General features: G+C 41.9%; 6 protein-coding genes across 32 annotated transcripts; 3 read left to right on the forward strand and 3 right to left on the reverse strand.

Annotated features, from left to right (window-relative positions):
• Positions 1-27,794: 27,794 nt before the first annotated feature.
• On the forward strand, positions 27,795-57,466 carry Supt20h (SPT20 homolog, SAGA complex component). 23 transcript variants are annotated; one of them, XM_021647814.2, is made up of 27 exons: positions 27,795-27,921; positions 28,169-28,437; positions 29,811-29,896; positions 31,183-31,218; positions 31,785-31,843; positions 32,439-32,505; positions 34,992-35,121; positions 36,579-36,682; positions 37,957-38,073; positions 38,183-38,236; positions 39,309-39,448; positions 40,368-40,524; positions 40,610-40,666; positions 41,703-41,774; positions 43,332-43,489; positions 44,477-44,503; positions 44,953-44,985; positions 45,896-46,004; positions 46,389-46,491; positions 46,773-46,928; positions 48,580-48,886; positions 49,470-49,627; positions 51,905-51,960; positions 53,969-54,085; positions 54,669-54,774; positions 56,239-56,375; positions 57,021-57,466. In XM_021647814.2, exons 3-27 carry the CDS (start codon positions 29,894-29,896, stop codon positions 57,156-57,158), a joined length of 2,601 nt encoding a protein of 866 aa, XP_021503489.2. In that variant the 5' UTR covers positions 27,795-27,921; positions 28,169-28,437; positions 29,811-29,893; the 3' UTR covers positions 57,159-57,466. The 23 variants fall into 23 exon arrangements, with proteins under 23 accessions (XP_021503489.2, XP_021503491.2, XP_021503493.2 ...); XM_021647816.2 differs by having other exon boundaries at positions 28,169-28,278; XM_021647818.2 differs by lacking the exon at positions 28,169-28,437 and having other exon boundaries at positions 27,899-27,917.
• Exosc8 (exosome component 8) lies at positions 57,374-64,183 on the reverse strand. Its single transcript, XM_021647826.2, has 11 exons — positions 63,798-64,183; positions 63,172-63,208; positions 62,970-63,033; positions 62,551-62,624; positions 61,652-61,697; positions 60,859-60,964; positions 60,726-60,771; positions 59,831-59,927; positions 58,505-58,625; positions 57,885-57,991; positions 57,374-57,595 (listed from the first exon to the last, which is right to left on the reverse strand). The coding sequence occupies exons 1-11, from the start codon at positions 63,812-63,814 to the stop codon at positions 57,480-57,482; spliced, it is 831 nt and encodes a 276-aa protein (XP_021503501.1). The 5' UTR covers positions 63,815-64,183; the 3' UTR covers positions 57,374-57,479.
• A 93-nt stretch (positions 64,184-64,276) lies between these two features.
• Alg5 (ALG5 dolichyl-phosphate beta-glucosyltransferase) lies at positions 64,277-86,149 on the forward strand. 2 transcript variants are annotated; one of them, XM_021647813.2, is made up of 10 exons: positions 64,277-64,407; positions 67,021-67,192; positions 67,500-67,546; positions 69,126-69,194; positions 69,905-69,997; positions 72,438-72,551; positions 72,932-72,991; positions 77,565-77,716; positions 83,642-83,727; positions 85,593-86,149. In XM_021647813.2, the coding sequence occupies exons 1-10, from the start codon at positions 64,342-64,344 to the stop codon at positions 85,706-85,708; spliced, it is 975 nt and encodes a 324-aa protein (XP_021503488.1). In that variant the 5' UTR covers positions 64,277-64,341; the 3' UTR covers positions 85,709-86,149. The 2 variants fall into 2 exon arrangements, with proteins under 2 accessions (XP_021503488.1, XP_060234311.1); XM_060378328.1 differs by lacking the exon at positions 64,277-64,407 and adding an exon at positions 64,444-64,697.
• Positions 86,150-90,730: 4,581 nt separating this feature from the next.
• On the forward strand, positions 90,731-136,073 carry Smad9 (SMAD family member 9). 2 transcript variants are annotated; one of them, XM_021647807.2, is made up of 6 exons: positions 90,731-91,126; positions 115,114-115,731; positions 119,796-120,053; positions 122,511-122,732; positions 127,122-127,378; positions 132,652-136,073. In XM_021647807.2, the coding sequence occupies exons 2-6, from the start codon at positions 115,320-115,322 to the stop codon at positions 132,793-132,795; spliced, it is 1,293 nt and encodes a 430-aa protein (XP_021503482.1). In that variant the 5' UTR covers positions 90,731-91,126; positions 115,114-115,319; the 3' UTR covers positions 132,796-136,073. The 2 variants fall into 2 exon arrangements, with proteins under 2 accessions (XP_021503482.1, XP_060234312.1); XM_060378329.1 differs by lacking the exon at positions 90,731-91,126 and adding an exon at positions 91,746-91,903.
• A 2,524-nt stretch (positions 136,074-138,597) lies between these two features.
• On the reverse strand, positions 138,598-143,485 carry Rfxap (regulatory factor X associated protein). The gene is made up of 3 exons (XM_021647804.2): positions 142,878-143,485; positions 141,555-141,662; positions 138,598-139,795 (listed from the first exon to the last, which is right to left on the reverse strand). Exons 1-3 carry the CDS (start codon positions 143,280-143,282, stop codon positions 139,685-139,687), a joined length of 624 nt encoding a protein of 207 aa, XP_021503479.1. The 5' UTR covers positions 143,283-143,485; the 3' UTR covers positions 138,598-139,684.
• A 58,187-nt stretch (positions 143,486-201,672) lies between these two features.
• Sertm1 (serine rich and transmembrane domain containing 1) lies at positions 201,673-222,196 on the reverse strand. Of its 3 annotated transcripts, none has more exons than XM_060378331.1 (3): positions 222,178-222,196; positions 220,779-220,960; positions 201,673-204,392 (listed from the first exon to the last, which is right to left on the reverse strand). In XM_060378331.1, the coding sequence occupies exon 3, from the start codon at positions 204,207-204,209 to the stop codon at positions 203,886-203,888; it is 324 nt and encodes a 107-aa protein (XP_060234314.1). In that variant the 5' UTR covers positions 204,210-204,392; positions 220,779-220,960; positions 222,178-222,196; the 3' UTR covers positions 201,673-203,885. The 3 variants fall into 3 exon arrangements, with proteins under 3 accessions (XP_060234314.1, XP_021503480.1, XP_060234313.1); XM_021647805.2 differs by lacking the exon at positions 222,178-222,196 and adding an exon at positions 221,458-221,746; XM_060378330.1 differs by lacking the exon at positions 222,178-222,196 and adding an exon at positions 221,056-221,397.
• Positions 222,197-288,358: the final 66,162 nt, after the last annotated feature.

The raw sequence follows: 288,358 nt of genomic DNA on the forward strand, positions 1-288,358 counted from the left end.
CAGCCTGAGTTTGAGGTCTGCATACAGAACAGCCAGAGCTACACAGTAAGACCTGTTTAAAAAAAAAAAAAGAAAGAAAGAAAAGAAAAGAAGAAGAAAGAAAGAAAGGAAACAAACAAATGCACAAACATGTCAACTCTGCCTGAATTTAAAGTAGTTTCATACCTACATTTATAGAAGTCTTTGGGGACCTCTGAAGGACAGAATGAGACAAGTATATGATAAGAGGGTTATAAAATGCATTTCCCCTATTTTAATATCATACTGTATTCTGTACAAACTTTTGTTTAAAACAATTACATACTTGTGATCCTAGCTACAGTTTGGGTTAGAATCAATGTTTCCTCTCTAGATGTGTTTTTTGTTGTTTAAAAAAATACCCGAGACCGGGTAATGAAGAAGCAGGGCTTCTCGGGCTCAGGGTTCTAGAGCTAGAAAGGCCAAGAGCACAGAGCCAGCAGCTGCCACTCCACTATCCTGATGGAAAGTGACACAGTGAGACAGAACAAGCAGCCAGGCCAGTGCCTTTCTCCTGCCCCTTCTCACTTGCTCTCTCTCCCTGCCTCTCTGTCTCTCTCTCTCTCCTTCTCATAATAAAATAAAAGAAGAAAAAAAAATCACATCTGAATTACACAAAACAAACAGAAGGAAAGGAGCCCAAGAGAAGGAGCAAGAATCAGAGATCTACTCATTCACATACTCAAGAATCCCATAAACACAATAAACTGGAAAACATGATGTATATTCAGAGGACCCAGCCCAGATCCATGTGATCCCTGTGCATGCTGCTTCAGTTCATAGGAGCTTTGATCAAGTTGATTTAAAAGGCCTTGTTTTCTTGGGGTCTTCCATGACCCTTGGCGGGTACAGTCTTTCTGCCCTTCCACAGGGTTTCCTGAGCTCTCAAGGAGGGGATTTCATGGAGACATCCCATTTGGGACTGAGTATCCCAAGGTCTCTCTCTCTTCCCCTTTCTCTCTGCATAATGTCTCATTGTAGGTCTCTGTATTTGTAATCAAAAACAAATTACAAATTTGTAATTTGAATGTGTTGCAAGAGGAAGCTCCGCTGATACAAAGTGAATAAATTGTAATAAATAAATACATAAATAAAACAATTTTTTAAAACTGCATTTAGAAAATCTCAAAGTAGTTTGATTTACATTTCCCTGCTGACTAAGGATGTTGAACATTTCTTTAAGTGCTTCTCAGCCATTTGAGATTCCTCTTTTGAGAATTCTGTTTTGTTATGAACCGCATTTTTATTTGATGCTTATATGATTTTGATTTAACTTTGGAAGGCAGTTAAATATTGAGAAAATTATTTTATATATTTTTTTGGATTTTCCAATTTGGTGGAGTACAAGGTTTTTTTGCTTTGTTTCTGTTTTTGATGTCCTTTTGATTCTCTGGATTTCCTTGGGGTCTATTGTTATGTCCTCCTTTTTTAATTCTAATCTTGATAATTTCAGTGCTCTTTTTCTCTGCCTTTTAGTTAACTTGGCTAACGGTTTATAAATCATCAATTTTCTCAAAGAACCAACTCTTTGTTTCATTGGTTCTTTGTATTGTTTTTGTTTGTTTGTATCTAGTCTGTTGACTTCAGCCCCGAGTTTGATTATTTCTTGCCATCCACTTTTTTGGGGTGTGGTTTCTCCTTTTCGATCTATAGCTTTCAGGTGTGCTGTTAGGTTACTACTATGTGATCTCTTCACTTTTTTCATGTAGGCACTTGGTGCTGTGAACTTGCCCCTCAGAACCATATATACCGTGTTTCATAAATTTGGGCATGTTGTATATTTATGCTCATTCAATTCTAAAAAATCTTCAATTTTTTTCTTAATTTCTGTCTTGACCTATTTTTCATTCAGTAGGGAGTTCTTCAGTTTCTCTAAGTTTGTAAAGTTTTTTGTTGTTTCTGCTGCTGTTGATATCAGTTTTAATTCATAGTGGTCACTTAAGATGCAGGGTGTTATTTCAATTATCTTGTATCTGTTGAGACTTATTTTCTGTCTAAGCATGTGATCAATTTGGGAGAAAGTTTCAGATTCTGTAAGGAAGAGTGTATATTCTTTTGTAACATAATATTTTGTAATATCTGTTAGGTCCATTGGGATTATAATGTCAGTTAGCGCCATCATTTCTTTTTCTAGTTCTTGTCTGGATGTCCTGTCTATTGGCAAGAGTATGGTATTGAAGTCTCCCACAGCTTTAAGTTGTAGCAATGTTTCTTTTACAAACTTGTTGCCCTTGTGTTTGGTGAATAGATGTTAAAAATTGTAATGTCCTCTTGGTGGATTATTTTTTTTATGATTTATTTTTTTTCTCTGTCTCTTCTGATTAGTTTTGGTTTAATGTCTATATTTTTCAGATATTAAGATGGTTATACCCCAGCTTGCTTCTTAGGTCCATTTGCTTGGAATGTCTTTTCTTTTTTCTTTCTCTTTTTCTTTTTTTTTTTTTTTTTTACCCTGAAGTGATGTCCATCTTTGATGTTAAGGTATGCTTTTTGGATGCAGCAGAAAGAAGTAGGACTGGAATTGTAGGCGGATACTGTTTAAACTTGGCCTTATAATAGAGTGTATTATTGATATTGTGATTGAAAGCTTTGCAGGATACCATAGTCTGGGATGTCATCGCTGATCTCTTAGAGTCTGAAGCACATTTTTTCCAGGCTCTTCTGGTCTTTGGAGTCTCCATTGAGAAGTCAAGCATAAATCTAGTAGGTCTGCCTTTCTATGTTACTTGGCCAAACTTTAAGTGTTTAATATTCTTTCTTTGTTCTGTACATGCCAAGAGGACTTTCTTTCTGGTTCAGTCTATTTGGTGTACTGTATGCTTCTTGTTCCCTGACAGGCATCTCCTTTGGGTTAGGGGAATTTTCTTCCATGATTTTATTGAAAATTGTTTCTGTGGCTTTGATCTGGGTTTCTTCTCTTTCTTCCATTCCTATTAGTCTTAGATTTGGTCATTTCATAGTACCCCAGCTTTCCTGGATGCACAGAATGTATGGGATCCCTGTGTCTCTAGGGTACCAAATGGCAACCTAGGATGTAGCATAGAAAGAGAGTATAAACAGGCCTTCACCAGCCATGGGCAGACATGGAGTCAGCCCTCCCTGGTAAGGTTCCCAGTTTTCTTGAAAAGCAACAGAGGATAGATATTTTAATAAGTCGAGTTACTATAACCTTGAAAATCAGTTATGGAAATAGTCAAGCTGTGCAGTTTCTAAGATCCAGGCAAACTGGACTCCAGATGTGTAGAAGAGAAGCCAGTCAGACGCTGGTCACCTGAGCTGTCCTAAATTAATTTAATGCAAGCAATTTTTCAGTCAAAGTGAATATAACCAGGATGTGCACAGCTAACATCCCTCCTGAGGAAACCAAGAGAACAAAGTCGGGACTAGCTTCACAGAAGGGAATCAGAAGTTTGCCAGTGACACTCACAGCTGAAAAAGAACAGAAGAATGAGGCAAGCATGCAGACCAAATGTCTCTGCAGAAGATTTTGAAAGAAACTCACATGGAGATTTTAAGGGCTATTACAGAAACATGTGGCACAAACATCATCTAAAGGCACATAAAGTTACAAAATGCAGCTGCTAAAGGTGCTAGGTAATGCAAACTGCTTCTGAAGGTGACCCCAAAGGACAAAAAGGATCATATGACAATTCCACAAACCACCACGCATCTGTGGCGCACTATCCGTCAAACAGTCACTGGGGTCTAGGTTCAAAGCCCTGGCTCTCAGTTACCCTGTCGAGTTTCCTGATGGTTAGAAAACAGGGACACTCACACCAAAGACAAGGCTGCAAATGGAAGACGATCCCAGATGATGAGGGCAATAAAACTGTCCCTTATGGAACAGTGTTTTCCAAAGCCCAAGAATAGAAGAGATCCTCTGCTGAAGATAACAGCTCCATGACAGTTTGCACAGCAGCACCTGGTTTTTTGGTTTGGTACCTGGCATATTTGAAAACAAATAATGTGCACAAGAACTTTGGAAGGTAACAATGTGTCTGTATGAATTAAACAACTGTAGCAAAAGTTCCACTCTGGCACCCAGTTTTGCTAGCTGGGGAGGCTGTGTATGTTTCAGAATGGGGTGGGGGTGGGGCGGTAAATTGGAACGCTCTTTTTCTGCTCAATGTTGATACTGACAGCATCCTTTACTTAAAAAAATAAAGTTTTTTTTTTTAAAACAAGAGCACTAGCTAGATAATTAATTGGTACATTAATTACCTAATTAGTCTCTTTTGGACTCCTGGATCTTAATGACAGCAACGCCACCTCCACGAGGCTTCTCTGCCATCATCTTCCAGGTGCTACACTAGCCTAGAGTATTCACCCACACACTCTCCAGTGCCTGCACCGAGCTGTCGGCTTTCAGAAACACAGTGCTTGAAGCTTTTTTGTCTTATTTTGTTCTTCAAGACAAAGTTTCTCTGCATAGCCCTGGGTGTCTTCAAGCTCACTCTGTAGACCAGGCAGGCCTCCAATTCAGAGATCGCCCGTCTTTGCCCCCTGACGGTGTGTGCCCCACACTGCATGTTCCACCTCGCCCACTTTGCATCCTTTAAGAAGTATTTACAAAGTAGAATTGGTACATTAATTATCTAATGTGTTTTTAATCCGCACATGTCTGTAATCCTAGTACTCAGGCTGAGGCAGAAATTTGGGAGGAGCTTAGGCCACATGGCAACATCCTGAAGACCCATTTTTTTTTTTTTTGTTTCAGAGTTCACAGCTGTTTACTTTATAAAAATTAATTAATACCTATTCCCCTTTTTAATAATTAGCGTAAGAGGCACTATTTTTGGCCCTTGTAGACAAAGTTCAAAGCTATTTGACAGATGTTCAAAACTGTGTGATGGATACGTGAACAAATATCATATATTAGCTACCTTTGTGTCTGTTTAAAATTCTCCTTGATATATTTCCTAAAGTCTCAACTAAGAAGTGAATGGATCTTTGCCATCCATAGGCAGTTACAAGATACCGTACGCTTTCATACACCCAAATCCCTGGATACTCAAGTTCTGTGTACAAACTGCCACAGTACTTACATAGAACCTATACAAATCCTCCTGTGTACTTTTAGGCCCACTCTACAGCTGACAAGCCACATGCACCCCAGGATAGCTATGAAGGTGGCCCGACACAAAACTAAGAATGTACTTAAAGCATTATGTGCCTTAGGTTTTGTTGTTGTTGTCTGTTTGTTTGTTTGGATGGGGGGTTGTTTATTGTGATTTCTTCTTAAAGTTTGCAACTTGATTACATGGTTCTCCAATGTGAAGTCTGCAAAGGACAATGTGTGTTGCAGCATCAACAGTTGAACATGGCCCAATGCCTCCTGCAATGTAGATACCATCTGCTCAGTCACTTAAGGGAATAATGATGATGAATGTTTGCTGTGCTGTTGTTGAATCTGTCAGAAACATGGAAGGCCAGCTGTACGCATCTGCTCATGTAGCAAAACTCCAAACAGGGAGATCCAGCTGCTACTGTCCTAAGTTAATAGAGTCGCAGAGAAAGATTCTGTATTCTATGGTGCTGCCTTATCCCTGCTCTATTGCTGTGAAGAGACACATGACCAAGGCAACTCACCAGAGGTTAGTCCATTATCATCATGGCAGGGAGCATGGTGGCATGCAGACGGACATGGCGCTGGAGCAGTAGCTGAGAGTTACATTCTGATTTGGAGGCAGGTAGAGAGAACCTGGGCCTGGCACGGGCTTTGAAACCTCAAAGCCCACCCCCATGACACACTTCCTCCAACAAAGCCACTCCTACTCCAAAAAGGCCACACCTCCCAATCCTTCTAATCCTTTCAAATAGTGCTACTTCCTGGAGACTAAGCATTCAAATATATGAGCCTCTGGGGGCCATTCTTATTCACACATACACAGAAAATAGAAATGAATAAGTCTTTTCCCAATTACATATAGATACATGTATGGATTCATATATATTTACAATAAAATGTTCATCTATACACATTAAATATATTGGCATTTTTTTATGCAGTATTTACTTCCACAAGAGTTAAGTTTCTTAGGATTGTAGGAGCCAGAGGGGACAAGGATACCAAAGAAAACTCACAGAGGATCTGGAGAGATGGCCCAGAGGTTAAGAGCACTGTCTGTTCTTCCAGACGTCCTGAGTTCAATTCCCAGCAACCACATGGTGGCTCACAACCATCTATAATGAGATCTGGTGTCCTTTTCTGGTGTGAAGGCATACATGCAGACAGAATATTGTATACATAATAAATAAATAAAATCTTTTTAAAAAGAGAAAAGATAACTCACAGAATCGACTAAACAGGGCTCATAGGGGCACATAGAGACTGAATCAAGGAGCCCACATGGGTCTGACCTATGTCTTTGGCATATACGTTGTGCTTGCATAGTGTGGTCTTCTTGTTGGGCTTCTAACAGTGGGAGCAGGGTTGTCTCTGACTCTTTTGCCTGTTTTGGGACTCTTTTCCTACTACTGGGCTGCCTCATCTGGCATTAATATGAAGAGAGGAGCTTAGTTTTATTGCAACTTGACATTTCATGTTGGGTTGATATCCCTAGGAGGCCTGCCCTTTCCTGAAGGGAAATGGGAGAAGTGGCATGCAGATGCAGGCTCTGATATGTAAACGAGGGTGCCTCTCCACTGTTCTCTGATTGTGGGGAGGGACAGGGAAGAGGGAAGGAGGGGGAAACTTCAGTCAGGATGTAATATATGAGAGAATAAATTTTTAAAAATTTAAAAAGAGACTGAGCTGCCTATGGGCTACATCTGAGCTAGGGGTGTAGGTCCTTTCCATGCATGGTCCTTGGTTGGTCCATCAGTCTCTGATGAGACTTGATAAGCTAGGGTCAGATGGCAGGGGAGAAGAACTCCCCCTTTCAGTGGACTAGGAGAAGGGGATCAGGGAAATAAGGGAGGGGGGTTGGAATAGGAGGAGATGAGGGAGGGGGCTACAATCGGGATATAAAAATGAAAATTGTAAAAAATTTTAAAATGTTTTTTTTTTAATTTAAAAAGAGTTAAGTTTCTTAATGTTTATTCAGCTTCTTAAAAAGTAATTAAGAGTTCTGAAAGCTGGAGAAGGGCAAGGTATGATAGCTTGTGTCTGTCATCACAGAGATCTGGTGACCAAGGCACAGGTTTCACTTAACCGGGTCCAGGCCAGCCAGGGCTACATAGCAAGACCCTGTCAAAACAAAAAACAAAACTGGCATAAAGTAATAATTCACAGTTCTAAAAGTTTCATCTCTTTCCTAAAGGATAATTAGCATTGTTTTTCAAAGCACAGTTTTTAAAATGTTCTTGTAATTTGAGTGTATGATGGCAAAATAAAGTCCCTTTGAAGATAGGCATAAGACAAATAAGTTTGACACTCAAAATCACACACTGCAGAACTCAGAAAACCCACATATCTGCCAGAAACACTGTTTTACCCAGACAGAGGTGTTAAAAGAACCCATCCCCCTCCACACACACACATAGGGAGAAAGCATGCACAAACTTTGGCTCTGCCATTCAGTTCGTTTTCCGTGTCATTATGGGTCCTGATCACAGTGAAACTCATCCTAAGTACAACAAAGATTTAAGATGGAAAGTGGAGTCTTGATTTCAGAAACAGTGGGATAGCTCTGTAATCCCAGAACTCAAGAGCCTGAGGAAAGGAAATTGCCAAGGCCAGCCTGGGCTACATAGAGAATCCAGGCTAGCCTGGGTTACAGAGTGAGACCCTGACTCAATTTTAATGAATAAAAACGTTTGCAGATTGGGCAGACACAGAGGTTCCTACTTTAAGAAGGGCTCTATGCTAAGGAGGAGCAAAGAGCGACCTATGCAAAGAAAATTCCCATCTAGGTTCCCACTAGGCTCTGATATGTAAACGAGGGTGCCTCTCCACTGTTCTCTGATTGGCTGACGGTGGGTGTAGTCAATGGTCCTAGTGAGCCTACAAAATAGGAATTCCCAGGGGCTTTTTACTATGCCTGGCTTGAAGCCTGGCATGGTTAAGTTTGTGGTTTCTCAAGAAACCAAAGTAACATGTCAAAACTGGCCACACTTTTAGGCCCAGCTAGCCACTTGAGAGCCTTCTCCGGGGTGTGGTTTTCTTATTAAATTGCACAAGCTGGGTCCGTAGAGTAATCAGGCAGCTTCAGTTAGCCAATATACTCAATCCCGTTCATTTTTGATGACCCTGCAGCTTTTCCTTTGTTTACATTAGGTCACCATTTTAGAATTTAGGCACATTTGCCTGAAGAGTGACTGCAACAGAAAATAGGTGTGATATTTACGTGTCTAACCAGCTTCATGTAATCATTCTGATTTTTGAATAAAGAAAGTAGCATGATTGACAGAAATGTACTGTAATGATCTGTTAGATAATTGCATGGTCTCAATGAAGACAGTGACAGCCTGCAAGGAAAAGCAGAACGGGACATACAGTTTCCTGCTGCTGTGGAAGAAAATAGAAGAAACTGTTAAAATTTTGATCTCGTCACTTAAACTGAGAAAGAGTATTTTAAGGCTGCAATTACACTGTACATTCTCAATATAGAAAAACTGGTGTCTAAAAATGTTTTCTTTTTTCAAATAAACATATGGAAATCTCAGAATGGGTGAACAGATGCCAAGCAGTGCAGAGAAAGCAACCTTTCATGAGGAAAAAATAAAATAAAATAAAATAACAATAAAAATAAAGATAAATCCACAGCATTACAAGGCAGCCCCCTGCTGTCTCCTTTTTGGTAGTGCATCAAATAGAATTCCCAGCTGGGTAGCAAGCCCAATTTTCAACAAAGTTTGAATTTGGGGAAATGGCTTAAATCATTCTATAAAGTTTAATCATTTCTAAACGTTTTAACAGTAAACTGATAGATTCTGGGTAATGTCATTCTGAGCACAGCGTTTGAGCCACATAAACTTCAGTAAATCCCTTAGTGACAACATTATTTATTTAAGGTCAGATTTTCATTATTTATGTGATATACTGTTTAAATATTTCCAAAAGAAGAGTATACTCATGCCAAATGATTTCTCTGATGACAACAGTCAGCCCAAATCTATGGCCAAACTCTTTCCACTTTAAAGGAAAAGTCAAGATAGTTCAAAAACCATCCCTAACATAAAGTAGCCTCCAATAATCACAAGGTACCATGAAATCCAGAAAGTTCACTAAAACTTCCTAACATCGAAGCTGATGTCGTTTGGCCATTTTACAGTTCTGAGAGCAGAAACAGACTTACAGAAGAAAATTGAACACAGTTTTCAGAGTTCCCTGTAAGTGCTGGAGTGGTCAGGGGTCAGGAATTGTTTCAAGTACAGGGAGAATGTGTCTGCACACGCATTTTTGAGTCATTGCCTCCAGGGAACAGAAGGAGAGAGGAATCAGCATTCCATGCTCAACTGAATCATCTCATTTCTTTCCCAATTTAAATACACCAGGCTTGGTTTTCGCTTTTTTTTTCCCCCTGCTAATGTTATTTCTCTTGAAAGAGGCCACAATTTTTTTTTTTTTACAAGCTCAGGATTCACAAAATCTGCATCCTTCCCATGTATCAATGCAGACTTAGTCAGAAAATGCTATTTTACTTTTACTGGGGTCATCTTGTGCTAAGAGGAAATAAAAGCCTATGGCAACAATTTAGAAATAAAGACTGATGACGGGTGAGATGGCACAGCCTGTTTGCCAACCTCAATTTGAATCCACTGAGTAAAAAGAGAAAGAGAGAAAACGGAAAAGTAAGAAACAGAGTAGGAGGAAGCTGAGCCTGGTGGTTCACACCTGTAATCCCAGCACCTGGGAGGTGGGAACAGATTGTCATGAGTTTGGGCTTCATAATGAATTCAGTAGACCAGTTTGGGATTCAGAATGGGATCCCATATCAAACAAACAAAGCTTAAGAAGTTATTAGTAAACTGCTTTATGAAGTGTGTGTGTGTGTGTGTGTGTGTGTGTGTGTAGGGATCAACCGGCATGCTGTGTAAGAGCACTGTCACTGAACTGCATCCCTAGCCCACCTGTGAACCAGTACTGGTCCAACAATAAAGCCACCCAAAGTTCCGAGCCTCTACTTTGTGAGATTTACACAGGGTTAATCAGCCTCCCGTGGGCATTAACTCTGAACCCACTGCTACGCTGATGACGCCACTTCACATCAGCGCTATGCTGCAAGTAGGGAACATTAAGTGACTATATCTTGAATGAGTGGATGGACGGATGAATGAATGATTGAATGAGCACACTGTCCTGAAAACTTTAGTGAATAAAGTAGTTTCATTTATTTCAATTAAAAACAACATTGACAACTGCTGGGGGCCGGAGGAAGTATTGGGCCAAAAGGCAGGGAGGGTGCTGAAGTTCAAGGGAAAGCTTATACCAACAGTTGGCATTTGACTGCTGAGATTAGGAATAGGGCACTCTGGAACAAAAATGCTGGTGATGGAGCCTGACATGTTACTGGAGCTAGAACACAGAGCAGACCCAGAGGTTTTTTTAATTGGATTACTTGATCTGTTGCTGTTTAACTTCTTGAGTTCTTTATATATTCTGAATATCAGCCCTCTGTCAGATATAGGGTTGGTAAAGATCCTTTGCCAGCCTGTAGGCTGTCGTTTTCTCTCTGCAGGCAGCACCTTTCCTTGGTGGAGAGAAATACAAGGATTTGAGTAAATGTTTAATGAAGCTGATTTAGTTTCAGAGTTGAGAAGTAAATTTACACTTTGATTCAAGTTTTTACCCAAGGTCACATGGTCTGTGGCTTTGTTGAATATTGACTTCTTTGACACAAAGGTCATTTGAGTTTTAAAGCCACATGTTGTTAAAGTCACCGAAGGAAGGATCGTAAGGGAGTTGTATGGTCAAGTCAGGAGAAGACTGTTCCAGAAGCAGATGGCAACAAAGGTATGCAGCAGATGCACTCTCTGTGGGTCAGATGGCCTCCCCCACAGAGGCCTGGCCTGGGTGGTTCCACTAAGGGCCACATGCCCTGATTTCCTCTTCTGTGAAATGAGAAGACCCTTCATGGTAATATACCAATTACCACCTGACCCTGGAAGAACTGTCCCCACACTGTCCTCTAAGTCTTTGGGTCTGACAATGGACTAGAGTGAGAATTTTGGTTTCTTTAAAAAAAAACCCAGTTATGCTATGTGACTGTGTCTTTGTTTCAATCCCAGGTGTGGGATATGGGGCTGCTTCCGTTTGTCCACAGCTGTTAGCTGATTGTCCCACACACTAGCAGGGACGTGATCTTTGCCAGCTGCAGATAGTTCACGTTTGGAATTTTGGGGACTCTTGAGGGGGTATAAATGCCAGAGCCCAGAGAACGACGGGGTACTCTGAAGAAGAAGGCTGCTTCCCGTCTCCTCCCCTCCCCGCCCTCCCACCGTACTCCACCCCACCCTACCCCACCCCAGCCACTGCTCCCGGCTGCTGTTGCTGCAGTTGGGCAAGAAGTTGGAGATATCCTGACTATGAAGGCTGGACTTCCCCCAAGGAACCTGACAACACGGATCAGCAGGAAGTATCCTAAAGAGACCCATGCCCAGTTTTCCTCTCTAACCTTCTGTCTCTCCTACCTAGTATTGGGGTGTTGGAAGGATTCGGGGTGGAGAAGTGCTCTGGAGACTGCTCTGTAAGCCTGGACTGCAGGGCCAGTAGGACACAAGAAGCAGAGCTGTCGCCAGCCTACAGCTGAAATAATATGTAAATGACAAGTAGGTTTTGACACTGTGAGGATCATACACTTGGGCACCCATTCCTGCTTCAAAACCAAGTACTGCGCCACACAGCAGGTGGTGCCACGAAGGGCACATGGTATCACACCAGGCCCACTGTGCCATTCTGGGGACGTGGTACTAGGCAGGCAGCACCACCCTGAGCACATGCTATTTTTGTTACATACCTTGAATAGAGCGTTCCACATTAGATGTGGTGGTATACATCTACAAACCCAGCCCTCAGGAGCCTGTGTCAAGTTCAAGGCTAGCCTGAGCTACATAACGAGGCATGTCTATGCAGGCTCTTGGCTCAATTTCCAACATTACTAAAAGCACCACTGATAATAACTTCAGATTATGTTATCTGTAGCTATACTTACATCAAACTAGCTCCTAATCAGTTGGTTGTGGTGATGGATGCCTGTAGTCACAGGTGCTTGGAAGACTGAGGGAAGGGGATCACAAACTCAAGGGTTTGGAGGGCAACAGCCATGATGCTGCCAACATATTTTTTAAAGTATGCATATTGTATATGTAGAAAAAATTTTAATATATACCTACTGCAGCTCATGACACACATGCAGACACAAACCCCTACATCTAAAATATATAGTAATAGATACGTAGAAATAAAAGCACATGTTTTCCAAATGTGTCACATCATCTTCTGTGCTTCTCTGACTCCCAATATTAAGTCCTTAAGAACTACCAAACAGAAAAAGGGTCCTCCACCCATCAAGAAGTCATGCTGAGAGATTCCAAGAACAGTAGAAACCCAGACTGCATCCAAGTTTTAACTGCCACGTTTTAAATCTCAGCTCTTGTTTCCAACATGTGACATCATTTAGAAACTTCTCTTAGGCAAAGAAAATCACAGAACTTAAAACATCTTGTCCCAAACATGTAAAGTATTAATGGAAAAATCCAGGCGTATCATAAGCTGTACAGAAATTAAATAAGAAAAAGAGGAATTTGCAGAACAATATCTGTATCCTTTCAACTCTAAAGGAATAGAAGGAAGCATGACTATTCCATCAAAGTGTCAGGGCGGTTACTTTTTGTCCTCACTCTTCCCCGAAGCCAGGATGAGACCTAAAAGGGAACATAGCAGAGTCAGTGCAGTGCTGTTTCCTATCCAGGATAACAGCAGACATTCAGACATACAGTTTTCACAATCTAACGGTGCCAGCGACATGTACATATGCACATATTTGGATCTGCACACACACGCACACCTCCTTAAATGCTTTTTAAAGGACTTCCCACTACATTTTCAAGTCGGAATCTCGATACTTAGCCCAGGCTATCCTTAAACTCACTGTCCTCTGCCTCAGCCTCCTGAGTGCCAGGAATGAATGTATGCACCTGGGACAATTAAAGAAGAATGAAATTACACTATTTTTTTAGCAGATCATACAAGATCATTTTCGTCTGCTTATAGTAACATGTAGACACATTTTGATCAGCAAATCGTCTGGGTATGGCGGCCTTTCTCCATGAGTTAAACAGAGGAAGCGAGTCGGCTTCAGGTGCCAGGCAGATTTGCTCCCCTAATGTTGCTCTACCGGGGGAAACTCCCCCCTGAGCGAGCTGCCCACTCTTCTCCTATGAGTTCCACAACGATGCAGGCAGGTTTTATTCTTAGTCCCATGTCTAGAAAAGGCAACTTTTAGAGTCAAACACTCTACTGCAGAGACAACAACAGTCAATATTCTGATAATGTGTATCTATTTGTATCTATTCTATCTTGGCAAGTAGATTGTCTCATAAAGGCCTAGAATTTCCCCAGTTCTGAGGCACAACATGGTAGACAGTTAGCACTCCTCTTCTCAGGCATCAACTGTCCTTAACTACCACTTGGGTCTGGGTGACACAGTGATGCTCCAGAGAATGGACATGTGCAGAAGACCTAAAGAGGCTCTGCAGTCAGGCTTAAAGATATTTGGTCCTAGATTCCCAGGGTTCCAGTGATGCCCAAGTGTTCTTGTCTCTAAAGAGACCTCACTCATGAGAAGCGTGTTTGAGGAGGCTTCTAAAGCATAGTCCTCAGAAAAACCTCTTGAAGCAATGTCTAGAAGTTTTTAGGTATTATTTTGAGTGAGTAAATTTTGTCTGTTATAGAGTAATAAAGTCCTTTTAAAAGTTAAAATGAAATAATCTGATAGTAAAAGATTGAATAAAACATGCCTGTATATTATTCTGTCCAAAAATAGAAACATAATCACATTATTATTTTCAGATGATTATATGTGTATGTGCTAATTATGTAGGCATAGAAATTAACATATGTATTAACATGTATTATGGACTAACGTGCATCCTCCCTAAGTTCATGTGGAGTCACTAAACACCAGTGGGGCTTCTATTTGGAGACAAGGTCTCACTTTTAGCCCAAATGTGTCTCAGACTGTGCATGTAGCTGAAGCTGGGCTCAAAGTCATGATCCCCCTGCCTCAGCCTCTCCTATGGTGAGATAATCTGTAGACACCAGGAAGCTGGCCAGGGCCAGGACTTTTGAGGAGGTGGTGGAGTTAATCAGGCTTAAGTGAAGTCACAGGGTGAAGGCCTAACAAAGCGGCATTGGGATCCTTACAAGAAGTGGCAGCAGAGCTGTACACATTTGGAGAAAACTCCATGTGAGAACACAGCAGGAAGGTAGCTATCCCAGCCGAGAAGAGAAGCCGAAGTGAAGCTTACAGATCTTCGGAGCTTCGAGGATCCAGAACCATGAAAGGTAATTTAAACTGTGAAGTGGCTCACCCTATGATATTTTGTTATCACAGTCCTAGCAACCTAGAATACACACCTACAGAAATCAGAGAAAGGAGGCTGGGCATGAGAGCACATCCCTAAGATCCTAGCACTGGGGAAGCTAAGGCTAAGTATCAGTGGTCTTTGGCTACACAGGGTGTTTGAAGCCACTTTGCGCTATGTGATACCCTATCAAAGAAAAAGAGGAGGAATCACACTGTTCACTGGTTTCAATTTTAAAATAAGGAATCATAAGGCTGGAGAGATGGCTCAGATGTTAAGATCACTGGCTGCTCTTCCAAAGGTCCTGAGTTCAATTCCTAGAAACCACATGGTGGCTCATAACTATCTATAGTGAGATCTGGTGTCCTCTTCTGGTGTGCAAGCAGAATGCTGTATAAACAATAAATAAATAAATCTTTAAAAAAGTAATCATCATAGATTTACCTGCATTTTTAAAAATAATTTACTTCTATTTTATTTTATTTGCATCGGTGTTTTGTCGCATGTGTCTGTATGAGGGTGTCAGATCCCTGGAACTGGAGTTACAGACAGTTGTAAATTGCCATGTTGGTGCTGGCAATTGAACTCAGATCCTCTGGAAGAGCAGGCAGTGCTCTTAACCCCTGAGCCATCTTTCCAGCTGAATCATCATAGTTAATGTTGCTGTTATTATTTAAAATAATCTTTACTTCTGTTTCCAGGACCCCATAGAGTCTGTAGAATACAACTATTCTCTTCCTTAGATGGAAGTAAGAATAATTCACATCCCCCTCAAGAGGCCTTCTGCATACAGTGATCCAGAATTTATCGGCCACACAGGAACAGTTTTGTAAAAGGGAATTATTAACAATAAGACAAAGACACAGATACCAATTGGGGCTGGCCCACAGCTAGAATAGTCTGGCACTGCTCTAGCCTGTCTAGTCACTTTACTTTCAGTTAGTACTCATTGAGAGTATCCCAGTCTCTGAAGTGACGACTGAAAATAAAACCAAATGTAGTTCACAACTCCCAGCTCTTCAGGAGGGTTAAAGACCCTAAGTTTGAGATCAGCCTATAAAATTTATCAAAACCCTGTCAAAAGAAAGGGAGGGCTAGAGGGAGGGAAGAAGGGAGGGAGGAAGAAAGAGAAGGAGGAAGGGAGGGAGGGAAGAAGGAAGGAAGGCAGGAAGGAAGGAAGGAAGGAAGGAAGGAAGGAAGGAAGGCAGGAAGGAAGGAAGGCAGGAAGGCTAGGCAGTCATCTTTCTTACACCCAAGGAACTCATCATCCATGAAACAAGAGCAGAACCATCTTTGGTATGTCTTAATCACACTGCAGTGACTTGTGTGGAGACATGTTCTATTACTAGAAGCAGAAAGCGCAGACAAGACACTAAGTGAAGTTTGGGGATATGGGAGAAGAAACATCTGGGGAGACTTCTAGAAGGTGGCATCAGAGAAAAGTGAGACGAGGCTGTGTGGCCTCTCAGAGTTGAATAGTCTAACCAAAACGAGGATCATGATCAAGGAGGTATAAGACATTCAGTCTCTGAATGAACTGTTGTAAGTAATGCAGAGTGTAGCTTCACTGAAGCACAGGAGACACAGGACTAAATAAACGGCCTTATAAGGCTAAAGCCCATGCAACTCTTCGAGAAACACACTTATTTTCTGAACCATTGGTTACTGTCTGTGTTGGATAGAACTGGACAGAGTTATTCATCTTCTCCCCATTTGCTACCAGCTATGTCCCACATGAATGTGTGTAACTTACACTAGGATTTAGCAGAAATTTTTTCTTTTATCATACCCTCCTCCCCAGTCTTAGAGACACTTTTATAGGAAAGGGCCTGGAGTATAACTCATGGGGGAGCATGAATGACTTATGAACTCCAGTCTTCGTAAGAGAGAAAGAAGGGTTGAAGACTTGGATAGGAATCAAAATATAGCACTTTGTTAAGAGAAACACTAGATGGGGTCTCCATTGGAAATATGAAAGAAAAACTCTAGACTAAGAATCCAAGATAGCTCCCTACTTAACCATGGATGAGGTCATGTTTAAAGAAAGGTCAATGAGGACATGGTCAGAGGTTAATTATCACAAGGCTGGTGAGCAAATTCAATTTTCTATGGCAAATAAAATCTATAATTTTAGTGAGCTAAGACAATTTCCTACAACAAACATTTGAGTAAGCCTTGAGATTACAAGGCCTTGTTATAGGCTTTAACACCAGAGGACTGTAGGTTAAACTCGACATTTCTTTAATCTTCTTCATCTGGAATGAGATTGTAAATACCAGCCTTCACACTTGGAATCCTTAAAGCACTGTGTCAATGTTTAGTCTAACTTTGTATTGATTTAATGTTAAACAAGGTTGAAGTTATTATTCAAGGCAGATAAAACAGGTGAATAATCAAGAGAGAAGAGGCAGGAAGAGGGTAGGAGGAAGGAAAGGAGAGAGAGTGTGTGTGGTTTGGGAGGGGAGAGGGGAAAGAAGAGGAGCAAGGGAGTGAAAATATCAAAGGCCAAGTCACACACTTAACCTCCCGCAAAGGTTAGTGCCAGTTACAGCAGACAAATGAAGGCATGCCCTTCTGGGGGAAGAGAGGCAAGAATTGTGTGTGTTGGCTGGTGTTGTCAACTTGAGAGACTCTAGCATTAGCCGAGAAACGGGCCTCTGGGCATGAGTACAAATCATAAGAATTATGATTTTGTTAACTGGTAGAAAAGGATAGTCCACTGTCGGTGGCTCCATTCCTTGACAGGAGTTATAGACTGAGTCACTGAAGAATGCATCACTGAGGAAAGAGCAGAAGCCTACATTCTCTGTTGCTTTCTGTGATAAAACCAGCTGTTTCAAGCTCCCGAGGCCTTAGCTTCCCACCATAACACCCTCTACTCTTTAACTGCAACCCACAATAAACCCTTTCTCATGAATTGTTTTTGTCAAAGTGTTTTTATCACAGCAACAGGAAAAAAAGACACCAGACTTGGATTAACTGAAGTTTATTGGATGCTGAACAAAAACTGACTGGTCAGAGCCATAATCTGGTTTCAGGAGCCAGACCACAGCACTGGTCTGTTTCTAAGGCAGGCTTTTTATGCAGTGTGGAGGGGTGTGCAGCATTACGTCATTTTGACTAGCTAAACATAATCAGTTTTGTTCCATGTATATTGTATTGTATCTAGGTAGCTAGACAAAGCACTTTAAGCTGATTGGCTGGGATTTAGGGTAGGAAGTAAGGAACATAGCAGGATGCAGCAACCTTGCCTCTAATAGAACAAACATTTATCTTTAATTCAAGCAGAACATGTATTTATCATCTATTGTTTTATTCTAAGAAGCAAGCATTGAACTATTGCATTCTATCCTGGTCTCAGGTACATAGGCATGAAAATTTGAACTTAATTTCACCTTATGATCAAAATGGAGACTTGGAGGCAAAATGGCTTCTGATATGCTAGAGGCTACAGCAGGTGTTAGCAGAGGAGCCACAATTATGCTAAGAACTAAAGTAGGTCTCAATAGAGGGGCTATAAAGTTTAAGCAGGTTACAACAGTATATGGGAAGGGACATCCCAGCAGCAATCCTGGGGTTTTTATTTATATAAACCAGTAAATTCTCTTTTGTCTGAACCATTCCAAATTAAGTAGGAGTCACCTGTGGTAAAGAGTCATAACCAATCTACCTCCATTCCCACACATTGATTCTTCAGTCACTTTAGGAGAAGGGAACGTTCCTTCCTTGCTTTTTGTAACTAAATAACTTCAACAGGATTCTCAATTAGCAAAATGTGGTGACCTTTTACATTTTGTGTTTATTTTGATTGGAAGCTTGGAAGTTGAACCTAGGCTCTTGGCACATGCCAAACAAGTGCTAACTGAGCTGGCAGTGGTAGGGCAGGCCTAGGCAGAAGCATTACAAGATCAAGGTTTAACTCTGCTACAAAGGAAGTTCAAGGCCAGGGCAGGAAACCTAATAAGGCTCTGCCTCAAAACAAAACGTTTCAGAGATGAAATAGGGGTGAGGAATGTGGCTCAAGGACAGAATGCTTACATAGGATGTACAAGGCTCTGGATGGCCTCAGTACCCAGAGTCATATTTAACATTAGAGGTAAGGAGGGGGATGGCTCTGTGTCTTCAAGTAATTGGGGAGGTATGGCCACAAAGGTGTGAAGAATCACTATCCTGGTTCCAGTACTGAGCCAAGGCCATCTTGTGTCTTCGAGCACCACTCATCAGTTTGCTTGGCGTTTGCCTGTTTACTTGAGACAAGGTATTATGTAGCAAAGGCTGGCTAAATCAGACTCCCCTGACCCTCCAGTGCTTCTACGTCCCACAGTGGGTTACAGGAACACACCACAGCATCCCAGCATCATCCTTCATGTTCCTTCATGAAAGTAGCCAACGGCCTGCACCTTACAGGATGACAGCTTATTGCCTGTCTCAACCTATACTTTAGCCCATCTAGGTTTTGCTACTTCCAGCAAGGTTGGCTTTTGTCCTTGTCAGTCATGCTTGGCCTGTTATGTGACTTGCTAATTCTTTGCTCACTGTCTTGAGTCATTCACAGCTGTGTTCTCAGTTGCTCTTCACTGTGTGCTTCCTTACAATACGCTAAAATGTGCTTTACTCCACTGTCCTTGACACTCTATACAGGGCCTTCCACTGCTCCCTTCATGGCTCTTCATCATCTGAATGTTGTGACCCCCTTGTGAGTCTCCCCAACCTCACTCCCAAGTCAGTACTGTTAAAAGGCAAGATTTAGCAGTTATGGTAGTACCCTCCCTGTAATCCCAGAACTTCAGGGGGATCTGGAGTTTCAGAACAGCTTGGCTGATACAGTGAGACCACATTTCAAAAGTAAATGAATTAAAAAGGGAAAGAAATCATATTGTTGTAGTATAATTGCTATGAGTGATTTTTATGATAAAAGAAGAGAAGAGAAAGAAAGCTATGTGGCTCAGTATTTTTTTATAAAATGCTTTCTAGGATTCATCGTTCCAATTTATTAGTTCAATGACACACTAAATGCTTCCATCTGACAATGACTTCATTTCTGTGAATAAATAAAGTGACTTAAACACATGTCAACAGAGATTATTCAGCTGCATCTGTAAATGTTGGATAAAAAAAGATAACTGAAATGTAGGCAGGATGAATAGAAGCCAGCAACAGAAAAGTCAGAGAGAATGCAGCTAATTTCTAAATTCTCTTTAAACAGTTGAAATAATAGAAAAGCAGTGGTAAGCAGTAAGTTGATCAACTAAAAGATTCATTCTACACTTAATTCAATATGAATAGGTGATTTATGTTAGACAGGGACCCTAAAAATCATTTGCCAGATTCTTGCTCCAAAACAGCCCTAAATATATGCACTCTAATATCTAAGAACTCGGAGTCAGTCTTCTTAGGACAATTATATCAACACAGTAACTCTCCATAGAAATCAATTAAAGTACAGAGAAGGTCAATCTTGATGGCAATTTCTAAGTCAGCTACATGGTGTATAAATTCATCATCAGGCAAATAATTTGACCCCTTAATCTATAGAAATGAGATTTTTTTCCATGTTATCAATTAAACCTGGGCTGAACTGACAGGGGGATATTTGCAGTCTTGCTCATCTTACTATATAGTTACTGTGGGATATTTACAAGGAACACTACTTACCATAGGTAGCACAGTGACTAGGAAAAGTAAACCCCAAGAGTTCAAGATAAAGGATAAAGATAGTGACATAATGTTATGTTGCTGGAAACTGATGCTGTACTTAGGTGGTTTTCTCCTTTTTATGCAGTCCAGACCCCAGCCCTGGGAATGACACCCTTCGCATTTCGGGTGGATCTCCCTACCTCAGTTACCCTAATTCAGATAATCTCTCCAAGGTGTGCCCAGAGGTTCAGCTCCTATGTGATTCTAGATCCTGACAAGTTGACAATAAACATTAACACAGCACCCACTATGTGTAGTTTATGAAGCAGCCTTAACATTAAGGGCTCTGAGAAGTGGTCAGATTTTCTCACCTCCTTCATCACCAACCATTTAGTCTTTCTTGACTTTATATAGTTCTGTAATGTAAGCAGAAAATGCTAACCTTAGGTATCATAGTAACTAAGAACTAAATAAAAAATTATCTGAGGGCCAGGTATGGTGGCAAGTGCCTTCAGATCCAGCACTTTGGAATCAGGCAGGCTGATCTCTGTAAGGTTAAGGCCAGCCAGGGCTACATAGGAAGAGTCCATCTCGATCTGGCCCCAAATATCTAGATAAAGGATACTACTTGTGTCTGAGTTTCCGATTTCTCTAAACCAGACAGAGAAGAAAGGTCAGGCTTGGGCTCTACCTTTAGATGTTTAGATATTTGTCAACTAGTCAAGGAGGCACGGAGCATCCAGGATTTTAAAATATATCAAAACTTTGGTCAATATATGTCCAAGGCAAAGAATGTCTCTCAAGCCTTAATCTACTTGGGCACTCTGTGAAGAAAAGGAAACTTTCCTGAAGCTATACAAAGAACAGGAGAGTGATTTCCAGCCTAAGAGGAATGTGTGAACACAAGACATGAGAATGCTAATGGCATTTTCTAGCATGATGTAGAGATCAGAAGAACTAGGGGGTTGATTTGATAGCAATTGTCTACATTTTAAGAAAGGGGCTATCGTAAACAGGCCTGTGCTACAGCTACCAAGTTTTACAAGCCCTTTTGATAGCTAATTCTAGCATTCAATAGCCTTATTCACATCATAAGTTTCCTTTCATCGTATGACTCATGGTATAGTTTGTAAATTTCAGTACATTCCCAGTGTTCATATTAACTCTTTCTGTGTGGGGAAAAAAAATAAATATATGTTGTTTAAATCCCAATGCAGTTGTTTAATCTGAAACTCTGACACACACAGGAAAAAGAAAAAAAAAAAACAAACATTTGACTCAGACTTCATCGTTGGCAGTCCATCTTTGTTTGGCTTCCTTGGGTTGCTATGCTAACATGGAGAACGTTACCGCTTAGGGAAACAGGATTAACCAATGTCTAGGTGCTTAAAATATTCCCCAGCCCAAATGCAAACACGCCAGAGTGTTTATTCACCAATCACTTCAAGTGTCCCTGACAGGCAATTTTGCTTCCCCTGTAGTTTACTCTTAGTAATCCCCCTTTAATGCCCTGCTAAATGAGGGCAAAGGTTTTCTTTCGGTATACTCATCACTGGCAAAATACACATATGCTCAAATCCCCTCTCTCTTCCCTCTCTCTCTTTCTTATTTTTATTTTGAGACAGGGTTTTGCCACTTAGATCAGGATGATCTGGAACTCACTATGTAGACCAGATTGTCCTCAAACCCACAGAGATCCTCCCGCCTCTGCCTCCTGAGTGCTGGAGCCAACCTTTCATCCTCAGCTCTGCGATACAATTCCTATTGCTGTATAAATGGTTACCAAATAAACTCTAGAAACAAAATTAGTGGATTGCTGTTAGAATGCGGAACCCTGTCTAAGCGCCTAGCATAGTGGCCTGTGCTTGTAACAGAAGCTCTAAAAGACTGAAGAGACAAGATCCTGAGTTGAGACCATGCTATAACACATAGCAAGACTGTCTCAGAAAGCAAAACAAAACCAAAAAAAAAACCAATGTTCTATAAATTTTACCTCATTCTAGAATTTTGAGCTTTTTCTGAAAGGAGACTGAAATAGAAAATATTAAATTTTATTCTGAAGCATAAGAGAACCTAGCAAAAGAGGGAGAAATCTTTGATAACTGATTAACTATTCCAGTAGCTGATTTGATGTTTAAACAGATTATTTACTTAACAGATTGTGATGTCAGATCATTTTTCAGGAATCAAATATACCAAAGGAGGAAAATTATTAGGTGTGCATGTCTAATCTCAGCACTTAGGGTACAAATGCAGGCTTATGAGCCTGAGCTAGCCTGACCTACAAAGAGACCCTGTCACAAAAAAAAAAAAAAAAAAAAAAAAAAAGTTTTTAAAGAGGCCATGGATATATCTCAGTGATAGATCTGCTTACATATAGTAGGACCTAGATTCAATCTCCAGTACTGAAAAAAAGATGTCACATAAGATATTTTTGAGCTTTGAGCAGGGTTTCTCATGCTGTGCAGACTAGCCTGGAACTTGCTGTGTAGCCAAGACTCCCTTGAACTCCAGGTCCTCCTGCTTCCAATTCCCAAGTGCTGGGATTACAAGGTATGCCACCATGACTTGGCCCAAAGCCATAATCTACAAAAGTGCCTCTGGAGCCAGGTAAGCTGGCACACCTATCTGAAGCCCCAGATATTTTGGAGGTTGAGGAAAGGAGATCAGAAGTTCAAGGCCAGTGTGGTAGAGGCCTACGGTCCCAGTTACTGGGAGGCTGAAGCAGGAGGAGCAAATATGTTAGCTCACTGCCCACATCAAGTTCAAGGTCAGCCTGGTTAACTGGGCAAAACCCTATTCCAGAACAATTTAGACTGAGCTGAGGATGCAATCAATCCATGGTAGAGCACTTGCCTAGCACATGAGGCCTTAGGTGCAATGCTGGGAATGGATTCTTGGCATTCTTGGTTGCCAACTTGACTACATCTGGAACTAACTAAAATCCCAAGTGGAGGGCATACTTGTGAAAGATTTTTGCTTAATTTAAAGTAGGAAAGCTGTACTTCTAAACCAGATTTTTGAGGTAGGAAGACAAGCCTTTAATCCAGATCTTTCAAACTGGGAAAAGAAAAGCTTTAATTTGGATTATCAGTCTGGAAGACTCACCTTTAACATTTTAGCTGGGAAAAAAACACCTCTGATCTGGGCCACATCTTCTGCTGGAAGCCTATATTGATGATACGGAAGAAAGCACTTGCTTTTTGTCTGCTTGCTTTCACCTTCCTACCAAGTCTGTTACTTCACTGGCATTAGACTCTACTTCTTCTGGATTCCAGAATATACTGGAAAACAGCTGAGACATCCAGCCTCATGGACTGGGCAACTACTGGATTCCTGGACCTTCCTTTCATAGGCAGCCTTTGTTGGATTAGCTGTACCACATCCTGTAGGTTATTAATAAATCATATATACGCATATATATGGAGAGAGATAGTCACTCTATAATTACTATTATTCTAGGGAATCCTGATGAATACACAGAACCTTCAGAAAGCAATTTTTGTGTCAACCCTTCACAAGCCAAAAGTTAAAACTGTTAGGAAAACCAGTGCAATACTTATTTTTAAGTGAAGTCCTGACCTCTAGTGGCTAAACAGAATTAATAACCAAATCTACTAAATAATTTTAATGTAAGTTTGTTAATGAGAAGCAATCAGTAAAATGAAATAACTGTGAAACCAATGGAACCTGTTGATTTTAAAAATATATCATCTTTGAGGCAAGGTATCATTAACGGCGAATCCCTGAAATGTCAGCATCTTGGGAGTTGGAGGCAAGAGGATCAGGAGTACAAGGGCATCTTCAGCTACATGGCAAGTTGGAAGACACCCTAGGAGAGAGCTTGTCTAGAAAGTAACAATGAAAAAGTAAGGTAATGACAGAAAAAGCTTCATCAGGTAAAAGGTCAGTGTATAAAAGGAGCGACTGTGGAAGCCTCAGTCAGGAATCACAGATGGACCAGACTGTAAAGGGCCTTAAACCAGACCTCAGTAGGCACCCACACCCCAATACAACTGACTCCATGATGGAAGTACTATTCAGGCCATAAAACTCAGCACACAGGCCCAGCTGCCGAAGTTCTGGGAAAGTCTCTAAAAGTACTAACCTTGCTTTTTGGCTTCTGTAGTTCTGCTGCATTCTTGCTAACCGAAGTGTGTCAACCCAGGATATACGTTTTCTGCTTAGAAACTTATTTTGAGAAAGGTTGGAACTATAGTGGAATCCTGAACACCCAATATAGTGTCTGACCTGCTAATAAAGACTTTCTGTTGGCGTAAATCTGTGTCTGAGTTTTCTATGGTGGATACCCCACAACCATATCAAAGATGAAGAGTTTAACTGGGCATGGTAGCACACACCTGTAATCCCAGTACTTGGGGTGGGGAGAGCAAAGAAAGGGGAAACAGACAGGAAAGGTCTTGTTCATCCATCCTTACTGTTACCACCTTCGTGGCCAGCACACCTGGTGTCCAATGCATGACCTGGACCAGCTTTATCAGGGTTCTAGACAGGGTCCCAGGGGAAGACCAGGGATGAAAAAGAAACAAAGAGATACCAAGGGTTCAAGAGGGTTGCGAGAGCTGATGATGACATAGGCCGCCAAGTTTATTAACTGCACAGCTTTTTTGCACCCCTTAACTGGGGAAGCAGAAACCAAGATATTAAAGAGCTTCAGACAGTAGAATTACAGGGAGCTCAAAACCGGCAAGTTCATCCTTAGCAAGGCACTATGGTTCTGTGCTGGCTAACAAAGTACTACACAGGTCAGTGTCTAGACTATTTTTAATTACTTTGTTTTAGTTACATTTGTGTTTTGCCTCCATGTATGTCTGTGCGAGGCTGTCAGATCCCCTGGAACTGGAGTAACAGACAGTGGTGAACTGCCATGTGGGTGCTGGGATTTGAACCTGGGTCCTTTGGAAGAGCAGCCAGTGCTCTTAACCACTGAGCCAACTCCCAGTGTCTGGAATATTTGACCACATACATATGGAAGGGGTATCACATGCCAGTTTCTGGGTTACCTCAGGCCCTGTTGCTGGTCCATAGTCCTTGCCTAGCATGACCCTGGCAAGTGAGGGGAAAAATGCCCACATTTCATCATCAAAGCCTCCAGGCAATCTTCAATTCCAGTCAAGGCCCTGACACACACACAAGTAGTACTGTACCTATCCTCTCCCAGCCTTCACTTCACACTCATACAGAGGACGGCTTAAACTCAATATTAAGAAGGGCAACAGAGACGCAAGACTTAGGGAACAGGGGAGAAAATTAAACTCAAGAAAACAGCATTGTCCTCTATGAGACTGATTCTCCAACCAAGAACCATGCATGGATATAACCTAGAACCCCTACTCCGATGTAGCCCATGGTAGGTCAGTATCCAAGTGGGTTCCCTAGTAAGGGGAACAGGAACTATTTCTGACATGAACTCAATGACTGGCTCCTTTACCTTAACCCCCCACCCCCCCGAGGGAGGAACAGCTTTGCTAGGTCACAGAGGAGGACATGGCAGCCAGACCTGAAGATACCTAATAAGCTAGGGTCAGATGGAAGGGAGGAGGACCTCCCCATCAATGGACTTGGAAAGGAGTAGGGAGGAGATGAGGGAGGGAGGGTGGGGTTGGGAGGGAATGAGAGAGGGGGCTACAGCTGGGATACAAAATAAATAACCTGTGATTAATATAAAAAAATAAAAATTAATAAAAAAAAGAAAACAGCATCTACCCAAGTTAGACTTGGGAAGCCAAGCCTTCAACTACAAAACTAAGGACACACTAACATGGGGGCACTCAGGACAGCAAGGTCCCCGATGAGTATCACAAGCACCCTCAGGGCCAGAGAGGGTAAGTCTCTGTTAGAACAGCTCTCTGTCTCATACTGTTAGATATTGGTGTTCAAAAATGCAATGTGGGTATGGGCATGGTAGTCCACACTTTTAATCCCAGCATACAGGAGTCAGAGGCAGATGGATTTCTGTTTGTTCAAGGCCAGCTTGGTCTCTATAGCAAGCTCCAGGTCAGCTAGAGCTATGGTGATGATGATGGTGATCAGGGCCTTTGCAGGAGTCCTGGTGTATCTTTATGGCAGCACTAGTTGAGTGGAGGTGGGGCAAAGGTACACTGGGAACCATAAGCAAAATGTCACAAGAGCACTAACAGTCCTCTCACTTTCCAGAAAGAGCAGGATTATCAAATCCTCACAGAATAAAATCTGCATGTTTGTTGTGATTAACCAACCATTATGATAGTCTACCAATGGCTCCATTTTCAGCTACAGTCATCTGTAGTACTTTACTTCTGCTTCAGAACTAGGCTGTTTCAGACCAAAGCTCACCTAGAGTCATCGGCAAAGACCCCTGGAAACAGAGAGATGTCTTCAGGAATGCTCTTTCATTGGTTTGTTTGAGGCAGTGTCTCACTCTGTAACACAGTCCAGCCTGCAAATCACTGCACAACACACAGGGCTTTAGATCTGTGGCTATCCTCCTGACATCCTCCAGAGTGCTAGGATCACACGCATGAGCCACCCTGCCAGCCATGGCTGCCTTTGAATAAAACTCTTCTACCAAATCTGTGTACGGAGTTCTAGCTGAGCCAAACATTTGACTCCGGTAGTGCAGACTCAAATACTCGTACACAAGTCTTTCCGGCACCATCATGATGGCAGAAAATAAGCCAAATGCCCACCAACAGATGGTGGATAAAATTATGTATAGCTGTATATACAACAGGATCTTAGCCACAAAACTAGATTAAGTGTGGGCATGTTACTGGTTGTAGAGTCCTGAGGCAGAGGCCCAATTCTGGAGGAATTGTAACAGTGAAAAGGAAGGAGCTGAGGCTGTTGCCAAACTGTTTTACGACCCACTTAACATTTGCAGGCCCAAGTAACTGTGGCTTTTAGTAAACACTACTTCGAATTTTTTGAAGTTACATTTATTTGTGTGTGTGTGCGTGTGTGTGTGTGTAGGCAAAGACAACTCGCAAGGGTCTGTTTTCTCTTAACACTGTGTGGTTTCCAGGATCAAACTCAAGGTCAGATAGTAAGCAGTATAACCTTTAGTGGCCATCTCACAGGCCCACAAAACAGCTTCTAATTCCTTGTTACCCTATAAGGTGAAGTCATGAAAATGTCCTGAAACTAAATGTGGTGGCATACTGAAATACTTAAAAGTGCCTACGAATGGTACATTTTACCACCAAATGCTTCACTGTATTCCGATGGTGGTTAAAATAAAAGTAAAGTGGTGTTGGGAGAAGGACATATTTGCTGAAAAAGGCGCTTGCCGCCAACCGTGAACCATCTTTTGAACCCCCGATGGTGAACGACAGAACTAACACACACACAAACACACCAAATAGGTGTAATTCGCTGGCATCTGATATACCACAGCAAGCTCTAAGCACTGAACTTCAGAGTTTAGAAGTTCAACCGTTTCCAAACCCCCTACGCTCTCCCGGGCCACGCAAACCGGCCTGACAACTAGCTCCTGCCTCCTGCCCACGCCCGAAGCTTCACTAAACCCCAGGAAAGGTGCTGGCTCTCCGCTGCGGTACCTACTCCTTCCGAAACTTCCGGCCGCCGCCCCACCTCCAGCTCCGCCCACGGTCCCGCCCACCCCACCAATCGGAAGAGCGGCCGCCGGAACTTCCCGTTGGAGACGGGTAGGTGAGGGCTGTGTCGGGCCGGGCATCGCCCCAAGACCCGCCCTTTCCACTAGCAACTCGCCAATCGAAAGCGCCGCCGCCGGAAGTGGCCGTTGGAGGTGTGGGTGGGCGTTCCTGCGGGCGGTAGGTGAGTTCTGAGGCTGGAGGCGGTGGGCGCGTTAAGTGGGTGGGCGGGCCAGCTGGTGGGCGTAGGGCAGGTGTCGGGAGCGGCCGGGGTCGGAGGCGGCCGGGCGCAGGCCGACCTGCGTCTCGGAGAGCAGCGGGCTTGGGGCCCGGCGGCGGCCATTCTGCGTGAACACCCCTCACGGGCGTTCCGCGGCCCCGTCCGCCTGCGCTTTAGGAATAACTATCTCGTCCCCTGGGCTCCGCCACAGGTATTCACGGAAACCCTCGGCGGGCGTGGTGGAACACCTCCTCGGGGCGGGGTCCTGGCTGACTGTCGCCTAAAGGCTGGTTGCTTCTCTGTGGAGTGGGCGCTCCGAAGGTAAAGCCTGGGTTTAAAAAAAAAAAAAAAGTCTGCCGTTGAGACCCAAGTTCACCAGGGAAATCACTGGAGCCGGTGTCTACCCTGGAAGCCATCTTTTATCGCCATCAGAATCCCTAGTGAGAACTCCAAGAGCAAAAGCGATGAGCACAGACTCAGGTTAGACTGAGGACAGGGCGCTACGGTTGTTATAAACTTAACATCAGAATTAAGAAAAAAAATTGCGTGAGTATTCTCAAGTCAGTTCGTAATGCTCTGCCTAAGAAAAGAAAAGAAACCACGGGTGCAGGTGTGAAGGGGCTAAAGGCTGGAAGGATGGAAACTCAGGTTACAGATTGAGAAGGAACAGAACGCCTGCATGGGTCTGTGATACTGGGAGGGTCGCTTGCATTGAGTTCTCTGTAGAGACGTGGATTATAATAGTAGTTTTCACATGGCTTTTCTATTATCGTATATTATATACACAAGCAGAATGTAAGAGAGAACACGAAGTTATTCGTTCTTCTGAAAATACGTTTGTAAGTACATGGTAGCGCTTCATATTTAGATTTAGTGGTCAAAAAATTTTCACCTAAATTCAGCTTATACTCCCTCTAGCAATTCAAACACAGGAGTAATGTCATTCTTAATATATATATATATATATATATATATATACACACACACACATACATACATTTAGGCTTTTAAAAATTAATACTCCCAGATAATATTTCTTTAACCTGTACTGTCTTAAGCTTTGGGCCCCTTCTGCCTGAAAGAAAGTTTTTTGTAGGAAATTTTGTTTTCTGTCACCAGAATTTGTACTTTAACTGAACTGTGTAATTTATTTTGCAGGAAGTGCAAATCGATAGGTGAAGAATTGTAGTAAAACAGCTTTTATTGTCTTCAGAGCACAGTGTATTATCTCTGGTAGGCAGGAAGGGTTAGAACTGTGGGCGTTCACTGTGGCTTCTAATTTCTGGACCCCTATCCTATTCTAAACTCTGACCAGAATCCAGAGAGTGGGCCATAGGCATCCACCTTAAAGCTGGGTAGGTTACTTGGTTTTTAAGCCAGGATGAGAACCCCTACATTAAAGGCAAGGGTTTTTCAGGAGTGTTTCTCCTTTTCTTAAGGAAAGGAGTTAGAGCAATCTGGGAAATATAACCTGGAACATTTGGGGGAATAGAGGTTTTTTGGTTTTGCCCTCATGTGGTTAAAAACTGACTTTTAAAGTGGCCCACATAGCTGTCAAAGCCAGAGGGCAGGTTGTAGAATTTGCAAGAAAAGAGAGTGCTGCTGTGATGTTAGAAAAGAGGTTTTAGAAGTTTTCTTAGTGTGTTACTTTTGGGTGGTGGGAGGTAGTCATTTAATTCTCACACTGTTCTGCCCTTCTCAGTGAGAGCTGCTTTTCATCAGTGTGTAGGTGGGTTAAATTCATTTTCTTGTAGAAGTTTTTTTTAAATATGTGTTAGATTCTGATAATGACAATCTTTCTTTTTGCAGCCTATGATAAGTTTGTATTTGTTTTTTTGTTTTTTTTTCTGCAGTGTATAAGAAGACATGGTTTCCACCCCACTGCCATAAGCATATCTAAGTTTAAGCTCTTCTTGGATTTGTATCTTACTCCACAATGGTAAGCTGTGAATAGCATGCTAAAATTTGTATTCTATAGTGTTCTCTGCTTTAGCACCATAAAAATAATAATGTATAGAAACACTCAATTAGTAGTCATGTCAAAATTTTCTTTATAAAACATCTGACTGGTGTCTTATTAATTCAATGGTAGGATTATCACGTCTAAATTGCACAAGTGTTAAAAGTTATTTCTGTGCCTGGGGAGGATGAGCAGGCCTGTAATCCCAGAGCTCGGGGAGGCAGAGGCAGGCAGATCTCTGTGAGGTCTTGGCCAGCCTGGTCTACAAAGTGAGTCCAGGCCAGCCAGGGATACACAGAGAATCTCTGTCTTGAAAAGCCAAAAAAAAAAAATGAGTTACTCTGCTTTGCCATTTTTCTGAATCTTTGGCCAGGAGGTTGTTATAAATGCAGAATATTTGGGGGGAGGGTTGGGTTCCTCATGTTTTCAGTTTCCCCTTCCATCTTGATGTGGGCTCAGGTTCTATACTTGTGGGTGTATATGTTTGGTAAAGAAATACAATGTCAACACTCCTCCTCTAGCCCTGTCCACCTTTTATATTGAGGCAGTACCTTAGGTCTAGAACTGGCTGAGTAGGCCAGGCTGGCCCCTGAGGGCCGCCTTCCTATCACTAGGGTCCCCACTGGGTGCAATCCTGTTTAGCTTTCTTCTGTGGATCCTGAAGATTGAGCTCAATTTTTCATGATTGTGTAGCAGGCAGTCTTGCATGGTTTAAAATTAAATGTAGGCAGGTTTGGTCTGTCATACCTATAATCCCAGGACTAAGGCCTGCCTGGGCTAGAAAGAGAATTCCAGTCAGCATGGGCTCCAGAGTATAGCCCTGTCTCCAACCCACCCCCAGAAATAACTTTGGTGATGTGCAGTATCTTCCTGTTCTGGAGGTCTTGCCTGCTTGTTTCTACCTTTTTAGAAATGATAGGAATTATCACTATGGGATTCATAGCATTTATGTGTACATATTAAGTGATATACCTAAGTATTTGAAGGAAGTATTCAATACATGATACAAGCATGTCAGGCTCCCAGACACTGACTGCAGATATCATTTTAACATTTCTTATATACTTATGATCAAGTGCCCACAGTCATTTAAAAAAAAAAAAAGCAAAACTTAGTGATGCATTGAAGGATAGAGGAGGGGAAAAATACATTGCCCTTGTTCAGAAAATGAAATAAGCACTTAATGAAGCGTGTCAAGCATTAAAAAAAAAAAAAAAAAACAAAAACCACTAGTATTGCCAGATAATCTTTTTTGCTTTTTACAGCAGCAAGCTCTAGAACAAGCTTTGGATCGTGCAGAGGTGAGACCTGACTGATTAAATGTAAAAATAGTGATGTTTGTAACTGACAGAAATTCCATAATAGGGTATTTTGGTAATCTTTAAGAAAATATAGTATTTTAGGCTAAGCGTGCTAATAATTTTACTGTGCATATGTAAAATTGGATGATGTATAGGTATTAGTCATGTAATATTCTTGTTAGGCTGTGGAATAAAAATTATTTAAACAAGACCATAGAATTTCTAAAATTGTTTTTCAGTCCTGACAGGTTTCTCTAAAATACCTTAAAATATGGGTCATTGCACTCAAATGTGCAATTTTAAAATAAATTTAGCTATAAAAATAAAACATTTGGAATATATTTGTCCAAATGTGTATTTATTGTGGAATTGTAATTTATTGTCCTGAATGCTGGGTTGAGTCTTAGTGGAATTAAATTTCATTTGGTTATGGGCTGTGTATGTGGTCTAAGTCCAAGTGTGTTAGAGCCTCACTTCTCAGCTTGTCCTGCTGTAGGTGCTCAGCAGCCTACAGCTGCTCATGTAAAAGCTGAATACAAGCTGTTTGACCAACTTCTCTGTTTCAGTATATTGTAGAGAGTGCTCGGCAGAGACCTCCTAAAAGGAAATACCTATCCAGTGGAAGGTATGACTGATTGGTATCATCTTTGAGTCAATGAAATAAGATAACTACCACTTACCGTAACTGACAAATGCTGTCAGTTCTTTGTATGGACAGGGTGAGCATCCCTGATCTGGAAATGTGAGATACTCCACAGTCACAATATGGAACTTAGAAATCTTGATGGAATGACACAATTGGACGTTTTCACATCTAACTTACATGACAGTTAGAATGCTCGCACAGTAAAATGTATAAGTCGCCATCCATCTCTTTCTGTAAATGTATATGACCCTACACTATAGCTTCATATTTCAGAAACTAAAGAAGTCCAAAACACTGTAGATCTGAAGCATTTTAAACAGTCCAGAGATGCTCAGCCTGCATTCTAAATTCTTAATTTGAGCTAGGCAGTGTTGAATTGACATTGTACAGAAATTAATAGACAAATTGATGATGTAGAAACATTGAAGTTAATGTCTCGTTATGTATACAGGGGTAATGTACTATATTAATTAAAGTCTTATATTTGGGGTTTGGTTACACAATTGAAATATTTAAAATAATGAAAAGCAAACAAAATCATTTTGTGATGAATATTTATTGCTTTTTATCCTAGAAAGTCTATATTCCAAAAGCTTTATGACTTATATGTTGAAGAATGTGAAAAAGAACCTGAGGTTAAGGTAAATATAAATTCTTTATAGTATTGGGTTTTGGAGTTGTGGTAGAATGGGGGAGTTTTTTAGAACAGTAGGTTTGAAGCAACTAGTGGTTTATAGCTTCATGGTTGATTGTCTTTTTCACCAACTCTAGTCAGTTCTTTGGCTGACCAATTGTGTTCCTTGGCTAATGAGTAGTGGTGAAGAGCACTGTACACCAACTGAGTAATGAGACATCGTAAATAGCAGTGTCTTCTGTTGATTTCCTTTGGGACATGGTTTACAGACTTGAGCTAGCATCTCAGTAACCCACTTCTTAAGATTTTGGCTGTGGATAGGATTCAAGTATGCTAGTAAAAAAATGAATTTGATCAAAGGATAAACTTGTGGTCAGTTTAAATCATTTTTACTCAGCATAAAGGTGTCTATAATTATAATCAATAGAAATTGACATTTTTAAGCAAAGTTGCAATTTATTAAGAAAAAGTTTTGTTGCGTGGTTTGTTTGAGATGCAGGTTTTACTATGCTGGCATGGAACTCATGGAGAACTCCTGCCTCTAGAGTGATGGGATTGTGTGTATCACCATACACAGCTTTAAGGAAAAAAATTTAATATGTATTTAAACACGGGCATTGAACAATTCACCCAGAAATTTAACTTCTTGAAATATTTTAAACTCTGAGATTAAAAGTGGTTTTGTTTTGTTGGTTTTTCAAGACAAGATTTCTCTGTGTAGTGTTGGCTATCCTAGACTTGCTTTGTAGACCAGGCTATCCTTAGACTCATAGGGATCTGCCTGCCTCTGCCTCTCCTGAGTGTTGGTGTTACAGGTATACCCCATTGTGCCTAGCTGGTTAAAAGTGTTTTAAGGGCTTTGTGAGCTTCTGTTTTATCTTTAATTTAAAAATGAATAACATTAAAACATTTAGCTAAAGGAAAAAATTATTATTCTAGTAATGTCTGATCTTTAAAGTCTGTACCTTAGGGAAAAAAAACCCTTAAATTTATAAATAAGTATTATAGCATAGTTTCCATATGTTTTCTTCAAGTGTGACCTAACAAATCGCAAGTTTAAAGCATATTGATTTTTTTTAATTTTGTATAAAATTTGTATGTATCTATAAACTCCTAACAATTTGCATAATTTCTATATCCATCATTTGAGAAACTAGAACTAAGATAAGAGATATAAAGAATCTAATGGGAATCAGCAAGCCCGGCTTGATGTGGATATTGCCTGCCCATTTTTAAGATACAGAGGCAAAGCTGAGCAATTGCTGCACCCTGGAGCCTAAGATGCTATCTGGCCACTTAAGAGAGACATTGCTAGCCAATAGTTTTTCTTTTTCTTTTTTTTTTTTTTTTTTTTTTTTTTTTTTTTTTGTTCTTGCTGCTAATTGTTTTGGGGGTTTTTTGCTTGTTTTGTTTTAAAATGCATTAAAGTGGCCCCCCTTCATTTTCATATTGCATAGTGTTTTCATTCTGTTTCAGTGTTAGATCAAGAATTTTTGACTTCTGGGGCCAGTAAGGTAGTTCACCAGATAAAGGTACTTGCTGTGAAGCCTGAGAGAGGATTCATTCCCAGGTTCTACATGGTAGAAGGAGAGAGCTGACTTCTACAAATTGTTCTCTGACCTCCACATGAAGCTTTTGTATGCTCCACCTTACACACAGTTATAAAGTTAGACACTTAATATAAAGTATTCAAAACAGATTTATGTTTTTAAATACTGAAAAACAAATATATTAACTCATGTCTTTCCTAACATAGAATAAAATGAGTTTAATCTTTAACTTGGTTTCATACAAAACGTGTACAAAATTGTGGATTTTGATATGTATGCATGTTTCCAGATATATGTTAAAAAGCAGTTAAAATGGTTCTTAAGGAACCGTTGCATTGAATTTATGGACACTGTCTAAACTGTATTCTTTTACCAGTTAACTCTTTTAGGTTCAACATTTCAGCTAATTAGACTTGTTGAGTGTCTTCACATCTTTGTAGATTATAAGTTGTTGAAGAAATTTGACCTTATCACTGTACAATTAAAGAGGTCCCCAACTCTTCATTCATTACCTGCATTAAGGGTTTTTATTACAGAGATTCCTTTTTTGTTTTCTCTCTCTCTCTTTTCCCCTTTCTTTGTATTTTTCTGTCTTCCCTTTGAGACCCCAGCTGGCTATCAAGTATGATGATAATTCTTTTGCCTCAGCCTGCCCCATGCTGGACTTATCAACAATAGCTACACCTTGCTTTTTTTTATTGTTTGTTTAAAACTGTGGTTCTCAATTTTCTAATGCCTCTTCTAAATGCTGAGATTACAGGTGTATATCCATGCATAGCCAGTTTATGGGTGAGCTAATTTGTATAAAGCATGCTAGTGGATACAAATTTAGTTGACATTAATGTCTTGGGAATTGTGATGGTTCCCAGGTATTTGGGATTGTAGTGTGGAAGGGTCACCAATAGATATATACTGTTTTCATGAACTTTGCCTCTTTTTAAAGCAGAAATTAAGAAGAAATGTGAACTTGTTAGAGAAGCTTGTTATGCAAGAGACTTTGTCGTGTTTAGTGGTCAACCTGTACCCAGGAAATGAGGGTTATTCTCTGATGCTCAGGGGGAAAAACGGATCAGGTAAGACCTTCCAAAGTGTGCCTGCCACAAAATACCTCTGCGTTGAAACAGTTAGCTGTTGAGCCTTAATCAGAGATTGTCCTGATTAAAAGATAAATTGTTTTTTGTTTTGTTTTGTAAGACAGGGCTTCTTTGTATAGCCCTGGCTATGCTAGAACTCACTCTATAGACCAGACTGGCCCTGAAGGAGATTGGCCTGCCTCTGCCTTCTGAGTGCTGGGATTAAAGGAGTGTGCCACCACTGCCTGGCTTAAAAGACAAATTCTTATTCTGTTTTCTCCTCTTGAGTTTGTCTGGAATGTTTGACATGGTTGTGTAGATTATCCTTCCTGAACTTGCATTTGAAAATTGTTGTAGTTGGTTATATCTTTAAAATTTTTAGATTATTTTGTCTTATGTGTATGGATGTTTTGCCTGCATATATATCTGTGTACCACATGCTTGCCTGATACCTTCAGAGTCAGAGGAAGAGGTTGGATACCCTGAGATGGAGTTGCAGATGGTTCTGAGCCACCATGTGGATGCTGGGAATTGAACCTGAGTATTTTTTTAAAAATGCAGCCTGACCTCTTAAGTCCTGAGCCATCTCTCTAGTCCCTATCTCATCTTTTATAATTTATTTTATTTAGTTGGAAAACGGAGGGAGAACATGGCAGTTGTATACTGGGTTCCAGTGTTAGAACTCATCTCCAACTGCTTTACCCACTGAACCATCCTGCCAGCCTGATTATGTCTTTATATTTACATTCATTGCCTTTTGAGTAATTTTTATTTTATTGAGACCTCAGAAAATAGTAAACATTGAGAATATTTCTGAAAAGATTTCTTGTATTGTGGATGTGAAGAGCATTAAAACATTCTTAGATTTCATTTAAAGAGGCATCTCAGAATTTAATATAATGAGCATTACAAAGTACTTAGATAGTAAAGAATTTTAGTTATGGGGATGAGAATAGAGCTTAGTATATAGCTTGGTAGACTACTTACCTAACCTGCAGAGAGCTTGGAATTCAGATGGTAGCACTACATAAACTCGATGTGGTGTCCCTGGCCTGTAATCCTAGCTCTCAGCATAGGGGGAGAAGGAGGCTCAGAAGAGTTTATTTTTCTGTTCTTGTCTAAAATGTTATACAGTAAACAATTTCTTCAGCACTGCAATGTGATTGACTTATAAGACTTAGCTTTTAAGCTGTATTTTAAAGGTTTTATTATTTTTAATTATGTGTATTTTTAATTATGTGTTTAGATGTGTTTGTGTTGGTATGTACATGTGAGTTCAGGTTCCCAGAGGTGACAGTTCCAGTCAGTTGTGAGCTGCTATGTGGTGCTAGGTACAGAATGGCAAGTGCTCTTAACCACTGAGCCTTCTCTTTAGCCCTGTGTATTCTGTTTTTTAAAGTCATAAATCCTAGGTTTTTTTCTGAACCTGTTTTCATTAATTTTCTTTTAAAATTAAGATTCTGAGACCATCAGATTGCCTTATGAGGAAGGGGAACTGCTTGAATATTTAGATGCAGAAGAACTACCTCCTATTTTGGTTGATCTCCTTGAAAAATCACAGGTAAAAAAAAAAAAGACAAAATACCTGTTTTAAAAAATAACCTGTGTATCATCACATGTGCCACCCTATCTGTTTTGAAGGCTAAAACGGAAACATCTCAAAGAGTTTGAGACCAGCCTGTGCAGCACATCAGAGCTCCATTTCTAAAACATTGAGAGTATGTGTGTGTTTATTTGTATTTGAGCACAAATAGCTGTGTTGTGGGTTATTAATATTTATTATTGATTTTTCTTTTAGTTAACCAGCAGTTATTCCTAAACTAGATGTATAACCAAATTACCACACAGAGACTAGGATTTATTAACCTAGAACACAGTGCTAGGCAATAGTTACTCCATCCTAAACCTCTGAGTCCGCATAGTTTCCTACCATTCAGATTTCACCCATTATACTTGCCTTTAGTCATATCTAAGTTCTGGTTCATCCTCCTCATGGTTCCAAGTCCTGTCCTCCCAACCTCTACTCCCCATGGCTTCCTTCTCCCCTCTGGACCAGGATGTCCCACCCTATTCTCTCTATTGCACAGCACTAGCTGGATGTTTAATTGGCAATATGAAGAACAAATAGTGGCACGTTTACACAAACTTGAGACAGGTGATACTTATAATAAACATCACAATGCAGTGTCCAGATTGAAACCAGATACTAGGGTAGAGAAATCAGCATTTGAATGAACAAGGTTACATTTCACAAGAATATTATACCAACATAGCTATAATGGTGTAAAGTAAACATACTGTGAGGAATAGATTGCAGGTGAGTTATAACAGTGCTAAGGTTTCTTAAGCTTGCAATACAGTGTAGTTGTGAGTTAAATTTATGATTAGCTCCTTATTAATACAGTCAAAATGTTTAGAAATTTTATGAAAACGAAAAATGAGGTTCTATCTAGAGGCTGAAATTCTGGCACAGTTGATTGACAGTATATAACAGTGAGAAACTGTATAACCATTATGAAGCCAGTAAAGTAAAATAATGAGCCAGTGAGCTTCAGAAAAACCCAGGGAACTCCTGTAACTTCCCACATAAATAAGTGCCAAAGTCATCCTAATGTCAGTAGATGCAATGTCAGTCTCCGTTTTAACTTGCTTTTTATAATGATGAACGTAAAAATACCTAAGTCATCTTCTTTAGTAGTTTATATAAGTGGTATATCCACTAAAGATGTCTACAAACAGTATAGAGTTTAAAGAATATGAAACATTCAGCATAAGTTCACTTATATTGGCTTTTGAAAAGTTAAGTTTACGTGATTTATTTTTTACTTAAAACAGGTTAATATTTTTCACTGTGGATGTGTGATAGCAGAAATCCGTGACTATAGGCAGTCCAGTAATATGAAGTCTCCGGGTTACCAAAGTAGGCACATTCTCTTACGTCCAACTATGCAGGTATGGAATGTTTAATTAGAAAAGTACTGTTTTTTGTTTTAGTTGGATTTTTTAATGTCCATATATTTGTATGAATATACCTTTTATTTTAATGTTTTGTTTCTTCTAGACTTTAGTCTGTGATGTCCATTCTATAACAAGTGACAACCATAAATGGACCCAGGTTAGTTTTCTCTCTAATCCCAAGTAGGCTACACAGAGTGTGATGTGTCAGTGAGTAGCTTCCTTTTACTGACATTAGATTGGCGTGTTAGGCTGGACACATGAACAAAACCAAGATTTTCTTATGAGCTTTAGGATTTTAAAATCTCTGTACATTTAAAAATCCCTTAAGGAACTACTTATAATCCAGTCCCATTTGCTTCCAGCCTTTCGGATAAACTAGAGTTAACTGATAAAACCTAATGTGAAAATTGTTTTTTTACCCTCTCATACAAAAGCTTTATTTTTACTATTGAATACAAATAGATTATGATTTTTCTTTGATCCAGGATTCTGCAATTTTACAGGAAGCTTACCTTTTCTCCTTCTTTCCTCCCTCCCTCTCTTCTTTCCTTTTCTATTTCTTTTTGAGGTAAGATTTCTAGCCCAGGCTAGCTTGGAACTTGAGATCCTGCTGCCTTAACCTCCTGATTCTAAGAGTAAAGAGCTGTATCAAACTGATATCACAGGACTTCTTAGTATTGACAACAGCTAATTGATCCCCTAGTTCAAGCCCTTATTCATTATTACTGTGGAGAAAAAAAATGTCAGCATTGAAATAACCCTCTGTGAAATGTGCTTGTGAACTACAATTCAGTTTATCCATAATTAGTAAGTGGTGAAGTATAATCTGGGCTGTTATTTTCCTATTTATAAGAAGTTCAAAAGTTTTTCATGTTAGAGACAAACTTGCAGTCAGCACGGGAGAGAAGAAAAGCGTCATTTTCTTAAGTTGCACTGGTAAACAAAGGAGAGAATATAACTATTCTTTCTTATCCTACTATTCCTGAATAAACAATATTCTAAGTAGCCAAATAAATACCCATTCTGAATTTGACTATTTTATACAACATGCACTAACTCAGTTTTCATTGGAAGTTTTTTAATCTTGTCAGGTTTGCACGTTACTGTTCAAACTTGAGTTACTACATTTACTTTAGTCTTTAGAAAACTTCCAGGAATATTTCTGGGTTAAATGATGTATATTTATCATCACTGTATCTGAGGCTGACATATGCTCCAATGTGTTTCAGGAAGACAAACTTTTGCTTGAGAGCCAGCTGATTCTAGCTACAGCAGAACCACTGTGTCTTGACCCCTCTGTGGCAGTAGCGTGTACTGCAAATAGGTTGCTCTATAACCGGCAAAAGATGAACACTCGCCCAATGAAACGGTAATCACCAGCACCTGTGTGACACGGGCTCTTAAGTGTTGCTAAGATTCCTCTTCCTCACTATATTGTGCTGGATTTTTAAATTTGAAATTTGGATTTTTAATGGCCTGTTGTGGTTTTCTGTGACAGATTTCGTTTTTTAATATTCTCTGCATTATTGTAAAGGGATTTTTTTTCTTTTAAATTTTTTAAATTTAAATTTTAAATTTTTTTTTTTGTCTTTTAAATAAGTAATTTGTGTAAGGTTATAACTTGTTTATGAAAAAGGTTGTGAGGCTGAGAAAAGACCAGATAGGAACGAAAGGATAGTTCCTTCATTACTTCTCAACACTAATTGGAAATACTTAAGAAGGAAACAGTGTGTAACTTAGAGTTTTGAGAAAAACAATTACAGTTTTAGAGGTTTTGTTTGAGACAGGGTTTCTCTGTGTAGCCTTGGCTGTCCTGTACTAATTTTGTAGACCAGACTGACCTTCAAATTAGAGTGATCTACCTGCCTCTGCCTCCCAGAGTGCTGGGACTGCAGGCATGCGTCACTGTGCCTGGCTTAAAGATTAATTTATAATGATTGTCTCTGTATTTCTGGAATTGAATCAGGGTGTCCGCATGGTCATGAGTATTTTGTATTGTTCTTTTTGTTTCATTGGTGCCTAAAGCTGCATGTGTGAAAGTATTGTATTTACAAGTATATTGTGTGTGTGTGTTTGTGTGTGCATAAAAATACAGACCACATATATATATATACACAGGTATATATATGTGTGTGTGTGTGTGTGTGTGTGTGTGTGTATATTGTAAATATGCCATTTGTGTGTGTGAAACAGAGATGTAAATAGGTGTTTATGATTTAATTTATAATGAGTGCATGCTACTTTTTTTCCATGTACCAGTTGTTGCTTTGTATTCCAATATATTTTAGGTGTTTGAAGAGGTACTCCAGGTCCTCCCTGAACCGGCAGCAGGACCTGTCTCATTGTCCTCCTCCCCCTCAGCTGCGATTACTTGATTTCTTACAAAAACGGAAAGAAAGGAAAGCAGGTCAGCATTATGACCTCAAAATTTCTAAAGCAGGAAATGTAAGTATTGTCCAGGAGCTCACTTATTGACAGGCTAGCTTTGCCTTACGTTGTCTGTGAAATTGTACTGCTTTTTACTTTGCAGTGTGTAGACATGTGGAAACGGAGCCCCTGTAACTTGGCCGTGCCTTCTGAAGTAGATGTAAGTTCATGAAATGCTGCCTTCTAGTACAGGGCCAGAGTCATCATTAGGAAGGTAATGCTGTGAGAAAATAGAGGAAAGAGAAATAACAACTTCTTTTTTAAGAAAAGTTCTCATTTTTAGAAGCTGTGTGTTTAAGTCATGTAAGTTGTTTTGTTTTTTGAGTCTGGGTCTGGCTGTATAGCTGAGGCTGTCCTCAGACTTGTGGTATTCCTCCTTTCTCAGTAATACTCCAGAGATTATGGGAGTGGGCCAGCAGTCCAGCCTCGGTTACACATGGAAAGAGTGTGGCATATTTTACATAGTGACAGGAATGTCCTCATGTCTTTCTATAGTGTTTCTTCATAATTAGCTCACAATGCTTCTATACTCAAACTAGTAAAATTTAAAGATTAGTAATATTAGAGCCATGGCCAAAATTAGGAGCTCGCAGCAGTATTATTTACTAATAATTTGTAAGACATGAATTCTAAGCGATAATAAGGGTATTATGAAGCACTATTTATATTCATTTGCCGTTTCTTTTAGAGTCTTTTTTTAATTTATTCAGTATATGTATGTGTGTGTATGTAGCTTTGGGGAGTTGATTTCTTTGCTTCTGCCACCTTGCTCTCGGGGTGGCAAACTCAGAGCTTCAAGTTTCAATGGCAAGCACGTTTACCTGCTAAGCCATCTCTCCAGTCCTTACTCAATCCTTTATGATTGGTATTCCAAAATTATTCATTATTTCAGTAATGCTTTTTATATTACTGTTATAACAGTTAAAACAAAAAGCCAAAGGCATCTGTAGACTATGAATACAAAGAAAAAGAAAGCCATGTTGTCTTCTTGTTGCATATGTGGCTCCCAGGCAGCCAGCGTTCTTTACCACGAAATCATCTGCAGCCCCTCATGCCAAACTTCTGATGAAATACATCAGGACAGTTTTCAACTGTGAAATACAAGTGCTGATACTGCTGGTTGAACCTTTTTTTCCACCGATTCTTGTCTTTGTTCTAGTACTGACTCTATTTTATTCAATGTCTTTACTGTTTAGGTGGAGAAATATGCTAAAGTAGAAAAATCCATCAAATCTGATGACTCCCAACCAACAGTCTGGCCAGCTCATGTGAGTAATCAGGGCCAGTCTCTTTCACTGATGATGCAGTTTGCCTATGTATGTTTTGTTTTCTTTTTTGTCTTGTAGCCCAAACTGTCCTCCAACTTGCAATGTAGTCAAGGCTGGCCTCGAACATGTTGATACTCTTGCTTCTCCTGCCCAAGTGCCAGATATGCCCCACCATATTTGGCTAACAATGTTGTTTATGAACTGGGCTCTGAATTTATTAAACAGAAAATTATTTTTAGAGTATAACTTTTTTTAAAAGTACAATTTGAGCTCTTGTGAATGTCTAGAAAAAATAATTAGCCCTAAGTGTACTTTTCATTTTACAGAGACATTTTATTGTAACACTACATTTTATGTGTGGCATGGTGGCCTACGCCTATAATCTCAGCTCTTAGAGGCAGAGGCAGGGAGCTCCCATGTTGAAGGCCAGTCTGGGCTACTACATAGGGAGCTACACAAAAACCAAACTAAGAGTCAAGCCCAGTGGTACATGACTGTAAGTCTAGAACTAAGGAAACTGCTGCTGGAAAAGGATGTCTTTGACATCATCCTGGACTCCATAGTGTGGTAGTATGCTACATATATATCAATATTATGTATTCATGTTTCATACATATATTCTGAGTGATCTAGGCTTACCTGGAATTTTGCTGTTTACCAGCTGGACTTGTTATCATTCTGCTGCTTCTGCCTCCTGAGTGCTGGGGTTACAGGCATATACCACATGGCTGGCTTAAAGATAGCTCTGAATGAAAGTCATCTGATTTTCTCGTTGTAATACTTCTTAAATGAAGAAACTGAATTATATTTGGGATGGACTCTAGGGGCAAAGTAATAAGATTTATGGACATTTTAAGGATGTTTTATATGACTGGCTGATGACTAAAGACATTTTGCTTTCAACCCTTATTTTCAGGTTGTTGTATGTGGCAGTTGTATATGTAGTGTATGAAGCTCTGTGCATGTCTCTCCATCTTGATGAGATGCAGCATGGGAACACAGCATAAAGCACTGAAAAAAGGGTCCTATGCAGTAGTTCTCTATGAGGGTTTGGGCTGTTACCGTTCTTCACATTTATTTATTTATTTGTTTATTATTTGTGAGACAAGGTCTTACTGTATAGTCCTAGCTGGCCTGGAACTTACTGTCTAGACCAGGCTGGTCTTGACCTCAAAGAGGCCTGTCTCTCAAGTGCTGCTGTGAAAGACACCACTACACATGACCAGTTTATTTAACTGTAATGTGGAAATTGCTATGCCAGTCATGGGTTTTGTTTGACATTTGGATGAGATACTACTTGTTGAGGTCTGTGGCAATATTCAGTAAACATTTGTCATAATTTTCATAATGTGTGTAGAAATGTCTATCAGTTTCTTAAAGTATATGACTCAGTATCATATATAATCATCCTGAGCTTGGTTGTTTTTATACTGCCTTCAGCATTTCTTTAATGCCATGTTTATACCAGACATTAGTCAGTATTTATTGATTGATTGATTGATTGACTTTTTTTTGCCGCTTGAGAAGAAATTATTGGGGATTCTCTGTCTATTTCAGGATGTAAAAGACGATTATGTATTTGAATGTGAAGGTGGTAATCAGTATCAGAAAACAAAGCTGACCATCTTACAGTCTCTTGGTGATCCACTTTACTATGGTAAAATCCAGCCGTGGAAAGCAGATGAAGAAAACGACAGCCAAATGTCTCCATCCCAGTGAGTTCTGTTGAGTACACGTAACAGACAGAGGCCATCCAGAACCTATTTAGAGCCACCAAGGAGCTGCCAAGTATTGACGACAGTTTTCCTCTAGGGATTTGGTGTTTAATATATACATACCGCTGCATTTTGACAGTGGATGTGAGTGAAGTGGAAATGCAGTTGCCAAGTTCTCTTAAGTTATTTATAATTATTTATTTTTTAAAGTGCAGATAATTATTTTTGTGATAGTCTTGGGATTTTGCTGTTGGCATATTTATATTATTGGCAATTTCTGTAGTTGATTTTCTGAAAAGTACATCATTAGTACAGGGTACTAATACAGATTTTTGACTTGGGGGTTGGGGAGTTTGGGTAGGGTCTGTGTAGCCAGCCCTGGCTGGCCTGGAACATGCTATGGAGACTAGGCTGGTCTCTAACTCACTGAGGTCGGCCTGCCTTTACCTCTGCCTCCTGAGTGCTGGGATAAATTTGATTGTATGGCTACTTTTATTATTAGTTTGTTTTTGAAAAATCACATTTATACTGTTTTGAAAGATGGAAAAGAACTAATGAAAATGAAAAAAAAAAAAGGAAGAGTTCAGTGGTATGTCAAATTATGGTTAAAACCTTTACCAAAATTGATGTGAAATTTGTGAAGAATGATTAGTTTTAGAGTTATTTCACTCATACCTAGGTAAGAGTCAACAAGAACGGGCAACAATTGCTCAGCTTACAGCATTTCTGAAATTCTTTCCCCAAAGACACATTCAGCACTGTAAATGTGCCGGCATCTCTCTAGAATAAGGGCGCAGTAGTCACTCCTTTGTGCAAGTTCAGTTCCCATAGCCATGGGGCTGCTTTCAGGAGACAACTGGTACCTCTGCTGTTATTCTGCAGGATCTATGCTCATCCACATTCTTCCATTTTCAGAAGCTAAGAGCTGTGCAGTTTAAGTTTGACCTGCCATTACTGAGTGCTTTTCTTTCACATTTTGTATTTCAGCTCCTCTGCAGATGATCATTCAAATTGGTAATTAAAAATAAGACTCATTTGTTTTTGTTATGTTAATCATGTCAAACTATGTTGACTATAAGCTTTCATTTTTGTCTAAAATAATTTTAAGAATGACTTCCAGAATCGAATTAAATAAATGGAAAGCCACAGGTCTTTTAGTAACTCAGGGAAAATGTTTGTAAACTGTGTAGTGGTACTTGGTAATTTTATTCCAGATTGTGTAAATTATAAATAAACATTAAAACAAATTTTCCTAAGGTAAATGAGCTAAATTGATTATTTTATGATGAATGTAAAACTTGAACATTATTTCTCAAGTTTACTATTTTAATTTAATGATACATTGGTAGATTTAAAATGAGTTCATAATATATTGCTATGACTAAAAGAAAGACTTTAAAGATTAACACAAGATGTTTTAAGACAGTCTTGCCTAATACCTCTCTTTCTTGCTAACATTTTAGGTTTATTATTGGGTCAAAGACTGATGCGGAGAGGTAAAGTGCATTTGCTTCTGTATTTTTTGTCAAATTAAATATGAACCTGCATTTTTGTAGGGTAGAGTTTTTCTGTTGGAGTCACAGATGTTGACTTCGTTTCACATTTAACTGGACAGTACATTCTGTACTGTCTTGGGTTAAATCACTCAATAATAAAATCTGAGACCCATTTTGATATTTTAATGAGAATTAAGAGAACAAAGATTTTATTTAAAATACAGTTTGTTTTAGGTAAGAAAGCTTAGGTATCTGAGAAAGACACTTTTAAGATGGAAGTTTAAAATCCGAGTCTAAGGGAAAGAGAATGAGAAATTGTGTTGTCTGTTCATTGGTTTAATTATATTGTAATCAAGGATGACCTTATAATTTTTGTTAGAAATAATATCTTAAAAATATTCCTATAATTTCTATCATGATTAGCAGAAAAGATTTAAACATTACTTTGTCACTGGAAAGATTAGAGTATGCCTCTCTTTATTACGTTTATTTAGTGTGTGCTCTTGTCACTCAGAAGTTGGGTGGTATGTGTGGGAGTTGGTTCTCCTTCCATGTGAGTTCAGGGTATATACGTAGATTGTCAGGCTTTGAGGCAAGCAACTTTATCCATCTCCACGGCCCAGAATACACTTTCTAAGACAGGATTTCCTCGTGTAGCTCAGTCTAGCCTTAGACTCTTGACCAGTCTCTTTCCTTTCTGCTGTGGAATGTGCCTGATGAGAATTTGCTTTGAGACCCTAAGCACTTGTGGTGGGCAGTTAGGGGACTACTTGTAACATTTTGATTATTCTGTTAAATCTGATGGGTCTTATTTTCTAATAATAACATTATTTATTTCCAGTATGGTTTATTTTTAAGACAAATTTGGCCAATCCTTACCTATTTTTTTTTTTTTTTTCTAAAATTTCAGGGTAGTTAATCAGTACCAGGAGTTGGTCCAGAATGAAGCTAAATGCCCAGTGAAGATGTCACACAGCTCTAGTGGTTCTGCCAGTCTCAATCCCGGGGAGGAGACAGAAGTATGTTGACACTGTTGCTGCTTTATGGGTCATTGTTTCTCAGGGAGTCTCAGAAATATGAAGGGCATGGGCATTGTAGCTTTGCTTTTACTTTCAACTTTTTAAACTTGTTTGTTCAGCTTTATGATAGAAGGTTTCAAAAGTACTCATTGATAGGTACAAGTTGTTACTCTTGTTAAAGGGTGCCAGATTTTCCTTCACTTTCTGCCCTTCCCTGGGACTCACCTAACCTCCTTAGGTATGTCATAGTCTGTGGGTATCATGTGAAACTTTGTTCTTTTGTAGTAGCTCTGATGATGAGGACTTTACAGTTAGGAATTTCATGTAGGAATTGTAATGCTATTAATTTTAATCTTAACAGTTGTGTTTAATGTCACTCCTCAGCAGTCTGAGACCGTGTCCATCCAGTCTTCAGTTTTGGGGAAGGGAGTAAAACACCGCCCTCCACCCATCAAACTTCCCTCAAGCTCAGGAAATAGTTCCTCAGGTATTAGAGAAATCCTCGCCTCTGAAACCTAATAGTCTTCTCTTTCTTAAATCTTACTCATTTTTACCATGATAATTTGCAGAAATTTGAATTACGAATATAGGGAAAAGAATTATATATTTGTGTGTGTTCATATGAGTGTGTGCCCATGTGTATACCTTTAATCCTGGAGGTATCTGGTTGGGGTGGATGGTGGGTTCAAACTCTGATCTTTATGATTGCTCAGCAAGTGCTCTTGTAACTGCTGGGCCTTCTCTAGGAAATAACTTGTGTTCTTCCAGGTAACTACTTTACAGCGCAACAGGCCAGCAGCTTCCTTAAATCTCCAACTCCTCCTCCATCATCTAAGCCAAGTCTTTCTCGGAAATCATCTGTGGATCTCAATCAAGTCAGCATGCTTTCTCCTGCCGCCCTGTCACCTGCCAGCTCATCACAGAGTGAGTCATGATTTAAACTCTTGTTCTGATTTTCCTAAGTTTTTGCATTGGTGTTTCTGGAGGCAGCTTTTATTCAGTCTGTGAATAGTGAAATTTGAATGTACTATGTACCAAAAATGTGTAAGTTGCACGAAACTCCAGGTAGAGTTCTTGTTGGCTGTATGTATTTCGTGTTTACTGTAATTGTATTTGCTGTTTTGTATCTATGTATGCACTTCGTGTATACCTTTCTTTTAGGCTTCTTGCCTATCCATCTTCTCAAAAAAATTATCTGGCAATAATATTGCAAAGTATTATTTGCAGTGCACCCTAGGATCTTTTTTCTTACTATATAAACTGTGGCTGATACTAAAAAGAAAATGTGAGAGTGAATTATTGGAGGCACTGTCTTTGTATGTATAAGACACCAGCTGGTTCCAAGATTACATGCAATAAAATGAAAAGTGGTGTTTGAGACCACATCTACACTTTTGTAAGCCGTCGCTAAAATGTGATAATCTGAACATAGGAAAATAGAATTCTCTCTTTTGGATACCCTTTTTAACAGCAAGTAGAGGCAATATAGGAATGCTAGGTTTAATTTGGGAGAATCTCTTCAAATGAATACCTGACAATGTTAGGTACTGATTTGGGGGAATTCCAGTTTTTTAGCTTTTAAATTTTTTTTTCTTGGTGGCTAGTGTGTGCTGTCAGTATACTGCACAGTGCTAAGATGGTCCTAGATATTAACATCTGCATCCTGATAGCTCAAAAGGTGTAATTTTTCTGCCTTCTTGTTTTGCACAAAGAAAAATAAATAAATTTCCTGAAGGTCTTATTCACACTTCTCATGTTCTGGGTATGGATGGTGGTGAGCTACTGCACACGGTTGTGTTGAGGCAGGGTGGAGTGACAGCTTCTGGACATTCACCTCTCTCTCCTTTCTTTCTGCAGGACATGAAAGCTAAAAAGGAAACACCTCAAGAGCTTTTGCTTTACTTTTTTTGTTTCATTTTTTTTTGTTTTTATTTTTTTAAAGTTGATAAAACTGTGCATACTTCATTCACAACAGATTTTCTATACATTCTACATTTAAACAGAAGTACACAGTTACTGTTAAAGATGCAGTATTATCTATAAAGTACTTGATGTATTATTTGTAAATTTGTCAGGGTAAACTTGTTATGTTGAGAATTAAACATGTATATCTCGGTGCCAAAATATAACTGATAGCCTTGTGTAGCTTACTAAACATGTTCACAGTTTATCTCAGATAGTTAAACTAAATAAGCAGTATTTTTCTTTAAAGAAGTCTTGAATTAGTGGAATCACAAATAACAAAAATTAACTTAAATTCACTTTCAACTTTGTAGCCAAAAGACAGCACGTAGGAAACTAACTTTTCAGTGGGTGTTGTGGTAGAGTGTTAGTGTATTTCCCCTGTTTCTGTGATAGCATCTGGAGTGGGGTTCTTAGGTGATATACTGCATCCTTAATTGTAATTGAGTGTAGCAACCACTCGTGGATTGTGTAGAGAGTTGACACTTGCAGTTAACTGCTTTTAAAAAATTGGAACAAATTTGTCAGTGCTAAGTAAGATTCCATTAACCTTATTTTAAAAGGACTGGCCATTTATAACAAACTAGCAATTTTTATTTTTCTCAATGAGCAGGATCTGGAACTCCTAAGCCATCTACTCCTACACCAACCCCTTCATCGGCCCCACACTCTCCTGATGCTCAGAACTCAACTCCTAGTACCCCTTCAGCCACCCCATCTCCCCAAGATTCAGGCTTCACCCCTCAGCCCACTTTGTTAACTCAGTTTGCTCAGCAGCAAAGGGCTCTGAGCCAGGCAATGCCTGTGACAACCATTCCTCTTTCTACCATGGTAACATCTATAACAACAGGAAGCACGGTCTCCCCGGTCATGGCAGACTCTGCTGGGCTTAACTCCATCAGTATAATGAGCTCTGCTGGGTAAGTTGACAATATTAAAGACAGTTTTATTTGCAAGATTAAGACAAATGGCATATTATACTGAAAGATGTTATTTTTATGTAGTCAGGAGCTGCTTCCTGTGAATGATATAATTTTAGTAACAAATCTATTACCTGTACAAAGATGTATTCCAAAGTTGCCCACATTTCATATTTGCCTGTGTCATTACTGTCCTTGAATCACTTGGGCAGGACTTTGCTTCTCTGTATTCTGAAGTATCTAGGGATATGCTCATTACCTAAGCCAGCCTTGTCACATTTAAACACTAAAATGAAACTTGGCCTAGAAATTGAAATTTTAAAAAGTATTCATTTTGGGGTGTATGTACCACACAGCATGTGTAGAGGTCAGAGGATGACTTGTATGTTTTGGGGTTTTGTTTTTTTCTTTTACCTTTTACATTTTCAGGCTCAGTGGCAAGTGCCTGCTGAGCCATCTCACCTGCCCTAGAGGAATTAATTTTTAAGACAGAAATGATGGAACTTAGAGTTTTTTAATCTGAAGAATTGTGAGGCTGGTCTTTGCTTTCACAGTGTGTAATGCTCTGTTCCTTACCCTGCAGTGGAGCCCAGGCTCTGAAGAGTGGCTCAAACTCCATGCTGGGCTGTGACACTGGTGCCATAACTCCTGCAGGAAAAAGCCTGTGCAGCAGCCTTCTGCCATCAGGAGATCTCTTAAGAAATGCACCGCCCAGTGCCATGCAGGCAACTCCTCAAGCAGGTTAGAGTAAAGTATTTGTGAAAGTCTTTTACTTATTCTGTTGTTGTTTTGTGTGTGTGTGTTTATGTATTTTTAAAGACAGGATCTTATGTAGCTGGTCTCACCCTTGCTATGTGCTGAAGGTGACTTTCAGCTGATCTCCTGCTTCCAACTCCCAGAGATGGGATGACTGGTGTGTGTGCCCCCATACCCCGCCATAAAAACCATCATTTTAAGCACATTACTAAAAATACCAAATAATGTTTTTCACAAAGTTTTATATCCAGATACTTGAAAAGCCTTTTTGTAGTTCTAAAATCAGATAACCACCTAGCAAACAGCTTCTGGTAATAAACCTGTTAAATCTATAACTCTATGCATGTTATGTCTTCTGGTTTGGAAAAATAAAGAAATTAGTTTTAGTTGCCTTATTGTGTCAATGTAGTAATAATCCAGAGAAAACAATAAAAATATATGTTCTCCTGGAAGCAATATAGCATGGCAGCTAAAAGCCTAGACTCTTATTTCTGTAATCTTGGAAAGCTGCTTTTTTGCATCATTTTTTCCAGAAATAAAATTGTGAAATTTTACTTATTTAATAAAAATTTGTCTCAAAGACATACTTCACATGTCATTGAAGTATTTATTGTACTATAGCTGGGCCATGAGGAGCATTCGTGTTGACATTCTTTGTAGTAGTAACAGGTCTTGGGTAGTTATTACCATGTGGCCAAAAGCAGTGGGAACAAGTGTGCCTGTTGTAACGCCTGGAACCAATTCTCTTTCTTACCAGTGGAGAGAGAGAGAGAGAGAGAGAGAGAGAGGGCAACACAGAAAAACTGACCAAAAGCTTTCTCATAATGTAAATGTTGTTGGTTTCTAATTCTAGTTGTGCTTATTATAGTAAGAAGGATCCGTGGAATTTAAAGTCATATCCTGCCTCCTAGATGCTTAGATTTACATGTAAGGAACTTGCAGTGTCCCAGGTTTACATGGCTCCAGTGTTGTCCTTAGAGAAGATGCTAACCCTACCCAAGTCTCAGTCTCATCTGCACAACTTGGTCCGTAGGAGAAAGAGGAAGTATGCCACTGTCTTTGAGCTGGAACATGCAGGGGCCATGCTCCTTTGTAAGCTCTGCCACAGTGTGGTACAAGGTGGATGCCAGGACCTCCTGATACATATTTGCACATTTCTTAGTGAGAGTTCAAGCTGTTTCTCCTCAGGCACTCTTATTTTATTTTTTTAAATGGAATACACCTGAGACTTTCTCAGTTTCTTTTACAAGCCTTGTATGACATCGCATACAAATTCTCTACATCCCTTCCTGTAAATAACATCTGATAGAGGACTACATAATGTGTTTTGTTTATGAGATCTTCCCACTTCTTCCTCCCAGATCCTGGAGGCACAAACCACTATACCTGGACTAGATGATTTCCAATCTGTATTCAGATTGATATGAACAAAACTTGCATATATTTTTTTTGAACCGGTTGGGTGGTGATTTTGAGATAGGGTCTCACTTTGTAGCTCTGGCTGTCTTGGAACTCACTATGTAGATCAAGCTGGCCTTGATGAAAGGCATGCACCACTAAGCTGGCTAATTTGCACATACTTTGAGACCAAGGTCAACAGACTGTAGGTCTACGCCTGCCAATAATGGTTTTTTACAGTTTTATGTGTAAGGACTTGTGGCTCAAGTTCAGAGTCAAGTCAGCCTGCAGGCATCTGTTCTATCCTTCACCATGTTGGGGGGTTCTGGGGCTGGACTCAGATCACAAGTGCTATTACCTGCTGAGCCATCTTGCTAGTACTTTGTTTTGCTTTTCTTTAAATTCAGAATTAATAGCCCATTATATAATAACTTTGGTTTTTATCTTTACAAAAGTCAATGGTTTTTTTTTTTGTTTGTTTGTTTGTTTAACATTTTGATGATTGGTATTTGGGATCCAAAATTGAACATTTATTGTATGTAACTGAGGAATGTGGACAGGTAGCAGTTAAAATGTGCTTGCACAGTGATGGTATTTTTGTTATCTTCATGGTGTATATGTAATTCTAGATGACTTTCTTCAAAAGTAAGAGAGGTGAAGAAATCTTTAAAATGTAGACTATAGTTTATATGTAGTCTTCACATCTTTGAATGTCAATATTGAAAAATAAAATGGTTCTTTTGTTGTATTTAAAAATTATATGCAAATTAGTCATTTGGAGAAGGACAATTTTCATATGTTGAAGTATAAATTTTCATTTGTAATACTTTCAGTTCCATTATAACCATTAGTTTTATTTGACAGGGATCCCGTTTGGCTTAAAAAATACTTCAAGTCTCAGGCCTTTAAATCTTCTCCAGGTAAACATGAAACAATGCTTTTGATTTAAATTTTTATATTTATAAATGTCCATATTTGAATTTTGAAGTTTTTCCAGAATTTTGTAAGGGTATGCATAGTGCTATTTTTATGTAGTTCAATGGATACATGGATGCATGGATGGATGGATGGTTACTAGATAGATAGATACTAGATAGGTAGGTAGGTAGGTAGATAGGTATCAAGAGCTAGCTGCCCCAATGGGGAGTTCCTGGAAAGGCACCTGCCTACAATAATGGCAGTAGGAATACTTGCAGACATATGTGTGCTGCCTGTTCATGATGGGTTTTTGTGTTTGGAGGTTTCAAAACTTGGGTATATATTAAGTTCTCCAAGGAAGATTATGCTTTAATACAGTGACAGATAACTACTAGTCATTCTGTTAAGTGTTTGTTGCATCTAATATATACCTTTTTTACATTACTATGTCACCGTGCCCGTAAAGCAATAGAAAATGGAGCCTGAGTAGTAGAGCATCTGCTTTGCATGGGCAGGGCCTTATGAAGACATAGCAATGCCTGAGAGAAAACTAAAGAATAGAGCACTCAGGGTCCCATGCTCACTCCTTTACTTACTGGCCCCTCCATCTGCTCCTAGTTACTTATCCCATTACCCTCTCTTGTTCAGCTTCCCCTTCTTTATCTGTAATTCTTTTTAGGTATCATATAAAATAATGGATTTCATTATGGCATTTTAACCCGTGTCCTTTTCTTCACTTGTATTAGCTCCTCTTCCTAACCTGCTTCTACACTGGCCCACTTTCTTCTTCCACATAGTACCTGCCCCATTTTGAGTATGTGCCCAACTGTTTAAAATTTAGACTCTACATACTGGTAGATGATTGCTATTTCTTTTGTGCTTTTCTGCCATTACTCTCAATTTGGTTTGCCCTCTTACCCAAGCTATTAAACTAGTAATTTGGAAACTGGATAGTTTTAGAGAACATAAATATCTCATGATAATGCAGAGCTGTGGATTGTTGGGAAATAGCAGTAACTGACAGACCAGCCAACCTCATCTGCAGAAATAACTGATTGGGAAGTTTGTTATGAACTAAAACTATTTTCTATACATAGTATAAATATGCTGTCAGTACTTGCAGGCCAGTTGCAGACCATGCACTGGTAATGTGGACATAGCTAGAGATCATGGCTTTAATTAGAATTACTCTTCTTTATATTGTGTTATCATGTGCCTTAAGAAGTCTTTTTTGACAGAAATAAAAAGGAATGAGGACAAAGCCATCTGTCTGCTAGTAAAGCAGAAATGCTGAGGCTGAACTATGTCAGATTTAGTGGGTTTCATTTTCATAACCAAAGGATTGCCATTTTAAAATTGAATTTGGATTCAGAATAAGAGCAACTTAGAGTCTCCACAGTAAAAGCACTTTCTTATCAGCTCTAGAACTCCTCATCCCATTGTATTAAAATGATAATTTTTAAGGCTGTTGGCAAGACTAGAACAAATTTGGGGGGTAGGTTGTCTTACATTTCTGAATCATAACTTTTTGATTTCTGAGACAGGGACAGCATGTAAAGCTCAGATTGGCTTTGAACTGCCAAGGGTTAGGAGGCACCACAGTATGTCACTGTGCCCAGCTAGTGTGTTTAGTTCATATGCATGCAGGGATCTTTTGTGCTGATCCATGAGGATCAGTAAATGTTCAATAAACAGTAGATTTGGATAGCTAGCTATTAACTTGAAGGTAGAAGATTTATATTTGAAAATACTAATATTTTAAGGGACCAAAATGCAGTAGGACTTAAAAGTAGTTTCTGGGTATTGCCTGATTAAGGGCAGGCAGCTTGTTTCATTTTGCTTGTGTGGTGTGTCAGGAGGGCCTAGAGCTGCAGCAGCTACTGAATTCCAGCCTCTGCCCAGCTCCTCTTGCTGTTTCCTTGGAGCCTAGAAGAGTATTTGTAAGGAAATTGACATATTTCACATGAAAACAATGGAAAGGTAGCTAATTCTTGTTTAAATTCTGAATAGCTTCCTGGTGGTTCACTCATTTTTAACACTCAGCAGCAACAGCAGCAGCTGCAGCTCTCTCACTTTGTACAACCTCAGCAGCCTACAGCTTCAAGTCCCCAACAGCCAGAGGAGCAGGTATGGGAGGTTTAGCCCTTGTGTTTGGGTGTGTGTGTGTTATTTTCAGGGTTTTATTTTGTTGGACGAAATAGTTCCTGTGCTGACTGTTTCTCTTTATCAGCAACACCAGTTATCCTAATCACAGCTGCTTTGAATAAATGCCAGTAAGTGTCACACGAACCATGTGTAGCACAGGTTAGTTTCATATTCCTGCATTAGCGGATTGCAGGGTGAGCCACAGGTCCAGTCATTTCTAGATTATTGAGTTCAGTAATTCTAATTCATTATTTTTTATTTTTTTATTTTTTATTTTTTGCATTTTGAGTTTGGCTTGTTTACGATAGCACTGTTCAGGAACTGATGTATGGTTTATTTTCAAGTTTTTTATTTGTTTATTGTTCATTCCAAGGACTGGATTCCAAATTCAATACTTTCTTAGTTTTTATTACTTCTATGTATGTTCATTTTATATGCATATGAACTGTTTATGAATACTGTCTATTCCTCCTCATACATGGAAAGAAAAGCTGTATTTTCACTGGCTCAGAAAAAGTTTCGCCCTTTTTGTACAAGTCACTTGCTATTTTCTTTTTCAACTCAGTGTTCTGAACAAGGTCTAACTGCTCAAGAACAGGCCTTAACTGCTCAGCAAGCTGCTGTTATTAACCTTGCCGGAGTAGGAGGCTTTACCCAGTCACAGGCAACTGGTAGGTAATCACTCTTCCTGTTAAGATCTCATTGTGTAAATTGTTTCTCTTTCCCTCCTTGCAAGCAGTAATCAAAAAACAAAAATCAAACAAACAAAAACAATAACAACAAAAAAACTGAAGTAATCTGAACTATCAGATTAACAAATAGCTGGCCAAGAATTTTTTCTTTAAAATAAAAAACAGTTGACAGTTGATTATGAAAGCTCTGATACATACACTGTTCTCTCTAACCATTGTAATGGTTAGCTGGCAAACATGTTTCTAAGTTTCTAGAAAGCTGTCAAAGCAGTTTTCAATGCTTGTACTGCAGGTAGTTAAGTCTGTTTTCTTAATTACTTGAGACCACATTTTCCTAGATTGTATAATTTTTCTTTTTGTAGTTGCATGACTTAAATCTTCATAATTAACAAAACTTCTGAGTTACTTGTTTGTGAAAGTGAAACGAAATTGAATACTCCTGCTTTCAGTAGGAAATAGTAAACCAAAAGTAATATTATTGAATTCTGACTTCATATTTGAAGAAGCCACATGATAGAATTTTATTAAGAAATTTTAACAAAGCTATAATGGATTTGGAGATTTAGTCAGTGAATTGTCCGTGTGTGCTGACTTTGCCTTTAGATTTGTTACTTCATTTCCAAGTTTAGATGTCCTTTAGTAAGAGTTCTCAACGTCTGTTTTGCAAATACTTTACATAGAGTTGTAGTTTAGAACTAGTGAACTTAGAAATGCAGATTTGTAAGTAATGTACCATTGCCACTCAAGTTATTTTACCAAAATAGCCATAGTATAATTTGTGAAAAGAACTGTAGATAGATCATGAGAATTTGGCTATAGACAAACTGGAGTCAGTTAGGTAGGACAGCATTTTCACCTACATCTGAGGATGTGGACTGACTGGGATGGCACCGTCCGCTACAAGTCCTAATTTACCTCTGCTGGCTCACTGGAAGTTGTATTTTAGAAGAACTACCACTTTTTGCCATGTAAAAGTAACTTCTGGACCAAGTCTAGTACCAAATTCCATTGGGTTGAAAGAAGAGGTCACGGAGGGAGACAGGGCATAGCTGAGGTGCTAGAGTGCTTCAGTGCTGGATGCAAGGAGAAAAAGAGACTCAGGACTTCATGGTTAACCTCTTCTATGTAGTGAATTTGAGGCTAGCCTAGGATGAGACTGTCAGCAACAACAAAAACTGAAGAGGGAATACGGTACCTTAGCCTGGGAAGTCCCTTCCCTCTGTATGGTTAGAACATTCTGGAATCAACAATACCTTTAATTAGCAGGAAACTAAATTTATTTTGAAACATTTATGATTTGATACTGAAGGTTAATTACACTGCTGTTTTTTGTGGGGCTTTTTGTTTTGTTTTTTTTTTTTTTCATTTTCTATGTTGTACTTTTCTAGCTCCAGTTGCCTTCAAACTTTTTGACTGGCCTGCTTTCCCCTTCTCCCTCTTTAGTGTTGTCTCAGCTTGGCTCTGCTGAGAACAGACCTGAGCAAAGTCTTCCTCCGCAGACACTCCAGCTCTCCTCTGCCTTTCAGCAGCAGCAGCAGCAGCAGCAGCAGCAGCAGCAGCAGCAGCAGCAGCAGCTACAAGTAATCCAGCAGCTTCACTCTGGTTAATTTACTGAGCTCAAAAAGTACTGTACACTGCCTTTCTGTAGGGCTGCTTTCCTGTCTGTTGAGGCTGAAGCAATTGGTCAGCAACTTAGCCAATTTTATTTAGAAGTCTGACATTTTAAATGCCAGTCAGCTTGGAGCACTGAGTGTATAATAATTCATACTTTGTGAGGTCTTGATGGCACATTCCATACATTCCTCTAATGTGCATTGTAGTTTGAAAGTTTTAAGTGTCAACTATTAACTTTATAACTCTGTAATGTGGAGGTATTCCAATTAGTAAATGTCATGTGTTTAGAAAAATGTTCCTATTGTTTTAGGAAAGGATATCAGCATACTGTGATCAACTCCTGACAGTTGCTTTATTTTGCTATGAATTATTGTACAACAAAATGGTAACTGAAATTGCTGTATTACTGCAATATGGACTGCCAGGGCTAAGTAGCAGATAACTGTTCAAGCCCTCAGCAGGCTCCTGCACTGTCCCGGTTTGGGGCAGTCGCCTTGTTACCGAATGCTTTCTCCTTCCCAGGCTTGTTTACATCACTCCTGGGGAAGGCACCTTGTCACACCTGTGTGTTTACCATATGTGATCTCTTTTTTTTTCCCTCCCTTTTGCAGCAGTTGCGATTCTTGCAGCATCAAATGGCTATGGCAGCAGCTGCTGCACAAACAGCCCAGCTACATCGTCACCGGCACGCAGGCGGCCAGTCAAAGAGTAAAATGAAGAGAGGCATGCCAACCACTCCAAAATTCTGAGTTACTTTTTTTCTTTTATACAAACACAAGACCACTGAATGAAAAGAATTCTATTTCTACTCATTTTCTCCCTAAGATGCCAGTATTTTCCATTGATAATGTGCACACTTTATACAGAAGCACACACTGTGATTCTTACGTGGAGAATGTTTTCTTACATGGTTAAATGTTTCCCTATACATACCAGCTACAGAAATAATGTTAAGTACGAGAAATATCTTTCAAAAGAATGTAATTTGGTATTTATTTAGTATAAAAAGCCTGTGCACAGTGTTAACAAATACAATTTTTACAGCTCTGTTTTGCAATTGTGGTGGCTGTTTATTTGTGTTTCATGCTCTGAATTACTTCATCCAGTAGCTTGTTTATTTCTTTGTGTCTCGTAACTGCTCGACTCATGCAGTCCTGAAGTTTAGCTCCAGTCAGTCCACTCCCACCTGAAAAATTATGCCAATATTCGTTGTTTCCATTAATTATATTGTAAAAATTAAAAAGCATGTCAAATGGTTGTTTTAAATGAAACATATCATATAAATCAAGTGTTGTGGTCTCAAGATCTGCAGATTAGTTTTAGGAAGACCTACAGAAGACAGGTATGCCCTAAGTTTAAGAATGACACACAACCCTGAAGTAGGCAAGAAGCCATAAACTTACATTAGCTAAACAATGCCCCACACTGCACTTCCTGCTCCCCAGTGTCTCAAAGCCTTGGTGGAGAGAACATACCTGGCTTGTGAAGACAACACAGCTTGCCTTCCTCATCTGTTACTACTGTTAAGGTTCCTGTTGACAGCTGTTCCTCCTCTCCAGTAGGGTCAACTATCAGCAAAGTGCTACATGAAAAAGAATGTGGGTTGGGGAGGGGCACATCAATGTCCATTCTAGGAATAGACCAATCTCATACAGTACAAGACATGCCTGCTTCAGCCTGGACGTGAGAGTGCTAATCTAGGGCTGGAGGAAGCCAGAGCAGCAGCACCCTGCAATCCAGTACTTATAAACACTTTGTACTTCAGCTTGGGGTCATCTTTGCAGATAGTCAGGCCTGGAGCACAGCTCAGCAATGGAGATCATGCCTAGTAGGAACAGGTGCCATGTATTTCCTGTCACCACTTAGGAAAAAGGCATTAACCTAGGGGCAAGCAAGGTGAGCAGAACTGGTCCTGTACATCAGGATACCTGAGCAAATGGAAGCTCTGACTAAAGGAACTGCATAGCAGGGCTCAAATGTCCACCGCAAATTAGGGTTTATGGCTACCTGGTGGACATTTCTTGTAAAGACAGCTAAATAACAAGCCATTATCTTAACTTGGGATCCACAGTGTTATTATACTTGGTCAACTTACTCATCAAACACAGCAAAGGAAGTTGCAACTGGCTTTGTTCTGACATTCAAATAACTTTTCTTCTTTAAATTAACTTCTGCTAAAGCGGTTTCTTCATTTATAGTAACTTCAGGCAACTGCACTAAAAGGCAAGTGTACATATAAAGTGAGTCTGGTACATAGCGTGGCTTCTATGCTTTAACTTTTCCCTCCACTTAGCGTATCCATAACAGTTATTGGTTGATTTGACAAGATCTCACCAAGTAGACCATCTGGCTTGGAACTTTCTCTGGGATAAGAGTTGTGTGTTGCTCACATGGTATCAATATAGTTTTAGTATCTCATAACAACTCAGATAAATATGGAAGAGGAAAACATCTTTTCAGAACATTTCTTGTTCTGGCCAAGATGATTTTTGTTATTCTGCTTTGTTTTCCCCGGACAAGAATTGTAGCCCAAGCTGTCCTGGAATTTGCCTTGTAGACCAAGCTGGCCTCAAACTCAAGATCTGCCTGCCTTTGCCTCCTTACTGCCAGAATTAAAGGTATATTCAACCAGCACAGGCTTAAAGTATCTCCTATTTTATAACACTTATTTGGTCATCCACTCTCCTATGGTAAGTGCTCCTCAGCACCACTTTACTACAGAGGAAGAAAGCAGGCTGGATTGCTATTTAATTAGGACTATATAATAGCACTATTAACTGCATCTTCCCTGCTGAAGTAGTTGGATATTTTATTGAGAGAGGACCCTGTTTTGTAGTCTTAACTGGCCTCAATCTGCCATCCTCACCCTTTGTGTCCTGATTACAGATATAAACAACCATCCTGTCTTAGTTTTATTATCAATTCAGCAATGTAGAATGACCCAGAATATGTACAAGTGAAATTAAAAGACAGAATCAAGCTACCTGGGCCCTTACTAGGAAGCATCGCTATCAGAGATGATATTTACAGTCTGTCTGCATGAGCCACCTGAATTACAAGTAAAAATCCTCTACCCAAGTCAGTGGATTCTGGGAATGACTGCTGCCCTACTACAGGTGGAAAGAATCCAAGCAATTTTAAAAGGCTATGAAACTAAATATAAAACTAGGAAGTACATTTTAGAAAACCCTGTAAAGTTGACTAACTCTAGAAGAACAACCTGGGCAAGGTAGTTCATACAATATTATCAGCATGTTGGAGGCTGAGGCAGAAGGATCAGGAATTCAAGGCCAGCCTGGGCTACGGGATACTCACAAAACAAAAATCCTGTGAATGGTCTCTCCAGAAAACTCTTTAAAAGGTTTTGACCAGCTAGACTCTGACCATATTAACAGGAAAATTATCTTTTAAGGTTGCTTACCATTCTTTAAAGCTGCTAACAAAGCAAACGTGCAGGCATCCAAAATGTTTCCATCGTAGTCTAGGCAAATAAGGTCACAGTACAGAACCCAAGCAAGCTACAATAGTTCACACAAAAGAAATTAGACCTAATAATAGCATATGGCTGTTTCCTTAGACCTAAGTATTATAGAACCATTGGTTATACAAAACAAGAGACTTCTTGAAAGCCGAAAATGTTTTTTTTTTACTTTTATAAAGTCAAAGTGGCCAGGTTAGGAAAGCTGGGTACTAGCAAACTGACAAGTAACAAACTTGTCTATTCTCCCAAATGGACCTATAGGTGCAAAGAGGAAGTTTTATTCTTGCCTTTAGATTATCAAATGAAAGGCTAAAACCTGTGCCTCATTATGTGCAATGAAGATTTTTATGGTGCTAGTTAGCACTATAAATCAGCAAGGGAAGCCACTTATACATACTATGTGGGTTCACTATAAACTTCACAAGCAAAACCGAGAAAAGCTTTTTTTTTTTTTTAAATCGGGTGTGTGTAACCTTAGCTTTAAAGTTAACTCCCCAGACAGGTAATATATATATATGTATATGTTAACCGGACATGATGGCACACACCTGTAATCCCAGCATTTGGGAGGCTGGGAAAGGAGGATAAGCAGGTAAAGACCAGCCTGGGTACACAGTGTGACCCCCATCTCATCAAAGTAAATAAAATCCAGTCAGACAGGAACAGGATTTATGAAGAATCATTTATTTAGACAAATATGGAATAAAACAAACTTAGAGAATTTCTTCTAAACTCTAGAATCTCAGGGTTCCAGGTTGTTGATGGGTTTAATCCCCACTATCATATCAGACCACACAGCCACTTCAGAGTTCATAAAAACACAGTTTGTTCTTACCTTGCCTGGAGAAATGCATAAGTCCTCTTTCTTAATTATCTGTGAGCTTGATTTAATGATAAAGAACACAATAAATATAAAGGCAAAACATCTGATAATGAACAGTGGTAAAACTTTATCATATTAGTCTTACTTTTCAATGACATCTGCAATGAACTGGCTGGTTACTTGAGCCTCTTCTCCAGGAGGTCCAGTCCGAAACCTCGATGAACACAGCGGTGGTAGATCCACATTAGGGACTGAAAGAAACACTGCAGCTATGAACTAAATTGCACCCCTGACAGTTGGGGTTACTGGTAAAGGGACTGCTTGCTGCACAGCACAGCTACCTGGCCATGGGTAGACTCTTCAGGTAGAAAGCATGGCAATATCAGAAGTACATTCTTCTCAGATTGCCATTCTCAGAGAAAAATTTACGCTTTTCTGATGTTTTTCCACAGTGCTTAAAAAGTTTATTATGCTTCAACCACAGTATTTTACAGTTTTTCTGGTTTCTTCCCCCAAATACCTCAGTCTGTAGGATGGTCCTCTGCTCACAAGCAACTATTAAAGTTTCAAATGTTGGTTCCTACCTTAAAGATAATCCAAAACCAAAAATATTGTCCAGTATTCTAAACAGAGTGCAGACAAGATTTCAATCTATAATGATGGCCTTTACCTACAAGGACCTCTTGGGTAAGGACAACAGAATATGTAAATAAATCTGCTCATATGGGGTTAGCAAATTTAAGTTCATGTGATGTACTAAGCCTCGCCTCTGCTAGTAAGTAGAAAGCTCTGCGTTTTGTTTAGTTTTTTGGGGGTTGAGGGGATCTATTTCTGAACATTGGGAATTGCTATCTACCTAAATTACCAGGCCTTCCCTACAAGAGTTAGCTTTAAACTTACTCAAGTATTTATTAAAATTATAAAACCATTTAACTCACCAACATATCCTCTATCGGGGGCATCTACTGTTGGTGCTGCAAATTCCTATAAAGGCAAATAAATGTATTCCAGTGAAAGAGGCCACTCAAAAACTATGAAGACATTCCAGCCATTTACTGAGGCTGTACCAAAGACCACGTCAGCCAATTATCCTCTCGGAGATTAAAGGGCTGTGTAGTCAGACTGCTGCTCATCAACGAGGATCAGTGGGAGTCTTGCCTGCCCTCTGTACACTTGTTCACTAACCAAGAATCTGTATTTATTCCCCAAGTGACACGGATGGACTTGGAAGCTAATAGTGGTCAAAAGTGTCTCCACTAGCAATAACTGGCCCTGCACAGCTGAAGACCCACACCTAACAGACTGAGAAACCCAGGGCAAGTTAACTGATCTTTCCTAATGAACAGTACCTGCCTACTCCCGGGGGCTATTCCCAAGGCTCAACTGAGACAGTGCCATTACGTTCACAGCATGAACCTGGCAAAGGAGATGTGTTCTGACAGTTATCACTGCAGCTAAACAAGGAAAACTGCTCAGTGTAACATCAGAAAGTACAAGTTTCATCATCAGACTCTGCCTGCCTTGTGTAAAGCACCTAAAAAAAGCAGCCCATCAGCAAACTATTCCTATGTGACTGACAAAAGCTGTCAATGGCTAAAAGGTATTCCAGTAACAATCTCAATTTCAAAAAACGATATTGCCAAAAATCTTAGAAGTATGATGAGCTGAGGAGACAAGGATTTGCCTTATAAAGCATTAATGATAGATGTTTAAAAACATAAAACAACAACAAAGTTGGGGAATTATAATTCTAAATACTGACTTCTGATTAATTACAACCTCATAAGCATGAAGTGAATTTGGAATCCAGCCATCAACAGACATCCAGTAAACTTACCGCTTTAACTCCACAAATGACTGTGGTGTTCCCCAGCTTCACAAGAGCAGAACCATCTGCCGTACTGATGGAACCTGGTAAGCACAGTATTCATAAAAAAACGTTTAAGAAAAAGGAAAATACCCACAACGTTTCCTACAAAGTAGTTTAAATGCTCTAGTTTGTATGGTTATCTTGCCAGACCTTTTCACTTGCCTCTGGAACTGATAGGTTCCAGTCAATGACTTGAAAAAGACTTAAAGTCTTTTTCTTCTGTCGCCCAATTTGAATTAAGTTAGATCAACATGGCTAGTATAATGATGAAAATCTCATAACATCACCAAATGCCTTAGAATAGTAGAGCTAGTGGAAAAACTACACTGCATCAAAGACTAAAGGGGAAGGGGGTCCCACCCAGCTGAAATGAAGTGTATCTTCACCTATGTTGACAGTTGTCGTTCTAAATTCACCGAGTTCTCTTCCATCAGGACGGCAGTTTTCTTTCTAAATGTTTATAAGGGAATAGATTATTTATGCAGCAGAAAACACATTACGCCTCATTAATATAAATAGACTGAAGCATATATATATATATATTTTACCAAAAGCTCTAACGTACAAAATCAAATCACCTTTACTCACCAGAAATCTCCTGTAATACTCGAGCGGCTCCACAGTTCTGAAACATGTTTGAAATATAAGTCAGTGCATATACTAGAGCTTGGTAAACCCAGAACTTAAGTGTGGTACTGAGGCACCAATCTCTACACGCTCAGGTTTCTGAAGCTGTTAACCATATTTACAAAACCTTACAGTAGCAACGGGCTTCCATCGGTGACCCTAACTGCGCCCTAGTCAAGAGAACTGGGTCACATCCCGCTGGCTCTGAGGCGGGGCGCTTAGCATCTTCACGCAGTAAGCCGCGCTGGCTGCACCTGCGACTTGAACGACCACGGAAGAGGGCATTTTTTACAGTTACGGCGGATACGTGGGGCCCCATCAACCGCACGCAGCCAGCACCAGTTTGCGGGTTACACGCGTGGACCGCCCCGAGGGTTTCAGGGTCCCTTCCGAAGGCGGCACTGCGTGGAGAGCGGCGCGGAGCTCGGCGAAGAGCTCGGAACCGACCCGGGGGCGCTGCCCCTCAGCGCCCGTGTGAACAGAGCGCCTGCGGCCCCACGACTACTCGGGGACCCCCGCCCCCGCCCCCCGCCGTCACCACGCGCCACACCCGCCCGCGGGCCCGCTTGGCGCGCGCCGCCACTCACTTGAACCCGGCCGCCATCTTCCCGCCCGCGCTGCGCCTGCGCGGCCCTCCGCGCTGCGCCTGCGCCCGCCCCCCGCCGGGCGGCCTCCTGCCCAGCCGCCTTTGAGGAATCCCGGGTCAGCGGCGCGCTTCCTCCCGCGGGAGGCTGCCGGGATCCCGGGTTCCGGGCATGAGCGCCGGCCCCGGCTAGCCCGAGCGTCCGCTTAGGACCAGGCCCCTGGAGGTTCAGCTCACAACCGCCTGCCGCGCCAGCCCCCGGGGTCCCGCGCCCCGGTCCGCACGGGCCTGCGCGCACGTGCACACACTCAGCACACACAGGCGAAATTAAAGGGGGTGACCCTAAAGCAGTCTACGGCGCCAGGCAGCCACAGACGGCGTGCGGGCGGGGCTGTTCGCAGACGAGCAGGGACCGGCCCCGCACTCCTCGCGGGAGCCGCGCGGGGGCGCTGCGGCCGGCGGTCTCGGGCCGGCTCGGCCTCTCCTGCGGGGCGGGGCGGGGCGGGGCGGTGCGCCGCGCGGCGCTTCCGCGAGTGTGGAGCTGCGGGATGGCTGCGCTGCTGCTGCAGCTGCTGGGGCTCGGCGTGGCGCTGGCTGCAGCCGCGCTCCTTCTGGTGAGGCTGTGGTTGGAGTCCCGAGCTCCGGGTGTCCCCTTCGCAATTCCTTCTCGTGGTGCCCGGGCCCCTTGCACCCACATCCCCTGAAATCCTTGACCCTTTGCTTCCCCTCTTTTGGATTCTGTCTGAGTGCCCAGTGCCTCCACCCAGCTTCTCGGTACCCCTGTCCCTGAACCCCCGCCCACCCAGCCTGTCACTCCCTCTAACCCCCAGCCTTCCTCTGGGGCCTCCTGTGTGCCATGTACTGCAGCTGGGAAGAGAGCAGAGGACCCAGAAGACTAGGGACGGTGGGTGAGCAAGACGCAGGCCCCAAACCTCCTTCTGTTCCTTTTGGCCAGGGGTCGTTTTGCCCCAGAATCAGGTACCCTGGTATTTCTTCGCCATTCTTACAGAAACGTTGCAGACTCCCGCAGACATGTACAAGAGGGCAGATTTGCCAACTGAACTCTGCCATACTGTTTGGAAAGAGCCTGCCAGTCGTTGAGAAAACGGAGATTTTGGAAAGCTTCCTTGGTTTCGAGCATAGATGGCTAGACAGTCGGCCAGGAAGGCCTCTGCCGCCTTGCCATATTATGAACATGCACAGTATGACTTTGTGCTGGGTGTCTGGGTGAGCCAGGCTCCGGCCCTTTCTGAAATGCTTGAAACAAATCTGAGTTTTGTTGGCACAATTCTGGGTTGTGACCGCCTTACTTTGGATGTGTTGTATAGGTTGTGTGGACTGTACTAGGCCCCACTGGCTTGAATCGGTAGAGATAGACTTTATTTTACTGCGAGCAGGTTGTACTTGGTGTATAGTGCGTTGCATCTTGACACTCCTCTTACTTTCCGTCCACCTGCTGGCATTCTTTCTCTCCAACGCGTCCCACTTCTTAAAATTCTTTTAGAAAATTCCAGATATCATTTCATCTCTAAATCATCCGCATTCGTTTCTATAAGGACCCTTAAAAAAAAAAAAACCTGCAATAAGGCAATTCCAACTGTCTTTGAAACCTATGATTTTTCATGGCTCCAAATACCCTGTGAGTTTAAATACTCTTGAGCTTGCCAGTATGGATTTCATCTTTAACTTTGCCCTCCAAATTTCTTGTAGGATCTAGAGATTTAATTAAATGCTTCTGTGAGTCTGTTTTGATGGGTTTGGGGTCTCTTTTGTTTTGTTTTTAAATGAAAAGTCCTCAGGTACCCAATCACCTGAAACACATTTACATTTGGAAGCGCAAGTTTTTAAGATGATGAGATGTTTCTCTGTCATCTTGAAAAGGTAGCCAGCTTTTATTTTTGTATTATTACAGACTTAAAATGTTCTACATTTCCATTCATTGTAGTGATTATTCTTTTCATGCTGCATTTCCTTTCTGAGAAGCACCTTCAAGTGACCCACCTACCTGTCCCTTTCCATGCAGCCCTGGTAACCACCACAGATAGATTTTGCTTTCTCTCTGATATGCTGTATTGATATACATTTTCCACTCCAGACCAGATTAATTGTTTTCTTAGGAGCATTGATTGTTCTCTGTGGAAAGCTGAATTCAGAAGTCTTAGTCTGGACAATAGAGTACACAGCCAGACTATTTATTTTATTTTATTTTTGTTATTTTTAAGGATACATGCGTGTGTGTGTGTGTGTGTGTGTGTGTGTGTGTGTGTGTGTGTATACGCGGGCGAGAGGGTATGTGCCAGAGACATTGGTTCCCCTGGAGCTGTACTTTCAAGCAATCAGTTAGTTGTGAACTACTACATGGGAGCTGGGAACTGAACTGGGTCCTCTGCAAGAGCAGCCAGTGTTCTCAACTCTTGAGCCCTCATAGGAGGACTCTTAACCATCGTTGTGGCTGCTGTCCTTGTGCTCACACTCATTTTTTACTTTGTGTGTATGAGTACTTTGTTTGAATGTGTGTGCAATTTGTGCATGTCTCATGTTCTCAGGGGCAAGAAAAGGGTGCCAGATCCTTAGAATTAGAGTTGTGGATGGTTGTAAGCAGTCACGTAGATGCTGGGAACTGAACCTGGGTTCCTTGCCAGAGCAGCTGGTGCTCTTAACTGCTGAACCATCTCTCCAGCCCCAAGAGCCTACAGGTCTTATACGTTATTCTAGAAGATGTTGTGTTCTCAATTCAAATCACGGATAAGTATCAGAATACATTCCTAAGCATTATGGTGTCTGCCATGGGCTCCAAGGAACCTTTCCTTCATGGGCTGAGTCTGTTTGGTCCTTCCATGTTACAGCTCTCATATAGATTTGTCCTCTCACATACGCGCTTCAGACAGGAAATGGTACTCTGCTGTCCATTTGTAAGAGTAGGCTGGAGTTCCCATATGGACTTTTGAATCTGGCATAACAGAGACCCAAGTGAATAGTGAGAGGTGGAAACAAGGCCTCCTAAAGCAGTAGCACATTACTAATGGGGACAAGGACAGTCGTCAGGTCATAAGGGGCTGTTTAGGGGGCTGGCTGCCATGTAACAGCAGAATCACCTCCAGAACACTGTTAAAGAGTCAAACTTGAGACTACGTCTTCTCCTTCCTCCCAATAAAAAACACAACTGATAATGTTTTAGAACAACAAATGGTAAATCTGTGTAACCTGTTTTTCTTGTCTGTCTTTAGGTTTCTATTGTTGCCTTTATAACGGCTACAAAAATGCCACCATGTCACCAACATGAAGAAGAGAAATTCTTCCTCAATGCCAAAGGTCAGAAGGAAGCCTTACCCAGCATCTGGGACTCACCTACAAAACAGTTGTCTGTTGTCGTGCCTTCTTATAACGAAGAAAAACGGTGTAAGTTCTATTTGAGTTTGTTTGCTAGTGGGTCATTTGAGAAGAAGAGGAAGCTTGAGAAGTGTTTGCTCTCCCTGAGGAGTTGGAGCTATGATTGGGAAGGGGGAAAGTGAGAGGGCAGGGTTGACATTTTCTAGAGAGGTAAGTAATATGATCAGGGTAGGAGACAGTCCTGGTGAGAATGGCCTGGGTGACACCCACTGGGGCTTGGAAGATGCCGGGCACATGTTCCCTATGTACATGGAGTGTGCTGGGGCTAGCTAACCCATTGTCAAAAGCAATCTATAAAATATTTTTTTCCCTTTAGTGCCCGTGATGATGGATGAAGCCCTGAACTACCTAGAAAAGAGACAGGTATCACACTTCTCTTTCAATGTCACGTGTCTAGATAAAACGAAACCAGGTGACCGATCGTGGACCCCAAGCTGGGTGCATCATGGGAGGCAGTTCTCATCGCTGGGCCGCTTGTGGCTCAGCCTGCTGCTGGCTGTCAGTAAGCAGGCCCAGTGTGTAGGAAGCTGGCATGTCTCTCATGCACCCTCCCCCAACTTCTCATTCTCTCTTGCTTGGTGATATAGCAAAGATTACATGTGCAGACTTCTGTGATTTCCTTAAAAAGAGGTGTGTGTGTGTGTGTGTGTGTGTGTGTGTGTAGTTAGGTAGAAAGAGATCCATTGGGGTCTTCCTAGCATAGTCTGTTGAGCTTTGTTTTTTGGATGAATTGACACTAAGTGATGCAAAATTGCAGTCTTAAAAACTTTTTAAATTATAAACTAGTTGTACAAAAGTAAAATAATCGAGTACAACCTATCCTCAAAAACAGTCGCCATTATTGGGTTTACTTCCATCTGAGCATACGTGCAGGCACTCAGTCATGCTAGGTGGACATACTACAGAGGCTATATGTTCAGTCCTAAAAGATGTGTATATATATATTTTTAAATACTTGGACCTTTTATACTCAGAAGCATAGTAATTCACATCTCTCTCTCTGGAGATGTCTAGGGACAGTTAAAGATGAAGTGGGCTTTATAGCTGGGCCTCTTACTGTCTCTCTGTCAAGAAAATCCCTTATTTTGATTTAGTTTGCTTTGGGTCTTAAGGCCAAGAGGGACTCTTACAGACTGAGAACTTTAGTGTGAAGTGAACGGGGCTCCTGTAAGGCTGTGGAGTGGTGCAGCCGTGTCCAGTCTTCCTCTGACCTCAGACCTCACGGACTTCTTTCTCATGCATGTCTCCTTCCCAGCCTGCCTTAGTGTCACAGGTACACACTGCTGCTTCCACAAGTGTGGCACAGGGCAGGCGAGGCCACTGCACACAGCTCTCGGTGTCCGTGTGGCCCCAGCTTCTATTCTACCCATCGTTTGTCCTGCTTTTTCTGAGCCTGTTGATTTCACTTGGTTCATGTACGACTGTTTGTATTTGTCACCTGCTGCCTAAATTGCAGTTTTTTGGGGCTCTCAGGATGTCTCAGCGGGTAAAGGAGCTTGCTGTGCATCAATGATGACCTGTGTTCAAATTCTGAGAACCCGCAGTGGAAGGAGAGAGCCAACATGAATGTGCATTCGTGCATGCACACATACAATAATAATAATAACAATAATAATAATAATTTAAAATTACAGTTTCATAGGCTGCCAAGGTAGCTCATGGTAAAGGGCCCTGATGCCCAGCCTGACCATATGAGTTGATTCCCCGTGACCCACAGTGTACAAGCTGGTGCACATACAGAGGTTGGAGGACAGCCTTTCCTGAGAAACAATGCCCCACAAGTTGTCCTCTGACTTCCATATGTGCAGCACTGTTTTCCTTCCTCACCATACATGTTAAACATGCACACAAAAATAGAAAAGACAATTAAAACTACTTACGACTTTATTAATCTCTATCATAATCTTGCCCAATTATGATTCGTAGTTTTTGCTTCTTGCAGAAACATGACCCCACGTTCACTTATGAGGTGATAGTAGTTGATGATGGCAGTGAAGACCAGACTTCAAAGGTAAATGTGTGTGCTTTTGGAATGGCTGTTTGCTAGCTTGGAGTCCTCTAGCACATGTGGCTGATGTCCACCTGTTAGAGGAACCCAAAGCTGTGATTGTAACTTTCTGTCCTAGTTTCACTTCTCTTGCTAGTAAAATGCCCTGACTGAAAAAGCAGCTTTGGGGAGAAGAGGTTTATTTGCCTCACAGGTTCCAGTTCATTGCTGCAGGGAGACCACAGGGGCAGAAGTCAGCTGGTCACATTGTATCCACAGTCAAGGACAGGGAGAAACAAACGTATCTGTAATATCTGCGTGCTGGCTAACTTTCAGGGCCTGGCCTAGAGAATGATGCCACCCACAGTGGGCTGCGTCTTCCCTTGTCAGTTAACAGACAGCCTGCCCTCCCCGGCCACGGATATGCCAAAGAGCACCCTGACCTACGAGATTCCCATTAACATTCTGGTCACAAGAAGGGTGACCTGATGCGGTGTCTGAGCCCCGAGGGAAAACCCAGTCTGTGTGACTTGTGGGATCTGTCATTGTCCACATTTCTGTGTATACTGGCTGTGCGTGCCTTAACTGACAAGGTAGGGCTTGCACATGTTTGTGGGGCACAGCATTGTATTTTAGTACATGCATGTAACATGTTCCGATCACATCACGATAACTCGCATCTTTGACATCAGTTCTCCAAGCTAACTGTATTCTGACTTTTATGTCATCCCCAGGTCGCTTTAAAATACTGTCAGAAATATGGAAGTGACAAAGTACGAGTGATAACACTGGTGCAGAACCGAGGGAAAGGTGGTGCCGTTAGGATGGTAATAATTCTGATTTTTGTTTTAAAAAAAAGGTATTTTAATAACCATTTTCAGCCTAGAATGCCACACAAAATAGCAATATTTCAATTACCAATACTTTAATAACTCTATGTTCGACTTAATAAAATCTAAGCATCACACCGTCTTTAATATTGCAGATGACTCAGAAAACGTTTGTGTTGAATTTCATGTTGCCTTTGCTGTGGCTATGGCAGTGTTGCTTACAGTAGGAGAACATGTTCTTGTGTGTGGAGCTTTTCCATGGGAAGGAACTGCAGAGCCTGAGAGCATGAACCTAGGTGAATCCTGGGTCTGCTGATGCAGCACTGTGTAACAGAAAAGACAGGCATGTGCACAAGTGGAGGGAAGGCCGGGAGACTGGGGAGGGGCTCGGGTAAGGCACCCACAAGGCCTAGGCCAGAGCAGTTGTTTTCAGCAAAGGCCTGTCAGATAGAACATAAGTTCAACTGAAAGGAAGGACCAAAGAACCCCAATGTAGGAAAAGAATATGCAGCAAACACTCCTGAAATGACCTCGTAGTTTATCTTTTCCTTGAAAAGGAAGCCTAGAGGCAAGCAGGAGGACTGTTGTTTAGCCCTCCGTTGTCAGCAGAGGGCCTGGCGCTCACCTTTCACCTTTTCCTTAGGAACCCAAAGTGACTCTTAGAGTGTTTCCTTTCACCTGCACATTCCATGCAGAATGAGGAAATAATGTACCTTCCCAAACTCCTCCTGGGAACTTGCTCACATCTCAGGGCCCAGGAACGTATCACAAGGCCGTCCCTCCCGTTCCTAGAGAGAATGAAGATTGTTTTTCTTATTGTTGGCTTTTCTTTTTTCTTCCCTGTTTTGTTGTTGTTGTTTAGATAGTGTCTTCCTCTGAAACCCAGGCTGGCCTTGAACTCAGAGCAATTCTTCTGTCTCAGCCCCCGAAGTGCTGAGATACAAGTTTGTGTCACCATGCCTGTTCATAATGTATTTTATTTTCATTCTTGACAAAATCAGGGTTCTTTCTGAAAGGAGGAAGCCTTGATTTTGTGACATCGGGTCCTTGGGTAGGTGACTAACAGTGTCTGCCACAGGAGGATAATAAGGGCATGTGAGTTCAAATCATGGGCTTTGGCCAGGAGTATCTACCTGTCCATCCACCCACCCTGCCATCCATCCATCTACCTACCTACCTACCTACCTAATTTTTATTTAAAGAAAACACTTGGCCTGGAAAGATAGCCCATTAGATAAGAGCACTGACTGTTCTTGCTGAGGACCCAGGTTCAGTTCCCAGCATCCACGTGGTAACTGCAGTACCAGGGGATTGAGTACTCTTTTCTGGCCTCTTCAGGTACTGTATGCACATGGTGCATATACATGTATGTAGACAAAGCACTCATACATATAAAAATTAAATCTTTAAAAAAATGAATAGCATAAGTTGTAGAAAATAATGTGTTTCCTTGCATGTTTTCATATATGGAGATAATATAAATAAGTCACAGACACCCTCCACTGTCCCTTCTTGCCCTCCTTAGGCTTTCCTCAGTGTCTTTAGACATAACCAAGAATAAGACTTGAAAAAAGGCATGAGCCATCAACCAGTGTAATATTTATGAAGCTTGGTTCATTTGCACTGTGGTGGAGATAAGACAGAAAAGGGGAGAATGCCTGGGAGATGCCATAAATCAGTCGAGGCAGCTCTGAGGGAGATGGAGGCACACGAGGGGGAGGCTGGCTCTCACAGAGGGTCAGTGATAAAGGGGTCTGTGCACATGTAAAAGACCATGTGGTCAGTGCTGATGCTGTCACAGCTGCCATGTCCCTCGCTCCAGCACAGCACAGAACTTGGGAGTTCATAAGCAATTAATTCCCTATGAGACATGCACACATACAGTATGGTTTGCACTAACAAGTGAAACCAATTTTATCAAGTGTCAGATACCAGAACAGACAGAAAGAAGTGTTGGGCCTGAAGTCCATGAACTAATTTAAAATCCTTAAGGTACCAAAATAAAGTCAACTAACTTCTTAGGCTGCATTCACAAGAACATGATGCTTCAGACTCAAATCCTCCTGCTTCTACCTCCTGAGTGGGGATTACGGATGTGCAGAGCCACACCCAAAGCATGTGTACTGTTTCTGTGCAGTTTGTCTGAGGACAGGCTCTTTTATGTATTACTCAAGTTGCCTGTGGAGTCACGTGAGCAACAACTACACTATGGGGCACATAAAACACCACTGTAATGGGTGTCGGGTTTAGGAGGAGTGTAAAACTTAGGAACAATGAAATGACAGTAGATATATGTGGGGACATCCTATCCCCTTAGCAATAAATTTTGGCCTCCTTCTGCCATCTTGGGTATCCTAAAATAGAATGAACTGAAATGCCATTGATTCTGAACGTAATTCTAAGCAACTTTTCTTTCGCCTGGAAATTTTGAACACAGGGTATCTTCAGTTCTCGAGGAGAGAAGATCCTCATGGCTGATGCTGATGGAGCCACAAAGTTCCCAGATGTTGAGAAACTAGAAAAAGGGCTGAGCGACCTACGGCCATGGCCTGTGAGTATAAGAACATGCTGAAAGTGATGGCCAAGAGCACCGGGCTCAAAAGCAAAGTCAGAATCTACCTAAAGTTTAACTTTGTGTGTATGTGTAGAGACAGGGTCTCACTGTGTACAGCATGCTGGCCTTGAGCTCACAAAGACCCACCTGCCTCTGCCCCTTAAGGGCTGGGACTTAAGGTGTATACTACTGCATTCATTGGCATCCTCTTCATGAAGGTTGCCTGTCTCCAAGCCACGCATATTCTGAAACCTCAAAAAACTTCACAAATATAATCTTATTTTTTCAACGTATTTCTAAAGGTGAGACATTTACGTTGAAATGGCTGTATTTATATGTGATACTTAAAGAGAAAAATGTTGTTCCCTTTTCCTCAGGAACAAATGGCCATCGCATGTGGGTCCCGAGCTCATCTGGAGAAAGAATCAATTGCTCAGGTGAGACTTTCCTGAGCTGCCATGGACAGAATCGCGTCGACCTCTAAACCCTTTTTACACACACACCTGACAAGAAATGGGCTCCTATGTTTTCTCTCAAAAATGAGCTTCCCTTCAGCTTCATTGGAGTTTATGAAAGATTAGCACATTTCAGAGTTGGTTTCTTTAAGTGTACACAGACGGGTGGAAACTTTGCCTCAGGGTGGAAGCGCTCTTAGAGATGTTTTTAAGACAGTTCAGTCAAGGCAGACTTTCTAAACATTGCTTTTTTTTTTAACAGAAAAATATTTATTTTCTAAAGTTGTAGAAGTCTCTCTCTCTCTCTCTCTCTCTCTGTGTGTGTGTGTGTATAAAAAAATTCCAAAGTCAGAAAATTTTGGAACATTCCTAATCCTGAGCTTTTATGGTAAGTTCTATTCAGAGTATATTTTGAGTTTTATTTAGATTGTAAATATTTCTTGTTTCGTGTCTCTGAGGATAACACTCCACTGAAGATTGTCAGGGTCATGACTATCATCCCTTTAGATAGATACAGGTCACTAAACACTGGGGATCTGCTTTCTTGTAGATCATACTAAAGTCAGAGCAGCTTGAAGGACAAAACAGTACAGTGAGGAGTTGTCTGTGGTGTTTGAAGTCACAGTCAGGATTTTTCACTTTAATTGGAGGTGTTGAGTGCCAGGGCCAGAACCTGTCAGGTTCACGGTAGCCCATCAGTGAGGAAAGAGTAGCCATTGTCAATGTGTGGCCAGCATTACCTAGGGAGGCCAGTCCGTCGCTCTGAATCATATTCTAGGATAAGACCACTGTCCTGTCTTTGGGGTAGGTTCCAGGCCACTTTTGTCTACCTTAATTCAAGAGCTATTCAAATAAAAGATGGAATGTCTCCCCTCCATGATTCTGAAATGTGGTAGGAGAGGAGTCTAAACCATCCAAGACACTGACAGCAAAGTCGTAAACCTTCACAGGAGTTGAGACCAAACTCGTTTGTTGAAGGGAAGCAAAGAGACAGCACCTGCAGCTGCAAGAGGACTCCAACATGAGTCCTGGTCAGTGCTTCTCCATCTTCCTAATGGTGTGAACCTTCAGTATGGTTCCTCATATTGTAATGACCCCCAACCGTACAACTACTTCATTGCTACCTCATAACTGTAACTTTGCTATGGTTATGAATAGTAATGTAAATATGTGATATACAGGGTCGGATATGCGACCCCTGTGAAAGGGTCTTTTGGCCCCAAAAGGGGTCATGACCCACAGGTTGAGAACCACTTCCTTATATGCTCCATTTTTCAGAGATACAATTTTTTTTATAATATTTTTTATTTTTATGTCTGAATGTTCTGCCTGCACTCATGACTGGCTCTTGCAGAAGAGAGCAACTGGATCCCTGGAGCTGGGGTTACTGGTGTTTGTGGGTACTGGGAACTGAACCCAGGACCTCTGCAAGAACAGCCAGTGTTCTTCACCACTGAGCCATTTCTCCAGCTCCAAAATAAACACTTTTAGTATCCACTTAGTATCCGATATACAGTGCAGTTCTCATTAATGTTGGAGAAGGTTAATCTGTTAACCACGGAGAATATCCCTATTAGAGACATTTAATATAGAAAACTTGACTTTCATTGACATATTTATACAAGAGAGAAAGAAAGGGGAAAGTATGTGTCCAGGAGGCTTAGGAGTTGCTGAATTCAGGGATGGGAAATGTAACGGAGTCCCAGCTAGTGGACTGATAATGCAGCCTGACATGGGTATACCTGTGAAGCATTATGTTGTATGACGAGAGGATGATGCCGTGAACACAGCATACTTACCTCTTTAAAAGAACAGAGTTTGCTTTGCAAAAGAAAATAGGCTGACATTCATTTAAATAACTTGTGGGCAAACTTTTTTCTTTTTAAAAATATGAAGCATGGGGCTAGTGAGATGGTTATGTGGTTACAAGCACTGGCTGCTCTTGCAGAGGACCTGGGTTCTCACCTCCCACACAGTAGTTCAAACCATCCATAACTACAGTTCCAGGAGATCCCAGGGCCTTCTGGAACTGCATGCATGAGGTGCACATACATGCATGCAGGCAAAGCACTTAAACACAAAAAGTAAATCTTTTATTATTGTTATTATTTAATTTTAAGCACTGTGGGGCAGGGCTAATCTGTTTGGTGAAGGGAAACAGAGAATGAGAAATGAGGAATCAGGAGTCGTTGGCATCATCCATATAGGACAGAGGCAGCCTCAGGAGCCCCTGGTGGCTGTATGTTTTGGGTTTGGCCCTTGGTTTTCCTGTAGGGCTGAGGCGCGAAGCCAGTGTTCCACCACTGAGCTGCATCCTCAGCCCTTTGGAAAATTTTAATACTGTAAATTCTTTTTACTTAGAACTTGCATTAGTTGACACTGGGCACAGTGGGGCTCCAGCACTGGAGGCTGAGACTCAGGGCTCTCCCAGGTCTTCGTGTTTCTGATGTGTCTTGTTCTGTATCCATTTCTTCACCTCTAAACCTAGTGAGTGATCAGGCTTTCTGGCCCATTGTACAGAGGGGGCCTCATCTGCTCCCTGACAAGCAGGACTTGCCTACTGAGCTGCTGCTTGTAACTGCCACCCAGTACGAGCATCCTATCCAGACCACTACAGACCTCCATCTTCCTTATAGAAAGCTGTCTCCAGGAGACATGGGGCATCCAGTCAGGGAATGACAGCCTGGCCTTCCCCATCTCCTCAGACACTGCACATAACACAAGCCATGGGGACCAGTCTGTGGACTGTGAAAAAAACCATCAAAGAATTAAGGTGCCAAACAGCAGGTTGAGTAGCTTACAGAATAGTTTCTGGATGCATCTTTTCTGAGTGTTTCACTGTGTCCTCAGTACCAGCCCATCTGTTGCTGTTCTCCTGAAAGATAGGTGAGGTACAGTACGAGTAGAATACCGTAGTTTCTTTGTGGGTACCTGTGGAGTTCATCATTTTAAAGCATTCAGAGGGGGAATCTTTTGGCATCCTTTTGATGCCTTTAGTTTTTAACAAAATGAAATTACCAATAAGCTTTATATTTCTCCTGATTTCCTGCATTTTATAAACCTTAGGGATACTGTTATTAATTCTGAAGCAGCATCTTCCCTAATATTTTAAAAATAGATTCTGATTTATTTGTTAGCTTCACCTACTGAAGTATATCGTACAATATGTTTTAGGTATCTTCTAATTTTTAAGTTGTTGTAAAAATTAAAGGCAGATTTTTTGGTTTATCTACCCTATTATGCTTTTCTCCCTGTTATTTTGTGTGTATCTGTGTTTTGCCTGCATGTGTGTACATCACATGTGTGCAGTACCTTTGGAGGCCGAAGAGAGCACCAGATGCCCTGGAACTGGAATTACACATGGTTGTGAGCCATCATGTGGGTGCTGGGAACCGAACCCAGGTCCTCTGCAAGAGCAGCCAGTGCTCTTAACTGCTGGGCTATCTCTCTAGCTACTGTTGCACTTTCATATGTGTTAGAAATCAAAAATATTAAGCTCCTGGAGTGGAGACCATACCTCCTCCTTTTTATTAGACACCTATATTCTAAAATAAGGCAATACTGTTACCACATAGCAAAAGCAGCCGTGAATGTTTTCCCATGCCCATGCATATCACATTGAAAACTGCTCAAGCAGAAGAGTTTGCAGGCCATGGTTTTCACCTTTAATTTTCATTTTCTTACCATTCAGTTTCTGTTTGTTCCTTTTCTTAGTGTAATTGCTCTTTTAGGAGTTTAATCCCCTGGTGTTTATTTTATGTAGAAGGCACCAAGTAGGGAGACATGACCTTCCCAGAGTGTCTTTTTTTGTTTTGTTTTGTTTAAGATTTATTACTTATACAGCATTCTGCCTGCATGTAAACCTACACACCAGAAGAAGACACCAGATCTCGTAGATGGTTATGAGCCACCATGTGCTTCTGGGAATTGAACTCAGGACCTTTGGAAGAATAGGCAGTGCTCTTAACCTCTGAGCCATCTCTCCATAGTGTCTTAAGATGAGGTTTCCCACCCCCACCAGCATCAAAACATAATTGGGGTTGCAGGTGGGAGAAGATGAGGGCTCTGGTCTCCCTGCTGGCCTGACCACAGTGGGGAGCTGTGGCAAGAGTACAGCCCTCAGCCTTCGCTCTAGAACTCTTACTGAGCTCCTACTACTCTCTGGCCAAACACTTGGCTTACAGCTTTGACATAATTCTGTAGCTAAGGAGACAGATTTGCTGTAATTTATTCAAGGCCATCTTGCTAATGAGCCTGCAAACCAAAACTCAGGTGGGTACCTTTCTTTTGTTACCTTGTTCAACGATAATTTGAAAACAAAAACAAACAGGTGAATGCAGTGCTGGCTCCCTCAGGTCCAGAACTTGTGCTTTCAGACTCAGGCCCAGGAATCACTAACATCTCCCTGCTCTGCTCTTGAAGCAGCATCCTGTTCAAAATGCCTTCAGCCCTGTGCCATACAAACTGTAGGTGCACTCAGTCAGCAGTGTGTTTAAGTGCTGTCTTCAGTGTCTCCCAGAATGGAACAATCATTTCTCTTTTGCCTTTGTTTTAGCGTTCTTACTTCCGTACTCTTCTTATGTACGGCTTCCATTTCCTGGTATGGTTCCTTTGTGTCAAAGGAATCAGGGACACACAGTGCGGATTCAAATTACTGACCCGCGAAGCAGCAGCTCGGACCTTCTCATCTCTGCACATTGAACGATGGTAGGTTTCTGAGTGGAATGTATGGTGCCATCCTCCCCAGCAGGCGTCCAAACAGTGGGATACAGCCTTGTTGTCTCATGAGGAATATCCAGATGGAGCCAGATTGACAAAAGTGTAATATGTTCACCCAAGCATAGGCAGTATCAGCCATGTGGCTAGAATATACTGTGTCTCCTTAAGCTTCCTTCCCCCCTTCTCACACTCGTTTCCCAGAGGTAGGTCTCTCTCTTCAGCCTGGTCATTTGATTGCTGAGAGCTCTGTTTTTTTGCCATCTTCAAACTTGTCCTTTTCCATTTCTAGTCTCTCATGTGTCCATCCTTTTCTTATCTCTCTTCAAACCCAGCCCACTGACCCTGCCTGTCCTTCAGCTCTAGCCCTGTCTGCTCTATCCACAGCCTTTTCTGAAAAGAGTTCCCTGTGGTTACTGTCTTCATCTTTCCCTGTCATGTCCTCCTTACCTCACGTACTTGTCACTTCTGCCTCCTGAACTAGCTCTGACATCAACCCTGCATGTGTCCTGCTGGCCACAGCCTGTTAGTCACTCTCCATCTCTCCCACCACTCAGCCCCGGGCCATTCTGAAGTTACACTGGCCCCTCTGCTTCCCACCCTGCAGTGGCGTCCTGTGGCCTTTAGAGGTCACTGCAGAGCGCCTCCTATTGCATCACCTCTTCCTCCCCAGCCATGCACGGTTATACTGCTATTGTTGAATATTAATATTTATTATTGATTTATCTGGAGTTAAACAGCAGTTATTCCTAATCCAGCTGTATACCCAAATCACCACCCAGAGACTAGGATTTATTAAATTAACCTAGCGCACAATGCTGGGCAACTTAGGAGAAAGTATTTGATTATCCTAGCTTAACAAGTTTAGAGTTCTATACTTGAATTAACTTTTATCCTTATTGGTATTACCTATATGAAAACATTTTCTTAAATTATAAACAACTTAGGCTTAATTGTGGAAATATATCTATTTGGTCTTCAACCCCACCAGAGACTTGAGAAGGAATAAAATTAGTCACTGGAGTAAATAGGAAGTACATGTTTGCAGCTTCCAAAAAATAAAAAAAACTGACAGTTTGCTGCCTTTGAACAATCATCTAAAACTCTCTATAACTTGGAACATCATCTTTAGCCTTCTGGATCAGTATATTTTGACAGACATACATATGAAGCAGGAACTATTTAGGACTTACTTACCCTGTCTTGGCAGAGTTCGGTAGTTGACTTGTCCTGCATTTAAGTTTGCCCATTTTTGGTAGAATTTTGTCTGTCATGAAATGGGGGCATTTTCTTTTTGCCTGGTTGGCATGTTTGCCATATTTGAAGCCATCTTCATATGGAGGTTCTTCGATGCTCATCATCTTCTTTGAGGTAGGCTGGGTGCTGTCAGGAGATGACTTGCTCCATTGTCAAAGAAGCTTTAAAATAATAAAGACATTTTAAAATGCTATATTCTGTAGGTCTCTGAAGTTTTTGAAGACTTACCTATCTTGATGTATTCGATCTGTCTATAAAATCATATCTATCTGTTAAACCTAGGATGTATAGTCCTGTGATAAATTAGATTAGTGTCTGACATGACTATGAGTTGATTAACTAGCAATTAACTTGCATTATCTAATACTCTAAACCGTTTGTAATAGCAGTTTAAAAGTATTAGAAGTAACCTTGAATTTGTATCAATATACTAAAATTTACCAATGTATTAAAAATAGACTTATTTTTGCATCAATATACAAATAGCAGAGTTTAAAATACCCTTGTTTGAGAATAACAAAACTTTGTGTAGATTCAATAATTTACCCTTTGTCTTATTATTCCTATAAGATATTTTCCTTTCTTTCTTTTTAACTCCTTTTCTCCTTATCTAAGAAAGAAAGATAAGAGAAAAGGAAAAGAGAGGAATCCCTGCATCTAACCTTATTCTCTCTCTGAATAAGACCATTAATAATTTACAACCATCTCCCAATGACAATAAACATTTATAGCTATAGAAAACAACCAAAAACTTACCCAACCCCCCTTAAAGGAAATTGGACATCATTCTCATGATTTTTTTTCTAGCTGACAGTTTGGACATGCAGAAATCCTGTTAGGGAGCTCAAAGGAAATTGGGGGGGAAAAAAAAGGTTAATTAGGCTAGCATTAACATTTGTGGTACAGTCTTTGAATGTTGAGAAATTTTAGGCTTAATAGAAGTCCTGTTTGGAACAGTCTAAAATGCTGGACCAATTGAGATTAGTAGCTTTCTTCAAAGCTCTCTTGGGATCTGGCTTTGATGAGAAACAGCAATTGAAGCAGTTTGGGCAGGAACAAGCAGAATGTTGGGACATGCGAGATGCTGGAACAGATATATCAATGTCTCAGCATGCTGAAAGGATAAATTTTGTCAGGTTTGATCCAGCATCTTTGGTGTCCAGTCCTTTTGTTTTGCAAACATACAACTTCTCACAAGTATTATACAGCTCTAAAATTATAAATGTATGAGATGTTCAGGATGAAACTAAACTATAAATCAGTTTTATTTATGCCAATTAAAAGAGTGGCATAAAAAATTTTGAGGGTATTGTAGTCAAGGATTTATTGGCCGTGTATTGTTGAAGTTCTGGCTGGAGACATATTTTATGTCTCAGTCAGTTTTAGAGTTGTTCCCATGTACAGAGATCAGCAATTTAAGTTAACCATTATTATTGAACATACAGTCATTATCATGTTGAAATCAAAACAAGGTTGTATAGATCAAAATATCTTTTGGGGGTTCTTAGGTACCTGTTGTATAGGGTTAAGCTGCTACCTCTCTCCTGAGAGAAGACCTCCCATTAGAGAGACAAGCTGGTTGCCTTGAATAATAGAAAAGGCATGTGTTAAGTCAACTTTATATACATTCCTTTTTAATTTAGAGTTAAGCATACTTTAGGCATCTTGAACCTGTTTAGAGGTTTAGGCCTAGGTTTTTATATATATTGTAGCTACTTTTGTCCTATCCCCTTTTTTATACAGAATGGGCAGTTATGCCTTTATAGCCAAACTTTATATAAACTCCCTTTTACCTTTAGCACTTAAGCATATCCTGGGCATGTTGTACTTGGATTTTTACATTGGTTGTGGCTCTTTTTTGGTTTGTCCCCCTTTTTTTTATATATATATGGAATGGATAGTTCTGCCTTTTAAACATATGAATTGTAATATTTGAGTTTCTGGGATTTACATAGGCTGGCATTACTTTGCCACCTGTAAGCCCCCTGTGTCTTTTTTGCATCAGGCATTTGCCCTTTCCCCTGTGAAAATGTCTCACATTTGAAAAGATAAACTGGCTTCCAGAGCAGTGTGACACCTTTATCTTGTCAGCATTTAAAATTTTTTTGATGTGGGAGACATGCAGTTTGCATGTTTGTCTCCCAGCCTGATTTTGAGTTCTTACATTAACCAACAGAACATATTTCTTAAGCCAAAATGCCCTTTTGTACCAGTTCTGTGGAAGTACCAATTTTTGAGATTGGCTGTTTTTTAGAGCAGTGTGATATCATCTTTCCTTACATAAACCTAAAATCGATGTGAATTTAACCTTTAGATTAGTAAGGACATAACCTCTATTATTAAGAAAAAAAGAACTTATATGGTAACCTTAAGAAAAAATTTGTCATTTTGAATCTTAGACTATTTCTGCAAGTGGCTAAACATCCTGGATTTTATTATGTAAATTAGGCTGATTGGGAATTCAGAGATCTGTTTCTTTTTACTTTGTGTTGGGATTAAAGGCGTGTGCCTTCACCAACTTGCTCAAAATTTTTTTTTTCTCAAATCAATATCATTGTAACTCAAAGCCTTTAAATAAAAATCGATCAAAGAGACAAGAAAAATTTAAGTTTGGGGTCAGTTGTGCCAATTTAGGCTGTAACAAGCAAAGCCCAGTTTTTTGGAATTTAGTTGTTGTTACAGTAAATTGGTGGACCCTTCCCAGAAAGAGCTGACAAGTATCTTGCAGCCAGAGAACTTTGAATTTTAGCTGTTATTAATCTAATTTTTATTAGGAAGAGTGCCCTTTCTATTGTCTGTAACTTAGTATTCCATTCCTTGGCTTTTTCCCCATTTTCTCCTTGGCTTTTTCCCCATTTTCTCCTTGAACTTTCTTGGCAAAGGCATGGAGAAAAGCCATTACCATTAAACATTAAACCAGGTTTATGATGGTGACAACTAAAACAAAGCCAAAAGGGATTAAAACATCTTCTGCCATGGTATGTTTTATTTTAGAGGCCGTTTTAGGCCAAACTCTGTCTAGAGGTCTGTCTGCCTCCAGTTCCTTTTTTCCACCTATGGCTGCTGTTGTTGCACTGAGCCAGCCATAGTATAAGGAAGTCATGCTTGTATACCCCTCCTGTTAGACTGTAGGCAGCCAGTTTTGTTAAGTCTCAGGTCTGCCCACTATAGGCTGTTTTTTTGCTCCTGGGCCTGTTTAAGAATCTCTCTTAAAGAGATAGTAAGTGTTCTGGGAGTTTTTAGGTTTTAAGCTTGGGTTGTATCACTGGGAGCTTCCCCCCTCCCCCCACGCCCACCCCCCACCCCCCCGCCTAGCAAATTATGTTAAAGTATGATTTAAAGGGTGTGGGTACCCACAGTTCTCTCTCCTTAAGTCTGATTTCTCTTCTTCAAGCAGATGCTCTTGAAGGAATGTCACTAGGAATGACATCTGGGCAAGTCACTTAGTTTGAAGAGTCCTTGCAGGCATGAGGCCCTGGGGCTTCATCACTAGCTTCAGCAGGGCGGGGGTGGCTCAGGAAGAGAAGGAATCCTGCCTGACCTGGCTACTGATCTACTCTACTACAGTGGAGTAGATTGGCACATTGTCAGCACCTGGGAAATAATGCTGAAAGGGTCTCCTGAGTGCTCATCACAAGCTCTGTGTGGCTTGTTCTGACCGTTATCCCCATAATTACCTAATATGTGCTCCTGTTTGATGTCTCTACCACTTTTGTGCATCTGTGTTTGAGGGTCTGGCATCTTCTCTAGAAACAGATTTCATGTAAACTACAAAAAAAAATCTCTTAACCTGTAGCCTCAAAATCAAAATAATCATGTATATATATGTGTGTGTGTGTGTGTCTATGTGTGTTTTAAAATCTTTTATTTCCTAGATTAAAACAGGTGAAGTATTAAGTAGGTGGTCTTCAGGTGCAGCTGTCTGTTGACATCCTGTTCTAGTCATTCTCCATTCCCAAGGGCTTACCCAGCATTCCTGATTCCTGCTCCTGGCTGAGGCACAATTTATCAGCTCTTGCTGCCTGGTTTTGCTTTCATGATGAAAATGGTGGATATGCAGATCTAGTTCTCTGTGAAAGAAGGGATCCAAGTTAGGTGTGGCTGTACCCATATGTGTTGGGACAGAGTAATGCCTGAGGTTACCTGTGACTGCCAGAGCCTTCCAGACTTAGCTTCAATATCATAGCTGCTAGGACCCTTGCCAAGACAGCTGAAGGAAGGGACAGGGACCTAAGTCTGGAAAGAAACAGAAGTCCCTAGCTGCCAGGAGAAAGTGGAGAAGCAGGTGACTAGGGAGCCCTTTCAGCAACCTGGCAGTTCTGTATCCTTTCAGAGAGGCCTGTGAGGCCAAGACTAAAAACATCAGTGTAAGCACACAAGGCTGATTTCATCTGCGGGTTTCTGAGCTATGGCACAGCATTTCTGGTTTAGCATTTTAGCATTTTGGTTCAGCATTTCTCATTTAAATGTCACATGCCCACACTGAATATCTTGTTCTCCTCAAAGCTTCTGATCAGACCCCTCTGTCGGTCTGGCCTTCAGTTTTGTATAAAAGTTTTGCATCTGCCCCATAAGCATCCAAACCTGCCCTGGTGGACATCTGATTGGTGGCCCCACTATATCCTTTTAAAAATAAACATGAACGATTTTCTGTTTCAGGGCATTTGACGTAGAACTGTTGTACATAGCACAGTTTCTTCAAATCCCTATAGCAGAAGTTGCCGTCAACTGGACAGAAATCGAGGGTGAGTGCATTGTTTACAGCTGGTCCTTAGCCGGGCAGTGCAGTTGTCTGAGGTTGCTGGCTTGAGTTCACCCATCTCCTCCATGGGACCTCCCCAGCTCTCCACAGAGCCCTCCCTCTGTTCCATCAGATTTCCTCCTGCTGTTTTTCCAGACTCTTCTTTGAGTCTTCAGTGGGCCTCCAGTGTTCCTAGCTGAGTGCTAGCAAACCACAGCATAGAGCTAAACCACACCTGCGCCCTTGCTTTGAGTGTGCTCTCCCTGCGTTGCCCACGCTTGTCTTGAACTCACAGACTCCAGCAGTCCCCGTCTTAGCCTTGGGAGGGTTGCCTGCATCTGCACATACAATCCGAAATGTAAAGGTCTAAAATCTTGAGGCCTGTGAGGTCAACATAAACGTGTGAAGCTCTGTTAAAGCAGCACTGACCGTGTGCAGTGTAAACTCTCGATTTCTCCTGCATTTACCTTGGGATAAACCCAAACAATTCACCACGTGGGGCTGTTAGCATGACCAGCTGGAGACCTTTGCAAAGTCCTCCCTTCCCGGTGCTTTTGGCCTGCAGTCCATCTCTGGGAGTCCTGTTGCAGTAGCACGTGTGATGCCTGAGTTCAGGTGTCTCTGGCTTATACAAACTACAGCTCATTTATAGAAACTTAAAACCATTACTCAAGAACCAAAGAGGACAACCTTGTGGGCAGTTGAAGAGGGTGGTGGTCAGAATAATTTCCAGGTGTGTGCTGTTGCCTTGTTTCCATCTCGGAGGTAGTTGTGTTGTTAACTATTGTTCTTCTTAGCTTGTCCCCAATTAACAGTAGAGAATGTCTCTGAAGTGCTTTCATGGCCATGTTTCCAGAAGAAAGCTGTTTGTACTCAGGGTACTAAGAAAGGCCTGTTTTAAAGATGGCTTCTGAGTAGAGACTGAGTACTAAGCCTTTCTCCCAGTAGGCATTCGCTGACTGGTAGGTACCACACCAGTGACCTCCAGGACCAGACATCCTGTTAGGCTGCTATTCCCATGTAGCAGGAAGCAGAACCGTGGACAGCTGCCACCTGGACACAGGCACCATTCATTGGTCAGTGTTGAGGCAGTCATTGCTGGATGTAGTTGTGCAGGCCTGTGACTCCAGGCCTCAGAAAATTAAGGCAAAGATGGATCACAAGTTCAGAGCCAGCTTGGGCTACTATTGAGTTCAAGGCTCACCCAGGATGTGATCCTGTCAGAAAGAAGAAGAGAAGAGAGTGGCTCATTTGTGGGCCTTCTCCGTGTCTGTTCATAACACTCTGTGGAGTTATTGCTTTTTTTAAGATTTATTTACTTGTTATGTATACAGTATTCTGCCTGCATGTATGCCTGCACACCAGAAGATGGCACCAGATCTTATTATTAGATGGTTGTGAGCCACCATGTGGTTCCTGGGAATTGAGCTCAGGACCTTTGGAAGAGCAGCCAGTGCTCTTAAGCTCTGAGCCATCTCTTCAGCCCCAGAATTACTACTTTTCATGAGCTGCCACTCAGTTCCTGGTGTACTCTCCATGCACAAACACTTTGGCCCATGGCCTCTGAAACGTTCACACTTTCTCCTGAGTTTCCTCATACTGACAGCCTCAGCTTTATGTTGGGAGGAGAGTCAGTTCAGCTTTATAATAACAATAAAAAGGATTTAAATAAAATTAAAGTGCTAGATGCTCACAAAGGTCACCGACCTCTCCCACTGCATGCCCGTGCACACGTGTGCACATGCCCAGGCATTGACACATGTAGAAACTATTCTACCATTCAGCCCCAGCCCCAGCCTGACTTTTAGGTTGTAGCTTTAAACTGCTGTACATTTCTCCCAATTTAATTTAATTTATTTTTAATTGCAGGTTCTAAGTTAGTTCCATTTTGGAGCTGGCTACAGATGGGCAAAGACCTGCTTTTTATCCGGCTTCGTTATCTGATGGGTGCCTGGAGGCTTGAGCAAACAAGGAAAAGGAGTTAGTTTTTCGGCAGGATTGGACTGCATTTTTACCTACAGTGTCAAGCAATTTCACTTGAAATCAAGATTTTCAATAAAGCTACAATGGACTTGTTCTTACTATCTACCTTTGTATGTTCTTAAGGATTAACTGCCATGAGGAAACCATGTGATATCTTTTTTAAATATTTGTGTCATAAGTTAGATTTTCTTTTGTTTAGCAGTCTGTATTTTGGTTCCTGTCAGTAAGGTACTGAGATGGACACTTTGAGACTGAAGACAGAAGCAGTTTCTTAAAGGTGCCTACACAAGTTTTCCAGTCATGATTAAATCACAACCCTGTAGCATCATTTGAAAATGAAGTTGGCTCTGAGTTTAAATGCAGGTTTACCTGTTGTCAAAGACACTTTATTTCTGACTGGGAATGCTAGGAAATTGTAATAAAGGTGTGAGTGTGTCTCCGTGCTCAAGGTGTCCACTTCCTGTTCCTCTGTTCATCTCTGTCCTCACTTTGCCTGTGTTTACTGTGCCATCTTACCCCACAACCTTCCCCTTTGGGATTTTGTGATGCGGAAAGTCTTGTTTGCTTTTCATCCTTTTTTCCTTTATTTTTCATTGCTGGCATCAAACATTCTTGGCAATCCAGGTAAGACTATTTGTAAGCTGTATCTCAACCCCTGGAAATCCTTTATCAAAAAAGTGGTTTTTAAAAGTATATTTTAAGTCAGACATGGTGGTGCACACCTGTAATCCCAGCACTCAGGAGGCAGAGGCAGGCAGATCTGTGAGTTCAAGGCCAGCCTGGTCTACAAAGCAAGTCTAGGACAGGCAGGGCTACAGAGAAACCCTGTCTCAAAAAACCAAAAAAAAAAAAAAAAAAAAAAAAAAAAGGAATTTGAGATGCTGTAAAGAACAATACAATTAAAAACTAACAAAACAGAATTACATTATTTCTGACATCATAGGGAAACTAAGAATAATAATATCTGAGATTGTTCTGATTTTAAATGCATGCTGAAGGCATACCTATTGGCACTTGGTCCCTGGCATCTGACTAATTGGAAGAATGGATCCTTTAGGAGGTGGCACTTAGAACAAGTTAGGGCACTGCGGGTGTGCCCTTGAAGGGGATATTGAGAGAAGTTAGTGTGGGTCTCCATCTCCATGTTTACCTCTGTAAATACACAACCACCTGTGCTAAGAGTGTAGAGTATAATCAGAGGCACTGTGAGAAAAGAGAAATTTGATAGAACCTGCTAACATAAGGAGCTGCAATAACCTTGTCTCAAGGTGGAAAGGTGAGGGAACACCTGATCCCCCTCCATGTGAGCTCATGTGCAAGTGGTTTGACTAGGTATGGTCCTCATAGGCTTGTGTGTTTAAATGGCTCATAGAGAGTGACACTATTAGGGCTAGGGTAGGTGTTGGGGTGGGTGTGGTCTTTTTGGAGGATGTTACTGTAGGAGTGGGCTTTGAGGTCTTCTATGCCCAGCATGGAACACCGTCTCCTGCCGCCTTTGGATCAAGATGCAGAGACTAAAAACAGGAAGCCTTGCTCTGTGAGTTTTCTCCGGCATTGCCCTGGTAGGAGCACAGCCCATTGGCTTCACACATGACACCCTCAGCCTTCTCTCTGGCCATTAGGTTTCTATGTATATGACATGTGGAGCCTTTACACACGGCACAGCTCACACCCAGAAGTCAGAGGACAACTCTGGAGTAGTTTCTAGGGATGAAATTCAGGCATCAATTCTGAGCAGCAAGGGCTTTCCTCAGCTGTGCCTTCTTAAACAGTTGATGTTATCTCTTGCAAGCATACCCTAGTTCTCACAGGCTGTCACCTCCAGCCCCCTGTGGAAGCGGTGTGAGTTCATGGTCCCCTCATACCAAAGATGAGCAAGTGAGGCCATACCTGCCTCCCCTGCCTGGTCGGGAACACCTTTTGCTGTCACGTTTTGTTCATATACTTTACATGCCACGAATTCTGGCAGGCCCATACAGAGTGTTGCTTTCTTGCCTGGGGTCTAGACTCAGGCTGATTGGAGTTTGAACTGTGTGTCAGGTGCTTTATGTCCTGGGATCTTCCACTATAAAACAAATAACAATCTCACCTTGTGAGATTCGAGGGTGGAGACGGAGGATGCCTGTGCAGCAACTCACCAATTTCAGGGTCAGAGAACTTCCACGGGGACCCTCATCTGCCCTTTCCTCATCTCTATGGGTGCTGCATCCATAGAGACAGGATGGGACCAGGAGCCTAGAATAGAGGCATTCATGCTCACTGCTCAAGCTTACTGGAATTTCAGCTTAGTCCCATCCTCCAGCACCTCCCCATGTCTTCCTCCTGTTGCGATACCTGTGTTCCCATGCTGGTCTTGAAGGATATGCACTTCCCCTATTAGATGACGCTTCCCAGAGGCCAGTGTCCACAAAGTCTAGGTACCAGATGCTCAGTGAAATTATCGATAGTCATGGACCAAATGATGACTTCGAAGTAAACTTCTGAGGAAGGCAGGAAAAGCATAGTGTTAGGGCAGTTACAGAGGAAATGCAGGAAGGAGTCTGCTCTGGCTTGACTATAAGATGTCCCTATAGCCTCTAGCCTCATGCTCAAACACCTTGTCTCTAGCGGTTGCCCCAGTTTTGGGTGGTGCCGGTCAGGATTTTGTCAACTTGACACATGCTAGGATGATCTGGGAAGAGAACCTCAGTTGAGAAAATGCTTTCATTAGGTTGGCCTGTAGGCAAGTCTGTAGCATTTTCTTAATTTGTGAGTGACGTGGGAGGGCCCAGACTGTGGGTGGTACCACCTCTGGGCAGGTGGTCCTGGACTGTAGAGAAAGCAGGCTGAGCATGCCATGGGGGTTGATCCAGTCAGCAGCCTTCCTCCATGGCCTCTGCCTCAGTTGCTGCCTCCAGGTTCCTTCATGATGGACTGTAAGCTGTGAGATGGAATAAACACTCTCATCCCCAGGTTGGTCTGGGTCTGTGTTTTATTGTAGCGACAGAAAGTACCTAGAACAGGAGGCTTTGAAATTAGGGGGGAAATGGGATGTGGTTGTCAGATGTGCCATAGAGAGGCTAAGCACTCTAGGCCATTCATCCACCTGCTAGGGTGGTGAAACCAGCTGCTTCCAGCTCCAGCTGCACAGCTACAGGCTGCTTCCAACACAGTGCTTTTCCACAACAATGGACAGCAAGAGTGGAAATAAATCTTTCCTCCCTGACCTCCCTGCTCTTAGGTTTTCAGTCACAGTGTGTAAAAGCAATGCAGATATGTGAAAGGAGTGGATGGGCTGGGAATAGGTACAGCCGTGAGCAGAACCACTCCAAAGCTGGACCAACTACGGGTACTAGAGATGTATACAAAGCCCACGGTGGGCATCTTCTGACCATCATGGTGAATGTAAGGCAGCTTTCTGTCATTATCACAGAATACCCCTGACAACTGAAGCAGCGCAAAGGCTATTTTGGTGCTCGGTTTCTGAGATTTGCCCTGTTTGTTTGGGCCTGTGCTGGGAGCATGTGACCACCAGAGAAGGAACCGGGACACCTACATCCTCTTCAGTTTTATGTTGTCAGTAAGCTAGACTTCTCTAACAAACCCACTTACCAAACAGCACCTATTGGAGCCCAGGTTTTTCGTACATAGATTTGGGGGATGCTTTAGAGCCCAGCTGTAAACAGATGGGGGCAAAGGAGCTGACAGGCAAAGGAGCTCAATCTTTCCAAGAGCTATTCTCTCCCAGAAAAGGGAGATTTTAGCTGTGGTTTTCAGATCCCTAGCCAAAATTATAAGGGAATTACCACCAAATCACAACTGCTGACAGTCTGGTTTCCTGTGCATTTCCATAGCATAATGCTTTGGTGGAAGAGAATTATGGTCCTATTAAATGATCAAAAAATGGCAGAAAAAGATAGATCAGAGATGGGGATTCTCATAACCAGAACAGTCAAAAGAATCAGCCACCATGAGTGATCTCCTCCAGGGTTGGTATTCACTCCTTCTTGAACCCTACCAGATCTTATTTTATCTCCCTAACCTTTAAGGAGTAAAGTCCAGAAAAGGCAGAAGATACACAGTCAGTCAAAGGCCCACCCCACCCCTATCTCCAAGAGAATTCCATCAATTCACAGCCTCCTCCGTGACAGAAGCATGAGCAGGCCCAGCAGAGGTCTGCCAAGGCTTTGTGCTCCCCTGGAAGGAGGAAGCTGATTGACCCATTTCTTTTTATAATATCATTTCTGGAAGAGAAAGTGTGGGGGGCAAACCCAGAGCCACGAGGTATCAATTCAGAGAACATAATAGTTTTCTTGCCTCAAAGTACATACAAGGCACAGCCCTCATCCGGTCCATAGCTTTCAGAGGTCCCCACCATCGGACAGTATTTCTTTTGGGAGTGTCTTCCTCTCCCAGGTCTATTGCAAACCTAATAACCTAGCCTGCAGCAGGATATAGGAGCCAGGTGTAGAAAGACTTTCAATTTGAAGTTAAAGCGGCATTTAAATTTCTGCCATGTGTTTTAAGCAAGGAGCTCCTCATCTCCCCTTGGATGATGAGGCAAAAATACCATGTTCCTGAAAGTGGTGGTTTTAGGATCAGGAAAAGAAGTTCAGCTGAAGGGCTTTCCTTAGTATTTCAAAGGTGCCTTGGCCTCTTGGAGGATGTGTGCACGCTGGGGCTGCCTGAGGTGGCCCTATACCATCCCCTGCCTCTTTGAAGACCTGTAAGGTTTGGTGGGGGAATCAAAGGCCCTCAGTACACCAGTGCCACTCCCCAAGAGGCATTTCAGAGGCAGACAACCTAGGAGACAGCTAGGCTGCTGGACAGGAAGGTTCCATGTGCCTGTGATGTATATCTTGAGTAAATTAGATAGTATGTATTATGCACTGGATAAGAAATCACAAAACCTACATTATGACAGGACTAGTTTCAAACTCTGCTCGCCATTCAGGGGGGGTCAGATTTTCTTGGGCCGGTGCCAGTGCAAGCCATGCCTCAGAGGAACAGCCAGCCAGTAAGTGTGGCCTCCAGAGACGCGCATGGTTGGTGGTCCTGTCTGCCTCTCTCGGGGGACGGCTCCCTCCCCCTGCTGCCTGCGCTCCAAGTTGGGTGGACACTTCTGGGGATGACCTGGAGACCCCGCTGGCCCTGAAGACGCAGCTGCAGGCTCTATGCGCAGGGCAGGCGGGTGCGCGGCTCGGCGGGGCGGGGAGCGCTGGCGCGGCCAGGGCGCACGGCCCCCCTCCTGGCTGGGGCTGCACGCACGGCCGCCTGGCGCCCTTCCAGCGCGGCGCACTCACGCGGGCGGCCGAGGAGGAGGCTCCAGCCTGACTGACGCCTCTGGAGCCGCTGTCTCGCTCCCGCCGCCGCCCGGCCGGCCCCTGCAGCTACCGCGCAGCCCGAGTGCGCGGGGAGCACGCGTGGCACCGCGGGGACAGGTAAGCGTTGCCATGCGGCGGGCGTGGGCACTCAGGAGGCCCCTGAGGTCCTCGGGCATTGGACTTAGCACTCCGCGGAGCCTGGGTGGTGCGTGTGGGGTGCGAGGGCTCCCCGGGCAGCCTGGCACCTGGGACCCATCTCGCGACGCATGGCCCGGGGCGTGGGCAGGGATGCGGGATGCGCGTGGGCTGAGTGCAGAAGGACGCACACTGTCCTGCATCCGGGGACAGGCTCCGGGGAGCCCAGCTCTGGGAAGTAGCCCCAGCTGGGGAGCGGTGACAGTACAGAGGCTAGTGAGAGTGTATGTAAGGGAGGAATTGTGACTCTGAGGGAGATTTTAAAACTCCAGGGCACCTTTGGCCACGAGGGCTTATTTCATATTTCTGCATTTTTTTTTCGTCTTCTCGCTTGCTTACCTTTGAGGCTCACACAGTGAGAGAGAGAGAGAGAGGAAAAAAGTTAGGAATGTTAAGTGTCTGTAGCTAGCGCTTGGGTTGTGTTTGTCTTCTCCCGGGCCTACCATTGGGTGCCAGCGCTGCGCAGACGGGAGGGGGCGAGGTGGGGACATATGCAGGCGACTGACTGACGCCGGCCTTGCGATGGGGAGGAGGAGCGTGGGGAACCTTCTTATGGGTGGCTAATGGCCACACGTCTTCTCACTCCCCCTCTCCCCTCCCTCCCTCGACCAAAGCAATTGAAAATGATAGTTCTGAGGTCCTCCGTTGGTGTATTTCGGGACCGGAATTAGTACTCCTGAGAAATAGCCTACAAATGAAGTGAGTCTCGTTTTGGAAGCAAATTGTATGTAATTCGGTCGAATGCATGCCCACAGAACACTAGGAATCGTTTGCAGTGGACCCAATTTACTATGACCGGTCCGTGGCTTTCTGGGTTTCTGTAAAAATGTAGTTAGCAAGGAGAGTGCAGAATAGCGGTAGAGTCTTGGGCCTTAAATGATGGCCCTTCTTAGGCTGTTCCTCGGGAATATTTGTGGTTGTGAAATGTGCTAGCATGCCTGTAAATGAGGGGGAATGCCTTCCGATGTTTACACGTAAAAACTATTCATCTCTATTTTAAAAGGAAGTGAAAATACAGCCCCAACACGCTCTACAGCAAATGACCAGGATTCAGTGCTCTCTTGTAGGAAGTCAGGAACATGATTTTGGATCACGTTCAAGTCTGTGGTTTGTTATCCAAGGACATCCCAGTTAAGAAACCGGTGTGGTAGTTTGTAAATAAGGAACATTTAAAATCTGATAAGATTACCAGAGCGTCAAATAATATTTCTGAAAAATAAATAAATAAATAAAAGCTTGTAGTGGTAAGGCAGCTTCCTGCAAGCCGCTGCTTGCTGGGTCTGTCCTGACACTGCGGGGGGGGGGGGGGGGGGAAGGTGCGTTTATGTTTGAGTGGCTGGCCTTGTCAGGGTGCCTCCCCCCCTCCACACACACACCAGGTTTGAGCTATGCTTAGGAGAATGCTTGCAGAGCCTGGGTCCAGCCAGCTTGCTTACCAGTAGTGTTTTCTAAAGATCAAAGAAATTCAGGTTACCCCTGAAGCACTTGTCAAGTATCTTAAAGTCAGCATGAGACACTCGGTGTTTTCTTTATCATATATATACATATACATATATATATATATTTTTCCTTTTTACTGACATATTTCCCAATTAATGAGCAAACAAGAAAATATTCACCACTATCACCGACCTGGTAACCTCAGATGAAGGAAGAAAAAGAAACATTCCCATTCTGTTTTATAGGGAAGTCCACCACAGATATCTAAGCACGGAATGAGTGGTAAATCTGTGTATCCTTTCTGATCATGGGGTCAAATTAGAGGAGGAAAAACAACAACAGCAACAAGAAATTATCCTTTCCTATAAGTAAAGAATTCAATATCAGTTTTACAAATAATTGAATTCTGAGAGTGCAACGTACTTTGCCAAGTTGGAGAGAGCCAGTCGCTGCACCATTAAGGTAGCTGACTGTGTCTGACGTTCCCTCTCTACTACAAGAAAACAGTTTCGTCATCCGGGTCTGCTTTAATAGGATCCAAGTCATGCTTTTCCTGGGGTATGCTCCCGTGGTGGGAAGGTCACAGTTAGGATATAAATATTCTTGGTTTTTATTTTTCAAAACATGGCATTAAATCCTAATATCTTAACAGAGCTTAGTGCAAACTTTTGTTTATTCTTGTGCGCACTGAGGAATTCAGAGATAGATGTATCTGGAATAAACCAGTAAACTGGGTGTATGCTGAGAGCGTGGATCCCCTCGGATTGTCGTAATTCTGGATTACTGGGGTTTTATTCCCTTTATTACTGTCGTTAGTGAGTTGGAAAGGTGCCTAACTTCTGTTTGGATGGTGGGAGCAGGCAGTAGTGTGCTGTGTTAACTTAATGAATGTTTGTGTAAGAACAGGGATGTAGCAAAAATAAGCAAATATTCCCCAGCAGTGAACTAACCTTTAACTAGCCTTTAAAAGCAAATATTCCTGTAAATGATGTCTGTGCCAACCACAGTCGTTAAGATTTTAAGGTAATTGCCAGCATTAAATGTTATCAGGGCCACAGAAACTCGGTGTTCATCTTGATGCTTCTTCACCCTGGTAGCAGTTGAGCCCTGATCCCCTTGTCTGCCTCACGTGGGGTGTCCTCTGCCAAGCTTATTTCCCCATGAGTCCCATTGCAGCGACAAGAGTGAGTTACAGCTTCCCATGCAGGGCTTTCCTCTCACCTGCCTATGTCCTTGAACTTAGAGTCAGGCCCAGGATGCCTTTTCCCTTTTTCCTTATCTCCCTCCAGATCCCTGTATTTGCTGGCCAAGTCCCTCATTTTGTCCACTCTGCCCACATGGTGGAATTTTTTTCAGTTATCCTTAGAGGTGGGTGTTCCTTCTATGAGCCCTTTGCATCTCCTGTGTTGCTTTGCATAATTTGCTGGAGCACTAACTCCTTGCTCTCAGGTGATCCTTCCATGATCATGAGGGGACTCAGTTCATCTACCCTTTTTAATGCCTTTACTGCTGACGGCAGTGCCTGGCTCAGGACTCAGTCAATAAACATTAATTAAATGAAAAACTCTCTTTATTGAACCTGGGTCCCCTCTGAAAAAAACAAAAAACAAACAAACAAACAAACAAAAAATCTATAAAAGCATTTCACCCACAGACTTAAAAGTCCATCTTTCAAGAAGCCAGTGTGGAAGCCAGCAGAGGATTTGTGCAGAAGTGAGAAGCATCGGCCCAGAGGGAAAGGCATCCTGAGTTCAACCCAACCCAGTTCTCACCCTGAAACTACCATGGCAGAGGGGTACAGCCAGGAAAGCCCGTGGCAACTGTTACTGCGCCAGAAATTTTCTGTCTCAGATTCACTATGTACCCAATGGGAGCAATTTAGAAAAAATTTAGATTTTAATACAATACAGCTACCACAATAAAACTCTAATGTGATTAAAAAAATGGATGACATAATCCAGTGGTCCCCCCCTCAAAACTGATGATGTTTTTGGTGTGTATGTTCAAACTCCTGATTTGAGCTTTTACTTCGTTCAAGCCAGATGCTAAAGGGTCCTTAATATGCATTGAGGTCTGCTCACTGTCCTAAAATGGAGTTAATGTGCAGCAGTGTGTGTGAAAACTAGAATCTGTGTGAATATTGTGCCTAGAAGATACAATTGAGTGTACAGTTTTAATTGGGAAGCTCCAGTTAACTCCCGATTAACTTCATACGAATCAGAGATGCTGTATTTAAAAATTTAAATCCATTTCAGTTTAAAACAATGTCACAGATATTAAGAGAAGGGCTGTAAATGTGTCTGGTGTTCTGTCCATATTCAAGTCAAAGGGAACAAGTCTAACCCGTGAAATAAATGTCGAGGAGATTTACACAGCTCTGCTGTTTTTTATAATCAATGTTTGAGTTGTCCTTTAAAAAAACACTAAAAACAAAACTCTCGCTGCCTCTCTGTTTGCCTCTGATCTCCTCCCCATCCAATTCATTTTTTTTCCTTTTGCCTGTTTCTCTCTATTTGCCTCATTCTCTGCCTTTCTCTCTCTTTGCTCTTTTCTGCCTCTCTCTGCCTTTGTGTTTGTCTCTGCCCCTCCCTCCCCCTCCACTTCCCTCCCTCCCCTTCTCCTTCCCTCCCTCCTCCTGTCTCTTAGTTATTTCAGAATTTCATACATGTGATCTGATCATACGTACCCCTCCTCCCAACTCCTCTCAAATTCACCCTCACATCTCTGCCCACCCAACTTTGCATTTTCTCTCTTTTTTAATTCATCCTCTCAGTTTGTGCTGCCCATATATACTCTTGGAAGTGTGGCCTTCCACCACTATGGGTCACACCATTAAAGAAGACTGACTGGCCCTCTCCCAGGCACTGTGTATCAACTGCTAATCATTGTCTCCTCTGCTGGGGTGGGACTCCATGCCCACCTCAATTCTCCATGTTGGGATTTTTCTCTAAGGTGGACTCTTGCTATGCATCCCAGGCTAGCCTCAGATTTACAGTTGATCTTTCTGCCTCAGCCTCTCCAGTATGGGATTGCAGCCCTGTGCCACCAGGTACAGCTGAATTGTGATTAGTATCTGAACACCTATAAACTTGTAAGTTAGAGTGCTTGCTAAGAGGGTTTGGAGATGGTGGGCATGTGGACACTCGACCAAGAATTTAAAGTCACTGATTCAGGGATGCTTTTTAGACGAATCAGATCTTCTGCCTTAAAACCCAGCTTTAATCTGTAGACTCTCTCCCTCTACAGGGCCTGGTGCTTTTCACTTTAACTCCTCAACATCCTGTTTGGGGTGAGTGTGTACATAAGCATTTTCGAGCTCTGTGGAAAGCACAGAGTCAAATGTGCATATCATTCTTGAGGCACACTTGATGTGTGATGGATGCTCACCTGAAGTATTGCTCTTTAAACCTTTGGAGCTAAAATTGTCTGGCTTGGCAATACTGTCTTTCAGAAAGTAATAACAACAACCCAGGAAGGGATCCAACAAGCCTGCCTATTTTCTGCTTTGTGGTAGAATATTTGACCCCTCTCATCACTCATGCCTCATTATACATTAATGGGTTCATCTCTTTGTTTTCTGAGAATCAAAGAAGAAAGAGCTGACATTTGGGAGGAGCAGGGGAAAGGGCAGGTGATTTTAAAGCTAAGGCATTAGTGCGGTTAGGATGGTGTGAGCCTTAAAAGGGCAGGGAGTGTGGTAGAAAGTGGATTGGCAGATGTTTCCAGGAGGATGTATGTCTCCTTGGCCTGGCATTAGCAGAGTACAAGGTCTGTAAGTCACAGGAAGGTCTTGCAGACTGGCCAAGGAAATACCTTAACCACCATCTTGTCTGTGGGGAAAATGGATTTTTATTTGCAAATGAGCCATGGAACATAAGTGCAAAGTGAGACCAGCAGTAACGAGCCACTGACTACTGGGAGTGATGATTGTCATTGGCAATAGAGACTGTGTGGAGCCAAAAACAGTGGCAGTGAACAAGAACTGTGAGAAAAGATGTCAGGTCCCAGGAGCCTCTCTCTAGCTGTGTTTTTATTGACCCTCACTGTTTTCTAGTAACAGTTGAGTTTCATTGTCAGGACTGAGAGTTGGGTCAGAAGTTCGCCTTGTCGAAAGCTTTGTGTACATGAATGCTTCCCTGTGGCTTACTGACTAATTATGTGTTTTTACAAATTGGCCGTTAGGTGCTGTCTGTGTTTGCGAACAATGGCAGCTGGTACACTGATGTTATTTCAGAGACGTGGCATTCTCTCTGCTTTCCATTTTGATTATATCTAACCCACTGGTAAAACATTCTGTCTAAACAGTTTTTGGTTCTTCAGAATATTGTGTTGATTTTTAAATGTGAGGCTATTGTAGGTGCAGCTTCAGAATGTAAGTGCGGGGGGTGGTATTTATTCTTTGCATTTTTTTTAACCCTATAACTAACTACTACATCCGAATTGCTTATTAGGCCCCAAACCAGGCTGGGGAGGCAGGTACTACACAAAATAAGAAACAACATAATAAAATAAAATAAAATCCTCTACAGACAAGTTCACAGAGAGCAAGGAAGCTCAGAAAGGCAAATATCAAGATAGCACCCTAGGGGAGCTATGGACCCAGGGTAAGGACCAGTCCCAATCTAGGACCTGGGCTGCTCTAAGAGAGCGAGGGCTCAGCTCTAAACAAGACATCTTGACTCACTCAGCCCAATCATAGACCCAGGTAATCCCTGACTGTCCTTGTTTAGTTTCTGCCTTCACCTGCTCTCCTCCTCTTCCAAGTAGCTTGGGCCGTGGTGAAGAGAAGGTTACAGGGATTCAGGGTCAACCTTAGACAAGGAAGAACTATTTCATCTTAACCTGTGGCCAGAAGAGAACTTTCAAAGGGTTGGAATGGGAAGGTTTCATAACAGGCGGACAAGGAAGACAGTCTGAGATGCAGTTGTGCTTCTAATGGCCACATTGACACTCAGGAGGGGAGATTTGGTGGTGGTTAGGCACCACCGTTTCTGAGCTTCCCTGGACAGCAACCTTAACGTGGTCAGTGGATGAACTGTTTGTTTGTTTGAGACAGCATGTCACTATGACACCAGGCTGGCCTTGAAATTGGCCTCTTCTTGCTTCAGCCTCCCAAGTGCTAGAATTATAGGCACATGTTACAGGAACAGGCACATGAGTTATTAGCGGCTCCCCCACCCCTCAGGCAGCCATGAGTTCAGCTGCCCTCAACATGCACATCTGTTGAAAAGCATTGAAATCTTATCTGTAGCCATTTAAGCCTTTACAGGGATTCAAATGCAAGTTGGCATTCTACAGAATACCCTTTAAAGCAGATAAACTATTAAACGCCCAGAAGAAGTAGTGTGTATTGTGTAAATCTGCCTTTTAAAGGAATGTGTTGTATGACGCTAGCAAAGTGCTGAGTTTGAGAGGGAAGGTTAGGCTGAGTGCATGAGATTTAACAAAGCAATGGTTGTGTCATTGCTAAAGCCAGGCTTGGCCCCTCACTCAGTTTACATTTGTTGATGCCGTGGTGGCCTGGCCATGGCTTTGAAGAGACCAGCAGCTTTTAACAAATGCAAGGATGAAGGCACCCTGTTTGATGCTGTAGGAGCCCAGTGCTCAGGAGAGGAGCTAACTGCGGCCGCCTGGGAGCCACTGGGGAGGGTTTCCAGGAAGTAGGCTTCCTGAAGGAGGGAGCAACGGGGCTGGCGATACAGGTGAGGAGGTCAGAAGGTGACGCTGAAAACATCAGCGCATGCACACACCGCCTCACTGTGTTAGTTACATCTGTTTTATTAACCTTTCCTGCTTCATCTCTGATGTGTTCTGAGGTGGGTTTTAATTCTTTTTATTTATTTATTATTTTATTTTATTTACTACTGCATTGAGGCAAACTAACTCGTCTCAGGGGATCCAGTGTTCTCTTCTTCTGGCTTCTGATGGCACTGGCTCCGTGTGGTGCATATACATGCATTCAGGCAAAACACCCCATACACATGAAAATAGAAATAAAAAATTTTAAGTATATTTTTAGACGAGCTTCAAATATCTAGTTGTGTAGTGTGATGTAAATTTGGTTGAACCCATAATATTTTCAGGTGGTCAGCTCTGCTGTACTCCTGTTTCAGGAGGCACTGTATAGTCAGTTTTATGAGCGAATGAAGTTCTGACCGTATGAATTTCCTGTCTGATGTCTTAGAGGTTCTGAAGTACTGGCAACTGTAAATATCACACTGTCTGCGTTTTCCACTCAGAATACTTACCTTTGTCTTAGGAAAGACTGTAATATGTTGTTTTAGCTGGAGAGCGTTTTAAAAAGACTTACTTGTTTTGTGTTTCTGACTGTTGGCCTGAATGTATGTATGTGTGCCACGTGGATGCAGTACCTGTGGAGGCCAGAAGATGGCACTGACTCCCCGGGAACTGGCCTTTCAGACAGTCTGACCTGCTATGTGGGTGCTGGGAATTGAACCTAAGTCCTCTGCCAGACCTCGCTTTCTTCAACCCTGGCTGAAGAACTTCTAGAGTTTACATCATAAGACAAACCGAGAGAAAATAAAGCTGAGCAGTATCGATTAAGGCTGTCTAGAGTTGCTGTCAGCTGGTTCTGAGGTAGGAAACCGATCACATTAAAAAATGAATCTCTCTGGGGTTTAGTCCATAATTCCTCTTTCCCTCCATGTTGAAGCAAAAAAAAATTTTTTTAAATGGCACTTTGCTCTAAACCCCAAACCACCACCATCAGAGAAAATTGATATGTTTACATGAATCTGCATTTAGTGGGAGGAAAGGATCTGAAGGGCAGGCAGAGCGCCAGCGCTCACGGGCCTGGGATGCCCTTCAGAGAAGCTTTGAAAAGGAATTAACCTACAGGACTGGCTATCGAGAAGGTTCCCCAGCATTTCGCTTCATCAGCCATTCAGATTTCTATGTAACCATGACACATTATTTTACAAGAATTAATACTTATTAACATTTCCAATTCTGGCAGAGATAGAGGAAGAAAAATCTCTTGACTCATAACAGAGCACGTCATTTGAGACCTGGAATGAAACCTTTCTTTATCACGTACAAGACCGTATTTACCATTTTAGCCATTTTTGAGTTTAAGCTTGATGGTAGTAAGCACGTTCGCTCAGTGAACCCATCACCACTGCCCATCTTTGGAACATTTTGTCTTCGTAAATGAAAACGTGATGACTTTTGAGTGGTTCCCATTTCTCCTTCCTTCCCGCTCTGGTCACCTCTCTCCTCTGTACTGTCTTTATGACACTCTAGATTTGCCACACAGGATGGCGTATGCCTCATTGTTTGTCCTTTACATCACCAAACAAGGTCGTCTACCTTGTGGAGTGTGCCTTTCTCTTCTCATGACTGGGAAATAGATACCTCAAGAGTGTGTGTGTGTGTGTGTGTGTGTGTGTGTACCTCTGTTTACCTGAGCATCTGTTGATAGACACTCAGTTGGTTTCCACCTCTCAGCCATTGTGAATCAAGCTGCCATGAACACTGAGCACTTGTTTTTAATTTGGGGTACACATCTAGGATTGTTTATCACACTGTAACTCTGTGAACAGCTATGAAGCGTGTCCTCGGTTACCAGGCCATTTTGCATTTCCACCACAGAGCCCCTGAGTCCACTGTCACTTTAGGTGTTCTGTCTTGCTGCTGGTGGCCCTTCTGACAGGGAGGAGTCACACCTCTTTGTGTTTCGATTTGTGTCTTCCCAGTGCTGTGGCATTGAGCACCATGGGCTTACTTGCCAGGTTCGTATCTTCCTTGGAGAAAGGCGTTTTTAAAGCTGGATGCTATGGGAGTGGGGACATAACCAGTTCCCGTTTCCTGAGAGGCTGAGGGCTCGTTTAAATCTATGAGTTTAAGACCAGCTTGGTCAACTAACAAGACTCTAACTCAAGAGAGAGGGGAGGGGCTGGTAGGGAAGGGAAGGAGGAAAGAAAGAGAAAGGAAGGGAGAAAAATAAATATCTAAGTGGTTTCTCCACTTTTTTTGTTTTGTTTGTTTGTTTGGTTGGTTTTTGTTTTGTTTTATTTCTTTCTTTTCTTGAGACTAGGTCTCAGTATGTTGCCCTAGCTGGCCACAAACTCACAGAGCAGAGTTCTAAAGGCTGGAATTAAAGGGATGTCGCTACTCCCATATCCTGGCTTGGTTTGTTGATTTGTTTGTTGTTGCTGTTGTTTTAAGACAGGGTTTCTCTGTGTAGCCTTGACTGTCCTGGACTCACTCTGTAGACCAGGCTGGCCTCGGTCTCACAGAGATCTCCTGCCTCTGCCTCCCACTGGAGTATTCTATATAGTTCAAACTCATAGAAAGATTTCCTCCTTCCAGAATTACAGGAGTGAGATAACACAATTTGTGCTTTTCTCATTTTGTGCTGGTGTTGCTGCTATTGATTTGCAGGACTTTATTCTTGATGGTAATTCTGTAACAGACATATAAATTGTGCAGAACATTCTAGACAAATGTCATGTCTTCCCCCATTCATGTATTGCATATATTATATGTATAATATATATCCTTTATTAAGAGTATTTCTTGAGTAGAATTTAATATTAAATGACATGTTGATGAAAAATTCAAATATTGAAAAAAAAATTTCCCGCTTCTAACTCTGAATAGTCATTAGGCAAACTGTGGCTACATTAAAAGGCATATACACCACATAACAGGTGGCAGTCGCTGTGGCTCAACACTGGTAATGCAGTGCCTGGTCTTCAGGTGACTATGGTGCTGGCCATTTGGCTTTCATAGTTATGGGAACATTTATTAGTGAGGGTAGGCAGTGGCTGTCTCCAGTGTCATTGCCTTTTCTCCATAGCTTCCCCCCCCCATTTAAAACTACCTTAAAAGTTCAAAAGTATTGTAAAGGAGGCCAGTTAGTAGCAAGAATTTTTAAAACCTGGTTTCATTTCTGCTTTTGAAATACTGATGTAGTTTTTCGGAAAGTCCAACTGTAAACACCCAAAATCCAAAGTAGTGAAAAATAAATATAAGGCATGTTAGATAGGAGGGCCATCGAGTTAGATTGGAGGAGTAACAGGAATGACGTTGAGCTAACTGCTGAGGAATGAGCCTCGCCGGGGGTTCCTTGACATGAGTTTAGAGTCTGCCCTCTGCGGTACCCCTGGCTTCTAACCACTAGATCCCAATGACATCTTTCTCCCCTAGTTATGACAACCAAGATGTCTTCAGCTGTTGCCTGTTGTCCCCTTGGAGACAAAAACTAACCTTGTCTTTCCTCATTAGGAACCAAGATATGTGTGGTAAGAGGGTCTGGGTTCTCCTAGCAGAGGACAGAGGTGCTGAAACAAGGGGCTGGTCGGTAAAGGACACGATGGAATCAGCAGTTAGTATTTTTGAGTATTTATGGTTGATGACACCAGCAGCAGGTGTTGTCACTTCAGTGATGATACACATTGGTTGAATGATACAGAAATGAGTAAGAGAATTGCTGTCCGCAAACGCTTTTTCAATAAAATAAGTGATGCTAAAATATGTATAAGATACACAACATTTGGGGATGCCACAGATGTTTGTGATATCTGAGATGGCATTGAAGGATGTCCTTGCAGTGTGCTTTGCGGACACTCATTGACATTTAGTTTCTGAGTGGAAAATTAAGCCTGAAGCAAAACCCTCCAGGGTGCTGTCTGTGCACAGGGGAACTCAGTCCCCAGCTGAACCCAAAGCTGTGGTGATTTCATAGGACAATTATACATTTCCTGGAGGTTTAAGCAGAGCAATTAGTGCCCGGCAATCCCAGAACAATGCAGTTTTAGGACTGTTTGTGTACTTAACATATTGTTTGATATGGTCACCAGGGCAGGCTGCCATTGTCATCAGACTCCTGTCAATTCAGATTGACAGCGCAGTGTTGATTTGGAAAGTTATACAGTAAAAGGCACACTTTCCTCCTCTGGTTAGCAATTCCTCTATCGACTCGAAGTGGCTATGCCATAATGGAACCTAGACACAGATTGGACCAAATGGCTCAATTTGTGGAATGGCAATAGATTGCTTAATGTCACAGCAGCAATATTTGCGATTATGGAAAAAAAAAAAACACACCACAATTATTCAGTGGCAGTTTACATAAAATATATGAACAGTAATGGCACATGGCATGCTGCCAGAAAGATTAACATTTGAAATATTTGGCATTGAAAAATAACTGTATGAAAATTGCATACTAATATGTTACAGTGCACCACAGGCAGCCACAGCCATTGCCTCCAGGCATTATAGCTGGGTCTCGAGGTAGCGCTAATCCTAATTTTCTGAGAAAGTTCCAGATTGATTTCCAAAGTGGTTGTACAAGGTTACATTCCCACCAGTAGTGGAGGAGGGTTCTCTTGTCTCCACATCCTCTCCAGCATGCGTCATCCCTTGAGTTTTTGATCTTAGCCATTCTGATGGGTGAAAGGTGGAATCTCAGGGTCATTTTAATTTCCATTTCCCTGATGACAAGGATGGTGAGTATTTCTTTAAGTGTTTCTTGGCCATTTGATAGTCCTCTGTTGAGAATTCTCTGTTTAGCTTTGGGCAGAGTGCAGGAAACCTTATGGAAGAAGGGGGAAATAGAAAGACCTGGAGGAGACAGGAACTCCAGAAGGAGACCAACAGAGCCAAAAATCCTGGGCCTGGTGTGTGTGTGTGTGTGTGTGTGTGTGTGTGTGTGTGTGTGCTGCAGAGACCGATACTCCAACCAGGGGCCATGCATGGAGAGGACCTAGACACCCTGCTCGGATGTAGCCCATAGGCTGCTCATTTTCCAAGTAGGTTCCCTAGTAAAGGGAGCAGGGGCTGTCTCTGACATGAACTTCTTGTCTCATGCCCCTCCTGACACAGCCCTGCAGACAGGAGGAGAACCATAGTTTATAAGGCAAAGACCTTTTCCTCCTCTAGCTGCTTTTGGTCTGAGTGGTCCTAGATCATGTTACTACCAAAGCCTGGGATGCTGTCAGCAGTGGGGTTTAACCATCCACTTCTGCTGGGCAAGTGTTGCAATAACTGTAACCAACCATCTGCAGGGAAATGGCCCACATGGGCAGCTGGTTTTTCACTTAGTAATGGGTGGCTTCTGGGGCATAAGCATCCATGAAGAGTACTGTTGTTTGAACTTAAATTTTAATTTTAAAAAGTGTGTGTGTGTGTGTGTGTGTGTGTGTGTGTGACTGTTTTGCCTGTCTATCTATGCATCTTCTGCATGCCTGGTGCTCAAAGAAGACAGAAGAGGTTGTCGAATCGCCTGGAACTGGAGTTACACACCGTTGTGAGCTGCCATGTGGGGTCTGAGAAGTCAAGGAACCAAGGTCCTCTGCAGGAGCAGCCAGTGCTCCTAACTGCTAAGTTTTCTTTCCAGCTCCAAGCTTTAAAAGCTTTGGAAATATGTATTGATTAGCTTACCTGTTATGAGCAGCCCTTGTGGCTTTTTCATGTATCCTTTCTTTTAGCTGGCCCTCTCTCTGCTACTCTCTCCCTTCTCTCTGCCCCCATCTCCCCTTCAATCTCTCTCCGTGGCATTATTTTTTTAAGCTTGAGAGTATCTTAGCTGGTACTTTCTATGTGTTGCCCTGTCTCCTCTTGACTTCTGCTGTTCTTCTGACTCCTTACCGTGTAAAACTCTAGAGTTCATCTGGTGACAGATCTACATAGGAAGGGCTGTTCTTTCTGCGTGCTGACTGACTTCCTGGTTGTCCTGGATTCAAGGATGGCCTCCTGTCAAGGGGTCAGCCATGACTTAATTTGAAAGGTAGTCACCCTCCTTTGCACCAGATGTTTCCAACAAGAGTTAAAATCCTTCAAGTCAGTGATACAGTCAAGCCTCATTATCATATATACATATATAATTTTAACAATACTGCCACCGTCATTATCAACAGAAACATTCCTAGCCCGCTTTGCACTCTGTCCTACTCAGTGTGCTCATCTTACTTGAGTACATACTGAGTTCACTTATCGCAGTACAGATTCACTGCTTTGTTTTGTTTTGCTTTTTAATGTCTAGAATTCTTTTCCAAAGAAGAGACTGTCAGGAGGTGGCTGTTTATGTGGCAGGACTGTGGTGACCGAAGGAGAAAGCAGGCCAGGATGAAGTTACCAGGCAGAAGCACTAGGGCGAGAGAAGGTGCCATCTCACCCACAACCATTACCTCCAGAGAGGTCCACGTGGAGGGAAGTGGCAGCCTGGAGGTGCTCCTGTCCATGCTGTAGGATTCCAGCTTGGGTCTGGGAAGTCAGAAGGGCTTTCCTCTGGGTGCCAGTTATAGACTGTGGGTCTCCACAGGCTGGGAACAGGGAGGAAACGCCATTGCTATGGAGCCTGTGCAGAGGACTTGGAGTTAGTCAGACTCTCCTCACTGTGATGTGACAGCTGACAGAGCTGTAAAGAAGGAATGGCTGCTGGGCTGGTGATGTCTGCGGTTCCAGTCCATTGACGCAGAGAGAGCATGACGCGTCACAGCTGCTCACATCACGGCTCTCGGAGTACAAGAGAGAGACAGTGCCTCAGCTAGAGAGCTCCTCTTTTCTCTTCTTGTTTTCCATCTGTGCCCCAATATGGAGCAGTGCCAACCACTCAGAGTGAGTGTCCCGAGCTTTGCCAATTCTGTCTGAAAACACCCTCTCAGACATGCCAAGACACATGCTTTGCTGATCTCCTAAGTACTTTCCAGTTCATTCAAGTTGAGACTCCAGATCAGACATCTCAGGCTCTCTTCACTGCTGTCTGCATTTCAAATAAAAATAAAGGTTAAGCCAAACAACACGCTCCTCCTCCCCCAGCAAACATTTAACAAGGCCAGAAGTGGACCCCAGTGTCTTGTATTATGTTTGTAAGACTCAGAATTTGAAGCAAGTTGATGGCTTCAGAATTCCCTGCTTAGGAGGTGAAGACGTGGCCCCTAGCGCTTAGTGGGGTCACTGAAGGGTCACTGTGACTAAATCAAAGAATGAATGAAGTGCTGGGAGTTACCTCAAAAGGCTTCAGAGAGTTTTCATGGATTTTAAGAGATAATAGAGTTTTTTGGGTTTTTTTGTTTGTTTGTTTGTTTTGTTTTGCTTTTAAAAAATTTTATGTGTATGAGCGTGTGCCTACATGCATGTATATGTAACATATGCATGTAGTGTTCACAGAGGCCAGAAGAGGGCATCAGATCCCACGGAACTGGCATTGCAGATGGTTGTGACCTGATTTGTGGGTGCTGGGAAATAAAACTGGGTCCTCTGCAAGAGTAGCCAGTGCTCTGAACTGCTGAGGCCCCTCTCCAGGCCCAGTTAAGATGCTTCTGAAGGCACTAGTACCAGACAAAACAGTGCTCATTCTTTGGGGCACTTACATTCCTCTGAGGACCAAAGTGGGAAAGAAGTGAAGTAAATTTTAACATGTAAACATGACTTCTGTTTTAACAAAAAAAAAAAAAAAGAAAAGAAAGAAAGAAAGAAAGAAAGAAAAAAGAACAAAAAAAGAAGTCCTGAATAAAAAAATAGAGAATGCTTAATTTTTTTTTTAAGTCTCTCTCCTTTGTACTGTGGGACCATTGACCATGTTTGGGCTGAACCACAGAGAGAAGCAAAGTGGAGTGTGGGGAGGAAAAAAACATAAATGTGCACATGTGCATTAAAGTGGAGCTCGTTTGTTCCTAAACACACACTGAGAAACACAAGGTTGAGAAACAGAACCCAAGCTGAGACGGACCGATGTACAGTGGGGAGAAAGTGGAGTTGCCTAGAAAACCAGCCTCAGTATGTCTATTGAAGAAGAGTGAGAAATACGTTTTCACATTTGACCTAAGATACTCTACGTGGTATTCTCTGATATTTAGAACAATACAGTTTGTCTTGTTTCTGAAAGCTGTGCTGGCAATGTTTGTTTGTTGGTTTGTTTTACAAGGGGCTTATTGACTTCAGCAGTGAAATAATACTGCCTGTTTACACAAGAGCTGGTGCAGCTGTAAAATTCTCGAAGTTTAAAGACTCCAGGTGTTTTGATGGGCAAAGAGCTTTATAATATAAAGTGTCTTCAATACTAATTTGATTTGTTCTGCAATTTGCTGACAATGGTCCTTCAAGGCCCAACAATGATACCTAAGCTGATGAGATGGGCATAGTGTACTTTTAAGGTTAGAAGTATGTTTTGGAAGTAAAATGAGATCTCTTAATTCTGCTGACAGGCCTGCATTAGTAACAACCAAAAAAATTAGATACATCTTTAGCAGTTAACTCGAATGACAATAAGGAAAGGCCTCAGTAAGCATTTGCTGAAGAGAAGGCTATTTATCTCTCAAAAAAGCTGAATGTGAAACAGGTTTTGGGAGATGGAATTATACTTTTACATGCATTGTAACTCACTTCATAAGATAAATAACATTCTCCATGTTTATATTTGTGGTAAGCCCGGATTTTCATGGGTTAGATTTGCTTGGAGTCAAGACACCTTCTGTTGCGTAAAATCTAGTTTATTCTTTTTGGGGTTGCTAAGGTCCAGAATTTTTTTTTAGGGCAATAGTTATTCACAAGTTTATAAACACTGCAGTAAAAATAGGTTTCCAAGGACCTCAGATTTGCAATTCATCGATCATTCATGTAGAAATACTTGGCTTGAACGCTAGCCACCCTTGAGAATGTGGAATGTTTTCTAAACATGTTAAGAGTTCTGGATATGCTAGGGAGACAAAGGCCTGCATTGCGTGGAATGTGAAGATATAAATTCAAGTGCATGTGAAATTTCCATCAACATACTCTAATATAAATCAAGAAGCACTTTTTTGAGTCAGGTCTAAGTTAAGAGGTCCTGGCTGGGTTTTGCTATGAGTTAAAGGTGTTATGCAATTCTTCTGTTGAGTTTGGGCTATTTCACCAAAAAATTATTCTCATTGTCTGTCTGTCTGTCTGTCTGTGCAGTGTGTGTTACATGTGGAGATCAGAGGTCTAATTTAATGTCCACATTTAAAAAAATTATATGTATAAGTATATAAATAAATAAATATATATATATATATAGTATATAAGCATATGGGTGTGTACATAAGTGCCCCTGTGAGTAACTAGTGCCTGTGAAGGCCAAAAGAGGGCATCACATATCGTGGAACTGGACTTACAGATGGTGTACGCAATGAGCTGTCTGTCTGTATAATACGGCCACTACCCACTTTGGACTCCACAGGTCTTGGGAAGGAACTAAACACGCAGCCACATTTTTGAAAAGGTAACGTTTTTAAAAAAGATTTTGAGAAATCTATCTTTACAGGTTTTCTTTTTGGTGTGTGTGTCTACATGTTCATCTGTGCTTGTGTATCTGTGCTGGGGAGTGTGCATGCCGACATGTAGTTTTGTGGAAGCTACAGGGGGACAATAGGTATCTTCCTCGGCAGTGGGCCTCAGGGATCCTCTTGTCTCTGTTCCCCCAGCACTGGAACCTCAGATCCATGCCACCCTTCTAGATTTTATACGGCTGGTGGGGGCTGGTCTGAGGTAGTCAACATGCTTGCAAGCTGATCACTTTACCAACAACTTTCCCTCCACTCCCCAGTCCTCTTAAACCCACGCTGGTGATCAAACCTAGGGCCATGGCCAAACTGGCTCACTGTTCTACCTGTTCTGCTGAGCTATGCCCTCCCCTTCTCTGTAGTCTTAACCAGAGCTGGATTGAGATCTGTGGTGCCTCAGAGCGACTAATTGGATGCCACCACTTCAGGAAGTGCAGGGGAGGGAAGAGAAGGGCCAGGAATTATTGTTGATTAATAAAAAGCCTATTCGGGAAGAGGTCCAAGGGTAGATTTTCTTCTGGAACTCAATTGGTGCTTTGAGGAACCAAGGCCAGGGCACTCCCCACCTTTCTGCACATCTCAGCTTCTACTGCAGTTCTTCTGAGTTGGGAGAGACTTCCCAGCTAATAGAAAATGCAGGGTGTAAAGCTTTTCTCCCCAGCTTCCTTCCCTCCCCAAGGCTGAGAGCATCACCAGCTCTATTGACAGGTTGCCCTGTTGCCCTTCCTGACTTCTTTAGGATGCTTAATGTACAGATGCTGAGTGGAAGGCTCATGGCCAAAAAAATTTCAAGAGTTGTTTTTTTCTTCCCACATGAGGGCCCTGCCTACTTGAGGAGGAAAAGTGACTGGTTTCTGTTTTGTTAGTCTGCAGGCTGTTTTCGAGGCTCATATGTGCTGAGTACCTGTTTGAATAAGGTGCTTCTTTATATCCCTAGGCATCCCCAGCCTCCTAGTCCCCCTACCAGCCTTCTTAGCCTTCCCAGCCTCCTCAGTCTTGCCACCAATCTTCCTAGCCTCCCTAGCAACTCCCCGTTATCTTAATTGGGGTTACTATTGCTGTGAAGATGAAACCATGACCAGAAGCAACGTGGGGAGAAAAGGGGTTTATTTCACTCACAGTTCCACGGAATAGTTTATCATCCACATCAGTGAGGGCAGGAACTCACACAGAGCAGGAAGCTGGAGGCAGGAGCTGATGCCGAGGCCATGGAGGGGTGCTGCTTACTGTCTTGCTACCCTGTCTTTCTCGGCCTGCTTTCTTATAGAACCCAGGAGCACCAGGCCAAAGATGGCACAACCTGAAATGGGCTGGGCCCTCCCACATTGGTCACTACTTTTAAAAAATGCCTTACAGCTGCATCTTACAGAGGCATTTTTTTCCTCTCTGATAAACAAGGCGTCTCTGATGACTCTAGTTTGTGTTATGTTGACATAAAACCAGACAGTACACATTACCTACATCAGTTCCCATTTCCTCCTCTTCTCTGTTCCCTTTCTCCCTCTCTTCATTTTTTTGCGAAATGAATCATCCATTTATTTATCTTTTTTAAACTGGGGCTCATATAGCTAAGAACCCAAAGATGGCTGCGAACCCAAAGATGACCTTGAGCGCCGGAGTCTCCTGCCTCCATCTACTGTACACAAGGCTGGGAATGCACAAAGTCGCACCTGGTGCTATGAAGCACTCCTTCCTACTGTCATTCCTCCCCGTCTGTAGGACGGCCTATCCAAGCTCCTTCTTGAAGTAAAACACGGCATACTGCGTGGGTCCTGTCTGCCAGCTGCCGCTGCCCTGCCGAGCCCCCCACCCCCACCCCACACAGCAACCTTTCGCTGCAGCTCTGCTGCTCAGTCTCTGTTCTGTCACATCCTGTCCATCTTCATATCAGCCTCCATGGGGACCACTCAAACTTAAGTCAGGACACATCTCTCCATTGCTTTTTTAAACACGTTCAGCATTTCTTCACACTTAGAGTAAGCCTATTTTTCACAAGTTGCCTTCAAGCCCTAGCCTGGGGTGTCCCTAGTAACTCCCTTGCTCACTTTTCAGACTTTCCTTCATCTACAAAATGGACCAAGTCCTCACACCCTGAGCCACATTCTTGGCAGTCTTCAGTGCTCATCCTTTTGGCTTCTTTGCCATGAGCATGGTCATCAGCAGGTCTCTTGCACCTTTTCTCCAGAGTACTTCTTGCTTTGACAGTATTGTTCAAGAGTCAAGCAAATGTTTAAGCTCCAGAAGGCCAAGGGGCATGTCTGAGGCCTCACAGTAGACTTTCAGAATAGAAAGCATGTTGAGACAAATGAGTGACTGAATGGGGGTTGACAAATAACTTCACTGTCTCTGGTTTGTTACTTCTTTTGAGCCTATCCTGTTGTGCCTCCTTAGAATCACAGCTTGTGGGGACTGAGCCATCAGAGGGCTTTTGTCATTCCCTTCTTTAACCAGGATTCTTTGTCCTTCATCTTCTGTTTCAGTCTAGCTCAGGCCCCGCCTTGGGTGCGGGTCTTCTGCTCTGTCCAATAGCAGAGAATCTTGCGTGATGAAGAATTCCCCAGGACAGTGCCCCATAGGTGGCATCTCATGACTTTCTTACACCCACCTTGTTCTCATCTGTCCACCCGCATGTACCACCACACCCAGCCGAAAAGCACTTTTCATTGCTGTATTAGCTAGTGTTGTGTCAGATGCACTGTGAAAGCGGTCAGAACAGTTCTTTCAGCTAATGTGCTTAAAGTTCTAAGGGTGGTCAGGAAACTGTTCTGAGGGAGTTTATCGACACGTGTTCAGCACTGGCCGTGGGTAGAGAATCCAAACTGGCATGTTTAAGCTTCTTGTACGATGAAACAAGTGATGCCCTGGAGTGACACTGTGTCCTCGAGGAAAGGCTTCTCAACGGTTCTTCTTTATTTACCTGGTACTTAGAAAGGATCTGGAACAGCAGTGCGAAAGACCCATCTGAGGATTCTGAAATCTCATCTCTTCAAAATTAAAAGACAGACTCATCCAAGGAGGTCGAGTTAGTGAAAATAAAAGTCGGTAATTGGCCAGACTTGATGCTGCTCACTGTTAATCCCAGCACCCTGGAAGCAGAGAAAGGTAGATGTCTTACGTTTGATGCCAGCCTGCTCTACACAGCAAATTCCAGACCAGCCAGAAGTACATGGTGAGACAGGGGACTGAGGTCTCTCGGAAGCTGTCTCGGCTGTGGTCCAGCCTTGACATCTCTCTTCCATCCTTATTAGTGGTTCCAGAAAGATGCCTGCAACAACCCTGAAAGGTGTTTCATTTGTTTGCTGCGTTCTTTGCACTCTGTAAAGATAAACTACAAGTAATACTGTAGCTTTGCCATTCCACTCACTTATTGTGAGTTTGTGTAAAGGACCCCAGGGGACTGTTCTTTTTAGTTGAGTGGCAGGCTGGGCATTGGTGCCAGCAGGAGGTCAGGTGGGCTGGAGGCCATGGTCAGTGGACATTTAGCTTTCTCAGCAGCTTCAGGGAGTCGGGCTGGCACTGTTAAGCTAACACAGGCAGAGGGGACAACACTGGCTGCTCCTGTGGCTGCCAGCTCCCGAAGAACAACAGTCTCTCAGTTCCCCCTGCCCCTGTCTGAAATGCCCTAGGAAAGAGAATAGGGTCACTTAAGGAGGCCCCATGCTGCTCCTCCTGGACAAACACAAACTATTACAGTAGAACCTTAGTGTTCATGAGATTCTGAGCTTGGTTAAGTTTTAATGCATTTCCCAGTAGCAAGACATCAGGCATATGGACAAGCAGAGAGGATAACGTTTGAACATCTGCACACCCTTCAGTCAGCCTGAGTAAATTAACTTTCATGTAATTTCTACTTTCCCTCTTTCTCTATATGGAGGTCACAGCCATTAATTTGGGGCTTATTACTGTGAGATTCTATATTTCATACTTCAGGATTTTTTTTTCAGTGTAAGGGTCTCTGTGTATTGTATTAAAAGCTGGATTGAAGCTTTAAAATCTTGTTTGGGGATACTTCATGGCCTCTGTGATTATTAAAAATTCACAGTGAGGTCAGACTTGAAGATTAAGGCTTTTCTGAACCTCAGTTCATCAATGAAGGATGATAGTCCCTGAGAGTCAGTCTGGGTAAATGTCAGACAGCTTGGGGAAACATGGTTTAGGAGCTTTTTTATTATAAAGCATAATAAAAAAAAAAGAAGATTATATTATTGGTACATCCATCTCCCAGACACATACCTAAGAATGAAAGGTTTTTAATCACCTTTTAAAAAAACTTTTATTAATTACACTTTATTCACTTTGTATTCCCCCATAAACCCCTCCCTCCTCCCTCCTAATTCCACCTTCCCTCCGCCTTCCTCACGCATGCCCCTCCCCAAGTCCACTGATAGGGGAGGTCCTCCTCTCCTTCCTTCTGATCCTAGTCTATCAGATCTCATCAGGAGTGGCTGCCTTGTCATCTTCTGCGGCCTGGTAAGGCTGCTCCCCATCAGGGGGAGCTTTAATCACCTTCTTATTCACACTATAACACTTACTTTTTCTATGTTAGGTACTTTACAAAATAGCTTAGTTTTCTTTTGTTTATTTATTTATTTTTGTTTCATACAAGTTACTTTGTTCCAATAAATTGGTTTCATTAGATAGGAGCCCACAGTTAAAAACCAAAAGCCAAACCAACCCCATTGAAGGGAACTGTTATTTGTTCTTTGGAGCAGGGGGTTGGGTTTTGTTGCTGTTGTTTTATTTTGTCTTAAGGGTATTTAGTTGAATTCTGCTGAACATTTTTATGAAAGGCTTTCTTTACCATGGAACTAAGGGTAAAGACATATACCACAACCTACAAATAGTAAACCCCATGTAAAAGTCAGCAGAGCCCTAAGAGCTCCTTGGGCTCATGATCTACTCTGTCGTGCTCTTTCTCCCCCCCAAAAGCTTCCACCATTGCTGCAAGGCAGCCTGTCTGGATTGCGTAAACACAACTTGGTAGATGGTGACCTAACTGTACTTTATAAATTCACAACTGTTAAACCCCAAAATCAACCTTTCAAAAGAAAACAAGAGTAAGTCACACTGCCAAGTGAAAAAGAACAGCTCTGGAGCCCTTCATCGGCCTTTTCAGCACGGTTCGCCCCGGACCACCCTAATAAGGTCCTCATGAGGAATGGAGCATGTAAGCATTGCGTTTCACACATGGGATGTCATTCTGCTTGCCTAGCCATGCCGCCTAAGTGCTCTTTGGAGATGCTGATCCTGGCCACAGGAGCCAGGGGAATCAAAGAGAACCTTTGTTCCAAAGAAGTTCAAGGTCTAGAGTGCCACTCAGTAGCAGCATACTAGCCCAGCATGCACTGCAAACTAAACACACACACACACACACACACACACACATGCATACATATACATATGGACTTGGGAAACTGATATGATACTCAAAGCATCTTAAATAAGCAATTGCAGGAGGATTTTTTTTTTTGGTGTTTTTTCTTTTCTTTTCTTTCTTTCTTTTTTTTTTCCCCCTATGCTGATTCTAAGAGACTCAAAAGAGTCCGTTTCAGTGCGACCATTGCATGTGAATGATGTCGCGGGTTTTTAAGATCTGGAAGGAGAAAGTGTTTAGTCCGCCACTATTTCTAAGAAGAGCAGACGCAGTTGTAGCTCAGGAAATTTAAATGTGTCTGTAGAGTAGCACAGGAGAAGTGTATTCTTCAGCTGAGGGCACCAGGGAGAGGCCAGTCGATTTAGGGGCAGGAGAGCAAATATGACAATGGTGTCATTTCGTGTTCACGATTACTTGTATGAGGCTGTGACTGGTAGAAAAGCAGTTCATTTTGGCCCATGCTGCTCCACTTAAAAATGATTAAGAAACTGAATTAGCTTCTGTGTGGGTTACCTCTGTCAATTTTCTTCCATTTTGGTAATTAGAACAATTTTTTTTACTAAGTTATTGATTCACAGGCCAGCAAGGTGGTTTAGTGGGAAAAGACATTTGCCACAAAGTCTGAAGATCTGTGTTCAACCCTGATCCCACAAGGTGAAAGAACAGATGTGACTCAACAATTGTTCTCTGACCTCTGCAGGCATGCCATGGTATACACACACACACACACACACGCACACACCAAACAAACAAATATAATTTCAAAGTTATTGATTTATTAAAATAATACATCTTTTATGAAGACAATCCTTATTTGTTTTCATTTTTATTTGTGTGTATATGGGTGTTTTGCCTGTGTGTATGCCTGTATGTCACATGTGTGTAGTCTCCAAGAAGGCCGGAAGAGGGCAACAGATCCCCAGGAACTGGTACTTGTGGGCTGCTGGGAATTAAACCCATGTCTTCTGCAAGAGCAGCAGGGCTCTTAAGCCCTGAGCCATCTCTCCAGCCTCAAGGCAAGCATTTTAAAATTAAAAACCATGTTAAAAATTTCAGTGAACTGGGCACTGCATATCTTTGCAAAGCTCCTGAACGCTGGTGTAATGGATGGCCCCTGCGCTCTCATGTCCTCTTCGCTGTACAATGTTACACAGTCTGTTGTTTTGGCTGATGTGTGTAAAGAACAATTAAGTTCAAAGAGGCAACATGTATTCAGAAAAGAGGACCTCACAGCCTGGAACCACTCAGGGACCTCAGTGGTTCCCAGAAACACACTGTGAGAACTCCTGTTCTGAAAGATGACCCAGTGATGTCTGAGCACTGGGCTCCTGGAGGTCTCAGTGTCTCCCATTTTACTTGCATACATTTTCAACACTCACTGATGGTGGATTATTTGTGCAACTAGGAAATAAAGAAAGAGCAAATTATGGCTGGGAGAAGGGTTGGGGAACCTGGAAACCCAGGCAGAGCTTTCATTTGGTAACCGAGGGAGCCTTGCCTTTCTTACTCAGGAAAACAACTTCATGAAAATTGTGTTTGGGAGGAAAGATACTGGTGTGGGAGAGAGTGTCAGGGAGAGAAGCCACATTGGAGGAGGCTGTGCTCAGCGCTGGGGGAAATGAAGCGGAAGAGAGTAGCTACAATTAAAGATTTGGAAAGCAGTGACTGAGATCTGACTGGGAGGTGGGGAAGGAGGAGAGAGCAGGGTCAACAGTGACTCGGAGTTTTCAAGTTAAAGCACTGGGAGGGAATTTGTCCCTCCTGTCTTTCCTCAGCTAGTCTGAAAATGACCCAGATGGCTCACGAAGCCTGGTCCTGTCTTTCAGGGTCAGCCGGCCCGACCATCCAGGGGCTTTGGAGGAAGTCAGCCCATCTCCCAATCTGTATCTGTCTCCACCGCTTCCAGGAGGAAAGGCAAGCTTGTTCCTATGACATCGGTGGACAGGTACTTGCCGCTGACGGGCCCCGGGCCCTGCAAGCCGTGAAAGGCCTCACCCTCTGTCCCACTGCAGGAGCGCGAGGTCTGCCTCCTATGCACCCCAGCACCCCCATCAGCTCCCTCTTCTCCTTCACCAGCCCGGCAGTGAAGAGGCTGCTGGGCTGGAAGCAGGGGGATGAAGAGGAGAAGTGGGCGGAGAAGGCCGTGGACTCTTTGGTGAAGAAGTTAAAGAAGAAGAAGGGAGCCATGGATGAGCTGGAGAGGGCGCTGAGCTGCCCTGGCCAGCCTAGCAAGTGTGTCACCATTCCCCGGTCCCTGGATGGACGCCTACAGGTGTCCCACCGGAAGGGGCTGCCCCACGTCATCTACTGCCGCGTGTGGCGCTGGCCAGACCTGCAATCTCACCATGAGCTGAAGCCGCTGGAGTGCTGTGAGTTCCCATTCGGCTCCAAGCAGAAGGAGGTCTGCATCAACCCATACCATTACCGCCGAGTGGAGACGCCAGGTGGGTGCTTTTCGGAGTCCCTTTTTGCTCAAGGCCATCAGGCTCTCAGGTGATGGAGCATCCACAGGAAATGACCTCTGTACTGGGTGGTGAGGCGGGTTGTGTGTGGCGGGGAGGGTCTGGAGAAATGGCTCCAAAACAGTGCAGTCAGAAAAATTATGGTGCTCTCTACTAAGAGGCTTATAAGCTTGGTAGGGTTTTGGGAAATGCGGCTTTACTTGGGTGGAGTTAGGAGAACTGATCCCTTCCTAGTTCTTAAGAGACTGGGTGTCTTCATAATGATTAGCTGTTAAAATAAAAACAAACGATAAAAATGTTCCCTTCTTCCACCCCTTGCAGACAGACCTAAATCAATGACCGTTAGTTAGAGCTGAACCAAAAACTTTGCCCAGCGTCCCATCTCCATCTGAAAAAGCCAAGGGGGGTTGCTGGAGGGATCCAGAACTGAAATAAGGGATTGGGAAGGTGGTCCACTGTTCCTAACTATGTTTTTGCTAGGAGGGCATCCAGGGGCTTCGTGTGTGCCAGACAGTGGCCTTTCACGGAGCAGCACCTTAGTGCCCAGTCTCCCCTTTTGCTGGGAGTAAGCCCAGGGCTTTGTGTGGCACTTGGGAATACTCTGCCACTGACCTGTACTCGCAGCCCTTAGAAATGCTTAAGATTTTATGTTTTAAATACAGAAAATTACTTCTCCCAAACACTTCAACACCTGCCTGAACATGCATGCATGCCTCTGTGTGTGTGTGTGTGTGTGTGTGTGTGTGTGTCCATCCACGTCTCCCCACTTTGGAGGAAGTCCAGTCTTTATCTTCACTGGCTGTAGCAGCTTTACTGATGTTCTTTTTGGGGTGGGTGTTCCTGTGGCCTTCCGGGCGGGGGGAGCAGTTTGTAACAGGCACCTTCTGTCTCTGGCTGGCTATCTGCCTGGTTCCAGGGACCTGGGGAGATAGTCCCACTGTGCTATCTCGATGGAAGCCCAGGTGTTCTCCTGCAGTGTTGTAGTCGCACCCAAACCACGTCAGAGGTTTGTAGCTAGGCCACCCTTCAAATTCCCCAAACTTGCCATCTTGCCACACCTCACTTCCTGTGTGTGGGCGTGTGTACAGGGATTGAAGATTCCACGCTCTCAGCAAACCTTATGGGTTTGCTCTGAATGCTATCTCGCCTTCTTCCCTCTTTCTCTCTGGACTCTCTTTACATATCAGGAATCCGAACGTGCACATGGCTTGAACTCCAGCGTTTGAGGACAGCCATGGCCATATAACATGATTCTGAACAAAACAAAACCCCATTAATAATGTCTGAGTTCATATAAAGAATGGGTTGAAGGTTTGTGTTACACTAGACCTCTGAAACATGTATCTAAATGGAAAAAATGTTAATTAAGAAAGCCTTAATTAATGGGACTGGAGAGATGGCTCAGTTAGTGAGAACACACACCATTCTTGCAAAGGACCCCTGGTTGGCTCCCAGCACTAACGTTGGCTGTAACTGCAGATCTAGGGGAGCCAACTTCTTTAGTGATCAGCTGCACATACCTCCCCACCACACACACAATTAGAAAAGAAATCTTTTAAAAGCACTTTCTGAGTAACAATTCTAAAGTGTAATTGTTGTGTAAGTGTAAGTGTTGTGTAAAAAAATGGCCTTTGTTTTCTTTTTAGGTAATCAAAAGCCTATTTTTAAAGAAGTTTTTGATTTTTGATTTTGATTTAGGTTTCTCTTAGATGACAGTCTGCTTTGATACACTGCTGGGTAGAGTCTTTCAAAGACCCTCTGTGGTAGGCTCTCCTGTTACCTGTTTTTACCTGTTTTCTCTCTCTTCTGATGTCCATACCATTTGCCTTTCTGAGTGAGGGTTGATCATCTTACCCTGGATCCTCCTTCTTGCTTAGCTTCTTTAGGTGTACAAATTTTAGTATGTTTATCCTATATTATATGTCTAATATCCACTTATAAGTGAGTATATGTGTGTCTTTCTGCTCCTGGGATACTTCACTCAGGATGATCTTTTCTAGATCCCACCATTTGCTTGCAAATTTCATGATTTCCTTGTTTTTTTTTTTATTGCTAAGTAGTATTACATAGTGTAAATGTACCACAATTTCTGTATCCATTTCTCAGTTGATAGAAGGGGAGGAGGATCTCTCCTATCAATGGACTTGGGGAGGGGCATGGGAGAAAATGAGGGAGGGAGGAAGGGTGGGATAGGGAAGGAAAGAGAGAGGGGGCTACAGCTGGGATACAAAGTGAATAAACTGTAATTAATATAAAAATAAAAAATAAAAATAATGCCTAAGTAAGCAAAAAAAAAAAAGAAGAAGAAGAAAAAGATGACAGTCTGAATAGATAGCTTTTGTGTCATTAGTTTTAGGTTTAAATTCTTTAAAGGATGGACCAAGATTATACTAATTTACAGTAAGATATAATATTAATTTTAAATAATATTTAAGCTGCAGTTGTGTGTGTGTGTTTTACTCCTGACAACTTTTTAATAGAATAAAGTGATTTTCCTTACAGGACTTGAACTGAAACGGGCCTGTAAGCCTCCCCTTTGAGGGTTGGTTCTGAAGGAGTTATGCAAGCTTCTAAGGGAGAAAAGTGGTCCCACCCAGCTGTAAAGCTATGAACCATGACAATGAGCAGCATGGCAAGATATCCCTAAGGGTACAATAGTGGCACTTATATCTAAGGAGTAGCCAACAGCTATCTAATTTGACAGTCCTCTAGAACCTCAAATTGTTGCTATGGTCAGAACTCTGCCCTCAGAGAGTTTTCAGGGTCCAGTCTAGTCCCTGGGTTCCCTCTTTCAGGCTTTCAGGCTCATTAATAAAATAATTTGGATCAGGCAGTGGCTTATGCCTTTAATCCCAGCAATCATGAGGAAGAGGCAGGTGAATTTCTGAGTGTGAGGATGTCCAGTGTTACACAGAGAACCCCTGCCTTGAAAAACCAATGATAATAACAGTAATAATGATTTAGGAACTGACTTGGAAGAAAGGCCAGTTGTCCTAGACAAAGTTTGAGTGAAAAGCAACAGAGAAGATAGTCCATCTTGGGAGTGTCCCAGAGGAGGAAGGTGGAGAGCAGCAAGAGGGAAAGCCATGACCTTCAAGTCAGGAAAAAAAAAAAAAACAGAAACGTTACACTTTTCTGAGTAATTCAGAAAGTCAAGCAGGCTGCCTGACAGACTCCATGAGTAGCTGCCGCTCATATTTGTTCTTAATGAGTGTGAACCCAGCTGGCACAGGCCTCTAACCCCATCTATTCAGAGGCTGAGACAAGAGGATACAAGCTCGGTGCCTGCCTGTCTTGTGCACTCGGTAGAAGGCCAGCTTGCTCAGGTTACACAGTGAGACCCTATCTTAACGTGAAAAGAGGGCTTGGTGGTAGAGCACTTGTTCAGCATGTGTGAGGCCTGTGGGTTCCATCTCTAGTACTGGGGAGGTGGAGGAAGGCCAGGAGGGACCCACGAACATGAACAGATTTAATTGATAGCTTTTCATGTTATTTCTGATCTTGTACTCATTTCTTCACTTACCACTTGTATTTTACTTGATAGCTTTTGGTCTCTAGCTTTTAGACCATTGTGGTAAGGACACAGAATATTTCCTCAGCTGCAACAAGTCTAAAATTGAGGCTCATCATCTAAATAATTCAGTGTGGTCTTTAATGGAAAGTATTCTGGGCCTCACCTGGGGTTTTGGTGCAAGCATTTGGAACCAACTATGCCACTTTATAAAAGGACTTGATTGGCAGGATTGAAGTAAGATGAAGAGAAGATAGGTACCAAGGTGGGAGGGCATGGAGCCTCCTGAACTTGATCACTGATTTGGACGGTTTGCTTAAGATGCAGGTGGCAAGAAGGAGGGATGGTGACTGAGCATAGCCCATGGGGCTCTTCATGGGTAGAGATAACATCTTTGTGTAGAGTTTTCTTTGAACACAGCATGTGGAGAGGGGACTGGTGGAGGAAAAACAGCCCTGTCACAAACAGGCCAAGGGGAAATGTCCACTCTTCTGAGCCAAGCTCAGTGTGCCTTCTGTCCTTCTCTTGTTCCTAGTTCTGCCTCCAGTGCTCGTACCGAGACACAGCGAGTACAACCCCCAGCTCAGCCTCCTGGCCAAGTTCCGAAGTGCCTCCCTGCACAGCGAACCCCTCATGCCACACAATGCCACCTACCCAGACTCTTTCCAGCAGTCTCTCTGTCCTGCGCCACCCTCCTCGCCAGGCCACGCGTACCCGCAGTCCCCGTGCTCCACCAGCTACACTCACTCCCCAGGAAGCCCTTCTGAGTCAGACAGTCCCTATCAACACTCAGGTGAGTCTGTGGGAAATGGAACCCATGTGCATGGTCAGAAGTGTGGTTGTTGATCCAGCATGTCTATAGTGCCTTTCCGTTTACAGAGCCATCTGTGAACCGGGGCCATCTAACTCACATACACAACCACTACCACCACCACCAATGACCAGGATTGGATCCATTGTGGAGTAGAACTGCAGATATATATTTTTGAATCCAGGCCTCTTTCAGAAACTAAATAGAATTTAACACCCTCCCTGGACATTTACAAAATATGTGATTATTCCTTTGTTTGTTTGTTTGTTTTGACACATGTCCTGCTTTTACACAGGCTGGTCCTGAACCCTCCATTCTCTTGCTTCAGTTTTCTCAGTGCTGGAGTTACAGGCACATGCCACTTTGCTGAGTGCAGAAGTAATATTAATATATTGTTGTATAACAAATAAAAAAATTTTTAAATTTAGATACTAAGAGAAAAAGCTGGCTGGCTTCATAGCTCAGTGAGTAAAGGCACTTGCTACATAAGCCTGTCAACCTCAGTTATATCCCCAGAGATGGAAGGAGAAAATGGACTCCACAAAGTTGTCCTCTGACCTCCACACGCACACCATGCACACACAAAGACTAGCTAACTAGCTAACTAACTAACTAACTAACTAACTAACTAACTAACTAAATGAGATTAGGCCCAAGAGCAGGCCATAAGGAGAATTAAGGTTAGGCCTTTGCTTGCCTCTTTGAACAATCTAAAGGTGTCTTATGCTCCAAAAACCATGTTCATGACCTTAGGGAGGTAGAGAACTAGGCCCCAACTCAAGCTAGTACATTCTCTCTCAGCCCTGAAGCCAAGATGGCAGCTGAAGGTTCTTCAGGAGCTTCATGCTAGACTGAAAAAGCAAGAGGAAGACGCTCTAGTGCAGGCACCCTTACTCACAGGGGTCTCGACCCATAGGCATCTAACCCCCCCCAGGGGTCACATACCCGATATCCTGTATAGCAGATATTTACATTATGATTTGTAACAGTAGCAAAATTACAGTAATGAAGTAGCTATGAAATAATTTTACAATTGAAGAATCACCACAAGATGGGGAACTGTATTAAAGGGTCATAGCATGAGGATGGTTGAGAACCACTGCTCTAAGGCTTCTCCATGAAGCATGTGCTGTGACATCTGTGAAGTTGGCCAAAGAGGACCAAACAAGAGCTTTCCAGGAGCCTCCTCAGTGTGAGATTAATAATATCTGGAGCTAAAAATGCCCTTAGGGCTGCATACATACAGCTGGTGGCCACAGTTAGAACGTAAGGCCTGCGTACATACAGCCGACACCTGCAGTTATGATTTGCCTCACTCTTTTATTCATAAACTCCACTTACTTAATGGATAGTCATAAACTCTCACTATATACGAGACTTGCCCTAGGTTGCTGAGAAAGAATTAAGAGATCAACAAAGTTTTTCGTTACTCTCAAAGAACTTATACGATGTGGTGAGATAAAGAGGAACATCTTCCTTCCGAGAGTCTTCAGTGTTTTCCCTTAACAAGATCCTTACACACCCTTGTTCACATGTGTCACCTTGCATTACGTCACTCTCTCCTCTGCGTCCAACAGAGAGCCAGAGCTGACTGCTCACTCATTACTTATCGCATAAAAAGCTTTCCTGCATGTGTTTGAAACGTAGTATTAGGGCCAGTGGGTGAAGGACGGGATAATTGTATTATAAGATATGTGTTTGTGTAACACACACCTGTCCAGTTGAAAATCTCCTCTATTGGCTGGATTCATCCGGGTACACCAACAGGATGATGTTCTTTGTCCTCCTTCCATCCGTGGACAGACCCTAACAAAGCTGGGGAGCCAGCTCTCTTTAAAATGCACCTATGTTATATGTAAGTAGATATCTGTGTGTTCCATAGAGAATGTGATCCTGTCTATACAGATTTTTTTTCTCTTAAATAAAATTCATCTGACGCTATCAACTTGGTTTGTTTTCATATTCAAACTATTGTGTTTTTAATCATTACTCTATTGCAGAATTATACTTTTTGACATGGGGATTCAGTTCAGTTCTGTAACAGCAGGCTGCCATCTTTGTCTGGTAAAGACAAGGTGACCTGCCACTGTGCCCTTACCTGTGCTCACTGTGGGGCTGTCAACATTTTGGATCAAGCTGTCCTCATTGTCTTTTCCCTGGACCCTCCTTACATGTCATCTGTAAACAAATGTGTTTGCAGATGCCCTAGCTGTGGGAAATTGGCAAGAACCATTGTGTAGACTCATGGCTGCAATAAACAAATGAGCTAGGCCAAGACAGCTTTTGTCAAACATGCGTGTTTGAAGGATTGTAAAGGAGCATGAACCTGGTCCTACAGCTAACTTCCTGGAGTGTTCATCTCTGCTTCCTGTTGCGATCATGAGCTTCGGAGCCCAGAGGTGACAATGATGGGGTATCTTCTCTCTTGTTTTCTTTCAGACTTTCGACCAGTTTGCTACGAGGAACCCCAGCACTGGTGCTCTGTCGCCTACTACGAACTAAACAACCGGGTTGGAGAGACTTTCCAGGCGTCCTCCCGGAGCGTGCTCATAGATGGCTTCACTGACCCCTCCAATAACAGGAATAGGTTCTGTCTTGGGCTTCTTTCGAACGTAAACAGAAACTCAACAATAGAGAACACCAGGAGGCACATTGGAAAGGGTGAGAACCGGCCCAGCATGTCCCCATTGCTGCTTCTGGGCTAATGGAAAGCAAGGGCTAAACATTGGTCAAGTAGCCCATGGGAAGCCCCCAGGCATAGTGTCATTCTTGGAGAGGGACGTGGGCTCTTGGTGGGTCTCTTTGTCTCTGAAGCCAGTAGACTATCTTCAGGGGTGGCCTGGGTGAGTGCTGTGAAGACATGATATCGCAAAGGACCAAAAGTGGTGGCACAGGCCTGTAATTCTATTTGGAAGGTAGAGGCAGGAGGCTAGTCAGCCTGGACTACATAAGGCCCTATCTACAAAAACCAACAAATAAAACCCATAAGAAATATGAAGGCAGGATGAGGTTATTCAACGGAAATATTTATTATTATTATATTAGTATAATATTGTTATATTATTATTTTGTATATACACATTTTAAGATTTATATTTTTGCATGTGTGAGCACCTACATATGTGTATTTGTACCATGTTCATGCCTGGCGCCCACAGAGGCCAGAAGAAGGTGTCAGACCCCCTGAACCTGGAGTTACAGATGGTTGGGAACCACTGAATGGGTGCTGTGACCTGAACCCGGGTCCTCTGCAAGAGCAGCCAGTGCTCTTAATTATTGAGCCTTCTCTCTAGCCCCGTGGAAGGCATCCTTTCTTCTTTTTCTTGTTATATATTTTTTATTATCATTTATTATAATTTATTCAGTTTGTATCCCAGTTGTGGCCCCCTTCCTTGTCCCCTCCCGGTCCCACCCTATCTCCCTCTTCTCCTCCCATGCCCCTTCCTCAGCCCACTGATAGGGGAGGTCCTCTTCCCCTTCCATCTGACCCTAATCTATCAGATCTCATCAGGACTGATTGCATTGTCTTCCTCTGTTGCCTGGTAAGGCTGCTCCCCACTCAGGGGGAGGTGACCAGAGAGCTGGTCACTGAGTTCATGCCAGAGACAGTCCCTGTTCTCCTTACTAGGGAACCCACTTGGAGACTGAGTCTATGGGCTACATCTGAGCCGGGGTTTTAGGGCCTCTCCATGTATTGTCCTTGGTTGGAGTATCATTCTCTTCAGAGCCCCCAAGGCTCAGTTTTTTTTTGGGGGGTGGTCTCTGCTGGTCTTCTTTTGGAGCTTCTGTCTTTCTACCTCTCCCTTCTTTCATAAAATTCTGTGCATTCTACCCAAAGTTTGGCTGTGAGTCTCAGCCTCTATTTCAATACCTCAATCAGAGTCTTTTGGAGGCCATCTGTGGTAGGCTCCTGTCCTGTTCCCTGTCTTCTCCAGGGGATTAGCACAAATGGTAGAGTGTTCACTTAGCATCTTTTCTTTTTAAAAGGTAAATCCTAAAAAAATATCAGAATAAGATGTTATCCAATGGCAGCCATTGATTTTGACACTGCAGAACATGTCATAAGAAAATATTTACAATATATCACTAAATGAAAAAAGACTTAAAACATTTTACAGAATATATTCTCATTTTTTTTTAAATTGCCTTTAAAGGAGGTTGGAGAGATGGCTCAGCTGTTAAGAGCTCTGGCTACTCTTCCAGAGGTCCTGAATTCAATTCCCAGTGACCACATGGTGGCTCACAACCATCTATAACATGATCTGATGTCCTCTTCTGGCATGCAGGCATACGTGCAAATAGTGTGCTCATGTGTATAAATAAATCTTTTTAAAGTTAAAACAACAACTTCCTTTAACTGTTAGGCTTGATGGTACATGCCTGTAATCCTAACACTTGGGCAGTAGAGATCAGAGAATTGCAAGTTCAAGGTCATCTTTATCTACAGAGAAAATCTGAGGCTAGCATGAGCTACATGAGACCATGACTAAAAAACACTTAATTAATTAATTAATTAATAAGATTTGAAGACGTATAGCAGAGGTTACCGTGATTGTTTCTGGATGGTGGGTTTCTGGTTGACTTTTTTCAATGTTGAAACTTTTTTCAACAATGTTTTTTTTCATTGTTGCTCTTTTATGCAGGGCCTCATGCGTGCTAGGCCATCAGGGTGTTAGACCTCTTGCCTGTATCAGACAAGTTTCCTCTAGTGGGCCTCTTGCTCTTGTGCGGACAGTGTAGGACATAGGCTGCCCAGGGCTTCAGACATCCTGAAGCAGTAACAAGAGAGAGGTGGCTCAGGAGGAGCAGGCCAGTGTGTGATTGACAGTGGTGGGACATTCGTTTGTAGAGTTGAGCTCAGAGCAGCCTGTTCACCACTGTCCAAGGTTGTACAGACAACCTTCACAATTAGCCAGCTTTGGAAAAGCTCTGCAGAGGAAAAGGCAGCGGACGGAGGCCAGAGCAATGCCAAGTGCAAGCTCCCGGGAGGGGTGAGGATGTACTCCAAGGACAGTGGGGAGGCAGCAGGGTTCTCTGAGCTGCGGTGGCATCTTGGCCTCTGCTGCTCATGGCGGCCCCTCCATGTGGGTTCCCTGCACTTGAGAGCAGGGGGGGACGCTGCCCCGCCTCTACCTGTCAGCAGTTCCTCCTCGCCAGTGTGTGCTATCCGCCACTGCAGAGGAGGACCACAGAGACCCAGTTGCACGCTCCCTAACCTCCCCAGACCTGGAAACTGGTGGTAACAGCCAGAGCTGGGCTACTGCAGGTTTAGTGGGTATTTGAATGAAATGACCTTCAAGTGTCTAATCCTCCCGGAACCTATTGCATACAATAGCTAAGATTTTTGTCATCTGACCCCGGTCTGTGTGTGTTTAGGGGGTGGTTTTCATTCAGGTTAAAGCCTTATCAGCAAGCACAACACAAGTTGGCAGAGGAGAGAGAGAGGGAAGGTAGGCCCCTCGAGGAAGGAGCAGAGCCCAGGGCTGAACACGTGAGCCTGCTCTGAATATCAGGTGAGGGCAGAATCCAGCCAGCAGGCTGGCCCTAGATGGCAGCATTTCCGGGAGTCACATAGTCACGTGACTTTATTTGTCTTATCTTGCAGGCCAATATAGTGGCTTTGAACCCTGTGTCAGTGTCAAGATCACCTCGGGGCAGATCTGTTCTCAGGGTTGTACTCAACTCTACAATCCAATGTCCCACCACTGTCAATCCCGGTCAATCACACCCCCTCCCACTGTGCACAAGCATGGCCAGGGGAGGCAGTACTGGCTTTGCTTGGTGAGGGTCCAGCAGAAGTACTGTGTGCCAGCCAATCAGAGCCATCCTTCCACTTCCTCCAGGTCACCAGTGCCTGAGTTGTGGGTTTTAGGCCTGAGGCCCAGCATGAAAGAAAACAGAAGAGAGCTGAGGGCAATTAAGAAGAGAGAAGGAGGCTGTCGGGGAAGGAAGACAATGGGGAGAGAGGAAGGGGAGTTGTGTTTGAGTCTGGCTTATTTCTAACCATCTCCAGTTCCATCCGTCTATGCTCTGAACAGCCGAATAAAACTTTGTTGTGCGTGTGTGCCACACATTCTTTATTCCCTTCTGAAATGTCATCCTAGGAATGTTAGGTGAACTTATCAAAGGCTGCTTGTTGCTTATGTGTTCACATGACCGTGTGTGGGAGTGTGCTGAGAGTGTCCCTGTTCTCATGCGCACACGCGTGATTTGTAGGGGTAAGTCATGGCCTCTGAAAGGAAATCCGTCTTTGAAGCCTCTACTCAGAAATATTTTAGTTTTAAGTCGGGGTCTTATGTGCAGCCCTGGCTGGCCTGAACACTACGTAGGCCCGGCTGGTCTCAAACTCTCCTGCCTCTGCCCTCCGAGTGCTGGCCTTGAAGGTGTGAGCCAAAGAATAGACTTATAACTTTTGGGAAGATTCTTCAAGCCCTGGAGTCGGTGTAGGGTGTGGATCTCAGTAACATTTACACAAAGTTAGCTGGGCCTCGTCTTATAACATTTTGTTTATTTGTGGGTGTAAAAGATTTTGTAAGGTTTTTTTTTTTTTTTTTGCATGAGGTTTTTTATTTTAATCTAGTATCTAGTATCATGGAAACTAATTTTGAAGTGAATGAGATCAAAAGTGACAGGAGCAGTAATAATTGGGAGACTACTGACTCTTTTTTAAAGAATGGCCATTTGGATTGGGTTTATTTTATTTTATTCTTTATTTTATGTATATGGCTGTTTTGCCTGTGTGTACGGGTACCATGTACTTGCAGAGCCCATGGAGGCCAGAAGAGGGCGGCAGTTCCTCTGAAACTGGTGGTGATCTGCAGTTTGGGTGCTGAGAGTGGCGCTGTATCTCCAGCCCTCGGGGTTGGGTTTTGAATGGGTTTGTAGGAAAAGACAAAGCAAGCAAGCGGGTATTTGGGTCACTTGCATGTTCTCTTCTATGACCAGTGATGATGCAGGACTTAACCTGACTGTAGAGGGTCCCATGGCTTGAGGTGCCTGAGTCGCTGAGAAGAAAGCAGAGTAGGAAGAGCATGTATTTTGTGTCCACAGGCGTGCATTTGTACTACGTCGGGGGCGAGGTATACGCAGAGTGCGTGAGCGACAGCAGCATCTTTGTCCAGAGCCGGAACTGCAACTATCAGCACGGCTTTCACCCGGCCACTGTCTGCAAGATCCCCAGCGGCTGCAGCCTCAAGGTCTTCAACAACCAGCTCTTTGCCCAGCTGCTCGCCCAGTCAGTGCACCACGGCTTTGAAGTTGTGTACGAGCTGACCAAGATGTGCACCATTCGGATGAGCTTTGTGAAGGTATTGACGTGGGAAGTGGGAAGAAAGCACGAAATGCTCTCTGGGCTTAGCTCAGCCAGTTCAGGTGGATAACAACTTCGTCTTTTCTTTTTAGAAGATGTAATGATTATTGTCCTATTTTTAAAATGTCACCTAGCCCAACTTCTACTGCCCATACATTCCTGAGCGTATATATTCCACCCAAGGGAACTAGTGTGGTTGAGGTCAACCTACCGGGGACCACACTCTCGAAGAGAAGTGACTCTCCCTGAAAACCATCAGCTGTCTTCAGTCAGGAGTGGAGGGATTCATGAACCTCACTGCTCCATATTAAAATATTGATTGGCTCTCTAATGCCTCTCTCTCTCTTTCTCCTCTCTCTAATTATATGCATATATTTATGTATATATAGTATACATATATCTTTATGTACACATAAGTATATATACACACACACACATATATGTCCTCTGTCTCACTATATGTAGCCTGGCTTCTCTGGAAGCTTCATTGTGTAGACCAGGCTAACTTAGTAACTCACGGAGATCTCTATGCCTCTGCCTTCTGGTATTAAAGGTGTGTACCACTGTAGCTAGCAACAAGAACCCCTTGGAGGAAACAGTTTATAAGAAGGTATAAGCAAGAACTGACTTACTTCACAACTATAGGAAAATGTTGCATTTTCCCATAGGAAGGAAACCCAATTTAAGTAGCAGTGCGACTGTTTTCCGGGTTGAAGGTGCAGGGGCAATGATGCTGGACAGGATCAAGTGCTGCAGATCCCCTTCTTCACCTAGCCAGGCTCTGCTGTCACCCAGTGAATGAATAAGATCTTCCTCTCAGTTGGGAGGGCTGCCAGGCAAATGCAGGAAATGCATTTATAGATAAAATACAAAAGAGAACTGTCTTTACTCTAAGACAGCACTAATCAGTGTTGGCATAAAGTGGGATAGAAATATTTAGGCAGATGTGGATAAGTCAGGGAAATCAATCTGACATTTAAAAATCTGGACCTGCTTATCAAACTCTGTGGTGCCTATAACAGTTTTCACAGTGGCACAAATGCCACCTACGGAAGGAGCGTGGCTTTCTCCCAAGCCCTTACATTTTCTTTTAAATTTATTTTTATTTTATGTGTATGGCTGTTTTCTTTGCGCATGCAGTGCCTAAAAAGGCCAGAAGAGGGAGCCAGATCCCTTGGAACTGGAGTTTGAGATAGTTGCATGCTGCTATAGGGATGTTTCAAGAGCGGCCAGTGCTGTTAACTGCTGAGCCATCTCTCCAGAGCTCACTTTCCTATTTTTCTCATTAATTAATTAATTTATTCACTTTACATCCCAATGAGAGCCCCTTCCATCTTCTCCTCCTCATCCCATCCTCTTTCTCCATTCTCCCTCATACCAACCCCCATACCATCCTGCCTCAGCATATCAAGTGGCATCAGGACTAGGCACATCCCCTTCCACTGAGGCCAGACAAGGCAGCCCAGCCAGGGGAAAGTGATCCAAAAGTAGGTAATTGTGTCCATGTCCAAGACATCCCCAGCCCCACTTGCTAGAGGACCCACATGAAGACCAAGCTGCCCATCAGGTACATATGTGTAGGGGCTTAGGTTCAGTCCATGCCTGCTCTTTGGTTAGTGCTTCAGTCTCTGTGAGCCCCCATGGACCTAGGCTAGTTGACTCTGTTGGTCTTCTTGTGGACTTCTTGTCCTCTCTAGCTCCTTCCAACTCTTCCACAAGACATTTTTAAAAGCAGTGCTGGTGATGAAACCCAGGGTATCATGAACTGAGTTAGGGAAGGCCCTCTACTGAGCTACATTCCCAGCCTTAAAGTGAGTTTTATTAGCCATTTAAATTTGGCTACCATGATCAGCAATTGCCCTATTTTTCTATACCCAAATTTATTTTATCATATTGGTAATTTTAATAATTATTTTAAAAGTAAGAATCAACATGTATAGTTTTCAATTAAAAATGTCTTCTTTTTAACATTTAAAAATGTAGACTTTAATAAGTATACAGGTCAGCCTGTGGAAAAGATGAGCAAAATGCATAAAGTAAGAGATACAAGTGGACACCTAGAGTTTCTATGCTTCATTCTTTTTGCAGAATATTTATTAAAGTTGTTTAATATACAATTTTTCATTTGACATTTTGGAGGTCCTTTATTGTAAATATAATCCTTTTGTCTAATGACAAATTTTTTCCTAAAGACACCCTTTTCATGAGGATAAAATTGCTTTATTCTGTCTTTGACATTCAAAGTAGAAAGGAAACCCCTGGAAAATTTCCAGGTGCACTGTTGCTTTGGAGCCAGAAGAGGGCATTAACTTGCCATTACTGAACTGTTTCTTGAGTGGAACAGTTATTTTTCCCAGGTCCATATTTTTTAATGAGGATGAGCTGTGGGTATAAGTAGTTACTGTAATACAAGCATGCATAGAAATGTGATTATTTCCCAAATCAACTGCCATTCCTATTATGGGCTTCCCCAACCTCCTTCCTATCTTTCCTCCCTGCAATGGTAAAGCAGGAATTTATGTCCTTGCACAGGCTAGGCAAGCACCGAGATCCATTACCAGCCCTGCAAGGACTTAAACAAAATAAAAACTGTCGACGATTACTTTTTTTCAGATGACTAGACACTGGTGGTGACCATTTTAAGTGAAAGCCAGATCATCTTTAAGGTTTTTGACAGCTCTGCCATAGCTCTCCTTCATTCAGCCAGTCAACAACTCTTTATTGAACAGCTGCCAGTGGTAGGCCAGGGGCTGTTGTGGTTCTTGGGATGATGAACTTTTGGTTATTCATAGGCCTCTGAGAGATAGGCAGTAAGCAACAAGTGAGTGGGGATGAGTCAAGCAAAGGAAAAGAGAGGGGACTGGAGGGGAGCAGGGGAGGCCTCACGGAAGCAGTGTGTGCCAGCAGAGACCTGGAGGGCCTGTGTCCTCAAGGTAGAAAGCAGTAGAGACTGAGAGAAAAGCAAGCTCAGAATCCTGTGGCACCTATGAGCCAGGATGTGGAAGGGGAGTAGACTGGGTGGGTGACACAGTCTTGTGTGGGGCTAATCAAATGGGAACATTTCCTGAGAGCTCAGTAGAGTTCAGCACCATGACACTATGAGGCTTTCCCAAGCTGGCCTTGAACTCTGCATCTTCCTGCTTCACTCTCTCTCCTGCTCGGGTTGCAGGTATTCACCACCACATCCAGCTTCCTTCTGTCTTTAAAGGGTCGTTCTGGCTGCTAAGTGGAGAAAAGTTATAAGGCAGGTTTGGTTGGGGGGTGAGGGGAGAGAGCTAGAAGCGACACGGGCTGCATTCCACCAGGATGAAGGAGATGCAAGTGAGCGAGGTGTGCAAGTGAGCGAGGTGTGCAAGTGAGCGAGGTGTGCAAATAAGGCTGCAAGTAAGTCACAGCAGCTGTCAATGTCCACGGTCACATTTACAAGCAGATGCGGAGGTGGCAGAGCCCGAAGCGTCTGTTTGGAGAGAGTAGGCAGAGCTGGACATGTAAGTTGGGAATGGCCCTTATTTGGAGGGTGTTTAGCTCCGTGTGTTTGGGTGGGACCGCGGGTCTGAACTGACACACAGAAGGCTGTGATCCTAGGACTGAGCTCCTGACTCAACACTAGAGGGAAGAGAGAAGTAGCCACTATGCAAGCCTGAGAATGGCCCGTGAACTGCATCAGTGGGTACAGCTGTGTAGGTGGGGACAGGTATGGTTAAACATATATATATATATAATATATAATATGTTCAATATAAAATATATTATATATATATATATTGGTTTTTCGAGATGAGGTTTCTCTGTGTAACCTTGGCTGTCCTGGACTCACTTTATAAACCAGGATGGCCTCGAACTCAGAGATCTGCCTACCTGCCTCTGCCTCCCAAGTGCTGGGATTATAGGCGTGTGCCACCATGCCCGAATGGTATGGTTGAAACTTTGTCTCTGATACTTTCATTTTTCCCCCCCACAAAAATTGTGGGTGGTAGAGGAGTTAGATGCAGGCATGTCTGACCTATAGCTTCTTGGCTTATGCAAGCGATGACAGCTATGAATATGATCTACTTAAAACATTGTAGGATATCACTGGGACCTTTGGTGGTTCAAGTGTGCAGCTCTTGAGTGTAAACTTTTTTGATGACGACGTCAAGTTGAAAGTCAAGGGGTTGGAGGCTCCTGCAGAGGTTTCTGGGAAAATCAGAAAGGAAGGAGATCTGGGGAACAGGCAACTGTGAGAAGATATCACAAGCCCATCGAGGGTGATGACCATGAGTGACCAGGCAGTGTGGTTAAGCTGAATAGTGATAAAAAAGAGACTTATTATTATTTTTGTTTTGTTTTGCTTTTTGTTTGGTTGGTTTTGTTTTTTTGAGACAGGATTTCTCTCTATAGCCTTGGCTGTACTGGACTCGCTTTGTAGATCAGGCTGGCCTGGAATGCACAGAGTTCTGCCTGCCTCTGCCTCTCTGAGTTCTGGGATTATAGGCATGAGCCACAGAGCCTGGCTGAGATTTATGTTGTTAGTGTATGTGTTTGCTTTCATCTGTGTCTGTATACTATGAGCGTTGGTGCCCTGTGAGGCCAATGCTCTAACCAATGAGGATTCTCTCTAGCTCCTGTGCTCCTGTGTTAAAAGTTTTTAAACAACTCTGGGGAATCATGATTGTCAATAACATAGTCTGGAATCTCCCCTTAAAGCTTAAGTAACTTTCCATTGGTGAATAACATATTAGAAATAAATATGACCACCTACCATTTATGTCTATCTATCTATCTATCTATCTATCTATCTATCTATCACCTGTCATTTTAGTGTCATTTTAGTATCTGTCTCTCCTATCAGTGGAGATAAATGGGAAATTTCTGAGTGAACCTGAGTTAGAAGAGTAATAAGCTCTAAGCTCAGACATTCCACCATCCAAATCCAGAGTTCCTGATCTTTGCAACTTTCAGACCTGATCTGTGTTCTTCAATGAGCAACAGTTTTGTGCAGACACAGGCTTCTACATGAAGAGTGGAACATGAGGTTGAGCCTCTTCCCCTGTAATGGGGAGATGACTTGATAGCCTCTCCCTTGTGATGTAGAGCCCCAGACCACCACTAAATAGGTGTAAATGAGCTAACAGAGAACACCCTGCCTGACCTGGGCCCCTCTGAGGTATCTGCTCCACTGAGGCATTGACTTCTCACAGGAAGCCCATAGACCTGCTTCCTCAGTGCTCTGCCTTTTGGCCTCTGGCAAAAGCAGCACAGTTCAGTCTGGGCTCTTTTCTTCCTCTGCAGGGTTGGGGAGCCGAGTATCATCGCCAGGATGTCACAAGCACCCCCTGCTGGATTGAGATTCATCTTCATGGACCACTGCAGTGGCTGGACAAAGTTCTAACTCAGATGGGCTCCCCACATAACCCTATTTCTTCAGTGTCTTAACAGTCATGTCGTCAGCTACACTTCCACAGACTAGATGCAGGCAGTGGCTTCTATCAGTGCAACCGGCCGCAAATGGAAGATTTTGGATGCAATGTAAATACATACAATGTATATTATTCACACTTTTATCACCATTTGTTTTGTGCTATCTAGTTAACCTGGGGCTAGTGCTGTGTGGCTGAAGAAGCATGTTTCCCAGGCCAATGTTACAATTAGAAGCCATGTCTTTTCTGAGAGGGGAAAATGTGTATGAAGGGCATTAGCAGAATCCAAGGCCCTAATCCAAGTTAGCTTGTTGCTATACAGAATGTTGTGCCCCCTAACAAAAACACAAAGCTGCTTGCCTAGGGGGAAAAAAAAGAGCACTAGAGCAAAACCCAACCAAACCCACATAGTTTCAAAGCTCTCACTTGCAATGTGAATGGTAAGAAAGAAAACCAAGCTTGTTCAATGATCTGTGAGATAAGCCACAGAAACTTTATCTCTGAAGCTGAAATGTTCATAGCTGGGTACTTTGCAATGTCAGGTACGTTTAAACAGATTTAAACTGTGATTAGAAAGGGAAAAACTGTGAAGCCTAGAGTCGTGTTGCTTTGATCTACCACTGTTTAAAAAAGAAAGAAAAATCAAACTAATAAGGGAAAAAAGCCTGAGAAGAGCCATAATTCTAAGTGGCAGGGTTAGTCTAGAATTCAGTCCCGGGAACACAGGGGGCTCCTGCTTCCACTATAGAAGTCAGGTTCTAGTCTTCTGGTTCCTCCTGTCTGACCTTTCAGATGGGATGGCTCCCTTCCCTGTGCACACTGTGTGCACGCCTCGTGCAGCGATGAAGCTCTAGGCTAGAAGGTCGGGAAGAACATCACCTGCCTACCTGCCCTTTTGAACACGCCCCTATTGGAGCCTACAAGGCTCACCCATTACCACATCTTTCCTCCTGGTGACATGTCTCAGTTAATCACAGATGATTAAAACGACAGCAAAGACTTGGAGACATCACGGGATCTTATTTATGTATTAGTTAACCTGGCACACGTGTTGTTTATCACCTGCTTACATCTGGCAGCCTCTTCTAAAGCTATGAAATACATGGATATAGCTTCCCAAGTGAAGTGGGAATGTTTCATATGCCCTACATTTTTGAGGCAACAGTGGTAATGAAAAAAAGAAAGCATCTTTAAAAATACCTTACGTATATATACATGCATTTATCAGTGTGCATGTATTTATTATTAAAGCTTGTTATTTCCTCCTTTGGATGATAAAGGGAAATTTCCTCTAGATGTCAAGGTACATGCCACTCATTAATCGTCCCATTGCTTGTAAGTTTGCTTCATGCCCTTTGAGAAGCACATCATTTAAGATGGCATTTAAGCTTTAAAGGATAGAGCTCCCCTAGTCTGAATTTCCTTTGTTTAATCTAGTCCGCATAACAATGCACATGCATTTGTTTCCCATTCAATTTTATTTAAGATAGAAAAGTTCATGTGAAAAGTCACTCAGTGTCTACTGTATCTATAAAACCTATCATATAAAAAACCCATCATATATCATATATACAGATCAGAAAACTCATTACATCTCGCACTAAAACCTTGAGCCCACTTAAGAGTCTAGAAAAACCCAAGCTTGTTGATTCCTTAAGTCGGTCTTGTGCATTTGTGTGTACCAGGTACAGTGGCAGGTGCTGTGTAATCAAATGTTTATTAGAGGCAGTCCCCACCTCCATGGAGCTGTAATTCTAACAGTAAACCATCTGCACAGACCTTGGATCTCAGAACCTTTAAAACCCACACATGTGAATTTCCTTCAGCTTGAAAAATAATGTAATCAAGTTCTTAGTTGTTACTATATTGAAATTCTCCTCAGAACAATTAGGTTAATTTATGTTTGTATAAGTACTAATTAAGTTTTTACGCATCTCACCTCTTTGCATCCCTATTTTTCTGATAATTCTCTCAGCCTCTTCCTTGGAAGGCCATTCATATGGCATATCTTCTCTGAGTACCCACCCAAGGCTACAAAGCATTTGGCCCAGGTTTATAACAAGCCTTTTGATCACCTCACAGGAGGCTAAGCATCCTCTCGCAGGATGTAGCTTTACGGAACTATTGAGAAGCAGAAGCTTCCAGGTGAGGTGCATGCCTTCAATTTCAGAGCTAGGGAGGCAGAGGCAGGTGGGTCTCCATGATTTCAAGGCTGGCTGTGTCTACATAATGTGTTCCATGACAGTGAGGGTTACATGGGAACCCTGTCTCAAAGCAAGACAAAACAAAAGCAGAAGCCTAAAAAACAAAACAACTTGGACTTCCTTGCAGTGTTAAGAAATTAGACAAAATATCTAAGTACCTGATACCTTTGAGAAAGGAATCATGACATAGGTTCATATGTATCATCAGAGAAGTTAGCATTGAAGAGATGTAAGCCTTCTGCTCATGTAACATAGTCACATTTTAATCAGGTTTTTTCCCCCTTGGCTGCTAAGGGATTGAAAAAAAAAATCATAATGTAATACTTGACTTCAGATTTCTCTGACCAGGTGGCAATCATCCCATGAAACAGACAAGTAAAACTATGCTGCACAGTATTGTTTTACAGGATGAAGAGGAAAGTGGGTAGGTCACAGACATGTGGCTCTGGGCAGGGTCATGCAATGGAGAACTGCACCAATCTGGCCTGCCCACAAGACCCAGGATGTTTATCACCATATACAAGTCAGTATTTGTGTGAGTTTTAACAAAAATAAGACATGATCAGTTTGTTTCAGCTAGATGATGTTAACACCCCTTTCAGAATTAAGACATCACCTATTAACATACACACTTCGGTGTTTTGTTATACAGTCAGCAAAAGTAGCAAACTACTTCGCAATTAGAATACTTTCATTGTCTTCTAAGGACCGAGTTATCCCTATAACAACAGTAGAAATAATAGTAGTGAAAGCATTGTATAATGCCTGCTGGACCTCAAGCTTCTGCTTAACTCTGAATATGCTCCAGATATTTAGTGTATATATTTAAAAGTAAAATATACCGTCATTCCACATTGTCTTACGTGCTAGGATTCCACAGCCAAACTGTACAAGGAAGGTAACCCTCACACGTTAAGGAAAAGCTGAAAGGAATATAAAACATACCAAGAGAAGCCTTTGATTCTCAGCAGCCTAGCCTTCTGTCCGGCAAGTGACACACACTTCTAATTCATTAAAAGTGAATTAATATGACAATGATACACCTTTTGGCTTTTCTTTCAAACTCTAGAAACAATTCTGTATGTATGATCTGTGGCTCCTTAAGATGTTTAATCATAAACTGTCCTTAGGAAATAGGATTTTAAAGAATTCTTCATGCTGTAAAAACTTTGGTGGTACTTTTGTTTGTTTTGTTTTTTTTCAAGACAAGGTTTCTGTGTATGTAGCCTTGGCTGTCCTGGACTTGCCAGGACCAGTCTGGCCTTGAATTCACAGAGATCTGACTGCCTCTGTCTCCCGACTGCGGTGATTACAGGCGTTTGCCACCGCGACTGGTTAACACGGTTTTTAAAAGACATCTTGGAATAATTGGCATTACATGTATAATTTTAAGGATACTTCGCAGAAATTTTAGAGGTTGTCAACTGCTGCTCCCCATATTAGAACCAGGCCACAACTCAATAAACTTTTTTTTTGTGTGTGAAGTTATTGGAAGTACAAAGTGAATTTGCTAAACATCGTCATTTGAACACCCTACTTTAGCAACTCCACAACCATGTCAGGCAAGGAACATGTATATATGAAGATTTTAAGCATGTTACGATTAAAAGATTAAAAATACCTGGATATGTAAGGAAACTTCCACTAAATCATTTATTTTTCATATGCCATGAAATGTTTGATTAAAATGTTTTCCAAGAGAAGCTTGTGAAATGCAGATGACTGTGAAGTGTTTGCAAGCTCCTGTTTGTTTTCCCTGCCCCAACTTGTCTCACTGATTCTAAGCCTTGGTTGGGGTTCAGAAAGCCTTGGGAAGGGACAGAGGTGACACAATCAGTATTCTGTTCTAGAATACTGGGGGGGGGGGGGGGTGCCAAGTAGTCCAGCCTCTTACAGTTAAAACTATTTTAGCTTGTGGTTTAGTGGCTTGGTGTGCAAACATTCTATCAGAAGATAAAACAACTTAATCTTTCTAGGCAGGCTGTACATGGAGCCTGATGGGTTAAGCCCTCACACCTTGCTGCTGTTTAAAAAAATGTGCAATAAGATAATATTATTCCAGAGTTCTGAAAGGTCCAAGTCTGAAATTAGTCTCCCTGTACCAATGTCAAGATGCTGGCATGCGGATTCTGGAGGCGCTAGAGGAAAGCGCATCATCTTTTTGTAGCTCATGGGGTCTGGGTGCATTTCCTTCCACATTTGCTCCATCCATAATCACATCTACTTCTTGCAGGCTGAGAGCTTACTATGTATTGTCTTCACTGTCTTCTCTGATTGGCTTCACCAACTTTAAAATCTGCCATCCAGTGAAAACAGCTATAACAACTAAGTGTACCAGCTACTTACTGTAACACAAACAACTAGATCACCTGGAACTCTGTGGCCTTCAATCCTAAGCCTTTAGTAACAGGTTTCCAATCAACAGATCAACAGGGTGGTTTTGCACATCTAAACGATGCTTAGCTGGGCTAGGGATGGTTAGTTTATGTCACAGCCTCATTGGCACATCTGGCTCTCCGATGGTATAACAGAGATCAGACCACAAACCTTTAATTTACCTCAGATTTACTGAGCAGGCTAGGCTCAGCTTGTTACTCTGGTAACTGGGTAGGAGTCTAAAAATATGTTTCAATGTTCAAAACCTTCAGAGGTTGTCTTAAGGCTTCTGCTCTATAATGGCTAAAACAAGTCACATGCCAGTTAATACTGAATTAAGGAATAGGTAAATAAAAACCTATTGGTTGACGAAGCTACAATTGCTGTCAAAAGCCATCAGTATATAGAATGGGAAAGTGTGGAGAAACTGCAATACATCTACTCTAAGGCAAAAACCTTACTGACAGGTTTTAAGCAGACAAAAATTTCCAATGTGACAGGCAGTAATTTATAGTAGAAACTATCCCAATTCCTCTCTAACTTCATGAATGGTTATCTACTTCATTCTTAATATCCTAGAGAAAGATTTTGAGCCCCTCAGTGATCTACTCCAGGACTTAACAAGTACTGAGGCCATCTCCAAGTTCTTAAAACATAAATCTAATCCCTTTTCTTGTCACACTTTCCTACTTCCTATGTATCCGAAGCAGTGTAATCTGGGCTACGAAAGGTAACAAGTTCTGACAAGGACGGCCAACATTTTGATAGCGCAACATGACACTGTCACTGCAAACGGGTTGCGCAAATCCACAGCTCTGCTAGGACACGTGTGGCAGAGTGGACAGGCATGCAAGTCTAGAGAAACAATAAAGTTCTCAATACGTATGTACAGTACCAAATACTAAGTAAAGTGCTCTACAGCCAGTGGCGAGCAACTAAAAAAGTACAGCACACAACTCAAAGGCCAACAGCTGAATTAACAAATAACCTTGGTATAAGTTTTGTTTTGTCTTTTTCCCAGATTCAAAAGTGTAGAACACAAAATAAAGGAAAACCCTCTTTTCCTGTACTTTTTGTCATGGTGGTAAGGCTGGGGGTGGGGTGGGATGGGATGGGGGCTTGCACATGCCAGGCAGGTGCTTTAGGGCTAAGCTGAATCTGCAACCCTGTGAGTACTTATCATAGCTATGAGTTTTACATCATACACATTTCAGAGTGTAGAAATCAACCAACTGACATTTCTGCAGTTTCCTTGACACATTTATTAAGTAACTCATGGATATACTCTCTTGACATTTGATTCAGTATCTTACAGTGTTTTTGCCTTTTTAAAGTTTTTCTAGGATAAAGTACAAAAATGTACTCAGATAATCCATCACTCCTTTAACAGTACATGGAAAAAAGTGTTCATTTTGAAAATCACTGACAAAATGCTGAGTGTTACTCTATCTTCAGGATCTCCTTTGTGAAGAACATTAAGAATGACTGTAAGACAATTCTGCCCTGGCCTTGTTGGGCTGAGTATACCTGAAGTGTTTACAAATTCAACTGAGGAGATGACATGCTTTAAAGATGACACTGCCAACGGAGGGACCAACATCAATGCCTCTCTCTACACGAAGAGATCAGTGACCACCTTTCTCACAGGTATAAACATGCTTAGTTTTCACAGCTCCAGTTTAACTATAGAGAAAAATTATTATGAGGACCTGACCTTGTGCTGACCTCAGGTCATCAGCGCAGCAGAGGCGCATTAATGGCAAGGTAACATTTAACTGGTGGAATATCACAGATTGCAGAATGTTAAAATTCTTGGCCCCTCACTACAGCCTGACTATGTTCAAGGTAATTATGATAACCCAAAACACATAATTCCTTTCCAGGTGCCTCTTCATGAGAATCATGGTGCTAAGTAATTTGAGATTCCTATTAACTTTATGACTTCCACAGAAAGTAATTGCCTCATTAGCTTCAGTAAGAACAACTGAAGAAAAACATTAAAAAATGTAAAGGTGATATTTTTTCAAACTTAAAGTGATATGAAAGTATTAAATGCAAAAATGAAATACTTATTTATCCTTAAATGCACATGCACATTTAAAGGAAAATATTTTTTTCTGTAAGATTCTCTCCATCTCATTTTTGAGAAAGGAACTTGCTATGTAGCCCAGGCTGGCTTTGAACTTGGGAGCCTCTTGGCTCAGTCTTCCAAGTGCAGGAACTCCAGGTGTGCACCACCAATAGCCGATTAGCAGGACATTGTCTTTACTATAAGACACGTCCATCCATTACAGTAAGAAAAAGCAGAGCAGAGTTCGTAAGCCCTCACACTGCTCCTCCTGGTAACTGCTGCTGTCTTTGCTCCAAAACTTGTTGATTTAGTAGCTGCTGCTGTTTCTGTAAAAACTGGACAACTTCTGGACTTCTTAGTAATGACTTAAAGAGAAAAGAGAGAAAATGATTATTAATAGAAATATCCATTTTTTGTTTGTTTGAGAGTACTCTCACATAATAGCCAGGCTGGCTTTCAACCCACAGCAACGCTCCTTGCCCTTTCAAGTGCTGGGATGTTTTTTATAACAAAGCATCAAACATGCTGACCAATCTTTTATATTTCACGTACTTATTTTTCCTATGTCTCTGTAGTTCAATTTTCACACTGTCTTCATCTACATTTTTTTATATTGTCAGGTTTAAAACCTTTTGTGATTCTTTAATATTATAAAGCCTCACTTTAGAAATCTCAGATAAAAATCTAAATTCATTTTTAAAACATTTCTACCAAACAACTTATATGAGTTGGAATCTTTCTCTCCTTCAAATTACTATCCAAATATTCCAGTATCTATCAAACAGTTGTCCCTTTCCTGACTGACTTCCGGTAATTTTTATTAGTTTTATAACAGAGACCCTTACAATACTATTCCACATACTCAGAGTCTGTTTTAAAATCTAATCTTGCTCAGTCAAGGGTTGGTCAGTGAAGAAACAGGGCTCAAGCGTTCCTTCTGATGCAGTACTAGGGATAGGGGACACTCCAGTGTGTCCAGTGATGAGGCACCATACAGTTCTGGTGGCCAATGAACAATTTTTAAAGTCTTACAAAGAAAAATCAGTTCCACTAACAACTACTTTACAAGAAAGCACTGTAGGACTCTGCTGGGTAAGGCTGAAGTCCGACGTTTCCAGAGAGCCTCTAGCTCAGTCTGTAAGAGTAGACACCCTTTCTCAGTGGGGATCTCTCTTCGTCTGATCTTGGGAGACCCAGATCTTGTAAGAGGGTCACATAGCCTTCAGGGAAGATTAAAGGCCCAGCCCTTTCCTGAGAGGAAACCTGCTCAGCAAGCAACTGGGGATTTTTGGAGATACCTCCCCCTATGACAATAAGATGTCTTGGTGTCTTTGTTTTCAATCAATGACCTTGAACTGGAGATTTTCAGACACCCATAGGATAATTAAGCCCTATGTTCTTCTGGGATAGGACGGTTCTACTGCATGTAAATGAGGTACAGTAACATTACATGTAAATCAAGTATCCCTAGCATTTCTAGCCGGAGCAAATCATTCTCCCTCGAAACCCCTCCCACGGCTCAAGGTTTATAAATCCCTGATCTTCACATGAAATAAACAGGTTGTATGCTGCATGATACCACCAGCTTTCCATCACACATGCCAGGGATTCGTAATTTATTCTGGGGATGGGAGGGCTCCCCTCCTCCCTGAAAATTCCTCTTTGATGTTCCTAGAATGCCCACTCACCTGCCAATGGGCCTGGACCTGCCTTCCAGCCCACCAGGCCTGCACCTGACCAGACCTGCCTTCTGGCCCACTGGGCCTGAGCCTCACCAGGCCTGTGTTTCTGATGCAAGTCAACCAGGCACGGGCTTTTGGTTGAATTCCTGCTGTTAATACAGTAGTTTAGCCAAAGGGCTGTAATACTTCCTTATCATCTGATACCAACAATTGTATTTAAAAGAGCTATCTGTAACACCTGGTGGAAAACTCACTTCTACCTCCTCAGTGAAACCAGGCACCTATCGAAAGGGCCTTGTCCTGGTTACTATGGACATGACCCGGAACCTGTGATCTCCTTCCTGCTTTCAGTGTGATGTTAAGCAGCCCGTGTGCAATACCAGGGGGTGGGAGGGTAACCACCCAGGCTACCACCACCGGATGAAGAATGACAAGTACTTACCAGTCTTTTCTGATTTAAGACTTGCTCTAAAAGAGTAGGCCTTGCAGGGCGATCCCCAAAAGATCCTGGTCTTTGTTTGACAATGGAGAGTATGTTGTCTGTGCTTTCCTGGGATCAATAATAGAACACTTAATTCAGTACTGTAATCCACAACAGCAGGTATTTCAGTGATAATGAACATGTGTTTTGACTTTTTCTTTTTCGTTCAGTTTCTGTGAAACTTTAGGAAAACTTGGTAGAGTGCTGGCAATTAATTCTAAGTAAAACAACTCTTTCCTTCAGGCTTTCTACTCTGGGTTCTTTAGTCTAAGATCTCAAACTGAAGCTACTAGGCTGTTTTCAATATTACAAAAGAATGGCAAGTGATAAAAATATTCCTACAAGTTTTAGCTCTCAAATTATTAAAAAAACTATTAAAGAGGATTCTAATATCACAAAAATAAAGACAATTTCTTCTAAGTCTCCCCCGAGCTACCCTTATTTATAAGACTCTTTCATTTAAGTGCACAGTACATGGAAGGCTAGGACTTACTTGACTGTAGAGAACCCTATGTCCTCACAACCCCAGGCTTTGCACTGTACTTGACTGTGGAGAACCCTATGTCCTCACAACCCCAGGCTTTGCACTGGGAGAATGTTAATACCACAAAAATCAAAGGTGCTTGTAGTAGAAATCATTTTGGGACATGTAGGCCAAACTCCTACAAATGTTAGAATTCCCCTTCCAAAGGGAATTCTTGTGATAAGGAGTCTTCACACTTTTTAAAAAATTTTCTTGGTTTTAAACAGCTCCTAACATTTGGGTGGATTTTGCGGAGTTTGAACTGAAGTGCACACCACTTAACAATTTTCATAAGCAAAACAAATCTGACCAAACACTAATTGGGCATTGTTTTAATACTCCAGACCAGGGGGCTGAGACTTAAGCAAGGTGTATAAGGGGCCCGAAGTCTACACAGCTAGCAGCAGAATCCCAATTGCAGAGCATCGGCTTAGATCCTCCCGTGCGACTTAGATCAAGCCCAAACCACCCCACTGCCAATCCAACTTTTCTCGGGGTGGGGGTAGGGGGTTCCTAAGAAAACAAAACGAAAGAAGGGCACCACGGAACAGCAAGAACAGGGTATGTAAACACGCAGGGCGCCACAGGGTAGGGACTGGGAAGTGGTGCCAGCTTCAGCCAGGGCTCTTGCCGTCAGCTCATCACCGGAGGATGAGCCCAGCCCCTTGGGAACAGGTGGGCAGACCCAACGTTTGCGCAGAGTGGGGTCGCACCCACTTGCCCCGGCCCCCGGAGGTGGTGGAGGGGGACGAGGAGCATACCTCCAGTTTGACGCTGCCTGAGCTGGCCGCCGAGGGGCCGCCGGAGCCCAGCGCCTGGTCGCTCTTCTTCTTCTTGTACTTGTCCTTGTACATCTTGTTGCGGTGCTTCTTGCACATCCAGGGCTTGCGCTGCTTGGCCACCTGGCTGGTGGTCTCGCGGCAGCCCTCGTAGGTGCAGGTCTTGGAGCCCCGCCTGCGCGCCGCGCCGCAGCCCTCGGCGCCGTCGTCCTCCAGCTCCTCGGGGCTGGCCGCACTCTCGCCGCCGCCCGCGGGGTCCGACGTGTCCAGCAGGTCGGCGTCGTCGTCCCCCGCCTCGTCCTCGGCGTCCGCACCCGCCGCCGCCGCCTCGTTGCCCGCAGGGCTCGGCCTCAGCGCGCCGTCCGCCGCGGCCTCGTCCTGCCGCATCACCAGCACCGTCACGGGAGGGGCCGTCCCCGGACTAGCGGTGCCCGACCCCGACCCCTCGGATACAGCCTGCGCCTCCGTGCTGCCGCCACAGCTCGGATCCGCCGCCGCGGCCCGTCAGCACCGTACCTCGCCTGCCACCCACTGTCCGGGCGCCCAGGAGCCGGAGCCGCCGGAACCACACTGCGCCTGCGCGGCGGAGGGCTGCGCGCTCGCGCTTCGGAGCTCGGGGGCTGGGCCGACAGCTGCCAGCCAGCACCGACTGCGCCTGCGCGGAAGCCTGACCGGCGGACTCCAAGGCGGGGCTGAGCCGCGCTGCCAGAACCTGCGCCTGCGCAGCTGTCGTAATGGTTCTCCGGCTGAGAAGCGGTGCGACTCTAGGGTGACTGCGCTTGCGCAGCTCTCGCCGCCTGTGGACCCGGGAGTTCCATGTGTATATATAGGGCCAGACGACAGTTTTTGCCTGGACCCACCCACCCTAAGGGGTTCAAAGCACTGCTCCCCTGGAGCGTCGCTGCGCAAATTAAGAGGTTCCTGAGAGACCCGAAGACGAGTTTGAAACAGCTCGAGAAGGAAATGGTTTATTTGGCTCCTGCAGTCCAGGCAAACCCCATCCTGGACGTGGAGAGCCTGGAGGCTCGCTTGCGCGAAGGCTCTTTCAGCTCAGCTTTCCTACACAGGGTTGGCCCTCCTGCCTTTTCTGACGTTTCCAGTAGTGGTATTGCTGCATCACATGACAGTTGTGCTTTTGTTTTTCCCACAGGCTCCACACTGACTTCCATAGTGGGTGCACAGCAGTGTACACATGGTCCCTTTCTCCACCCTCCTGCCAGTGCTTACTTTCTTGTCTCTGATAATAACCGTCCCAACTGGGATGAGATAACACTGTGGTTTTGATTTGCACCTCTTCGGGATTAGTGACGTGTATTTTTACATGAACCTCTTGGCCTTTGTATGCTTTCCTTTAAGAACTAATTGCATCGCCAATGTTAATTGGATTATTAGGGTTTTATTATCATTATTTTTACTTTTTAACATTATATTTATTTAAATTCCTTAAATATTCTGGATGCTAGCTACTTATTAGATGTGGTTTGCAAATACTTTCTCCCATCTTAGACATTGCTTATTCTTGCGTTCTTTACCGAACGGAAGCTTTTTAGTTTGATACACATTAAGTTGTCTCCCCCTCCCTACTTCTAATGTTTTTGGGGTTGTCTTATCAAAATAGATCTTTGCCTATTCCAATGTCTGGAGACACTTCTACAATTTATTTCTAGTGGTTCACAGTTTTAAGTCTTATATTTCAATCTTTAATTCATTTTGTGTTGATTTTTTTGTAAATAGTGAGGGTTCAGTTTATTCAAGAATGAACTACAGTGTACAAAAAATGCTTATATTATAAAAATGTGTTCATTTGGCTTAAGATTTTTTTTGCATACAGTTATACAGTTTTCCCTGGTCTACTTTTAATGAATTGTGTCCTGTTCCAATGTGTGTTCTTAGCACATTTGCTGAAGATTAGTTCTCCATAAATTTGTAAGTTTACTTCTAGGTTTTCTGTTCTCTTCCACTTTATCTTTTTGATAGAGGGTGGCTTACTGAACTTAGAGCTCACTGATTGATTAGTTAAACTGTTCGGCAAACTTTGTTGAACCTACCCCATCCCTAGAGTTACAGACATGGGTTACCATGCCCGGCTTCCAAATGGGTTCTAGGGATGGAATTCTGGTCTTCATCATTGCAAGGCAGTGCTTTACCCATTAAGCTCTATCCCCAGTTGAGCTCTGCCCCCCTTTTTAAAGTGAGGTCTTGGGGATCAAATTCAGGTCATCATGCTTGCAAGGTAAGCTCTTGACCAACTAAGCCACCTTTCTGTTGTCAAAGATTTTTACAAAACTCTGTTTTATCTATCATATTGGCCTTCATGCATGTAGTTTACAATGTCACCTTCATCCTAATATTGTTACAAAAAACATTTCCTTTTAGATGCCATTTTCATCTGGCTTTGATATCAGGGTAATTCTAGTCTTATCCCATTTGATTTTTCAAAATAATTGGTATTCATTATTCTTCAACTGTTTGGTAGGACTCAGCAGTGAAGCCACCTGATGCTGGGTTTTGCTTTGGGGGATTTTGTTGTTGCTGATCAATTTCATCATTTTTTATTGCTCTATAGGTTTCTTATTTCTTCATGATTCAATCTTCATAAGATATATGTGTAGAAATTTGTTCATTTGCTATCTCCTAGGTTACGAGTCTGTTGACACTTAGTTATTTATAATATTTCATAATAATTCTTTGTAATTCTGTGATGTTGTTTCCAATGCTTCTTCTATCATCTCTGATTTTGAGTATTTCTTATTTTTTTTAACTCAGCCTTAGTTGTCAATTTTGTTTAAAGCTGTTGTTTTTTAAAATTTTATTTCCACAACCATAAAGTTCCTTCATTGTAAATATACACTGTAAAGAATCCATACATTTATAGAGGTACACAGCCAACCTTATAAGACATTTTGGTTCCTTGTTTTCCACAGTGGAGATTCAGGCTGGGCTTTGTGAATGCTAGGCAAGAGCTCTGCCACTAGAGCTAGACCCTCAATCATTCCCTTTACCACACAGGATAACTTTCTTCTGAAGCAATTCCTGCTTTAAATCTCAGCCCCAAGAAACCATTGGAATGTCACCTTTTGTGAATCTTTTTATCAATGTTGCAGACAAAAGCCAGGATTCTGAGCTTTAGTTTCTCAATAGTGTTGAAGTTGGCATAAATTGTCTATAAGCTTTTTCCTCAAGTTTGAATGTACAAAGACTATTCCAAATTCACAGTGGCTTACTTTAAGGTTTTTAAAATTGTCATGATACAAAGGTAAAAAATTGTCCAGAAACCCTAAGGTCGAAGTCTGCCATTACTAGAAATCCCTGAGCTTGGCACAAAACAAAGGACTCCCTTTGTCAGGGAGGCTTTCTCTTAGCCCAGATCCCCATACCCTCTACCTGAGAAATGTCATGTAGCCCTTAAGGAAATTACAGGTCCAACTTTCTTTCTCCTGATAAGAGCCTCTCCATGGATTGAGGCATCTCAGTACCTAAGCCCTTCAGCCAATGACATCTGCCCACCCTGGATATCCCAACCACCTCTCCAAAGTTCTACATAACCCTCTTTCACTCCCAAGAAAATTGATCTGCTTCCCCGAAGCTGATTCTGGAAGGTCATTTCCATTTGTGCTTGTGGGCCACTGATTCTCTAGTTCATTGCTTCTGCTCTCTTGTTCCTGAGGACCAGGGCCAATGACCTGAGGAATGAGGGAGAGCCACAAAATATGCTCAAGAAAATGTTATCCTCTGGGTTTTTTGGAGCTTTATTTCTGAAGTTTCCAATGTCAAGCACAGCTTACATTCTATAAATTTGTTAATCTGTGCTTTGTTAGAGAGGTGCTAGCCCTGAATTAGGAAAAAAAAAAAAAACAATGTAAAAGAATGATGAATTTTGGTTAATTATAACACAGTGTTCTGTGAAGAGGAACTTAGAGCTGGTCCAGGTGGCCTGTGTTCTTAGCATGAGGATTTGGTGGTGAGAAAGTTATAAGTTCAAGACCACCCTGAGCCCCTGTCTCAAAAGAAATAATTAAAAAGAATCCCCTAAAAAACAACAAAAGAATATCTCAAGTTACATTTCCTCCTAAAAATCCCATAAATCATTGATTCATACATATTTCTAGAAGTTAAACACACATGAAGACTATTTTTGCATAAGTAACAGTGAACGAATAGATTGGGGAAAGATGTAGGTAAGAAGTTATAGGGATATTTAGTTAGAGCTCTGTAACCTGTGAATATCATAATTAAATGGAAAAGGTAAGTCACCAAAAAACAAACACACAGTTTGAAAACAAATTTGATAACACATGTTCTATAGCACATAACTTGAAATAAATGTTACTTGAAATTCAGTAAGATTTCTGTTTCTTGTGTTGGTGATTTAATGTTCTGCTATCAAGACTATTACAGTTGGTTTAAAGTTGCCATGTTTGTACTTGAGGTGCTTTGTGACTTTGGCAGTAGACACACCCAAACCATTCTTATCCTTATGTATTAGGAGTTGGTGGCATGTAGCTCCTTTCCAAACAAGTGGGTGGGAAAGGCTTAGCTCAATCTCAGACCTTCTTAATTAAACTGATTAATCTTTCTTTGCCCTCAAATTTCTTTCCAAGACTAATTAATTTTTTTTAGACTTAATTAACTTCTGTTGAAAATGCTGGCAAGCATGTCTCACCTTTGTTTAAAACCATATAGTCTGTTAGTGTCAAATGTTCACCATAGCATCCAAATGGGGGCAGTATGTTTCCACGTTAGTTTTGCTCAGTCTATCCCTTGGGTGCTGGCTAGATAATGCTGCAAAGCTGAAAAACCTGAAGGTCGTTCGTGAACAAATGCTTTCCTCTACAGTTCATAACGTTCTTAATGTGCTCCTCTTCAAAGTGATAGTATTAAGAGGTGGGCCCATGAGAGATGATCAAGTTCTCGTACTGTTTGGACAGTACTGGCAAGCTCAGCTGCCATGTTTATACGATCTGGCTCATACTAGCATCAGGTTTTGTGAACTGATCCCAAGGAAACACTCAGCTGGGTAGTGAGAAGCTGGGGTAACCCTTCAGCTTAGGCTTTCCTCCTTCAAATGAATTTGGAGCTTCACAAGATGCTGCCTCTGATAGGTGGTGTTTCCCTCGGGACTCCTCTCAGAGAGATTAAAAACTCTACATAGAAAAATTGAATTTGGGTAGGTGAGTGAGTGTGTGTGTGTGTGTGTGTGTGTGTGTGTGTGTATGCACATATGTATGTATGTGTGTATGTGTTACGCGTGTAAATGTGTTTACGTGTGCATGCATATGTGTTACATTTGTGTATGTGTGCGACTTTCTGAATAAGGAACCACCACAATTAGATTTGAGTTTTAGAAATGAATGAATAAAGGCCAGGGATGTAGCTTAGTTGCCTAGCATGTGCAATCCCTACACCACAAAAGAAAAAAAAAAAAAAGAATGTATTATAAGGATGCAGGATGGGAGGCAAGACTATCCACCATTTCCCCTGTGGAGTCTCCTGATAAGGCACCACTTAATGCTTCCCTTCTAGAACATTATTTTAATGTACTTGTCTTTTTCCTGTCTGAATTCTTGAATAATTATGAAATAAGTGAATCTTTACATCTGATCTAGTATCTAAACACAAACTATCTAATTGTGAGCTCAATGGTAAAACATCATATTTTGCCTTTCATGTCTAGGGGGTCTTCACATTCTTATTTTCATTTAGTTTCCCTTGAATATGTTCTCCAAGATTTAACCTAAATCCTAAGGGAATCACATTTATCTAGCTTGGTTCTGTCTCTTTTTTTTTTCCAGTTTTCTTCTGCTTATATTCTGACATTAACACTGAAGTGTTTTTTAAAACCACTCCACCGTTTCTGTGGTATTTTGAGAAAACATGTTTCCTAGAGACAGTATTTTTAAATTATCACCTTTAAATATTTTAAAAATTACATTTATTCAATATGTGGGGTTCCCAGGGTCATCCTGGGAACAAAATCCAGATCTTCTGCAAAAACACTAAGTGCTCTTAACCTCTGAGCCAACTCTGCAACCATTCACCACTTTCTTATTTTCAGAGAGCACCTGAAGGTTCATCTTTATAGGACATGTCCTGCCACCTACTATAATTATAAATTGCTACCAAAAGGTCTGGCCCAGTCTGCAGCTTCCCAAGAGCTTCAAGGGCTTAAAACAGACCCCCAGCTTGGCAGATCTGACATGAGGATGGTGGCCCAGGTGTTCAGAGACTGCAATGCTTTCCACACTGCTGAGATGGCTCTGCATTTAGAAAGAAAAGGGAACAGAGGCATCTCTGACAAAAGATTTTTTTTTTTTTTACTCTAAATTTTGCAGAACTTAAGTGTCTGAAACAGCACTGTAGGATTTGAGTTGCATGAATGATGTTATAGCAATGACCCTCAACTTGTTCCTATCTTTCTATAATTACCGTCACACAGCTCTCCTTTAGTGTGGGCTTTGGTGTAGGGCTTGCCAGAGCCCACATGCCTGTGCCAAAGCCCTCCATATCTGGCAGCAGTGTGTGGCGCTATAAAATGGCTGCTTGATTCTAGCCTGCTTGGAATCCATGAAGCACAGTGTGCTTAGCACGACATGGTGATTTTTCACCCTTGGACCACAGGTGTCTTTTGTTCTTTAGATGTGTGCTCAACCGTTTAGATTTGGCAGGTATGGCATGAGAACTTGCCTCCTGCTTACCTGAGAACTTTCCTCCTGCTTTGAGAATATCCTGCTTTTGGCTTTCACTGAAATTAGTTCCTGAAACTAGTTCCTCCCCCCGAATTGCCCATTCTTACCCCTTATAAGCTGTGACCTAAAGAGCATTAAATGAGACTTGATCAGAATACTGTCTTGTCTCCATTCTTCGCGTCTCTTGTTCCACCCCATTCTCACCCCCTCTCTCGTTCCACTGACCTGTGAATGGGTCACAGCAGAGGTGACACAATTGTAGGCTTGATCAGTGTCGGCGAAATTACCTTTTTACACTGCTGGGAAAACAGTGCCAGGTTAGGATGGTAAGGAAACAATAGTAAGTAACCAAGAGGAAGATGAAAATGTGTTATATATAGCTAACTGGGAAGAAAGGTGACAAATCTTGTCTTAATCCAAATATACATGAGCCTGCTGTGATAGCTACACAAGAAAATTAAAATTTCAAATGTTTCCCTTCCTGTTATTTCTTTTCACGTCTCTTTTTGAAGGGTTTTCTTTAGATGTTTTTCAGTGAGAGTAAGTTGACATCATTTATTGTTTCATTTCCGTGCCTAACAAATAGTTATGTCTATTTGTTAGTACCTTTACCAGGGGCTAAATATGTAGCCCCCTAGGTGTATATTTTAGATTACTAGTTATTTTTCTTTCAGAATGTTGAGAGTACTAGTTCACTGTTTTTAATTTGTATTCTGTTCTTGCCGTTGGGAACCTCATTGTCAACCTGCTTATTCTTTAGTGAGCAAACTTACCTTTTTCTCTCCACTATCATCCTGCCACTTTCTTGCCTTTGAAGTGCTGTGACTTCCCCATGAAATGTCTGGGTATAAATTATCCGAGATGTTCTTGACCAAGGGCCATCATGCTTCCTAAATCTATACATAATTATATAATAATTATTGTTATTTTAATCTCTGTCAACTCTGAATAAGTGTTAGTCATTGTCTTGGTTAACGTTCTCAACTTGACACAGCCCTACTTACCTGAGAGGAAAGCCTCAGTTGAAGGACTGTCTAGATCAGATTGGCCTGTGGGCATGTCTGTGGGGATTGTCTTGTCCAGCTCACTGTGACTGACACCATCCCCTGGGAAGGTGCTTCAGGGTTGTGTAAGAAAGCTAGCTCAGTATGAACCTGTGCGGAAGCTAGAGACAAAGCCAGCAAGTGGGGTTAGTCCATGGCTTCTGCATCTGGTGCCTGCCCAAGTTCCTGTCCTGATCTCCCGCAGTGATGGAGTGTGACCTGAAAGTGTCAGCTAAACAAAACTTTTCCTCCTCAAGCTTCTTTTAATCAGAGTGGTCTATCAAACAATGTAAGAAGACAGGGAATCCATCATCCCTAAAATACAATACACACCTAGCTCTTAGAAGGTCATTTATCAAGTCTGTCTGAATAATTCTTCAGGAATTTTATCACTTTTTGGATAACTGCTTCTTTCTTTTTTTCCCTCTTATCACGTCTTTTTCATCCAGTAGCATACTAAATGCACATAAGATACCATATTTTACATTTCTGCTTTAAGCCAAACAAATTCATTCTTTGGCTCAAAGAATGATATACAAGAAAACAACTTTAAATGTAAAACTGTACTAGGGGATAGAACAAGAAAACAACTTTCATTGCAAAACTGTACTATGGAATAGAACTGACATAACCAAAGACTCTTCTACGATTTTGTTGTTGCATGTGCAATCTTTCCATGATTGAGGTCCTACCATGCTTATTCCTAAGTTCCCCCTAAAGATGCCTCTCTGTGCTGTCCTAAGTGCAGGACGAATGGCAAATCTCTAAAACGGTACACCATTATACAGAAAGAATACAGCACCCTCCAAAGTATAGTTTTCTAATCACCGCTACCAGCACCAGTACCAGCACCAGCACCACCAGCATCGCCAGCACCAACAATATCACTCAGCAGCAGCAGCAGCAGCAGCAGCAGCAGCAGCAGCAGCAGCAGCAGCAGCAGCAGCAGCAAAAACAACAGCAGTAGTACTCTTTAAAGTAAGTCTTCCATAAGCAAGGAGAATCAATATCCATTGTGTTTATGAACAAACTAGTCTTTTTTACTTTAAAATTATAGTTTAGTGCATACTCATGTTTTTGTTGAAATAATTTACTATGTGGAAATTATGTTGGGCATCTCCACCAATGTTAATGGAATTACTCTTCATTTAATAACTTGCATTTAACATCATTGTTAACATTATTAAAGGATGAATGCCAACAAGCTTGCTTATGGGTGAAGGTACCTGCTACCAACCTGATGACGTGAGCCTGATCCCCAGGACCCACATTGTGAAAAGAGAAAGCAGAACTCCACACATATGTTGTGGCATGTACCCTTATCTTATTTTTTTTTAATTTAAAAAAGGGTGAAAGGATTCCTCTCCTGTATTCTTTCCTAATTTCATTTATATGTAAATTAATTATTCATTGATAATAATTTTCTTACTGTTCTTTTCTTCCTCTGTTTCTGGATTACTTAACAGATATTGTCTTGAGGAAGACAGACACACTTCCAGCCATGTGCTGGCTCTTCTTTTTTCTTTTTCTTTTTTTAAATAAATTGCAGTGTTTGGTGTCTCTGGTAGTGCCATGAAGTCTCAGACGGAACTCCTTCATTGCACAAGAGCCTGAGACCTTACGGTATTTCATGGTAACCAGCCATGCCTTGGGAACTTTTAGCTTCTCTTTCAATTTGTATGGATTTTGTAGTTTTCTCTTACTTCCTTAGGAGGTAAGCTGTGGCTTGAGGGTTTTAGCTATCATATCTAGCTGTGTTGTATCAGCATTTGTAAATGGAAGTTTAGTCCACATGGTCTTAGAGATGTGTGCCTCTGTCAGGCCTTTATGTTATCTTTCCACTGGTTGCTCTGTCCACAACTAGTCCTGAACTTGCCTCAGTTTCTCCTTCATGCTCACCTCTACCATCTTCTTCTATTTGTGGCTTCCCCTTTTCATTTAGATCTTGAGAAGCCTTGATTTTGATTTCCATAGAATTCATTTAGTTTTCTTTGACTTTTTTTCTTTGTCTTAATTTAGTTTGCTGCAGACTGACTGCAGGTTTCCAGTCTTTCCACACTTCTCTATTCCAGTAGTCAGGGACAATGGATTCCAGATTGTTGAGCAAATCTTTTTTTTTTAATTACACTTTATTCACTTTGTATCCCCCCCATAAGCCCCTTCCTCCTCACCTCTCGGTCCCTCCCTCCCTCCCTCTTCTTCACACATGCCTCTCCCCAAGTCCACTGATAGGGGAGGTCCTCCTCTCCTTCCTACTGATCTTAGTCTATCAGATCACATCAGGAGTGGCTGCATTGTCATCTTCTGTGGCCTGGTAAGGCTGCTCCCCCCTCAGAGGGAGGTGATCAAAGAGCATGCCAATCAATTTATGTCAGAGGCAGTCTCTCTTCCCATTACTATGTAACCCACTTGGACACTAAACTGCCATGGGCTACATCTGTGCAGGGGTTCTAGGTTAGCTCCATGCCTGGTACTTGGTTGGAGTATGAGTCTCTAGGAAGACCCCTGTGTTCAAATTTTCTGGTTCTGTTGCTCTCCTTGTGGGGTTCCTGTTCTCTCCAGCTCTTACCATTTCCCACTTCTTACATAAGATTCCATGTACTCTGCCCAACAGTTGGCCATAAATCTCAGCATCTGCTTTGATAGTCTGTAGGGCAGAGCCTTTCAGAGGCCCTCTGTGGCAGATTCCTAGGTTGTTTTTTGTTTTCTTCTTCTTCTGATAACCATGCCCTTTGCCTTTTGGGATGGGGATTGAGTATTTTAGTCAGGGTCCTCTCTCTTGATTAGTTTCTTTAGATGTACAGATTTTAGTAGGTTTATTCTAGTTATATGTCTATATGGGTGAGTATATACCATGTGTGTCTTTCTGCTTCTGGGACAGCTCACTCAGGATGATCCTTTCCTGGTCCCACTATTTACCTGCAAATTCCATGATTTCCTTATTTTTCATTGCTGAGTAATACTCCATTGTGTAGATGAACCACAATTTCTGCATCCATTCTTCAGTTAAGGGGCATCTGGGCTGTTTCCAGCTTCTGGCTATTTTAAATAAGGCTGCTACAAACATAATTGAGCAAATGTCCTTATTGTGTACTTGAGCCTCTTTTGGATATATGCCTAGGAGTGGTATGGCTGGATCTTGAGGAAGCGCTATTCCTAGTTGTCTGAGAAAGCACCAGATTGATTTCCAGAGTGGTTGTACAAGTTTACGTTCCCACCAGCAGTGGAGAAGGGTTCCCCTTTCTCCACAACCTCTCCAGCATGTGTTGTCACTTGAGTTTTTCATCTTGGCCATTCTGATGGGTGTAAGGTGAAATCTCAGGGTTGTTTTGATTTGCATTTCTCTAATGGTTAATGACGTTGAGCATTTCTTTAAGTGTTTCTCTGCCATTTGATATTCTTCTACAGAGAGCTCTCTGTTTAGCTCTGTTCCCCATTTTTTAATGGGATTACTTGGTTTGCTGCTTTTCAGCTTCTTTAGTTCTTTATATATACTGGATATTAGCCCTCTGTCAGATAAAGGGTTGGTGAAGATTCTTTCCCAATCTGTAGGCATTCGTTTTGTTTTGATGACAGTGTCCTTTGCTTTACAGAAGCTTTTCATTTCATGAGGTCCCATTTATTGATGGATTCTCTTAGAGCCTGTGCTGTTGGTGTTCTGTTCAGGAAGTTGTCTCCTGTACCAATGAGTTCTAGGGTATTCCCCACTTTTTCTTCTAACCGATTTAACGTGTCTGGTTTTATGTTGAGTTCTTTGATCCACTTGGACTTCAGTTTTGTGCAGGGTGATAAGTATGGATCTTTTTTCATTTTTCTACATGTAGACATCCAGTTGGACCAGCACCATTTGTTGAAGATGTTATCTTTTTTCCATTGTATGGTTTTGGCATCTTTGTCAAAAATCAGGTGTCCATAAATGTGTGGGTTTATTTCTGGGTGTTCGATTCCATTGATCCACCATTCTGTTTCTATGCCAGCACCATGCAGTTTTTATAACTGTTGCTCTGTAGTGCAGCTTAAGATCAGGGATGGAGATACCTCCAGAAGATCTTTTATTGTAGAGGATTGATTTAGCAATTCTGGGTTTCTTGTTATTCCATATGAAGTTGAGAATTTTTCTTTCCAGGTCTGTAAAGAATTGTGTTGGTAATTTGATGGGAATTGCATTGAATCTGTATATTGCTTTTGGTAAGATGGCCATTTTTACTATGTTAATCCTGCCAAGCCATGAGCATGGGATATCTTTCCATCTTCTCATATCTTCTTCTAATTCTTTCTTCAGAGACTTGAAATTTTTTTCATATAAGTCTTTGACTTGCTTGGTTAGGGTTACACCAAGGTACTTGATGTCACTTGTGGCTATTGCGAAGGGTGTTGTTTCCCTAATTTCTTTCTCAGCCCTTTTGTCTTTTTTATACAGGAGGGCTACTGATTTTTTTGAGTTAATTTTGTATCTGGCCACTTTGCTGAAGGTGTTTATCAGCTGTAGGAGTTCCCTGGTAGAGTTTTTGGGGTCACTCATGTATACTATCATATCATCTGCATATAGTGATAATTTGACTTCTTCCTTTCCGATCTGTATCCCCTTGATCTCCTTCAACTGTCTTATTGCTCTAGCAAGGACTTCCAGCACTATGTTGAAGAGATATGGAGAGAGTGGGCAGCCTTGTCTTGTCCCTGATTTCAGTGGGATTGCTTTAAGTTTCCGTTCAGTTTGATGTTGGCTATTGGCTTGCTGTATATCGCCTTTACTATGTTTAGATATTTGTATCCCTGATCTCTCCAATACTTTAAACAGGAATGGATGTTGGATTTTGTCAAATGCTTTTTCAGCATCCAGGGAGATTATCATGTGGTTTTTTTTCTTTCAGTTTTTTAACATGGTGGATCACATTGATGGATTTCTGTATATTGAACCACCCCTGCATACCTGGGATGAAGCCTACTTGGTCATAGTGAATGCTATCTTTGATGTAATCTTGTATTCAGTTTGCAAGTATTTTGTTGATTATTTTTGCATCAATGTTCATAAGGGAGATTGGCCTGAAATTCTCTTTCTTTGTTGGGTCTTTGTGAGGTTTAGGTACCAAGGTGACTGTGGCTTCATAGAATGAGTTTGGTAATATTCCTTCTGTTTCTATTTTGTGGAATAGTTTGAAGAAAATTGGAGTTAGCTCTTCTTTGAAGGTCTGGTAGAATTCTGCGCTGAAACAATCTGGTCCTGGGCTTCTTTTGGATGGGAGACTTTCGATGACTGCTTCTATTTCCTTGGGGGATATAGGACTATTTAATCGATTTATCTGGTCTTGATTCGGCTTTGGTAAGTAGAGACGATCAAGAAAATTGTCCATTTCATTCAGATTTTCAAATTTTGTGCCATATAGACTTTTGAAGTAAGTCCTAATGATTGTTTGTATTTCCTCAGTGTCTGTAGTTATGCCCCCCTTTTCATTTCTGATTTTGTTGACTTGGGTGGTGTCTCTCTGCCTTTTAGTTAGCTTGGCTAAGGGTTCGTCGATCTTATTGATTTTCTCAAAGAACCAGCTCTTGGTTTCCTTGAGTCTTTGAATTGTTTTATTTGTTTCTAATTGATTGATTTCAGCCCTGAGTTTGATTATTTCCAGCCGTCTATTCCTTTTTGGTGTGTCTGCTTCTTCTTTTTCTAGGGTTTTTAAGTGAGCCATTAGGTTGATTGAACGAGCTGTCTCGAATTTCTTCTTGAAGGCACTTAATGCTATGAACTTTCCTCTTAGCACTGCTTTCATTGTGTCCCACAGGTTTGGGTATGTTCTTTCTTCATTTTCATTGAATTCTAGGAAGACTTTAATTTCTTTCTCTATTTCTTCCCTGACCCAGCTGTCATTTAGTAACAAGTTGTTCAGTTTCCCTGTGTGTGTAGGCTTTTTGCTATTTCTGTTGTTGTTGAGGTCCAGCTTTATTCCATGGTGATCAGATAAGATACAAGGGATTATTTAAATCTTCTTAAATCTGTTGAGGCTCGCTTTGTGACCAACTGTATGGTCTATTTTGGAGAAGGTTCCATGAGGTGCTGAGAAGAAGGTAAATTCTTTTGTGTTTGGGTGTAAGGTTTTGTAAATGTCAGATAGGTCCATTTGATTCATGACCTCTGTTAGAGCTATTGTTTCTTTGTTTAATTTCTGTTTTGTTGACCTGTCCTTTGTTGAGAGTGGGGTGTTGAAGTCTCCCACTATTAATGTGTGGGGATCTATGTGTGGTTTAAGTTTTACCAATGTTTCTTTTACAAATGTGTGTGCCCTTGTATTTGGGGCATACATGTTCAGGATCGTGATGTCTTCCTGGTGGAATTTTCCCTGGATGAGTATGAAGTGTCCTTTCCCATCTCTTTTTATTAATTTTAGTTGAAAGTCTATTTTATCAGATATTAGAATGGCTACTCCTGCTTGCTTGCTTGGAAAGCCATCTTCCAGCCCTCTACCCTCAGGTAATGTCTATCTTTGTGACTCAGGTGTGTTTCTTGTATGCAACAGATTGCTGGGTTTTGTTTAGGCATCCATTCTGTTAGTCTGTCTTTTTATTGGAGAATTGAGTCCATTGATGTTGAGAGAGATTAATGACCAGTGGCTGTTAGATCCTTTGATTTGATGTTTGCTGTGGTCATAAGGTTGTGTGCTTGGTTGCTTTTTGTTTTACTGTAGTGAGGTTAATTATTTCCTGTGTTTTCTTGAAAGTAGCTAGTTTTCTTGGGTTGTATTTTCCCTTTTAGTGTCTTCTGTAACGCTGGATTTGTGTTAGGTATTGTTGAAATTTGTTTTTGTCATTGAATATTTTGTTTTCTCCATCTACGAGGCCTGAGAGTTTTGCGGGATATAGTAGCCTGGGCTGACATCTGTGTTCTCTTAGGGTCTGCATGATATCCATCCAGGCCCTTCTGGCTTTCATAGTCTCTGTGGAAAAGTCAGGTGTGATTTTAATGGATTTGCCATTATATATTACTTAGCCTTTTTCCCTTGCAACTTTTAGTATTTTTTGTTGTTGTTGTTCTGTATACTTACTGTTTTGATTATTATGTGGCGGGAGGATTTTCTTTTCTGGTAGATTTTATTGGGTGTTCAGTAGACCTCTTGTATTTTTATTGGCCTCTCCTTTAAGTTGGGGAAATTTTTTTCAATGATTTTGTTGAAAATATTTTCTGGGCCTTGGAGCAGGGAATCTTCTTTTTCCTCTATTCCTATTATTCTTAGGTTTTGTCTTTTTATGTTGTCTTGAATTTCTTGGATGATCTGTGTCAGGAATTTTTTAGATTTAACATTTTCTTTGACAGATACATCTATTTCTTCCATTGTATCTTCTACACCTGAGATTCTTTCTTTCATCTCTTGTAATCTATTGGTTATGCTAACCTCTGTAGTTCCTGTTTTCTTCCCTAAGTTCTTTCTTGCCACAATTTCCTCCATTTGTGTTTTCCTTAATTTTTCCAATTCTATCTTCAGATCTTGTGGTGTTTTGTTGATTTCCTTCACCTGTCTGACTGTATTTTTCTGTTTTTCCATCAATTCCTTCAGCTGTTTGTTTGAACAATCCACTGTTTCTTTTATTTCATTCAGTGATTTAAGCATTTCCTCTCTAAAGGTCACAAACTGTTTGGCTGCAACTTCCTGTATTTCTTTACGGATGGCCATAATCTGTTTGAGTTTATCTTCCTCTAGGTCTTTACACATTTTATTTGTTCCCTCTGTTATCCTCTTCATGAGCATAGATGTTAGGTCATCTTCTTGAGTTTCAATTATGTTGGGAGTGTCCAGGCCTACTTGCCCTGGATAACTGGGTTCTGGAGATGCCATATTGCTCTCTCTTTTGTTGGTTGAGCTTTCACACTGACCTCTACCCATTGGGCTATCTTAGTTGTTGGGTGTTAGTTTCTGGTGGTTCCTGGAATCCTGTGGTGGAGAGACTCCCCTTGGCAGGAAAATGGTTTTTCCTGAAGGAAGCCTTCTCAGCTTTTTGAGTATAGTCACTGGATGGCTGCCTGGTGTTTTTCAGGAGTTGCTGCTGCTCACCTCAGGCATAGAGACCTGAGTGGTAACTGTGGTCCTCGTTAGTCGAGAGGGCTCTCATCTCACCTCAAGAAGTCCTGAAGACAGCTGCCCTGCTTCTGGGTTTCTTGCTGTAAATTTAGTGATCTGCTGCTGTAACCTGTGTGTCTCGTGGTTTGGTCAGTTTTGTTAGAGATAACCGGTCGCCCCTTGGAGCAGTATCTGGGGGTTGATCTTGGGGATTCCAGGCTTTTGTAGGTCTGAGGTTGGGGCTCTTTGCCCCAGTACCCAAGCGGTAATCTGTGGTGGGTGGATACAACTCTCCTGGTAATAGCAGGCTATCTGGTTGCACAGCAGGTCCCTGGGTTGGACCAGTCTGCTGGGCCTTTTCCAGGGATATACTGGGTGACCTAAGTCCATCCCCTTTGCTTCGTTCCCTGTGAGGATTTTTCCAGACAGTGACTCCCAGTATCTGGTGCCCTGGGGCGCACAGCTCTGTCTGTGCTGGATTGCTGGGTGCACAGCAACAGTCTGTGCCCAGGACTGCAGCCCAGTTCAGTGATGGTGGCTCGTACCAGCAGGTCTGAAGAGACTTTTTCCAGGGAATGACTGGGTGAGCCAAGTCAGTACTGTTTCCTTCCTTCCCTGTGGGGTTTTCTTGCGACTGGGACTCCCTGTCTCTGGTGTTTTTGTGCCCACTGATCAGCCTGGGAAGGTGATCAGGACACGCAGGTGTGTTTCTCTGGTCTGGCGACCTAGTGCCTGTATGACCCGGATCTCTTCCGGGTTCTGGCTGGGTGACCTGAGAGTGGACCCGACTGATTCCCACGCCTTGAGGGTTTCCTCTCACCTGGGAAACATGATCACTGTTGTTTTAGGGCCCAGAGTTCAGTCTGTTGGTCCCTGTACGGAAAATGTTGTCCTGCTCCTCAGATGCAGTGTTTTCCTGGTGCCGCCATCTTGTCCCCTGCCTCGCTGAGCAAATCTTGAGCTAAGCTTCTATAATTTCTTACAAAGAACTGTTTCTTGAGATATGTTCTTGCCTTGAATTTAATTATTTTAGGTACTAGAAATCTGACCCATAGCTTGTGCATGCTAGATTCTACCACAGATCTAAACCCCCAACTCCTGGAGAGAGAGAGAGAGAGAGAGAGAGAGAGAGAGAGAGAGAGAGAGAGAGAGATGTAGTCTGTAGCCCAGGCCAACTTGTAATCTTTCTGCTTTAGCCTCCCAAGTACCATGGATTTCAGGCATGTGCCAGCAAAACTGGCAGTCTTGGAATACTTTTATAGTCTATTTGTTTATGTGTTTATTTGCCACCATTTTAGGTAATACTTAGATGCAGACTGTTTCTAGGCCTTTCCTTTAGTGTGTGCTGAGAGATTCTTGAAATCTATATCAGGTGTTCAGGCTCATGTCTGTGGCTGGTACCTAGCAGTTATTTATCTATAATGATATGGAAAACTGAAATGATTTCTTTTTTTTTTTTTTTGTGACACCTGCTATGTACCAGAATGCCATATGGAGAGCAGTCTTGAGTGACAGTTCTCAACCTATGGATCATGACCCCATAGGGGTCCCATATCAGATGCAAATCATAGCATCAGCAAAAATTACAGTTATGAAGTAGCAACAAAATAATTTTGTGGTTGGGGGTCACCACAGCCTGAGGAAATATACTAAAGGGTCACAGTATTAGGAAGGCTGAGAGACACTGTTCTGCAGGTTTTCTGTGATGCATATTCACATTCAACAATGCTTTCTGAACCAACAGTGGCTACATCACCTGGGAACTTGCTCAAACTGCAAAGTCTCTGTAAAATTAATAAATAGTGTCAGGAATGGGACCATGCAGGTTTTAATGAGTTCCCTAGGGAATTGCTGTAACTGGCCAAGCAAGTTTGAGAGCCAGTAATCTGTACCAGTTTTCCTGAGGTAGCCCAACTCAGGATGGAGCTCCAAAAGCTTCCCTTAGGCAAGTTAGCCACTTGCTTCTCAGCTTGGCCACCAGCAAATCAAAGACATGAGTTTGGGGCTGAAAGTTTGCTCAGATGTTCTGCAGATGTTTGTCGCACATTCTTCTGGTCAGGAAAAACCACCTTTTTCTAGAGTGGAAATAACCCAAAATGTCTTATTGCTATTCTTGTGTCTACCTTTGATTTTTTATTGTAGAATTCCGGGTGTCTTTAGGAATTCATTCATGAACTCATTATTAACAGGTATTGGTATATATTATATGCCCAATTCTGTGTTAAGGCTATAACAGCAAGCAACAGACATATATCATCACAGAACTTAACAAAGAGCATGTACAAAGAGTTCCTGAAGAACTGTTAGCTGAGTAATGAGACTAAGAACACAATTAAAAGTGAGCCAAATATTTGATCAAATGTGTCATGTGGTATATGCATTAGAGTGGGAACATGTGCACAATATTACCTCACCAGAAAATGCAAATTAAAACCCCATGGGGGTAGGAATATTACTCATGAAGATGGCTACAGTTTTAAAGAGGCAGACAGTAGCAGTGTTGGTGAGGAGCTGAAGCAAGTTGAATGTCCACACACCAACAATGGGCATTCATGATGGCACAAGTGCATTCATGATGGCTTGTTACTTTTGTATAGTTAATCCTACCTTTCTTAACAACTCAGCAACCTTACTCTTCCATGTTCGCACAAAGAAAAACAAAAACATGTGACTTCATAAAACACGTGACTACAGAAGATTGTCCATAGCAGCAAAGTTCATTCTAGTCCAAGCTCAGTATATTCACACAAAGTACATATCAACAGAAAAGGGTGGGTAATCATGAATGAATTAAAAGTAGCATGTTAAATAAAAGCTACATTAGAATAAATACAGTTTCCTATAAGTTATGCAGAGGATTCCCATAATATGTGCAGTTCATTTGGTAAAAGATATATAATTTGTACAGGTACAGTGAGTAACTGGATAGTGAAATGGTTCAACTAGAACAACTCTTGTTTTCAATTGATCAGCACTGAATTATATGGAAAAAAATGAAATGGTAAAAATATCTTTTTTTACAGGAAGCAATTGGTATCATAAAATAATGATTCCTATTGCTTAGAAGAAATGATTAGTATGGAATATAAGTTTCAAAGTAATTGATTAAAAAACCATGGAGGAGGTAGGGATATGGCTCAACAATTAAGAGCACTGGCTACCCTTACAGAGGACCTGGGTTCAGTTTCCTACATGGTGTCTGGCAAGTGTCTGTAACTGCAGTCCCAAGGGACCTAGTGCCTTCTTCTGGCTCTTGTGGGTACTGAACATGTAATACTTGTGCATACAGGCAAAATATCCATTCATTTCTGAGGTGACACCTTTCTCTCATGGAAGAGCAATCCGCATTGATCATTCTGGCTGTTTTCTGATGTGACATGATCTTCATTTTTTTTTTCTTTAAAACTTTTTTTTTTTCTATTCTTAGCTTATATGTGGGTTCTAGAGAACCAATCTCAGATCTTAGGCTTGCATAGCAAGCACATTACCCATGGAGCCATTCTCCTGTCTGATGAGAGGGAGCTGGTTTCTGTTTCTAGAATCATAGTTCAGCTAAGGTCATACTTGCTTAGGCCAGGGATATCTGAAAACTGAATTCAGGAGTTTTAGCTGATGCTTATTAGGTTGTGTTGCGGCAACATCAATGACCTTTGGGAGAAAAGTTCCAGAACATATCGGTTGCTATGCCATTGCTCTGGAGAAGGGGCTTAGATCACATCACGGATGGAATTAAACATTGATTTAATGTATTTGACATGAATAAGGGTACTTTGTTAGCTAGGAAGGATCTAAGATGTAATTCATAGATACAGATTTTTAAATACATGTTTATTTCTGAGTGATTCTGGGGACTGAAAGCAGGGCCCTTTATGTACTAAGAAAGTGTTCTATTTCTGAGTTACATCTCCAGCCAATTTTTATTCTTTTGTTGTTTTTGTTTGTCTTATTTTAGTTTTATTTGAGACAGGGTTTCTCCTTGTAGCCCTGGCTGTCCTAAAACTTGTTCTGTAGACCAGGCTGGCCTCAGACTCACAGAGATCCACCTGCCTCTGCCTCTCAAGTGCTGGGATTAAAGGTGTGCACTACCATTGCCTGGACCCAATTTTTTTTCTTTAATCAATACCAAAATATGTACATATTTATAGGATACATGTACATTATGTGATGTTTGAGTAGGGTTAAGTGCATCTCTCTTTCCAGAGATTTCTCTTTCTGTAGTAGTGGGAACAGTCAACACTTTCCTCCTAGCTTTGAAAACATATGATATATAATCGTTGTCTGTAGTAACCCTACTGTGCATTAGAATGCTTTAGTCAGAAATTATTTCTCCTATGAAAGTGTAACTTAGTAACCATACACAAGTGTTTTCACACCTCCTCTTTCACGCCTGCTGCCTCTCACTGCTTATGATAATCGGCACTCTACTTCCAACTTTGTAAGACAAATGTCTTTAGATACACATAGGAAAGAGGTATGCTTGTGGTGCGCTTGTCTTTCTGTGTCTGGCTTACTTCGCTTGATAGAATGACCTGTAGTTCCATCCATGTTGCTGGAAATAACAGCATTTCTTCCTTTTTATTGCTAAATATATTCCATTTCATATGCATACCTGTTTCATAAAATACTAAATTTTGCTTTTTAATTTTAATTTTTTTAAAATAATGTATTCACTTTACATCCTGATTGTAACCCCTTCCCTCATTTTCTCCTGGTCCCACACAACTTCTCTCTTCCCTCCATTCCCCTACCCTCTTCATCAGAAAGGGAGATCCCACCTCTCTTACCATCCAAGCCCAGCTTATCAAGTCTCATTAGGAGTGCCTACATCCTCCTCCTCTGTGGCCTAGCAAGCCCCCCCCAACCCTCCAACATCTGGGGGTGGTGATCAAAGAACAGGTAACAAAGTCCATGTCAGAGACAGTCCCTGTTCCCCTTACTGGGAAACCTACTTGGAGACTGGGCTGCCTATGGACTAACCTGAGAAGGGTATCTAGGTCCTTGGTTGGTGCATCAGTCTCTGCAGGACCCCTTGGCCCAGGTGTGTTGGCTCTGTTGCTCTTATTATGGAGCTCCTTTCCCCTCCAGTTCCTTCTATTCCTCCCACTTTTTCCTATGACTCCCTGCTCTCTGCCCAAAGTTTGAGCCTTTTTTGTTATTCTGACAACAAAAATCTGTTTAAAATGATGAGTGTTTTAACTTTTGTAAATTAGAAAAGTGAAGCATTTTCTTCATTATACATGATTACATTTTCCATTTATTTGACTCAATGGTTGGCAGCTTCTTTTTTATTGTATAAAAGAACATGTATAGTCTCAACTTTTCATTTAGTGTGTTGTATTCAGCATCTTGCTCAGTACTGCTTTATAATTCGCTCATAGCAATCTATGTAAAAGCCATTAATTTTGGGCTCATTCTTTTCTCATGCCTCTCATACTGACGAATATGCTCTAAACCTCTGTTAAGTCTATTTGACATATGATGCCATTTAATCCTGATGTTTCTTTGTTTATTTTTTTAAACCAGGTGACCTTTTAGTAGGGAGAAAATGGGATGTTGAAACCGCCCACTATTACTTAGCTAGACTTAATCTGTGTGGTTAAATTCAAAGTCCCATGGAAGTTGGTGTGCCAGAGTTTGGTGCATATATTTTTTAAAATTCTAATATCTTCATCATTAAGTATTACCTGATCAAATGAAGTGTCCTTTCTCATTTATAGATATTACGATAATGACATCTGGTTGCTTCCTTGTTCCATTTTTTTTTTTGAATTGTTTTCATCTTTTCACTTTAAGGTCATCCCTGCCTTTGAAGGTTAAGTGAATTGTTTAGAAAACAGAAAGATGGATTTCATTTCTTGATCCTTTCAGTAAATCTGTGTCTTTTGATGGGGGAATTGAAGTAGTAGATATATAAAGCTATTGAAAGATGTGTGTTAATTGCTGTCATTCTGTTAATAACTTTGTCAGCTTGTCAGAGGTATTGACATTTTCAGACTAAGTTTGACCCCAAGGAGTTAAAGAAAATCATATTAGAAGTTGATTACAGTTTTTCTTTGAAATATAAATTTGAATGATTTCTCTGTCAGCCAGACTTGACTTTGGAAGGAGTCCTCCAGCTTGGTATTTTGCTCAGAACTTTTTCTTTTGGAGACTGTTATGATCTGGAATGTCTAATCCTTGCAGTATTGTGCTTTTAACACAGTAGATATAAAATACAGTGTTGTAGATGACCTTAGACATCATTTCATCTGCTTTTGGAGAAACAGTGTCCCCATTGGTGCCTTCATAAAGTGTTGATTTGGAGAAGTGGAATCCAGACTTTGGGTTCCTGGTCATGGCCAGTGCTCCATATACTAGTTTGCCAAATGGAATATACTGACACTAACTCTTGCAAAGGTCATGCATAACCTTCCAATTTTCACAGCCATGACCTGTTCTCATGTCTGCCATCCTCTGTCTATAGCCCTGGGAAACAAAGAGGAGAGCTCAGAGATAGGGCTCCTTCAATTTCTAGAGCTCCTTCTTGGTAAATTGCTTACTGGGTTGCTTTCCTCCAGCAAGACTGGTTCTTTTACCTGGACACGATCCATTGAACTTTCGCTTTTTCAAAAGTGTTATCAAGCATAGGCCTTCGTTTGCAGTCACCATAAGTGTCTGTTTCTGAGCTGGCTAGCTTTCAGACAAAACAAACTGAAATCCCACACACAAAATTGGCTCTCTCCAACCCCTACTCTTTCCTTTCATCACCATCAACAACAGCCTTCTTATAAAGGTCCTGCTGTCTGCTGTGCTGCCATCTCCTCGTCCTCTCACTCACGCCCCTCGGATTCCTGCTTTGTGTTTTGACCCTGTCGTCCCTTTGACACACTGCTCTTGATGACATTACTAGTAGTTTCCAACAAACCGATTCAATGGATATGCTTCAGGCTACCTTTCATTTTTTTTTCTGTGGCATTTGACATTATTTTCTGGTTGTGGACAATTCTTTTCTCTCTGGCAACCTGGCATTGAAACCCATGTGGTTATTTCTACCTTATGCAGAGGATGCTGCTCCTGGATCTTCATAAATCTGCTGTTTCCTTTTCACCAGCCCCTCCTGCTCTGAAGACATCTCACAATGACCTGGTTGTGTTCCCATATGTCAGGTCTACTTAGTTCCATTTTGTTTGGGTTTTGAGATAATGTCTTAACTTGGCCTAGATTTCCCCCAACTTGAGACCTCCTAGCTTGTTCCCCACAAGAGTTGGGATTATAAGTGTGCAACCATATGCCAAGTCTCTGGCCTTTTTATATATCATGCTCATTAAGTGTGAATTAGAAGGAACTGGAGACAACATTGTGTTCTGTAGAAAACACCTTGTTATTTTTTTTTCAATATTAAAAAGTTTCTCCAAAACAGGTAGAATCAAGGCCTCACTCAATGATATTACAAACACTCAGCAGTATTGTAAAAAACAAAGCCTAAAAGTACCTATATTCACTTCCTATAGATGCTAGAACAAACTAATACAGGCACTTAGCAACTTAATATGACAGAAAGTTGCCATTGCACAGTTTTAAAAGCCAAAAATGTCAAATCACAATGCCAACAGGGCCAGACTTCCCCGGTGTCTGGAGGCACCCACACTCCCCTGGTCTTGCAGCTCCCTTACTCCAATCTCTGCCGCCATTTTTACTTTCTTCTTTCATCTGCTTCTACACTCCCACAGCCTCTGTTGTGTAAGGACACACGTGACTGCATTCATAGAGTTCCTGAACAAATTAGGACGACTTCACCTCAAAATCTGCTTTTTATCACATCTATAAAGTTAAAAAGGGGAGGGGGTAACATTCACAGTTTTCAGGGATGAGGAGGTGGGGCGGATTTATATTTCAGCCCACCATGGTGTCCTTAAATGCATCCTAACGGCTGTGAGTGATGGGTTTTGATCACGAGTGCTTGGGTTTGCCTCATCACTGGCAATGTTGATCAGTGTAAGGTAAACGATATGTGGTACCTTGCTGGCCACTGCTTTGTTGATGAGCCTAACTGTGACATGGATGCTGCAGTTCAGAAACATTTTTTTTTCTAAAATAAAATCATTCTTTTCTTAGGTGTTTGGCATCTCCCTAATTGCGCACCTGTGTAGATGCAGGGAGACGGTGTCAGATATGTTTAGTATAAAGCACCAGGTAAGCCCAATAAAATTCTCCAAAGAAAATATATCTTATACACTCTTTAGCTTTTCAAGGTAGATGGGAGGAGTGATGTTTTGGGTTGTGTTGTGTGGATATGTTTTTGATGTAGTCCCAAGTGTGGGATATGGAAATGTTTTGCTCATAGCTGATAGCAGCCTCCTGAGAGGGCACATGATCCTTGTCAACAGAAAACTGTCTTGTGCAGGGGGTGTCATTTTGGCCATCTGAAAAACATCCTTATGTGGACCCTGAGAAGAGAGGCAGGAAGCAGCCATTATTAGGAAGGAGGACATGATAATGCACTTCAGTGTCTCAGTCTACTCAAGGACTGCGTCCACACCCCCCACCGTACTTCCTCAGCCTCTAGTGATAACCATTCCATCACTCTGGTTACTTTATATTTCTAAAACTTCCACACAGAAAAAAATCAGTGCTTTTCTTTCTATATCTGACCCGTTTTACTTAATTTCCTCTAGTTGAGTCCATATGTATAACAGGATTTCATCCTTCTTTGTGGCTGAATAATATTCAGCTGTGCATATGAATCACACTTTATCATTCATCCATCATTGGGCATGTACATTGATTCCAGATATTAGCTATAATGAAGAGTTTTACATGAACATAGACATGCAGGTATCTGTTCGATACACTGATTTCATTTTTAATTATAAGCCCAGAAGTGGTATATATATATATACCACTATGGTATGGTATATATATATATATATATATATCATATATATATATGGTAGATCTAATTTTAATTTATGGAAGAGCCTCCATATGATTCTCCATAATGACTGTACTAATTTATATTCCTAGTAACAGTGTATAGGAATTCCTTCCACACATCCTCACCAGCATTTAACATTCATTATAAATCTTGAGGGATAGAGTATGATGACTAGCTAGCATATCAGCTTCTGCTGTAGACCGTGCAGCCGTCTGTCACAGCCAGGGAAAGCATTTGTAGGTGTGGGGGATGGTGCTTCATCTTATTCTGAGAACAACTCAGTATTTTTCTGGGAGTAACTCATTTTCACCAGCCAGTAATAGAAATGACTGGCTGGAGAGATGGCTCAGTGGTAAAGAGCACTGTCTGCTCTTGCAGAAGACCTGTGTTCAGTTCCCAGCACCTACATGACAGCTAATAACCTCCTGAAGCTCCAGTTCCAGAGGCCCCAATTCCCTCTTCTAGCCTCTGTGGGCACTTCCCACCTGTGGAGCACAGATGTACTTATGGGTAAAACACCATGCCCATAAGAGAAATAATCTAAGATATCTTAACAGTGACTGGGAAGAGTAAACAATTATGACAACAGAAGAAGAGAGGCTGCTCTACTCATTCTAGGTTTCTGACCCCGTGTTTGCTTAACTGATGAGTGAATCAAAGGTGGTGGGTTTGAGTGACCCTCTAAGGATAAATCTAGTGTAAGCTCTGCCAAAGCCAAGGGCAATTTTTTTAAAAAAGTATTTTATTTATAATTGTGTGTATGTGGAGGGTGGTATGTGCTTATGAGGGCAGTTCCCTGGAGGCCAGAGGCATGGGGTCTCCTGGAGCTGCAGATACAGATGGCTGCGAGCCAGCTGACACAGGTGCTGAACTCAGCGCCTCTGCAAGAGCAGCTCCTGTTCTTAACTGCTAAGCCATCTCTCCAGCGCCTATAATGACTTTCTACCACATAGGCTACTCAGTGCTAGGGAGGATGCTCTCTTTAAAAAACAAACATAAAACGACATGAACATTAATAAAATGCTCATAGGATATAAATACTATCTGTGTTTTCTTATTGTCTTTTTGTGCCTGGCTAATATGCTGTTGAATAAAAGTAGAAATTTCTATTGCCCTTTCCAGCAAACAGAAATTGTTTTTGCCTTTTTGAGAGGTAAAATGTAACTACATTTGTTTCTGGAAAAGAACATAATTACATTAAAAAAAAACCCATAATTATTGTTGTACCTTTGTATCACCCAGGAATCTCTAAGAAAAGGAAAATCTGTATTGGCTAAAGTCTGTTACCAAAATGGAGTAGTATTCTTAAATAATTCCTCTAGCTCAGCACCATTTACTTACAATGCAGTGTAATCTGCTTACAACATAGCTCTGCAGATAGTTGTTATCCAGTTTAGGGAATAATGAGAAGGAAGAAGTTTGTCTGCACACATACAGACCTGATGTTTTCTACCCGAGGTTGGTTGAATCTGTAGGTGCCCAGGAACACAGATGATGGACTGTATGTGGAATGTTCTTTTTGGCTTAGTATTTAGCAGTACATCTACTTTGGGCTCAATATTATGATATATGCTTGATATGGAAACTAGAGTTATATTGACTTTTAGGGTTTCATTCAACTTCTGAATTAGTCCTAAAGAGAGTTGGTACTAAAAAAATAAGCCCATTAAACAAATTCTGAGGCAAAGAAGCAAATTGTGCAAAAAATCGTGGTAAATCCTTGGGTTACATAACTCAGTCTCCTTCATGCCTCTCTTCTTTCCTCTTCTAAAACAAACAAACAAACAAAAAAACCCAAAAACCAAAAAAAAAAAAAAAAAAAAACCCAAAAAACCTATATCCACCTTTTCCCCCAGCCTTTACCTTCTTTATTTCCCAGTCTGCTGGGAGTTTGATCTTCACTTTGACTTTCCTATTTCTAATACCAGCTGTTAGAGCCTGGCAGAGAAATAAACACACTTATCTCTCTTCTGCTGTGGAGACCTAAGGCAGCACCAAGGATGAGAAAGGGACACATGTATTTATCCTCTGATGCTCACTAACTGGCTGTGTGGGAGCACGCCATTCTGGTGAGATAGGACTGGATTTCTGTTCAGGAGCAGTCACAGTCACATATCCTGTTTTACCTTCTGAAATGCACTTATGCATATGCAAATTCCATCACGAAAGTTACGGATTTCACAATGGAAATAGATGCCTTGCTTCATTCCTTCAGTAGCTGACAAGTACTTATGACACATTTGCGATGTGCCAGGTCTGGTTGAAAAGTTCTGGAGGAAGAGAAAAGAGAATTCCCTGATGCTAAAAACATCACTTTATACTGAAGAAACTTTAGGATGTTGGAGTCCTGGCAAGCAGAGTTACTGATACCAACATTTTAAAAGTAAAACTCAACAGGGCACTCGGAGAGTGGTCAGTGGTTAAGAGCACTCTCTGCTCTTGTAGAGGACCTAGGTTCAATTCCTAGTACCTACATGGTGGCTCATGTAGGTACTGGAATTTGAGTTTCAGATATCTGGTGTCCTCCCATGACCTCCAAGAGCACCAGGTACATGGTCTGCATGCATATACACCTATACACATAAATTTAAAAAATAAATCTTAAAAAAATAAAATGAGAAACTATTAAGATTTTTATCACTGTAATGTCTTCTCTCTTTTTCTTTTCTGTTAAGGAATAGGACTTTCAGATCTTGAGAATTAGCCTTCTTGCTTTAAATGTGAACCAAAGTGGTTCTTTGTAGTCAATCTCTGGATTGTGGCTCAGTTGCTGTGATCTTGACACAGTGACAGAAAATAGCAAAGGACAAAGTGCATATGGGAAAAATCTCGTGTCTAGAGACTTGTTAGCATCTCCCAATGTGCTTAGTATTTGTATCCCTCAAGCCCTCTTCTTTGCTTGTTGCTTCCTCCCTTGAGCATTATTTGAGCCTGTGGTGGTCTGAGCATAAACAGCTATGCTATCTTCCATCCTTACTGTTATTCAGCTATAAATCCACTGTAGTTATGTATGTGTTGGTGTTACAAAATGCTCCTAATGCCCAAGTGTCATAAGAGCCACTTTTAATGTGCTGATCAGTGTGTCATTGCCCAAAGCCTCACTGAGGAGCCTTTAGTTCCATCTTGTTTTCCTCTTCTCAAACAGAAACTCTATGCTCATTAAGAACATCTCCGTATTCCCCCACAGTCCAGCTCCTACAAACACCTTGTACTTACTATATCTATGATCCTGACTACTTTATATACTTCAGACAGGTAGATTCATGCCACATTGCCTCTTCTGTGTCTGACTTATTTCAGTCTGATGTCTTTAAGGTTCAGTAATGCTATCATTGAGTCTTGGGTTTTTCTTTCTTTTTTCCAAGTTGTAAAATACCCCATTGTATGTCTCTGTATATGCGTTTTGTCTGTCAGTTCACCCAGATGGACACTTGGGTTGCTCCCCACGTTTTGCTACAGTGAATAAAGCTGCTGTGAACACTGATATATCAATGCTAGTACCCACTCACATTTCGCCTTCAACTCTAGAATTGCTGGAAACAAGGGAATGCGATGCCTAAGGTTTCCAGGAAGCACTGTAGTGTCTTCCCCATTGAGGCTTCAGGTTTTTTTTTTTTTTTGTTTCTACCAGCAATGCATGAGGGCTCTAGGTCCTTACATCTTCACACATACCTGTTACTAGCAGTTTATTTCTTTTAATTAACAGCCATTCTTTTTCCCCCCCCACATACAGTAGCATCTCTGTGTGGTTTCCCTTTTTGTTTCCATAACATCAAACATATTTTCATTAGTTATTGCTAATCTTTAGAGCTGTGTTCATCTCAATCTTTTGGTTTTATATATATATAAATTATATATATATATATAAAATATTTGGTTAGGCTATAGTTTTCTGTCATATTTAATAGGGAGTTTTAAGCTGTGTTAACCTCTTACTAGATGTTTAATTTGCCTTTGTTCTCTAACATTCTCTATCATTTTGTTAATAGTGCATAAATGACTATAATGTTGATGAAGTCCAATTAATGTGTATTTTCTTTAGTTGTCTGTGTTGTTTGTATCGTATTCAGCAAGTTGTTGTCAACTAGCTTTGTTTGATGGCTGACATATATTCTAAATTATAAACTTAAATTATATACTATATAGGTAAATTCAAATTCAAAAAGAATGAGGGAAAACCATGTCATTTTACTTATTATCATTGCTTTAGTAACCCATGTTGGCTAAAAAAAAAAAAAAGTCTTGGCATAGTTTTTTTCCCATGGTAGTCACCTCTTAAGACCTCATGTCCAAACCAAGAAAGCTCCAGTTTGAAGCACAGATGGAAATGTCTAAAGTGAATACATCTTTGTGCAGTACAAGCATGCACGGGCCCAGCAAAAAGATAGCAGTGCTCAGCGCCAAGGATGCAGCTTCCCAACATGAAGCTGCCTCTGTCCAATGCAAGGCCACTTAGGTCTAATGAAAAGATGCTTATGCACAGTGCAAAGGTGCTAGTTTCCAAGTCAAGGATGTGTACTTCCAGCTTCCATTTGCATCATAGGTTGTGCCCATTACAGGTTACTTTGGTCTTTAATTTCCACTTTATGCAAACTTTTTTTTTTTTTAGTGAAAGTTACTTACAGATGTTCATTATCTCTTCTGTCAGCCAATTAGTTATTTGTGCTAAGTCATCAAAATGTTCTACATTATATATATATTACAAATTGGACCTGAAATTCCATAAGTAAGGACTTAAAAATAGATTTGAAATTTTTATTTTTCAATTCTAAAATTTTGAACAGAAGAGTCATCACAGGTGGCACACTTTCTTTTTTTCAATTTCTTGTTTGTATAATGATGGAATAAATTCCAGGAATCCATTTTCCAAAATAGTCTCCCCAAAGCACATTTCTTTAAGAAGTGGCAATCTCTCATTCATTATTAACATGACAGCCTTATTCTGAAGGAAGTAATTAAAAGTATTTATGGTTTTTTTTAGTCATCTTTCATATCCTGACAGCTTCTTGTCATCACAGATAGAGAGCAAATTTGGACATGTTTTGTATAGTAAAGAAGTAGAATGCCTTTTTAGTAGCTTTTCTATTTTGTATTTTGCCAGAAATAGCCCTCTGTGTCATTCAAAAGCTAGGGCTATTTCCTAGCTATTGCCAAGTTGTAAAAGAGTCTATTATATTTCAGAATTCTTGTTTTTGTGGAAAGTGGCAACATTTTTCAAAACCATTTCTAGCACTTAGCACATTCCTGGAACATGACTGTGAATGATGTAAAATAGAATTTATTTGTGGAGCAGTCTCTTTGATTTTACCTCAGAACATGTTTTATGACATTTAAAGTAGCCTTTAAGTTAAGACTATTATAAAAAAATAGCTTACTGTTTTCTTTAAAAGCTGCTACAGAAAAAAAAAATATCTTGTTTGGTGTGTGTGTGTGCATTTCAGTTGTGCATAAAATGAAGTTTGTTTTTTGTTTCTTCCTAGAGCCCAGCTAGGATGGGACTGTCATAGTGGTCCCCTTCCTCTTGTTTGTCTGTGCAGGAAACCCTCCTGTTCTGTAGACTTTTGTAGTGAGAAATTTGCTTTCTCCAAAGACCCAGTTATATTGGGAATATGCTTTGGTTTTAATCCCGGGTATGGGGTATGACACTGCTTCAGATTGTCCACAGTAGCTGACTATAGTTTGTCTCGTGCTCTGGCAGGGGTATGATTTTGCCAGCTGAAGACAGTTTATGTTTGGAATTCTGGGTACTCTTCAGAGAGAATATAATGCCAGAGTCCTGACAGGTGCCTCCTGCTGCCCCTGCTGCTGCTGGTATTTGGTGCTGCTTTAGCTGTTTGCTGGATTGCTGTTTGCTGGTGGAAATATCCTGAGAATGAAGATTGGAACTCAACACCCATAATCAGCAGGAAGTAGTCTAATGAGATTGATGCCACTTTTCCCCTCTATCCTTTTTTCTCTCCTACCTAGGGTTGGAGGTTGAAAGATATTGGGGTGGAGAAGGGTGGTGGGAAAAAGAACCCAATAAAGTAGTCAGAAGCCTGGCTGTACACTCTATATGGCTTCATCTGTGCTTTCAGAAAATTTTCAGTTGTATTTGTTCATATATGAACAGTTAGCTTGTCTCCATATTTAAATTTCAATGAATTTTTTCAATACAATTGGAAGAATAAGTATTTAGTTTCCAGTTAACTGACTATGTCTGACTTTCTGTCTTTTTTCATCTTTTAATATTAAGAAGACCCCAAAGACACTTTAGAATATTTTCATTAATGTGATAAATTTTGTGAACATGAAGGATTGTAGGTTTGAGGCCAGCCAGGGCTTTAGAGACCATGTCAACAACAAAAAACAACCAAATGCTGTAGAAAATTTTGTTTTACCATAAGATGATTGTAGACAGCTATCAAATAATGGGGCTGAAATTGCCAGTGGGAACTGGAGAAAACATCAAGTAGATCCCCAGAAAAGGAAAGCAACAAAATGCAACTGTACCTTATTTAGCTAAAAGGATCTACCAAATGGATTTCAAGGAAAAGTGACTGTGATTCCTTTTCCAGAAAGGGTAATCTCAGGGCACTGAGAGAGTGAAGTGATGGGTAACTTAAGATCTTACTTTCTAGACCTTCCCTGGAGAAATGCAGCCCATTTCTAGACATGTAGAACACCTCCAAAAGGCTCTGCAGGTCAACTATCTTGGAGTGTTCTATCAGAAGGTAGAGAGAGAAATGATTCATCTGCTACTACTTTCTGCTATAGTCCTCCACTGAACAAAGTTTATGCAGAGTACTAACATCATACTTCTGGATCACACCACTCAGCACATTCTGGAAAGCTAGATTCTATGTTGTGTAGGGAGGGGTTTGCTCTGAGTCTGGGTAGAAGGAGAAGCTAGAGACACCATGTGTAAGCCTCAAGCAGTAGGACTGCCTAGCTCATCTAGGATTGGACATTGACTGAGGCAGAAACTGACTAAGGTCCAGTTGTTGGGTGAGGCTCAGAGAATCCAAGGCACAGCATTCCATTACTGTGAGAGTGAGCAGCCATGCTCCTTCCCCGAAGGGCAGAGGTGCAAGTCCATGAACCAGACTCTGCTTCAAGGTGGTGACTCATGATTTTGTAAAACTTAAGTTCATGAAATAGCTTCAATCTCTGTATGAAGCTGGTTTAGCTTCTCTTAATATCTACTCTGCCTTTCCCTCAGCATTAACCAATTTTGCCTAGTGTAAGCTGGGTTCCTGGTATGATGGTGTGGAACTTTGAGTGGTATGACTGCCCTGTACAGCATGGATTGCCAGTTTTGCATTTTCCCATTGCTATTATCTATGGAGCCGATAGTGCTGGCAGACCCAAACAGCTCACTGGGTTTCAAACATTCCCTCTATTAACCAAGTCTGTGCTCTAATACCAATTCCTTAACTAACCATAACTCGCTTCCTTGCCTCTGGAAATACTGGCATATAGTTCCATCAGCTGATAGTTCTGATCCTAAACCCAATGGTGCTTTATACACAATGGTTTATGAGAACAAGGGCCTTAAGTGGAAACTTCAGTCCCAGGGTGTAGACACAAATACTACAAATAGGGTATCTGTGTTTGATGGTGGATGAAAGCATCTTCCCATGGTTCTGAGGTCCATCTAGTCTCTATAGTGTCACACCAGCTGTTGATTTGCCTGATATATTACTTCTCAAAGGCATCAAACAAGCTGGCATGGTGTCACAGCCACAGCTCAGCTTTAACTAGGCTAGTCATTATTTTATTTGGCTGTCTGCTTCTAAATGGCACTGTACTGATAATACTGTCCGTGAGTCTCCTGGTTACAAACTCATTTTGCATTTCCTTTGCTGTCGTAAAGCTCCCTTGCTTTAAGGGACATTATGTGCTAAACATGATAAAGGGGAAGGAATTCTAGTCTGTGGTGCTGAAAGAGGCAGCCTAGAAGGAAAGGCAGCCATAAACATGGGCCAATGATCCCTGTCCCCTATAGTGTCCACATACTCTTACATAACCAGCTTAACCACCCAGTACATGTTTGGCTGATATGTCAAGTTGTTGACCTGTCTTGAGGCAGCCTCAGCCTCTGTTATTGATGCACCCACTTCTCAGTGCATCGTGGCCATGATGGGAGGAAGCCTTGCCTTCATGCCTGGGCTTGCCTTCTGCTACCTTGGCAACTGTGTCCAGGGGCCCACTGTACAAGAGCCATGCTGACTGTGATTTAGAAACACCCACCAGTGTGCTGTGCTGTGGCAGCTATCTATTTCCAGCCATGTAAAAGCAGTTGCCGTGAGTCAAGCTTGTTATTTGTTTCTGTGAGTTGGTCATTATAGAAAAGGCAGAAAAAGTATGTGGTATGGTAGTCCGGGCCGGCAGTTAGTGGTATCTGTCATTTTGGACCTTTTCTAGCCCTATTTCAAACGAACCACTCGACATGTAGTGTATTGCCATCTAATGGTGTGACTTGGTGATTGTTCAACATGCTGGTCTGCCAAGAGGCCACACTTCCTTCCTTCTGCCACCAATGACTGCGCATACAGGCCTATCCTTGGACAAGAACTCCTTCCACAGCAGACCCAAGGACAAAGACCCTGCAAAGGTCCTGCCAAACTCCTCTTAGAACTACACTGAAATTTAATATCTTCCAATCCTTCCTTTCTTCCCGTCCTCCCCTCCTCTCTCCCTCTTTTCTTTTCTCCCTCTCCTTTTACTTTCTTTCTTCTCCCCCTGCAGTAGGGATCATATCTGTCTGACATGCCTGTTCTCATCTTGGACCTTGTGTCTTGAAGATGCTTTCTTAGAACTGGACAGTGGTGGTGCTGTAGCATCAGGCTTTGTCTTTAGACAGGAGATCTCCAAGGGAAGAAATGGAGATGCTGGCTGTGGGTGAGGCAGGACAGAGGCAGAGGTGGAAAGGATTGGAGAGGGCACACACGTATCATCTATGGGGGTGGAGTGGGGCTCCAGCAATAGATTTGTTTCCAAATGTGGATGGAATTCACAATTTGTTTTCTTTCTACCACAATGTAATTCTGGTAGAAAGAAAACAAATGGGCTGAAACAGAACAAGTGTAGTGACAAGGAGGATATTAAACTATCATGTTCCGGGAAGGAGATGACGGTTCTCTCCACTATAACTGACAGTGGAATTGGAGAGAAAGGGGACTTGGTGACACTGAGGCTGGACAGGAGACACAAGACAGAGACAAAGCTTATTCTCTGATTTTCTAGATGAGAATATAAGTAATTCAGGAAAAATATTTTTCTCTTTTATGTCACATCAAGTTTGACATGTTAGACAGTCCAAGAGAGCTGAGGAGTGCGTAGGTTTTGAGCAAGAGAAAGGACAAGAGTAGGTATATTTGGGAAGTCTCAGCTGAAGGGGAAGCTATAGGTAAGAATGTAGCTGTCACAGGAGGAATGGCCTCATGATGGCACCTGGGGCTCATGAGTTCCATGGGAGGACCTAAGAGAATGGATAAGGTGTAGTAGAACTGGAGCCCGAGGCTAAGAGAGTAGAGGGGGTGAAGAACCCCCAGGTGAGGGCTCTTCTTTTGGGGTTGAGTCAGGAAAGGCCAGACACAGAAAGGACTGAACCACAATCATCATGATGGTATTCATGTTCTTAGCAGAGGAGTCTCACAATCTTGGGAGATACAGGACACAATGGGATCGTAGTGAAAGGGATTTGGAAATGAAGACAGACAAGAGCACAGCCTGCTGAGTGTGAGGGACAGGGGGAGGAACTTACTGGCAGATGGACAGGCAGGGCTCCTCAGAGGACCTGGTTGTTTCAGGTTACCGTTTTGAAATGCCAGCTACATGGACATGTTTATAGGCTGAGGGGAAGCGCAAGCAAGAATGGGGCAAGTTGCAGTTAGAGAGAGAGAAGGAGGTAAAGGTATGGTTTAGGACACGGAGTTTCTGCATGTGTTCTGAGATCATAAGGAGGGGAGAGTGGAAGGGATTTCTTCTAATTTACTTTTTGGTGTGAATAAATCAAGATATGGATATGAGACTGCAGCTCCCAGAGAATCTTGTAAGATTCATAAGTGACAAGAAAGCTGGGTCCAGGTTAGCATGCAGAGCCTACTGTGTAGACTAATCAGCCTAAATCTGCATAATTCATCCATAAAAATTGTCTGAAACCATCAGATTTTATTTCCATCTGGTTCCAACTGCAGGCATTTAAAACACCTGAATATTTTATTAACCAGACAAAAAATTTATCTGAAAACTTCCCATAAGGCAAGCTTTAGTCTAATCTGCCCTGTTTCACCATGACAGATGCTTCTCATTCTGAGTTCTTATTTACATAGAACACAGACATATTGTCATTACAGATAATTAGTCTTAAAAGCATTAGCTTTCATAACACCCGTTATAAATTTCTCATTCATCCATCAGCCTGTTAAGAAAAATATGCTCCCGTGAGGTTGCAGATTTGATTGCATTTCTGTTCAGATGCTGGAGAATTCTGATGAATCCATCATTCCATCTTTATAAACTTTTTCAGTTTCTTTCTGTGTAGATAATGGAATCATAAAATTTGACAAAAGGTCCTTGAAATATCAGGCAACAGATTTGAGTTGGGAAGGTTGTCTGTATTAAATGATTAGCAAAATGACAAAAACTTAAAATTCAGGGGTAAGTTTTTTAACATTTTTTTTTCAGCTCATGTATTTCTTTAATGACAAACATTTAAAAATAAATTATTGCATTTGGGCAGAAAACACAGCACATGGTAACCGGTAACCTTTCTGTGAGAGAACATACTGCAACAGGGGCCTCAGGGATTCACTGCACAGCGTGTCTTTGATGGGCTTGAAGAAAGGCTTCAGTGCACTGGAATAGCGAAAATTCTGCATTAGGTTAGAACTGAGTTCATTTCCAATTCCCCGATTACTTGTAATTTATCTGATAGATACATTGCTGAATTGATTTAAATTTCTGTAGGCATGGCCAATTAAATATAGTCCATTTACATTTTTTTTCTTTCTCTGTAAGGCAATAGTAGTGCTATTACTTACTATATACAATTATAGTTGCATATGCATATAATCTCAGAACTCAGGAAGAACCTGAGGCAGGGAGATTGCTGTGTGTCTGAGGATAGCCTGGGATACCTAGTGATTTCAAGACCAACCTGGGATGCCTCGTGAGCACTTATCTCACAATGAACAAGAGCAGAATTATAGGAAAAATGAAAATGTGAAGTAGACATTTTGAAGTTATCAGAAGAAAGGCAGAGAAGGCAATAAAGATAATGACCACGCAGTTTCCAGAATTATTGAAACATACAGATACTTAGATTTTAGAAAAAAAAATGGAATTGAAAGCACAGGAAATAAAATAATGCTACAAATATAGATTGATATCATGGTGTCTTCGAGACCTCAAAATAGGGAGGAATAGAGGTAAACTTCCTACATGTTTTTTTTGGGGGGGGGGTTCTTAACTTCTAACGCACTCTGGAGTCACCTGGGAAGCTAGTAAACAAGAATGCAGACACAACCTTTGCACTCTAAGGCTGAGTCAGCCCTGACCAAGGGCAGGGTTTGGGATCTCTGTTTCTAACAAACACAGTTGTCACTATATGAACACGGGCTGTGTTCTTGTGTCTGTCTTCATTTCTCTTTCACTTTCACTGTGTCCAGTATCTGCCAGGATTCTGAATTCTCAGAAAGGAGGGTTTCAACAAAAGCATTTTCTTCCACATTTGGACAGACAACTTCGGTAGGAGTAAAATAAATGGACTGAAAGCGAGCAAATCTAACAACAAGGAGAACTGAGAGCAATGAAGATGGCTCAGTGGCTAGGAGCACTTGCTGCTTTTGCAGAGCACCTGGCTTAGATTCCCAGCATCCATATGGCAGCCCACAACCGTCTCCAGCTCCAGGGGATCTGACACCCTCTTCTGATCTCTATGGACCACTGCATGTTTATGGTGTACAAATATACATGCATGCAAATGTATATGTATATATGAATGCAAATATGTAACGTTTTCTAAGATACAACCACAATATATTAAAATGCATTAAATTTTGACACATTTTCATGTAAACGTCTTAGAAACGGAGAACAGAAGGAGACATCAATAACCTGGCAAAAATCTATCTACAAAAATCGCACTCTAAATATTGTTACTGATATATCATCATTTAAAATATACTATTTACAATTCAGCTGAGGGGGCTGAGGATGTTGTCCAGTGGTAGAGGACTCGCCTAGTCTGGGCAAGGTCTTGAGTTTGATCCCTAATAGTCCCTACCTCCACTTCCCCTAAAATAAGGGAAAAAAAATCTAGTGACAAAAATCGGCTAGCTATAATATGTCTTTAATATTGAATTGAAATTTCCAGATTAAAAACACAGACAATGTAAGAATGTTAGAACAAAGTTCAGACAATGTAAGAATGTTAGAACTAAGTTGTAATTAATCATAGGCAATGATTATTTACATTAAAGGGACATTATAATTAAAAAAAACATGAGCAAGGTCACCATATGCATTTATAATGAGTGCATACTTAAGATAAAAGTCAATTTTGTTCTAGCTTCAAGACAAATATTTAGAAACTCTTAAAACAGGAACCTAGCAGTTAAAATGGAACAGAACATAAAAAAAAAAAACAAGTAAAAAAGAAAAAGTTAAAACATGACTTAGGGCATGTGAAGTCATCACTTTCTTGCTTGTAATTCACACATATAAATTGCCCCTGATTGTTTACTATTCTTAATGTTGGTTGTCTTAAAAAAAAACAAAACAAAACAAAAAAAAAAACAAAAAACCTCCTCCACACTAGAAATGATGGTTTTTGTCACCTTTCCCCTTTAACAATAAATAATGCTGAATGCTGAACAGTACTCCTCAGGTGAACCATTTTAGTTTGTGGCTATGCAGTGCTTGTTTATTTTGTTTTTGTTTTTGTTTTGGTATAACCTTCTATAATGCTCTACAAAAATCACTTTGAAAGATGGCCATATTTGATATTTGACTCAAAACTCTGACAAAAAAGAGATAGAGCTGAGATAATGCAAGCATGGTGAGGGGGTGAGCACCAAAGATACAGAAATCCCCAAACCAAGATGTAGTCCCAGCTTTGTCCATCTGGCAGTCTTCCTGGAAGAGGACATTATAGGAGGGACTGGAAAGGTTTGGAAATTTGGCCAATATATATCCCATCTTGCTGTTGCTCCCTCCTGTGTGCTTCTGTGGCATCATGGACTTCTGAATTGTCTTTCAACTCTGCTTATCTTGTAGAACCAAAATAACATAGCTTACATTTCCTTTACTGAAAATCAGCCTATTTGGGAAGCAAATAAGTGGTAGCATCGTGGGTAATTTATATAAAACTTGCTGCCTGTGAGATTCTTTTCAATAGAAATCAGAAATTATTACTTGCTCTGGCCGGTTTCCTCTTCTATTTTTCTCATTTTCTCTTTAATTTCTGAGCTTCCTTTCTTAAAATCAAATCTCTAAAACAGACATGTACCATCCACTTTTAACCATAGAAAGGCATTATTCAAAGAGCAGCCACGATTCAGAATAAATGTTATTTTGTTCATATTTGAAAGGGATAGCCAGAAATATTTCTTTCTATGGGAATGTTTTGTGAAGAAAAATTCTTGCCCAGAAGACAAAGCTGAAAAAAATTCAAGTAAGTCTATAATAGAGAAAGATGACTCAACTTTTTGAAATCTAGTCATACGACCTCCATAGCATAAGTGAACACAATTAGAAACAGTCATTGCATTCATATAGCATCCATATTCCCTCTCCCTCACACCCCCTCTCTGTGTGCTCTGTGCATGCATGTGGATAATGCATGTATACATGTGTGAGGGAATGCACACAAATGCAGAGGACATCAGGTGTCTTGTTCTATCACACTCTGTCTTATTCCTTTGAGAAAAGATTCTGTAACTGAACCTGGAGCTAAGGCAGCCAACAAGCTTCAGAAATCCTCATGTCTCCAGCTGTATAGTATGGGTTTCCTGTGAGGCATGGGACCAAGCTTGGCTTTTAATGTGGGTTCTGGGGAGTTGAACTTGGGACCTTATGCTATCTCCCTAGCCCGAGCATATTTTTTTTTCCCTTTACACCTTAAATGATCCAGCTAAGATAAGTGTCTTCCAGCCTGTCTTTTATGAATCCATCATACTTTATATTCTTCCTCAGAAATGATTGTTTTTGTACAAGTTTCTTGAAGAATGATAAATTGCAGAGCTCTTTCTATCTTAAGGAGTAAAACTGTCATTTTTTTCTTTACTTTTCTGTAGTGTGTTTTATCAGTCTGTCAAAGGAACTTAGAAATGATCATTGTTGGAAGCCTTTAAAGGGACTAGAGATCTTTATGTCTTGTTCATGACTTTAATGAGGTTTTACTCAAAGGGAAAAGATAAGAGATAGACTCAAAGGTGTCTTGGAAAAGATAAGAAAAGACACTGAGGAGCTGTTGTCTGTCTCTGGTTTGGGTAGTGCCTGTGTGGGAAGCATAGGCAGACAGAAATCAGAGTTAGAGCTTGACAGACAAAACCCCAAAGCAGAGCTCTTCAACACCGGGATGGCACAATTCAAACATACATCCAGCTGGAAGAGGACTGAAGATGTAGCAAGTGAAGGAAGGAGGGAGAGGAATGAGCCAGTCTACACACCCTGGGGACAGGGGCGCTTCTGGTTGTAGCTCTGGATTGTAGCTCTATTCCACATTGAATAGAAATGGAAAATGGGTTCTCTGTATTTGGATTTATTATTTTTTTTAAAAAGATATCTTTGAGAGATCTGACAGAAGGGCAAATTAGGAAACCAGAAGGGACCATGGAGAAGTGTCTTTAGAACACACAGGAGACAAGAACAATGCTTTCTGGGATTGCTGAGTGGGAAAAGTTAGAACCAGGATCCTAGATTAAAACAAACACCCCACCAATGTCAAGTGATTCAGGATCAGGACACAGTCTCAGGAAATAGTCATGGGAATGGGATGAGATGTGCATTCTCTGCCTCTCTCTTATGCTTTATGTCTCTGGAATTACCGCTCTAACCTTGATTATTCTTGGCCATTACTTAGCTTATGTCTCAGTAACAACCTGATTATTATCTGGGTTAGTTAAGTGATGTTTTTGAGAACTAATGGGGCATAAATTATGCTTCCTCCATAGTCTTTTTCCCAAAATAGAGATGAGTTTCTGACGAATAGAACATACTTGTGGATTTGATGAAGAAATAAGGCCTGCTATCATCTAGTGTTTTACATAGTTATTTTGTATTCAGACACTGTCTGCTTAAATTTTTAAAACTTAGTATGAGTCTCTTTTTTTTTCAGTTTGGAAATTAGACTTCTAACCCTCAAGGAGGTTTATGTTGCAGAAATATTTGTTCTTAACATCAGAAACAAAAAGAGAAGTGATGCAGAAGGAACATTTTCACCAGTCAGTAAAAATTTGCTTGGGCATAAACTTCAAAAACAGAACAGATGTCTTGGCCAAAACAAATTTAATTGCTACAGGAAGCTTAAATAAAACAAAATGATTTTGTTCGGACAAAATGCATCAGTAAAATGTCAGTGTGATTTTCAGATGAGATGGGAAGTATATCTTTGCTTTCATTAAAAAAATTGCTTCTCATTAGGAGGGATCCAAACAAAACCATGTCCTTTCTAAGTATTTATTTCTGAATTTGTTTGTTTTTGTGCCTGTTCTAGTTGGCCTTCTGTTGCTATGATAAAAACCATGAATAAAAGCAACTTGTGGGAGAAAGGGTATATTTATCTTACACTTCCAGGTCACAGCCCGCCGCTACGGCAGGAATGGTCCTTACTGGTTTGCTCAACTTGCTTTCTTAGGCAACTCCAGACCCTGTGTAGAGATGGTACTACCCATAGGGGCCTGGGCCCTCCTACTCAATTACGGACCAAGGAAGCATCTCCACAGACCAGTGTGGTCTGGCCAATCCCCCAGCTGAGACTCCCTAAGTGCCTCTGGGCTGTGTCAAGTTGACAGCTATAGAAAAGGCAATGCCTTTATCAACCATGCTTATGTTTTCTGAGTTATTGTATGTAAAATCTCAGCAACTTTATAGAACCGAACAAACTGTGAATTAAGCTTTACGACTACGCCAGATCCTTTACAGTCTCCAGTTGCTCTTCCTTCTCTCTGACTTAGCTGGGACCAACTGTAGGTAGTAACTTGTGGTCTTCCCTCAAACACTCAGCACTGGTAAGGGGGAAAAGGGTCAGCTTTGCCTTTAACCAGATCAAGGCTTGGCAGTCAGACAGCACTGGGTGGGGTTAAGGCCCAGCAGAAGGGTTACTGGAGAGTTGTGTCTGTTTCTAGCTGGAGGTGACAGAAGGATGGACACTTGAGGATCCAAAGAACACAGTGGGGTGAAAGTTGGAGTATTAAGGAGTGTTTAGTTGCCAATTATTGCAACTATAGTGTTTAGTTGTCTGAAGTCTCCAGCTTGAGAATTTAGCAGCTCCCATTGGGAACGATGTTGGGTTATTTGCACAGGACAGAAAAGTTGAGGTCAAGTTGAAGCTTGGGGAGGGAGCCATGCTCCTAGAATACGCACGTGTTTAATCATGATAGGAGTTCTGGAAGTCAAGGATCTTAGGAGTTAAGTGGCAGAATCTTTAATGAATGAAGACTGTGGGATGAGAGCAAATACATAGCTGTATGTGCTTGTGTTTCTGTAAAGAAAGGGAGTGTTTGATTAAAATGGGGAAATAAATTTCAACTCAGACACTAGTTTGCTCAAAGTTTAGTAATGTGATTGAAGGTCACCTCAAAGCAAATGTGAGCCATCTTTGGAAAAGTAGCACTGCTGGGTGCTTTCAAGAATCCTTGTCATTCTTGTCCAGACCTTAGCCCGGCGCTGGTGCCCCTCGGAATCAGTCACAGAGCTGTCATGTCTTTCAGATGTATACTAATGCCCAGAAGCTCCCAGAGGCAGAGAGATGCGGAAGGGAAGCTCCTGCCATGCAGAGGACTTTCTCCCTCCTACCTGAACACAGACTGCTGAATAGTGTCTGCTTACACATGTTACCACCAGGGGGCGAATGTGTTTTCAGCTGCAAAACTAGCAGCCAGAGCAGAGTGAAAAGGTTTCCTCCACAGCTACTCAGGAGGCACATCCCAGCCCAGCTCCACAGAATCACAGGAGGTAGTGAAGGTCCCCCTGCTCCCTGCTTTCACCCAAAGATCAGCTGAAAGTGAGTCTCTCCATTAAGTATGTTGCCCATGAGAACAGTGCCATAAACAAACTGACAGGAGTATCCAAAGCAGAACATTAAAATGAGGTATACTAATAGAGATAGAAGAAAAACCATTTAATCTTGCTCTTAAGTTATATGCCATTTTATAATTTATAATTTTACTAGAATTTTTCTAAAGGGATAACTTGTAGACTTCAACACACTTAAACCAGCAATCGCTTATTACTTCCAAACATTAAATAAACGCTATCTTCTTAAATGTGAAATTACTTATTGAAGAAATAATAAAGATTTACCAATGCAGTTCAAGATAGCCCATTTTCCCTTTAATGAGGGAACAAGCGCTCAGCACTAATTTGCAGGCTGATAAAACACAACCTGTTTCCAACCGTGGGGACTTGGTCTCCTTTGTCTGGGAACAAATTACAAAAGTTCCAGGTGAGGTTAAAAGCAAGCTGTGCTGTGCTTATCAAACAGCTTCAGGCTCTGCAAATACATTTGGTACCATGAATGCAAAGGTACTTTTGTTGGACACCAATTTTTCAGGTTAATTTGCTGCCAAAGCTTAGAAATGACTGCCATTACCTTCATCTTCAAACGGGAAAGGCAGAGACTAAGTCATTTCTCTTGCTTTGTAGCAATGTGACCCATGCTTGTGGCCCTTCTCCTCCCATGAGACCTTATTCTTCAGATTTCAGAATCCTGTTTGGTGCTCACCACTCCCTTTAGTAAGAAGCAATTGAATTATTAGCCCCTGACAAGTATGCTGGTCCCTGCAAAGCAAATAGAATTAAACATAGCTCTTATTTCAAGGAGTTACTTTTTATACTATTTTATTTTGGTTTCTTAATGCCCCTTTCTCCCTGCTCCGCCCCTTATCTCTTCCAACACCTCAACACTGGGTAGGAAAGGAAAAGGTTAGTGGGGAGAAAGGATGTAGTTTTTCTTATCTGCTTCCTGCTGGTTAGGGTCGTCAGGTTTCTTGGGGCAAGTCCAATATCTGTTTCAGAAGATCTCCAACTTCTTGTCAAACTGCAACAACAGCCACCAGGAGAAGCACTAGCTTCTTCTCTCTTGGAGCCCACTTAACACTGTCTGGGCCCTGGCATTTATTCCCTCTCCAAGAATCCTCAGAATTAAACCATCTGCAGCTGGCAAAGAGCTCCTCTCAGAGCCCACATGAGGCAAATAGTTTGTTGCTGTGGACCATCTGAATTGGTCTCATATCCTACACCTGGGATCAAAACAAAACAAAAAAAAATATGTTTACATCCACAATACTTACTGTGAATTAAAATTTGCCCCTCCTAACTGCCATAAACTCCAACCTCCAATAAATTTGGAGATGGGGCATATGGGAAATAATTAGGTTCTGGTGGGGGGCATTAGAATGGGGCTTTCTGAATGGTACCTGTGTCCTTACCAGAGGAAGAGAGAAGTGACAGGGCTTGCCCTACCACACAAAGTCACAGTAAGAAGTTGCCTGTCTGTAACAGGTAAGGAGCCTTTCTGGAATCTGAGCACGCTGGCATGCTAGCTTCAGATGTCCAGCCGCTAAGACTCTGGGAAAAGACTTTCTTGTCATAGCAGCATAAGCGATGACACCGTCCAACATCTAAGACCAAATTTCCCTGCCAGTATACTGTAGGCAGCACTGTCTGTGCAGAACACATTCCTGTGTGGAGTACCCGTTAACTGCAAATAGTGGAGTGTTAACTAGTTTGGGGCACTAGAGCAGTGCTATAAATTGAATGCAAGGAGGGCGCTACTGGGGTCAACTTGCTGCCGGCATCAGTACTGTGCAGGCTTCATTTTTGTGGAAGACACTCTCAGCTTGATTAGAGTCTTTGGTCCAAAGCCTTAGAAACTACTGATTTAAAGATCTTGTATCTCTAGTCTCACTTTTGCTTTCCTCACTGATTAAGAATTTAATATGGACATCACTTCTAGGATTAGAAACAAAGGGGTGGAAAGCATGATCCTCTTATTTATTTATTGTTCTTTTATTTTTATTACTAACAGCTGGATAGCTGATGCAATTTTTTTTTTTGCTTTAAAGATTTTATTTATATTATTTGAAATCATGTATACACCATGTGTCTGTGTGTGGGGGGGGGTATGTGCACATGTGGAGACCAGAAAAGGGTAACAGACTTCCTGAAATTGGAGTTACGGATGGTTGTGGCTTCCATGTGGGTGCTGGGAACCAAATTTGGGTTGTGTGGAAGAGCAGCAAGTGTTTATAATTGCTGTGGCCCTGGTTGATTAATTTCTTCATCTTGGTTTCTTTGTGATGTGGTTAGGATTAGTGTCTCACAAAGGTTTATGTGTTAAAGGGTTGGCCTCAGCACTGTGCTATTGGGAGTTATGAATCTTTTGCCAGTAGGGCCTAGGGGGATCATTTTAGTTGTTGGAGCTTGCCCTTGGATGGGAGAGTTATGCCCTCGACTCTCTTCTTTTACTTTTTGCTTCCCAGCTGTAAAGTAGTGGTCTACTGTCAGAACACAGTCCAAGAATGGAGTGGTGTGAGGGGAATTCTGAGTGCTTGTGAGAGAACTCCAAGAGAGCAAGACGAGAGTCTTGTGACTCCAGTTTCTTCAAAAACATGAACTCATTCCTGGGATGTGCTTTTGTGCCCATCCCAGGTGTAGCAGATAGGAGTGAGCTCACTTCAGACATTCACTGAATGTTTATATGCCTCTAAGGAAAAGCATTTTTTGCCACATGCAGCTTGTCTGCCATGTGCAGCTTGTCCTCGTGATTGCATACTTCGTTCATGTGACTCTTCCCAACCCTCACAGCATAAACTGTCTGATGCTCTGGATAAAGTTGGCTATTGCAGGAAACTTTAGTCTGCCTCATTCACTGGATATATTCTTCCAGGTCCCATCGCCTCTATAGTGGTGACAGTTTATTTTGGTCACATTCTTCCCATCATTGATTCTCTCTCCATAGATCTAAAAGCGATAGTCCCACTCTTTCACAGCCTGGATATTCTGAAACCTTGAGCCAAAGTGAGCTACTTCTCTCCTCAAACATCTCACCTGTTTTGACAGAGTGATGAAAAATTGACTAGCATACCTGTTAAAAGGGTGGTAGCTCTTCACCCACAGGACAGGAGGAATGCTCAGTGAGGTGTGCCCGTAGTTCTGAAATTTGGGCAGGCATGAAATCCTCTGAGACCTCTTAGAGAGGGGTTCACCACGTGTTTCCCCATCTCCCAGGTTTCTGATTCTGCAGGGAGAGGAGGGCTCTGGAGATCACCATGCCCAACCTAAGTTCCTCTGAGATATGGATGGTGACTTCAGAGGACCACAGCTCCCTTCCTGCTGCCACGTCTTCTAGAGACTCTCTCTCTTTGCTCACCCGGAGAAATTCTCCTATGTTCTGTCATGTGGCCCATCATCTCTGCATCCAGAACTCCTGGTTTTAGCGCAAGCTTTCAAAGCTGGCATCCCTGCTGGTTAGGAAGAGAGGTAGGTTTCCCAGACTCAGAGGAGCACTGTTTAGCAGAACTAGACCAGGGGCTGCATGAATTTCTACATTTTCTGGGGACTATGTTAAAGAGAAATAGTCAAAGTATCTTTAGCCCCAAATATTGTTTAACCCAAATATACCATCAGATAGCAGAATATTATCATAAAACATGCAACTGCTACAAAAATTATCATTGAAATATTCTGCTTTTGCGGTTTATAAATCTGGGGTGCATTTTTGTATTTCCACCATATCTCAATGCAGACTAGCTCCATCTTGGGTGCTCAGGATAGTACACTGGGGTTGCGTGTGGTTAGGGACGAGGGGGTGGTTCCATAGAGAACTTGTGCAGGCTTCCTTTGTATGGGTCTGAGAAACCTGCAGAGTGTCCTAACCTCTCCAGAGAGAATTGTACCTTTTGTATTGCAGACAGTTCTGCCACATGAATGACATAACTTCCCAAAGGCCAGATTTCCTTCTGTGGGAACACTATAGACTGGTCTGGAATCATTTCGTAGGAAGTTACTCATTTTAACAGGCAAGGGAAACATCCGCAGATTTCTATTCTGAAACCCTAAAATACCCTATTCTATACCCTAAAATAGTCACATTTCCAAAATTGGACCTCTCCTTCCTCCAATTGAACTCATAACAACTCCATTGATTCCGAGTTTCCAATCAGGCCAAAGAGTGTCAAATTAGCTGGTTTTTATTTCTCCCGGGAGAGAATCTGGGAGATCAGTTTAAATAGAAATCTCCAGGCACATTGCCATGTAAGTAAATCAGAGACACCCTTTCCCAATTTAGCTCCCTCATGGGTAGCTTCCAGTGCCCAGACCCAGGACATGCCTAGGATGAAAAAGCTGACCTATCCTGGAGGACCTCCTCCCCCAATCTCCGATAGTAGCTATGGTTTAATACTTCAATAATGAAAATGCTTTGTCTAACTTCATGTTTTCTGTTCCAACTGCAAGGAAACTTTTCTTCAGTTATTCTAATTTCTGCTCATGCAGCCATTAACTTGTGATGTGTTATCTCTGTCAACACCTTACGTTGGAAATCATTTAACAGTTGCACCTGCAGCAGGATAGTCACAGCAGAATGCTTGTCCTTTCAGTCTTGTTGAGGCTCCTCCTCCTTCTGCTTTCTAGAAGGGGTCACCAGCACAGGTCATTAGTTGGCAACAGGCTGTGCCACGCAACACGCCTCAAGCTTCATGGTTTGTCATGGAAGGACTGTTACAGGTCAAATTATACAAAACTCATAAGCCAGTTCTCATAGGCCAATAATGGTTGAATGCTGACAGTTTTATCACCAGGAAGGGTGCTGTTTTTCTTTCCTGCCTATGTTCAATGGCATTTAATAGTGGGTAGAAAGGAGAACAAGTAAATACCAAGTTTTTGAATATGTCTTATTTCCAGTGGGAAATTAGCAGAATGCAATGGAGTTTACACCAGTTGCTGGATACCACCTCCTCAGCTAGGTTGTACTTTTTAACAAGGTGATACGAAAACTCTCTTACATTATCTTGACTGATCCTCCGTCTTGGCAGAATGGAGAAGGGATTTTTCTTGCTGGCCTTCAGATGGATTTTGGAACCTTTATTCCCTCCTCCCTCCATCTCTTCTGCTTCTCAAATACATTAGGTAAGCAGTACCCTGCCATACACTCCCATGAACGGCCTCACCATGGGCTCAAAAGCAACACAGCCAACCAGCCAGGGGATACAATATTTGAAGCCAAGTGCACAGAAAGGTTAACTTTCATTGTAACATTGGTAAGATTTAGAATCACCACAGAAATACATTAATATCAGGAAGTGTATCAAAAGTAAACACACACACATATATATGATACATACATACATACATATGTATCAGGGTATTCAGGTGTGTTTGCCAAAAGCTATAATTGAAGAGCAACAACCCTCCCTGAATTTGGCACCTCTGTCTATGGGCGGGGGTCTTGGACTGCATAAAAATGAAAAATTGCGCTGAGCACTAGCATTCATCTCTTTCTGCTTCCCACATTCTCCCCCGGCATGATGGACTGGGTGGTCTCTCTTTTAAAGCTGTGGAGCCCAAATAAGTCGCTTCTTGTCAGGCGTTTTGGTTATAGCAACAAGAAAAGTAGTTAATACAGTGACTTATTTCAGTAGCAATGGAAAACTGACTCACACAAAAAGACAGAGGGCACGAACACATTTGTAGCAGGTAAAAGGAACATCATACGCCAAGACGTAACGCTCTGCCCAAGCAGAGCATTTAGGGAGCTTCAGCCATGGGTATGGCTGACAGTGAGAGGAGAGGAAGGGCTGGGGGGCATGGATGGACCCTCAGTATGCCGTGAGGGACTGTGGATTTCAGACTGTGTGTGTGTGTGTGTGAAAGAGAGAGAGTGGGAGCTGAAAGACTTACATAGAAAGAAAGATCAAGCTGGGTGCCACGTTTGAAGACGGATCAGAGTAGACTAGGAAGTTAGAACTGTGTGACAGAGTCAGGGAGGCTGACTGGGATGCTCTCACATGAGATCACATGATCACATGAGAGAGAATCAGTGTCAGCAGTAAAGAAATAGAGGCCAGTCACGGGCTATGTAGCTTATTTCAGTTGAAGGGTTGGACTCAGGACCCCTAACCCATGTTCCCATGATTTTATTCTTCCAATTGCCAGAGGCTAGAAGCCTAAATTTCCACCTTACAACTTCAGGCCCAAAGAATCAGTCTGCCCTTTAAGCAGCTGCTTTCGAATGCAAACCTCCTGTGGCTGATGGTGTCAATCATCCTATCAGGTCTCTACTCTGATAGACATGGGAAGCAGAGAAACACAGGAGGTTGAAAGATCAGCAAAAAGTGTTCACATGCTTCGCTATATCAAGGGCATGGGGTTATTACAGAAAGTAGGTGTTCAATAAATGTTTGTGACTTCAAAGAACCAAGCAAGTGCTGTTGGGTCAAGAAGAGGCACTAGAGTAGGAATGCTGGGGAAGGCTTAACAAAGAGAAGGATCGTTGAACGTGCTTTTAAAGAAAGGACATGCTGTTTCCAAGAATCAGAGGGATCAGGCTCCACCAGGAAGTCTAAGTAAAAGCAACAGGGACGCACAGAGTCAGCTGTGAAGTGGTGCTTCTCTTCTGAGATCTAGCTTCGGTCCACAACCATATTCTGATGAGGCAGGAAGGAAATGATTTCATTCTGAAGACAGAGATCTAAATAATCACAGAAAACCAAAAATAAAAATGCTGTTTATTTCTGGTTCCTCTGTTAATGTATAATTAACATGTAGAATAAAAATCAAGAGAGAAGCTAATTCTAATGTTGGAAATGACTGAAAGAAAGCTTCAGAGCATCTAAGAAAGGCCTAGACTTCCTACACGCCTTTGAGGAGTGGGACTTCAAGAGTTAAACCTAGAACCCCAATGTCATTTCTGTTCACCTCAGACATGTCTCTCCTTAATGAACTGAGTCTTATAATGTGCGGCAAGGCACATAGTTCTGTGGTGGTGCCCTTTGATGTCACAGAGGGGCTTTCAGGACAGGTAAGCATATGGATTTAGTTAAGGCCGGCTACTGAGGTAAAGGATTTGGGAATGAGCAAATCTCAAAGCTTCTATAGCCATAAGCACCCACACACACATATACACACTTCAATCAATTATTCTTTTTAGCTTATCATACTTAAAATAGGGCATGGATTACAAGCCAACAGCATATTTCTGAGAAAGCAGTGAAAACCTGCCAGAGGCAAATATTAAATTCTGGGTAAGACTGAATGAATTTAAAGAAGCCGTTCTGTGACTCAACCATATAGATTTGCATTTGCTTAGGGTGTAATGTGAGAATTAGGTCTGGGGGAACAATATAAATGTGGCTTTGAGCTGATCATCCACAGAGACACTGGATGACAGGTGCCACTCTCTAGCCATTGAGGGCCAGATTCAGCTCTATTGTGTAGGGAATATTGACATGAGCATAAAACACTTTCCCAAGATAGACTTAACGAAGAGCAGTAATGTTCATTATATAGCCTTATCCCCAAGTTATCTAGCTGGCCTTTATTATAATTGCCACATAAACTTGTATATATTAATGGGGCATATAATGTGATGATTTAATACCTGTGTAAAAGATATAATAAAGCTAGAGCAAATAACACGTTCATCTCTTCAAACATTTTTACATATATATTTTTTGTGTTTTGGGAGGATTCAAACTCTTCAATTTGTCCCCAGTATTCATAGGACAGTACATTATTGATTTATTTTTATTATTTAACTTTGACTGTCAATACGCAGGAAGAGCCTATCAGGGGCAGAAAGATTTGGAGACTTCCCTGACAAGGAGAGTTTAATTTGGCTCCATAAGATGGAGCCCTTAGGAAGACCTGAAAGGAAAGAAAGGCATTACTGTTGGAGGGGAAGAGGGGTAAGGACAGACAGTGGGGTGGAGACTGAAAGCAAAGGTGTCTGCTCAGAATACCCCAAGACCAGGATCTCAGCACTGACGTGATTTATTTCCCCAGAGAGATGAAGGGCAGGGAGTTTATTTCATGACTGGAGGGGGGGTGGTGTCAGGCTGAAAGAAGGGTTGTTTGTTTGTTTGTTTTTGTATTTTTGGAGCGATATTGTTGCTGGAATGATGGGGGAAGAAGGTTGTAGGGGGAAGGTTCATAGTAGCCCAGACGGGGTGTTTGTGTGTGTGTGTGTGCTACAGAAGCTGCAGTTTCTAGGCATATGGGACTCAGGTAGCTGGGGGCAGTGGGGCCAACATCATCATCATTATCATCATCATCAGCAGCAGCAGCAGCAGCAGCAGGAGCTCAGGCCTGAGAGTTGTGGCCTGTGGCATTCATCAGTGCCAAGACTGAAGCTGAGGCTTGGACAGGCTCCACAGGGGGGCAGGGTTGGCTGCATGGACAGCGCAGCCCCCAACAGGCACAGAGTGCCTGGCAGCCAATATTCCTGCAGCACATGAAGGGTTAAATAAGACATGCAATGGTGAAAAGGCTTACACAGGTAGTAAGTAGAAGAGTTCAGAGAGGGTAAGAGTCACACAGAGGGCTTGGAGTTGACAGAAGAGGAAGCAGAGACACGTTATTGCTGGGTGCTAAAGTGCACCATTAGGATGAGTGTTTCTGGCCGAGAAAGCACCTCTTTCACCAGTGCAGGCCAGTATGCCAGTCAAGAAACACCGTCTTATGTCTCTTGAGAGGCTAACAACAGAGATCTCTGGGACAGAGGGATCGTTACCCAGACCCTGTCACCAAGAAAGAGACCCCGGTAAGTCTGAGGAAAAGTACAGGATCTGTTAGAGTTTTCAGAGGGGGAAGGGCTCTGGATCCAAGCAGTGCATACAAGACTAAAAGGAAAGCTTGCCAACCACACCTTATCAGAAGTGTAGGCCTGTTGGGAGTTTAAGGGAAAAACTTAATAATTAGCTGCTGTTGGGTGGAGAAGGCCAGCGCCTAGAGGTCCAAATGTTTGAGAACATGGCAAAATGTGTGTCGGGGTGGGGTGGGGGTGGGGTGGAGAATAGGGTCCCAGAGGCTAATATCTGAATCAGGACACCATATTAAAGGATCGGTATTGGCTCAGGACACCCAATACCAGTTCCCAGCACAAAGGAGATTTATTTGCCCCAGAGGGACAAAGGGCAAGGAATAAGAGACAAGGACAGGAGATAGAGGATGATGGAGAAGGGGAAGGGAACAAGGGAGAGATGAAAGGGGTATTTGTTCCTGAGGGAGACAAAGGACTGCCTCTGAATAGTGGAGACAGACCCTTGTGTTAGACCAAATTCAGGTCTTAAGTGCTTCCTGAAGGAGTTAAGAGGATGTAGTAGGCAAGAGGACCCTTGCTGGTCCTTGAGTAGGGCCTCAAAATGGCAGCTACCTACCATTCTTAGAATTCCTCCTGGCCACAAGGAGGAAGGATAAACTGGGTGTGGGGAAAGCAGTTTGGAGCAAACGGTGGCTTTCCAGGTTGTCCCAGTTACTGGATTCAAGTTTGCCACAGGGGAGCAATGGGAATATGGAGGGGAAATTGTTTTACTGTCATTAATTATGCAAAGAGCATTCCTTGAGAAAAATGCTGGACAAGAGGGACTGTGGAGAAAATTGGTGTCTCATTAGAAATCAAGGAAAACAGCTGAGCAAGTTTTCCAATGTGTGTGTGTGTGTGTGTGTGTGTGTGTGTGTGTGTGTGTATAGATTCTCCACCTTCCCCAAGGCAATCCTGTCCTTTGAAAGTAGCTAAGTATGAATTCCCGTCATTGCATGACTGGACAGGGAGCAAGGTGACCAACACTTCAGTCTTTCCATATCTGAGAGGAAATTCCAAGGAAGACAAGATGGCCAGCATTTCAGTAGCCTCTGCCCTCAAGTGTAGAGAGTGTTAAAAGCCCTGAGTGAGTGAGTATTTGGACATGGGCACAGTAGGTCTTCTAGACCAATTGGCTAATGGGAAATTGGCAAAGCTGCTACCCATATGACCCTGGCTCTAGAGAAATGGCAAAGCTTTTCTCAGGACTCTAAGCATGGGTGTTTATGAATCAGTGTGTGCAAAGACTGACAACTACAGCTTCCGGCCCTCCCCTGTGTGCCGGAATCAACCTGCTGGATCAGCTCTGTGTTGGGTTAGCAGCCGTAGAGAACCCCACCTTATCCCAGCCTCACTTGTTTGTATGCCTTTTCTTCTTCCCTTGAAATCCTAGCCAAGGTTCCAGGACCCAAGTTCCCCAGTCGCAGCACTTCTGTGGCACTAAGATCACAGTGCTGCGTTTGGGGACACTTGGAATAGACAGACCACTCTGCTGCAGCATCTCTCAAATCTACACGGTTGCAGTTTTTTCATCAGAGCCATGGCACTGAAGGACATGATGATCAACTGTCTTAGAAAAATCCCTTTTCACATTTTCTATTTGCTTCCCATGCTCTCTTCGCCCTCATTGAATCAACACCACGCTAGGACAAATTCCCACATTTCATGCTTATTTGGTGCATTTCATCTTTTATTCACTCATAAATATGCTTTACACTTCAATAGCATGAATGTCTCTGTCACGCATCTAAAGGAGCCAGTTTCTACAATGCCCATTTCTTCCTTGCTCAAGCGTATAGCATTAAACTGTCAACAGTGAGAGTCCTATTCTTCCATTACTGTGTCATAGATCTCCTATATGCTGTTCAAATTTTCTTATTTACCTATTTACTTCTCTGAGACTGGGTCTCTCACTGAATTATGCCCAGCTTTTTTATCTTGCACCTGGGATTTGAACTCAGATCTTCATGCCTGAATAGCAACTGCTCCCTTACTGAGCCATCGCCTATTCCTGAACTTTTAATTTCCAGTATTTCTGCTCTAAAAGTGTCTGTTACTGAAACTACTATGCAGATTTTCTGACCTCTGTCTTAAGTTTGGCTCAGGTTGTCTGTTGCATTCTCTCCTACTGGGATAAGAGAGCTGCCCCAGCCCATGCTAATCCTTCCTTGATGGACTCCAGCCTTTCTCCCTTGTTCTGCAAACTTCCTCATTTTATATTTGAAATTAGAGATTTTCTATTGTACACTGTTGCAGCTGTTACTCGGCTCCGCCCAGTTTACTCCTTAGGAATATTAGCACACAGTCTTAGCATACATTTTATTTGTATCTTCCTCACACTCTGTCCCCACTCCTGGCTTATCATTTTTTTTTTAAATAAAAATTTCTAACTGTGGAATTAAGAAACACGATGAGTTATATTTTGATAACGGCTTTAATAGAATTCATTCTATCAACAAACCTGTTCCTGTCTTCTCTAATCTGAGCCCCTTGCTTTGGCATTGCTAATTCTAGGGTCAAAGGTAGAGCCGATCCCCTGCTCCAGGCACATAGGATCTAATTTTCTTTCTTTCTTTTTTTTTTAAAGTTAAGTATGCTGACACATATTTCTGACAATATGTGCAGCCCTCTGCTAGATCTGGAGGTCATCTTTCCTTTCTGGCAGGAGACTGGCCCTTCTGATCTTTCCACCTCTGCAGTGTACTGGGCGGTTGATCCTCAGCCCTGCTCTACCCCACTCTCCTCCATCAATGCTAACCCCTCTTTGACACTTGTTCATCCTTTGTAGCTTTGTAACTTGTGTCCCATGACACTGTGTCCTTCTTCATCTTAGTCGTTTTGGTGAATCATTTCTTTTGTGTCTCTTATATACTGATCTTTTTCAAATAAAAAAATAATCATCAACCTTTTCTCTTATGGTTTGGAATGATCACAAGATATCTCAAGCATGCCTTAACCCCTGTGTCTCTTCTGACCTCCAGACCATATATTTAGTTTCTTCTTAGATGGACTTACGAGAATCTCCAAATTGAGGTTGCTGAACCCATTAAGTCCAAAAAGGAAGACTTTTCCAATTTCCCATTAGTTTTCCCTCAGTGCTGTGGGCCCTGTTTCCTTTCTCAACATTGAAGCTCTTATCGCATGGCTTTGCAATGATTTACAATTATGGGACCTCTGAACTTGTCTTCCCCTTATAGACACGGTTGATGAGTTCATCCACCCATGTGTAGTTACTACACAGCCTAAATGGAATTATCCGTAATGTCTGACAGCCAGCACACACCTGGGACATTTGCTTCTTTCTTCCTTCTCTTCTTTCACTCACTAAACTAAGCTTTTCCCGGGGGACTGTGTCACAGCACGCATTCATTTAAAGTTTTAAATAGAGGTGTCTTCACAGGTGTTAGGAATAGATCATCTACCTAGCCTGTGTCCTGCATTCAGAAAACAATCTGAAATCGAGGCCTGGTGGGACACACCTGGCTACAAGTTTGAGGCCAGCCTGAGTGACAAGCAAAACAACTTCTCAAACAACCCCCCAAATAAACAGCTTCCCACCAACAAATAAAGACAACCCTATCCCAATCCAAACAGTCTGAAAAGCACATGTCTAGATTCCAGTGAAATTTTCAGTGCGTACACTGTTGAATAAGAGATTTTATGACCTTACTTTAGTCTTATCATCTCATTAAACTGGCATTGTATCCAGTGCCCATCAATGTCTAAGTTATTAGTTTGGAGGTGAAGCACTGAGCACTGACACTGTTCCCTCGTTAGTTACAGTTCAGCATTCACTATGACAACAGAGCACAGATGAATGATGATCTCTTCTTGGGAAAAAGATAATGACTTAAGACCCCTGTCATTTAGAAGTGGGTGCCTTTTGGTTGTGAAAGCACCTGCTCTGTAAATTGTGTCTGTAATTGAATTGCCTTGAGTTAGGCAGTTGGGAGCTGCCCAGTCTGCTTTCGGCAAAAAATGTCACAATCTGCTAAGTCACGGAGATCCCGTTCACAAAGAGAAAGAAGGTAGAGGACGCTCTACAGCAGCCGCAGGGAATAGGTGTCTACCTTCAGCCTTCTAGCTCCAGAAGAAGCTGAGTTCTGTGTTTTGTTACTCTAAATGGATTTTGTATCAAAATATTGGAACACAGGAAGAAACCAAAGAACATATGATTGCTATAAATGTTTTCTGAAAATATAGGTTAGATAAAAATGTAGGTTAGATAAGTATATAGTCAGCTCTACTCCAAAGTATTATAAGATACACATCATTTCACATTCTGCCTTACCACTTCCTCATGGCAATGCAGTTGAAAAGCAAAAATTGAGTTGAGACCCTTTTGTAGATCAGAGTACAAATACCTTGTGGCTATGTCGGTTACTCTTCTCCTTGCTGCAACCAAATAGCTGACAAGAAGAGGGTTTAGGGCAAAGGGGCTCATTTTGGCTACTGGCTTGAGGAGATGCAGTTCATCATAGCACAAACATGCCTAACTCCTAGCTTTTCATTGCTATTTTCATAACCGACTGTTTCCAGGTAGTGCTGCCCACATGAACAATGACAACCTACCAGCGTCCATATCCCCGAGGGAAATGACTTTCCCACCTTCAGCAACCATCAATAGCTCCTCAGCCAGGTGTGGAACCTTGTGAATGCCCCTCATTCCTGCTGGAGTTTTCATTGGCTTGATCTTGTGCAAGCCAGGAAACCACAACCTCTATGAGTTCCTGAGGGCAATAGCCAAATCATATAGATGGCACTTTAAAGCCCCCCCCCCCATTCCATGGCTCTTACATTCTTTTTGCCTCCTCTTCCACGATGTACCTTAAGCCACAGGAGGGGACTGTTACAGATACTCCAGTTAGGGCTAAGCATTAAGTTACTTATACTCAGCACCTTGGGAGTTCTGAGTATGCATTAACCCCTGCTCACTGCAAAAAAAAAAAAAAAGAAGCTTCTATGATGAAAGTCTCGAAGACCACAATGCCTGACCCTCCTCACTTTCCTTGAGCCAGTGCCAGTTTCATTGTGACCTCTGCCTTCCCCAGCACACTGACAATGCTTTCTGAACTGCAGGGTACTCAACAGAATTCTTTAAGCTTCCATGTTTCCTCATCAATTCTGCTTGCACATGAGACATGACTATCATCTATGGTCCATGAGTAGGGGATAAGCTGAATAAGGGGATGGACCTTTTGGGATAAAGGGCTGCAGGAAGACCTCCATATATCTCCATATATCTATGCTGGGGCCATGAGGAGATTAGTGATGGGCTAAAGCCAGAAGATGAGACAGCAGGGCAGAAGGCTCAGCATGTGAAAGGTCAATTTTAGGTGTGCAAAAGAAGGAAGGGGAGAAGAATTAGGTGCAGAAAAACAGAGAGGGTGGGTGGTAGGAAGAAACAGTGGAAGGATTTGAACCCCCAGTGCTGAAAGTTCTAAATGATTTGGCTTGACACACGCACATATTACCATGTACCAAACAGTGAGGTGTTAGTTCGCATATGGCTATCACTCAATCTGCACAGTATTTAAGGACATCCTTACTTGTTCATTTTATAAAGACCTGGGGCCTCAGGATGTGTTGTGTGAAGTTGCAGAGGGACTATCTGGAGCTTATTTAAGTAAATGCCTGTCTAGATTGATCCCCTGTTGTAAGGAGGTTAGCATTAATCAACAGCGCAGGCAGATAACCAAGTAGAAAACGTCTCAAAATATTACTTAGCTACAGGAAGCTTGACTCTTAAATGGTAGGCTTCCTAAGGTACAAACCACACTAGAAATGAGATTTTGAAAGGAGCAAGGTCTTAAATTCTGCAACTTTACTGTCGCATTAGAGTTTTGTTTGAGCATTAGTCATACAACATGTTAAAAATACTGGAGTAAGAATCACAGTGTGGACTGAAAATGATTGAAAGACTTTAAATAAGGGCCAAATGGGGACAAGTCGGAAGAGGAGGGGAAGGAATCTAAGAAGGTGTGTGTGTGTTTGTGTGTGTGTGTGTGTGTGTGTGTGTGTGAGTGAGAGAGAAAGAGAGAGGGGGAGAGAGAGGTGGTAGAACTGGAAACAAGTAGTGGAGGAGGGATGGGCTGTGTGATAAACTCAATCTTAGCTAAGGCTGTCTCCATGGCTAGAAGTTGAGCAGATATTTGTAGCAGGCAGAACAACTCTCCACCCACTCCTGTATCCCACCCAGAATGCATCTGAACAGCACTCTTTGTCCATCTTTGCTCTCTTTTCCAGCAGAAGTTGGAGTAATCTTTCTTAAACATAAATTCAATTATGTATCTCATAAGTCCCTGCTTGACCTGCCCTGCCCATCTCCCAGCACCACATCACTTAGGCCAGCACTCACTATTCTACTTGCAAGAGCCAAGGCTCTTCCTACTACAGGGATTTTGTGTGTTCTCTTCTCTTTTCAGAGAATACTCTTTGTGAAGCCATTCAAGTATTCCTCCAAGGACCTGTCACTTTCCAACTGCTTTTTCTCAATTGCCCTCACAGTTGTGTGTGTTTCTTTTTCACGTTCTGAGTGCCTCCTTCACTAGAGTATAAGTTTCAGGAGAGCAGGAACTATATCTGTCCAGCATCAAAGGATGCAGCCATCCATTTGATAAATGTTTGCTAACCATTTCTTATAGTGTTCAGGTTGGTACATCTCCTACACAGTGTGGACTCCAGCTAAGAAAAAGAAAAGCAACATTTGGGATGGCTTGATGAGGTCTCTGAAGTCAGAAAAAGGTCAGAGTCAGAATAAAAAGCAGTATTAACAGGAAGTGTCTCATAAAGTGTTAGTGACTTGGGCATGGTTTTGAAAAGGAAGGATACATGAGGGGGAGATAATAAATTCTTTTTGCCATTGAAAGCTTGGTTAAGTAGAGGAGAGAGGACCGTGAGAATGCAGGTGGTGTCTCAGTTTCTCTTGGACACTCAGGCTGTCTAAAGGCTAAGGTTCTGTGTATTGAACTGATGGAGATGGACCCCAGAGGACTTTGTAATGGAAAACAGGTAGGTAAGCCCTGGCATTGGGGACAGTGGGAAGCTGAGGTCAAGGTAGGGCATCAACCAAAACTGGTGTTTGTCTTTGACTTTGAAGATTTGACTGTGTGGTCATTTTGTGATTCTTCTTTTGGTTGTGGGAGTGTCTTAATAGACAGTGTACATTATTTTTGGTCTCATATAAATTCTTCTATCCTCTAGTCTGCTACACATGCTTCCCCTTGTGAAAGAGTTGTAGGAACGAAGGGATGTAATGAGAGAGACATTGTGCACTTGCTTTTTCCTCCCAACCCAACCCAGCAGCAACATTCTCTCCTGTCTAGGAAGGTGGCCTAGTGTCCACACTCCAGCAGGGAGGAGCTTGCAACAGGTCTGTGAGTGGGTGGTGGGAAGGCCAATGCTCAGATCGGAGGAGCTGCGTTAGGGTAGTAATGACTCAGAGGAAAGTTCTCTTCTCAGGTATATGTGAGTCATGTTTATTGCCGTACTCCTGGGGCTTATAAAGAAGGAGGCTTCCCTCTCCCCCTCCTCATTATCACCTGGAGCCCTCTGTGAATTTTAGATGCTTGATTTTGTAGGAACTTGTAAAACTTTCTAGTACCCTTGTGATGCGATTCTTCTCATTAGGCTGGTCTGAGACTCACCAAGTGCCAAGAGGGAGCAAGGCTTGCACTGATGAAGAGAGAATGGCATTGGGTCATGCACTGTCAGTCCTTCTACAGCAGAAAGCAGTGGTGATAGGCATCTATACATGCCCCCACATTCCAAGATTCGTTATATAGAATGTACACACATGTGCAGGTATGTGCTGTGTGTGAGTGCTTGAAGAGGCCAGAAAAGGGCATCAGATTCCCTGGAGCTGGGGTTACAGGTGGTTCTGACCCACTCAACATTGGTGCTGGACTTTGACCTCTGGAAAAGAAGCAAGCTCTTTGATCCGCTGAACTATCTCTCCAGCCCCCATAAGAATTTAATATATGGGTATCATGTAGATATAGATTCTATAGATACACTTATAACTCGTAGGCAAAGTTTCTTCCCCAAGAGGGGTAAATTGCTGAACAAAACAAGACGCCAGGTTTTCAACAGACTCCACTTCTTTATTTATATACCTGTATTCCCGTCTCTCTGAACGTTTTCAACAAGACCGATTCATCTCAAGTTCTACAGTGTTTGGTGGTAATGCCTACTTTCCATCTTTGAGCCTTGCTGCTAATTACTCCTCTTATCACGGGGAGAGGAATCACGTGGCTGGGAGAACGCACCTGCAGAGGTGAGTGGCTCTGACTTGAGTAGCTTTGCTGTCTAAAGTCTTTGCATCTATTCTGGGAGAACAGGACTTCAAGCTACCTCTCCAGGAAAGGACCTAATCAGGTTGACCTGTCATTTGAGATGTTTGTGCTTTTACTTGTTAAAGTCTCTTTACCCAACAGCCCCGGAGCCAAAGTAGCACAAGAATAATCAAGAGAGAAGACGTGACGGTACAGATACTACCGAATTCCTGATAGCGGTCACACAGCTTTCCCCTGGAAATATGTGCACACATACATGTGTCTGTGCATGCGTCACGTGTACATACTTACATGCATACACGTGTCCACAGATACTCAGTGAGTGGCAATAACCACCCAAACTGCAAAGCTTCTCTAGCCCAAGATTTTACTGTGTGTTCAGTCAGGACGACAGTGGCGGGATTTTCACCACACATTCTAGGGCGGCATCTGTACTGGTCTGATGTGTCTGTAGATACTTTGGCTGATAAGTAGCTAAGCATGTCCTGATTCGGTTGTGGAGTAAAAAGAAGGGAGCAGCTTCTGATCTTCATCACCAGTTTTCAACCCGAACGCAGCATGTCTAAGATGTCAGACAGGGCCTGTCAAATGTTTAACTTTCTCCCATTCCTGTCCCCGGGGAGTTCTGGCTGCACAACCCATCCAAGGGTGCGGCGGAGTTCTGGTGTTTTAAGGTTAGTAAATGTTTTGAGCGGGGGAGGGGAGAGGGAGGCATAACTAGTTTGCCTAAGACAGACTTATATGTTGGCACAGTGACACTCAGAGGTCACTCAGCTCAGTGTTCTGTCTGTGGGCCACGTATTTTAAAAAGTGAGTTCAAATTCTTATCCATAAGAGGTTGTAGTTGGCTTTGCTCAGCTCCCTGCATGTCCCATGCTTGTGCTCACAGCCGTGCCACATCTCATGGACACCCGTGGTCGGCCTCAGTATAGCAGCTCCCAGGAGCACAGAATGTCTGCAACTACCCAATTGCAATGCCTGCAACTTTTAGGATAAACTCACAACTTGAAAATCCAGTGCAGAGTATTATGTCAACATAAACAAAGTATCAGAGACAGATCGCAATCATGGAGGATAACACAAATATCAGCAATATAGTCCCTAAGGCTTGCAAAGTCATGTGAGCACACACCTGACACCTTAGAGATAGTGTTATTCTGCAGTAAAGCTTTAAGGACAAACTCGGTGAAGGAGGCCACAACTGCTAAGAATACATTACTGTATAAAATACAAACTGAACTATTTAACTTCTCTATATTTAATTCCTACAGGATGGAAAGGATACTGAGGAAATAAAAATGAACTGTGCCTCCTCTGTGCTTCACTTAGTAATAGCAACAGCAACTGTCGCAAGGGATTCCATAGCCAGAGAGCATTATGACAGCAACATGAGCCAAGAGAAAACCCAGGAGCAGAGACGCAATGCAAACTGCATCACGACACACTTCTCTTGTGCCGTTGAAGCTTTCAACTCCCCCAGAACATCCCCCAAATGACTTCTCATCACATGTGACATTTGCTAAGGTGAAATTAAATAAAAACATTTAGCCTATTTTAACCTCCTTCTGCAAATGTTGTATGTTAAATCTCAGTTGGAGTTTGGAGTTCTCTAACTGTCTTTGCTTTAGATCTTTTAAATACAGAAAATATCTTCTAAATAATCTATACTTGGTTTTCCAGGTTCTGCTGGCTCAGGTAGTGCCAGGTCTTTGTAAGGGAGTCCGAGTGGCAGAGTCTCTTCCCGGCATCCCTTGCAGTGCTCTCCGTTGAGAATGTGCTGAGCCACCTCCAGGTGGGCCAAGAATCCCACACTTCAAAGCTTACGTGCATTTCTGTCAGCATTGGCTCTTCTCACAAACGGAACACGTCCTGAGCAGAAAAGAAATTAAAAAAAAAAGGAGAAAAATAGGTCTACCCAAATGGTCATTTCTTTCATGAAGCAACAGTTTCGATATAGAGAAAGCAAAGCCACTCTCACTTGGAATATCCTTCCATTTTATTCATGATGAGAGGTTTGAAAAAGTGGACCTCTGAGAGGAGATACTACACACTTCTAAGTTGGTGAAAGAACTCCCAGCATCACTTGGATACTCTGGGTAGGAGGAACTGGAGGAGATGATATTTTTCAGCCTCTGCAGAGCAATGATTAACAGCAGAAGCAGGAAAGCCAGGAGACTGAGGAATATGGACACATAGATGTAGACATTGGACAGGTGGCCGGAGGACGGGTCCACCGATGTGGATAGCGATGTGGGAAACAGCTCCAGGAAAGTCCCATTCTCCACGCTTCCCGCAAATCCAGATGAAGGGTCAGCCTCAGACATCTCCACAAAGAGGGGAGGTGTGAGCAGGTGCAGGCAGAAGCCAGAGTTTCTTGCAGGGCTTAAGAGTGATGAAATCGGTGTTGCCTTTTCATGACAGCAACAGCAGAAACTACAGGCTGGAAATCAACAAAATGTCGTGTATTTTAAACAAAGGTGGCAGCAGGGATCAGTTGTCCACAGAGACTGCAGAAACAACAAAGGCACAGATCAGCGCACTTGTCAGGAAATAACACATCTGTAATCTAATTTTTAGTCTTTCTTTCAGTGAGGTTTAATTATGAAACCCACCAGGGAGGGCAAACAATGAAACAATTCCCCAAGAGACAAATGATAGTTATCTTTTTATTATAAATGAGATATAAAAATGAGCTTCGATGGACCGTTCACAGTATCCTAGGTGCCAGGTTTCTCCAAGGATCTAAAGTAGAGTAAAAAGAAAAATGACATCTGCTGTATCCCATTGTGATTCTAGCAGACACTCTCAGTGAATGCTCTGAGACGGGACCACAAAGTTCAGATCTGAAAGTCAGTCCTTCCTCCACAGAAATCAACCCCACAGAGGCTGCGTCCACACCTGACCAACACAGGGACAAGATTCTACTGCCATGTGGTCAGGGACCATTCTTCTGTGTCTTTCTTCTTTAAGGGTAATTTGTCTCACATACTTTGCATATCAAATAGGAAGGCCTTAGGTAACTTAAGAGGGGTTGGATTTCCTCTGACTGATAGAGAAGGTACAGGGTTTACTGGCAAGAGACTTCAGTCTGAGGCTCAAATTACACATCATTCCTTACACTTCCAGTTGATTTTCAGTATTGCGTTAACATTACTATCAGTTGATTGAAAGTCTGAAGGGGACTGAAATCCCTAAAGTGAATCAAACATCAAATGGATAAGGAGCATGCTAGCTCTGTTAGACTGCAAGGAGACAGGCAATGGGTTTCCTTAAGGATATTTATGTTGGAGGCTACCACAGAGATTCACAAACTGCCCAAGAGCAAGATATATAGGTAAAAATTAAGCCCTAGCTTCAGGCTTCTGCGAAGGCCCACCCCTTAGCATCTGCTCTTCATTCTTCTGTTGTTCTAGCAGGAGGGCCTGTACTCCATCCCTTTTTCTGGAATGAGCAAAGAAGGTAAGTACTGGGCATCCTCTATTTCTCAAAACATTTTCCAAGGCAGACAGGGTAGGGATGGCACCTACTTTACAGATCAGAAACTGGGCGCAGTGACACAGGATTGATTACTCATGGTGCGTAGCGATACAGTGAGACAGAAGTACCAGGAACCATGCCTGAATTATATTCTTGGTTTCCTCAATAGTAGATGGAAAAGACAAATGACAAGACTTGGGTAATTAGCTCCTAGCTGCCACCTGCACTGGGCAAGCCTACAGCCTGTGTATATTGTGTTTTGAGACAGGGTCTTGTGTGCCTTGGGCTGGCCTCGAACTTTCCATCCTTCTGCCTCAGCCTTGTGAGTGCTGGGATGAAAGGACTGTGCCAATAAGACCGATTCACAGCTAGTCTTGACAGATCAGTTTCCTACTTGTGCCACAGTGATAATCTTCCTACCACTCCAGTTAGGCCTGTGTTAAGATGGTTCTTTTCCCATATTCATCCTAGGGAAACAAACAAGCAAATAAACAGACAAACAAACACAGACCTTTCCAGTATGTGGGAAGTTCCTTTGACAGGCCTGAAAAGACAGTGGTGCTTTTCAGGTCTCTGCCAGTGTCACAGATCTGACATAAGGTCACATATTTAACAAGAATTGGCTGGTTTTCCTCAAGCTTCTTTTTCTGCCCCTCAAATTAGCATCATTTTCTAATGCATTGGCTGAAAGTACAGGCGTTGTTACCGTGGTGCCAGGATGCCAGTGGCAAGGCTGGTAATTGTCTACAGATGCTTTTATGACAAAGGTCCTTCTTTTCAGGGTAACTGTCCTGAGAGGACCCTTTTACTTCCTGAAGGTCACCTTCCTCCCTGGAAGCTTCAGCTGTCTATGGAACCTTTCACAGAAAACACTGAGGAACTGTGGGTGAAACACCTGATCTCCTCCTGTGTGGTCTTAGGATAGTGGTGAAAAATAAAGCAGAATGTCTGTGTCTTTATTCAGTTTTACAGTGAAATATCTTCTGCTTTGAAAACAGCCCTCATCATATTACAAATTGAGTATCATTTCCAGATTGCTTCTTAATGTAAAATGACAGCACCCCAAATTTGATCCTATTGTTCTACCCTGAAACAACTGGGTATATGAATTGTTGGAGATAATTTTAATTTGTAACATCATCAATTCTCATTTCCCTATTGAAGTTTAAAAAAAAACCTGAAGGATCCTCTTCCTCTCTGGCAAATATTTTATCCAGTGGTGAATGTGCAACGCTGGTGATAACCAAACCCGTCTTTGTTTAATGTGACAGGTGGCACTGTTGAACAGAAATCACAGGGGAGGGTTTCAGGATGGTACTTCCGGCTCCTTCCACAGGTGAGGCTAAGCAAAGGAGAGAGTGACTTCATCTCAAATGCATAGCTTTGACCTGTCTTGGGGCAGCAACAGCAGTTGCTGTTGCTCAAGTCATATTTCGATTCACTCAGAGGTTTTTTTTTTAGAAGAAAATAAGACAGTTTGCGGCCAGACAATTCTTTCCTTGTTTCTTGGAATGAAAACTTGTCCTGGGGAGAATCATACCAAAGGCCGTGGTCTACTAAAGTGAGTAAAATGGGGCATGCCGTCTCTCTCCGTGAGCCCAGGGATATGGAGGCTGCAGTAGGACAGTGCACACAAGACAAGATGTTTACTTTCTTGGAACCATGTGCAGCCTCTCATATGCAGTGGATGCTTTTCCTTTCCAAGAAGTGGTCATAAAGATTGTGAGTTTAGTTCGTTTTCTCTACCCTTTGAGGTAGAGCCTCACCATACTGCCCAGGCTGACTTTGAATTTTCAGTTCTTCTCTCTTAGCTCCTGAGAGCTGGCATACACCTCCATGCCCACGGGTTGTAGAATACAGAGACAAGCTACTTTATATCATTGCAGTCATTCCTTAAAGCTTACTTAGCTATTATGATCATCAAAGTTATGTCAACACTTCATCAGTATCAGGTCCTGCTGTGCTATACCAAAAAGAGATCCTCCCAAGGCATTACACATTTAGAGCTGTGTGAAAAGGTTCTCATGAGAGTGGCATGCTCCTGCACAGATGTAAAATTAAATGCTGTAACAGAGTTGATAGCTTCAGGTGAGGTATCAGTGATCTTTCTTTGTAGGAACAACCAGGACCCAGAAGACAATTTACTCCATCCGAATAAAGCTGTCTTTGGCTTATTAGAAAAAGGAATGTATTATATAAAACCTTGCCTCTCAGCCATTCCTTCACCTTTTTTTTTGTTGTTGTTGTTGTAATTAAGCTTCTTTATAATGGTTTCTCTTTGCCTTTAGATTGTGTGATATGAGAATTAGGGGTGGGTGGGGATTGGTCTTGACCGCAATTCTCTCCACCATTCTCTCTAAATGAATATCCTTATTTGCACTTAATGGCAAACACAGACCCAAGATTTCAGTCATCAAAGTAAAGTTTACTATGCACTGAGCTATGCTTACACAAAGCTGATTCAGCTATCTACATGCTTTCCTATTTGGGACATGCTTTTACTTATCAGAACGGTATGCATGTAAAATTCTGCATGAGCTCTCATCGTGATTCATTGTACCTTCTGATAAAAATAAAAAACCAGCTAAGGAAATAGACTGCATCTAGGGGCTACTGACCATTGAGTTAGAGCGGTGGTTCTCAACCTGCCAAACCTTTGGCAAACCTCTGTTTCCAAAAATATTTACGTTGTAGTATATTCTTCACAGTAGCAACATTACAGTTATGGAGTAGCAACAAAAACTTTTATGGTTGGGGGACACCACAACTGGGGGGCCTATATTAAAGGGTCATAGCATTGGGAAGGTTAAGAACCCCTGAGCTAGAGGGACATCTTATGAGAAGTGACTGGAAATTCTGCACAGTGCGGTGGAGTTCATGGGTCCCTACCGGATAGAGTACAATGGAGAATTAAAGCACACAGTCCTCTGCTCTCCCAATTCAAATGAATGATCTGAAAACTTTCTTGTTGTACTTTTGCAACATCAAAGGGAAAGCTTTGTCGGTGATTTATTTTTCAAATCAGTTGTAGGCATCTGGATCAAATCCATCTTCAGTGTCTCCCCCCTTAACCAAATCTCCCAAGGTATTTTCAGAGTGAGTCTGACATTTACTCAGAAATGAATGAATGAACAAGCAAATAAAAGCGGGGGCTGGAGAGATGTCTGCCTGGTTATGAGCATGTACTACTCTTGCCGAGAATCTGAGATTGGCTCCCAGTTCCAGTGTCAGGTGGCTCACAAATGTCTGTTGTTATTCCATTTCTGGAAGATCTGACACTGTGCATGCGAGTGCACTTACACACACACACACACACACACACACACACTTAAAAATAATAAAATAAGTGTTATTAAATAAACAAATGAATAATAAGATTAGTACTACTTTGTTATACAATGGAGTTTGTCCTAATTACTCGAGAAATTAATTATTCATTTGAGATATAACATCAAAGTACGCTTTTTGATACACAAAACGGAATTGATAGATGTTGTAAGAACATGAAAACATTTCAAAGGGAACGTAGTTTAACTTTTTGTCTTATACATTCTCAAAAAATTTTTAAGTCTAAGTCCTATGCATTTATAGAACAGTGTTTTTGGAAAGAAAAAGGAAGCTATTTTTAATAATTTTTTTAGTGTATTCATGCTCCATGAAAAGATTTTTTTTTCCTAAATCATTGCCTTGACAAGATATTCATTTCCAAATACTAGAATCTTGGAGTAAGATCAATGAGTAATTTAAATAAGCAACTGCTTAGATTATAAAATGAGGCTCCCACAAAGGTAATCCCAGGCATAGAAATTTTATAATTATTTCATATTTTTGGGAAAAGATCAAGCAGAAAAATCCCCATACTTGTGAGTGGGCCCACATTACATGGAGTGACCGGACTACAGCAAAGTGAGAAAAGCAGTAAGTTGAAGGTCAAATGAAGCATAGGGTGAGCTGAGTAAGAAGAAGCAGTGACGGAAGTCACTTTGGATAGCGAGAAGAAAGGTCACAGCTAAAGGGATTATTTGCAGAAAAAGCAAACAGGGAGGTAAGGAGTTGATCACAGGCAACACTGAAACAAGTCTCGGGGACAAGACAGGCAAAATGAAGATGGCCTTTCAAGATGTTACCACAGTTTTGATGAAGGGTTTTTGTTCTGTTTTCTTTACATACTCGGATCACTTCCAGTTTTTAGAAGTGTGTTCAGAAAAACATTTTTTATCATCAAAGATGCTAGGATTGCTTAAACCATAGCATCAATATACAAATTTTAAGAATTCACGTTAAGCCATGCTGTGATTGGGATGAAATGTTCTATCCTTTCTTGTTGTGTCCCATTTTGCCTCTTCAGTTAAAATAATTTTATAATAATTTCTTGCTCTTTAAGAATTTCATATATGTAAACAATAAAATATTATAATTTCAACCTCCATCTTCCCCCATCTCCAGTATCTCCTCCAATATGTCCCCTCCCAACTTCATGTGGTTTTTTCTTTTTTGTTTTTTTTTGATAACCCACTAAATCCAATTAGTACTTATCCACTAAGTCCAATTGATTAGTGCATGAGTGTGAAGCCACCCACTGGATCATGGGAAACTCACCAGTGGCCACATGTTCCCTCAGCAGCTGTTAACTGCTAATAGCGCCTCAGTTAGGCCTGGAGATTGCCTCTCCTACCTGTGTGAGTCCTGTGCAGGTAACCACAACTGTAAAATCATTTCTATTCAACATATGTTTTTCCTTTGGAGGTGCGCTCTGAATATTTCCTTATCTAGACCAATGTCCAGAAAAAAAGTTCTTACAAAGTTTGTAATTGCCGCAGATCTCTGAGATAGAAATACTTTTAAAGTTCTTCGCACTCCAATGTCAGCTGTCCTTCTGCTTCAGAAGCCTTGTGTGTCCCCGAGACTGCTCTCGGGGAACAGGGAATGGAAAATCAATGCTTCCACAGTCACTGATCAAGCCCACCCTGAATCTCTGCAGAGCCCCCAGAAGGGAGTAGCTTCTGGCTGGCTGAGAATAAGAAAATATGAGTTTAAATCCTCAGACATCACAGAGTGTATAAATGTGTATCTTGCATTTCTCAACAGGGATTCCAGTTCACAGAGTCTTTGACTTAAATGTATTTAAAACTTAGCTAGAGCATTTACTTGAATTAATGAGCCGTTATCTCTTGTAACGCAGCTACAAGTAGAAGTTACTTGATTATTTATTATACAAATTGGACGTGTTATCTGGATATTAGCCGAGTATTCAGTGTAACACATACAGATAAATTTTGCCAAATGGATCCCCTAATTCTTCCAGTTCTCTGTGGCTGACACTCAAAGTGTGTGGAAGCTTTTTGTAGAAAAAATAAAAAAGGGTATTTAAAAAGAATAATGCTTAGTAATTGACAGTTTGCACCGGCTAAGTTTTTGGAAGCATTCAGTTTTGGCCATATGACATGATTTATTCCATCTGAATACTGAGACGAAAGAGAGGAAGAACCAGATTTCAACATTTAGCACTCTTAATGATGTAGAATTCTTGATGGGTCTTAGATAAATCAAAATTTAACAACAACAACAACAACAGAAGCTTTGTTATAAAGGACATTAGAGACCCAAGAGAGTGGAGCATGTCTGCAATCCCCACACTAAGGAGAGTCGGGCAGGGGGATTATAGGCTTAAGGCCAACCTGGACTAAACATATAAGATGGCTCAAACTGGGGAATTTGAATAAAGACTATATATTAGATTACATCTGTGGTAAATTTCCAAATGTATCCATTCTTCAGTTGAGGGGCATCTAGGTGGTTTCCAGATTCTGACTATAACAAATAACGCTGCTACAAACATGGTTGAGCAAATGTCCTTGTTGACTTGAGCATGTTTTGGATATATTCCTAGGAATGCTATAGCTGGATCTTGAGGAAGCACTATTCCTAATTTTCTGAGAAGGCACCAAATTGATTTCCAAAATGGTTGTACAAGTTTACATTCCCACCAGCAGTGCAGGAGGGTTCCCCTTTCTCCACATCCTCCCCAGCATGTGTTGTCACTTAGGTTTTGATCCTAGCCATTCTGATTGGTATAAGGTAAAATCTCAGTGTCATTTTGATTTGCATTTCCCTGATGACTAAGGGTGTTGAGCATTCCTTTAAGTGTTTCTCTGCCATTCGATATTCCTCTATTCAAGAATTCTCTGTTTTGCCCTGTGCCCCATTTTTAAAATTGGGTTACTTGATTTATTGCCTTTTAACTTCTTTAGTTCTTTATATATCCTGAATATTAGCCCTCTGACAGATATAGGGATTGGTGAAGATCTTTTTCCAGTCTGTAGGCTGTCTGATGACAGTGTCCCTCAGGAATGGATACTGAAATTGTGGTACATTTACACAATGGAATACTACTCAGCAATTAAAAAACAAGAAAATCATGAAATTTGTAGGCAAATGGTGGGAACTAGAAAAGATCATCCTGAGTGAGTTATCCCAGAAAGAGAAAGACACACATAGTATATACTCACTTATAAGTGGATATTAGACATATAATATAGGACAAACTTAATAAAATCTGTACACCTAAAGAAGCTAAGCAAGAAGAAAGACCCTGGGTAAGAGGATCAATCCTTAGGCAGAAAGGCATCAAAAGAGGGAGAAACACTCAACAGGATAGGAGCCTACCACAGAGGGCCTCTGAAAGACTCTATCCAGCAGGGTATCAATGCAGATACCCTGAAACTCAGAGCCAAACTTTGGGCAGAGTGCAGGGAATCTTATGAAAGAAGGGGGAGATAGATAGAAAGACCTGGAGGGGACAGGAGCTCCACAAGGAGAACAACAGAACCAAAAAATCTGGGCAAAGGGATCTTCTCTGAGACTGATACTCCAACCAAGGACCATGCATGGAGAAAACCTAGAATCCCTGCACAGATGTAGCCAATGGCAGCTTAGTGTCCAAGTGGGTTCCATAGTAATGGGAACAGGGACTGTCTCTGACATGCGCTCAGTGGCTGGCTCTTTGATCACCTCCCCCTGAGGGGTAGCAGCCTTACCAGGCCACAGAGGAAGACAATGCAGCCAGTCCTGATGAGACCTGACAGTCTAGGGTCAGAGGGAAGGGGGGGAAGGACCTCCCCTATCAGTGGACTTGGGGAGGGGCATGGGAGGAGAGTAGGGAGGGAGGAAGGGAGGGTGGGATTGGGAGGGAATGAGAGAGGGTACTACAGCGGGATACAAAGTAAATAACTGTAGTATATATAAAATATAAATAAATTAAAAAAAGAAAAATTTCCACATGTAATATAAGAAAGTATTCTTAGAAAAATGTTACGTTGAAGTAGCTAGCTAGCTACATTGTCAGGTAATCTTCAAGTAACCGAAAAATGCGTACATGTACACATTCATAGAAATATGGTAGATCAAATGTGTCATTGTGTTAAAAAGCTGGCTTCTCTAATCTGATATGTGGGTGTTCACTGTTAGGACTCTTGCAAGTTTTCATGATTTAAAAAAAATCTTTCAAAAAAAGTAAGGATAATAAGCTGGAATTCAGCCAAAATGTTAGATGCTTCTAGAGAAATGCAAGAATGGAAGCATATGTTTCAGTGAGCATCAAAAAGTTCAACTCTTTGTGGCTACCATTAGCTCACAATGTCCCCTATTTCACAGGTGCTTGTGGTAAACAATTGCAGGTTGGTCCTTGGTACCGAGAATCCTATCTGGGGATCAGAAACCTGTGAGCCTCAGTCATGAATTCATCACCATACCTCTCCACTGAACTGAATGTTTTGTGGGCCCCCTTGGTCAAAGAATCCAGGCATGTTTCTGTTATCTTCTGTCATCTTCAGAGGCAGCCACAGACATCCCTTCCGCAGCTTAAATACCCAGGCAAAGGAGGCACTATGGAAGCATCTTACTCCTACAGAGCAGGTGGACTTCAAGAAGCTTGTGGAAAGCCCACAATAGCTACTAAGGTCCAGGTTCAAAGTAGAGATCTTGGAAATAGCAGTAGTAGATAAACTCCACAGAAATAGAGCGGTTACCTAGGCAGCAGAAGGAAACTCAGAGGCTGCAAACAGCAAGTTTTACAAATCAAAGCACTCATGCGTCTCACAATCCCAAGCTAGTATCCATTTCCTGGGTCATCCAGGCTTGGGCAAGTTCTCCAGTGTTGTAGGAGAAAAAATATCACCCTACAATGTCTTCTACAGTTCAGGGTCAGAATTCTTTGAAACCAGGGTCCAGTAAATGATTAATAAACTGAATCTAGTCAACTCCAGACACAGCTGTAAATTAAATACTTGGGAACGTTGATTTGAAGAGCACTTTCCAGTCATCACGTATCACACAAAGGGGCAGAAAGGTACTATGAAAAGATGAAGACTAGGTAAGTTGGATTTGAGATGTAAATGATAAATGGCATCATCCCTGCCTGGATCTCTGTATAGACCAGAAAAGCAGGGAATAGAGGATGCTGTGTTCTTCACTAGGAAAGTGTGTTCCCACATGGGACTTCGGAGAACCTGCTTATCCTTTGTGTGAGTGCAGCATAGTAGAACTTGCTTGTATTTATATTTATTCATTCATTTATTAATTCATTCAATCTCTCCCTCTTTCCCTCCTCTCTCCATTCTTTCCTTCCTCCCTTCCTTCCCCTTCTCCATCAACATATTCTTTGTAACGCTGAACAAAATGATCCATCAGGTTGTCTATAGAGTGTGGGAGGAACTCAAACCCTCAGCAGCTTGTTGTCATTTTAGATAGTAACTCAGGACCAGACTCTGCCAAACACAATATGGAAGTCAAAAACAAGTATTGGCTCAGTTCCCCAAGAGTGTACTTCAACTTTGACATATAATAAGGCAAAACTGAAAAATAACTGAGAATTATTTGTAGAAAACAGACTACTGCATAGGTGTCCTGTGCAAAATATTTATATATTCTTCTAAATTATAAGCAAATATGGATCAAGAGAGGAAATAATGAATAATCTTTTCTATAGGCTCATTGCCTGACCTATGCACACAAAAAAATGATGTTGTCCGGGACACATGTAACTATAATTACCTATTCATTGTTCTTTGTTATTTCAATGCTGTGAGCTGACATGTAGGAACATATTATGCAGGAGAATTCTATGAAGTAGAGGAAAGAGGCAGGAGATGCGTGGAAGGGGACCTTCAGAACATAATGGGAAGAGGGAGAAGAACCCTGGATGTCTGTAGGAGAAAGAGGAGCTGGGCAAACCAGTGGGAAAAGAACAGCACCACATGGATGCTAGCTGGGAGAGTTTGCTAGTTAGCAAGTGTACAAGTTCTGGAAGAGAGAGTGAAGAAGGGGGAAAAGTACAGGGAGAGAGGGAAAGAAGGAGATTGTTCATATCTGTCTTTTTCATCTTTGAGACCCTTAAAGGTAGTTACTATTAACGTATACCTTTTACAAATCACCTATGTACTCAGAGGCAGGGCTGGAATCACTATCTACATTTCCATGTCTTCAGGTTCTGTGTTCATTATATTTCTTTTCTTCAGGAGGTGGAGAATGGGAGACAGAGCCCTTGAGATGTGGACTCACAGTGAGGAGAAGCTCCAGTTACTTCTCCCTCTGTGACTATTGCAGTGTTCCCATCCTGTCTGAATTTAGGGTGGCAACCATTATCACTTGTTTAGGGCTAAAAAAAAAAAAGTAGAAATTGTGACATCATGACAGGAAAACATGTGACCGACCATCCCTTTTCTTGGTAGTAGCAATTGTGTAAGAGTCCCTGAATGTTTCCAGATTCTGGCTATTACGAATAAAGCTGCTACAAACATGGTTGAGCAAATGTCCTTGTTGTATAGTTGAGCATATTTTGGATATATGCCCAGGAGTGCTACAGCTGGATCTTGAGGAAGCACTATTCCTAATTGTCTGAGGAAGTGCCAGATTGATTTCCAAAGTGGTTGTACAAGTTTTTATTCCCACCAGCAATGGAGGAGGGTTCTCTTTTCTCCACATCCTCTCCAGTTGAGGTTTTGATCTTAGTCATTGTGATGGGTGTGAGGAGAAATCTCAGGGCCGTTTTGATTTGTATTTCCCTTATGACCAAGGACATTGCACATTTCTTTAAGTGTTTCTCTGTCATTCGATATTTCTCTACTAAGAATTCTCTATTTAGCTCTGTTCGTAGCAGCTTTATTCGTAATAGCCAGAAACTGGAAACAACCCAGAAGTCCCTCAATTGAGAATGAATACAGAAATTGTGGTACATTTACACAACGGAATCCTACTCAGCAATTAAAAATAAGGAAATCATGACATTTGCAGGCAAATGGTGGGAACTAGAAAAGATCATCCTGAGTGAGGTATCCCAGAAAAAGAAAGACACACATAGTATATACTCACTTATAAGTGGATATTAGACATATAACATAGGATAAACATACTAAAATCTATACACCTTAAGGAAGCAAAGCAAGAAGGAGGACCCTGGGTAAGATGATCAGTCCTCACTCAGAAAGGTAAAGGAGATGGACATCGGGAAGAGGAAGAAAACAAGGAAAAGGAGAGGAGCCTACCACAGAGGGCTGTTGAAAGACTCTACACAGCAGGGTATCGAAGCAGATGCTGAGACTCACAGCCAAACTTTGGGCAGAGTGCAGGGAATCTTATGAAAGAAGGGGGAGATAGAAAGACCCGGTTGGAACAGGAAGGCCACAAGGAGAGCAACAGAACCAAAAAATCTGGGCAAAGGGATCTTTTCTGAGACTGATACTCCAACCAAGGACCATGCATGGAGATAACCTAGAACCCCTGTACAGATGTAGCCCATGGCAGCTCAGTATCCAAGTGGGTTCCACAGTAATGGGAACAGGGACTGTATCTGACATGAACTCAGTGGCTGGCTCTTTGATAACCTCCCTCTGAGAGGGTAGCAGCCTTACCAGGCCACAGAGGAAGACAGTGCAGTCAGTCCTGAGGATATCTGATAGGCTAGGGTCATAGGGAAGGGGAGGAGGACCTCCCCTATCAGTGGACTTGGGGAGGGACATGGGAGGAGATTAGGATATAGCTTGGATACAAAATGAATCAAATGTAATTAATAAAACTATAAATAAATTAAAAAAGAGTCCCTGAATGATTCTTAAGCCCTCACTGCTGCCATTAGCATTAACAGTGGATAAACACTCAGTTGTTGTCACCGCATAATCCATTTTCAATAAGTAATACAACATCTCACTCTAAGGTGACAGCAGATTTTGGAATGGGTCTCCAAGAATATGACTGGTAAGAAGCCGACTTCTGAACAGCAGCCACATACATTGTAGATGTAATGTGTTCACTAAGACTTTGTATATTAATATAGCATATATTAATATTAAAATTAAATAGAATATCAATCCAATGTTAATATTAATATAATAACCTGCCAGTAAATAAAGCCAAAAGTAGAATACTTTTTGAACTGAAATATGTTGAGCTGCTAGAGCACAAGAAAATTCTTGAACAGGGACAAATGGTTTCTTGGGGAATAAGTGGCAGACAGTAATGATATTAAAAGTAGCTTAAAGTTAAAAAAACATCCCATCATATAAATTAGGGCTATTGATTTTGGTTCAGAAAAGCAATACTTTTCAACAGTCATTCAACAAGGAGCCATTAATTATCTACTGCATACAGGAAAGGATAAAATATTATCATTATGTGCATACAATCACATAAATTTATTTTTCTTATTTGCTCTTGGAGAAGACACAGTATATTTTTATTATATTCTTTACCATCTCTCACCTCCTTCTAGATCTACCTCCACAACTCATCCAATATGTTATTTCTCTTTAAAAGAAAATGAAATTTTAAAAATGTCACTAAAAAAATAAACAGAGTCTGTTTTGGGTTGGCTAAATACTTCCAGCCATGAAGCCTGCCTGTGCTGAAGTGTGGTTGATCTTCCCAGTGTCATCCCATTGAAGAAATCTGATTTTTCCTCTTTCAGCAGCTATCATTTGCAAATACTTCTCAGCCAGGGGTGAGGCTTTGTGCCCACTTCCCACCTTTGTGCAAGGATTTTGTCTGGTTTCGGCTTTTGCACATTTTGTGCATGCTGTCACAGTCTCTGTGAGTTCACATGAGTTTCCTGCTGTGTCAGGAAAAGCCTGTTTTCTTGTGCACATGTTTTATACACCATCTTGACTGAAAACCAAAAAAGATATGATTTGTCCTATATTATATATTCTTTACTATCTAGTCATAGGCTACTTTTCCAACATAATTTCCCTCATTACATCTAAGAATGATGTCCCAGGCATGCCAAGCTGCTCTAAACTTTCCAGCACTTGTGTTTAATCTCATAATCTCCACCTACTATCTCCATGCAAATTTCCAGCTCCCTGCTTTGTATTCTCAAGCTATGGTCTGCATTCTCCTATAAATGTATAAGCCATCTATGTATTTCAGTATCCCAGTTAGATCTACATGTTCGTATGCTTAGACAGACCGTGAATCCCCGGATGGAAGGACCAATATTTCACCTATCTTGCTATCCACAGACCGGCACAGAACATACCTGTATATGATCGATGAGTTATTTGCTTGACAGTTGCATGAATGAAAGAATAAAACAAGAAAGAAATTTGAAGCTTCTTGAAGAGACAGCACATATTCTATTTTTACAAGCAAAAGGATATTCACTGACTGAATAAATGATTCTGTATAAAATCATAGTTACTCAGAATATGCATGAACTCCCCCTGTGTTTTTTAAAGAATTTATTGGTAGCAATAAAATTAAGTTTTAAGATACGAAGTAAGATCTGCACATATATCCTTGTAAGCAGATGTGGGTTTTGTTAGTGACTAACAAGTCTGAGACTTTATCTGGTCAATCATTGAGGACAGGTAATAAAGAAATGGAAGGGTAAGCTTGTGAAGTTTGTATATCACCATGTTAGTGTTAGTGTGAATGTTAGAGTTACTGTTCTACACTGGCCATCAGTCTGTCTTTCTGATTAGAAAAATGGTGATTATAGCCACCTCTCCTATTGTTTTCCATCAGAAGTTGAATTCAATCTTTGACTTTAAGTGACCCCTTTAGTAATTATTATAGGCTGATATTTATCACAGCTTTTCATTATTGGCTACAATAATATCAATATCCAACAACCAGCTCCACGATATATGCTTCAAGCTGAACTGACTTTCTATCTGAATGATGATGCGAATTTAGGGGTTAAGAACTTGGATCTGTTAATGGCATATTCACTTCCTGATAAGAATTCAGAGCTCTGCAATGCTCACAGGGTTTTGGCCTGGGCTGTACCATTCCAAACCAGAGATGCAGTCAATGTGGATGTGGTTTCTTGGATGCTAGGAAGCCAAGTCAGTCTCTCTTTCTCTCTCACACTTCTCATTGCCAACCTTGGTTAAATGATAAACTGGATTCAAGGTGTGAGCAGGAGCATGGTCACATTCCCTAGGGAACTCCCGAGGAAGGAATTCAGGTATCAGGAGGCAACAGTCTCAGAATGAGATGTGACCCTATGATCACATCTCAAACATCAGAATCAGAGCTCAGGACCACAGACTTTGGCTCTGCGCCACTCCATCCTGCATCTGGAATGGCCAGTGAATGGCCAGAAAGACTGATTTTCAATCAAGGACAAGCTGTGTAGGTTTGCCCAGAACTTCACCTCAGCCTGGCTGGATCCTTCACATCACATATTGTCTGAAAGAATCCTGCCTAATCATGCACGTTACAGCATGAGCATCCTCGTTGGATTTTCTAGTCTGCGAACTAACCAAAAGGCTTTGTTATTTTTCCTTTAACATTCATTATGAGCAATGATAAAAAAAAAAAAACAACAAAACTTGGTCCTATGGTGCCTTATATTAATACAGTAATGTGATAATACAGTATGGTCCACTCTCATAATTTTTCCTGGTAATAAGTTAAACGTAAAAAAAAAATCCCTATATAAAATAGGAACGCTAGAGAGGAGAGTGAGTCTAGAACTATTATCAAGTGAACCCCAAACTGATGCTGCGGGAAATAAAACCTGAATGGGAGAATTTTACTCAGGATGGGCTCATCTTTCAGTCTCATAATGAATGAATGATAATTCCAAGGTTCCTCAGTGACTCACTTACACAGTTAACCATGGTGACCAATCGTCTCTATCATGGCTCATCCTCCTCACTGAGTAAGATAAAGGAGGACAGGAAGAGGAACTCGGAGAGCTTGCAGATGAATCCACTGAGGCCATGCCCAACAGCACAGTTGTTATCTGTTGCCATGAGATCCAGTAAAATCTGGTGAGCTGAACTGACCAGGAGCAAAAGAGAATGGAATCCATCTTACCTTACACTAAGCTTCTTTAGCGACAGGCAGGAATGTTCTCTGAGTTGGTTCTCAAAGAACTTTGTATATATATATATATATATGGAAGGGGAATAAAGATGAGAAATAAGCCCTGCCCCCTCTAACTCAAAACACGAACTAGAATGCTCTACCCACTTCCTGGAGTTCCATGGCCCCAGAGTGTTAACCGAGTGGGCAGGTCTTTCTGCCTCTCCACCTTGCCCACAATTCCACAGCTATCATGTTGTAGTCCCACCGGGCAGCTTCAGCCTCACCTTGCTCCCCTTAAATGTTGTCCCTTGTGTGTATGTCCTAGCTGGGGACAAGAAGTCTTTCCAGGAGAAATGAGTCACATTCAGCCACAGACCAATATATAAAACCCTCTGTGAGCTAGATCACAATTAATCTTATTTATGATCTAGTTGGCCAACTAAGACAATTAAATATCATTTTTTATTACAGTTCTGAGGACGAGGTATTGGGCAGGAGGATGGCACACAGAATGAACACTTTAAGAGAAGACCCAGCAATGCTGCCTCTTTCCTGATGTCTGAACATTGTCTGAACAACGAGCAGGAGCAATAGAAAGCCAAAAGCACCCTAGAACAAACATCCTTCAGGAGTCATTCCTTGGAGGTCCTCAACACAGGGCTGAGGGTTTCCCATTCACCTGCTCTGCGTACCTGCAAGGGGTGCCAGGTCCAATATGATGGTTTTGACCTTCCTCTAAGCTAGGACCGCTAGACGAGACCCGCTGAATTCAAGTGTTCCAGTAGAACGTTCTCCCCAGGAAAATAAAGCAGCAGAGAAAACGGAGGACATTAAGAGACAGACCTAGTCCTTGGAACCTGACACCCACGCGAGCCCACGGGGCCGGCAAAGCGCACAGGCACAGTGCACAAACCTGGGCTTCAACAAGCCGTTTCTGTGAATGAAAGTGTCTCTCTCCTCTCAGGAGGAAGGTGCCTTGCTTATTATCCCTTCTTAATGAGAACTCAAGCTTTTGCCCATAATGCTCGCACCTCCCGCTTGCCTGAAAGGCGCAGGACTGAAGGCGGTCTCACCGGAAAGCGAAGGGTCTAGGGTGCGTTACTTACCCTGTTTTGGGGTGTGTGGAAGCTAAGAAAGCTCCACTGGGGAACCCAAGTGTTCAGCGGGAAAAACTTATCCGAATTTGCAGCCACCCGAGGACAGGCGAGAAGACTCAAGGGACTACAGCCCAGAGCAACGCCAGCCGTCCGTGTGCGCTTGGCGACACTCCGGGAAGGAACAGATAACCCTAAAAACAAAGAAAACCGTTCACACACCGCAAAACCCACACAAAAGGCACCAGAAACGTGTTACAAAGTGTAAACTATCTGCAGAGGAATCAACCTTCACAGCGGCGGGCTGGAGGGCAGACTTTCCCGACTCCCTGTGCTCGGGAACCAGGCGGGTCATCCTAGGGCCAAGGACATTGCTTGGCGAGCCCCTGGTGGACCCGGCTGAAGCTGTCAGAGTCTCCCCCAGACCCCGAGATGCTGGGCTTCCGGGCCTGCTTCGGGACCTTAAGGATGTGTCCAGCTAAGAAAAGGAAAGATTCGAGAGGCGTTCCATAGCAAGGAGCTAAACCTCTGCTAGTCCCAGGAGAGTCAGGATGAGGAATCCCGAAGCTAAGGGACCCCGCTGCTGCCCTAGGCGGGGCGTCCCGGCGGCCCTCTCTGGGGACAAGCCCACTGCTATTGCTCCGCGCCCTGTTCGCCTCAGTTCCCCACTCCTGTGCCCCGGCTCACTGACTTGCTGATCCGGACTCCGGCGATGAGGTGGGGCGGCGGCCCTGTCTCGGCGACGAGTGCCCGCTCGGCGGTCCCGGGGAATGCACCGCGCGGGGGCGCGGAGCGCGAGCAGAGCGCACGGGCGGTGGGCGCAGTGGGAGTGGGCACCTAGCTGGCTGTGCCCGACTCGGCGGCGTCCCCCCGCCCTCCGGGGCCACCGGACCAATGGCTGAGAGCCTGGCCCACTCCCCTCCGCCGCCGCCTGGCAGCACAGGCGCTCAGGAGCTAGGACGGCACCGATTCTGACGGGGGAGGAGCCTCCACCGTGGTTGGAGGATGTGGAGGCGTTTGCGCGGGGAGCCCCATCTGGGGAAGGCAGGTGTGGTGCGGTGAACTTTTTTAGGGGTGTGCGGTGGGACCGAGGTTTCTTTTAGACCCAGGGGAACGCATCCCCCTACCGTCAAAGTTTCTCCTCTCACGTCTTTGTGAGTCCGTGCACACGCCCCTCCTAAAGGCGAGCTGTGAGGGACATTACCTTTTCCTATGACGAATTTCACCTCACCCCCCTTCCCATTCAGCCTTTCGCCTTACAGCCTCTCAGTCCTCTGAGAAACCATCTAATGAATGAAGAGGACCGTGGTTTCTGTGACTGCTAGTCACACAGATAATCATAAAAGTCTCTATGGATAGCTGTCACAGTCATTTAAGTTCCTTCCTTGCCTGGGCTTCTTTAGAGGCTTACCTGAGACAGGAGGCTTGGCTCCTTTGATGTCTTGGTCCCTTTTACTCGTTCAAGGTCCCAGGTGGCTCCCCTGCGTGGTGTGAGGTATTGAGCCCTGGGAAGTATTGGTTACCTTTGATTGAGGGGTTTTCACCAGGAGATCCATTTTTCGTTGGGTGGAAAGCAAATCAACAGAACACCCGGCTGCTGCGGAAATCTCCGTGACCTTGTGCACAGCCCGCTCTTCACCCGCGTCCAGCTCCTGCATCGCAGTACTCCTGACCTCATTGGTTTTCCAGGTAGATTCAGGCAGAGGCTTAACTCTGAGACAGCCCCGTGAGTAAAGGCTGCACTGTGTCACCCTTCCTTCTTCAGGGCATGTGAATTTTTCCACATGGGTCTGGCCTCATCGAAAATGCCTGAACATGTCGCTTAGTCCATGGAGTGCTGGGATAACTAGAGAAGAGTCTGGATTTCATGGTGGTACATTTGTGTGCTCCCCAAACTCCAAAGATGGAGGCAGAGTTCAAGGCCATCTTTAGCTACCTAGCCAGTACCAGGGCAACGTTGTCTATCTAAGATTCCATTTCATTTGAAACAAATAATTGAGATGGAGGAAGGCTGAATGAGCTGTATTGTCAACAGAGCAAAATCAAAGCAACCTCTCTCCAAACATTTGCACTGCAAAGCTCACTTATTTTGTGTTTGTTTGCTTTTGAGACAAGGTCTCAGTATATAATGCCACCCCTGAGTAAGTGGTCCTTGGTCGTGTAAGAAGGCAGGCTGAGCAAGCCCTGGGGAGGAAACCAATGAGCAGCAGTCCTTCATGGTCCCTGCTTCAGGTGTAGCCTCCAGGTTCTTATCTGAGCTCCTATCCTGACTTTGCTTCATGATGGACAGTTACGTGTAAGTCAGGTAAACCCTTTTCTCCCCAAGTTGCCTTTGGTCATGACGTTTGCCACAGCAACAGAGAAGCAGACTAGAACAGGCTCCTACTCACTAACTCTTCAGTAGCTTCTACCTTGCATTTTCACTTATCCTCTTCCTGAGCAATAACACCATTACAGCGGGTTGCTATGTACAGGAGTGTTTTCACCATCAAGAGAGAACCCCTCTGTGCCACCTAATCATGTCTTGTGACAGTTGGCTTTTCTCAAGCATCATTTAGGAAACTCCGAGGACTCAAAGAGGAGAGTTAAGCCTGACAGCCTTCAGGACAGTTGTCCTCAAACATCTCTGTGTCCAACTAAGATCTCTAGCCCCAGCTGTAAAGCTTGCTTCCACACTCCATGTAGTTCTAGTTGAGGATCTCCTGAACTGGACCCCAAAGGGGACCTGTGAGTTTCAGAGAGAAAAAGGAGTTTTTTTTTTGTTTTGTTTGTTTGTTTTTTTTTTTTTTTTTTTTTTTGCCTGTGGGGGATTTTTAATCTAAATTGGCCTAAACTGGCTTCTTTTCTCTAGTTTACCTTTGGTGACAAGGTAAGACATTTGCCTTGTCTTTCATTGATGCCCATTTTGTAATGCTTTCCTTTACGTCCCCCAAATTGTGTTAGCGTTGTAGTGTCCTGAGGGTTGTATAACATTTATTTAGGAAATGACAATATGGCTTTAAGTGAGGGACATCAAAATGTTATTTGGACCCTTTGGAAGCACTGAGAGGAGTTTCTGTATGCTTTTCCCCTAGATTTTGGTTAACCTTGTGTCTCTCAGCCTGTTAGCAAATGGATCACCCCAGTCCCCACCCATCTTCATCTTCTCTCTGTTTCTTCTTTGCTTCTCTTATGAAGAGTGTTTTATTAGCTTGGTGTTACTCTCCAATCTAGCAAAACAGCATTTGAGATTCTTAACTAGACTTTCAGACATCCCCCAAGCACACATTCATAGGTTCTAGGTATATATTGGAACAAGACCACTCACTCATTATAAATGGTTAGTGATTGTCCAAGCTCTTTGCTTTGGGGCTAGGACATTTGACATCAGGTAGACTCTAGTGATGTTAGGCTTTTAGGTCATAATTATAGTCAATTTGCTAACACTACCCAAGGGGTACTCAAGGTGTACTCAAAAATGGCCTAGAGAACACATGATAGGGTATTTTTGAGTCTTTCTATATATGTCAGTTGTGTGTAACTCTTCTTTACCCCATTTCTTTATGTTAAAATGGATTAATAACTACACCCTTTATTTTAAATGATATAAAACTCCTATATTGCCTCCTGAGGCGGTGAAGAACTGGACAGTTGGCTGATATGAGAATCAATGCTCTTTTTTAAAAAATTCATATACAATTATCTAGGAAATGAACTTTCAAGCTTACTTACAGGAACCGCCTTCAGATGCCAGCAAGACAGCACCTAAAGGAGATTTTCCAGAAGACTCTGGAGACATAGCTTCTGCTGAGATTAAAGGCCAGCCCCTTTACACAATTCAGCCTTAATAAGGGAGAAATTGGTGTTGAAAATGGGTGTAACTTGAAATAATAGAGAATCATTAAAGCCTGATGCTGAGACTTACTATGTGTGCGACAGTGATGCAACTCAATTCTGTAAACTCTTGGAGCCTTGTTTTCTTGATTTATAAAATGAATAGAATAGCGTCTGCTTTATGGAATTGTTGCGAGGAACGTTTATTGCACATCTGTGTAAAATGGTATTGATGTACCTGTTCTTAGCTAGAAGTCAGAATATAGTGCTTGCTTAAAAATACTGCCGCTGAGATTGGAGGAATGACATAGGGGTTAAGAGCACTGGCTATTCTTGCAGAGGACCTGGGTTCAGTGCCCAGCACCCACATCTGCAATTCCAAGGGATCTGATGTCCTGTCTCCTGGCTTCTGTGGGAACTGCATACATGTAGTATACATACATACATGCAGACAAACCACTCATATGCACAAAACAAAAACTTTGAAGATTTTCATCTTTTCTTCCTTGCTACCATTAAAGCAACATTCAAAGTTCCTTTGTCCATTCTTGCAGGTTGTCGGACTCTTATACATCCTGCTGCTTTCCATTTCTGTCCCCATTTCTTGTACCTCTTCTACTTTCTCTTTCCTGCTTCCACCTTTCAGTCTTCAAGCAATTTTCTCATTCCACTTGCCACAATTTCAGAAATAGGTGCTCTCTGAGAGTGTTGAGAAAATCACTAAGAAAATTATAGATCTCAACAATTTTTACGTCTTTTTCTGTTGCTTAAATCATGATGTTCTCCAAAGCATGGAGCAATTTATGACAGCTGATGTTACAGAGGATTGCTGGTCTATGAGTTTTATTAAATCCAAGAGGGGTTTGGGGAGCATCGGCTTTGTTCTAGGAATATGAGAACCACAGAGATAAAGCACACACCCTAAAATGCTTACGCTTGAGCCAGAAGGATAGACACACCATATATACCATGCATTGCATTGAATGCCATGTTTTTATGTGTGTTTCAGGCATATGTGAAAGAAATCTCTGCACAATGTTGGTGGTGACACTGTCTTGTCTTGGCCAACCGGAAGTCCTTCCTACCCTTCGTCCCCTCTAAGCGAGTAGCTACACTCAGCTTCCTGAGCAGGCCAGCTGGCTTGGGATGAAGCTGTAGCAGAACACCTATCTCTGAGTTACTGTAACTGACATCTGCAGTTTTTAATAGCTTTGCCCTCCTACGTCCTCCCCTAGTGTCCAGGAATCAGTTTCCGAGCCATAGCTCCTGCTGCTGTGATGGCAGGAGACTCCCCTCTCTGCTAATTCACAGATGTAGTGATTCCGGCTTCTCTTTGTGTCTATTCACTTGTCTAAATCTCTGATCATTAAAACAAGACAGGAAAATTGATTTTTATTGCTGAAACTGACAATACTTTTGGCTAAAACCTGGAAAGGGCTGTACTTTGGCAAGAAAGACAATTAATTGATTCAGGTAATTTCTCTTCTTAGGGTATTTGAGTTACAAATATCAGGATGTATTCATTCCCATCTAGAACAGATGCTAAAAACATACACACTGAGGCTTTGGGACAGCACAGGCTCTGTGTAGGCTGAAATCTGAGTAAGTAGAAATTACAAATGAGAAAAATTGCTGGGGGTAGTGGTGCATGCCTTTAATCCTAGTATTCTGGAGGCAGAGGTAGGAGAATCTGAGTTTGAAGTCAGCCTGGTCTACAAAGGGACAACCAAGTTTACAGAATGAAACCTAGCTTAAAATGAAAAGAAAAGTTGAGAGTTAGCAAAGATAAAAATCCATGGCGAGGAGAAAAATGGAAGAGTAGTCACCTGATGCCACAGGCCAGCAGAAACCAGGCATCATGGGTAAAGGAATGAATTTGTCACCCTCTTCTGGCCTCCAAGCTAGAGCTCAGTAGATCTTCCCGGAAACCTAATCTGTTTTCCTGTTTGTGAACTACATTTGCCTTTCTAGGAAGATGAATGACTCTGGCTATTTGTGAGTTTCCATTTGCCTTTATTTGGGCACTCATCTTCCTCTGCTCCACAGTTATTTGAAGCAATGAGGCAATATTCTGTCCTATATGAACCATCCCCAAAGTTACAGTGCTGTAACTAGGACTCTGCAAATGGCTGTTGCAAATGGCTCTCGGCAGTCGCTGATGTGCCTCCCAGGTTGTTATTTGTCTGGAAATCCCTAGCAACAGATCTTGCCCCTGAGCTGAACAACTAGTGTTTCACAGGAGGCCCCTCTTAGATGAAGCATTATTCCACGAAGGGAAAGAATAGCTCTGGCGTTTTTTGTCTCAGCACTGGCCGTTAGCAACAGAGAACTGAGGAGCTGGTGCTCAGATGTGAACCCTCACATGGCTGATCCTTGAAAGATGAGCTGGGTAGAGGCTAGGAAAATTCAACAAAGAGCAGGGAAATATCAGAACAGATGGCAGCAAGAAGTCTTTGAAGGCAATCTAAGAGGAGGACCTGTGGGCTGATTCCCCAAGAGGAGGTCCTAGTTGTAAACCCAATGTGAGGAGTGTCAGGGAGCTGTGGAGCTATGATGTTGGCCATGGCAGGTGGTAGACACCAATCACAAACACCTTCCCCCTCAGCCTGGTTGCCTGGGCTTGTATTATTTTCTCCATATTCTAGCTCCTGCAAAAAGTTGAGCTGGGCTACAGTGGGCAGAGGCCAGTAAGCTTGCCATCTGCCCACTCCGAGACTGGGCTTGGTTACCCCAGCACTGACTGTGGTTTGGAACCTGTGACCTTTATTTATTTATTTATTTTTATCTCCCTTTACAGACCCCTCTCCTGGTTTATGAAAAACAAACCATCTAGGTAGCCCAACCAGTCAGTGGCCTGTGTACAGCTCAGGAGAAAAGTGATTTTATTAATGAGGCTTCAGGTAGGAAGCATCTACTGAGGGAAGGTAGGGGAGGTTCACAGATACAACCGTATTGAAAGAAGCAAAATTATCCCCAAGGAGCTCTGTTTGTTTTTCAAAAGCATAAATGGTATCAAAGGTTTTAAGCTCTTCTTCTTCCTCTCCTCCTCCTCCTCCTCCTCCTCCTCCTCCTCCTTCTCTTCCTGCCTCTCTCCAGATAATAGTGGGTAGAATTGTTCTCAGAACAGCACTGAGACACATCAGGATGCACATGAGAGAAAAACATTGGCATATAAATGTGGATACATCTCATAAAGGAACTGTCTTAGTGATACTTGTGTGGCTGGACATTGCCCTGTGCATTGTAAATCAACCTCAAGCAATGTTAAATGCAGATGGGGACCTCAGTGTAACCTTCGGGTCCCTGTGTGATGACTGACTGAATAGAGATCATGTTCAATCTTGGAAATGGTGCTTGAGGTGGATATTCGTCATTTTAAATTGCTCTGTGAGAGCTTCATAGTCCATAATGTGCTGTTTGGTTGCTTCTCAAAGATAGGTTTTCCTTGATGTGCTTTCACCACTTCCTCATAGTGAAAGAGCATTGGAATGGAAAGAACTTTGAAAGCATTAGCAAGAAACTTGGCGTGTGGTGAGACAAAGCAGACTTTCAGGGTTCCTGTTGTCTGGCAATAGCTTTGTCATCCATTCTAGCTAATTCCTCATGCCCTCCTGGGAAAATCTATTAAGAGAGTTGTCAGCATGACAATGCTTTTTAAAACAGTATAAAAGTTATAATTATACAAGAGTTGATCATCTATAGGAGAAAAGAGACGGCTCCAAGCCCGGCACAGCTACTGCACACTTGGCTCTGCTTCACAGCTTTCCACAAAACATGTCCTTGTTAGACATGTATGCGGCCTTGACTATCCCACTGAGCCTGGTATGTCAGTATCCTAGGACACTCATCAGCCCGAGAAAACACATATCTCTAGAGCAAAGGTGCTCTAGCGAAGAAGAAAACACCTGGATCCCAATTTTCTCACAAGAGTCAATATTAGTGGAGTATTATGTATGCACCCAATTAGAATATTATGTGGGCACCCAAGAGATTCACAGTTGTACAATGAACTATTCTCCATGTTTTAAACATGTTCTTCAAAAGAGTTCCAAGAAGCATTTCTTTGCAAACTAATTAAATGTTTGCGGAATTGATGTGATTAAGAATGGCCAGTCAGTCAGGTATGGTGGTGTACACCTTTAATCCCAGCACTCAGGAGGCTGAAGCAGGCAGATCTCTGTGAGTTGTAGGACAGCCTGGTCTACATGGTAAGCTCCAGGGCAACCAGAGCTACAGAGAGAGAGATGCTGTCTTTAGAAACCCTAAACAACAACAACAAACCAAACAAAAAGAATGGCTAGTCATACTACCATCTTCACTCTTGCTTTGACCTGAAGTTCACTGAAAGTGCTCTGCAATCAAAATGTCAGAAATGCATTTATTTGCTCAACAGATCTTTTTAACACCTCCCATGTACCAGGAACTGCTTAGGCGATGAGGTAATGAACAAAACAAGCATATACCAGAGTGGCAATGGTCAGCATGAGCACTTCAGGACTGCTTGAAGTGCCACCCATATTTTTACTGTTCTACCAGTATGCAGAGCCTCCTGGTTGTTGGCTTCCCCTATCCACATCTTCTTAAAAACCAACCAAGCAGATGCTTCATTATTTTCCATCTTCTTGCTGTGTTCTCTCCTCTCCCACTCCATCTCCTCTTCCTTCCTCTTATTCCTTCCTTCCCACTCCAGGTCCTTGTTCAACATCATCAAATGGATCCAGTGAGCATCCCTGCTGCTTTTCTTGCTTGATGGCCCGGCTTTCCTCCATCCTCATCTTGGGCTCCAGTACCTGCCATCCTAGCAGCCTTCCAGCTAGTTACCCATCAGCACAGGGTGACTTGAAAACCTAGGGCATTGCAAAGATGCTTCTAAGGAAGCTCTCTAGCTTCCTATCAATTATTTTTAAGTTGATGTATCTGAGAACTCATGGGTATTTATATTACTTTTCTGACACTGTATCCAAGGAAGGCACAGGCATCCCTCATCCAAGTCCTAATATTTTATATCCAGCTGTGGTGTAAAACCTTTATTATACCACCATAGAATTTAGAAGAGAGTTTACTTCAACTAACTTAAAGTCTTGAGGCTTCACTTATTTTTGTGTTTCCTATGGATTTGGCTTAAGGAGAATCAGTCTATTTTTGTCATTTGTAACATTCTGAATTCAGACATTGACTAGAATACTGTAGAAGGAACAACACAAAAACAATAGTTTTGTCTAATGACTTTGGCTCTTTTAGCTCCACCCCATCTGCACTAAAAGTTTAGTTCTGAAAGCTAAACAAAGAGAACACCTTCAAGAAATGCCAAAAAAAAAAAAAATCAAAGCCCCATTCTTGTATATGAGAAATGTTTACTTTCTCCATCCAAGAGACTTCACTTTGAGATGTTTAACAAAGACAATTAAAATTTTTGAGCAATTACAGTTATGGAAAATGCCAACATTGGCAGAGGGCTCCTGTTTCCCTCATGCCAGCCCCCCGCTCCCTTGGAAGCTCTGAGGGTGATGTCTTACATTGTGATGGCATCTTCGTCACAATTAACAAAACAGTTAATGTTCCCATCTTAGGCATTCGGGTTTTCTCAGCTTTTAATAGGTATTTGTCTGAACTGCACCTAGGGTGCCACATTAAATTTGCATCCTAGTTCCTTGGTCTATTTTTGGCTGTGATGTTTCCTTAAATATTTTTTTGTTTTGTTTTATGACCTTCCCAAACTAGGGAAGTACTGGTAGGGCCTTTTATCAAATGTCCTTTTGTTGGCATTTGTTTGCAGCTTTTATGATGATTTAATGGGCTATAGATTTGGAGAGAAAGACCCCAGGGGAAAGTGCCACTGTCATCATTACAGGCTGTGTTTATCAGCAGCCTCCTTGCCCCAACTCAAGAATTACAAGCTAAAATATTTATGTGCTGTGAATTCATAAGAATTTATAAGAAGACAAATTCCCCTTTAACAAATAATAAAATATATATTCTAATTTTGCTATTAATCTTATATGTTACAAAATATTTAATTATTTCTTCTTAGTAATAAGAAATATTATTGCAGTTGTTTCTAACAGTAAAGGTCATTGAGATTTTTGCTTTTATAAGGTCAATAGAAGAGTCAGAATTTATTATTAGAAACGTGTATAGCCAACAGAATTAATGGAAAGTTATGATTTTTTTTTTATTTATTTCTGCTTTTAGAGCCAGGGTCTCTGTTCGGAATCCTTGATTTCATGACTGTTCTTTCCAGGCAGGTTCCCAGATGCCCATATCACAGGGCACGAGTTGTCAGCACTGGCTCAGAGCTCTGATTTTACGTTAAGTCTTTAAATCTTATTTTTAAAAGCATTGGAAACAAGCTTGAGGCATATAGAAAAGACTCAGAGGAAACCATGTACATCTCATTATTTTCTTCTTTTATAAAGAGTTGCCATTGAAGTTACCCATTATTCCATAGTTGGAGAAAATCACCATGGAGACAGGATATTACTGTGTTTTTTTTTTATCACAACTGATTAGAAAACATTATATTGAGTGTATATATTGACTTCAGAAGTGAATAGTCTCACAAAATATTTCAGTAATTTTTCATTATTTTAGTAATGTCATTGATATACATGAAGGACAACTTTAAAATGATGCCAGCCTCTTTTAAAGACATTGAAGTATTATCTCGCTGCCTGACTTGCCAGATATTAATTTTGTTGGTTAGACTGCATGGGAAGTTTCTCCAGCTGTTGAATAAACCATTTAAAGTGCTGTTGAAATGAATAAAATTCACTTGATGAGGAGAAGCCACATGAGGGACATATGAGTCTTTCTGCATTGCTTTTTACAACCACTTATCAATCAACATTTGTCTCAAAATAATTTTAATTGAAATATAATTAATGAAAATACTTTTTTTTTTTTAAAAAAATGCAATGATGTTGGGGTATTTTCTTTGTAGCTGGCTGGAACTTAGTATGTAAACCACGCTGTGGCAATTCTTCTGTGTCTGCCTCCCCAGTTTGGGATTATGGGTAGGCACTACCATACCCAGAAAGAAGAGTATAATGAAGCCAACATTCTGCTTTCCATATTCCATCTTTTGTTGTGAAAATCTTAATTATGTAAAATGCCTCTAAAGGAAAGATTAACAAGTATAGTTTATGTTCAGACAAGTCTTATAAAGCTTTTTTGACATAAGTCAAAGACGTTGGGAAAGAAATGATTCTAATAGCTGAATAACAAATGCTTTTACAATCTAGAAGACTCTTTACTGTTAATAAATTGTCAGCTGGTATCTGACACCCCTGATGAAAGCTTCTTACATAACTTATTTTGACTTTTAACTCAGGAGGAATTTAAAAAGTTAACCGTTGTGCTGTTTCATTTTAACTGCCAACTCAACACAGCCTAGAATCCCCTGGGAAGGGGCTCTTAATGAGGAATTATTTAGATCAGGTTGGCTGTAGGTGTGTCTGTGGAGAGGTGGTGTTAACTGTCAATTGGTAGGACCCAGCACGTTGTGGGCATCATCCTTACCTAGGCAGTGGGTTCTTAACCTTGCAAGAGAGGAGAAAGCTAGCTGAGAACCAGCAAGGGTTTGTCTGTTCATTTTTGCTCTTGACTGAGGAGGTCATATGACTGCCTGACTTGAATTCTCCAAAATGATGGACCGTGACTTGGAATCATAAGCCACATAGACTCCTTCTCCATAAGTTGCCTTTCATCAGGGTATTTGTCACAGCACAGAAATGAAGCTAGAACAAGTGACATTGTTATAAAATTCTATTATTTGAGTATCAAATAATAGTCTCTGAATATACATGTATCAGTAAAATATGGGTGTTAGTAAGGTCTCTATCTTCTGTAACAACCCAGAAATAAGTAGCATTTGACCACTGATAAAATAATGGTGAAGAAGTGCCCTCACTTACTGTCACTTACTGTCTTATTGAGACACTGGACCAGCTTGTTTCCAGTTGGTGGCACTGTTTCCAGAGGCTTAGGTGTGCTGCCTTGTTGAAGGAAGTGTGTTACTAAAGGCTGGCTTTGAGACTGAAAAGTCTCCTCCACTTTCGGCTTGTCATCTCTGCTCAGGTTCCTGCCTACCCTTGTACCTCGTTGCCTGTTCCTACCCCTGTTACTATGCCTCCGTTCCACCATCATGGACACGGACTCTCTCTTCTCTCTAAGTTTCCTTGGTCATGGTGTTTTATCACAGCAACAGAAAAGCAACTAAGACACTGACCTTAACTGTCCTCGTCCCTGTAAGGGAGATTCCAACAACGTGTTAGCTTTTATATTTAATAGCTTTTAAAAAAATTAGCATTTTGTTTTGTCAAATGTTTGCATATATAAACATTATAGCCATCTTATAATAGTTGCAGTGACATCTCAGTCTGAAAGATTTTTTTTTTTTTTTTTTTTTTTTACAATCTAGAACTCTATGCTCACAAAAATAGAAGAAAACTTTAGTTTGGGTACATATTTGTTACAGAGAAATGTGTGAGGTTGATAAATAAAAATTCTATGAGTACAGAAATATATTATAAAATTCAGTTAAGGGGGTAGGTGTGAAGGGAATGGACTGCAAGTACAGGCTCAAAGAGAAAAAAGATGAAAAATTTCAATTTAAGAAGCTCTTTTTCATGTATTTTTAAAATGGATGGTGATGGGTACCAAAATTATATGGTATTTAAATCTATGGGTTAATTTTAAAAAGTGATGGATGAAAGTACATTATATATCAAAAAGTCTACCACATTTAAATTTACAACAAAGCATTTATGCATACAGTAAACATGTGTGGGTGGCACATATTTTTCTGAAACTGTTTTTAGGGGATGTGCAAGCAAGAACTGAAGAATATCCAATATGGGTACCACTCTTTTTCCAAATACTTTTCATTTCTTTGTTCCTTGTTTCTGTTGTTAGATGCTTCAGGCAACCAACTCATGAACTTTATTCTGGTTAAATTCAGTTGTCTGCTAACCTGTGTGACTCCATGCAGGTATAAAGCAACACACACACACACACACACACACACATACAGAGAGAGAGACAGACAGACAGACAGACAGACAGAGACAGAGAGACAGAGAGAGACGGAAAATAAGGAAAATATAGTGTCTCTTATGAAGTATTGTAAGTCATTCAGTCACCTCTAATTGATCATTATTCAATAGAAGTGAGAATTAATGACTAAAGTAGAATCACACAACATAAGCATTACCTGCCTAGCCGGTTTACAATTGGAGATTATTGTCATTTGGCTTGCACACAAAACTGAGAGGATAGGATTCTAGTAACTTTTTGTCAAATAGTCTATGGATGTTGTTTGAAAGATGTATCAATCTACAATGAAAGGTTTTTGTTTTAAATGTTATTTACTATTATTATTATTAATGTGTGTGTGTGTCCATGTACCACAGTGTGCATGTGGAGGTCAAAGAACAAGTCTGTGGAGTCATATCCTTCTTCCCACTTTTCTGGGTTCAGGGGATTGAACTCGGGTCCTTGGGCTTGAGTGCCAAGTGCTTTACTGAGTGAGCCATTTCACCCTGCACCAAGATGTTGTTTTGATGACGTGTACTAGGAAGTGCCAGCTTCCTACAGGGTAGGAAAGGTTTAATAACCTTCTCAGAAAATTGGGCCTATTCCTAGATAAGAGTTCCCAGTTGTGGTAGTAGATAAGAAAAGGAAAAACAGTGGCATTTCCTTAAAGGTAAGATGATATTTGGGAACTGAAACTGCATCAATGAACTTTTCAGACATCTGTCACGTTGAAATTTCTTGACCTGTCTTCTGTTGTGAACCGGTGTCTTGACTGGGAAAGGCATCTGTGGTGTCGGCTCACTGCATTGTGTAGATCTTCAGTGTGTTGGTAAATTTCATTATGCAATAAACTATAATGTTTGTTAGGATTTCTGCTAATCTCATCAGAAGAGCTTTAAGAACCTGTCAAGCCTGTGGTGACAGATGTGCCTGTCTACAGTCCCAGTTCTGGCAGTTCTTTTTGCTTAGTGATATTATTTTATTTAAAAAATTATTATTATCATTTGTTACAATTTATTCAATTTGTGTCTTGGCTGTGTCCCCCTCCCTTGTCTCCTCCCAATCACACTTTCCCTCCCTCTTCTCCCCCTTCACCCCTCCCCTAGTCCACTGATAGGGGAGGTCTTCTTCCCCTTCCATCTAACCCTAGGCTATCAGGTCTCCTCAGGACTATGAGTCTCTTCTTTAAAGTGATGTATCACTTGGTTTGTTGTTTGGAAAGTGTCTGCCAACGAACACATCTAAATGAACAGGGTCCTAGCCGATTCGGATGTAGGTTTCGTTCGTGGTAAGAGGTTACTGCTTCATAGCATACCTCAGTCTTAACAATGGCTTTTCCTTCAGAAAATCCATCATACCTTGGCAAGCACCAGGAGCAATTCTTTGCGTATGTTCCAATTTGTCAAGCAGAATATTTTAAAAGTCTGTTCAAAGGCTGATGTTTGCTTAATAAAATTAATATTTGCATTGCTTAATCAAGGACATTTTAAAAGGAGCTTCTTCTGTCCCTTCCGCAGGTCCACCTCTGAGGACAGCCCAATAAAGGGCAACGGACACCACGACAGGACACTTACCACTAATCCTTCGCTACTTTTTCCTTGAGCCACCAGCGGCTTTACCTATCACTGTGGTTGCACCACCAATGCAAATGCCAACCCACAAAAAGGACGGGTAACATCGAACCCAAAGTTTGGACCTTTAGAATATTCTCTGAGGGACTCACACCCATGGCTCTTATGTCTGTATTGAAGATTCTCCCAAGAAAATGTTTACATATACTCTTTACTAAAGCCCCTTTGCTGTCACCTCCCTGCTCCTCACTGCCAATGCCATCATCCTTCAGGCTGAGAAATTAATTATACTCATTTTCTTGGGAAAATCTCTGTTTTTACTGTGTCCTCCCTCTTTCTCTTTCCTTGTTTTCTCTTTAATCCCTTCTCCACATCTCCTCCCCTCACTTTCTCTGCCTCTCCTCTCTCCCTTTCTTTCTTCACTTGATTTTTTTTATTATGATAACATGGGATGCCATCTCCTTTCTTAACATTTTAAAGTATAGAATATAGCACTGTTATCTATCAACACAATGTTGTACACAAAATCTACAGAGGTGAATCATATTTTTTTGGGGGGGGTTTGAAAAAGGGTTTCTCTGTGTAGCCTTGGCTGTCCTAGACTTGCTTTGTAGACCAGGCTGGCCTTGAACTCACAGAGATCAACCTGCCTCTGCCTCCCTAAATGCTGGAATTACAGGTGTGTGACACTGTGCGGACAGCTGAGGTGAATCATCTTTTACAACTGAGATTTTATATCCATGACTGGCAACCCTCTAGCCCCCCCCCTCAGCCCTCACAAACTACCCTCAATCTGTGTTATTTTTGGTTTTTATGAGTTCACTATTGTAGATGTCTCATCAAAGTGGCTTATTTTATTCTGTGACTGGATATTTTAGTGTAATGCCCTCCAGGTTCATGCATTTTATTAAAGATAAAAGTATTTTCATTCTTCTGACCTAGTAAACTCTGTGGAGAATCTTTTACGTATTAATTTTAAACAACAAAAGGATATTTTGTCTTACTTTAACATACATAATTTTTAAAAAGCTCGTGTGCATGTGTGCACACCACATGTGTGCAGGTGTCTATGAAGCTCTGGAGAGGGCGTCAGATCCCCCAGAACTGGTTACAGATCACTGTGAGTTGCCACAGGGTGGAACAGAACATGAGTCCTGTGTGACAGCAGGAAGTGCTCTTAACTGCTGAGCCACCCGATACAGGTCCTAACATGCAGAATTAAAAAAGCATCCTACTTCATCTCAATTACGCTGGAGATCTGCCCTACCATTTCCACTCAAGTTTTGTTCCCGGCAGTTAGTGAGCTCAGGGACTCAATGTGAAACCAGTGTTTTGCTAATTGCATGAAACATTTATGATTTCTTAGGTCATTTCTTTCAGGACGATTGAAAACCATCAGTGTGTCAGCTCTGGGTCCCTGGGAAAGTTTGATCTGCTGAATCTCAGCAAGGAGAGCCTGTAGGAGACATGGAGGTATGGTGTTCAGAGGATCCAGGCCTTTAATGTACTCTCTGGCTAGTCATCATGGAGTAGGTGGCTGCTGAATTTTCTCAGGGATGTTGAGTGTGGATTTAAGTGGGAGATTTGGGGGCAGATCATGCAGACCTCGTAGGAGTCTCCTTAGCAACAAGGCTGGAATTAACACCTGCTTGGTCATTCTTAGTTCAACAGTGCACTTGTTGCTATGAGGGTTTGCAGGGATGTATCTAAATTAGAGATCCCATTTGCCTCCAAGGCTTCGTGTTCACTTCATTAGCCCCGGTCTCTTAATGATTGCCTACGAAGCCCATTTGCCCATTCATACACAGCACAGTGAGGGGCTTATGAAACTCAGCTATAAAATTTCATTGTTAATACATGCTTGCTTTGCAAAGAAATCCTTCTGAAGTAGATTGGGGGCCTGAAACTTACACAGTTTCATGTTCTTCTTTAAAGACAAATAGAAAATTAGAATAATCTTACTTTAAAATGAATGAATTCACCTTTACAAATTATGTCAGTTTGGGCAGTTCAGAACTTCTTCTTGAACTAATTGAGTTAGAAATGGCTACAGAGAAATGTCCCTGAAGGAACATGCCTGAGTTTCCTGGACACCACAGTCAGGCAGCTGGTAGTCCTCATTGCCAGTCTGGCAAAGGGTATGTTATAGTCTTCACAGCAGACTCATCTTGACCTTGACAAGACTACTTCTGGAACCTTGTTGGAGAAAACAGCTTATTGGTTGTTTTCAAATGACCCTGAATTATGCCTGAGGTTTGCTAAAATGGTAAAGACACTTTGATTCTTTTCATGAAACTATGTCATATTTTAAATAACATTATAAAACATCTAAAGTTATATTTAATGTAATCTAAAATTATACTTAAGTATTACCAGGTATGGGAATGTCTCAGAGGGCACAAATGCCATCTTTTTCTGGAAGGACATTATAGTCATGAAAAGGGGATACTGCAGATTTTGTAACCTTATTTAAAAAAAACAAAAACAAAAACAAAAACAAAAAAACAGGTCTGCTTCCATAGGCTATTTGGAAGGCAATATTTTCATAAGGTTTACTGGATATGATGTAATTCATTATTCCCAGTGTCACACTTACTGTGTTAATAGATTTATATGCTAATGAAAGGGCAAATCCCTATTCACCTGTTTCTGGCTGAATGTTAAGTCTTCAGAAGCCCAAGATTAAAAAGATCTTAATTAAGACAATGCTAAAGACCCTTAAGAATGGTGGAAAAACTTTATCCATGTCATCTGCCAAGGATATTTATAAATATCTTCTATTCAGGTATTGTTACTTCCATAAATTACAAAATACATGAATGCAAACAGGAATGTGACAAAATGGTCTCCAAAAAGTGTGTGGAATGAAATAAGTTTATAAAACTTCTTTTTTATAAATGCCACAAATATTAGATGAGATGTTCCTACAGAGTGATCTAGCCCAACACTGTGATGGAAGTGGCTTTGGTGTGTGGTTTTTATCACTAGCTAATCACATGTCTCTGAAACAAATATTCAGCCCTTTAATTTACTCATGAACAGCAGAAGATCATCACATATATTCGTTTATTAATTTGATTCTGTCTTGATCTCATATTAGGATCCTCTACGTTCGCCTCTTAGTGGCGTGTATTTTAATATAATGGGATAAATCTCTGTGTTCGAGTCTGTGTTGCTGTGATGTAACACGAAGAAACCAAGTGTAGCCCATCATGGCAGCGGGAACATCGCCAGTTAAAGAACTGCCTCCTTCAGCTTGCCCCGTGGGCCACCCTGTGGGGACCTTTACTTGATTGTTGTGGGAAGGCCTGCTCACTGTGGCTGAGGCTACCCCTGGGTAGGTGGTCCTGGGTATAAGAAACTAGCCGGGCAAGCAGTGAAGAGCAAAACAGTAAGCAACAGCCCTACAGGGTACCTGCTTCTACCTTGAGTCCTTGCCTTGGCTTCTCTCAATGATGCGATGTAAACTTCAAGCATAATAAACCTCTTTATTCCCCAGGTTGCTTTTAGTTGTAGTGTTTATCATAGCAACAGGAAAAGCACCTAGATGAATGTGGTACCCTAAGACGTGGAATGGCACAACCCACATTCAGGGTAGACCTCACTTTTCTGTTAAACCTCTGCGGAAACACCTTCACAGGCATGCTTAGAGGTTGCACCCCAGGCAACCCCAAATTCCATCAAGTCAGAGACCAAGACTAACTCACAGGGTTCCCAGCCTAACTCACAGGGTTCCCTCATGTAAAACTTGACATTCAAACAAATAACTTTCAAACTCTAGTTATCCATTTCTGATCCTCCGAAATCTATTTTTCAACTCATAACGCAAAGCCGGTCCTACCTGTAGAGTCCCAAAAGCCTAACAGTTCTGAGACTGTTCAAAAGCATAAGCATGGTTTCTTCTGCGGTTGAGGCAATCTCTTCACTATGGGGTCCTATAGAGAATACACTTTGTGTACTGCTAACGTACAGGAGTGGCATGCCCATGCTCAAAGGGAGGGATGCAGGAATAACAGAAACATCCCACTAAAGCAAGAACTAGATCCCGCAGCTCCACGTCTGCATCCGGGGCTCCTGATGGGATCATCTAGCTTCCAACAGCCTTGAGCAGCCTCCTCGCCAATTCAGCCTCATGGCACACAGTCACGTGACCTCTTTCTTGGGCTGGATCCACTCCATGCTTCTAACCTTCCTCGGTAAATTTCCTGTGGTCCTGGGATCTCTAACAGCCTCTGACAGCCTCTGGTTTCTCTTAGGCTATATTTTCCCAGCGATGTGCAATGGTCTCTCAGGGCCTGCTTGCAGAGAACGCAACCTTGCTGTCCACTGTTGGAGCTCAGTGGCTTTCTGGAGTCTGGATGCAAACCTCCAAAACTCCCTCACTCTTGCATTTTTCATGGGTATAAAACAAGTACCATGTGAGTAACATTTCTGATGCTAGCTTGAGATGTGGTCTGCTCTGCTTGGACTACGGTTAGGTTAAAGTGACCTCTCTGTGTCTTTGAGGCTGACCCCGGGGAAACAGTTCTCTTGGTGGCCATTGTGAAGCAGGATATTTCCAGTTTAGGCTCTCGTCCTTTAAAAGTGATTTATCTTCAACCTACTTTAGAAGAGTTCTGTATCCAGAGTCACGTTTAGATTTAGGACCAAGCTGGATGTCATTGTCGGCAATTATTCACTTCTAAGTTTTCTCATGCTTTACCCTAGATGGCAGTCATCAGGGACCTGTAAATGGGATGTAGAGTTCTGGGTGCTGCTGATGTCATAAGACAGATGCACTGGCCTTTCAGGGAGACTTCTCCCCCTGAGCAGCAATAAGGGCTAATCAGGTCCTAGGCAGGTGTGGGGGCTGTTGAGCATTTATGTCATTGATAGCATTTCCTAGAGTTTCCTGACTTCTGGATGGCAGCAATGTCAGCTTCATAATCTCCAAATTACAGTTGCCGAGTAGTGCCTAAAAGTCTTGTGGCTCAGCTTCTTTCCTCTAATCTTTTTGATTATGTTGTAGACCTGGAGTTTCCTATACTTAATACCTTCTGATTGATGTACTTTATGTAGTTTTTTACTTTGACTGACATAAGTCCGGTTTTCTTAAGGGAGAAAGGAGAGTTTTGGGGCGTGTGTGTGTTCATATTCTCTCAATGAGTGTTCCAGAAAGAATTATCTTCATAAGAAAACAAAGGTTTAAGAAAACAGCATTACTAGGTGGGGCATGGTGGCCCACACCTTTAATCCCACCATTAGGGAGGCAGAGGCTGGAAGACCTCTGTGAGTTTGAGGCCAGCCTAGTCTACATAATAAATTCTGGAACAGCTGGAGCTACAAAGTGAGACCCTATTTCAACAACAACAACAAAAGCCAAACAAGAAAAAAGCAAAAAAGCAAGCATTGCTTCATCCTCTTCTGCTAATAGGTACAGGGTTGGCTCCTTTAGGACAGTCTTGCTGTCCTCTGACCTTTCCCCCAACCATGATTACTGTTTATCGACAGGCACAAATCTAGATGTAAGGGGTAATCTCACTCAGTCGAGGAACTGCCTCCTTCAGACTGTGGAACCATCAGAAATGTGGGACATTTTCTTGATAGCTAATTGACAGCGGAGGGTCTAGCCCACTGTGAGCAGTGCCATCCCTTAGTAAGTGGACCTGGGCTGTGTAAGAAAGGTAGCGAGAAAGCAGTGGAGAACAAGCTGGTACGCAGTGTGCATGCATGGTCTCTGTTTCAGTTCCTGTCTCCAGGTTCCGGTCTCAAGCTCCTGCCATGACTTCCTTTCATGATTGCCTGTAGCTTATTTGCCAGAAAGAAAGAAAGAAAGAAAGAAAGAAAGAAAGAAAGAAAGAAAGAAAGAAAGAAAGAAAGAAAGAAAGCACCACCGCAGCAGCAACAGAAAACACCATTTTCTTTTCCACCAAGAGGCTTTTATCATGGTGTTTACCAGTGTAACAAAGAAGCTAACAAGAACACCCTTGTCCCCACACTGAATCATTCAAGTTACTCCTTTACTTTTGGCCTCCATTGTATAGAGGGAAAGAAAATGAAATCCTGCCTTGAGTTGCAAAGTTTAGTGAAGTCTATGGGTGCTTCAACAGACTAAAGCTTGGACCCCCTTCTTTTACCTAGGAAAATCAGAGCAAAGCAAAGCAAAACAAAACAAAAACAGTGTTCTAACCTGTTAAACCAAGGGAGGCAGAACCTACCTGCACCCAGAGCTGGTATACCCTTCTATCCATGCACATCTGCTAGTTCTAATGCAAGGCCAACCCAGCAGGTCCTACATTTGAAAATCTTCTTAGCTGGGTCTTGAGGTAGATCTATCCCCAGTTTCCTAAGAAAATGCTAAACTGATTTCCAAAAGGGTTGTACGAGTTTGCACTCCTACCAGCTGTGGAGGGGTGTTCCCCTTGCTCCATGTCCTCACCAGCATGAGTTGCTGTTTGAGTTTTTGATCTTAGCCATTCTGGTGGGGGTAAGGTGGAATCTCAGAGTGGTTTTGATTTGCATTTCTCTGATGACTAAGGATGTTGAACATTTAACTTCTCGGCCATTAGGAATCTCTATATTGAGAATTCTGTTTAGCTCTGTACCCTGTTTTTGATTGGGTTATTTTGTCTGTTGATGTCTAGTTTCTTGAATTCTTTATATATTTTGGATATCAGCCCTCTGTCAGAAGTAGGGTTGATGAAGATATTTTCTCATTCTGTAGGCTGCTGTTTTGTTCTATTGACAGTGACCTTTGCCTTGCAGAAGCTTTTCAGTTTCACGAGGTCCCATTTATTAATTGTTGATCTTTGAGCCTGATATGTTGTTCTGTTCAGGAAGTTGTCTCCTATGTCAATGCTTTCAAGGCTCTTCTTCATGTTCTCTTCTATCTTTGGATCCCTTTCTCCTAACTGGGCTGCTTCTTCTAGCCTCTATAGGAGAAGATGCGCTTAGTTTCACTACAACTTAATATGCCAAGGCTGGTTGATATTCATAGGAAGCCTCCCCTTTTCTGAGGAGAAAGGGAGGAGGGGTGGATGGGAGAGATAAGGTGAGAGGGAGGAACTAAGACAGGGAGGGAAAAGAAGCTGCAGTAGTGATGTCAACTAAATAAATAACTTAATAAGAAAAAATCTTAGATCCCCGTTTTCTTTGTTTTTGTTTTATTTATTTATTTTTTTGCCAGCCCATTCTTATCCAGGTGCATCCCTTCCCCCATTCCTCTCTCTTCCTTCCCTCTTCCCACCCTCCAGTTCCACTGTCTTAATTACGGTCATTATACCTTCTCTTGGTTTAGACTAATTTAGCTCACTGGCTAGTGCTTCTACTCTGGTCTCATTTAACGTATCTTGCAAGTTGCGAGGAATGATTTAAAACAAAGTGGATTTTGCTGGTCTGCATGAAATTCTGGAGTGCTCTTCTTGTCATTTGGTGATACCCAAATCTATTAGGCGATGAAGAGTCCCAAACTCTGGAGGTCACTGCTGGCACGTTCTAGGCATGGCTCTTCTCCTCCTCCACCCACATATACTCTCTCCTACTGGTGTCAGGCAGGGCAAAGCCCTCTTCTGCTTTGTGACCATCTTTGGGTCTAACAAACTGCTTGCCATCCAAAAGGGACACAATAAATTTTTAAAAGAGAATAATGGGTGAAGGGAGAGTGTGACATTGTTTGAGACAACAAGAACAAAACAATTCAGATGTCATGATAATGTTGAGGCACCAGGGGTTAACTCATGGGTTGGTGATAGACAGTCTTCATGATCTACTTACTTAGCTCAGGATGAATATCATGGCTGTCCCCAGAGCTGTACTGGGCTGTTCTCCTGGGTGCTCTTTAACCTAATTACCATCATACTACCCATTCCAAATTTGGCTTTTAAGTGTGTGTGTGTGTGTGTGTGTGTGTGTGTGTGTGTGTCTGTGTGTCTGTGTGTCTGTGTGTCTGTGTGTGTCTGTGTCTGTGTTTGCATTTGAGTGTTTTTGTAGAGCCTAGAGGAGCGTGTCATATGTCCTGCTCTGTTATTGTCAGCCTTATTCCCTTGGTAGAGGGTCTTACACTGAGCCTGAATTTCATCCTTTCTGAGAGGCTGGCTAGCTAGAGAGCTAGCAGATTCCTCTGTCTCTGCCCTCGAGCACCGAGGTTGCAGGCATGTCCTGCTTTGTGTGTGTGTATGTAAAACATGGGTACTGGAGATTCAGACTCATATCTGAATGTTTGCACAGCTAGCCATTTTTTTATCACTATGACCCATTTGTTGTTATTTAAGCCACCCAAGTATAGCCTACTATTTCACTGTGGTCCTAGGGTTGTTTTCTATTATATGTATATAATTCTAATTCAGTGAAGTATTCAATTTTTTTTAAAACTTGATATCACTTAGTATTTCAAATATTGTCTGAGTGTTTGAAGTGTACCTGGATTGCTTAAATGTTCATTTCTGTACCACAAATTATGTTTTTCTTTCCCCATTGTTACATAAATGCAAGCTAAACCCACAGGCAAGTCTATCCTGGAGACTAATTATATAACAGGTGATCTCATTGCAAATGGTGTGGAGTAAGCACGGCCAGAAAGGGAGTGTGGCAGAGGAGCTAGGAGATAATGGTGAAAGATGAGCTTTGCTCCCAAATTTATAAGAATAAAGAAAAGGTGGAAGTTCCCTGAATTCAAGGTCTCAGGCCACTGCTGATGTTGGCATGCCTTCCACTGAGAAGTCTGACCCTCCCTTCGCCATAGAGGCTGTTACCTGAGCAACTGACCCAGAGTGGCTCAGCTGAGGACATCTTCACCGCCATCTGATTACAATGAGACCTCTGCAGGCTCAGTTTCTACTTCTTGAGCTTCTTCCCACACATGGCACTCAGAAGACAAAATACGAATTCAAGTTCACAAATAGTTGCGAGGATGTCAGGAAGCAAATTTGCATTAGTACCAGTACTAGACAGAAAGCCTTGAAAAAGCTATGGTTCAGGAAAACACTTATTCTAAAAAGGGTTGCATCTTCAACTTGATTTGAGAATGCTTTTCTTTGAGTCTGTTTGCATAACGGCTGTAAGAGAAGGGCTGTGGCAGCTGGGATGAAACCGGGGCCGAGATTTCAGGGTGGCTACCCTTTCGCCCCATTCATGAGAAGTAGAGTGGCTGACCTTGTCTGTCCTCTTGTGTTTGATGAGTGTTGTTAATGGGCTTCATTTTCATATCTGACACAACAGGGTGTAAAATGTACACATGCTGTCTGCAATGGGAGTCATTTTCGGATGTGTACTGACTAACTTGCTGTCTGAAGCCAGATTTTATTCAGGGCAGAAACATTCCAAAGTCTCTTACCTATGTAGGTATTTGTCGTTCTAGACAATGGATCAGCCTTTGGGGAAAAAAAAGCGCTTGATATTCTGGTAATAAATAAATAAATAAATAAATAAATAAATAAATGCCTATGCTTTCCCACACAGCCAGTCTCCTTTGCTTCCCCAAGGAAAAAAAAAGCCATAGTTTTTTTTTCCTGCGACCTTGGGTGACAAGCCTGTAAATGCCCACAGATTAGTGCTTTGACCCTGATGTCTTTTTGAGTTGTTGACAAGGCCAGCAAATCACCATCTTCTTAACGACTGAAACCTATTTATTTGAGTAAGTTGACATGGGTTTGACATGGCTTATAGTTTGAGAAACAAAATAGCTATTATCTCAACCCAAGAATTAGCTTTTTTTTTTTTAAAAAAAAAAGTTATAGCTATTACTTGTTCTAAATCTAAAGTCTAATGTGGGGCAAGTCAGCCCTGGGACCAGACTGGAGCAAGAGTGGGGTCGAGAGGTGTCTGGAACCTGGAAATCTCATCATGAGACTCAAAGGAGTAAGGACAGGTTTCAATTTCCTTATAAGGACATGCCAAGCTAGCACCTGGAATTCTTCTCTCTGCAAATGAAGCATTCTCAACACCTCAGCCCCAGCCAATGATGTACTCACCCCCCAAACCCCTAACCCACTCCCTAAGGCTTATGTAGCCCTTATTCCCTCGAATAAAAACAGCTGTTTCACTGAAAACCACATCCTAGAAGCCCCCCGCCCCTCCCAACCTGACTCACCACCCGCCCATGACCCTGCTAACCTACTCCCTAGGCTAAGCTTCATTCCTTCAAGTCCTGCACAATGGTGCTTGGATGCCCCAAAGGCCAGAAACAGAACCCAGCACGGCAGGCTAAAGCTCAGTATTTAATTTTTTTTTTTTTTTCAAAATTATCCCAGTGATGCTGTTCACTTGATCCCGAATTGCAGTCTCGGCCACGCCCAGCTGCAGCTGTGCGTGAAGGCTGCGATGCAATGACTGTCGGCAGCCTCAGCCACACTAGGATGTAGCCATCTGAACCCCCACATGGTTGCAAACCAAGAGGAGCACGGCCTACCATGCGGGATCAGTGGTTGGATCAGAGCTTGGGCTCTGTCTTCTCAGTCTGAACAGTTGCCTAGCAACTTGAGAAAAGGTTAGTATCAATTAGTGCTTACTGGAGCTTACTGTGCCATCCGTTCTGTGCCAGGGACCTTTCCTATAAGAACTTACTGAGTCTCCACATTGACCCTGGCTGGGGAACGCTAGCACCCGGGTTTTGCAGAGTAGAAAATTAATGCCCAAACAGGTTCCTTCATTGGTTGATGGTTACACCCTGCTAGATACATTGTGAGACACAGTTGCTCTTCTCTTCTTACTGTGAGAAAACATGAAGAGAAGCATCTGAAAGAAGGCTCTCTTTGGACTCATAGCCTGAAGATAAAGTCCACCAAGGCTGAGAAGGTATAGAGAGTTGAAAGAGCCAATCACATTGCATCCACAACCAGGAAGCAGACAGCAATCGATTCTGGTGCTTAGCTGGATTTCTGCTTTTAATTTAGGCCAGAAATCCAGCCCCGGAGATCACACCACCCACATTTAAGGCAAATCTTCCCTCTTCAGTCAGTCCTTTCTTTAATCTCTCACTGACACACAAAGCTGTGCTTTTCTGGGGAGTCTAAATCCAGTCCAGTTGGTTGACAATGAAGATCAACCATCATGGTCAGAGTTTGGTCTCCTTTTGCTTAGTGACAGGGACTATTCCTGTAGACTCTGCATTCCCCAGACTGAGGTCCCCCTTTCTCTCTCAAGATGGGCTGCAGGAAGTATAGAAGAAAGACACATGTGTTTAAGTCACAATTTCAGGGAGATAATTGACTCTTGGACCACTGGGCCTTAAAGAAAAGGCTCAGGTATGGTGCTTTGGCCAAACCCAAGTCATTCTGAAGACTCATTGGCTTCTATGGCATCTCATTCACCTGAGGGAAAGGGGGGGATATTTTAATAAGATCACAGGATCGCTCAAAGGAGCTCCACACAGATCAAATGCAAAGATTACTAATGCTAAAACCATTTCTAGTTTAGAAACATTCAGAAGGCTAGGCCAGCAAGACTGATGATTTTTGAGGCGAGCTCTGTTAGCATAGCCCAGGATGACTTTGAACTCTTGCCTCAGCCCCCAAGCACTGGGGCTACAGGCTTGTGGCACCACTTCTGGCTCTGTACAGTCTTTTGGAGTTAAGTAGAAACATTAGTCTCTTCACTTTTTTCTAATTTTTCCTGCCTTCTAAGGAACAGGTTCCCAACACAAGCCACAGGCCAGGGTGATGCTATTCTTGGTCGTCAACCTGACAACACCTGTAATTACTTAAAACCCAAGGGGTGAATACATCTAGGAGGGATTTTTTTTTCTCTCAATTAAATCTTTTAAGGTCTGAAGTTACACCTTTAGTGTAGGTCTTTAAAGGTAAGAAGATCTACCTTTTTCCTGGGCCATGCCTGATGGCAGCATCTGTATCTGTACCTGTATCTGTCTCTGTGTCTTTATCTATCTGTATCTGTATCTATCTGTATATCTATCTGTATCTAACTATATATCTATATACGTATGTATCTATCAATCATCTATCTATCTATCGATCTATTTGTGACACAGAAGAGAACAGCTTTTACTCTTTGCCTGCTGGTAAGTTCACTCTTTCACTGGCATTAGAGCTTACTTCTTCAGGATTCTGGTGTATACTGAAGACCAGCTGAGACATCCAGCCTCTTGGCCTGAACTAGCTGGACCACAGCCTGTAAGCCACTCTAATAAATCTCCTGTGTGTGTGTTCTGTAAGTTCTGTTCCTCTAGAGAAACCTACTAATACAACCAGAATCACTTGTCAATTTCTTAAGAACCTCCACACCCCTGCTAACTCAGATATCAGAGCTGTCTAACACAGATGTCAGAGAATCTGTAGTGGGTCCAGGGTGACCACTGCAGGGTACCCGGTCCCAAGATCTTCTACGCTTGAGAGCAGATCAGAGACAGAATTGCAACACTTTCCTCCTGAAAGTGTACAGGAAGTATTAATGAGCATCCAAATGTGCACTTGATCTCCGTCATCTGGGACATTCTGCAGTGATTTCTACAGCAAGTAATTTAATTAACATGATGGAAAGCGAAGCATGCCATGGACACATAGGATACCACAGAGCTTACTGGAGGCAGCTCACCATGAGACAGCAGATGATGGCATTTCAAAAGCGATACGGAATTAACCACATGATGAGGGTTTAATGAAACTCTGATTGAATCAAGGTTTCTTTACCTGATAGGTGCAATGAATACAAATTGGGTGGTAGGTGAAAATTTTATTAGTGAGAAAAATAGAGCGTGTGGAAGAGAGTTCTGTAATCTGTGTATTAAAGCAGATGTTTTTAGAATGGTAACAATTATGAATCAATCACTTGGTTCAGAAATTGGGTTTCAAGGTAAATTCCATTACCTTTCAAGTATTAATATATCATTTCTTTAAAGCTTTATGTCAGGAACTGTGCCATGCTGTCATTCTGCAGTGTATACTAGGGAAAGCAAAGACTGGAGCTAGGGCTCAGCGGTTAAGAGCTCTTGCTGCTCTTGCAAAGGATGAAGGTTCAGTTCCCAGCACCCACACAGTGATTCACAACTACTTGTACCTCTAGTTACAGGCAGGCGTGTGGTGCACAAATCCACATTCAGACAAAATACTCATCACTACAAAACAGAATAAATGAAAAATTTTAAAAGAAAAAGAAAAAGAACAGGTAACGCATGTTTCTGAGAGACTTCTGAACCAGACCCTTCTCTCATATACAGACATTTGTTTCTAGTGTTGATATTAGGGATTGGAATAGGCAGTTGCCTTTCTGTGTGAGGATTGATCATCTTACCCTGGGTCCTCTTTGTTGTTTATCTTCTTTAGGTGTATAGATTTCATTATGTTTTTCATATCTTATAGGACTATATGAGTGAGTATATACCATGTATGTCTTTCTCCTTCTGGGATACCTCACTCAGAATGATTTTTTCTAGATCCCACCATTTGCCTGCAAATTTCATGATTTCCTCATTTTTGACTGCAGAGTAGATGCATTGGACGTAGGAGAAAACAAGTAACAGGACAGGAGTCTACCGCAGAGCCTACCCTGAAAGACTCTAACCTAGCAGTGTATCAAAGCAGATACTAAGACTCATGACCAAACCTCCCGGCAGAGTGCAGGGAATCATATGAAAGAAGGGGGAGTTAGTATGACGTGGAAAGGATAGGAGTTCCACAAGGACCAAATATATCTGGGCACAGGGGTCTTTTCTGAGACTGACACTCTACCAAGGACCATATATGGATATAACCTAGAACCTCTGCTTGGATGAAGCCTGTGATAGCTCAGTAACCAATTGGTTTCCCATAGTAAGGGGAACAGGGACTATTTCTGACAGGAACTCAATGGCAGGCTCTTTGACCTCCTCACCCCCCAAGGGAGGAGCAGTCCTGCTAGGCCACAGAGGAGGACTTTACAGCCAGTCCTGAAGACACCTGATAAAACAGGGTCAGATGAAAGGAGAGGAGGTCCTCCCCAATCAGTGGACTTGGAAAGTGGCAGGAGGAGATGAGGGAAGGAGGGAGGGTTCAGGAGGGAATGAGGGAGTGGGATACAGAGTTAATAAAATGTAACTAATAATAAAAAAATTAAAAATTAAAAAAAAGGAATAGGCAGTTGCTACTTCACAATACTCTCCGGTAGCCTCACAGTATATTTTCTGAATGAGTTTACAAGCTTCCTGAAGATGGATATGGGATGGTTAAGGACCCTGGAATCCCATGACCCTGGGGTTCACATGCCCTGGGTATTGTTTAGCTCTGCCACAAGTTGGCATTATGATTCTGATCAAGTTACTCTCATCAATGAGCTACTGCTTCCTCATCTGTCAGGAAGAACCTGTCACAGGAGGTCAGAGTGAGGAGGAATTAGTTATTTGTAGAATGTATATACACAAGTCTGGCACTCAGTGCCATGCAAATATTAAACCTACTACCATGGGGCCAAAATTCCAGATTTCTGCATTCAAACACTTCTTATTCCATTTCATCTATCCCCTTCTTTTCTTTTGGGCAATTTCTCAGTTAATTAGCACCTCTATCTTATCTAGAGTGACAAAAATAAGGAGAGAAAATCAAGACCATCAATTTTGGCACTAATTATCACCTAGTTAACACATAAAAAGGCTGAAGGCATCAGCAAAAATGAGATATCAGGTTGTCTGCAGATTTACCTGTGTTCTCTCAAGACTACAGTCTTCCCAACTAGCCTGTTGATTCACTTAATTGCAGGATGGCTATCAACAGCATTGGCTTGGGATCCTGGCTGTGCAAGAGTCCATGGGAGTGTGATTTTTTTGCTTGTTTCTCTTTTTGTTTTTGAATTGTCCTTGTCATGGCCTCATCCCAGATCAATCAATATCCTTGGGGTGTTCTTTCTCTTTCCTTCCTTCCTTCCTTCCTTCCTTCCTTCCTTCCTTCCTTCCTTCCTTCCTTCCTTCCTTCCTTCCTTCCATTTGCTGTGTGGTTTGTTTATGACACTCACCGTGATGATGTTAAGTGGTTTTTAGTAGTTTGGGGAAGTGATTATTGTGGTAACACTTGCCTATCATGGACACCAGGCTACTTGATTGAATTTCCTGTGAAAAGTCCCCTGGTGGAGATAGTGTAAACTGGTCTTCATCAGCTGTCTGACCTCACCAGGGTAGTTGGTGACACCATCTACTTCTTACCAACATATACCACTGTGTCTTCTGAGCTGTCCAGATGGTCTGAAATGCTATCCTTGGACAATCAATTTCTGCTAAGAAAAAAAGATTGCTGAACTTTGTCATAATGACAACCGCAGCATTGTACTGCTGTCCACCCATGCACTCTTGCCTCTTGGTATTGTCACCCCAGTCTTCCGAGCATCCACTGACTTGTCTGTTTACTATAGGTATACCTGTCTTTCCTTTATTCTTATGTTTTTTAAAAAAGGCATCCTTAATTACCTCACAAGCCCTTTCTGGCTCTCCTAATGTTACCATTGAGGTCTCTCTCTGAAGCTGGTATTTCCAAGTGTCTTCCTCAATAATCTGCACAAAACATTTAATTCCTCAAACTCCAAATTCTCACTCTTGGATCTGCTTTGTCCTTTCACCACCCCACTCCTTCCCAGCCAAGTTGAAAGGTAGTCTCCATCAATTATATCTACATGTTCTGTTCCTTTCTGGACTCAAACTTTACCACTGGAGTCCTTCAATGAATGCCACAGTCGCCCAATCTGAAAACCCCTTTCCTTTTTCTGTTATGCAAGCTCTCTGCTGCATTTGGTCATTTGAAATTCCATAGAATTTTATTCTCTATCTCTCTCATCTATTTATTATTATTTTGAAACAGTCTCACTATGCAGCACAGGCTGGTTACAAACTTGAAATCTTCCTGCCTCAACCTCCCAGGTTTTGGGATTATGCGATGGACCATCATTACCCAAAGGTTTCTGGGATTTTTCTGACTCTATGGTTTGATGTGGGTGAAGGTTTCTATTCCAGATTGTCATCCATGGAAAGGTCCTTTGAGTATGAGGCACACAGATACCTTGAGTAACTCATCGAATTATACTGCAGTTATCCTTTATATGCTCTAGTCATGACAATAACGTATGTCTTATTTTCTTATTAAATTATACTGCAATTATCCTTTATATTCCCTGGTCACAGTGAGAACATATGTTTTATCTTTTTGGTCTTTTTTAGATCAATACGTTTTTCAAAAACTGTTGAAGCTTTGTATTGTTCGTTGGTTAATCAAGGTTTGTAATGGAAGTTTTGACAGATGGTCAGAATGGTGGTAGGCATTAAAAACACAGTTGCGGGGTTTCAGCACTGGTATTCTGAAGTTTAGTGGTCCCAGAATATCATCAGGCGTACAGTTTCATGAAATGCATACATTGGAATTATGGGAAAGGCTTTTCAGAAAGTGATGATGGTTCCAGAATTTCAGACTGAGCAGTAAAGAGTGACAGCCTGCAACTGTTTGATAAAATAGAGCAGTGTATTCATATCATCTGAACTGTTTGAACATCATTATAACTATTCTTTTGAATTCTTTGTCTGGGAGATCTTCCAGATTATCCTCATTGGGGTTCATTATTAGAGGGTTAGCAAATTTTTTGGCAGGGCATGTTGTGTAGTTTTTTCCTGTTATTTTTGTTTCTGTGATTAGGGTGGTGAAATACAAAGTAGAAAGAGATGACAGGGATCTTTTTGGAAGCGGTGTACTGCTCACTTGTATTCAGTAAGGGTTGTCTGAACTTTGGGCATTGTACTGTGGTGTTATCATCTAGGGAGGTATTCACAGGAGGCGTGATTCCCAAGAGCTTCAAGTTGGGCACACCTGATAAGTACTTAGCCTAGTCACTCTCCTTTGTTTGCATTATCAGAGATACAGTACCAAATTGGAAGCATGGCCCGCTCAGATCAACTTAATTTCAAATACTTACTGTATTTCTTCATGGTTAGTGACTGCTAACGAACTTCCATATCTATGGATTTTATGTAATTACACTTAATATTAAGATTTGTGTGGCTGGGAATAGTACAGAGTGGGAAGTTAGTGAAGGAGCTACTCTCTCTTTTCATATGCATATCATTATTTCCATTAAGCAGCAGAATACTGGCAAAAAGGGGATAACTACCAATTACTGTTTATGGAATTGAATTAAATGGGACTGTTATTCATCTGGGAAGCAAAGGCTCCCTCTGAGTAGTTGTTTGTAATTCCTTTGGAGACCAGAAACCTCTTTGAGATTTTAATGAAAATTGCACAGCCGCTCTGCATAAGCTACTAAGCACAATTTCAGAGAATTCATAACTCCACTGAAGAGCATTTATTTGCCCATTTGCCCTCACTCTGAGAGCCACAGAACAAGCCTGAAATGTGCATGCCATTGTTCTAAAATGTCACATTTGGAAAGATGCCCCTGTCCGTAATCATAATCACTGTCTGTTTAGCTATGCACAGTGGTTTGCACTGGACACACGTTAGCATTTAACCTTTTCAATTTATATCAGCAAATCTTGTTTTAGAAACAGAGGCGATAATGTCAGATCTTTTCTAACTGCAGAACTTTTGGGAAAGACGTGCTCCTCTAGGCTTAGTCTGTGCTGTGATTCTCTTCCCCCTAATGCTGGCCCAAGGTCTGGCCAGGCCCAAAGCATGTCCTTCATGATTAATTGGTGATTTTAAAGAAAACTTCAAACGCTAAGTGTTTACCCAGATGCTTAGGGAATTTACCAATAGCGTGGTAGCCTTAGAAGCACAAACACAAGCACTGAACTTTCAGATGTGACATGATTGCTGTGTGAATTATTATCGAGGGTTTAGAACCAGAGAGCAAGCTGGACGGCGGACCTTCGTCTTTCCAGAGAACCCTGAGTGCACTGAGGTGCTGGGGCAAGCTGATGGCTATGGCTTCATCTGTCTAGCTGTAGGACGTGTTCGGGTCACTCCTGACTTGCTGTTGTACCTCTAGAGTACAGTTTCCTTGACTAGGATGCCTTTCTTCCATAGACCTATGACACATACACGAGAGTCCAAGGGGACTTCCATTCCCAACCCTCACCTCTGGGGAAGTGTGGCAACCAATCCTATAACCTTCTAGCCTCTTCTTCAAGCTGTCTCTGCCCTTAGTAATTTTAAAGGAATCTAAGCCCCTATAAGCCCCAGCCTCCTCAGGAAATTTATAGATGTGACTGAAATATTATCCATCCTGGCCTAAAACTGGAAGTGAATTTGGTGTTGAAATATGTGCAGACACGAAGCATTTCCCCAAGATTAACAGCTCTCCTCCCTCCACTTTCCTGTAGAATAACTCCGTGGCCAGACATTTATGTAAGGGCTTTATACACCTGCACAGCTTGGTGCTGGGGAAGATAGTCTTGACTGAGCATCTGGTCTTTGTGCTGGAATAGTACGGCTCCTTACAACACACCCTGGACATCTGCCTGAGCTGCAAGCCTCTAACTGTCCTAGTGAATCCGTGAAGACTAAAGATGCGAGGCCATCTTCCTTGATACCTACTGTGTCTTTTTCACCCTGAATTTTAACCCTAGTTGTTTTCTCCATCTCCCACTTTCTTTTATTCTTCTGGTTTTTTCTTTTTCACAGTTTTCACTGACCACTTTTCTTGCTTTCTGAATCCAAATTAAAGACTGTCTATAAACAATTAATTGGTAGAATTTTTTTTAAAGTGCTTGAGTGCAAACCAAGTATTTTTGAATCATAACTTATTTTCTCTGAGTTTGAATCTACATTCTGCACTAGTATTTTGGGTATTACAGTCTAGCTTTTATTATTTTTCTTTACAGTAAATCATGGGCTATTTCACTTTTCAAATTTAGAAACAGAAAAGCTGACCTAGATGTTATAAACTGAGGAGTCTTAAAATAGTTATAGTGTTAATATAGGACAAATAAGTATGCTTAGTTTGAAAATTTAGATAATAAAAATTATTAAAGGTGATTAACTAAAACAACAACAACAACAAAACAGGGAAACAGGGTTTCAGAGAAACAGGGTTTCTCTGAAAAGATTTTTCCTAGTGAAATGTTCTCTGAGGTGTTCAGTTCAAATTATAGTCCTTAAACCAGAAGTAAATCTTTAAAAATTAGACGGAGAAATGAAGAAAACATTTTGAACCCATATTTTGCTTTTTACATCAAGGTGCCGTATTGTGTCCTGAGAAAGCAGTGTCCGCCGTCGTGTCGCAGAGCTGACTGAGCTGGCTGAGCGGTAGATGCGCCATGCAAAGAAAAATGATATATTTCAGATTTGCCTTTTGCCTCCATAGCATGACCTCTCCCATTAAAATGGGCTCCATGGATTTTTTTTTTAGCATAGTATGGAGCATAAAGAAAGAGAAGGTCTGAATACAAAACATTAATGTGGCTGAAATGTAGGCAGAAAAATAGAAGAAAAGAGAGAGAAAAGATTTTTGTGGACTCAGACTTAAAATCTGAAAATTTCCATTTAAGGATCTTGTCATTCAGTTTAGTGGTGACAGGAGAACACCTGAGATAAAAGAAACTATTAATATTTTGATTGATGACAGAATCCACTGGGTATTCTCTTTCTTCTTGTAAAATATTTGCAAAGTTTTGAGAACTGAGTGAGAATAAAAATATACTGTAGTGTAATCACTGTCACATTGCTATATAAAATAACCTTTATTCAAAGGCCCAGCTGAGTTTTCGTACTCATTGGGTATAATTTTAGCCCTGCATATTTAATTATTATTATTATTTGGATAGCCTTTTCTTAATGCTTAACTCTTGTGGTGAGAGGGTAAGATATTGAGAAGGTGAGCGATTTGATATTCACTCCCTGTGATTTGGGGGAGGGTATAATATACTTTTATTAATCGTTTTTAAATGTGATGCATACAAACTCTTCAGCTGACTTTTCTTACTTAAATGCAACTCTGCATTGTCTGGCCAACATTCCCCCCATGCTCTGGCAGACCAACAACTACCATCTGCTCTCTTCTTCTGTCAATTTGAGCTTTGGATTCTAGATGATCCAGTTTGATTTCTGCTGCTGTGACACAGACCATAACCAGAATCAGCTTAGGGGAGGGAAGGGTTTGCGTGGCTTACAAGTTACAGTTCATTATTCATGGAAGCCAAGGGAGGAACCTGGAGACAGAAACGGAAGCAGAGGCTGTGGAGGAGCACCGCTCATTGGCTTGCTTCTTTGCTCTCCTTCAGGTATCCCTCATAGAGAACCCAGATCCACCTGTCAGGGGTGGCACTGACCACTGAGGGCTGGGCTCTCCCACGTCAACCATCAATTAAGAAAATTCCACACAAGGCCTGCCTACAGGTCAGTCTTGGTGGAAGCCTTTTCTCAGTTGAGGCTCCTGCTTCCCAGATGACCCCAGTTAGCTGTGCAGAAGCTTGTAAATTTTATATAATACTGTTTGCCTATTCTTGGTGTTATTTTCTATATTACAGTCCTTTCCAGAAAGTTCTGGCTTGTGCCTAAGAGCTTGAAGACAGCTTTTCATATAATTTTTTATAGCACTCCCAGGTTCTGTATTTCTGTGTGTTTCATGAAACACTTTTATTGGTGGTTTTAGGACGATCAGTGTAACTGCTCTTGGTTTTGCAGAGGGTGAACTGGAAATGTGAAAATAGATTTACAGATTTTCCTTTCTACCATGTGGAGCTGCACTTTTCTGAAGTCTTTTTAAGCTGATTGTGTCTTTTTTTTTTACGTATTTTATGTTTCTCATTCTCTAGCACATGTGTTGTCATGAATACACAGAATCTTTGCTCCCTAAGTAAACAGAAAACTTCCATTTCTCATTGCTGTCTTTAGACGTGGAGAGCTGAGTTAATTCCGCACTCACTGAGGGATAGGTTGTGTTGGAAAGACTCAACAACTCCAAACCGACACAGAAATGCATGGGACAGTGGAACTGACCTTCAGTTTTCTGTGCTCTGGTGCCTTGCTTCTGGAGCCCTGCTGACCCTGGGCAGATTGCACAGAGAACTGAATCCTAGAGACAGGAAGAAGACAAATATTCATGATAGCATGCTTTTCTTCTCTCTCTCTCTCTCTCTCTCTCTCTCTCTCTCTCTCTCTCTCTCTCTCTGTGTGTGTGTGTGTGTATGTGTGTGCATGTGATGTATGCATGAGTGTGGTATGTGTGTGTGTGAGAGAGAGAGAAAGAGAGAGAGAGAGAAAGAGATATGCATGCTTGAGTGTGTGTGTGTGGGAGATGCTCATGTGGAGGTCCGAGGTTGTCCTTGGATGTCTTTCTTGACCGAGTTTCTTCTTAGTCCTTGAGGCAGGGTCTCTGCTTGTGTCTGGAGATCACCAGTTGGCTAGACTCGTTGACCAATGAGCTCCAGGCATCCACCTGTCTCCATCCTACAAGTGTTGGAGTGACAGGCCTGCACCACCATGCTCAGGTTTTGTGTGGATTCTGGAGATTTAAACTCAAGCTCTTATGCTAACAGGTAGTTGATAACTCAACTGGCATTTTGGTTTTATGTCATTTTGTATCAGATTAAAGCCATGCCTAACTGCGCAAAATTTAAAGTTTTACAAGGAAGAGGTTGATTAGGTAAGCCGAAAGCACCACCACCAAACATTTCTAATTAAGGTTCATAAGGAAAAAATGTGAAATAATTCTAAGCTATTTTTCCTTCTCCTCCACAAAAATTCATAATAATAGAATAATGACAGGTTTAGGGATAAGAAAATGGGAACATCTCAGGGGCCTGAGGTTTCCTTGAGTAGTTCAGAACTTAAAAATGAATGTAGGGTTAAAGTCTGACATGACAAATTCTGTACTAATTACGAATTAATGCATAACAGAACAATTATATTAACTAGCTAAATAGAATGAAATAAGCTTAAAAGTACCCATAGCAACCAGAGTTTCACTCTGAGTCCTAGACATACAACCTTTTTCTCCTTCTTTATGCTGCTCTGTTCTCAGTCCCGTGGGGGAGTGAAGGCGAGCTTCCCTGTCAGGCAGTTGTGTGGTGCTTCTGCAGAAAGTGGCTGGAAAACACGCTAAATTTACCTTTGAAATATAAGAAAATGACCATTGGCATTCTAAGCAATGAAAATGGAGAAAAATAGTGAGGAAACTATTTTAACCACCTTCACAAAGGAAAGTGTTTTTTGCAATGAGGACCAGATGACAAGGTGATTAGAGCGCTGTCTTCTCTTGCAGGCGTTCAGCTCCCAGCACCCACATGATGGCACACAGCCATCTGTATCTCCAATTTCCGGGCATCTGGAGCCCTCTTCTGGCCTCTGTGGACAGAGGACACACAGCACATGCATGTGCATGGAACACATACACATACTCAGGCAAGCACTAATACACATAAAATAAAAATAATAAGTCTGAAAAAATCAGCATTTTAAATTTTACAAAAATGTAAATGTAAGTCACCCCTAGATGCAATGCAACAATATGACAAAGGCTGTCCTCACTGAAGCAGAACAGGCCAGGACAGGTGTTTCTCAACAACTGGAAAGCTCTTCCCTGCTAAAGCCGACAACTGATACTCACTGCTCGCGGACGGCCTAGGGGAAAGGCATCCCTGACTGCACATCTTGCCTCCACCTGTTGAGTCTGTGCTTAAGTTGAGTCAGTGGCATGTCTTCCCAAACCTTTCATGATAAAGGTGCCAGTGCCTCGTGATTTAAATAATTGCTAAAAAGCACCCATTAGATATGAGGTTGAATAAGAAGACCATCTAAAATGTTTATTGCTATTTTTTTTGAAAGACTAAATAAACACTAGTCACTAAAAAGCATTATTGAATCAGAAAGGTTTCTTAGGTGCAGTCGGCAGTGGTTAATTCAGAAATTGGTTGCTCAGCCTCCAATGGGGCTATCTATCTCACATCCCCCTTGTTCAGCCTCCAATGGGCACATGTACGTCACACCCCCAGAGATCAGGACCATCAAGGAGGAGGGAACAGAAAGATTTTAAGAGCCAGAGGTCAGGGAGGAGAAGATTGTCGTCAGGATGTGACTGAACTCAAGAACATTGCAATCGGAAACGTAGCTGTGAAACATAAAGCAAGTGCTGAGAACATCAAGCAGAGAGGTGGAAGAATGGCTGGATATTTTAACTCATCTTCATGTAAGGGCTGGGCGGACAAGATACAGTCAGAATGCACAACAGGTTTTCTTGTTTTTGTTCTCGCACAGTGCAGTTTGACAGCTGTCACCAGATCATTCACATCGTTGTTTGAGTCAGCAAATTCTAGTGTCCTCAAGGCTAATGATGCCCGGCAGACCTTAGGAATGACCGCACAGTCTCTCAAGAACAAATAAATATTTATGTAGTTGGTCAGAACTTTGTCCTAGAGGAAGTCCCAACAAGCTGCAAACTCAATGCTGTTCATACCATAGTATCAATGCAAATATATTAATATTTCATAGTATGCAGATAGGGAAATAAGTAGATGAGAATTTTTATAGTACATCAATATGTTTATTAGAAAAGAAAGGGGCTTGAAAAGAATCTGTGCTCAACTGAAAATGAAAAGAAAATTAAAAATTAAGTCTAGCTAAATTTTAATACTAAAAGCAAAAAGTTAACATCACAGGGCTCAGTGTGGTATCCCCTGCTTTTAATCCCTAGCAGCCTAAAGACAGAAGCAGGAACGTTTCTGTGAGTTCGAGGCCAGCCAGGTTATAAGATGATACCATTTCCCACCAAACATAAGATCATATATATATTTAATAAAAATAGATTAGTAAACATGGTGAAAGACGTATTTGAAAAGACAAAATATTCATTCAAATGTATCAAGTACTGACTGAGAAAAGCTTAGTCACAAGTATATATAACTGGAGTAAGTCAGAACTTTCATTTTTAAAAATTTGCATATAAAATTACACTCATGTCAGGTGATTTGATGAAAAATTTTTCATTACATTTGTCAAATAAGTCTTCAAGAAAAATGCTTAGGCATCATTAGAATGCAGAAGATTGTAGGTAGAACCATTTAAAGTTTAACAAAATTTTCAAGTACTGAAAAGTTTCAGGTAGTTCAACCTAATGTACTTGAGAATTTTTTCATTTATTTTTATTTTTTTTCTTGTTTGTTTAAATTTTTCTTTATTAATTACACTTTACTCACTTTGTATCTCCCAAGTGGTTCCCTCCCTCCTCCCATCCCAATCCCTCCCTTCCTCAACCCTCTGCCTGCATGCCCCTCCCCAAGTCCACTGATAGGGGAAGACTTCTTTTCCTCCCTTCTGATCCTAGTCAATTAGGTCTCATCAGGAGTGGCTGCATTGTCTTCTTCCGTGGCCTGCTTCCCCCTCAGGGGGAGGAAATTAAAGAGCAGGCCAATCAGTTCATGTCAGAGACAGTTCCTGTTCCTATTACAATGGAACCCACTTGGATACTGAACTGCCATGGGCTACATCTGTGCAGGGGTCTTAGGTTATCTCCATGCATAGTCGTTGGTTGAAGTATCAGTCTCAGGAAAGACCCCTGTGTTCAGATTTTTTGGTTCTGTTGCTCTCCTTATGGAGTTCCTGTCCTCTCCAGATCTTACTATTTCCCACTTCTTTCCTAAGATTCCCTGCACTCTGCCCAAAGGTTGCCCATAAGTCTCAGCATCTACATTGATAGTGTGCAAGGCAGAGCTTTTCAGGCTCCTGTGTCAGGCTCCTGACTTGTTCCCTCTTTTCTCCTTCTTCTGATGTCCAGCCTCTTTGCCTTTCTGTTTAGGAATTGAGCATTTTAGCAAGAGTCCTCCCTCTTGATTAGTTTCTTTAGGTGTACAGATTTTAGTAGGTTTATCCTATATTATATGTCTATATGAGTGAGTATATACCGTGTGCATCTTTCTGCTTTTAGGATAGCTTACTCAGGATGATCTTTTCCAGATCCCACCATTTACCTGAAAATTTCATGATTTCCTTGTTTTTTATTGCTGAGTAATATTCCATTGTGTAGATATACCTCCATTGTGCATCCATTCCTCCACTGAGGGGCATCTGGGCTGTTTCCAGCTTCTGGCTATTATAAATAAGGCTGCTACAAACATGGTTGATATCACAATTTATTCACTTTGTATCCCAGCTGTAGCTCCTCCCTCATCCCTCCTAATCCCTCTCTTCCTTCCTCTTTTCCTCCCATGCCCCTTCCCCAGTCCACTGATAGGGAAGGTCCTCCTCCCCTTTCATCTGACCCTAGCTTATTAGGACTGTTTGCATTGTCTTCCTCTGTAGCCTGGTAAGGCTGTTCCCCCTTCCTCCTAATCCCTCGAAAGTGATCAAAGTGCCAGCCACTGAGTTCATGTCAAAGACAGTCCCTGTTCCCCTTACTAGGGTGCCCATTTGGAGACTGAGCTGCCGTGGGCTACCTCTGTGCAGAGGTTCTATCTCCATCAATGATCTTTGGTTGGAGTATCAGTCTCAGAAAAGACCCCCTTGCCCGGATTTTTTGGTTCTGTGTTTTCTGCCATTCGATATTCCTCTATTGAGAATTCTCTGTTTTGTACTGTACCCCATTTTAAAAATTGGGTTACTTGATTTTTTTGCTGTTTAACTTCCTGAGTTTTTATATATTCTGGATATTAGCCCTCTGTCAGTTGGCCAAGATCCTTTCCCAGTCTGTAGGCTGTTGCTTTTGTTCTGATGACAGTGTCCTTTGCTTTACAGAAACTTTTCAGTTTCATGAGGTCCCATTTATTGATTGTTGATCTTAGAGCCTGTGCTGTTGGTGTTCTATTCAGGAAGTTGTCTCCTGTGCCAATGACGTCCAGGCTCTTCCTCACTTTTTCTTCTAACAGGTTTAGTGTGTCTGGTTTTATGTTGAAGTCTTTGATCCACTTGGACTTTAGTTTTGTGCAGGGTGATAAGTATGGATCTATGTGCATTTTTCTACATGGAGACATACAGTTAGACCAGCACCATTTGTTGAAGATGCTATCTTTTTTCCATTGTATATTTTTGGAATCTTTGTCAAAAATCAGGTGTCCATAAGTGTGTGGGTTTATTTCTGGATCTTCTATTTGATTCCATTGATCCACCATTCTGTTTCTATGCCAGTACCATGCTGTTTTTATTACTTTTGCTCAATAGTAAAGCTTGAGATCAGGGATGGAGATACCTCCAGAAGATCTTTTATTGTAGAGGATTGTTTAACAATTCTGGGTTTCTTATGAAGTTGAAATTCCATATGAAGTTGAGAACTTTTCTTTCCAGGTCTGTAAAGAATAGTATTGGTATTTTGATGAGAATTGCATTGAATCTGTAGATAGCTATTGGTAAGATGACCATTTATACCATGTTAGTCATGTCAAGCCATGAGCATGGGAGATGTTTCCATCTTCTGATATCTTCTTCTATTTCTTTCTTCAGAGACTAGAAGCTTTTTTCATACAAGTCTTGCTTGGTTAGGGTTACACCAAAGTACTTCTGTTCTTTGTGGCTATTGTGAGGGTGTTGTTTTCCTAATTTCTTTCTCAGCCCTTTTGTCTTTTGCATACAGGAGGGCTACTGATTTTTTTTTTTTGAGTCAATTTTGTATCTAGCCACTTTCCTGAAGGTGTTTATCAGCTATAGGAGCTCCTTGGTAGAATTTTTGCGGTCACTCCTGTATACTCTCATGTCATCTGCAAATGGTGATACTTTGACTTCTTTCTTTCCAAACTGAATCCCCTTGATCTCCTTTAATTGTCTTATTGCTCTGGGAAGGACTTCAAGAACTATGTTAAGAAATATGAAGAGAGTGGGACGCCTTGCTTTGTTCCTGATTTCATTGAGACTGATTTAAGTTTCCCTCCATTTAGTTTGATGTTGGCTATAGGCTTGCCTTATATTGACTTTATTATGTTAAAAGTGCCTTGTATCCCTGATCTTTAATCAGAAATGAATGTTGGATTTTATCAAATGCCTTTCAGCATCTAAGGAGATGATTATGTGGGTTTTTTTTTCTTTCAATTTCTTTATATGGTGGATTACATTGATGGATTTCCTTCTACTGAACCACCCCTGCATACCTGGGATGAAGCCCACTTGGTCATAATGGATGATATCTTTGATGTGTTTTTGGATTCAGTTTGCAAGTATTTTGTTGAGTATTTTTGCATCAATGTTCATAAGGGAGGTTGGCCTGAAATTATCTTTCTTTGTTGGGTCTTTGTGAGGTTTAGGTACCAAGGTAACTGTGGCTTCATAAAATGAATCTGGTAATGTTCCTTCTGTTTCAATTTTGTGGAATAGTTTAAAGAATATTGGTGTTAGCCCTTCTTTGAAAGTATGATAGAATTCTGTGCTGAAACAATCTGGCACTGGGTGTTTTTTGGATGGGAGACTTTTGATGACAGCTTCTGTTTCCTTAGGGGATATAGGACTATTTAATTTATTTACAATTTTATTTATTTACTATTTAATTTATTTACCAAAGCTGGTCTTGATTCAGCTTTGGTAAGTGGGATTGATCAAGAAAAATTTCCATTTCATTTAGATTTTGAATTTTTTTGGCATATCGGCTTTTGAAGTAAGTCCTTATGATTGTTTGGACTTCCCCAATGTCTGTTGTTATGTCCTCTTTTTCATTTCTGATTTTGTTGATTTGCATAGTGTCTCTCTGCTTTTTAGTTAGTTTCACTAAGGGTTTGTCTATTTTTGTTGAGTTTCTCAAAGAACCAGCTCTTGGTTTCATTGATTCTTTGAATTGTTTTATTTGTTTCTAATTTATTGATTTCAGCCCTGAGTTTGATTATTTCCAGTCATCTATATCTCTTGGATGTGTCTGCTTCTTTTTTCTCTAGGGTTTTCATGTGAGCCATTAAGTTGCTTGAATGAGATGTTTCGAATTTCTTCTTGAAGGCATTTAGTGCTATGAACTTTCCTCTTAGCACTGCTTTCAGTTTGTCCCATTAGTTTAGGTATGTTGTGCCTTCCTTTTCATTGAATTCTAGGAAATCTTTAATTTCTTTCTTTATTTCTGACCCAGCTGTCATTGAGTAGCGAGTTGTTCAGTTTCCATGTGTGTGTGTAGGCTTTTTGCTATTTCTGTTGTCGTAGAGGTCCAGCTTTAGTCCATGGTGGCCAGATAGGATACAAGGGATTATTTCAATCTTCTTGTATCTGTTGAGGCTTGCTTTGTGACCAACTATATCATCTATTTTAGAGAAGGTTCCATGAGGTGCTGAGAAGAAGGTAAATTCTTTTGTGTTTGGGTGAAAGGTTTTGTAGATGTCTGTTAAGTCCATTTGATTCACGACCTCTGTTAGAGTCATTGTTTCTTTGTTTAATTTCTGTTTTGTTGACCTGTCCTTTGTTGAGAGTGGGGTGTTGAAGTTTCCCACTATTAATGTGTGTGAATCTATGTGTGGTTTAAGTTTTATTAATGTTTCTTTTACAAATGTGGGTGCCCTTGTATTTAGGGCATAGGTTTTTCAGAATTGTGATGTCTTCTTGGTGGAATTTTCCTTTGATGAGTATGAAGTGACCTTCCCTGTCTCTTTTGATTAATTTTGGTTGAAAGTCTATTTTATTAGATATTAGAATGGCTACTCCTGCTTGTTTCTTGGGTCCATTTGCTTGGAAAACCATCTTCCAGCCCTTTACTCACAGGTAATGTCTATCTTTATGACTTAGATGTGTTTCTTGTATGCAACAGATTGTTGGATCTTATTTACACATCCAATCTGTTAGTCTGTGTCTTTTTATTGGAGAGTTGAGTCCATTGATGTTGAGAGAGATTAATGACCTGTGGCTGTTAGATTCTTTGATTTTGCTGTTGGTTCTGGTAGTGTGTTTGTGTGCTTGGCTACTTTTAGTTTTGCTGTAGTGAGGTTATTTATTTACTGTGTTTCCTGAATGTAGTTAGTTTTCCTGGGTTGCATTTTTCCTTCTAGTATCTTATATAACGCTGGATTTGTGGGTAGGTATTGTTTAAATTTGTTTTTATCATTGAATATCTTCTTTTCTCCATCTATTATGACTGAGAGTTTTGCTAGGTATAGTAGCTTGAGCTGACGAATGTGTTTTCTTATATCTTCATGATATCTCCAGGTCCTTCTGGACTTCATAATCTCTGTTGAGAAGTCCGGAATGATTCTGATGGGTTTGCTGTTATGTGTTACTTGACCTTTTTCCCTTGTAGCTTTTATTATTTTTTCTTTGTTCTGTATACTTACTGTTTTGATTATTATGTGGCAGGAGGATTTTCCTTTCTGGTTTAATTTATTAGGTATTCTATAGGCCTCTTGTATTCTTATAGGCCTCTTCTTTAAATTGGGGAAATTTTCTTCTATGATTTTGTTGAAAATATTTTCTGGGCCTTGGAGATAGGAATCTTCTTTTTCCTTCATTCCTATTATTCTTAGGTTTTGTCTTTTCATGTTGTCTTGGATTTCTTGGATGGTTTGTGTCAGAACTTTTTTAGATCTAACATTTTCTTTGATGGGTGCATCTATTTCTTCCATTGTATCTTTCACACCTGAGATTCTTTCTTCCATCTTTTGTAGTCTGTTGATTATGCTTACCTTTGCAGTTTTCTTCCCTAAGTTCTTCCTCTCCATGATTTCATCAGTTTGTGTTTTCTTTAATTTTTCCAAGTCTATCTTCAGATCTTGAACCACTTTCTTGATTTATGTCACCTGTCTTTCTGTATTTTCCTGGTTTTTCCTTCAATTTCTTCACCGGTTTGTTTGAACACTCCTCTGTTTCTTTTGTTTCTTTCAGTCATTTAATCATTTCCTCTCTGAAGGCCACAAACTGTTTGGCTGCATCTTCCTGTATTTCTTTTCAGATGACCATAGCCTATTTGACTTTTTCTTCCTCTATTTCTTTATGCATTTGATTTGTTTCCTCCATTACCCTCTTTATAAGCATAGATATAAAGTCATCTTCTTGAATTTCACTTATGATAGGGTCTTCAGGGCTGCTTGTGCTTGGGTTCTGGAAATGCCATATTGCTTTGGCTTTTGTTGGTTGTGCTTTTATGCTGGCCTTTACCTATCTGACTGTTTCAGGTGTTGGCTTTAGTTTCTGGTGCCTGCTGGAATCCTGGGGTGGGGAGAATACCCTTGGCAGGAAGGTGGTTGTTCCTGAAGGAGGCCTCCTCAGCATTTTGGGTATGGTCACCGAATGGCTGGTGCTTCTCAGGAATTGCTGTGGCTCACCTCAGGCCTATGGACCTCTGTGGTAACTGTGGTTGTTGGTAGTCAGGGGGGCTCTTCTCTCACCAGGAGAAGCCCTGGAGACAGCTGCCCTGATGCTGGGTTTCTTGCTCTGAATTTAGTGAGATGCTGCTGCTGCTTTTACACTGTGTTTGTTGGATGCAGCTCTCTCGAAGAACCGGGGAGCATCAAAGTTTGGTCAGTTTGGCTAGGGAGATAGGTTGCACCCTGGAGCAGTGCAGTGACTGGGGCTGATCCCATAGATCCCAGGCTTCTGTAGGTCTGAGGTTGGAGCTCTGTGCCCCAGGACCCAAATGGTAATCAGTGGCAGGTTAGTGCAACATTCTTGTGTGTGGCAGGAGGCTAAGGCCTGGAGCCTGTAGGAACCCAGAAACTTTCTGGAACTGGGTGTCCTAAGGTCAGACCTGATGTTTCCCCCACCCTGGAGTGTCCTCCTGACAGGGATACTCAGTCTGTGGTGTTTTGGGGCCCACAGTTCAGTCTGGAATGGTGAGTAGAGAATGCAGGTGCAGGCAAATGGCTCTGTGCTGGCAACTGGGTGCCTGCAGGAACCCGGGAACTTTTCTTGAGAACTTTGGGGTGGGGGGTTTCAGCTGGATGCCCTGAGGTTGGACCTGATGTTTCCTTTACCATGGGGTTTCCTCCCATCAGAGAAACCCAGTCTCTGGTGCTTTGGGGCCCACAGTTCTGTCTGGGACAGTGATTTGGGTGCACAAGTGGGTCTCTAGGCTGGCTCCTGAGTGCCCACCGGACCCTGAGACATTTCCCAGGGATTGTCTGAGTGACCTGAGGTGGGTCCAGACTGCCAGACTGCTTCCTTCACCATGGGGTTTTCTCTTGACTGGAAATCCCAGTCTCTGGTGTTGTGGGGCCCACAGTTAAGTCTGGGATGGTGATCAGAGCATGCAGGTGTGTGGCGCTGGGCCAGTGACCTAGCACCTGCAGACACCTGAGAACTCTTTTGGGGTTTAGCTGGGTGATCTAGGAATGTACCCAATTACTTCCCACATTGTGGAGTTTCCTCTCACCTGGGAAACACAATTGCCGTTGTTTTAGGGCCCAGAGTTCAGTCTGTTGGTTTCTGTGCAGTCAGTGCTGTCCTGCTGGTCAGACACAGTGTCCTCTCGGTTCCACCATCTTGGATTTCCCCAAGGAAGAATTTAAAGTCTGAATATGAACAGTAACATATTTTGTTCATAGATTTAAATACCTATTTAGATTTAAACTTTAGATTTAAAGTTGTTAGTCCTCACAAACTGAATTGTTAATTCCAATTAATATTACAGTAAAAAACCTGCATGGGATTTTATTTGACTTCTAATTTTATGAATTAGATGTGGAATAGTAAATATACAAATGCAAGCAAGATAAATTAAGGAAAAGAACAAGCCAGATATAAAATTATTAAATAATCATAATAACCAACAGTGTGATGCAGGTATAGAAACAAACTGAGCAGGTGTTCACTGTGTTAACCAGCTTTGCATTACTGTAGCTGAACACCTGAGATACCATCTTTAAGAAGTTTCTGAAGTTTTGGTCTCTGCCAGTTGCCCCCATTGCACCTGGGCCTATGGCAAGGCAGACACCAAGTGGTGTGTGTGGAGCAATCACCTCCTAGTGAGCGAGAAGCCAAATGGAGAAAGGAGAGTCCAGTATCCTCTTTGAGTATACCCTCCCCAGTGACCTTGGATTTCCCACCAGGCTCCAAACTCTTAAGATTCAAGCACCTTCCAATAGAAACTAACTGAAAACCAAGCTTCTAATACATGGGCCTATAGAGAACATTCCAGATCCACACTATAGTCATCAGAGAGGCCAGGAGCAAGCTCAATTATATATGAAGACTGAGTTTGACAGAGGTGATATTAAGATTCAATGAAAAAAGATGAATTATACAATTAATTCAATGATCAATTATTCTAATTAGTTTGTTACCATATAGATACATTTAAATACCCATATCATATAAAATACATTTAAATACCCATATCATATACTAATAGTAATTTTATAAAGATGTAAAAATACTTAACAGCCCTGCATGTCCAAGTAAGGGCCTCATATACACCAGGCAAATGCTTTACTACTGAACCTCCAAGTGTTATACACTTGAGCTAAGGATGATTTATTTAATAAAACATGGATTCATAATTAAGTATATTAAAACCACATTCTACATAACTCACTAGGAGAAATACGTAAAGCAAACACTGAGAACATCACACAGAGAGGTGTATGATGCTCTAACATTACTCACAGCGGTATGTGCCAGAGAGAAATGCTTAGCTAAATCTCCTGCTGTTTCCTGCTTAGTAATTGGCTCCAGTGAGCTGGCGGCACCAGAAAACCAGTGAGCAGCAGCCTGGGGAAACTTCCAAAAAATAACCAACAAAAGCCGTAAGAAAAAATCAAAGAAGACAGAGACAAAACTGAGGAAGAACACTTAAAAACAAGCAAACAAAACTGTCCAGTGAAATGAGCTACAGCTTAGTGAAGAAGAATCCAAATGCCACAAACAGGACAGAACTCTCAGAAATAAAAGTTAATGGCAGAGAGGATAGGATCATGTACAAGGTTTGGAAGACAAGAAAGAATCTCTTAGAAACAGTAGGTAAGAGGATGAAAGAAGATATTTGACCCTGAGATTCCATTTTATACCTGTCTGAATGGCTACGATTAAAAGCTCAAGGGACAGCACATGCTGGAGAGGGTGTGGAGAAAGGGGAACTCCTCCATTGCTGGTGAGAGTGCAAAGTAGTACAACCACTTTGGAAATCAATCTTTCACTTTCTCAGAAAATTGGAAATAATGCTACCTCAAGACCCAGCTATATCACTCCTGGACGTGTACCTACATGCCCCTCATCAAAGGATGGATAAAGCAAACAAACAAACAAACAAATAAAACAAAACAAAACAAAACCTGTGGTACATTTACACAATAGAATACTACTCAGCTATCAAAAACAAGGAAATCATAAAATTTGCAGGCAAGAGGATGGAACTAGGAAAGATCATCCTGAGTGAGGTAACCCAGAACCAGAAAGATATGCATGGTATATACTCACTTATAAGCAGATATTAGCCATATAATACAGGATAACCATACTAAAATCCACAGACTCAAAGAAGCTAAATAACAAGGAAGACCCTATGGAGGATACTTGATTCTCATTCAAAAGGGCAAATAGGATACCGGAAGCAGTTAAAGATGAGAGCCTACCATAGATGTCCTCTGAAAGGCTTTACCCAGCACGGGATCAAAGCAGATGCAGAGACTTACAGCCAAACTTTGGGCAGAGCACAGCAAGTCTTATGGAAGAGTGGGGGGATAAAAGGACCCAGAGGGGTCAATATTTCCACCAGGAGACCAACAAAGCCAAAAAATCAGGGCCCAGGAGGGCTGCAGAGACTGATGCACCAACCAAGGACCATGCATGGAGAGGACTTAGAACCCTGCTCTGATGTAGCCAATAGGCAGCTCAGTCTCCAAGGAGGTTCCCTAGTAAGGGGAGCAAGGGACCGTCGCTGACATGGACTCAGTGGCCTGCTCTTTGCTCCCCTCCCCATAGTGGGGTGGCCGAGCCAGCCTTCAGAAGAAGAGGATGCAGGCAGTCTTGATGAGACTTGATAGGCTAGGTTCAGGTGGTAGGAGAGGAGTGTTCCCCCTTTCTGTAGACTAGGGGAGGGGGATAAGAGGGAAGAGGAAGGGAGGGTGTGACTGGTAGGAGATGAGGAAGGGAGCTACACTCGAGATATAAAATGAATAAATTATAAAAAATAAATTTATATTAAAAGGGTAAACATTACAAAAGGGGAGGGGCAGTACAGAAGATTTAGCATCTGAAGAGTAATTCCCCCAAATGGGAAGAGACATTATCATAGAAAGAAATAGACAATTCTCCAGAAAACAAAATTCCTTCTCAGACCGAGCTGCTCTGCATAAAGTTCCCCAAGACATCATGGTGCCCGGCGCCAGCTCTGAGCTCAAGAGACATTTTGGGACTCCTCCAAAGTCCCCCAAACCAAAAATAAAACATAAAAAACATAAAAAAAAACATAACAGGATTAGATTAAAAGAAAATAGCAACTCTGGAAGCTTAAACATTCGTAGGTGACAACTTGCATATCAGAATTTATAAGGCCGTCAAATACTCAGACGGACCGAGGGAGCATCGTCCACACAGTCAGACGCACAAACCTGTGAGGCTGTGGCTTACCTTACCTTCTCTAGGGACGAGTTCAGGGAATATGCTTTATGGACAGGAGCAGCTAAAACCAGATTGTGGGATCTGACCCCTCGAAACAAGAAACCCAGTTTATGAGTCAAGACGAGGTCTGTAAGTAAGACTGTGACATGGACTTAAGGAGAAGGGCAATCAGGATAAAATTCAAAGAATTAAAGAGAAATGTGTTATCTTCCCGAATAAAATGAAAGGGGGGTGGTGGTGGAAGCTTTGTTTCTGGCAGAAAAAAAAAAACACATAGGAGTGGGTTGGTTTTGTGCCAGTTTTGCAAATAGTTGGCACATGAATGCCAGCGAAGCCTTGCAACTGAAGCGAAATGGCTTGGGGAAAGGAGCTCGTGAGCCCCCGTGTGCCAATGCTTAATGGACAGTCAGGAAGGAAAGGAAAGGAAAGGAAAGGAGCCTGTGTGGAGTGTTCCTGAGAAGACAGGCAAAGAAGGCACCGAAGATGAGAGGATCATAGTGTGATACTCTTCAGATCAGTGAGGTGAGAGGCATCCTACCACTGCTGGCCAGATCTGACCGAGACAGTCAAAGCAAAGGGAGGAAGGTGATGCGAGCAAGGTGAGGGATGTGGGAGAGCAGCTTAACCCAGGCTGGAGATGCTTCCGCTTGGGCAGGATTTGTCTCCAAGGGTTCCTTTGCTGAGACTCCATCCCCTGATGGAGGTGTCAGAATACAGAGGTGAAGGCTTTAAGATATGAAAAGTAGATCTTTAAGAGGGACTAATCCTTTTATTTTTAGGAGAAAATTAGGTCTCATGTGAGTATGTTCCCCCCACCCCCATCTATCACATGACCTGATGTTATGAAGCAAATGTATTTCCTCCTCCTGCTCTGCTATTTTGTGTTCTCTCTTGTCTATGACTTCTTCTGCACATGTAGCTCAGGGATCTCACATGCACTATCACCACATGACCCCATGTATTGTGTGAGAGAGGTCCAAGGTCTTTTAACCAATCTTATCTCCAGAGCTGTGAGCCACTGTTCTCCACAAGCTACATAGCTTTGGACAGTCTGTCATAGCAGGGCAGGACGGACTAAGAACTGGCTGCCTCTGGAGTGCTGAGAACAGTCCAATAGGGAAGGAAAAGTCTGATGACTCAGGAATGCTAGAGGAGCAATTGCTGGAATGACAGCCCCAGTGAAGCAAGGATGGGCAGACGCAGAGCTCGGGATGGTTACCCTTAGATCAATCACAGCATCTCATCAGCAGATCCTCATGTCTCATCACAACAGAAGGGGAAGCTGAGTGTGGGTTTGGATGTCATTTAGAAGAATGTTCAATATTGAAGTATCACTGTTAAGCTTTGGCTCAAATAGAGATTGATGGCGATGAGAGTGAGAGCTCGAAAGCGTGAGACCAAGGGGTTTTCATCTTCGCTGCAGTTTTCTTTCATTTGATTTTTAAAATTTTAACATTTTTGATAATACTATACTTTTGTTTATTGTACTTATATCATTTCAACCTTTTCTCTTTCCCTCCATCTCCTTTTATGGTCCCTCCTTTCTAATTCATGACCTCACCTCCTTAATTATTATTGTTACGCATGCGCGCGCACACACACACATATACACACACACACACACACACATGAATGCCCTACTGAGTCCATTTGGTGCTACTCATATGCACGTGCATTTAGGGATGTCTGTGTGGGATTAGTTAACCTAGTGGAGACTCATCTTTGTTTTTTTGTTTTTCAGCTAAAAAAAGATATTATACTTTAAACATAAGCTTTACTGTTTCTCATATTATCAAATTCTCAGGTTGCATCAAAAATATTTGCCTAAGTTTTCTTCTTCCAGTAAAGTTGTGCCTCAAAGAGTTTGTGCTGCAAATACTTTTATTCTTATCACTATCTAGACGTCTTATTCACCCTGTGCCTAAACTGTCAGAAGACAATGAGAACACTCGAGGAAGAGCAGAAGTAAATTACATTTCAGTGCAGATGGAAGGAAGGCCACATGACCAAAACAAGCACAATGTTGGCATCAGTCTCTAGAATACTGTCAAGATCGCTGAAGCAGCCACAGCTCTCACAGGATGCAGAGAAAAACACAGGACGTGTTTTTGAACTATGTCCAAGCTAAGAGAATGAGGGAGAGACCAGCCATCCCTGGGGAAGGAGAAAATGGGAGTTTTGATGCCACTGTTTCCAATATCTTGGTGTCTCACCTTTTGAAGAGGATCGGAGGCTATTCGAAAAGACGCAACAAAGAAAAGTCATTTAAAAGTGAAAAACTAAAGGGAATGAAGGATAAGAAATGAGATGAAGTCAGACCCACAGCGTCCAGATGCCAGTGTCTTAACCTTTTTCATTTTGCAGGAAATAGGTCTGAAATTAGTCTCAAAAAAAAAAAAAAATGAGTTCACTTGGTCTCAGTTCTAGAAATCATGCCCTAAGGACAGGTCCTTTGCTGGGAAGTACAGCTATCCTGAGCAAAGGCAGGAGATAATCTTTCATTGTGCATCTTCAATGAGACAGAATTAAAGACCTCCAAGGTAGAAAGAAACTTACATCCTCACTATGTAATAAAATGTGCAAAATATAAAAATAGAAATTATTAAGGATTCCAGTGGCACCCTAAATAAAGAGTATGGAAACCTAACACAGTGAACTGCAGAACAATATAAAATGTCCAGGGGCACCACTGTTACATTCCTAGTGTGCACTCTTTTTTTTTTAAGCATGTTTATAGGTTTAAAGAAAACCCACAAATGACATATGAAACCTCTCAAATCTGGAGAGAGGCAAAATGATATTGTGTCATTATATATACATATATATTTCTCTTTTGAAATGAGGAATGGTGGAAGAACTAAAAGAAATGAGAGCTCAAAGATCTGACTCTTTTCTGTGGATAAAAAAGGCCCATGCTGCCTAGGAGAGAAGCCTACAGCTGCTGTGCTGGGTCAGATGCAATCTGGCTTACACGGAGCAAGCTCTGGTGCATGACTTCCTACCATCTTGCCAGGCTGTAGAAATCCAGACATGGTAGGCTGAGTGTGTAACTATGTTGGAAGTAGAAAATATTCTCCACCAGGACTCAGTGGAAAGCGTCCACTGAAATACAGTGCCTAGGCAGCTCGCTCTAAACAGGAGTACAGAAAAGATAGCAAAGCAAATAAGCAGGGTTGCTATGGTAGTACACAGTGAACAGCCACACACACGCATATGAACATACACAAATACACATATGCGCATACACATGTCTATACTCATACGCATACACCATGCACACAGACACATATACACACTACAAAGATGAAGCAGTTTGCCTAGAAAACCTATCACACATCGAGGAACAGAAGGAAACAAAACACACTTGCTTGTACTATAGAATAACTTACTGGGACTCTTTAATAAAACAAGAAAAAATAAAATTGAACTAAAGGAGATAAATGGTATTCTAAATCTAAGGGGAAGTACAGAAGTAAAATGATTTAAAATGAAATTAAAACAACAAGGAAAAGAAGAGAAAACACTGAAATCAAATTTTGACAAAGGAAAGGCTTAAGGTTATTAAGAAAATTAAGATGAAAAATGCAAACAGTAAAATAAATGTCAAAGAGATAAGATGAAGAGGATAAACTAGAGCATACACCAACACAAGACAAGAATCCCTTTGATGTGGAGAAGCCAACCAATGGAACGGAAGATGCAGTTATACAAAGGAACAAATGACATTTTAATGATTCAACGATTACTATGTTCTGCAAATTTTTGACTCAGGCTGTTCCCTGATGACATTACTTCGGAGCTAGGCTACTAAACTTTGAAAACACACAGAGCATTTTGAATGTGTTATGCCAGGTTCACGGGACCCTCAGAGACCACCAGGAGATGACTCGATGCAATAGCAAGAGAGACCCAAGTCTCACTGACGCAACAGTAGAGAAGTGGGATCTGAGCTCCGAGTGAACAGGATTTCTAAAGGAAAAGTCTGTGAGCAGGGGGTTTCTATGGCAGCAAGCAGGGGGGCACAAGCCTTGGCATTAGAGAATTGGGTGAAGTTTAGCAGGGCGGGGTGACCATTTCTGAGGCACACAATCACAATGGCCAAGGCATATAATCACAATGGCTATTTTTCTAAACCATATCTGAAACATTGGGGAGAATTTTCCCACCTGATTTCCAACCGATTCCCATTGATTATTGCCAGGGAGTTTGTCTCTATTTTCTATAAAGCATTTATTCTGTTACATTTCCTGGAGGCTGTTGCTAGGAGAATTAGCTTTGTTCTCTGCCAGGTGTACATTCTGTGATATTTCCTGGTGCCTGAATTCAGGTCCCAGTCAAGATCTTTATTTCAAAAGGGAGTTACAGTCAGGCTAACTTAAACTCTTCAAATGCACATACAGAGAGGTCAAAAGCAAGGAGAGCTCTATCAGGCTTGGCCTTGTATGTTCCCACAGTGAGGAGAGTGGAGTCGTTCATATCAAGATAACACGGCTCCTGACAAGTGAAGGTGCTGCTGAAGTCCAGAGGAAAGAAGCGGGTTTCTCAGAGACAAGAGCTCAGACTCTAGCACTCATGCTCTTAGAAAAACAGCTGGGGGAGACATCTCAGTGGTTAGAGCACTGGCTGCTCTCTTAGAGGTCCTCATGCAATTCCTAGCATCTATCTGAGAGCTCACAACCACCCGTAATTACAGTTCTCAGGGATTCCCACAGTCCCTTCTGTCCTCTGTGGATAGACAGGCACGCATGCACCTATGGGACACAGACATATATGCACGCAAACACTCATACATATAAAGACTAAAGAATAAATATTTGTTAAAAAGGAAAACCATCTGGTCAGGAACCCACAGGATTCAAAACAAAATGGCTCAGGAATGCAGACACCAAGGGTCAGGCCTATGATGAGCAGTGAATTGGATTAACTATTGAATGACTTTGAGCAATACATAAATATCATTAGCCTGAAAAAGTAAACGAAGACAGAAAACAAATCTTAGATAAAATCAGAAAAATGGAAGGAATTTACGAGCGTAAGAGGCGTAGATGAACTGCAAACGTTTAAGGCACTCTCACAAATACTTCTCTGCACTCAAATCTCCAGAAACATTGAAGAGCACCAGCTCTGAGAATTATTCCCTGAGAAGTTGCTGAAAATCACACTGAAAAGTACAGATCCATTAGCTTTTGGACTTACCCAGGCTGACAGATTCATAAACTCTTAGAGTCAGAGAGGCTAGAAAACCTATCAGCTTTTAGAATTAGCCTGACTTATCTGTGTTTGCTGTTCTCAGAAGAAAGGTGGGGCCACTACGTACCTGTCTGTGCTGTCATTGCCTTGAGACAGAAGAGCAGAGTTCGAACTGGAAGGATAACACAGGCACGTGGTCCAGCCCAGCACAGAGCTGAGGGCTCGTGGAAAAGGTCAGGGTCACCTACAAACAGCTTTGCTGTGTATTGAACCAGACCATTGCCATCCCAGAATCCCAGAGTAGCCAGAGACAGGCTCTCAGTCATCCAAAAACCTGAGAGAGGATTCCTGGGGACTGGTGAGGTTGTAAGCACAGGAGGTGGAAACGTTTGCCTGCTTTGAGAAAGATGAAGTAGGAAAAATTGAACGCTGCGTTAACAAGCTTGAGGTGTAGAAAAATCCTTGAAGGTAGGTGTACTTTCAAAGGGAAAGCAGAAAATGACATTTTCACATTTTTTTTAATTCAGCACTCAGAATAATTCTATTATATGAGCATCATTCTGAGCCCAACACACATTCACTTTGAGACAAATGAGCACATGCCCTGTGTCACACATTTAATAGATACCTCAAGGAAAATTTAAATCCAGGACATGTTGTCCTTTCTGAAAGAAAAAACAAAAACAAAAACAACAACACTGTAACGGATAGATGAGTTGATTCAGTTTTATCAAGGTGACTGGTAAGTGCCTGTTTTTCTTTCTTTCTTTCTTTCTTTCTTTCTTTCTTTCTTTCTTTCTTTCTCTCTCTCTCTTTCTCTCTCTCTCTCTCTCTTTCTCTCTCTCTCTCTCTCTCTCTCTCTCTCTTTCTTTCTTTTTTGTAATGTAGATGTTTCTGGAACATCCTGAGTGGGTTACACATAGAATGACTGTCATTTTAGCATTCTTACTCCCAAAATAATACTGACAGTATAAGGCCTAAGAAATAAAATCATTATCCAAAGCCAGAGACCGTAACAAATAGTTTTACAGATTTTTTTGTTGTTGTTTGTTTTGTTTTGTTTTTGCTCTTTTATAATGCATTTTCTGGGAGTTAGAAGGTGATCTGAAGTATTCAGTGGGAAGCCTGCTGAAACCAAAAGGCAGTCTGATGCCCCACTAGACACTCACATCAGAGGCTTGGTAAAGGCATGGGGGAGAGATGAGCTTATCGAGTTTGGTGGTGACAGAAAGTTGGAAGAGGCAGTGAATATGACTGATGATAAAATCAAGATTCAAAATGTTCTTGACAGGTTGGAATGACAGGCAAAAAACAAATGTTCTCGTTTGTGTTTATCTTCAAATACTCAACCTCCTGAGTATGGGATGGGCTATATGGCTTGGCAATAGTCTATGTGAAAAACAATGTCTGTAACATAAGCAAATAATGCAGTGCGGTTGCTAATATTATATTTAGTTTGCACAGATATGATAGTGGAATGGAAGACACAGAAAATAATAATTAAACTTGGGTTGTGTGCAGATTTAGTCACATGTGAAACTGCGTTTTTCATTCTGGACATTCAATTTCAGGTGATTTTATTGACAGATTCAGAGCCTCCAGGAAAAGATGGCCAACAAGGGGAGATACAGCCTTCAGGTGGATCTTGGCCCTGCAGTAGTACAAAAGGTCACACAGTAAATGACTGCCTTTCAATATTTAAGGTACAGATGTCCACAGTGTGAAATACGTCAAATTCTTGTCCCAAATAGTGAGATTTGCTTAATGTTGAGCTAGGAAGAAGAAATGGGAGCAAATAGGATGGGAGGATTTCAGTTTATTAGGAAGAATTCTCTGACAGAATCATCTATTGCAGTCATGGGCTGTCTTTCAAAAGGATGTTTGATTATCTCACTTAAGTGTTAATGTCTAGAGAGAATTTCTGTATAGAAAACAGAGCCAAGGAATTCTCTGTAGATTTAATTTACATCTCAAGGACACCTAAGGATGTTCAGTGTTTTTTTTGTATGCTTACTAGCTTACTCTTCTTTTGACAACTGTCTGTTCATTTAATACGCTCATTAATTGATTGGTTTGTTTGGTTTCTTTCAAGCTCTTTATATACTTAGGCATTAGTATTATGTTAGATGTAAAACTAGTAAAGCTAGTATCCCATTCTGTAGGTTGCCTCCTCAGCCTGCTCTAGGCAGAATAACTGTCAACAGAAAATATATATCAGCAAAGGCTGGGAGGGAGGAAAGGAGAATTTTATCCACTGTTGGTGAGAATTAAGTTGGCCTAGCTGCTATGGAAATCAATACGAAAGTTCCTCAGGAAACCCAAAAAGGACTACAGTGTGTGACCCAGATGTAACACACCTGGGGAGACAGCTGAGGGACTCTATCAGCACATCACAGAGATGCTACAAACCTGGGCTTATTGATGTACCGTTTCCAACAGCTGAGAAATGAAACCAACCTCAGTCTCTGTGGTGGTTTGAACAGGAATGGCTCTCATAGGTTCCAGCATTTGAATGCTTGGTCATTAGGGAGTGGCACTTCAGGAGGTGTGGCCTTGGAGGAAGGTGAGGGGTGGCTGGAATCGGGCTTTGGGGTTTCAGAGGCCCAAACCAGGCCTAGTGTCCTCTCTCTTCCTGCTGCCTGTGGATCTCGATAGAGAACTCCCAGCTGCTTCTCCAGCACCATGTCTGCCTGCATGCTGTGCTGCTTCCCGCCATGCCAATAATGGACTAAACCTCTGAGCCATCCCCAGTTAAATGCTTTCCTGTATAAGAGTTGCCATGGCCGTGGCCTGTCTTTGCAGCATTAGAACACTGACTAAGACAATATCTATGAGAAGATGAATGTGGTAAAGAAAATGTGGTTCATATCCACAATGGAGTTTTACTCAGCCCGGAAGAATCAGTCATGCCATCTGCGTGAAAAAAAAATGTCTACAACTGGAGATCATCAGATTAAATGAAGAAGTCAGAGTCAACCGAACCACAGATGTCCTCCAGCTTATGGATCCTGGATTTGTCATAATAACATAAAATTATGTGTATGCTATGAAAACGGAAGCAGGGCTCTGTGAATGAGTGGGACTAAGGAGAGGAAGCAGATGGAGAAAGTGTGGGCGAGGGTGGCTGAATGTGGCCAAAGTGCATGATATACTTGTATGAAAGAAATGTCTTTATGGAACCGACCACCATGCACAATGAATATACACCAATTCGATTTTAAAAGTGAAAGGAAAACACTCCTCTGTCTGTGGCATAGGGAGGAACTCCATTCCTCCTGAAGATCTCCAATGCGCCTCATTTGCTGTCTCCACCAGAAACTTCCTTTCACCTGGCATTTCCCTTCTGCCCTCTATTTCCTACAGGAAGAAAGAAAGGCAAAGGTTATCTCAGCCCTCTGTCAAACGTGCTGTTTTATACTGTATACATTAAAGAAACTATTAAGCCAACTTTTTCTCAGGCCTGAGGACTATGGAGAGAATTGGCCATGGAGACTACCTGAAATCGTTAGTACAGTGCACATTTGTCTTTGTGTGAAGTGTCTCCACATAGGCTTCTTCCCTTTTCCATATAGAATCAATTGGATTTTTCCTCAATGTACTAAGTTGCTAATGACAACCAGCAGTAGCGTAGACCAAATCACTCGCCACAGACACTCTGCAAACCCTGGCTTTTAACAGACAAGCAATTTTAGAGGAAGGCCCAGTGCAGCCCTTGAAACCCAGCACATAGTTAGATTGTTCAAGAGCCAGAACTGCTAATTAATGAAGTCTGCAATTTTCTTTTAGGAACTATTTACACATTCCACAGAAGAGCACAGATAACATGGTGGGAGCCAGTGGGGGTTGCTCTTCCACTGTGTTCCATCAGTTGTCAATAACTTTTCCTTTTCCTCCTCCCTGATCATTCCACCCACCATGACACCTACAAACTGAGCCACATCTGAGGTTGTATTCTTCTCATGATTTTTTTTCTAGTAAGCATTTGCTGTTGAGAACTTAGCTGAGGCAGACCCTTATTTTCTCGGGTTCCAACTTAGAAGATCCTATCAACAATTTTGTGAACTGGCTTTTCTCCTTGGAAACATGGTACAAAAGTGAAGGAATGCATCTGGCTTGCAGCTTGATGAGCTGTTTATAATCTAGCACCATGGAGCAGTTGGCCTGGAGTTCTTTACTGCATTATGAATGGCATTGTATCTGCTGATCTCTGGAAGGAGGAATCAGGTCCAGAATCAATATTCATGAGCTCTTGCTTGATCGGCAGAAATCTGTTCTCCCCCAATCAATCTGCATTCCTTTCCCTGGCTCTGTCAGCTATTTAACAAGCTGAAGATTGAATTCCATGGTCTTTTTGTAGGTTCAAATTGCTATTCACATCTGTCAGCCTGTGCTTACAAAATGATCATTCACCTCTCCAGAGAGAAGCTGGCTATTTCTAGGCAAGGTGCATGTCACCTTGAAGAAAATATTTTAAACCCATCAAGGAAGTAAAATAAAGGAAGGGTGCTAGAAGCATGTTAGTAAAACAAAATGGTTTTAATTTTTAAAAGTCACTAACTAGTCTGGTCATTGCAAGGAACTTCTGGAATCCAAACATCACTTCATGATAGTGGTATGTATACCTTTATATTTACATTTGTACCTTTATACTTTTATACCTGAACTTGAAATAAAAGCTTTTGTCTCATTAAAAAGAAGGTTAACCTTTGTCTGCTCTCTGTGTTGTATGTCCTTAATGAGGAAAGCCTCGTGTTGATACTTACTATTTCAGCTTTGTCTCCGGGGTGGCTGTCACCAGTGAGCAGTGTCTTAGCTCTGTCTTAGCAGAAGATAAATTCTAACATTGTTTGAACCTCTTTTTATGAGGTTTAGGGAAAGAGGAGCCTGCGATAAAGCGGTGTAGTTTCTTTTGATTGATTAGGTCATAGATCCGTTTTTCTTGCTGTGTGTGTCCCTTCCCATATGCATTTGATTTTAATTATATGAACTCCCAGTTATGCATAAGCATAAGACGGTATACAGATCGTTTTCCTTGAAAAGTTATTAGAGGACACTGTTCTGTATTATGAACACATATCCATAATCAGTTCAGGTCAAACCAGCCCTTCCAGGCTTTATATTGGATGCATTCTGAATATATTTGAATAAAACCTTTATGAATTTATTTGTCACCTGGGACAGGAAAACTTACACTAGTCAGAGATGGGAATACATACATCTTAGTGCAAGTAGCAGGAGGAAGGTTTCCTAAGTTGCTAGGTGCATGGTCTAGAGTGGCGCGTGTGCATAGCATGTACACGCATGAAGGACGAGGCTACCAAGTGCATTATTACCAGATGGGTTTGTGTGCATAACCACAACCAGGAAGGGGTCCCAAACTAACCTCTCTGCTTTGCTTTTCTGCCTCAAGGCCACTGAGAGAGACTCTGTCTCAAAGGAGCAGGCAACATTCTTGCTGTCTCTGCATGCACACAGCCATGCCTGCACACCTACACAAACATGCACATGTACACAATTTTGAAAAGCTTCTCATGTGAAGTGTGCAGTTTGACTCTTTGAACACTTAGATACTTTTGTAACAGTCATACTCATCAAGAACATGTCCACTGCTTGCCTTAAAAAGCTTTGTTGTGTTTTCAGGCTTTGGGGATATTCACAGCCACAGGCAAACAGGAACATGCTAGCTGTAGTTATATATTGCTTTTGTCTGATAAGGGTTTTGAATAAACACAGCTATAGAGTAAGTGTCCTCTTCACGTCATAATCCAGTGCTTTCCATTGCCTGACTCTGCAGCTGTGGCCACACCATGACTGATCACCTCAGCTCTTGAAGGGTAGAATAGACTGTTTCTAATTTTGATCTATTATTAATAGTAGTGGAATATTGACATCCAGAGCATTTGTGACGTAATCCTTTTGAATATGCATGTTTATATGTATGGATATGGATAGATGAAAATGGAAGAATAGAAATGGTGAAAAGCATCACATAGCCAGTAAATATTTAATTTTGGAAGAGTGTCAGAGAGAGCTTCCAAAGTGTTTGTGACATTTTCCATCGCAAGGATCAGGAGAGTTGATTGTGTTGTACAGCATTGCATAGGGCAGCAAGTAATGGGTTGAATTTCTGAATTGAGTTTCTTGATCTCATTCATTCAGGTCATTGTGTAGGAGGGCGAGTCAAGAGTGAAAGAGCTGAGGTTGGTGGACGACTACACGGAAAAAAATTTTCTGAGCAGCCCAGAGCAGTTGTGACAGAATTCATAAGACTGGGCCAACCCCAATGCACACCAAATCCCAGCATAGAGAGGGGAGGTGGGCATGAAGTTCCTCTGCCACCGGAGTTGCTATTGGCAACCGATAGCTGCTAGGAGAAGGAGACTGATAGCTGCTAGGAGGAGGTTCTGTTTCATGGATAGCACCAGCCGTCCTCAGTGGGCTTAACAAAACGAGGAAAGTTAGGTGGACATGGAAGGAGTAGATCCTGGAGGATTGTGGGTGGGGATGGATATGATCAAAGTGCAAAATTCTCAAAAAAAAAACTATAAAAAAATGAGAAGAAAGAGCTTTGCCCGAGGACAGCCTTCAATGCTGATTCTATCTGTCCTTGATCTAATACACTAAAAATACTACTTAAAGAGACTGGAGAGAGGCCCGATGGCTAGGGGCACTGGCCGCCCAGTCATGGGCCTTGGAGTTCCCAGTGGCCATCCATGTTGGGCAGCTCACTGACACCTGTAACTCTACTCCAAGAGACAAGATGTTCTCTTTTGTCCTTTGTAGATGCCACTTGCTCAGATAGACACATGCGCATTCAAACACAAACACTACAAAAAAATGAAATGTTGTTTAAGTTTAACCATTTATTTGATATGATTCCTACCATTAAGATATAACTGCTTTTTCTAATTTAATACACAGTATTAGAGTTTAATTTTACCACATCCTCACCAACACTTGATAAGGTTTCATAATGTATCGACAGCAACAAACGATGATGGCCTAAATTTTTTTATTCTTTATTTTTTATTAAATTTTTTAAATATTAATTATAGTTTACTCACTTTGTATCCCAGCTGTAGCCCCCTCCCTCATTCCCTCCTAATCCCACACTCTCTCCCTTATCTCCTCCCATGTCCCTCTCCAAGTACACTGATAGGGGAGGTCCTCATCCCTTTCCATCTGACCCTAGCCTATCAGGTCTCATCAGGAGTGGCTGAATTGTCCTCCTCTGTGGCCTCGCAAGGCTGCTCCCCCCTCAGGGGGAGGTGATCAAAGAGCCAGCCACTTCTGATGTCCAGCCTCTTTGCCTTTCAGGATGGGGATTGAGCATTTTAGTCAGGGTCCTCTCTCTTGCTTAGTTTCTTTAGATGTACAGTTTTTAGTAGGTGTATACTATGTTATGTCTATATGAGTGACATCAGAAGATGAAGAAAACAGGAAACAACCTAGGAACCTGCCACAGAGGGCCTCTGAAAGCCTCTGCCCTGCAGACAATCAAAGCATATGCTGAGACTTATGGCCAACTGTTGGGCAGAGTGCATGGAATCTTATGTAAGAAGTGGGAAATAGTAAGAGCTGGAGAGGACGGGAACCACACAAGGAGAGCAACAGAACCAGAAAACTTGAACACAGGAAATTTCCCAGAGATTCATACTCCAACCAAGGACTATTCATGGAGATAACCTAGAACCCCTGCACAGATGTAGCACATGATAGTTCAGTGTCCAAGTGGGTTACATAGTAAAGGGAAGAGGGACTGCCTCTGACATAATCTGATTGGCCTGCTCTTTGATCACCTCCCCCTGAGGGGGGAGCAGCCTTACCAGGCCACAGAAGATGACAATATAGCCACTCCTGAGGTGATCTGATAGACTAAGATCAGAAGGAAGGAGAAGAGGACCTCCCCTATCAGTGGACTTGGGGAGGGGCATGCATGAGGAAGGGGGAGGGGAGGTGGGAGGGACCTATGGGGAAATACAAAATGAATAAAGTGTAATTAATAGTAAAAAAAATTTAAAAAATTAAAAAAAAAAGAACCAGCCACTGAGTTCATGTCAGAGACAGTCCCTATTCCCCTTACTAGGGAACCCACTTGGATACTGAGCTGCTGTGGGCTACATCTGTGCAGGGGTTCTAGGATGTAGTATCAATGCATGATCCTTGGTTGGAGTATCAATCTCAGAAAAGACCCCTGTGCCCAGATATTTTGGTTCTGTTGCTCTTGTGGAGCTCCTGTCCTCTCCAGGTCTTAATATCTCCCCTTTGTTTTCTCAGACAATTAGGAATAGCACTTCCTCAAGATCCAGCTATACCATTCCTAGGCATATATCCAAAATATGATCAAGTATACAAGGACATTTGCTCAACCATGTACGTAGCAGCTTTAGTTATAATAGCCAGAAACTGGAAACAACCCAGATGTTCCTCAAAAGAGGAATGAATACAGAAATTGTGGTACATTTACATAATGTAATACTACTCAGCAATTAAAAACAAGGAAATCATGAAATTTTCAGGCAAATGATGGGATCTAGAAAATATCATCCTGAGTGAGGTATCCCAGAAGCAGAAAGACACACATGGTATATACGCACTTAGTGGATATTAGACATATAATATAGGATAATCATACTAAAATTTGTATACCTAAAGAAGCTAATCAAGAAGGAGGACCTTGGGTAAGGAGGACCCTGAGTGATCAATCCTCACTCAGAAAGACAAACGAGATGGACATTGGAAGAAGGAGAAAACAGGAAACAGGACAGGAGCCTACCACAGAGAGCTTCTGAAAAACTCTACCCAGCAGTGTATCAAAGCAGATGCTGAGACTCATACTAAATTATTTTTAATGGATTAAACTTCTAAAACATGCTTTGAAAAGTTGAATTACAAATTTTGCACCAACCACATCTCAATTACCTTTTTTTTCTAAGCTCAAAACAAAATCTGTTTTTGCATCTTCAATTTATTAATTTTACTTCAGCCTTCAGTGTGGCTTATGATTGTGGTACCTCTGTTGTGTCATCCCTGGGTCCTCAGCGGTGCCCTAGGACAACACTTACTGATCTAGGCTGCTCTGAACCGGTGCCCTGAAACTGTGGAGCACAGTCCCGTCTGCCCTTCATGTCTGGCTTGCATGAGTACTTGTTATATTGAATGAAAGCTAATTATCATCCTTGAAAGCCCATCAAAAACAACACTACAGTCAGAATTTTGATGAAGCTTTTGGGCAGGCACAGGATACATTTGCTAATGCTTTCATCAAAGAATTACCCAGAGCTGATGGTATAAAAACAATGTGAACAGTCAGTTCTCAGTTCCCTTGGGAGGCTTAACAGAGCAGAGAGGTGAAGAAGCACAAAGTCCAAACTTGTGTAATTAAAGATAGGAAGAAACCCCAGTCATTTAATGGCCTAAAAGGCACATAAACAGATTAGGCCATCTAAATTTTGCAAAACACTGGTAGCAAACATGAAAATGCAAGTGGGAAGCTATTGGTAACTCCAGTGAAATATAGTGCTGTGACCCTCAAGCTGGGAAATTGGCATTGTAAAAATTCTAGTGGCAGCTTATTGTGTGTGTGTGTGTGTGTGAGGATTCAATATCAACTTGTCTGGGCCATGGGATGCTGTAGTCATTCAGCATTGTTCTCTTGTTATTTCTGCCAAGCAATTTCTGGATGCAGTGAACTGGTTTAAGGTGGACTGAATGAAGCAGATCGCCTCCCGTCTTGGGTTGGGCACCACACAATCAGTTAAAGGACTGTATGGAAGTAAAGGGGGACTTCCCGAGTAAGGGAGAATTCCAGCTGCCTGACAGCCTTGAAGATGGAGCATCAGAGTTTTGCTTTTTTGTTTCCTAGGTTTGAAAACAGGGTCTCCATCCTTCGGAAGAGAACCAGATCTCAATTTCAGGCTCCTGCATTTGGGTTTAAATCCTAACAGCAGCCCACATGAATCTCCAGCCTCCAGACTTAACATGCAGATCTTGGAACTCAGCATGATCACCAAGGGAGTCAATTTCATATAAGAAACATTGACATAATACTGGCTCTGTCTGTGGAAACCTTGACATCATTTTGTTCAAAGGGAAAAAATTTGAAACTTGAATTAAAAAAGGAGAAAGAAGACTTTTACTTCAAATACAACCAATGTACAAGGCCTCAAAGGAACACCCCTCCCCCCATGTTTAAGAGGAACAAAAAGCAACACAGTCCTCACAGCACATGTCCTGTGACTGCCTGTGATAGTTTGAATAACATCCTCCATAGACCCTGGCATTTGAATGTTTGGTCCCCAGTTGATGGTGTTATTTGGGAGGGTTTAGGAGGCATGGCCTTGTTGGAGGAAGTATGTCACTCGGGTGGGCTTTGGAGATTTAAAAGCCTGGAGCCATTCCCAGGGGCTGTTTGCTTAGTGCTTGCAGTTCAAACGAAGTCTTTTAGTTTCCTGATCCAGCACTATGCTGCTGTCTGCCTTGCTTCCCTACTCTGACAGACTCTTATCCCCCTGGAACTGTAAGCCAAATAAACCCTTCCTTCCATAAGTTGCCTTGGTCATGGAGTTGTATCACAGTGATGGAACAGTAACTAATACAATATCCTTCCCTCCGAGGTGTCAGAAGAGGGTGAAGATGATAGGCCACAACTCATTCCCAATTAATTTGTGGGACAATAACCCATGGCATGCTAGACTATTCTCCTATGTTGCCTTTCCTGGTGCGGGCATCGAGTATACGTACCCCAGTGTGTTCTTTCCAGGGCAAAGTTGGCTATCACTGCCTCTGAGCCAGTCATCATGACAGAACCACCAGCTTCAGGATCTTTCAGTTGGTACAGAGGGAAGTAGAAAACCTCAGAGTGAGTTTAGTTTTCAAGCCTCGTCTTCTGCTGTTACCCAGGGAATTGACCTGTACTTCAGTTAAGAGTCACTTGTCAGTTCCTTTGCTTGTACACAAATGGCCAGGACCCTAGAAAGAAGACTGGTGACGGCACATCACAACTGTTTTTAAGACAGAAGACACAAATCAAGGTCATATCTGAAAAGCCAGGCTTCTTTTTAAAATGTTGGCGTTTTGGATATGAGTATTTCATACATGTGCCTGTGTACTAAATACATCCAGTGCCCACAGAAGCCAGAAGAAGGCGTCAGGTCCCCTGGAACTGGAGTTACAAGGTGGTTGTGAGCCTTCGTGTGGATTTTGGGAACCAAACCCTAGTCCTCTATAAGAGCAGCCAGTGTTCTGAACCACCGAGCCATCTCCCAAACCCTGCTACCAGGTTCCTGACTAGAGATTCAGACCATAATAACTGGAATAAACCCTGTTCCTTCTCTTATCCCCATTCTGGTTTTGACTTTTTGACTTTCTTTGTTTCTTTTTTTCTCATTTATTTTATTCACTTTACATACGTGTAGTCCCTTCCCTCCTCCTCTCCCAGTCCCACTCTCTCTCCCTTGCAACCCCCTTATCTGAAAAGAGGAGCTCCTTTTCCCATCCATCCCAGCTCATCAAGTTGCATCAGGACTGAGCACAGTACTTTTCTCCTGTGGCCTGCCAAGGCAGTCCTGCCAGGGGAAAGTGATCTAAAAGCTAGCAAGCAAGCCCTGTCTGATGAATCCTCACTTCTCTTACTGGAGTATCTACGTGAAGCCTAAGCTGCCCATCTGCTACATCCTTGTAGGGGCTTAAGTTCAGTTTATGTATGGTCCTTGGTTGATGCTTCAGGCTCAGCAAACTCTTCTGGGCCCTGGTTAGTTGGCTCTGTTGTGTAGCTCCTGTCACTTCCAGGTCCTTTTATTTCTCCTCTCACTATTCCCCAAACCCAGACCCAGAAAGATGCACATGGTATGTTCTTACTTATAAGTGAATTTTAGCCATATAGTACAACATAAACATACTATGAGGCACAGACCCAAAGAAGATAATAAGGAAGACCCAAGTGAGGATGTATAAATCTCACTCAGAAGGGGAGAGAGAATAGACAGAGGTAATGGCTCAAGAGAGGGAACAAGGTAGGAGAGGGGGACAGAGAGTTAAGAGGGTGGAAGAGAGACCTGAGGAGAGCAAGGGGAGAAGTCCTGTAGAGAAAAGAGAAACTGAGGGTGGAGAAAATCTTTGTGACAAGTTGGAGACCTAAGACAGGGTAGGTTCCTGGGAGGATATGAGGGGGACTCAAGCAGAGACTCACAGTATCAGAGACCATAGAGACTGAAGAGGACAGGCTCTAACTAGACTAGTCTTCTAGCAAAGGGTGGGGAACACCAAACCACCCACAAAAACTTTGACTCAAAATTTACCCTGCCTACTAGATGTGCAGCGATAAAGATAGAGCAGAGATTGAAGGAATGCCCAACTGATGCCTGGCCCAACCAAAGACCCACTGTATCAGAGAGCAACCCCTGACACCATGGACGATGCTCTGCTAAGCTAGCAGAAAGAAGCCTGTCAGAGTTGTCCCCTGAGAGGCTCTACCCAGCAGCGCCTTAAAATAGATGCTGAGACTCACAGCCAAACATTGATGCATAGGGAGACTTTTTGACTTTCTTGATGGCAGGAGGCCAAGCCTGGTGCTGATGGTGGGGCTACTCAAAGCCTTGATGCATGGTTTGTATGAGTATGTGTGTATATGAGAGTGCTGGTATCGAGAACGTGGGAAAAGAAGAGCAGAGAGCTGTCTTCTATCTAGCTAACATATACAACCATGCAGCCAGGTGGTTCTACAGGGGTCCTGCCAATGCACACTCTGCTCCCCAAACCAAAAATTCTCAGTGCCCATGAACCTGCTCTAGAATGGCTTAGGCACAATTTCAGAAATATTTTCTTTTTCTTTTGTATTCAAATCTCATAAACATTGCCTTGAACTCTGAACCTTGACCTGCCAGGAGGTCTACAAAAGAGGAAGAGAAATTGTTGTTCTGAATTACCTGGTCCATAGAAAATTATTTTCTGTCTTGAATAAGATGAAGTTAGAATAAAAAAATGGTATCTTTATATGAAACTCTTTTGGGGGGGGTCTTTAGTTCTGAAGGACTCAGTGGCCTGGGTTACCAGGGCAGAAATTATGTTGATTTAAAATATAGAGTTGTTGAGAAGTGTGCTTTGTCCTGGCAAATTATTTTATAAATAAATTAGGTGTTTAAAATATTTTTATGTATTTTAGTGAATCATATTGTATATTAAGGGGTTGTATTGAGCCACCATTGTATTCCATGTTATGGAAATAGGATAGATAGATAGATTTTCTATCTATAAAATAGATAGAAATAGATTTTCAAGGACCTCTCTACCCTGGCTAGTTCTCAAATAATCAAGACAGAGACCTCTTGGATTTATAAAATCTTTATAGCATAGTAACTGGGCAGGTATCAAACCTCTAAGCTATTTTGCTATTTCTCAGCTATCTACCCCAAGTTACTTGCCGTAATAGTTCCTTCCTGGGCTGCTTCAGTTCCGTCAGGGATCCTCAGGGTAAACTTCCCTTGCCCTGGAGTTCATGGTCCAAACTATCCCATGGTGACTTCCTTTTTCCCATCTTCCTCTCCTCCTGCTACATCTGCTTCTTCTCTCCCTTCCTCCCAGCCTCGTGGACCCTCTCAGACCCCAAGCCCTGGGAACCTCAGCTTTGCCTACTTCTCTTCTGCCTAGTCACAGGCTTCAACAGTTTTATTAACCAATCAACTTTAAATTAAATTAGGTACAGAAAATTGGATAA

The sequence above is a fragment of the Meriones unguiculatus genome, chromosome 2 (assembly GCF_030254825.1).
Source record: "Meriones unguiculatus strain TT.TT164.6M chromosome 2, Bangor_MerUng_6.1, whole genome shotgun sequence".
NCBI lineage: Eukaryota > Metazoa > Chordata > Mammalia > Rodentia > Muridae > Meriones > Meriones unguiculatus.

Excerpts from the sequence above, each read along its gene's own strand:
- Supt20h (XM_021647814.2), top strand. Across the intron at positions 38,237-39,308 it reads ACAACCATAAATGGACCCAG|GAAGACAAACTTTTGCTTGA; the intron begins GTTAGTTTTCTC and ends AATGTGTTTCAG. Across the intron at positions 48,887-49,469 it reads AGTATAATGAGCTCTGCTGG|TGGAGCCCAGGCTCTGAAGA; the intron begins GTAAGTTGACAA and ends CTTACCCTGCAG.
- Exosc8 (XM_021647826.2), bottom strand. Across the intron at positions 58,626-59,830 it reads GTTAGCAGCTTTAAAGAATG|TGCAGTTGCCTGAAGTTACT; the intron begins GTAAGCAACCTT and ends CTTGCCTTTTAG. Across the intron at positions 57,992-58,504 it reads TCCTTTGCTGTGTTTGATGA|CACTTTGCTGATAGTTGACC; the intron begins GTAAGTTGACCA and ends TTTTTCATGTAG.
- Alg5 (XM_021647813.2), top strand. The coding sequence starts at position 64,342 with ATGGCTGCGCTGCTGCTGCAGCTGCTGGGGCTCGGCGTGGCGCTGGCT. Across the intron at positions 64,408-67,020 it reads CTGCAGCCGCGCTCCTTCTG|GTTTCTATTGTTGCCTTTAT; the intron begins GTGAGGCTGTGG and ends GTCTGTCTTTAG. Across the intron at positions 67,547-69,125 it reads ACTACCTAGAAAAGAGACAG|AAACATGACCCCACGTTCAC; the intron begins GTATCACACTTC and ends TGCTTCTTGCAG.
- Smad9 (XM_021647807.2), top strand. The coding sequence starts at position 115,320 with ATGCACCCCAGCACCCCCATCAGCTCCCTCTTCTCCTTCACCAGCCCG. Across the intron at positions 120,054-122,510 it reads CAGTCCCTATCAACACTCAG|ACTTTCGACCAGTTTGCTAC; the intron begins GTGAGTCTGTGG and ends GTTTTCTTTCAG. Across the intron at positions 127,379-132,651 it reads TTCGGATGAGCTTTGTGAAG|GGTTGGGGAGCCGAGTATCA; the intron begins GTATTGACGTGG and ends CTTCCTCTGCAG.
- Rfxap (XM_021647804.2), bottom strand. The coding sequence starts at position 143,282 with ATGCGGCAGGACGAGGCCGCGGCGGACGGCGCGCTGAGGCCGAGCCCT. Across the intron at positions 141,663-142,877 it reads CAGGCAGCGTCAAACTGGAG|GAAAGCACAGACAACATACT; the intron begins GTATGCTCCTCG and ends TATTGATCCCAG. Across the intron at positions 139,796-141,554 it reads TCTTAAATCAGAAAAGACTG|TCATTACTAAGAAGTCCAGA; the intron begins GTAAGTACTTGT and ends TTTCTCTTTAAG.
- Sertm1 (XM_060378331.1), bottom strand. The coding sequence starts at position 204,209 with ATGTCTGAGGCTGACCCTTCATCTGGATTTGCGGGAAGCGTGGAGAAT.